The sequence below is a fragment of the Netta rufina genome, assembly GCF_964035555.1.
Source record: "Netta rufina genome assembly, chromosome: 13".
Classification (NCBI taxonomy): Eukaryota; Metazoa; Chordata; class Aves; order Anseriformes; family Anatidae; genus Netta; species Netta rufina.
Genome location: NC_140136.1, coordinates 4,770,604 through 5,022,725, shown reverse-complemented (window position 1 = coordinate 5,022,725; position 252,122 = coordinate 4,770,604). Strand labels below are relative to the sequence as shown.

Genomic DNA, 252,122 nt, shown 5'->3' with positions numbered 1-252,122 from the left:
AAACGTTTATATATTTATGCATTGCAGTAAACTTGGTGTGTGTATATATATATGTCTTTAGATTTTAAATTTATATAAATGCTTTACTACAGAAATGTGAACCACTATTTCCATCGTCAGCTGTCTTGTGAAATGAATCAAGTGCTGTTAGCTTATCTGTAAAACTTCCCTTTTCCAAAAATTTTACGTTAATTTTTCCTTAGACAAAGTGCCGAGATCCTATATCCAAAAGTGATGAGATTGAATGTTTCTAAGCATCTGTTTCACTTTTGAACTTAGTTTTTCTAAGTGGCTTAGAAAACTCTCAGAAATGTTATTTAGACTAGTGCTGGCTGCTATCTCTTGAGTCCCTAGCTCCCTAGTACACTAGTGGGCATTTAGTGTCCAGAAAACCTAAGTAATAAATGCACAAAATAAATCCAAATCATATATACATTAGCAGTGTTTTGCGGTTAAAGTTATGAACAAGATGTTTACACTTACAGTAGGATTACAGTAGGTATTTGTTCCTTTTTTTTTTCTTTTTTTTTAGTGTAAATAAAGCAAGCAATTCTGCTGGTAACCAGAATGTGTTGCAAATGCTCTCCCTTACTCAGCTAGATTTGACCAAGAAGCTCAAGTCTCCTCACCTGAAACAGTTACAAACTTAATTTCTTAGCACGTTGCTTTCTCTGTGGTTGGAGGTCAGGGACCAAGCCTCTAGAGATGCTGTCACCTTGAGCTTCATGTGCAGGCACAAGTCAAAGATTTGGGCACTCCTCAGATCTCCGACCTGACTTCCTTGGCCTTGCTTCAAGCAGGATGAACGAGATTTTTGTGTTGCATTGGTGAGCTGAGAGATGGTGGCGCATGGGGCTCGGCGCAGAGGAGGGTGGGGTGAAGGAGAAGGGCAGCAAGGGGAAGCCACCCCTTTGGCAAGACCCCTTCGTCTTTCAGGGTCTTTCCAGCTCTAGTCTGCAAGCTCGGTGATGAGTGCCTCTCTTGGGATGTGAGATCCCTGCCTGGTCTGGAGCTGGGCTTCAAAGCCCAGGCTCTGCTTTTCCCCAGGAGAGCTCTGTTGTGCAGGTGGTGGTGTCTGAGCTGGGTGGCTGGTCTCGGTGTGAGGTGGAAGGTGGTTTGCTTTGGTAGAGGATTTGATTCCAGAGGTGCCGAGTGTGCAGGGTGTTGATCTGGGTTTGACACTGCTGCCCAGCCATCCCTGCTTTCCTGGCAGCTATGTACCCTGCATGTGATGGGTGAACCATGTGTGAAGCAACTCCTGAACTTTCTCAGTTTGCAATCCAGGTGGTTGCAGATGTTTTGGCAGCTTAGCAACTTGCTTAAGTAGTCCTTGCTTGGCATGGTAGCCTCGATAGCTGCTCCAACTTAATTCCTTCCAGCTCACAAATCAGCATTCTTCAGTCCAGCCAGTTCCTTCACAGATTACTTCTTGAATGTTTTTCTTAACCAGCAGCCTGTGCTGCTGGCTGGCTTCTGGGGATCAGGTTTGTAGGCACCCTTTTTCCCAGTTTCTCAATTGTGGGATGGAGGTTGCAGAAGATGGGAATAGCAGTGGTTTTCTTCCCATCACTCCAACTCCCACCACAATTTCCCCCAAAAGATTTTTTCCTCCTTTTCTCCGTGTACAACAGGTTGGTTTTGGAAAGGCTCTAGAACTGCTGACCTAAGGCTAAAGCACAACAGTTGGACTGCACAAGTGGAAAAAAGAAAGAACGCCATAAACACGAGGCTTCAGCCTACAGAGGTGAGGGAGGTGTGCAGCAGGCAGGCTTTCTCTTCCTCACCTGGCCTCTGTCGAGCCATTCGTGCTCCTAAGTAGTCAGCACTGGATTCCAAACTCTCCTTCTCCTTCTAACCTGAGAAAGGGACATCCTGAAATCTTCTGTTGTACTACAGCAGGGTCGGTCTGTCTGTCTTTAAATAGTTTGTCAGCAATCCCTAGAGTTTTAGATTTTTGAAAATGCTGTATTGACTCAGCTGATCCTGGTCACTTGATTTTTCAGTAGCTTTGAAGTACCTCATCTGTGAATTGAACCCAAATTAATATGTAATTAAACAAAAGGACAGTAATGAATCTGAAAATAAAGGCAAATTTACGAGCCAGCTCACTAATAACTGCAGGCAGGTCATAGCCCTTTTGATTTTGACAGCACAAGACTTGCAAGTCGCACTCTGCCTTCTGATTCAGAATTCTTGCTCAAAATATGTTTGAAAAATACGTGTTTTCATTAAAGCTACCAAAGTGCCTGGCTTTGTTTTTTATCAGCTCTCCTTCCAGAAAGCATCAGGCAGCTTAATTTCTTTCTTTTTTTTTTTTTTTTTTTCCTCCAGTATTTCTTGTGCCTGCATGACTTGGTAAATGCAAAAGTGTAAAAATTGAGGGGTTTAGGGAATGTTTTCCCTGCTTTGACTGCAGTTCCTCTGGTCAGCTCGATAAATACAGTGTCTGTACAGCCTGCTTGGTTTTGGGTAATGCGCATTTGCCATGCAAAGTGCAGGATGCAATAACAAACACAAGTTGTTCCAAGTGCCAAACTTGTGGTTTCCTCTGTATATAACAGTAATTCAACTCTTCTGTTAAAACACAGAATGCTTAAAATTCACTGTGTTAAAAAAAAAAAAAAAGAATCACTACTTTTTTTTTTTTTTTAAATGAATGTTACTTAAAACACTGTAAATCTTTAATTTTTGTGTAATACTGTTCTGCAGATTTGTGTTACTCTTCACAGCTGCCTTGTGCCATCACTCCATGTGATGCATATGGACACGCTGCTCTTTACTGGAGCACTAGTGCCATGCAAGTATATAATGAATGGCAGCTGACAATAGGTTTTAGTATATAAAATTATACATATTTAGATAAAGTACAATTCGTTTGAATTAATCTTACCTGCAGAAGGAAAGTTGTGTCCCAGAAAATGTGAATATAACCAGGGACGCAGGCGTACTGAAGATTTTACTGAAGGGATGTTTTTGTGCCACTCAGAGTGATACTTCCCAAGAGTTTATTTGCTGTAGAGTATGGATCCTTCCTGCCCCTAAGGTTTTGGGGGTTGTGTTCTCATTTTTGGAGTAATTAAACAGCTTTTCCAGGGGCTGTGTTAAATATGTACATGCTTGTTTTTCAGGTAGAGGCTACTGATTCCATGTTAACTTGGAGTATTTTCTCTTACTGCTGAGGGATGAGTTAAGGCCTGCGTTGCGGTCACTAGTACTGTAGCCTTTAGGCATTTGCCATTTTCTATTGCCCTTCCTTGTTTTTTACTGGAGTCGAGAGCTGGATTGGTGGGGTCTGCACTTCCGTGGCACACTGCTTTGGAAAGAAAAGTAGGGAGGTCTGTGTCATCACTTCACATTGGGAAGCTGAGCTAGCAGAAGCTGACTGGGAGATACCACTGTAAAAACAGTAAGATTTGGGTGAAGCGCTGCTCACTTTCTTTAGAGATCACATCTGTACTCTGAAGTTTATTGATAGGTTGAGTATCTGCTCTCAAGCATCCTTTTTTTTTTCTTCCCGAGAAATTTATTACCATAGGAAGGATTGCAATGAAGCTTTAAGGTAATATCTTTGATCAGCTGTGTCCTGTGTGACTCTTGGTAACCTGTGTGTTGCTGTACTCTGGTAATCGGTTGTCTCAATTCTTGATTAACAAGTGATCTGAAAGAATACATTAAAACCATTCTAAGTGCCTAATTAGATAAACGCTTGCTAAAATGTACTAACGGTAATAGGAACATTAAACTATAAATTGCTACCAACAGGTGATTATGTTGTAAGTTTGTCAATAATACAAAATCTGAAAAGATAGTTTTTAAAATAGCTTGTTCAGGATAGCTGCTTACAAGTTACAAAAATAATCATAACACAGAGTCAGATTGTTTAGGAATAATACTTGAAGGTTAGTTGAAATAATCTATTGAATGTCTTGAAAAATGAGCTGTAAGACTGGAACTTTTCAATGTAAAAGGTTAAAGCTTGTTGCCCGGTATTTCTGCAGGGTTTTGTGTAAATGATACACACCTGCCAGAGCACATCAGTAAATGAACATGCTCAATGCCATTGCCTACCTATGCCCTTGAATTTTCATAATGAAATGAAACAGTACTGAGCCCTTGTAAAAGCTGATGGATTTGATTACAATAATAGGATAGAAAGAAGCATCCCCAATGTAAGTAACATCTATTATTTTATTGATTAAAACCTGAACATGTAATTTTTTAATGCTAGGTGCTTCTGAATCACCATCTAATGCCCTTGATTTTTCTTTGCCTTTCCTCCTTTCCTTTTCAGCCAATGCAAAGATATCCTCTGGTTTTGTCAAGGACAAGTTTCTGTCGTTTGTATTTTTAAACCCAATCAGAGCCTGAAGAGGCTCATTTAAGCAGGCTGTACAGTGGGCTGCTTTTATGAGTATAATTTTTGTTTTTCTGAAATCTGCTGTCACCTGCATGAATTTCAGAATAGGAAAAAAAATGTGGAACAATATTGCACTTGATAAAGAGCAAGAGCCATTTTGGAAAGTATAAATTTCTTTATGTGATAGGAAATTAGCTAAAAAGACATCACTGGCTGTTACTGAATTTCTCAACTTAATGATCTCATGTGCTAAAGTTTCAGCTAGGCAGCTCTGTTCTGTGAATTTACGGGTAATAGTAGGAAAGCATTATCTTTCTTGTCATGTTTTTCACTATTTCAGAAAAAGCAAAGTGTATTTAATTATTGGAATAAGTGAAAAAAATACACTGGGAGTATCTGGCAAGGTGCTCATGTTGAACAGAGCAGCTGAAGATCTTGTTAAAGTTTTGTGCTGATAGGAAACCAAGGGGTAGCCTCTTAAGAAATGTTTTCTCATAATCTTTCAGAACTGGTCTTAAACTAGTCCGAAGGACTCTTCTGGATCGCCTGCAGTGACTGAGATTGTTCTAGCTGTTGTTTAGTTGGGGAAACAGCTGTTAAGTCAATTTTAGGCTTTTTTGTTTTTGTCCTCACTAACTTCCCAAACCTAATGATTTACTTCTTGTAATTGCTTTTTGTATTTAGGGGTCTGAGACTATATTTTGCAATTTATGGTTATATGTCAATACCTTAATTTAACTTATTTAAACAACAAGCTGTGTTCTGGTAGACTTCAAGGAGGTGTCTTTAATATCACAGTGTAACTGGGGAGGAAAATTACTTGTACAGTGGCAAGACTCTCCTTTTACTGTGCATGGCCTTGCTGTTTGCATCCCATGGGGCAAGAGGCCATTTTTGGCACAGAGCTGGTATAATTGCTGCCCCTTGCTGCCTTTGGGGTGTGGAAGCATGGCTGGGATGTTGCCTGTCTTCAGGTGAAGTCTCAAGTCAGGAAAGTCTCAAGGATGAGAATTTGCTCACCTGAAGCCCTGTTAAACCAAAAGATGCTGGGCGTACCTTGCTGCATAATACTGCTTTCTGGCCTCATTTTTTTTTGTCATTTGCTCTTACCTGCAGGACTTAGATTTCACTCTTGCCCCAAATTTACTTCTGAATCCAATGCTTTCACTGCTGTAGGTCGGAGGAAGTCCATGCAAACTTGATCTTCCTGTGCACTGGCTTCTTGTACATCTTAGCATCCTTTAACGCCACTCAGTGCATGTGGGGAGAGTGCTTAATAGATGATGAAATGACATTTCATCAAGCTTGTAAAACTGAGGTGTCTGCAGGTTAAAGATCACCTGAGCAGCTGTAAGCAATCCTGTACGTAGAACACGTGTAGCACGCTCCCGTGTATGTTATTTGTGGCTGGAAGTCTGCCTTTTGGTCCATGCATGGGGGGAAGCCCCTATTCCCAGCTACCTCATTTTTTTTGCACTTTGTCAAATCATTTTTTTTAAATTACATTTTGTCCTTCAATAAAAAATAAAACCAGACAAGAAGCAGGGCAGAATGATGCCATTGTCCAAGGACAGTTTACTTTAATTTCATTTTAAATGCATGTTTCTGTACAAAAAGACCAAGGTTGACCTGCAGCTGCTGTAAAAGTAAATAAAAAATTGTATTACTTGAAAGTAACTGTTATACTTGTAAATGAGCTAGCAATTGAAAGACTGTCCTGGTGATTTTTAAATAGGAAAAAAACTAAAATGTAGAGGTCTACTTTTTAAAGACAGATTAGATGTTTTTTTTTTCTCTGCTTCTACTCTGCACTGTTTTGCCTGTGAACTTGATCCATTTTCTCAATAGAGAGATTCACTGATTTATCTGTAAGGTCAAATTTGGACTTCCTTACATGCAATTCCCCATTTACTGTATAAATAAATGAGAAAGTGTCCAAATAAACACATTTTCTGCACCTGAGATTATATTTTGGTCATTTTCTTTGGGACCTTCAAGTATGCAGGTTTTTCATCAGTTTAAAGAATTAAAAATATATATATATGCTTTTTTTTCTGATTCTAAAGGTGCTATTTTGACATATTTTTGAATTCCTTACACTGTGCTTGACTTATTAAAGTACCAACGTGAGCTGATAATCAGCTCGTGTTTGTTCTGGTTTTTGTTTTGAGTATTCAGTCCTTCAAAAAAAAAATCCCTTTTCATAGACAGCTTCCTAATAGCCTTAATAATAAAAAAAATGTAATTGGGAAAAATGCTGCCTTTTTTCTGCCTTTATAAAGGCAACAACAACAACAAAAAGAAATGCTTCACAAGGAAATCTTCCTCTAAAATGTTAAGTAGCAGCTCATACTAACTTTGAATTGAATGTAGCAAATATTGTACTGGCCACGCACAAATAGTAGGGATAAAACAAGGAGCTATTCATGTCCCTGCAGGCCGTACCAATTAGCTACTAATTCCAGAGCCTTCTATTGGCATCATGGTGGCTATTCAGTAAATATTAATCTTCTTGGGCTAGATCCCAGGACCTGGCTGTGTTGTTCCCACTTTGGGACATGCTGACCTATGCGGCTGTTGGAGCATCTGGATGTTGTTGGGCCAGGCCTGAGGTAGGATTTTTGCCTCAAATTTGATGTGCTCAGCCCTCGTTTGAGGCATGCAAATGGCTGGCAATGTCCTTGTCACCCCAGAAGGCTCAACCACGGTTGGGAGGTAGAAGAGGAGCCACCAAATGCTGCTGTGGGGTGGCCATCGAGCGGCCCCAGTCTGGTGGTCTGAGGAGGCTCTTGTAGATGTGAGCCGTGGAGGAAAGAGCTGAATTTTAGTCCTGGGTAGGAACCTTGTTGTTGCCCTTGTAGTGGTCTCTGTATTGTTGTTGAATCCCTATCATCAGCTCAGCTTTGTGATTTGATATCTTCACATCGCTGAAAGATTTTGGTTCTGTGGAGGTCAGAAGCAGCAGGAAGAATCAAGGGAGATCTCTGTGAACCTGGCCTATCTTCAGCGTCAAGTTCCTTGTCTTTGCAGAGGCTTCACAGTCCCATGGGCGTAACATTCCTCAGTTGTTAATCTAAAAGCCTTTTAACTCCTGAAAAGTCGAGAGACAGCCTCATGTTGGGTGCTGTGCTCCAGGCAACCCCAGCTTGCCCGGGCTGGCCTTGTCCAGGAGCCACAGGCTGGCGGCCTTCGTGAGGAGCTGCTGCGTTCCCTGCAGCACGCAGGGAAACAGCCAGAAAACAAGAGACACAGGGAGCCCTACTGAGCCTCCACACCCCTGATCCCCTTATTTTAGGGAAGGCTGACGAGGAGCACCATTCCCAGGTCTGCACGCAGCCTGCGTGCAGCCTGAGCCTTGCGGCTGCTCCGCAGCAGCAGGGCTGAGGAGATGTCCCTGCTGCCCGTAAAGTTTGTGGGCTGACTGCTATCAGAGACCCAATGTGGTGTTTTATTGTGCTTAAGTACACTAGACCAACACATTGGATTTAAATCGAAGTGTTGGAGGCTCTGGAGCCTTTTCTGCGGGGTAGGACAAGTGTAGGCCCAACTATCCAGGGAGCTCCTGGCTGCCTGGTTTTCCACCCTCCCTTTTATTTTTCTGTAGTAAACAGAAATGTGTAGTTGCCTCCCAGTTTGCTTACTTAATGTTTAGTAATCTGAAGTTGGAGCCTGATAATTTGAGATCTTTCTTTTGAAGGCAAAATTTAAGTAAAATTTATTCAAATTAGATGCTCTACCTTCAGAGTTTTCTCTCTATAAACCTTGTTTATTGAGTACCATGAATCTTGCAGGGTTGGACTAAAGAATTAAAATCCATTTGTGAATGATGGCTAACTTACTTAGTATAAATTTGTACTATACCAATCTTCTCTTTTAGCATAGGAAAACAAAATAACAACTGCCTTGATTAACAAAGTCATGAAACCAGTATTCCGTGAGCCAAGCAGCAGGAGGGTGTTGGGATGTCAGGCTTTTCCTGAGCATATTGCTACCGCTCTCATGAAGGTTCAGCCTTCTGTCAAATGTAAGGTACTGATGATTATCAGCATATTGTCAGAATATATCGTCGCCTTTTCTACACAAATAAGTCAGTGATACGGTAGAAACACTCACCTGGTCATGTTTACCATCACTCTATGCAGCTTGACAGCTCGGTTTACTCCCATCATCCAGCTGTCATGCTTCGAATTCTGCATTACAGATGTGCTTACTGTTCCAGGCTTTTTATATGCATACGTTTTCTGTGTGTCTTTCTGTTCTGTGTGGGAATTGAGTCTTTGCTTTTTTCTTTTCTTCACTGAGGGCCAGGCCTTGGAACACTCTGTCCTATGTCTTTTCTTAGAGTGAAAACTAAGAAGCAAGCACTCTGTCTTCAATCAAACTATGCAATATAGAGCTCCAGAGCTGGATTCCTTATGGTACAGAGGGTACACCACTCTTGTGTCCTTCCTAATCCAGTCCTTGATCCAAGGTTAGGAGAACTTGTACTAAATGGCTGCCCAGGAATCTTGTATGCAGCTCTTGTTCACTGGTTTTACTCCTCCTTCCCCTGCCTTCTCTGTCCAGCTTTTTAGGTGTTTTGTCTGAACTAAGTGGTGTCAAAGTGTATCCCCCCTGTCAGTGCCATGTTGTTGCTGGTTGGAACTTGTCTTGTAAATCCACCAGTGCAGTTTACCCACTAGGGTAAGTCAGGGGCCACTTCACAGCGTTTGCATCTCTTTGCTCTAGAGTGCTTTAGGCATTTGGGGTGGGCTGTGCCCCTCCAGGTAGGTCTAGGTCTTGCTTATGTCCCCATGATCAGTTGTGGGTCTGGTGCTTACAGGGATGCATAACTGTGATGTCTCAAATTCAGTCTAAGTTTTCATTTCCACTGCTTGTGCGTGTGTACACGTGCTTGATTTTGCTGCTTCCATTGCAATTCAGGGATAAATGCCCATGTGGTCAGGACAGTTGTTGAAGATTCATTGTTCCCCCGTTGTGTCATTTTTCCAGTGAAGTTTGTTCCTTGTGTTCCTCTTCGTGCCCCTACTAGATACTATTAACATCAATAAACTTTTTCCCCCCAGGTCTATGTCCTGTGAGTTGCTCTCCTCTACCCGTTTATCTTGTCTTCTCACATTTATAATGCCTTCTTCTGAGTAGTTTACTTATATTTGTCATTTAATTTAACCCACAGTGTACCTCATACTGCTTCTCCTTCCTAACTCCACGTCCTAGTTTGTCTTTCTTTTAATTCAGGTTAACCTTTATTTATTTCCCTGATTTCAAAAGATTTCAGTGTATGCACAGGAGAGAAATGGCAAATTTCTCTTCAGATGTCTGTGTCTATTCCCTCCCTGGCACATACAGTGTGAGGGATTCAGACTTCGCCATCCCTAACCCCGGGCTTTTCTTAGAGCTAGGCAGAACAAAGTCTGAAGGTGTTTTTTTATTTCTTTTGGTAATTGACAATATTTGGAGATTTTCTTCTTCAGAAGTAGCCACTGCAGATAAGCAGTTGGCCTGCAAGAAGTTTGTTATGCTTCCATATTCAGTATTTTTAATTGAGAAGCAAATTATTTATTTTGGGGAGAAATGTAAATTTTTTTGTATTTGTATGTCAAAGTGGCCTTTATAGGAAAAGCACATAAAATATTTAGATTAAAATTGCTTAGTTGTGTAATTTTAGTGGGGATTTTTATATTGACAGGGTTTCTATGCATTTTTCAAAATATACTTACTGTTTTGTGTTTAAATTATTGGAAATATTTTTAAAACATATATTACCACATTTTCCATGGCGGATCCCTTTACTATCGTTCCTTTTGAATACTACAAAGATTTAATTAACCCTGTAAATTAATTTTCCCCCACAAATATTTGCATTAAGTCAATACGATGAGTTACAACATGGGTATGTAGCTTTACGGGAATAATCCTCGTAGCGTAGCTTAATTATGGAGAGACTTTTTTGAGAAGGGCAGTGCGCAGTGTTTCAATTGCACTTAAAAGACTAAGTTAGCAAATAAAGTTCTTGCTGTACCTCACTAGGTTGTTTTCATTTTTTTTTCCATCCTATATTGTTTACACAGTCATTATTAAATATGTGCTATTTATGCAGTATGCAGTTCTCCTTCGTTTGTTGGGCTAATACCAACATTAACGGATAGGGAAAGCTTCAGAACATGTATGGTGTCCTACGGGATACGATGTGAGTTTGGGGGAGGGAGGAGAGAGAAGCTAGATCCATTATTCTATTTTTTGCATTTAATTGTGTACACATTTTCACGCTAACTGAAACTAAAGTAGTAGAGCTTTCTATTGAATTGTAAGTAAAATTAGTGTTTTAAGGCGGGGGGGAGGGCTGGGGACAACGAAGGGGCTTAGAGAACTGGGCAAAACTACCCTCTGAGTTGCACTACAGCGTTTGTGCAATTGCCTTGACTGCCTATGCAAAGTATAACCCGAGTTGGATACATCGGACCCTTCCATTATTGCTCTGATTTTACTTTCTGTTCTCGAGGTGTTATCGTAAGGCTTGCTGAGTAGAAATTTCCAAGGAATGTTTGTCAACCGATGCCTCAGTTTTATCCTTTTCTGTACGCGTTTTATTTTTCGCTGTTGTTTCAGTTTGATAAGAGACCCCACGTCGCTCATAGGTTAGCGTTAAGTGCAAGCTTTTAGGCCTAGTAACAAATGAACATTGCATGCTACCACGTATCCTCAGAACTGAAGAAAAATGTGCAATTTTAATGGCACTTTGACCTGTTGTTGAAACACTGGGTTTTGCAATGGAACAAACTCTCAACAATTGAAAACACTCTGTCTGTATTAGATGTCTTGAAAGTGAAGAAAAAGGCAGTTACTCAAATTGTACCCACAGATAATTTGGTATCGATTTTATTTTTTTTTAAGAGCTTTATGATCTGTTATTAGAAAAATACACGTTTCTTGGTTTACTTTAGTTGCCATAAGTTGCCCAGTGCAGAGTCTGGTCCACCTCCATCCATTTATTTTCATGGAGTAGTCGCACATAAAACTGTAACAGCAAAGCAGAGAAACGGTTGGGTTCCTTCCCGGTAACCTTGCTTGCAGAATTGCTTTGTGGCTCGCACATGATACAAAAAGGGACGTGAGAATTTTCCTGGATTAAGTAGCACTTGCTTTGTTTACGTGTTCAGTATAACGTTGGGTGACTAAAGGGAGGTTCCCTTTTTAAAGTATTTGAATTGTGCTTTGGGGACTTAGTTGCCACTGTGCAAATTGTGCTGTAATATTGTACCAAGGATCAGTGAAAGTGTTTTATCTTTTTTAATGTTGTTTGTATTTGACCGGGTTTTATAAATGTAAGAAAACAGAGTGTTGTATTTTGATCTGAAATTTGCGTATGGTAAAGTAACTTTGCTTTATGTATTGGAGGTTTGTTCAGAACTTGAATTATTTTATAGAAGGGTACAGACCAAAATTAATTGTCTTAAAGGTGTTTAATAAACTAACCAAATAAAACATTGATGGTTTGAAAACTTGTTAACTGCTTCATATCAGTTTTTTGTTGTTTCTATTTTTAAAGGAAAGGAAAAACGCAATTCAGGATTTTTTTTCTCAAGGTCTTATGAAGAATGAAAAAAAATGCAGTGGATTTTATAAATATCATCTCCCATGAGTTATCTGTCTTATTATTAAACATACCTACATGCCAAAAGTTTAATCAAAGGGGAAAACCCAAAGGAAATCAATGGAGGAGGAAAGGCAAGGGAACTCGAGGGGGGCGGGAGCCATTCCTCTGGGCTCTGTCCAGGCAATAAATGCCCACGGCTGCGGGTCTTGGTGATGGCCACGCCAGGGGAAATGCAAGTGGGAAGAAGCTTCTGCTCACCTGGAAAAGCTTGGAGAGTTGTTTGAAGGTCTCTCTTCTCCTCTGCAGTCACCTTCGTTACTCCTCCCAAGTACTGCTGCTTTCACGTGACCTTTAAAGCCAGGAGCAAAGGAGCTGAAGCACAACTGCTCCCAAGGGCAGGTACCTGGAGCTCGTTCCAGGGCTGCCAGATACTTGGCGACCCTCATATGCTGTGGCGTGTGCGTGTAACCTCCTGAGGTCAGAGACGAGACCCAGGCGTTGTAAGGTGCCAAGCAGCTTCCTTCGTGTAGGGCTTTTCCCTTCGAGCGTGTGTCTGCCACTGCCTCTGCTTGTGGTCCAACAGAGCTGGAGCAAGGGGTTTGGGCTGTTTAAGAGGAGGGAGCCCTACTCCAGTACCTCTGGTCTTCAGGAAAAGCCATGATTTCACCAAGCTCCATGTACCATTTTTTAAAATAAAAAGACATTGAGGCACGGCCAGATGGATGCAAAGAAAAGCCAAGGTTTGGGGTGGCTTTGGCTGGGGGAGCAGGGTGGGATGGCAGTTCCATGGCTCCGAAAGTGCAAAAACGGGTGCTATGAGCACTAAAAAAGGCAGTGGGGAATAGGAGGGAGAGGTGGGTGTTTGCTGTTCAGTGCACAAGCCATCCCAAAGCGGAGCACAGATCCTGAACCGCCAGCCAGTGTGGTGCAGAGAGCCTGAGGCCTCCACTGTAAACACGGGCTGATGATAGGGAATCTAATGTTGATTTACCTTTGTTGCTGGTGTTCCCATGGTTATGGCTGCGTAGATGGGCTCTGCCATATCTCCTCTGTCTTACTGCTTCTTGGAAACAAAGAGACGAGGGTGAACTTGGATTTATCTTTATTCCACGGCCTGGAATCCTAACAGAGGATTGCTGCTTGGCTCCCTTTACCTTTTGCGCACTGCGGAGGTATAACTTGAAATTTCCATTTCTTCCTCTTTATCCCCTTCATTTTATTTTTTATCTTTCTAAAGTGGCTCAAAATACATCCAGACGCAGTTTATTTAGTGGGGCTGTTCAGCCGAGGTGCTCAGTGCCGGGGAGTGAAGCTGCCCTGGGCCCCCTGTGATGTCTGTGCCCCAGGCAAGCTCGGTCACCAACTGCTGGGAGCACAGCAGCACAAAGGGACTTCTACTGCCCTGAACAGTGTCCCCCCAGCTCTCTCCCTAGCAAGGGTTAGGAGCTGTGATGCTGCTGGGGGAGCATCCCCAGCCCTGCGGAGCCAGGCTCTTCCCAGGAGGTTCCTCCTTGCCAGGAGGTGCCACCTGTGGCCTCTGCAGAGCCCAGGGGTCTGAGCAGGCTCCACCAGGTGCTGTTTCCAGTTGAAGAAGAGAAGAAAGGCAGTGTGGAAGGAGGGGAAGCTGCCACGGCGTTCTGCAGAGCAGGTAAGCAGCTGCTGGCCCCAGCATCCCAAAAGGAGCAGCGAGCCCTGCGTCCACTGCTCTTTGTGCCGCCAGCTCAGTGCTTTGGCACAGCGACCACTGGAAGCAGTGGAATTAACTGAAGAATGAATTGCTGCTCCAAACTCAATAGCCCTTTACCTCCTGTCTGCAAGTTGCTGTAAAGTCAGAGTCAAAACTACTGCAAAGTCCCCAGGGACCTGGGGAAGGAGCAGGTAACTCGGCTGAACGTTGTTGCCACTCAACAGATCTTGATGGCAGCTCCAGGTGAAGGCAGTGGCCGCAGGATCCGACCGGTTGTTTTTGCTTTTTCTCCAGCGTATTTGGACTCACACGGGCCTGGCTCTGTCACACGTGGTCTCAGAGGAATCGTGAACCCCAACACCGTGGGCTGGGCTGAAGGAGTTGGCTAATGGAGAATTTACGGTAAGAGCAAATGTATTTTTAACCACCAGGATATGCTTATCGTCAGGAAAGGGCAAGCAGTACTCCTATCTCTCCAGGGAAGGGGAAGTGTTGAGCGTGACTTTAGTTTTTTCCAACTCCTTTCCAAACTCTGAAAGGTTTTTTCTTCCTGAGACTTGTTGTTGGATTAAATCAGGGAGTTAAAAAGACATCAGTCCTGGGTCACAGGTGAAAAATATTAAATGCCAGGCGTGCAGTGTTTTTCCATTGCATATACCGCGTGTTTTCCCCTTTGTGTTCAGGAAAGGCCTTTGGAAAGAGAGCTCTGAAACTGACCCGCTGTGCTTTTTTAAACACACCGAGAGCGTCTGTCCAGAAGCTTTTAATTTTTCTGGGCATCTTTGATGTTTTCTGTCCCGGAGAGGAGAGCGGCCTCCCCTCCTCGCAGCCCTCTACCTCACCCTGCTGCCTGTGCGGCTGCGATCTCCGGCTGCTTTTTGGCTGGGTTGCTCCGATGGGAGAGGGGCTGGGTGCGTTCCCCTCGCTCCTGTGGGTGCACCCTGTCCTGTAGGGCTCTGTCCCAGCGTGTTTGAACTTTGCCACCCGGGAAAGTGGCAGCTCGCCGCAGGTGGCAGCGCTTGGCTCCCTTCCTACCTGCGCCCAGGGACGCGGCCGAGCTCAGGGCTCAGCTCCCCGGCAGCGGGGCCCTGACATTTCCCACAGCCTGCCCTGCTCTTGCCTTCCCTAATCCTGCCTCGGGAGTAGGAAAGCCCTTAAGGGCCACTCAGCGTGATTTGCTGGCAGGGCAGGCAGTAAGGATCCCTTTCAGGGTGCCTGGGCAGGAGGGGTTTTGCTGATTCTCTGTACGCCCTGCTTGACTGTTTCCCTTGGGGTAGGAGTCACAAAGAAAAGGCTCTGAAGGCTTTGAAGTGCTAAAAGCCACCTGAGCCAGGAGGCCAGCCCCTACAAGGTGCATCGTGCTTCTCCCATCCCACCTGCACAGAGCAGAAGGCCGCTCTCGCCTGTCCTCCTGGCTGTGGGCCTGGCTGTGTCCATCGGCTGCTCGGGGAGCCAGGGGCGATGCTCTTGGACCTGATACACCTCTGCAAAAGGTTTGGACAGGGAGATCCTTCTTCGTGCAAGTCTTGCTCGTTTGCATTTAAGACTTAACTTCTTTCCCAGTGCTTTGGGTTGCCCTCAGTTCCCCACCTCGCACAATAATGCTGCAGAATCCATTTGCTGCCTCTCAGTCCGTCTCCTCATTTCAGCTGTGCTGTGCTGCTCTCCTTGCTGTTGCAGTGTGAAATATTCAGGCAGAAATGCGAAATTCCCTCTTCTGAAAGTCTCATACCACATCTTAGAGCTTGCCATGAGGCATGGGAACATTCCCGGCTCTACCTGCTTTGAAGAGCAAACAAAAGCTGCAAGCACAATGCTGTCTGGTCTCGGCAGATGCTTTGGAGACCAGCCCATTTTCATGGAAATTAGGTTGTTACTATTAGTTTATTTTTTGTCAGGACCTGAGTGATTCCTAAATCATTCTTCCATTTTCATAAAGCGGTCTGTGAATCACACGCATGTAAAGCGAAAGAGTTAGCAAATCCTGCCTCCCTTTGATGTGCAGTAATCCAGCCTGCTCATTTTTAGAACTGCTCCCTGGAATTTTCCGGCTTATTATTAATATTTCAATGAAAGTTGGGAGAGAAAAAAAAAAAAAAAAAAAAAAGCCACTACCTTGTTCTTGTTTAAAGAGAACAAGAAGGTTGTGCAAGCTAAAATGGAAACAAAGCTGGTTTGCAGCTGAATAATTGTGTAACCTCCATGTTAAGAAATGACACGAGGAAAGGGCCGAAGAAGAACGTTCTGAAATGAACCTTTCGGGTATGGGACGTTGGCTAAGGTTAAACAATCCCTGTGCAGAGAACTGTGCAGTGCTCGTTACAGCCCCGCACAGAAATAACTTCGTAAGCCAGACGAGTGGCTCTAAACACAGGCACGTTCAGTTTGTCTCCATTCAGAGACGTAGTATCAGAACCAAGCGCACCACCACTCAGTGTGTTCCCAGCATTTCCGAACTCTTGTTGCCCTGCTGGATGGCGCTTTGCACCCTGCAGGTATTGAGCTGGTGATTGGCATGGCAGGACATTATTCCAGGACATTATTCAATTTCTTTTTACCTACTATTAACTGCCCGCTCCAACTTTCTGGGCTCTTTTTTCCTTAGCCTAACCTGTTTGTTGGAGCTGCTGTAACTACAAAGGCACCAGACCTTCCTTTGAGATGGCGGACACTCTTTGGATTTGCTTTGCTGTACAAATGTATTGTTATAAAAGTCCGAGAGATGAACTTTTCCTTGCCTTACTAGCTGCTGGGAATAGGTTAGGCATAGCACGGCTGCTCCCTACTTTTGAGTAGGCAATCAGCCTTCTGAGTTTGAAAGGGAAGGTATGATATTCTTCTGCTTTCCTACCTGTAGAAGTGACTTGAACTGGGCATTTTTGGTGTTTCCATTTCATCCACTATTTGCAGTGTGCCCAGAGAGCATCTTCCTGCAGGACTTCTGTGGGCCGTTCAGTTCTGTGGACTGGTGATTAAGTAAATAGAGCAATGTCCTTTCTAGCTCTGTGACTGAATTCAACAATTACTGGAGTTGGGGAACTGCAGAATAATGTAGTTTAACAGAAGGAGCAGCCATCGTTATAGCCGTGGCATCTATATTGTGTGATTTTCTAGAGAAATCTGGAAGGAAGGAATCTTCTGCAAAATTTCTTTGGCTAACCCACATCCTGCTTCCAACTTGTGCTGACGCAGGTGTTGCTCTTGGGTTTGATGTCTGTATGTGGCAGCAAGATTGCAAAGTCCCCAGTCCTGCACATACACGGAGCTATGGTCACGTTTTGGGTTTGCAAAGTTCCTGGTCTGCCTTGCAGAGCCCCCCATGAGTGTAGCAGACTGATGGCCAAGGGAGAGTTGTGTGGGCCTGGAATGGCACTCAGTTAAAGCTCAGCAGGTCGGGATGTCTGAGCGTTTGGAGGACCAGGGAAGTGCCTTACCAGCAGGGTTTCTCACAGGCTCTTCCACCACTCCTCCACTGTACCCGTTTATTAAAGAGACCTGAAAAAAAGAACCTGCTTCTTGCCAGCCTGGGTGACTCCTATCACAGCTATGACAGGTTTATTCCATTTGCAAGTCAAAACAAGTTTCTCCTCTCTCTTGGAGGTACGTAATTATCAAGATCATCCTTATTGCTACACCCGCTACCATTGCCTATAATCTGTTGGTATTTGCTTTTTCCTGGCACGGTCCTGGCTGGCAAAACAAAGCTCGCATGTGCGATAAGTTTAGCGTAAGAGACTCTTCTCGTTAGCTCTGGATGGCATGAATCAGAATGATTAAGTGATTTGTCCAAAGCACAAAGCAGATTTAGTGTTTCTGCACTGCAGTCGTAATAAATCATGAATGTCACCAAAATCACAAATATTACCTAAAAATATGATATCCTCTTTCCCATAAATACGATCTGTTTCTATTTATACTGTAGGCCTCAAACCCTGACCATTTATTTTCCTACAAACAGACAATGGCTAGAAACTAGAAGCTGTGGCAGTTTCAATCTCCTCCATGCCAGACAAATGTCACTGGTGGCCTCAGCTCCGCTCCTCGCTCTTGTCACCAAGTGACTTGCAGGCTAGAGAGGGGCAGATCCTTCGAGGAGCCAGGAAGGCGCTGAAGATTATCACCTGTCCTCTTGACTTCAGAGTCAGCTCATGCCTTGGAGGATGTGTCTGTCCTGTTCCCTGCTTCTAGACGGGAGAAAACCGAACTGCAGGATCACAGCCTGCTGGCCCAGGGCGCTGACCTGTCGTGGTTGAGCCCTTCAGCTCTCCTTAGCCGTGTTTGGGGACTCCAGAAGTTACCTGGGGAGCGGAGCCACCACCATGGGGTGGAGAGCAGGGAAACGGAGGAAAGGCTGCCCACACAGGCAGCCGATGCCCTCATGATTGGAAGGACTGTTCAGAGCTTCTCACATACAGACCAGCTTGCTGCCAGCTGACTGAGAAGCTGACTCCTTCTTCAGTGAGGTAAGCATAATTTCTTGCACTTCTCCTGCTCAGAAACTCGCCCCTAGCTGCTGGGGCAGACAGATATCTCCCTTTGCCACAGGGCCCAACAAGATGCAAAGAAATCTCGCCTTTAATGCTCCAGTGCACAGTGATGCTGCTGGGAGGAGGAAGTATGAACAAGATGAAACTGCTCCAGCACCGTAGTGCTCCCTGCTCCTTCTCTTTGCTTTTCCAGTCATCTTAATCCTCCTGTGCTCCTCAGCAGAAATGTTGTGCAACACCCCCCAGGGAGGGGAGCCTCGGCTGTATTCCCCCGTGCTTCTGTTAGAGGAAGGCCACATCAATTCCCTCACAAATTTCGAGGAGCCTCTTCAGCAGATTCACACACTTCAATTTGCATTCACAGGGCTAGTTGGTGACAAATGACACCAGCACCTCCTCTGAGACTTCGCACCCAAAGTATTATGCAAACCGTATGTAAACTTCCTCTTACCATGGTGATAAGTCGTGCCTGAGTGCCATTTTTGTCAATGGGTTGTGTTGTGGGGCTCGGAGCGCCCCAATGTCCCCATGTGCCAGTCCTGGAGCATGCCCGGGGGACCATGGAGGAGCCCAGGTGGCTCCCAAGCCTTGCAGCTCTCACACCAACCCTCAGCAATCCCTGCCCCACAGCAGCAGGGCTGTTCTGCCCCATCAGCATCGTGGCTGTGTCCAGAGAGGAGGCAGCCTCACCCGGCCACAGGGGAACCCACAGCAGCTGCTGGGTGGGGAACAAGTCCCCGTGTGGCCACTGTCACAGGCAGAGGTGGCCTCGGTCCCAAAGCAGGGGGTGGGCAGCGTGTTCCAGCCCCATGCACCATCCTTTCTGGTGTTAGCAGGTGGCCCTGGCCCAACCCCAGCCTGCTCGCCAGAGCTGAGGCAGCCAGGGCCAGAGGTTCCTGGGCAGGGAGGCCGGGGTGTTGCAGACATGCACGGCCTTGGTCGTGTACTGCAGACCAAGCTCATCCGGCTCCCCGCTGCTCGCACACGGAGCCAAATCCCACTTCCTCCGGTGCTCTTTCAGTATGAGCAGGCCTGGCCACGTGTCTGATGGCTGCAGGGACAGGGAAGTCTCATCAGAGCCCTCAGCTTGGCGTGAAGCTGGCGGGGACACACTCCCCTTCTGTCCCTTTGCAAGGTCGAGGCAGCCAGGCCGTGTGGTGTTGCTGAAGGCCCAGAGCCCGGGGAAGGGGCAGGATGCGAGGACAGCCCCTGTCCTGTCCTGCAGCCAGCCCAGCCACATGCTGGACCATAGGGCAAACCCAGCCGGGCTCTGGGAGCAGCTGGGCTGCTGACACCGCCTGTGTTTGCGTTTACACACCGTGCAGTCAAACCTGAGCTTACTTGGTGCTCGCCTCCCCGCGGGCAGTGCCCCAGTAACCACCTGGCCCGAAGCGACTCGCCCGCTTGTGTTTGGCCCAGTACCTGCTTCCCCAGCTGACCCATTGTTCGGCTGCTCGGTTATCCCAGCCATGCCAAGCCTGATTTTTATCTGTGGATTCTGCAAAGCAAGCTGTGGAATGCAAATTATTCTGGTGTGTTTGCAGGCCTGTGCTGAGGAGGAGCTCCCTGGAGCTCCATCCTTCTTTCCTGGTGACTCATCTTCCTTCTGGAGGTGGCATCGCCCCGCCACTTTGTGGTGTGAAGCGCTGGGGCTCTGCAGGTCAATCTTCTTTTGTTACAGAGCCCCTGATCATGAAACTGGTGAGTGTGTCTAGCAGGAAACTGGCATTCCAGCAGTGATCATGCTACTCATATGCAAACCTTTCTTCCAAAATCTTGCCCCAGATCTCTCTCTAGGCGAAGGTGGCGTCTCCTCAAGCACTTTACAGTGCTCAAGTGCTTAGAGAAGGAACTCTGACTGCAGCCAGCACTGTTAGCATAGCAAAGCCTAATGTAAGGCCGGCTGCTTTCCCCGACTCTTTTATCTCAGGTGAGCAGTATAATTTTTTGCTTTCACTTAATAACTCAACATCCAAGAAGTAGGGGAATCACTTGGTAATTATATGTTCATTTGATGGACAGCACAGAAGTGGCTGCAGATGCTTACAAATGTTAATAACTCCAGTTATGTTCCGGTCATTCTGGTTAGATGTCCTGCTGAACAAAGGAGGCAATTTTGGTGTCTGCCTAAGTGAGTTTGGGGGGTTTAATACACACAACAAGGCAAGAAGAGGTTAAAAAATCTCCCCAAACACACTTGCTCCATCCCTAGCAGCCAATTCTCCTTGCAGTCTGGCAGGGTAATGAGCTGCTGTGTCAGGGAAGACTGGTGCTCCCCACACAGCCCTGTGGGGAGGGATGACCCAGCTGCGAGGAGGACTGGGAGAGAGGTGAGAGGAGGCGCGTCTGCCTTAGGAGTGAATTAAAATGGGTTTGCTTGCTGGAGAGATCTAGGGCATCAGCACAGAGCTCAGCCCTGCACGTGACATCTCCCAGAAGGTCTGGATGCAGGGATCTGGATGCTCGTGGCGACCTCATCCTCGACTTGAGGGCTGAAGTCACTGTGTTGATGTCCAGGCCGGCTTCATCTCAGGCTTTTCTACAAGGAAACTCACCTCCACCTTTCCTCTGTCAGCCTGTGCTCCATCCACCTGCCCTGTGCATGATGTCTGTGCCTGGCTGCAGTGCGGTACAGGATGTGTGTGGAGCCCCGGAGGTGGTGGTCCTGCAGGGTGGGACGTGGTTTTTGTGTTTGCCACTAACGGCCCTCTGTATAGTGTGAAACATCCAAAGTAAGGGGTTGTGGGGCTGTTCTTCTGGAGATCCAGATCAGGTGGTTCAGGCAACATCAACAGCACGCAGGCCAGGGTTTGACTGTGGATACCTCTGCTTGCGTCCAGAGCTAGTTTGGAAAAATGCTGGCAATGAACAGCTAAATGCTGCCCACTGCAGCAAGGCCAAGGCCCAACCTGAATGCACGCTCTCTCTTCTGCTTCCTGTATTTTTGTACTCTGTTTGACAGTGGTTTCTGACTGAATTCCAGCCAGGCACTAGTCAACCTGGCTAGTGTTTGTCACCTCCTACGAACTAAATATAATTTTATTTACCTCTTAGTATTTCTTTAACAAACGCTCTGATGTGACTTCTTCCTGGAAAAAAAAAAAATCCCCACGTTGCTGTCCTTACGCAAAATAAATAAAATCTTTCTGTGTTCTTGCCACATTTCGATCTATATATATCCCCGGTACACAGAGGAGATATCAGCTTGGGAATTGGCATGCTGAGGGTAAATAAATGAATTTACAGTAAAGCCTGGTTATTGTTTTTAAAGACCTATTGAAAGGAGAAGGCTGTTCTTAATTTTCTCTCGTAATCTCATTTCAAGATGAGCAGCCTCTAAAGGTCTGTCAGAGCGTGGGTCTGTGCTCTTATCTTTGCCATCCGCTTGGAAACCCGGAGGCCGCTCGGGTGGCAGCTCCTGGCTGTGGTCCCTGGGAGAAGCCCTCTCCACCGAGGGACAAGATGCAGGGGGCCGCAGCCCTGGCGCAAGGAGCTGTTAATCCTGTGCTGTTTGCTTTGCACACCACACCCCTGCTTATTGCCCGCAATCTAAATTACAGAGGCGGCCGAACTTGCTTCCTGTTAAAAACAATAGCCCTGGCTGACACATCCCATCCTAAGGCACCGAGCGGGGACTGGCCGGCTGGGTTTTATGGCAGACGGGTCCCGTGGCCGCTCCTGGTCCCGCTGGTGGTCGTCCTGCGGGGTCAGCACCAGCAGCGGGATAGGCAGCAGGCTGGAGGAGCACGTAGGGGTGCTGCTGACGGTGCGCTGTAATGAGAAATCACTTTGTATTCATTTGGGGAAACCTATCTGGGGCGGTGGGGAAAACTTCTTGAAAAGGACAAGTGTGGCCAGGATCGTCAAATGTTTACGGATTCAGTGTGAATTTTTATAGGGAAGCTAGCAAGTATCCAGCTGCCTCAAAATCCAAGCCATTCTTTGCTCTGCACAAAGGAGGGTAGTGTTTTATTGCAGGAAATATTTTTGTTAGGCAACTTTCATCTGAAGAATTGTATGCGGGGATATTAGACCTAATTTCCTCTGTTTCTTTTACCTCTTCTAGGAAATGCATGTAACAGCCAGAGCTGATGTTCTTCGTGTCTAATAGCACGGCGGGGAAGAGTTGTACCGAGCAGGCAAGTCGGTCCCTCTGCAGAGGATTTGTAGAAAATGTCCCTGGTACCTCAGGTACTACACTGAATCACAGCCAAAGTGTCACGGAGGACACGGGTAACATACCCAGCACTTTGCAAACATTTGTGTGTTCACAAAATCTGGTTAACAGAGGCCAGTACGGGTTGGGTGTGAGCAGGATCGCTGTCCTTAGAGCACCGCTGCTGAAAATTCCTGTTCTTTTTTCCTGGTATATGAGGACACATCCAGCGAACATCCAGAAAATCCTTAAGTTTCCTGTGGTCTTAGGATGTGTAGCACCTTCTGAAACAGGAATCCCCTTTCTCTTCTCTGAGACGGAGAACGTCAGCGTGCAGGGCTCGGTGGCGGCTGCTCCCCCGTGTTTACCCTGGTGAGGTGCCACCGAGGTGGGTTGTTTACGCTGCAGCCCAGCTGGCCCAGCACCGCGGCGAAGGGGCGGTGAGTCAGGCCCACGATTGTTTAAGTGCAGGAAAACAAGCTGTATGTGCAACGCGATCTGGGCACCGGAGCTGGAAAATCTGTAGGAGCCCTTCTGCTGTCGGTTCGAGGAGACTTATGTTATGAAAGTGTTCCTGGGCCATTATTGAGGCTTATTTTTCAAGGGATGCTGGCATGTTGGGAAACTGTGCTTATTTCGATTCTAATGTTCTTTTGTTCTGCATTCTGACTCAGAATAATGCCTTTCCTCTGCGAGCCGGAATTAGAGCTGGAACCAGGTTATGGGTTCAAAATTAATGCAGTATTCCAGAGATCTGCCTCACCAGTGGGGTTAGAAGTAATTTTCCCAATCTCTACCCCAAATTTCCAAGGGAATCCTGGGCATACCTTGGGAAGCTTCTCTCTCTCCCTGCTTTTATTCTTGCTTTGGGATCAGATGACATCTGGCTCCATTGCTTTGTCAGCCTTTAGGTAATTTACTGTTTCTATCTCTCTTCTAGCATGATCTATACGATCCTCCCCTGAGACGTTTTAATGTCTGGAATGAACTCCCCCATCTTCTCTGGTGAATGCTGAGGCAGATGATTAACTGTATCCAAATCTACCCCTTTTTCTCAGTAAATTATCCCTTACAGTCTCCTCCTTCCTTTCCTCGGTTTTCACTAACAACCTCATGAAACGTCTGACTCCTTGTTTTTTCTAGGGAAAAATTTTAAACAAAACCACATTCAGGCAGAGAGAGAGGCACACAGACATACATACACACACCAGGAACAATGAGCGCTCACAGACAACCGACAGCATGCTCACAGAGACATGCTTATATAGAGATACAATGACGTAAATCAACACCCAGCAGCACTTATTAAATTACCCAGATATATACACAGAGGCACAGGCAGATGGGTTAAGGCTGCGTTTTTACTGGTGGATGAATGAAAACATCACTTCAGTGCCCACAGGAAAGTATTTTGGAAGCAGTGGCAGTGCCGCATATTAAAGGTGATCTCTCTTTATTTGCTCTTTCGGACTAATTGGCTTAGCCTAAGACAGGCAACTGCAGCTGCATGGCAAGTGTGAACCCACACAGTTTCGTAATCCACATCGGTGTGAAAACAGGGCAGCAGCCTTTCCTGAAATCCTCCCCTCTTCCCAGGCAATGAATGATTCCAGGAACTGCATCCCTAAATTCCCTCCTCTGATTGCTCTGGGCAGCCTCTGTCTTCCTTTTTTCTTTCTAAAAAAAAAAAAACCTACAAAAGGAAACCAATCAGCCTGCCATGATTTCCATAACTCTCCTTTGGATTTTCATTTACAGGTGCTCAGATCCATTAGCAGAAAGCTCATTCTTTGACCTTAAAATGGCTCCCTTCCCAGCTGCTTGCATCCTTTGTGCTTTAGGAAATGGTTGCTGTAGTCCCTGTGCACAATGACGGGAAGAATTATTCCCAGAACCCAGCTACGTGGCTCCAAATGCATTAAATCACCGTGCTCCTGAATGCCCGCTGCCCTCAGAGTGCAGGGCATTAGGAAACGCCGAGGTTCATTAAGGGCTGGTGCTCAGTTAACCCCACCATTTAACGGGAGAAGTTAACTGAAACACTGCCTGGAGGAACCCTCTAGCTGGACTTTCTTTCCTAGCCCACGTGCAGTTTTTCATTCAGCAGTGCTGCTAAACCAACTGTAATCTCCCCAGACATCCTCAAGCCGCAGGGTTCACCTGCCTCTGGATGCTCACACCGAGCTATCAGTGATAGTAGGATGTCTCCAAACCATTCAGTGCTAAGCCAACCCCGTGATCCCTGCTTGCACCTTTCTACGCAGAGCACCAGCCCTGCCGACTTCACCGAACATTTTCTTTAGTTCTTGTTTCGCTGTCAGAAATTGGGTAGTGCTTAGAACTGTTCTGATCTTTGCTCCTGGCAGCAGAACAGATGAGGCCAAAGCCAGGCTGGCCATACTCACGAGCATGACCTGATACCCACAGCGCCTTCGTACCACTTGTGCTGCTGACCCGGCTCGGTGCTGCACGCCTTACAGGCCTGACTCCTGCAGCTCCTCCCGATCCTCCCATCCACTGCGTGGCTGTGCTAATTGATGTAAATTGATACCTGCACCGCTGCAATTTGCTGATGGAGTTAAATTAACCGATCCACGGGTTGTTTTCCACCAACAGCTGCACCAGCCAGAGTGCTCACAACGTCCTACTGACGGCTTCAGGAGCCGGTGCCAGACAGGGGATCCTTTCCGAGCGTCTCGCTGCGCATCTGTGTCTTACAGCTTTACACAGCATCAAGGAAAACCTTAACCAACACGTGTTCCTTGTAGCTGATCTTTTCTGTATCATGAAAAAATGGCCTTATACACTGGAAATCAAATTGGTATATCATAGAAAACACTTTTGCAATAGTGTGGTTGCTCAGAAACCCTGCTTTCTGTGGTCAATACAGCCTTGGGCGCTACCAAAACTATACATATATTATTATATATTATTATATTATATTATTATATTATTATATTATATACATTATTATATTATTATATTATATAATGTATATTATATACATTATTATATTATATAATGTATATTATATACATTATTATATTATATACATATATTTTTTAAGCTCTTTTTTTTTTTTTTTCTGGTCATGATGTCTGTTGCATTTCTTCTAGGTGTATAGTACAGTCTGTCCGTGTGGGTGAAATCCACCATTACTGACCATCTGTTCTTTTCATATAATGCTCTGGATTTGTCATCATCTTGCTCTGCTCTGTTGCATGTCAGCTGGGGACTGTCCTAGACAAATCACTGAGATTCTCTAATTTTCCCCTTAGATTGCAAAGACTCCAAGGATATTATACTTCCAAGAAACTCTGCTGGTAAGAATTAAAAGGTGTATAATTACCAAAGCATACCCAAACAGCTGATTTCTTTAGTTGTACCTGGGAATCTCTAAACTGTGAAAAACAGGAGTGTGTTAAATTGCTGCTTCCCTCTGTCCTTTGTATTTGTTTTCTCAGACTTGTTAGGCCAAGGACTGCCTTAGATATATTTTCAAAGCCACAAGCACTGGATGATGTGCCCTGTCGTTGGATGGGAGTTTATTCTTTGCTGCTGAACCCTGCACGTGGCATGTGATGTTAGGAAAGGACTGAGGACAAGTGGGAGAGTCTCAGCTGCCTTTTGTGCAACGTTGTGTTGAAACACTCATAACACAGGAATTTAATAAGAAAAATAACAATTAAGGATGTTATTTTACGTTCTCATTCTTCCTCTTATGACACCTCTTCTCTGGAGAATCTATGGATATTAATCCTGGTAATACTTTTGACATTCTGCTTTTTCTTTTTTTTTTTCTTTTTTCCTTTTTTTTTTTTTTTTTTTTTTCTCTTCTCTCCAGTGGGCTTTTGAAAACATCCAAGTCTTTCAGTGCTTCATCCACTTCTAATTTCACTTCCCCAGAGTGTTGGTTCAGTGACTGAAGATACACTTCCCTAATCTGTAGACTACCTTTTTCTTTCTTAGTTGTTCTTCCTCTGTTTTGGGGAAACTTCACCTTACTGTAACAAGCTTGCAGCTCTGTATCATATCCCTTTTCCCTTTGACTTTTAATGCTTATTTTTATTACAGTGATGTTTTATGAGGGCTGAGACCTAATAGTGCACTCTGGACTGACAAGCACTCAGCTTGGTGTGGCTGGTAGGATGTGAACTATGGATGAAATAGAATTAGCCGGGGGTGGGAAGATCAGGTAACAGTAATGCAGACGGTTTAATGGAAATGGTGATTTCTCCATGGTCATGCCAAATGAAAGTTTTTTACGTGCATCTTAAAGGAAAAAAGAGGCAGCAGCCTGGTGAATTTTGTTGGGAGCTTTTGTTTTTCCAGGGCTTTTTCGTGCCTGGCCATGTGGGTGGCCCTGGAAGAAGGTAGGAGCTCAAAAGGAAGAAGTTTACCACGTAAGGCTGCCGTCACTTAGAAGGGTGAATGCAGGGGAACGAGGGCTGACATCTTGGCTCATTTTCTGACCGGGTGCAGCAAAGCAGAGAAGAAATTTCAGGCTCTTCCTCCTCTTTTTGTACCTTCTGCTGATTTCCTTCCTATCTACTCGTCTGTTTATTTTAGTTGCCTCTTTGTTTCTGTTTGTCTGCTTCAGACTTAGACATGAGGTTATAGACTCGAGACTTCCTCTTTCCACTTAAATAAATTCCTTTACCACAGCAAGTCTGTTAATGCTGGTTCTGCTCAGACTTTTTACCTGCTTTGTTCAGAGCTCTGTCCTACTAATATCAGATCAGGTAAAAGCTAGACTGGAGTGCCGTTCAGATCAGCAGATGGCAGGCTCCTTCTAGCAATTGATACCACCAGCTTCATCCTACATACCCTTGTACCAGAGCATCTGATGATGACAGGCAGAAAAAAAGTATGATTTCTGCATCATGCACTCAAAAGTGTGCATTGTGTCAGTGAGGAATCAAAGACGTGTTTGTCATCAGCCTGTGCGGCATGCGGTTAGCCCCACCGTGTGATGTCCATCAGCTGGGAAAACAAGGACACAGAGACTGAGTGAACCCGAGAGGAGTCAAAATCTGAACGTCAGAGATGTCACATTCCCGGAGTCTGACTGTCCTCTTATGACTTCATCTGTAGAAGTGTCCTCCAATGTTAAGGTTAGCCTCAGAAGAAGTGGGTGGTGAGAGATTTGGCAAAAAGAGATGCTTCCAAATGCAATCTTAATTTTATGCATCTGTGGTCAATGGCATCCTAATCAAGCCCATCCTTCCCTTAGGGGCAACTGCAGAACTGCTCCTTGTGGGGTGGGTTCCTTTAATCTTTATCTAGTTAGGTTTTAAATGTCCATCAATCCTTTTGGGAAACAATTCTGTTTCTCAAAGTTTTATGACTCACCCGTATCTCCCTAATGCCACTGTGGTGATTAACTTAAACTTCAAATGCAGGACTTTTAGCGATATTGATACAGCATCTCTTTTATGTTTCATGTGTTTGCTTGGATTTGTTGTATTCCCCAGTTTCACTGAAGAATGGTTTTAAAGTATTTTTTTAACAATACAGCATTGTTATGAAAATGAGCTGACTAGTGAGTCTGATAGCAGGAATTTGCTCTGAGTCAACAGTGGCAATTTGCAAGCATTGACTAAAGAATTCCATAATCCACACAGCACCTCTGTGACTAAGGGCAGAAAGCTGCATTACCTCTAATATGCATCAAGGGTTCAAATGTAAGAGGGACAGCTACTGCCTAAGAGTCTAAACGGACATTGAACACAAGTTGGGAATTCCTGGTCCTTGCTTCTCTGCTTGGAGAAACTCTTCCATCTCTGTGCAGACAACACTCAGGAACATGTTGAGCAGACAATAGCAACTTTTTTTTTTTTATTGTTGTATTGTGTGTGTTTTTTTGTTTTTTAACAGAAATTATGAATGTGGCAGGCCCTTCCAGCCTCTAACAAAAAAATTCAGTGAGACAATAAAAGCAGATTTTTTCTTCTTCCCTCTTTGGTTGGACTGGGGAAAGAGCTTGCCAAAACATCTGTTAATACCATAATCTGTGAAATAAATTAGGAATAATGCAAAGGTGGAGCACAGGCTTATTTTATTCCTTTTTCTTGTTTTCCCTTTGAAAGCGTACTACAAATCCAGCTAATCCTCTCTGGGGAGAGTGCTCTCTCCCCTCTTAAGTGCATCCCCTGCTAAAGCATCTCAGTATTTATATCTGGCCCTTGCCACAGTTGCTCCTTTACTCCCCTCATTTAGCTTGTCATGCAATGCCACTGCATGGATTTACTCTCATAGAAGGTCCCTTTGGGCAATAGTTTTTTCCCTGCCTATGTTTTGGCACCTCAAGTGGTTTTCTCGTGGGTTTTCCAAGCCCCCCACTGTTGCACAACCTGCCTTATTGGCACTGAGCAGTACTCACAAATTGCCCGTCGTCTTTTCCTTCAGAATATCACAGTTTCTGTTCTAGCACATGAGTATGGACGGGTGTTACCAAGCTTAAGAAGGTAAGTCAGGCCAGTGCTTCTGTTTTGGCACCCACATGGGACCTCAGCAGAACACCTGATGGGCTGGAGACAGGCAAGAGACCAAATACTGGAAATGCATGAAAAGTTCTTTTTTAGGACTGGAGACACAGCTGAAACTTGCAAACGGGCGTTCCTGGTTTTACAAGCGTACAGCTGAGGAGATGAATTCTGAATAGTACAGATCACAACTGAATTAATTTTGAGAATGGAAAAAAAAAGAGTCCAATTCTATTCCTCTGTTGCTGATCCAGAAGTCTGCCTGCCTTAAACTGTGTGACAGCTAGTGAGGCTGATTAGCACCGAGATGAAGTATTTCAAAGAAAAACTCACAAACTTTTGAATTATTCAAAACTGATAGCATGCCCATAAACACCTGTAGAGGTACACTTCTACTGATACACTATTATGAATGACGTGCTCAGTGTTTATTACATGAATGAAAGATGTCCCACATTCACAGTAAACTTCGGACTGGATTTGCTCATAAAACATGGATTGTTGGGAGAAATACAAAAAATACAGTGACCCCCAAACTTCACTTTGCAATACTGCTGTACGTGTATACCTGAGATGTCTGTGGGGCTGCATGGAGCCAGAAGAGGGAATTTGGAAAGGCACAAAGCTGGAGCACAATCCATCCAGCTTTGGCTTGATACAGTTTATAAGGGAAATGAGAAGTGGTGTTAGTTTTAACATGTTCAGCCTTGGGTCTCATCGCAACCCTTGGCTGCAGCTTGGATGGCTAACGTGTGTTGCAGCAAGCTGCGCAGCGAGCAGCGTGTTTTGATTTCACTTGTCCAGACAGGGATTTTGGTTGCCCCATTCTGGCAGACAATGTGAGATTTCATACCTTGATCTTATCGCCCTGTGCTGAGTTTCCTCCAGAGAGAACACCTGCAGCCTGACAGCGTGGATTCAGTGCGAGCTGCAAACGCGCAGCACTGCTGAGGATTCAGACCTCTGTCCTTGACTCGCTAGCGGTGGTGCCGTGCTTTTGCAATACCCCAGTGGATTTCAACACTTCTGAACTGTGGATCTCCAGTGGGGGCTTGGATCCTTCCAGGCTGGCTGCTGTCGACCACCCTTGCTTTATTTGTTAGCTTCTGTGGAACACAAGTTGAAAACATCTGCTCTAATCTACCAGGAAATTCACTTTAAAACACCAGACTCTTTACATATCATCTTCCCGTTGGCACACAGCTGTCAGAGACGACAGCTATGGTAGATTTAAAGCAGTGGTTTGAGCAGGTGGCTAGCTTGCATGAACTTTCACCAAAATAGCCACATTGGTTGCAGTTCTGGCTGATCGACGTGTTGGTGCAGGTGAGTGTGTGCGAATAGTCCTGCTGTTGACACTATTATTGTTTGTACCAGAACAGTGCCTCGGGTCAAACAAGAAGAGGTCTCCCTTGTACCGGGCATTCAAGGAACTCCAAGAAACAGACAGTGCCTGCTGTAAAAAGCTTACACTTAAGCAAAGCTGTCCTTTCAAAATTTAGATTTTTTAAATTACTATTGCAGATCCAGACATATTGCCACGTATGAGTAGGTCTGATTTGATTTCATTGTAAAAGCGTGTGTCGTTCACCCCCCCCCCCCGGGTATATGGAAACGGAGCTCTGTGGGAACTGCTCACAGTGTTTGGTGCAGGAGGTAATTACCAGGGCTCTTAGATACTGACAAAGTGAATCTCTATAAAAGAGATGTTTGTCTTCCTGTTGGTTGTATCGTTCATGTCATTAAATGAGTGCCTTTCTTCTAACCTTAGCCAAATTGTGTAATTCTGTACATCCTTCTATAAACTGGTACTTAAGAGTACTCTGGCGACTTCCTAGCTTTTTATAAATAATTTTGATAGTAACGTTCAACAAAAGTATCCCTAGAGTTTGTGAGTAATTGATAGATTACAACCCTCTTCCCTCCTGAAAGTGTTTAACCAGCAGTTCTGCTGTCAAATGCCAACCTATTTAACACAATAGCTTTATAACAACATGTGCGATGCTCGCAGGAATTGCAGTCCATCCAGTCAGGTGTCGTCTTTGACAGCAGCCAGTACAAAAGGCTTTATGGCAAAAAGCTTCCGAACCCTTCCAGTTGCAGCTCGCCTCTCCAGCGATTTGTGTGACTCGCAGTGTGAACGTGAGTTTCAGATGAAAGAGTTTGGGGCGGGCTCCGGGCTCCGCTGCTGGCACCTCGCTTGGCATCGTGACCTCTCCTTTGAGGAGTGCTCTGGGAGCTGCTGCCAGAAGCCCAGCGGCAGGTACATGCCGTGTTATCATCTGCTCGCCACCCAGCACTCCTTCCCTTTCCCAACCTCCCTACACTGGGGATGAGTTTAAACCTCCCAGCACGAAGGTTTATACTTGCTCCAAATGTTTTGCTAGCATCGCGTAAAACAGCCCAGTAAATTCCTCCCCAATTCGTGACCCCGGCAATACCCAGCGCAGTGTGTTCCGCAGTTTAATAACATGTGTATGGATTGCATAAAACGTAATTTGTTTTTTTATTGATCCTAATGTGTCGGTTCCAACTGGGAAACTGCAAACAAGATCCGAGTTCTGTGAGTACCTAGGAGATAAAAACTGAGTGTAAGTGATAGGATTTCTCTTGATAGGGCATCCATGTTGCACACAGCATCACTGAGCCGCTAAGCCGTTCGGAAGTCCAAGAAGGGAGTTATTTTTCCCCCCATTTATTTATTTTTGGGGGAATGCCGCTGCTGTGATGCCGGGTTACCGGAGGACAACGCCTGCTACGGACACCGTTGACCCCGGCCCCGCCGGGCTGCCTGAGGGGAGCGGCGCTGCGGGGCTCTGCCGCCCCTTTTCTGAGGTGATCGCCCCGGAGCGAAGCCACCGGACCCCCCCTGAGGTCCACGGCCCCGTCCCTGGGCTGCTGCCAGCGCGGGGGCTGCGAGAAAACGGAGTACCGGGAGAGAAAAAAAGAGAGAAAACGCGTTTATTCCCCAACGCGCTCCTCACAGCCCGCGCCGCGCGGGGCTTCCCCTCATGGCGGAGGGCGGGCGGCCGCGGTGAGGCGCGCAGGTGTGTGGCCAGGCACCTCCGCCCTTCCCGGGCGGCTCCCCCCGGCCTCTTCCTTCTCCTCCTCCTCCTCCTCCTCCTCCTCCTCCTCCTCCTCCTCCTCCTCCTCCTCCTCCTCCTCCTCCTCTTCGTCCCTGTCCCCGATCGGGGTCGGCGGCCACGGCGCGGCCCCTCTGAAGCGAAGCAGGGAGGGGCGGGGGCAGCAGCAGCGCGCGCCGCCTCCCGCGCACCTCGCGCGGCCACCGCCGCTTCTGCTCCTGCTGCTGCTGCTGCTGCCGCTGCCCTCGGCGGCTCCGCGGCCATTGACGTCAGCGCGGGCCGCACGTGACCCCCCCCGCAGCCAATGGGCTGAGCCCGGAGCCTCTCCGGCGAGCGGGGCGAGCGCTGCCGGCAGCCTCCCGCCGCCTCCTCCTCCTCCTCCTCCTCCCGCGGCGGCGGCGGCGCGCGGGGCCAGCACACACAGACACACACACACCGCACACACACACACACACACACACATCCACACCCCTCTCTCACACACACACACGCACAGGCAGAGACCTCCCCGCGCGCCCCAGCCCGCCCCGCACCGCCCGGCCACGCGCGGGCACCCACGCACCCACCTACATGCACGCGCGCGCCCGCCCCGGGGGGAAGGAAGGAGCCGCGGCCGGACGCCCCGCAGCCCCCGCCGCCAGCACCGCCACCGCCACCAGCAGCAGCAGCAGCAGCAGCAGCACTACCACCACCACTACCAGCAGCAGCAGCAGCCCCCGCCGGGACCACCGCCGCCCCCGCCCCGCTCTCTCCCGGCCGGCAGCGTGGATGTGGCGCCGTGCGAGCCGCCGGGGGACCCGCCGGGGGGCGGACCGCCGACTCTGAGGCCGGGGCTCGGCCGCTGCCCTTCTCCCTTTAACCCTCCCGGTGTGTGCGGATCCCTTCCCCCACGGCGATTTTTTTTCCTCTTTTTTTTTTTTTTTTTCCCTCTTTTTTTTGCCTCCTTTTTTTCCCCTTTTCCCTTTTTTTCCCCTCTTTTCCCCATCCTTTTCTCCCCTTTTCCCACCCTCCCCCTATTTTCCCCCAATTTTTTTTTTTTCAAATTTCCCCTTTTCCTTTTTTCTTTCTTTCATTTTTTCCCCTTTTCTCCCCTCTCCCCCCCATTTTTTCCCTATTTTTTTTTCCTTTTTTATTTAATTCCCTGACCTCGCCGCCTCCTCGGATCTCTCTCCTTCTCCCCCCACCCCCCCGCCTCCGCGGGGCCGGGCGCCGCCACCCCGCGCTGCCCATGGATCGCAGCGGCGGCCCCGGCGGGGGCAGCGGCGACCGCGGGCAGCAGCAGCAGCAGCAGCAGGAGGAGGGCAAGGGGCCGCCTCCCCCCGACGTACCCGGGCCCGAGGGGGGCCCCAAAATGGGCGCCGCTCCCTGCCGCCGGCCCCCGCTGCACTGCAACGGCATGAGGTACAAGCTGCTGCAGGAGGGGGACATCCAGGTGTGCGCCATCCGGCACCCCCGGACGTTTCTCAGCAAGATCCTCACCTCCAAGTTCCTGCGCCGCTGGGAGCCGCACCACTTGACCCTGGCGGACACCGGCGTCGCCTCGGCCACGGTGAGTTAGGGAAGGGAATAAGGCTTTGGGGTGAGAACGGGCGGGTTTGGGTCTGGGTTGCGCAGCTGGGACCGGCTGCGCCCAGGCTCTGCGCCCTGGCAGCGCACGGAGCGCGCCGCACGCTGGTTCCTGTAACCGGGCTGCCATCGGCCCTTCGGGGATTTACGGGTAAATGCCTCGGGTTTCTCAATGGTTTCATTCCGGCCTTGCTACGGGACATCGCACGGTTGTGCCTTTACCCTCCTCGTTTAGCTTGTCGTGCAGTGACATGTAGGGCACGCGTGGCACCGGAGCGTGGGCTGGCTTTTGTGGGGTTTTCTGTTAATGGGGTGGCTGAATGGGTCTCGGCCAGCACACAGAGCTGGGTTTCATCATGCCCAGTGGCTGTGTCCCCCGGCATCGTGTCATGGGGTGCTATGGCAGTGTCCCCCGACACCACACCATGCCATGTCCATGTCCCCCGACACCACACCATGCTGTGTCTGTGTCCCCTGACCCCACACCGTGCCATGGCCGTGTCCCCCGACACCATGCAGTGCCATGGGGTGCCCATGCAGGCCAGCAGCAGCAGCCCCTTCATCCTGCAGGTAGGCCAGCTGCCCATCCTCACGCAGCTCCTTCAGTGCCACAATGACATCCCCACGTCCCGCTTCCCCCCGGGCTGCTGAGGGTGTTTCCGAGGGAATATTTTCCCTTCCCTGCTGGAGCTGCTGTGCGAAGGCAGGAGGGAGCCCTGCAAAGGCACGAGCGCTGGTCGTTCTCGCAGCGCTTCATTTTATCGAGGTGCCATCGGCGCGGAGGGGAAGTTGAATATTGGTGGGGATGAGGCGTTTTCCCGGCAGTATCCGTGGCTGATGATTTCTGAGCAGAGAAGGATACCGGCAGAGCGAGGCGTGATTGTGCTTCAGACATTAATCTCTGCAGTGTGGCAATACTTAGGCATGAAGTTGTATTCGTGCAGGAGACGCCAAACTCTGCTCTCTGGTGGAGCTGTCACCCGAGAAATCGCCCCTGAAAACATTTCCCAAGTCCCATAGGGTGGTGCTTTTAATTAACGCGATGTCATTCCTAATTATTTTAGGCACATAAGTAGCAAGTAGATACCAAAACACTGTGTGCACCAGTGCAGGCTCCATTTTGTTGAGCAGGGCTCTTCGTGCTTGGTCTTGCGCCTTATCAATTTTTTTTCCAGCGCTAACTCACCACACAGATAGCGTTGTTCACAGAAATACCCGTGCTTTGTTATGCTTTATTATGTGGCACGCAGTCTTTGGTTTCCAGGCAGTAATTAGGGGACGAGGGTACGATCCGTGTTCACTTGTTGCCTGAACGTATGCGCGGGTGTGCGTAGCAGGTATCTCCTGGCTCCGCGATCCCTAGATCTTCTTTTTTCTGGAGGTGAAAAGGTGCGACTTACGCAAAATATGCGGTCCCCCCTAAGGAAGTGGGGGACAGGCAGAATGCCAAAACCTCTCGAAGCCAAAGGCAGGTATTTAAATGTAACTCATTTGGTTTTCAAGGGCTGTAGGAAAATATCCCTACCTTCCATTGACAGTGAGCACTGGGCGCACTCAGCAACTTTGATAACAAGGTCATTTTTACACGTAGGGCTTTCCACAGTCAGGGTGCTTTATGAGCAGCTGCTAATTAATCTTCACATCATCTCTTCGCAAATCCCCTGGCATGACGAGTTTTACTGCATTCTATATAACATGAATAAAATTGAACAGGAAAATAGCATCACTTTGTTTTGCATTTGAAAGCAAAAGTTGTAATGACAGCTAAATCCAGATCTGGGAAATCATCTCTGTGAGTACAGTGGATAGGTGATTTGGTGATTCTAGGCATTTTCTTTCCTTTTTAACGTCACTTGAAACGTGCCTTTGACATGAAGTCTTCTCCATGCAAGCTCCTACATGTCCATGCCTGGGCTGCGAGGTAGGAGCTAGCATTACTTTGTGTATGGATTATTCCTCTGCAGTGTTTTCCACTGGTAGACACGGTATGTGCCCACATAAAAATGTGAATAATGAGACCCTACCTACAGGTTATTTTTGCAAGATGTAACTACTTTCCATGTTCGATTAGGTAGGTACATGTTTTGTACCTGACAAAACAGCTTTCTGTAGAGGAAGCACCACCACATAAGAACGCAATGGAACAAGTGCTCAGGCCATCATATTTTAGTAAACTTTAGGGAGGAAAAAAATCTTTACAAAATGCTTTTTTTTCCATGATCACAAGTGACTTTCAATTAAAACAAGCCCAAGCTCATCAAAAAAGAATAGTAACAGTTGTGTTGCAGATTGGTGTATGTGCTGAGCTTACAAATGGGAGCATGTTAGCTTGTGGAGTCCCATACTGTAGGTGTTGGGTCTTTATCTCATTTACATCTTGTTTCCATCGTTTTCTTCATGTTTCTCATTTCTCAAGGAGCTGGTTACTTAAAAATACTACAGTTTCACCACTATGGTTTTACCAGTAGACTCACCCTTAACCAGCACCAAAATAAAAGCCTAGTGAAGATGTATTTTTTAGTGCAAGTAAATACAGATATGTGTTTTTTTTCTTTTTTTTTTAATTTAAATGCCAAAGTCCCAGTAGGAAATTTTGATACTTACAAACTTTGTTTGCCAGAAAACAGCTTGCTTGGGGATGTATCTGACTTTCTTCCCCATGGGAAGAATAATGTTTATTTTACAAACACTTACCAAACCCAAATGTATTGCCCTTGCTATTTTTTTTTTTTTTACTTTTTTTTTTTTTTTTACTAAGATCTGTCCTTGCACAGCTTGAAGGGCAGTGATAATAAAAACAAAGTAATAAAATCCAATTTCATATTTCTTTTATGATTTTTTTCCCTTTTTCTTTTGTTGTTGTTGTTGTGAAGAATAAGGTATGGCTATCTTCAGAAATTTTCAGTAGTTTAAAGCTGGCAGGCGAAACTGAACCGATATCTTTCTGTCTTGTCCATTTCATGTCTCTGCACTGCTTTTCTCTTCCATTCTTTCTCTTGCCCCAGCTGGGAGCTGATGTTTAGGATAAGGGGTTTTAAAGTACTGGCTTACTAGAAAGACTTATGATACGTACGTATCAGCAGCGGACAAGGAAGGAAAAAATAAGCGATTCATTTTTGCTGGCTAGGGATGACCTCTCTAATTCCCGTCCGGGAAGATAAGACGTAATTGAAACCATGAAGTTACTCATTAATATCCCTCAAGGAGGTGTAACTTTGACTTTTCAGGCCCATTCCACGTTTCTTGGTTTCCCCTTGACAGGTACGTTGAATGTAATGTGGCGTTGTGTTCACGCTAGTGACAATCCTGAAAAGATTTGAGTGCCTTTATACTTCTCTTCTGTGCAAAGATGATGCATGAGGACAGCAGCGTATTGACAAGGTAGCTAATGAGAAACGTACTTGACACAAGAACATAAGTGGGTTAGGGGACTGCAGTTATGTTTTCTTCTAGAGACACAATCAATATTAAATGAGGCAGGGCAGGCTGATGTGTTTCAAATAGGAGAAGTGGAGTAGAAAATTGTCTTCTAATTGTTTTTTAAAATTCAACAATTTTGCTACTTGCATGTGTTTCAGCATGCTATTACATGTCTTTCCTTCCTTCTTGTTGTAAAGATAGAGCAAAAATTCCTATCAAGCCAGACTCATTGTTTACTTTAGCGCAGGTTCCCATTAGTTGGAAAAACACACTTTTAAAAATTAAATTTCCCTTGAAAAACAATTAGCTCAAGTGGGAAGTATTATGCAGAACTCTGAAGTTTCAAAACAATCTTATAAGGAGATTTTTTTTTTAAAGCTTTCCTGGAAAAGGAATATTGTTGTGTTATCCAGATTCAAAATAGAATTATAATGAATTAGCTAGAATAGTAACAAAAAAAGAGTAAACAGCCTGTTCAGTCAGTCAACCAAGTGCTGACTTCAAGCCTTGTGCTATTGATGGGACTTCAGGAATGTGAGTTGAAACTAGCTTGATGGGCCTACCATCATTATCCATGTAAATAAATGTGAATGCATAAAAAACAAAGCAATTTAAGATATTTTTTTTCGATCCATTGTAACAGCAGAATGCTAACGTACTGTTTTAAGATAATATTTCTCCTTGTTTTGTACTACACATGGTTGTTTTCATTTGACAGGAAGTGTTACAGGTTTGGGTGTACGTGCTTTTCCCTGTTCAGGTTTACCTTGTTGCTATCCATCAGGTATTTTCTTCAGGCATACCAGAAAAGGCATCAAATCCTGCCGTTTGCATACAACCCATGGTAATTTAAAATTTGCTGCAAATTGCTGCATGTTATCTGTGCTGCTGAAGTTGAGAACCTGTTTCCGTGGTAAAGCCAGGCATGTGTCTGCACTACCAAAACCCAGATTTTTCTGAGGACTTGGTGATTTAATGGAATAATACTCCACTGTAAGAAACTTGCTTTATTGCTGTCTTAGACTGTAGCTAGGCATAAGAAAACCTAAAATGGTATTTCTTTGAAGTTGTTTAATGCCTATCAAATGTACTTTTGAGTATATAGTTCCTACAGTGGTTAAAAAGCATATTTCTTAGTCAGTAGTGTTAAGGTACGTGTTTATATGTCACGGAGCTTACATAAAATATGAAAACAGAAGCTATATTCATTGATAGAGCAAGAGCTCTTAAGGCTATTAGTGTTAACACCCAGCCAGTAAATTTTACATGTTTAGGAGCATAAACAAAGAGGACACTCAGAAATACTTCTGCCACACTTTTCTTTTTGGCTGGGGACTAACGATGTGGTGCTCGCCACTACACGGTGGTAATAGTGCCCTGGGGGAATCGCCTCTGGTACCCGATGGGGACCTCATCCCGCATCAGCAGGGACCGGAGGAGCTCAGCATCCCTCGCAGGGCTGGGTCTTGGTGGAGCTGTGAGATCATCTTTGTTTGTTTTGTAGTGGAGCATCATAGCTAGAGACAGAGAGAGTCTGCTGGGTCGTCGAAGCCCAGGGATTCTTGTAGGAAAGGATGTGTGGACCATGCTAAGGATGTGTAGCTTGCCAGAGGAGACTCCAATCCACATTGATGTTCCAGTTTGCAGGCTCAGGTTTGCGTTGTTACCAGTTGGAAAACAGAGGCTGAAGCCTTGGTCCCACCCAGATCATTGGTAGAATTGTGTATGTCGAAGAACATTTTTGGAGGGGGAAAAAAAAAAAAGGGAGGCTTATCACATAGGGAGGAGTGATTTTTGGAGCTGTTTAATTTATTGCGGGTAATTTGTTTATACATGTGAAGTTCCTAAATAACAGGCGAGTTTTAACATGATACAGTAAAATGGCTTCTCTCATTTCCTTGTGTCTTCTGCATTAGTAAGCACAACTGGATTAATAGGGTTTGTTCCACTCCCCACATAGGATTTATGAAAGAAGAGATCTACCTCAAGTAGTTCAAGCATTTTGGAGTCTTTAGAAGTAATTAGATTGTGGGTTGCATGGGTAGATTGTGGCTTGTTTATTAGTGTTTTGAGCACAGCTAGTTGATTCAGTTTTGTTCTGTGTCTGCAAGTGTTTGCAGATATGTAGTGCTTAACTCTGTAAACAATTGCATGGCAGAAGATGATCAATACCTTAGCATGTATAATCCCCACAGAGCATCGTGCACGGATCACGGATGTGCCCTCAGTAACATAACCTTTCCTCAGGATCACATTGAGAAACACTGTGTCAACTGGATGGGGGAGCACTTGAATTTTTTGCAGATTTGAGTTTTTTGCAGATTTGTTGTCTTCCTTATACAGGGTTGGAGAACTGATCTGTTTCAGTGCATAGTTCCACCAAACCGTTGAGGAAGAAGAGAGAGGGAAACATGGTAGGCTGGAATTGCTGCCAAAAACAATGTATTATTAAATCATTGCGTAAAATTTTCCTGTTTTGCACAATATTTAAGAATGCAGGGGCAATACCAGGAAAGGGAAAAGACAATTGAAAAGCATACATTATAACCGAGCACGTCAGTGGTGAGTGAAGTTTAGCTCTTGTGGTTGCAGAGAAAAACATGAAGTCAGAACCAGATGCTGAACTAAAGGGCCTTCACTTCCCAGGCTTGAAAATTAGGAGAATTTAAAAATACTCTCCAGGTTTGGGAGGAGGGGGTCCTGTGTCAGGGTCTATGGACTCTCAAAGTTACCAGTACTGGTGTTTCAGTGCTTGCAGTCATTTCTTGACTTCCCCTCTTGGGCTGTCCCATGACTGATGGGACAGGGCCAGCGGAGTGGGGAAAGCAGGAGCAGGTGAGGTGCCAGGTGGCAGGGTCTAGGGCATGAGCTCATGGCAAACACCATTTCCTTCCAATTCAATGTGAGATTTCAGTGTATTTGTACATAATTTTCAGTCTTTTTCCCTTTTTTGGAGTAACTTGGGGAAAAAAAGGCATCTGTTTTTCTGGATTTAAGTGTGCCTGTTACTAATTGAGCCTAAGAAGCCCGTCAAATCGCAGTGACTAAAACACGAACTGGAAGTACGCTCGGTCACGTCCATTCTTGGTCTCGCTCTGTCAACTTCAGCGGGGTAATCTGAGGAGGGGGATTACCACTCCTTGCTGGTACGGGATGTCACGCTTGGGGAGCTGGGGGCTCGCTGCAGCTCCCCGGGTGGCTCAGGCAGGGGACCGCGGACTACTCAACCCCAGGCTCGCACAGCTCGCTGCAAAATGAGGCCCGGTTTTTTTTTCCGTGGCCGAAGGATCCCTGGATGTCAAGCAGCCTGCATTTGGGTGATTGGTGCTTTTACAGGACAGCCTTGCTGGAAATCCCCCCGTGAGACAGGGCTGCGGTTGTATTTCACCCGTTCGATGCCAATGTGCGGACAGTGGCGTCCTGGTGGGAAGTTATTCTGCCACGACTCTCTTCTACCGTGAAAACTGTGTCTGAGGACAAAGAAATTGCAGCTGAGGGCTGCTCTGCATAGTCTGATAGCCCTGGAGGACAGCAGCGTTTTAGGCTGGGATGGACCACCTGCTGCTTCTGGACCTTCGTGCCCTCCAGAGCTGGGGACAAGCATGCACTTTGCTGCAGCGGGTTAACATTTAATTAGCCAGCAGGGTCATGATGGATCAGCAGATGTAATTACTGGCAGAGTCAGGTTTGTTTCACCATTTAAGCAGCAGGCCCCCAGACAGAAAGTCCATCTCAGTTCCCTTCTTAGGCAGCAGTGGTGCCTGGTCCTGGCTCAAGCTTGCATGTGGGTGACTGCCCGGCTCCTTGCAGGCCTAGGAGGATGCTGCTGGCTTGATGCTCACTTCTCTGGACATTTTCACTTCGGAGGCAACACAAAGTGGGGATGTCAGTTGGATAAGCCTTGTATGGGCCCTTGAAGTGTGTTTTTTTTTTCCTCTTCTGTTGCCTGCTTGGAGTTATTGCTTAGTTCTGCGGAAAGGGCTTTTGCACTTCTCAGCATATGCTGCAGTGTCCCTCAAGTTCTTGTTCCTGTAACGGAGAGATTGCGTGGCTTTCTCATTGCATGAAAAATTTAACAGGGAAGAATTGCTTTCACTCTCATTGACGAGAAAAGTAATAACCAGGGCTTAAAAAGGACAAATAAAAAATGTATCCAATGCTTCTCATATGCCTGACTGCTGAGCTAGTTGCACGGTACTAGGAATGGGGATGTTGGATGCTTGAAGCTATCACTAACGGGCTTCTGCTTCTTGGATTTCCAGTGCTGAATAAAACAAAATCTTTTTCTCCTTTTGAAAAATTCTAAACTCAGGTTTTAAATCACACAGGAATGGCTTTAGGTTTTGAAAGATTTTGTTTACAAGTGTATCACATGTGGCTCAGTAAGCCTTGCCTGAAGAAAGCTGAGGAGAAGCAGAATTTGAGATTAATTTTTTTTAGAATACATGGTTGTATGTATTTTTCTTGGGCCTGAAGAGAAACTGTGTCTGCAGTGGATAATAAGAAATATTTTTTTCTCTTATAAATCAGTTTTACTTATTTTTGAAGAATGCATGTCTACAAACATGTATGCATATTTTCTGGATCAGATTTCTGGTGATATCAACCCAAATATAAGGCAAGTATTCCTGTAAACAAAAAAGTAATCATATTCCTTATTTGTTTATAGATAATTAACATCTAAATGAGCATGTAAATTAGGGAAATGCATATGCAGGTAGACATTTTTGATGATTTTTAAAATAAAACTCTTTCTAAATTTCTCGAAGATGCCCATGGTGTGTTCCTAGCAGTACACTTCAAATGACACAGGGTGGAATTTTCTCAGCCCTGAAGTTGTGATGCTGTTCTTTTAGATGGCAGTGCTCCTTTCCTCCTAATCTGTGTCTGTTTTGGCTTTTCGAATATTACTTTGGAGATTGGCAGGTGTCTCTTACCAGCCTGGTTCCTGTTGCAGTGGGGTTCTCTTGTACCATGGAGATTTTATTTGCAATTGTAATACAGTTAGTGAGTATTGTCAGCAGGCTGTGTTTTTGCTTTACCCATGCAAGCAGCTAAAATAAAACTAGAATGACTTCGCTATCCATTTTCAGGCATGGACATTATTAATAGTAAAGTAGAAACTGCTTTGAAAAAAAACAGCACAACAAACCCCAAAACACTTCTGGAACTTGCCCAGTGGAATCTAAATTTTTAATGAAAATACTAAGGGTGTATATGTTTCCTTCCAAAAATATGAATGTCTGTTTGACCTTCTGTGAACAACAGCAACAAAAAAAAAAAAAGGAAGGATTATTTTTGGCCTTTAAGACAATCAGAAAATACGATTTGGGGATGTGGTGTAATTGTTTCATTCTGTGAGTCTTTGGATTTTGCCTTAGCTGTGGTTCAGCCGTCTCAGAGGGCTTTCTGGTCCAGGTCTTCATGCGTGGGGAAAGCAGAGACAGAGGAGCACGGATTGCACTGTCCGACATGCCTGCCCTCGAGGTTCACGCTCAACCTGCAGCTCCTCAACCTGCAGCTCCTCAACCTGCAGCTCCTCGCGAGGAGCGTGCCCGTGGTTCCCCGGGGTGTCTCCAGTCGGACAGCAGGCATCGGGCGCATCTCCTGGTTGTGTTGACTCAAGCACCTTGTTGTAGTGCTCATAAATTGGGCAGGGCTGGAGCTGAGTGACGTGTCTCTGGCCACCAGGACACACTGTCTCCTCTGACGTTGATAGCTGCTCATTTGCTTAATGGTTGTAAATGCCATTAAAAACCAGGGGAGGTGTGGGAGAGTGACAGCAGGATGTGGCCCGGTGTCTCTCCCCGTGCTACCTTGCAGCCTTCCTGCAAAGTGAGTGTCTGCTGGGAGCCCATCACAGCCGGTTCAGGTCTCCTTTCTGCCGTCTGCATGTTTGTGTGTTCTCCCAGTGGTCCCTGCTGGCAGTTCCAGTTTTGCTCTTGCTTTAGGGGCAATTAAGTTTGATTGCAGAAGTAAGGAGTAAGTCTGGAAATGTTGACTGAACTGAAGCTTTCAGTACGAGAGTGGTCTTGTGAAGTTAACTGTAGAATCACGGTGATGTGATCTGTTTTGGAAAAAAGATCTGCAGTTCTCCCTCCCTTCCACGCCGTGCATTTGGTAGTCAAACGTTCTGAGGTTGAGCACTTAGATTTGGGAGCCACTGGAGAAGGAGGTGATTGCAGGGGCATCACAAAACATCATGTTTCTCTCTGCTACAATGTAAACCATAAGAAGGTAGGAAACTGAAAGTAGAAAGTTACAGGGGCACTTACACAGTGCATCAGGCCCCAATGGCATACACTGGTGCAGCGCTGCAGGTTTTTCTGCTGTAGCTATGGGGTTATTCTGGTTGGGGATCTGAGTGTAGTGTTGTTGCTGGCGGCTTGAAGAGACAGCTGGATGAGGAGAGGTTCCTCTGTGCTGCTTCTTCTGATGCTGGACTGGGCAGTACTGGAGAGCTGAGCACAAAGCTCAGAGGATGCTCTGGCGCCAGGGTGCCCGGCTGTGGTTACGGGTCTGTCACCTGCACAGCTCCTTCCTGCCTTGGTCAGAGAGGTGGGGGCACTCCAGCTGCGTAAGGCCCGGTGTTGCTTTCAGGAGCAGCAGCATTTCCTTCTGCAGCGTAGGAGGTTTCCATCTGCTCTGACGGACTTTACTGAGCGAGGTCCACCCATGTCCTTGCCCTGCTGCTCGGTAGCCAAGTGGCCACAGCTGGGACACGGGCTGCCTGGTGCTTCCGTGTGGAAGATGCATCAAGCTCAGTGAAACAATTGTGTGCCTTATCTGAGAGTAACACAGAACAGGGAGGGTCGTTTGTACATCTGGGGAGAGAGAAAAAAGCCATCGTGTTACAGACATCATTCTGTCATTGTTTAAACCAGGGGAAAAAGCATGGAACTGGTGTAAACTGCTACCTGTAGTAAGGAGGTTGTGGTGGCATGATTACAGGGTTGGAAAGGGAGCTCCAGCTTACTCCTTCAGTGCAGGAGGATTGATGTTTCTTCACATATCTCTTCCAGAAGAAATAGCAACTCCAGCTGTGTAGTAAGGGCTCAAAGTAGTGTTCCCAGCCCGGTCTGTTTCGAAACAGACGGTTTTCTTTCCTGGTGTATGGAATTGAGGAGCATTGGTGAAAGATGTTCCAGAAGCGCCAATTATTAGTCATTACTTTGTTTAGTTTTTCTTTCAACTCTCTGCGGTTCTTTTAGATCCATCATTTTTTAGTCACTGCTATTACAATTGCTTTTGAGGAAAATTTTCAAATCTGTAACTAAAGAGTAGCCTGACATCCAGGGGTGCAGAAGAGGCTCTTTCTGCTCTCCTCAGGAGCAAGTGGCTCGAGCGGAGTCCTGGCACCGAAAATCACATCTACTTTGTAACCAAGTAATGTGGACGTTGAAGAAAACATAAAAGTTCTCCTGGCACAGAACTTTGTTACCGAAGGTGAAAGTACGGACACAGTCAGCATGTCTCGTCTGCCTGAAAACACATTTTCTAAGGTTAGATAATTCATCTTTTGTGATTGCTGTGAATGAATCAGGAAACAAAGCTGGAAAAGCTTGAAATGAAATGAAGTGAGCAGGACCAGACATGCACTTTGGTATTAAATATTGACATACCCCTTCTGGGCAACCGCTCTGCCTTTGGATCCCGGTGTATGCGTGAAGACTGCAGTGCCTCCATGCTCACTGGCATTGAGAAATATTCCTCATGGCTTCTCTTCTAACGCTAGCTCCATGCTTCTTGCAGTGCTACGTCACTGCCTCCCTTGAAATTAATCTTGTCTGATTTATTGCAAGTTATTTCAAATGTCCCCGGTGACTCGGATTGACTAATGTACTTTAAATCTGGTGAAATCAAATCTGCCGTGGGAGTTGACCGTGTATGAAGCTGCTCCCTTGTGGAGATGGAAGACATGGGAAAGTACCGAGCCCTGCCTGGTGCTCGCCCGAGTCCAGGACACATCCTCTGTTGATCTGAACCCAAGGTGTTTCTTTTGGGTTTGTTAAACCTGGGACAGGACTTACAGCCCTTACACATCACCCATATGTTGTGCAGGCTGTGTGCATTTACCGGTGCTACTGAGTGGCTTGAAAGGAGCAGGGGAAGCAAGGCTGGGTCACTGCAGGACGTTCGTTCAGTGGAGCAGCTTCAGGTGGGGATGGGCTCTGTGCCCTGCAGCTGCAGGGGGAAGTCACCGTGTTGGTGCCGGCTGCCACTGGACCTTGTTGACTCATGGTGCCGGGGTGAAGTCCACAGCGTAGCTGCTTCCTACGCTGCAGGGATGGCCTCCCAGGGCAGGCGAGGCCCCTGCCACCCGTCTTCCCTTTTCAGTGCAGTTCAGAAAATAATGGGAGCATTTAAGTGTGGTGGAGCGCGCGTTTCCTAGTGCCTGCTCACTTATCACACCCGCTCGAGCCGAGATAAAGATGCAATGTTGTGTTACATTATCTAGCTTTAACGTCAAGCGTTTGGGAGGTTGTGTCTCTCTACTTGTCAGACTTTCTTAGCAGAAATGGGAAAAATAAAGTACCCTGTGCATCTCCCTGCCTGTACAGTCTGTACCTGTAGATCTTCTGAGAGCTGCTGTCTTGAGACCCTTGCGTCTGATCTGAGGCTCTTGCTGTGCTCAGATTGCACGTTACCAGATTTTTATTTTTATTTTTTGCATTTGTAAGAAAAGCCTGTACAAACAGTGTTCTGCTGTTTCCAAACACTGCAAAGTTTTCCCCTTTGCTTCCTGTTTTTGTAGCACGCTTGTGAAAAGACCTTGTCTTCCTCGCGCCGGAGTTAGCCTTAATGTAAATGCATTCAGCATTAGCTCCTGTGTGTTCCAGCACGTAGGGGCCCGAGCTTCTCTTCGGCAAATGTTATTACTCTTTATTTATGGTAAGGCTAGATTCAGAAAGACTTGTGCATGTAAAAGTGAAAGCACGGGCAGCGTTAAATTATGCAGTCATGAGCTTGTTATTTCCCCTCCCCCCGAGCACGCAAGCCAGCTAGTAACCCAGTGATCTATACGTGAGGCCTTAATTGGATATATGCCCAGAGTGCAGATTAATATGGAAAAGCTATAAAGGCCTGGGTTCACAAACTTTATTTGACCACGGGAGGACCGTCTGCGTGATCCCATGAGGGGTTCTCAGAGCAAAGGAGCCTTAGGGCAGGCCTGGGTGCAGGCCATGGGGCGCAGGCTCAGTGTGGAAGCGGGCAGGCTGCTGGTCGAGCAGCCCTTTATCAGTGCCCTATTTCTCAGGAACGCTGTCAGTGGGGCAGAGGAGCCCCGGGGCCTCTCTGTCACTTACCTGCCACCTTCAGTCTCATTTTGTAAATTGATGAAGTTTTTTTTTTATGCCTTGGCCTCCTTTGAAGGTGTGGGGGGAGAATCTCCCCGTAGCGAAATGAAAGCAAGCAGATGTCTTGACTGCAGCTGGCCAGAGATGAATCATTTTGTATAAACTTGCCTGGAGAACATGATCTTTTTCCTCTATAAACCTATACTCCAGAGGGAAAGGAGAATCCCCATTAGTCAATGACACCCTCCTGGCCTAAAATTCCGGTGTTCCTGGTGTGCAGATCACGTGAAGCACGCACAGGCTGCAAGCTGTATTCACCAAAGGCTTTCTCAAGTTTAAATGGTGTTGTAACACAGGGGTTGTTCCTCTTCTGGCAAAAATACTTCTAGCTGTAAATTACAGTGACCCTAGGTGTGTGAGATCAGCCTCACTCACACCCCTGTGGCCCCCAGACCAGTTCATTAAGGGTGAAATCTGTCCTAAACTGGCTTAAAATGGCAAGAAAGAGACTGGCAGTGCAGGAGGGCCCCATGGCATAAGCAGCCGACCTTCCTGCCCTCTCATATGACTGAGAGCACTAAGATGCATATCGCATATCTCAAAACTCTTCCTCCCCTTTCCACTTCCCCTTGACTTTCTAGAAAAGGCTTGTGTGGAAATGGCAGCGGTGCCCTGGGGTCTTGCTGCCGAATGGTGCTGTGCTTGGCCATGCGTCTGGGTCCCGGGATGAACTCCTGAAGTCCTCTTCTTCCTTGCTGGCCTGTTTCCTCCCTCAGCGTAGGATTCATGGCAGTGCTGGGCCAGGATGGCTTTGCTGCTGGTTGCAGACATAGCTCAGTGCTGGGGACGTGCTGCTTGCAGGCCTCCTGCAGCTCAGGAGCCACAGGTTATCTTGGCACTGTTTGTTATTCTCTCGGCTGTACTCCCATGTGGAGGACGGCACTCTCTTTAGTTGCTCCCTGACGAAGGTGGGATGGAAATGTTATCTCCTCCAGCATGAGCCCTAATCATCGTGGAGAGCGGAGAGCTGAAGATAACAATGCTCAAACAGTTGCAGGAAGTAAAGTAACCTTACTTTATTCAAGTTTTGCGCAGGTAGCTCCGGCATTTGATTCTAAACCTTGCCTGACTAACGAAGGCTGAGAACAGTCCTTAGCTCTCTGCCTGCAGCAAGAGGATGGGAATGGAAGTGAGTCATGCTCAGGGCCACGGTGGTGGGAATGAGGCACTGCTGTGGTTGCAGATAATTCCCTGGAAGTCTCCATTGTGCATAATGCACTAATTGAAGAGATTCACGAGCTGCTTCATGTCACATCACCTCATTTCCTCGTCAGGGAGCTGGAAGTCTCATCTCTATAGGTAAAAGCAGGAGCTCCCTGCCTTTGTGTAAGTCTTAACCTTTGTAAAAAGAGCTTACATAGATGGCGTGGCGTGTTCTCCATGCCAAACCTGTTACAGTGCAGCCTCAACTTTTTCTTGCTGCCCTGTCAGCTGCAGGGGTGGAGGCAGCAGTGTAAAGATGTGTTTCTGAGTGTACAGAAGTGAGCAGTGGAGACGAGGAGGGGACTGTTTGCTGCTGGTTGCTTCAGTGACGAGCTGCAGAAGGATGGATGCTTCCTGTTTATAACTGATAACCATCTGCGATGATTGCATTGGTCTCAGAAGAAGTGGCATATCTCTGTATTCACGAGAGACCGCGTGGCATAGGATACCCCTGCAGAGAGCTGGAAATGCAACATGATACTGTGTGGTCTTCGCCTGTTCCGGAGCGGGTGGCAGCATATGTGTGGCTGGGAAACACGCTCCTGCAGATAGTAACGTGTTCCTAGCAGGCAGATCCAACGCGTTGTGTAGGCAGCAGAAAACAAACAGTGCAGCCCAGCGCTTGCAGATTCATGCTGGAGAAGGGGATGTGCTGCCCTTAGGGAAACATCCTTACCTTGGGTGGTATCTCAGACCTCAGATCAGAGGTACCCTAACTGTGGTGTTCCCTAAGTGCCCGTGTTTCTGACTGTGTTGCCCGTTCCAGGTAAAGCTAGCACATAATGAGTCCCATGGCATTTGCTGTAGTTTATCACGTGGCTTCCTAAGACGCTGCTTCAGCCTGAGTTTTTAATCCCTGTATTAGTTTTATGACATGGGAAACATTGCACAGGAACACACAGTTTAACACTGTAATAGCTGCTTGTCAAAAAAAACTTGCACTTTTTTTTTTTTTTTGGTTAGAAAATGAGTCAAAGATCGAGTTTCCCACATCTTGATTGAATTTCTGAATGTATCATTCTGAAGCTGATTGCATCTTTGGGCTGCTGATCTGATCCATGACCAAGAAGAGCTGGCTTAGGAGAGATGCCCTTTTCAGCAGCTCCGTGTTTTGAGAGCTCTGGGAGAAGCACTGGGACCTTAGGGCTGGACTCCAGCACCTGGTGGCTTGCTCGCACCCAATCCCACCTGGAGGTCACAGTGACTTCGTGTGCCTGACTCAACATCATGTTTACCATGAACAGCCATAACGCTCTAGGTATGTTCTTTGTCTGTGGCAGGCTGGTTAAGTAATGAGAAGTACCTTTAAATCCACTAATAACTGAGTTTTCCCTCATCTGTGCCTTTGGGAACATTTCAGTGCTTTGCCTGGCGGTGTATCACTGCTCTGAGTCGTGTGCGGAGAAATGTCTGAAGCAAATTAAACAAAATGACTTGTGAGTAAAAGATCAAGTCAAAACACTGTCAAGATGAAAATCGTTGAGTTGATGGGTACAGTCTCTGTTTGACTGGGAAACCTTTAATGATGCCAAGAGAAAAAACTGACCATAGTAGACAAAGTTGCGCTTGAGGTTTCTGTGAGTTTAAAAAAAACTCTTTATTCCTGTGATTTATTAGTTCTGCGGTCATATGGCACGTGGTGAACACAACGAGGCTTAGCAGCTGACCCAACCAGTTACCAATTTCAGCAAAGCTTAGGTTAAAACTAAATCCGAAAAAAATGTAGGTAGAGAGAATGGGATTTGAAAAAAAAATACAGATATTTTTCTGGCATGATTTGTGACTTGGCACATCTCGATCCTGGGAGTCCATTCCATTGTTTTTACTCATAGCATCTTTCTCTTTTGTTGGGAATCACTAGGAGTGATTTGGCATCTGTACCCTACTAGTAAAAACAATCTTAACTACTTATAATTAGGGAATTGTGTAAGCTGGCAGGCCCTGATTTGAGAGGATGCAATAACAAACATAAGTACAATGTGAATTCGGCATTGACTGGCAGGGTATGTCAGAGAAAGAGCTGCTTTATTTATCTGGTGCTGAATTGCTTCAGTGTGTGAACTTGCAAATAAGCAGTGCTTTTAGAAAGCGTACCGGTTGTCTGAGCTGAAGCCTGCATCTTGGCTGCACAGAGAGGCACAATTGTCTATATTTGTGTATATCATGGTACGAAACCCTTCCGAAGGGAAGATGCTCTTATTTTTTCCCTGCTGATTTTTATCTGGTCTTACTAGATGGGAAGAGAAACAGCTGAGCGCAACTGGCATATGCTGAAGTAACCTCCATGTGCCCCGATAAAGCCTGATTGAGATCCAGCAAATGAAGGAGTGATGGTTTTTGAAAGAAGACGTTTGTTTTGGTGTTTGTCTTGTTCTTGGTGGTGAGAAAACAGAACTTCTGCTATTTCTTATCAAGAGTTAATCCAAAGCTTTTAAAAACAAACAAAAAGCCTCTTTCCCTATGGATAGAGGGCTGTTTCATGGAGAGCTGATGTTCCGGGCACTACATTGGAGATGACTATAGATGCTAGAGGAGGAGAAAGCAGCCTCAAGAACAATGGGGAGGCTTTAAAAAGCTGTTTAATTTGTGCCGAGCTGCTACTTTTTTTTTTTTTTTTTGGTTGTCATAGAAATGTGCCAGTCCGTGTCTCTCACAGATGAGCTCACTAAATGAATGGCTGTGCAGGATGAGTCTGGTTTCAATGAAGATGTTTATACTTGAAGAACACAGATGGACTTAAACCACAGCCCAGAATCTAAACACCCCTGAGCTCCTGGGGGAGGGGAACGATAGGAAATGAAATCTGGATTTTATAGCTGAGGCCTGCATCAGTCCTCCTCGATTTGGCTTTTCCACTTTTCCCGTGATAACTCAGACAGGAATATTATCTGCAGCGAGGACGGCTTGCTTGCTGTTGGACTGGGGGGCTGGTTTTCTGTTTGGCCCAGCTCCGTTAGGTTAGGAGAACTTCCCTCCCTAGATTTGTTTGCAGGGCAGTCACAGCTGAGGTTAATTGCTTGCAGAGATGTTCCTCTAACAGGCAGTCCTTAGCAGGTAATTTCTGGTCATTTCTGTACTCCTGTTACTCTTTGTCTGTTGAAATAAAATATTTGAATGAGAGTCGACAATTTTATCTCCTGCACAGCACCTGAAATGTTGTGATACAGGTTTGGTAGAAGTCACACTTTAATGTTGCAGTTGCAAATTACTGCAGATGGGAGAAGAGGCATCACACCTACAAAATAAAAAATACTAAGGAATTTTTGAGCAACACAACTAAAGATCTTCAGTGAGGTGTGTCATCAAGCTTTGAACAAGTGGAGTACAGGCAGCAAGCCTTGGTGCAGGCACAAATGGCCTTTGCAGGATTTAGTCACCGGATTGCTTGCTCGTGAGCATAATTCAGTGCATTATTCTTACTTCCAAGAAGCCCCTGAATTCCTTTCTTTTAATCTACTTTGAATATTGCCTGAATGCCTCAGAGGAGGTGAGGTGTAAATGACAATAGCTAGAGTATCTCCAGGGTTTTCAGGTATTCAACCCATTTGTTTATCTGGCTGCCTCGCTTCCCTTGGTTTTCTATTCCTGGAGCTGGGCTGCCGGAAATGATGCATGTTGCTGAAGGCAGAACAGTCCTCGCTGTGCCAAGGCATGTACTTGGAAGAATGGGATACTCTGTCCTATTAATTGGTAAAAATAATCAAGGGTATGGAGCAAGTGAAATACTGGCTGCCTAAAAAAACACATATCCCCAACAAGTGGAAGGTAGCACCTTGTTTAAATGGAACCACCCTTAGCAGCTTTCACTGTGGGAGATTGAGGACTTCACGCTCAAACCTGTTTGAATTTTTTTTTTTGAGCCTTGACTTTGGTCATAGCGTAAAATACGGCTGTGCAGACTCTTCTGATGTTCCGTGCTTGCTTGTTATTCTCTCCGAAGCATCCTGATTGAGCTTGAATTGGAGGGCAGGTTGGGGCAGGGCTGCCTTTTAGTGAAAGGTACTTACTTTAAGGTAAGATAAATTCTTTCTCACATACAATGAGCTTTGGGAAGCACAATTTCCATGCAGAATTCCTCTCCTGCTAGCCAGATGTGTGCTTCGCACAGGCGTGTGCATTGCCCACGTGGGGCCTGGCGAGCATCTTGGTGCTCTGCACCTCGGCGCTTCGCTGGCCTGCAGGTACACGTGGGAGCAGCAGTGTGGCAAACCAGAACAGCTGAGTGACCTGAGGCAGGTAAAATGACAAAACTCAGCCATTTCCACAGGGACAGCATCTCGGCAGTGGCAGTGGAGCCAGGAGCTCCAGCTCTGCCACTGGCGCGGGAACTCCCGTGGGACAGGCGGTGCCTTCTCCCTGCATGGGTTTGTTCCGGGGGTTAATTAGTTAGGCAACATCCACTGGAGGGGTTTGAGATGAGTTTATTTTTCTGATGGAGCTCTCTATGGATAGTTTGTCCTGCGTTTCTTATCGTTTTGTGTTAAATACCAAGAATTTGCAACATCTTTTCCCAAATCCTTCTCCTTTGTTGATTTTTGTAAGGGCCTTCCCTAAATACAGCAGCTGCACTGTATGCAAGTAGCTCCAAAGTGATCTGCTGCCGAACACATGGAATTAAGCTGGAAACAATTAAATGACCATTTTAAAAGGTGTTTTTTCACTTATATCCTAGAACTGAGGCCATGACATCTTAGACAGGAGGAAGCCTTTCAGGTAGTGCTACTATTTTCAGCATATGCTGGATAGGTTGCACCTCTGGGTAATGCTAAATGTACTATTAAACGGTAGGAGGCCACGTTTTGTAGGATATGTTTGCTGACCTCCTTGCTGGAGAAGTTTGCATTGGTGCAATATTATTGGAAATTCCCACTTTCACTGTAGGATTTTATCTGAGATCATTAAAACCTTGTTTTTACTTTTGTAATTGGCTTAGGTCACCCGTCTTGGGGGAGGGAGAATTTGGGGGTGTTGTTGATTTTATTTTTTAACTTTTAATTTGAAACACGGTTTTAACATTTGGATTGCTCGAAACAAAAACAAGAGAAGTCCCAACATGAACAGAATATTTTTAAAGGACTTTATGGCTCTAAGTTCCTAACACAGTCCAGATGTCTCCTATCTCTGCTCTTTCTGTAGCATTTTCTGGCGCAGTGTCGTTGCATTTTGAACGTGCTCCAATCTGTGTGCCAAGTCCTGAAATAAAGTAAATCAGTGAGTTGTTCTTGGACGTTTCTCCTTAATCCAAACCAACCCAAATCAAACTTTAGCTCTGACCTCAGGACTGCACATTCAAATATTTTCCTTTGCCTCCTCAGTTTCAAAGTAGCAAAAGCAGGAGATTACCACTTTGCAATATTTAAACAGACGGCTTGTGCGACATCCGTGCAGCTGAAGCAACTGCGTTACTTGGGACGCGGTGCCTCTTCAAGCAGCCGTGATGTTTGCCAGCACCGCGATCCTCTGCCGCGATTCCTATTGTTGGGCCAGGATGTGCGCTACGGCCACGCTGGGAAGGAGTTTCTTTGGAGGCGTGCATCGTGTCAACACTTAGATAGCAACCAGAGGAAATATTTTGTAGTGCTCTTCTGCAATTGTTTCTGCCCAGATGTCTTAGAAGTTATCAATAGGAAAAGAAACAGCAACCCCCAAATCATCAGAAGTAAGCTCTAGGATAAACTAATCCTCATGTGTCTTCCCTTGTGCAAGCACGTGTCTCCATTGCATTTAAGCACGCCACAGAAGTTGGCCTGTCCTGCAAATAAAGCGTGACTGAGCGGGCCACCTCGTGTTGTTTAAGGTTGTAGTGACAGCAGGGCAGCTTACATGGAAAAAAAGTGTCGGGAGAGTGATGTTATCCTAACAGCAGTGCGGTTGCTGGGCACAAGGAGATGAAAAGTATTAGACCCATTTGTGGCAGAACATGGGCAGGTCTGAGACTTGCTGTTTTAATTCTTGGCTTTTGTCTTCTGCTCGGCCAGGTTCAGGTAAGTTAAATTAAACCATGTCTGTCGTCCAGCCCTTTGCTAAACTCAACTCCCATTGAAACTGACGTGAAGCTTTCCTTTGACTTAGGCTTTGCACTGTGTCCTCGGATGTGCGTGATCTTCTTGGTCTCCTGTTGTGGCTGATCCTCCTTAGCACAGGCAGTGGTCACAGGCGGTTGCAGGAGTCTGGAGGCGATGCAGACACTGCTGGCTTGGGGTGGGGAAGGAGAGTTTCCAGCACACCCTGTGCTGGCCTCTTGTTTCCCACTCTGTTTTTTCCTGGAGAGGATGCTTTAGAAAATCTTACCTGGGCTGAGCAATCAGCCTCACAAGAGTTGACCACCAAAATGTGTTTAAATCATCACAAATACTTTAATCACTCTTACCACACCAAGCCCACCCTAAAACATTAGGGGGCAGAGCTGATGGTGTGGGTACAGAATTCACGTTCTTGGCCTTCCCGCTGCCATTGTGTATGGCTATGTGACTGCTCAGGAAAAAAAGCTCTTTTCAACAAGGGAGTAGCAATGACTGTATCTGATAGAAATACAGTTGGGAATGTGTACTTGCCTGATTGTACTGCTCAGTATCTGGACCAGTGTGATTACTTCCTTTGTTTTTATTAATCACTTTTGTTCCCTCTGGTCTTTGAGCCAGTTTGTGTCTTTCTGGCTGGATTCTGCACGAACATGACACGGGTAAGTAACAGATTCTGCCTTGGGGCCAGAGAGCACACAATTTACCTTTCAGGAGTAGCCAGAACAGCCATGTGCACAGAGCTGATGCATGGTTTTCCTGGTGAACCCTCTAACCCGAGGTAAATGTTCACTGCCGCTTTCGCTGGCTCTGTGGCAGTAATTGTACATGCAATTAAGAACTTATTATGCAACAGTGAATACCAGGGACGACACTAAATGAGATCTTTTGCAGAGAAATGCCCTAAAAAAGACCGATTTCAGCCCTAGCATGTCTCATCACTCAGCAGAGCTTTTGTATACACACAGCTTTATGTTTCCTGCGCGATGCCATGTTTGGTGCTCATCCCTTGGATGTGCAGGGCTGTTTTGCTTTCTCTCTGGAACATCAGGCCTGGACTGGCCGCTCACCCTGAGTTTCCCTTGTTTGTGCACTGTGCAACGAGTATTTCCCCCGAGTGTGGACCTCATCTGAACTCCATGTCAGAGCCTCTGTACTCTGTTTATTGGCTCCCCGCACAGGGCTGGACCTGGTTGTTTTGAAGAGTGACCTTTCTGGAAGGGCTGACCAGGCGAGCTCGCTGGCTCGGGACCAGGAATCTGGTTCCTGACTCAGTCCGGTCCTGTGCTGCTGTTAACTTCTTGTAGCACCCTCAACCTGAGCTCTGAGAGCTTCGTCACTTACCCTACGTAAGGGATGCGTGAGCCTGGGTCCCTGCCTTTGTTCTGCCAGGAAGAACGTGCAGGTGGGTTTTGTGCTCTGCCCTGGAGGCTGGGGAACTAGGGAGCAGTCTGCCGGAGCCAGAGCTGTGTGCCAGGGTCATGGGGAGTTTTCCTTCCTTGCTTGGAGCTTCTTGCTGGAGCCAGCTTAGCAGAGATGCAAGGAGAGAGGCTGCAGCGGGTGCACCCTTCATACGTGTGTTTGCAGACAGATAAAAACTGCTTGGGAGATGTTAGGGGCTTGGAAAAAGGGGCGGTTGGAGATAAAGCTCTGTCAGGGGACAATGATAAAAGAACTGAGACTGAAAATGAAAGAGCTGCTGGGTGATAAGAGGAAGCTCCTGTGTTTTGAGAGCTGGGCTTCAGCCAGATAAAAATCTTAAAAGCCCCGTGCAGATCAGCAGAATAATACTCTTGCCTAGGTTTTGCTTAATTTTCCTTCTGCCACCCAGGCTGTAGGAAGCAGTTTTCATGCTTCCCTGGCAGCGAGATTTTTGAATGTGGGAAACCTGATAGTGTGTCTGCTTAACTACCAGACTTTGGCCTGGTGCCCTCGCTGGTTTCCTTATGGAGTAAGCGCAGTGATGGGAAGAATGCGCTTCTTACACATGCAGTCATCTCGGTGATAGTAAACTGTAACACTGATACCCTGCTTAGCCGGCCTCTGCCTGCAGAGCCACCACCACGCAGCGTGGGGGTCACGGACGGGATAACGAGGAGGCTGCTCTAGGCTTTGAATGCAAAAGAGAAACCAAAAGGGAAATGAAAACTTTTTTTTTTTTTCTCTGATTTTTTTGAGAAGCTGGAGGTGTTTGTCCTAACCTGTCAACCCAAATGCATGCTAATCGAATTCACTCTGCTGAGAGTTTTGCAGTGACTGTAAGCAGTTTGCTTGCTTTGATTCAGCATAAACAAGTGAACGTCTTGCTGGTTGTAGAGGTACCAACAGAAAGCTTCACCATGCTCTAGCAGGAGTACTCCCAAGTCAGTCCATTTTAACGTGCCCAGTTCGTCTGCAGAACATAACGAGAATGTGCTTGGATGTTTAAAAAGCTGTGCTACCACCATATGAATTACTTGTAGTAGACAAAAAAACAAACAAACAAAAAAAACCAACAAACAATGCAGGCATTTTGGAGAGTTTCACTTATAGTTTTACTAAAGCAATATTGTTTTAATATCATTTTGCATGGTGTTCAGGTCAAATAGAAAGTAATTTAAGTAATACAAGTAAGAACAGCAACCCGCTAGGAAGCCCCAGTCTGTGTATGTGACTGATGGCATACCAAATTGCATTTGTAAAGCCTGCCAAACAAAAGCAACATGTTTCAAATTATAGAAATATAAACTGAAAATATGAAGGCGATGAGTTTATAGGGGAGACAAAAGACTCTTCTGAAATGATGAGAAAATGGTTTCATTTTATTGGAGTTTTAATGTTTATATTTTGTTTTTATTTTTATTTGGGATATGTGTTTAGAAAATCAGCTTGCTGTAGATGTGTTCTAATTTCAGAACACATCTACAGCTGTGCTTTCCAGCAGTCCCAAGTGGGAAGGAAACAGCAGGTATCAAGCATTCTAAAAATGAGTTTAAGATCCAGAGGAATCAACAGCTAGCGCACATAGGTCTTGGTAATGCAAAATACTGCATACTCTGAAATCCTATTGGAAACTAAGAGCTCTGCAATGTGCAGAATTGGAGCCAAGAAGCTCTCAAGCCAGGTAGATGTGCACTAGGAAGTGATTTGGCAAACACTCTTTTCATCATGACAGAGCTATTTGTGATGGTAAATGCTTACGGGATCCTTCTGCCTTCATCCTGAGCTACAGCCATGCACAATTGCAGTGTAGAAGTCTGATGCAAAGCCTAATTAAATTGGGGGAGGTTTGAATTGGCTATGCTGGCCTTTGGATTAAATCTTGAGACTTCAGTTCTAAAGAAGACTTTTACTTAGTGTCTGAGCAGTGTATACACTGAAGGGCATGATTTCTAACAGTTGTAATTATTGGAGAGTGCTTTGGTTTTCTGTTGGGAAGTATAATTTTCAAGGAGGAATATTGCTGAAATGTTTCCAAAAGTTTTGCATACGGTACATATCAAGTGACAAACTGCTTGCTGGTGTGGTGTCGAACAAAGGAACATTTATTAGTACTCATTAAGATTGTCAGATGTAGTTCTGCCACTTGTTAAGATAGCCACCGCGGGCTGCTACCCCAGTGGATCTGATAAATCACAGCATGGTTAACTTCTCTTAATGACCTGGAGAGCCTTCGCTAGTGTGGTACGTGAGGCTTGGCTCCACCTCTGCTGACTGGAGGTGGTGGAGGTGAGAAGCACTGTGTGGGTCTGATCCTGCCAGGGAACTGTCTCTGAAAGTGCTGGGCTCCTTCCTTACCTGTAGGAGTCTATTTTCCTTCAAAATTCCGTCCTCCAACAAAATGCCTCAAATAAGATGATGCAAATCAGTGGTGTAGTGCTTCAAAAATATTCTATTTTTCTCAAAACAAAACAAAAACCATCCAACAACACATTCATTATGATCGGGCAGTGTTGCTGGTATATCTTTGATGGGGAAGTTAAACCACGTGTTTGTGTCCAAAACCAAATCCAAAATCAGTGGCAAAGCAGTATGTGGAGGAAGAACTTCTGGAGTACAAATTAAACAACCTGAGTGAATACTGGGGGCAAAAAAAAAAAAAAAAAAAAAGTTAAACCCGTCTTTTTTAACGTAGCAAGCCAGTTGTCTTTAGTACAGACACCTTTGGCGATCAAGATTTTTCAGGTCAAGGTATGTTTTAGTTGTACAAAGATTTAAAAGAAAAAAAAAAAACGATGGACTGTTCTTAAAAGGATATTCCCGTCTGGAAATGCTCAAGGAATTTTTCTGAATTGTTCCAAACCTTCCCCACCAGTACTGAAGTTTTTTTGAGAAATGATGTTTCTAATACTTGGTGACAGGTTTATATCTTCAAATCCTTGTACAAACATGAAGTAAAGTGTTTAACTACATGCTACTGCAAAATAAGGGTTAGTGTTTAACTGTAGTGTGTCATTCAGCCTTCTCTCTTTTTAGTTTCATTGACCAAAAAACTATAATAAAAACATATTTCTTAGTTGTGGGTGGCTTTTCTTCTACAGAGTTGAAGGTGTTCTGTGATCCTCTGTTTGTACCTTACGGACATTATTGTTTTCCCACTCAGTATGTAAGAATATGTAATAAAGGCCAGGAAAATAGGTCAGCGTCAGTCAGCATCCCTGTCTCTGATTCTGAAGACTGCTAGAACACCTCCCTTGTCAGTTGCTAAGTCATATAACTTTCTTGTTGCTGCTTGTTCATTGTTCCTTTATCCTTAGAGGTCAGAGATAAATTGCAGAAAGCAGGTTTTCAGCCTGCTCGACGAATATGTTAGTGCTAGTTTCCGTGTGGTACCAGACAAGCGTCGCTTACATTTCATTAGTGTTGTCGTTGACTATTTCCTAAAGAGTTGTACTGGTAAGTCTGCATTTATGTCCCTCAGGGAATGAATTGAACCACCCCTGGTTACAGCTAAGGGGAAATTAATAACATACCTTCCCCATGTTGAAGGGAGAGTAAGAAAAGCCAGTGTGGCGTGTACCTGAAATTACCCAGCTAGGAGGAACCACTACAAGGGATGCAAGCGGTTGGAGCAGTTCTTCGTCTAGTTGGAGAAGTTGCTCGAACTCGCAGGATAAACATCATGTCAGTTGTGACGTTTTCTCCGTTTCAGTGAGTCAGATTTTTGCTCTGTTTGTCTGGGTCTTTCAAACAGCAGCAGAGGAATGATAAACATTGAGACTGGGACCTTCTGAAAATGAAGCCATTTTTTCCTCGGGAAGAATTTTCCTGCACGTGGGAAACTTGCTGTGACCAGAATTGCAGGCACCCAGTGGCACTGCATTATTTAAAGAATCGAGGGCATTCATTCTCTCTCCCTCTGAACAGGGTTTTGCTGTACTTGTGGTCATCCTGAGCAAATCCTTGTGTCTTTATTTGTGTTGTGTGTGTGTGTGTGTGTGTGTGTTTTTCTTTTTTATTCCATTAGGCCAGTAGCATTCAATAAACAATGTTAACTTTATGTAGCTGTTAAATACACTGACCTTTAGTATTGGTTTGCACAAGCCATACACAATGTGAGTAGCACTGAAATATCAAGACTGATTTAAGCAAGTCGTTGTGCTGCAATCAAAACGGGACATTTTTATTACCGAACATATACTGCATCAGCTAGGGCTTTAATATTTCCCAGAACTAGTTCTGTCTTTCTGTCTTTTGATGCTTCAGTGTGGTACCCTTTTCCTTTCTGTCTCAGTTTCCTCACCTGAAAAAGAGAAATAAAAATTCTGCGTCCTCGGGAATAACCAGGTTAATATTTGCTGAGTGCTTTGAAGCTGTATGGTCCCATGATACGCTGTACGGGGTCAACGTGACTATTGCTAAATCACACTCTAGTCAGAATTACAGTCATTAATAGCCCTGAGTCTGGGGAAAGAGTCACTGCAAATACTGTAACAGCTACTTTAACTGTTTCCTTTTAAGCAAACAAAACCTCTTGACGTTTCTGCTGAGCAAGTTATAATGGCTTAACTTATTAAAATGCTGCAGAGTGTTGCTCTTTACTGGCCACAGCAAGCTTTTTTTCTTTTCATGGAACCAACCGATTAGTGAAATCCCAACAGAAATGATGGCAGTTCTTCAGCTCAGTGGATTTGGAGAAGGTCTTTCATGCTGTAGCTCAAGTTTTTGCCCTGAAAGCATGCAAGCTGCAGTAATTCAACAACAGGAGAAAAGGGGAACCTAAACTCAGTGACGCACATTCGGTAATTCCACTTCCCGTTCCTAGTGTCTTGGCTTTGGGTTTTCAGCACATTAATCAGCTTTGCGGAGGGGAATGTCCTGTTTTAACTGAATTTAACTCTGTAATTCCCGGTAGGTTGATGCTACTGGACCAGCAGTTCTCTGAGGGAGCAGGATGGTGAGGTGCTGCCAGGCGAGGGCTTCCCTGGGGGACACACTGAGAGCTGTGCTAGGGGCTCACAGTTGCACAGTGATAGATACGGTAAGGAGAGGTATTTTTGGCTTCGGGGCCTCCCTCAGATGTGTGCTGAGCCTCCTGGAGATGAGAAAGGTGAGAAAAATGGGAGACGGAGCAGCCTGGCAGCTGCAAGGTTCAAGTTCTTGGCTATAAAAATGGCTTCACATAAACGTTCAGTATCTTGGTTTCACCATCTGTAAAATGTAGGCAAGTTCTCCACATATAATCACTTAATAGCTAATGTTGGAAAAAGGAAAGCAAATCAAAACCAAAAAACAAACAAACAAGAAAACAACAACAACACTAAAGAGTAACCCACCCCCAAAACAAACATAGGAAAGTGAGGTTGGGGAGCTGTTAAGCTTTTTCTCAGGTACGAGCCAGTTCAAAGTTCTTCACTCAGGCTTCTTCTTTGTTTTTCGCAAAACAGAAAGCGTTTCCATAGGGTCATCAACACAGACGTTACAAACAAAAACACGGCACTGCAAGAGAGAACTGAAATTTTCAAACCCAGTCAAAAACACGGTGTAGAAGTGTGGGATTATGGTCTGAGCGGACAGCTTGAAAAAAAAAAAACAAGAGCGGTGACAGGCCGAGGGTGGGTTTGGCAAGCGCGTTTTGCAAGTGGGAGATGCGGGGTGGGGGGAAGTGGGTTCGTCCTGGCGGCCAGTTCTTGTTTCGTAGGCCTCAGCTGTCTGCTTCGTGAACTCTTGTGGGAGACGTGCAAGGTGAAAGGTTTATTGGTCAAGAGAGCCGGGAAGTGGATTCAAACCAAGAGCCTAACGCCGGTCTTAGTTGCAGCCTTCTCCTCGACACAACTCTGGGTGCTCCCTGGGCCGAGCCACAGACAGCTCTGTTCTGCTTTGCCTTGCACCTCAGCTGGAGGCTTGGCGGTGCTCAGGACCTTCATTAGGAGGGCTTAATTAGGAGGACTTCTGCAAATTGACGCTGAGGCTACAGTGAGCTTGGAGACAGAGGGCTGCATTTTATCTCATTACTCATTCCGCTGGCTGATCAGAACCAGGCCCAAACACTCCCTCTTTTGCCCTGTTGTGGTGATTCTGAGACAACAGAAGAATAAAAACCTTTCACGTCTTTGGTTCCTGCTGGGTTTTTGCCACAGAGTGTCCGGGCTGGAGACTGGTAGAAGCTCCTGAGAAGCTCCTCTGTCCATGCTGGGAGCAGCAGGGCTGTCAGCCCGGGGCTGCCCTGCGTTCCCCTCTCCCGTGCACCTGCTTGGCTTGTGCAGCCACATAGTTGCCTTAAGGATGTGGCTGATCTGAGGAATTCTTATTATTTCGCTTCCTATAGGGTTAATTCCTAGCCAGACCTGTTCTTGGTTTAAACTGCAAAATTTAAGTCTCTCAAATTCCTCTGTGAGTGGGTGGGAGTTGAGGGTACCCGGCCCTTACGAGAAGCCCTCTGTGTTTTGCAGGAGGAGACCACAAAGCGCTGTGGTGATTTGCACAGTGTTCATTTTTAGATCAGTCTGAGATATTTTGGGTAGAAGATTATTTGGGGAAAAGTGGGGGAGTTCTTGCTTTTCTGGTACAGAAAAAAATTCAAATCATTTCTCATAACTTCAGGCTGTGAAGGTTTTGTTTTAGCAGCGTGCATGTGATGGGCGTACCCTGCAAGGAAAGAAATGGTGTTTATCTAAGATGCACGGCAGTGAATGACAGGACAAAGGTTAGGTGTGCGTTGAGAAGGCTGGGCATCGATTTCCTAAAGGTGTTTTTTTGAAAGCTACAGCTATCTGGGAGCATGAGATCTCAGTCTACACAGTTAGGCATGTTTTGATGAAAAATCACTGAAAAAGATGCGTCAGTCTCACTCTTCTCTTGTGCAGAGATGACAGTACTGTCAGCTTCCTGATACTTCTCTGAAACAGCGCTGTGTTCAAATCTGGCTCAGTGATTTTGCATGGACTTCACCCCATGTTTAAGATAATTGCTGCAATACATTTCTTCCCGAGACTAAATTGATTTCTGAATGGCATAATTATTTCTTCACCGCTTATCAGGCCGGTCTCTCCAGGCAGTTTGTTTAAAGATCAGATCCTTTATGCTCATGGGGGCACTGCGGGAAGCTTTGTTGATGGACTGGTAAACAATTAAAAAATCCAAGATCAGAAAACACCAGGCTTCTTGAAGTAGAGCCTGGTAGGTATTTATTTTGACTGTCAGGTTTAATTAAGCTTCGAGTTCCTTCAATTTTTGAGAGTCATGTGTTGTTAAGTGGTAACTTCAGAGCATTTAACATACCTTTAGCAGTCCTGTCTGCAACACCTGGGTGAGCTAGTCACAGCAAAAAAACGCTGCTTAGTTCCTGCAGAAAGGCCCCTGCATCCCTCTGCTTTGTCCGTGCATGTTTCATTCCAGGCTTACTGAGCTGCCTTTGAGAAAAACAAAAGCAAGAGAGAAGCAAGACGTGGATCTGTTGACAGCTATGACAGATCAAATTCCAAGCCAGGCCATGGGATTCCTGCAAAGGGGCTACTTAAACAGGACTCTCCTTTGATTAATTGGAGATAGGGTGACACCTTGGACGTCAGAACTGTATTTGAGCTTGGAATCAGACACAGAGGGTCAATGAGATGAGATGCTTAAGGGCTGAAATGTGATCGCCGCGCTTCCCTCCCTCCCTCTCTCCTTTCTGGCTGTTGTACAGACCTGCAGGTCCTGTGCATGTGGCTTCGGTTTACGTTCAATGCTAGCGCTGCTAATCATGGGTTCAGAAGCCTGCAGCAGAGTTGATTGCTTTTCTCCATTACCCAATGTTTTCTAGCATTACTAGGCTAGAAATCAAACCTCCTTGCAGCCCTCTTGGTTCAGGCTTTGGAAACTTCTGCCTGTTGCCCAACTACCCAATGAAGACTGGCTTATTTTGCCCTAAGCAGGTCTGTCATCAAAAAATGTTTTTTTGTGCAATTAATGACTTCTGCTTATCTGCCCTGATAGAACTCTTCTACATGTTTCTTTTTTCAAGTCGTGATTGCCAGTATAATAAAAAAAAAAGAGGTAAGGAAAGTCTATGGAAATCAGGATTTACTGCCTTCAGTGCCTTGTTAGTGGATACTGCAGGGCAGTGCAAGGAAACAGCTTACAGCATAAATGTAAATCTCTGAGTGCATTCTTGATATCTCTGCGAGAAGAATATTTGGTCTTCTCTTCTTCCCATCATTCTTTCCTTGGGCTGTGGACTTCAGCCAAACTGTTGGTACAAGATGAAAGACTTGGGATAGAGTTCAGCTTGCTAGAACAGTTTAAAGCTAGCTGTCTAATTAAACTAGTCTGTGAAAATGCTGTTACTGTCAGCTGACTTCGGTGGCTGCTGAGAGTAATTCCTCCTCCACAGGTTTAATTGGTTAGTGTCCAAAGGGCGGCCATTTAGTAGGGCCTCAAATTAGGCCTTTATAGAGCATTGATGCTCTCCGGGGACTCTGGTTACACTGAGACTACCTCTCTACCTACGTATTTAAAGAGTCAGTTCGAAACTGTGTGAACACTTGGAGAAATGAGGAAATTAGTAACTAACAGAACTTTTGAACTGTGTCCCACTTCGAGTCCAACCTGCTTTGGTAGCGACCAGAAGCTTTCAGTACTCAGCAGCTTCCCAGCTGTTACTGACAGCGTTGTTTGGGAGTGCTTGTCCCATTTTTATATATGGGTTATAGAGATGCCACCAAAAGGGGTGTCTTTCAGTGATTGCTGCTACAGGCTGGTAACATGCACGGTGATTTTTCTCCTGGGCAGATCTGAGGAATGTTAACAGGGACACTGAGCGGTGACATTAGTGCTCTGCCAGGTGTTTCTCCCCATATCTATTGGTCGGACTCCTTTTTGAGAGTTGCTTTTCTGAGTTGAAATAAAAAATACCTAAGACATGCTATTTCTCTTAACTAAACACTTGAAGGCTAGCTGCTGGGGAGCAGAAATTATTCCATGTTCCCAGGGCTACTTTGGAGCAGTGTCGTACAAGTCTTGGCCTTATTTTTTTAATGGAAGAATTATAAATCCAGTTCTACACTAAACTTCAGTCAAAAAGCTGAGAAGTGATTTAGTGTAGCGAACAGCGCTGTTGGTGTCAGTGAATGATGGACTGCTCTCAATAAATTCGCCTGACCTTGCTTTTAAAGCACGCTTCTTAATTGAGGTGATCCTGGTGGATGACCTGCGTTGAAAACTGTCAAAGACAAAAACCCTCGTTTGGAAAAAACAGGCAAGCAGCATTTATGTTACAGCCAGAAGGGCTCCGTGGGGTAGCGTACTCTTTACAAAAGAATTAATTATGCAAAAACACATGCCAAGAACAACGTGGTTTGGGAATTTGATTCATTACCTGAGTATAATGACCAAAGTTTGAACCCAACGTGCAACCAAGAGGCCATTTAAAACAATTAAGTATTTCAAATGGGGAGACATAAACAGCAGCAGAAGCGTAACTCCTTTTGTAGTTTACCTGTGCCCAAGGCCATTTCACCTCCCTGCATGCCGTAAACGAAGTATCGTGGAAACTGTGCTGGGTTCACCCAGGTGCTGCCTGTCCTGAAAAGCCCATTGCGTGACCCCAGACTAAGAGCCTTTGGTACACGAGGATTCAGACCGGAGGGGCGAAAGGATGAAGTCCTGCGCGTTGCGTGGTGCCCTGTCCTGCTGCTGCTGTGCTGCTACGTGCGGCAGGTGACCGAGGACCTTAGCAGCAGGCTGTATTCCTCTGTATTGACAAGCAGAAGAGAAGAGATAATTAACTCCATGAGCTGTTTTGCTGTTGTTTTGTTTTGAAGGAGCATTACGGTTTTAACTGATAATGCTGTACAATATAAAGACCAATATTAAGTTGTCTGGTTCTGGGTTTTAGCTTTTAATTTTTTTTTAATCCCCCCATTGCTTTTGAGACTGGCCTTAGACTAAGCTTCGAGTGGCTGCTCTTTTTGTGGCTGGATCATTATATGTAGAAATGAGCAGTGCTGCAGAGTTACCATGGAAGCCATGCAGATGGGATTTCGAGCGCGCAAGTTGCAATGACAGGGAGACAGGACTTTTTAAAATAAAACCCTCTTTTTAGCTGCTTGTGAATGACACGGTTTTGTTTACACAGACGCTCTACGTACACAATGCATTTAGGTATGTTCTGTACATTGGACAACCTCCTTTTACAGACAGTTAAAAATCTAACTTGTTTGTTAAATGGTTTTGGGGCTGTTGGGAAGATCTCAAAACTGGAATTGTTTCATAATCCCTCAGCCTCCCACAAAATCATTCTGCTAAGACTTTGGCTTTCCGTAGTGTGTGTTTTTCAGATTTGGCAGCTCTGGCGTGCTTTTGTTGTTCAACTAATGCAACAACAGATTAATGCGAGGCAGACCTGCATGCTAGAAATAACTTATTTGGTCGTCTCTGAAGCCCTTGAGATTTTCATATGCTTCTGAGATAGGGCTACTTGATTTCAGTACAGAACTGTCAGTGGGAATGTTTCATAGGGTTGTGTTTGTGTTCCCTAAGCCATGATGTGTTGGTGAGCCCTGTCTTGGAGTAGGTCTCCTATGCACTGTTGGCTGTTGATGCACAAGGGTGGCTTCTGTCAGATGCTTTGAGGTCAAAGCAATCAGTGATCTCTTGGTCAGTGTACGCAACGGGTCACATGAAGCATTTTTTCTTAGCCCTGTGTGATGGATCAGTCTGATACAATGGCCTCGTGTAGTATTTCCCTTTTATTTTCATCTGCGTTCTCCTCCACAGTATGCTTTTTTGATGCCATCAAATACAGCTTTTCTTTCACGTTCACTTCCAGGCTCTAGTCTGAGTGCTTGCCATTTGCTTTTGTGCTATTTTTACGTCATGAAAAAGCCATCAAGATGGTAGCAGTGTTGGCCAAATATGCTTGCCCTTTTCTTTCCTTCATCTTGGAACAGCAATAGACCTTGGGTGGGCGTCTTCCCATTTTTAGGCGAGGTACTGTGGTAATTACACAATTTAGGTGTATCCTAGATGAAAATAGTGTATTACCTAATATAGAACAGTTCAGGAAACAATATGATGTTGACATTGCATTTTTCCAGTCATGTTTTGAGGTTGGTTGTTTCCTCGTAGAAGAATATGTGTCCTTGGATAAGAATGTTTGTGCCAAATAAATAAGCAAGCGTTTCAACTTCTAGGATGATTCTCTGATGAGAACGGAAGATACTCCCAGTTATCCCTGTTTTTACTGGAAAAGCCAACACCGTCTTGTGCCACTGTAGGATACGGTTATAGTTAGTAAACCAACCTTTGAAATAAAAACAGAGCAACTTTTTTTGTGATGAGGAGTAAACACAAGACTGCTAAATCCTTCTCAGGGGTACCGTATCCCTGTGTGGTATTGATTTCTGAGCAGGTTTTTGTGACATCTCAGAATGTGATGCATAGGTATTGACCTGCACGGTAACTTGGTGGGCGACTGAAAACCAAACAGCTTTGCCCTGCAGTCCTGGATTTGTCCATCCACCATCCAAATCCTGACTTCTTTCAGCTGGAGCTTCCTGGGCAGCGTGGTCTCCTCCTAACCAAACCTTTTGTCCGGGCAATGCTCAGGCGGAGGGAATCTGGTCCCGACAAGCTCCAGCCTTGCTGATTGTGTTTAACTCCTGCTCGTACCCCTCAGGCGCTGAAGGGTCTATAACAGACACACATGTACATTATTTCCTATTTGATTTAATTTTAGATGAAGCAGAAATTGGGTATGATTCCAATGAAGAACAGTGCCAGAGGGGTAAAGAAGGAATTGTTGAAATGCATGAGGAAAAATAACTTCGTATCAAACCCTCAGTACATGAGAAGAATTAATCACAGTTCCTCAAAAATAGGCAGCGCTCTGTTCACCTTTCTAATTAATCAATTTCAAGTTAATCAGTTATCAGTTCTGCTTGAGCATGAAACCTTTGAGTGTTTACTTTTGGTCATTTGCAGTAGATCTCCGGCGACATGAGTAATGTTCAGATGTCGGATGATAACAAGTTTCTCTTTTGCTGAGTGATAAATGAGAAATTTTTGCTTCGTAGCTGACCCCATGAGCAGTCTTCAGAAATGCATTTATTTTCTCTTTCTACCTGAGTTTTTCCTTGTAAAACGCCATCAGCTCTTTGCACAAGAGGTTATGAGAGTATTAATCATCCGCTGCCTCTTTGGGCTTGTCGTCGGTGTGGTCGTCACGTCGGTGCTGCTGCCGTAGTGCTGGAGCGGAGCAAGGAGTGACTGCAGCGTGAAACATCGGGCGCCGGGCCGGGAACTGGCCGAGCAGAGAGGCTGGCTCAGCAGGAAGTGGTTGATGAGTTACCAGCCGTACGGGCTTCAGACGAAACTTGAGTTACGTCTTGAGCTCACGAGTATTACAGAGTCGGTGCAGGTGGAACTGTAGCTTCATTTCTGTTTGCTTTACAGACCTTGGCGTGTTCCTGCCTTCAGAAACAGTCCGAGCCTAAATGTAATAATGAAGTCAGCTGTTCCCAAGCTAATTTCAGGGAGGAAAAGGCAATTAAAAAAAAAAAAAAAAAAGCAGCAGTTAATAATTTGTATTAAAAACAGCTTCTCTTGGTCAACATTGCCATATTCGCTTGAAACCTGCCACTCCAAACTACAAGCTCCATGCTGGGAATAGAAACATAAAAGCAAAATGATAAATTTTCATTTGCTGTTTAAATTCTTTCATTAAGTTTGGACTGCTCCTTTGCCTCTGTGCTGCACAGTTACCAGGTTATGGCAGGGGAATTGTAATGCTGGCCTTGAAGATGGTTTTGCTGCTAAAGATGGAATAAGCACCTTACAACTGGAGTGGGATAAAAGTCTATTTGGACCTGAAAACTTATTTTTTTGGACCTTGATTTCTGTTGCCACCTTTCTTATTATTTTTTTTCCCTTTAGTTGGGTAGGGCTTTCTTATGTTCCCCTTCAGCCAGTGAGTAATGGGGAGCAGTCCTAGCAGTTGGTAGTGGGAAAGATGTCCTCTAAAATAAGAGGCTATAGTTTGGGCAGGGTAATTTGCTGATTGAAGGAGCCTGGGTTTTGATCCTCTGTTCTGAGGACATTTCTACATAGGTAAGTGACTGCAGGGTGAGCGGCAGTGGGAAAGTACAGTTAATTAGCTCCTCCTGCATGATCTCATTTGTGCACTAATAAGACCTTTATAAAAGACAGGAAATTGGACAGAACAAAGCTTGAACCTGAATCTCCATGTTTTCACCTGAAAGCCCTGGCTTTAAAGCCGTATGGGGCTTGCTTCTGCTTTTTTGTCAGGGTCTGAGAGAGCAAAGCCTAGATCTCATGTTTATTTGCTTTTATTTTTATCTTCTTATATTTCTTGTGAATACAAAAAGGCTGCCATAGGATAGTTCAGAACTGAAAAGTGGCATTGTTTGTGCTAAAAATACTACTGCTTGTACCTCTGAATTAAAATTTCTTGGGTGAATCAGAATTCTCCTGCTGCATGAGAATGTGAAACCAAAAAAACACCCTTACACTGGGGCTGTGGTTGTACGGGAAGGAGAAAGGAGAATTTCAGGGAGGCACTGGCTCATAGCTCAAAATTCAGTTTCAACTTGGGGATTCTTCTGCTAGTAAAACAGTCGCCAAACTTCAGATCCAGATGGAGTCCTGACAGTAATTACTTGTACGTATGGTACAGTCGTTGCTACTGCTCGCACAGCTATTCTTGAAGGGTTGGGTGTTTTTGTGTTAGATATCTATTACTGCTCCCTCTGCTTTCTAGGCACAGCATAACACTATTTTGTGGGAGTATTGATCTCTACTGGCATTGATACTGTCTGTCTGGCTTCTAGTGTGTCTCAGGATCCTGGGAAGTTGGTGTTTTATTTAAGACTGAATTACATGTTTGGGATTTTTTTTTCTTTTTCTTTTTTTTTTTTTTTTTTTTTTTTTCTTAAGCTTTCTTCTTGCAACTACCCAAAAGATGTTAAAGCATCACGGGTGCAAGTGAATTAACTGATTTCACAGCAGGGATATCATTGTGGTTTTGTGTCTGCGCGTCTCAGGTCTCACCTGATGCAGGGTTTGTTCTCTCCAGGGATGCCTTTTCTGCACACAGGCACTTTTGGGCAGAGCTGGAAGCTAGGTGCCGCACACACCCCAGCTCTGACTCTTTGTGCACCTGTCCCCAGGTATTTGTGCTGTCTAAAAATTCAAACAAAATGCCAGATAACCGTGGTTTCACTGCAACTATCGATATTCTCATCGGAGGACTTAGCTCAGAGGCCAAAGAACAACATATCCTTGGATGCAAGACTTGGTCCAGCCGTGACCGAAGGACGTGAGCTGCATTGTTACTTTGTTGGGCCCGGTGTGTGGTGCAATAGGGTGGTGACATCACCGTGACGCCTTTCACCTGCTCGTATCTGCTGTTCAAGTTCACCTTTGAAACCCAGTTGCTAGTCTGAATGCTGTTGTGACAACCGGGCTGCAATCGGGCTTTGTTATTAAGCAGTGTTCAGCACAATGCCGGATGGCTTCTTCATGTTCAAAGTGGTTGTTCAACGGCTTCTCTCTTGCTTTTTTCAAAGTGTGGCACAACAAAGTTCATAAGCAGCTCAGCAGCTGCAGGGGACAGAGGAAGAGCCTACGTGACAAGTGCTTTGGGCGCCTTCCCAGCCTGCTGGTGCCAGCAGAGCCTGTCCCATGTTGAGATTTCCAACATTTTGCCTTGGGCCACTTGGGCCAAGAGCTGATACAGCTCAGGGACCGTGGCTACAAAGTGGGGAAGTAGCGCTGTAAGCCAAAGAAAGTGAATGAAAGGCGGCAGCCTGGGAAAAAAGTGTTCCAGAAACAGGCAAGATGGGAGATCTCGCCTTTCCTCCACCTGCCCTGCCCTCCCAGCAGAAAAGTGAAAGAAGGATTTTATACAAACTCCAGGCAAAATAATTACTTGAATTGCAATTAAAAAAAAAAGCCCTGTCAGTAATTTAAATGTGTTTAATTAAATGCTGTGCTGCCTCGTGTGCTAAATTTGAGCCATTTTGAGCAGAAACCTAGAATACCAGTATCATACGTGGACCTATTAAGAGCTGGTTGTGTTGTAGCTATTCAGGTGATGCCAGAGCCTGGCAGTCTATCACTTGTGCTGCTGTGGAAATTGAGTGTGCCTTTAGATTTCAATGAACATCCCGATAGAGAAAGTTTTATGAGGGTTTGGCTGTCCAAACTGCTGCACTTCATGCTGTTACCCACGTTCTGCTTGCTATTCTCTGCCTCCTCACTACCTTCTCTTGCAGCCTGTGGGCTATAAGGTCTTTTACCACCTTGAACCCGAAACCTTATAATCCAGCTAAGTTTACAGCTGGGGCCAGAATACACAGAACTCTAAATCCGTTGCCAGTTTATCTCGATCATCATAAACAGTAAAATGCATCTGCCCTCTGACAGCCCTTTATACGTTCGGCCAAAGTTTATGCATGGAAGTGCTGCCACTGAAGTCAGCAAGAATATCCATCTGGGGCCTTTTTAATAACTTGGGCCCTTGTTTCTTGGAGTAGATTTGTTTAGGTTTTCTCTAATGATCCTTTTTCTTTCTTTCTTTCTTTTTTTTTTTTTTTTCTTTCCCCTACATGACCACTGGAAAATTTTGTTCTTTAGTTTCTTTACATTGTAGGCTTGAGGTGCATATCAGATTTCTAGTGTTTGGTTATCTTTGTTGAGATACAGTTTTCTTCTGTCGCTACATTTATAATCTTTTGCTGATGGATATAAAAATTCAAAACTGATAAATGCAGCAGCAATTGATCTTGCAGTTGAGATTTAAAATAACAGATCATAAAATATTTTAATCTTTTTATTCCCTCTATCTCCCAGCTTATCTTTGGATAAGGAAAATGTCAATACCTGATTTATGCAATGGAGAGGTTACTTTTTAAAAATCCAAACACTAGAACGAGTTTGTAAAGTTATATGCCAGCAGAAATTGAAACACTGGCTTGCTGCTGGTGTGGTATTTGCAACTAATTGAAATGTGGATACTAAGAAATGAGTAGCTCAGTTTGACTTCCTGGCACTTGAGAATTTATACCCTGGTTAGTAATTTTGAAGACTCGCTTGCAAACAATGGTTCAGTGGGCACACTCACAAAATTGTGTGGGTAGTGATGTCAGAAAAATTTACCAGCTGCATGTTACCCAGAAGCCTAAATCTTCTGCCTCAAATGTAGGGAGAATGGGAATGAGAACTTAAGTGATCTATGGGCTTTGTAAGATGCCAGTTAGGAAAAACGGAAGGAGATAGTAATTTGATTTTTTTTTGCTAACACAAAGCTAATGGTGGAAAATGGAGCGATTGGTTGTATTTTTAATAGTTCTCTAAATCTTGACCAGTACATTATATTCAATGAAAGCTACATTCAAAATGATTTGGCTTGCCATTACGTTCTCTAAATGTAAGTACACTAGCATTTAGCTAACCCAAATAAAATTGATAATACAGGAGTATAGGCTACTAAAAACATTAGTAAATGTATTGATTATCAATAAATAAAATTATATAAAATTACTGTGAGTAAATAAATTGGTTTACTAGTAAAAGTAAAGAACCAACAGGAAAAACAGAAGGAAAAAGGTAGAACTTACAAGTAAGTATATTTAAAGGGGAACCAGGAGCTATTATTGTCTACCCTTATTAACTGCTTTCCTTTTCCCCCTATTTGGAAGTGTTTTACCTCAGAGGTAATTTGTTTCATGCTCATCCAGCATTAATAGTATTCATTTTTAATTAATTTAACAGTAGCATTGTCCATCTGTCAGTGCAAACCTAATCTGTTAACCAGATAAAATCAACATGTCTGCGAGTTCATTGCAGGTCAGCAGGCAACAGTTGCGTGTATGCATTCAGGGTTCTCTACTTAATAATGCAAAGGCTTCTATACAAATACACAAGTGCAGTGACTTTTGAAACCAAGCGTGTCTCAATATGCTAATATAGGATGGCAGATAAAGTGTCCTAGGTCATGGTTTGAGTGTCCCTAAAGCTGGTTAATCTTTGCCAAAAGCTGAAGTTAGTTTTGTACAGATGTCCTTTTTTTTTTCAGTAGCGCGGAGCCCGATGGAGATGCTGGTGAGGAACACTACAGATTGCTCAGTGTTTCTGAAATTTGGCCTCCAGATCAGCATCCTTATTTGGAAACCCCATCTCTTCCATCCTCCCTCCCCCCTTTTGGATCACAAAAGGCATTCTGAATGGAAACAATTGCTGGATGTGCTCTTCTTTTTGCACTTTTTAAACTTGGCTGTCTAGCTGTGAACAGAGAGGCATGTATGTGCATCTCAGCTATTCATGAAACTGTAATTCATGCTGCTAAAGTTTGAGAGCTGCTCTCGGCTAAAATAGTTTGATGTAAGACAAGTGTTTTAAAACTGTTCCGATTGTTGGATGCTAAAACGAGCCTTTGAACAACAGTTATATTTAATGCTGTGTTTTTGGTTTGGACAGAGATAAGCATCGGCAGCGTGAGGAGAGTGGTTTCCTTTGCTACGCTTGAAACTGTGTGCGAGCAGTCCTCATGAAATACCAGCAAGTAATATGTGCAGGTACCTGGCTGCAGGGAGCCAGGGCAGGTCTGTCTTATAACATGGACAGATATGGGCTGAGGTTCCTCCACAATTCTTGTTTTCACAAGTACCTGCTCCAACAGCCATGAAACGGGGCCTTGTACCTCGCCGTGCTGCTTGGGGTTTGAACTGTGTTGACTAACGCAGAGATACTTGGGCAGAGTTTGTACTTGTCTTTATCACTGGAGTAGCACAGGTCCTGTGTACTTGGCTTTTGTTGGGCTTAGAAAGGATAAAATTCAGAAACAGATTGTGGCTGCTTGAAATTCTTCCACAGCCAGGGCTGGCCATGGAGCAAAACAACCGCTTTTCCACGTGGTTTCCACAGCCTCCTGACAAAGATCATTTTGTACAGACTCAAGGATCTGGTCGTGGCTTTGATTTGCTTTTCATCATTTACCTAAGCAAAGCTCACCAGGGCTGTGAGCAGCAGCAGGCTGCAGGCACGGAGTGGCATGGGGTGCCCCGATGCTGCTTCCTGCCCAGGCCTCTGCACACAGCTGGGCTTGGTGCCTTTGTATTTCTTCTCTATTTTTCAATTGATCTTCTTTAAAAGAGACTAAATGAAAGGAGGAGAGGGAGTTTTCAGAATTGGGGAATTATTCCATATTTTGGATAGTGTGAAAGCGCAGCTGAAATTATTCATCGACTGTATTGTGTCGGATTGGTCAGCTCGAGTAAGTGGTGAAATCCTTAGTTAACTTTCAACCAACTTTCAATGGAAGCTTTAAAATATGAAGTTGTTTGTAACAAAGGTTGCCCCATAGTGCTTGTTTTAATTTGTGTCTGTTCATGGCAGCTGAGCCATTTGTGGGAACCAGTGTCTGTAATGCTGCCATTGGGAGCTGGGAGCTGCTCAGCAGTTTTGCATAGCTGGGCTTGCTCCTATAGAAATCCAGTGCGTATGTATTTGGCAATACATTCTCTGAATCTGCTCAGGGGAAAATACCCCTGGCCATTCTCAACGCAGTGCAAGGATGGATGATGCAGGTCACAGCCCTTCTGCTCTTTCTTGGCTAACCAGCTGAGCATGTCTTGTGAAGCCAAATGAAATGCTTGAAAATAACGTGCTTGGTAAAAGAATACTGGACTATAAATAGGAACAAATCTCTAGTGTAAGTGTGTGCAAAGAAATGAGATTGGGATTAAAAGTAAAACGGAATAAGCTTTTAGAAGAGGATGTGTGTGAGTCTGGGGGGTTTCGTCCTTGCTAGAGGAGGGCAGTGTGGTAGGAGCAGGGTGTTTCTGAGCTGGTGCAGAGCTGTTCCAGCACGGCACTGGCAAAAGCTAACACGTTGTCCCTGTGAGCGCCGGCTTGAGCTCTTTGGTCCTCGTGTCCGGTCATTCCCACCCCCACGCTGTCCTTTGCTTGGGTGGTCCAGCTGTTTACAGGCAGCCTGGCGAGCAAGATGAAGAAATTCATCAGAGCTGAGAAAAAAGAAGGGGGATTATTTTTGGCCTGGCTCTCTTCCCTAATCCCATTTACCTTCCAGGCTTGCAAAGGATTGAACTAGCCCGGCTGAGGGGGCAGTGGTAAAGCAGAAATGGGGTGGAGGAGGAGGGAAGGTGTTAGGTCACAACTCTGCCTGGGAGAAATAGCCCATCTTCACTGATTGTAGGTTAAATAAAGAACTTCAAGGTTGGCTTCTCAGCCAGGGCTTTATTTTATGTTGTGCTGGCTCATGTAATCTGGAGAAGCAGCTCTATCATGTTCGTTTTCCAAGCACCGAATTCTCTTTCAAAATAAAACCAATTTAATCAGCCCAGTGAATTCCAGCCCTAAGCCTTTCAGCAGGGACAGGGCTTTGATTACCCTCGCAGTCATCCTGTTCTGGCTGTGTTTGGACAAATTCAACCTTATGAACTTCAGTATAGGTGTATGTTCTTGCCACACTGTTCCTGTAAAGATTATAGATTAACTAGTGTGCTGTGATAACTACAGCTTTATTACTGGGGATTTGGGGAACGAAAACTTGAATTCTCCCAATTAAAAAAAAAAAAAGTCATCTAAGCAGGGATGACTGAAAACTGAAGTGGGGAATTTCTACTCGCTGCTCTCTCACTTCAGCCATTTGCCATTGAGACACATGGCAAGGAGGGCTGTGGAGCTGGCAAGCCACCTACCAGTCTGCTGCAGAAAGGCATGCCTCTTCAACTGCATGCTGAAATTCCAAGTACATTAAAATGTACATCTCCTCCCCAAACCCTGCTGCTGGGAAAGGCGTGGTGCAACCTGTGTGCGTGTGAGAAGTTTTTTTTTTTTTTATTCCTTCATCAGGTAATATACTAATTTTGGAGGCAACGCTGCAATTACAGAAGATTAACTTGTTGATGTTAGTTCGGCTTTATGGGTTGGAATTTTGCCAGGTCTTGAGTTATGAAAGTAAAATGTAAAGGTGGGTCAGTGACCTTGTATCCTTGTATCCTTTCTGCCTGCTAAGGCTGAGCTCATATCAGGCCAAGAACTGAGGACTGCAGAGGAGAAAATCAGATTCTGCCTGCATCTGTAGTTATGAATCACAGCACCAGTCATAGATTTATCCTAAAATACCCTATGTAATGCCTGCGAACTGACATATTGTACTAGCCTTTCGTACAAAAAGCTAAAATTTTAGTATTAAAATCTCAAATTTCCTTAACAAGTGTATTGACAGACACTGCTAACCAGCTCTATTTCTTTTTAAAAGAGGAATGTGCTTCCAATTTCTACAGTGGCAGTAACCATTACAGAACCAGGAGACAGTACTTTATCAAGAGGTATTGCTTTCCACCATGCATCATTCGGTAACCAATTGCTCGTCATCATGAATTCCACTGAGAGTACTTAGACTGGGACCAGCAAAGTTTCATTAACACGGAAGTCTAACACAAACACGATGATGTTTGAGCTCATTGATTTGCCAACACAGATACTCTATTACCTTTCTAAGCCTAGGGTCATGAACTGCAAAGGGTTAGGGAGTTTTTACCATAAGTAGGTAGACGGCTGGCCAGTAAGCGCAAGTTGAGAAGGAAGATTTTCCTTCTGGTCACATTTCCCCAAATCGTTGTTCAGTGCTAGGCAGATAGGATCTGCAGATATTTTGAGCTGAGGCCCCAAACTAACCTATTTTCTTCATCAATCAGTATCAATTACTGCAAGTCGCATGGAATCGTGGAATGATTTGGACTGGAAGGGAACTTGAAGATCATCTAGCTCCAACCACCCGCCTTAGGCAGGGATACCACCCTCTAGATCACTCTCTGAATGTAATATATTATTAAATAAGAAATAAGAATATAAGAAATACTTATCATTATATATAATCTAAATGTCCCCTCTTTTAGTTTAAAACTGTTCCCCCTTGTCCTATAACTATCTGCCTGTGTAAAAAGTTGTTCTCCATCTTTTTTATAAGCCCCCTTCAGTTACTGGAAGGCCACTGTAAGGTCTCCCCAGAGCCTTCTCTTCTCCAGGCTGAAGATTCACAGCTCTCAAAGCCTTTCTTCATAGGAGAGGTGATCCTGTCCCTTCTGATCAGGGCCACCAGACTGCTCAGGCATGATTTGTCCTTGGTGAAGCCATGCTGGCTGTCTCTGATCACCTCCTTGTTTTGCATGTGCCTTGCATGCAGCTTTCCCAGCAGACATCCATGTGGTTGAAGTCCCCCAGCAGGGATTTCAGCTTGCAGCTGAAGCAAGAAGGCCTCGTCAACAGGCTCCCCTTGATCAGGTGGCCTGTCGTAGGCCCCAACCACAAGGTGTCCTTTGCTGGTCCACATAAAAAGGGAATTAAATTCTAAAAGGGAATATTGCCCCTTATCAGGAGGCAATATTGTAAGTTTGGTCCATGACGAAATGACTTTACTTATTTTCTACAAGTACTTTGCTAAGGTTTGCTTGGTGGCAATACACCCATGGTGGGAAGAGACCTCACACTGGAACGTTCAGAGAGAGACAGCTCAATTTATTTGGCTTTACTCATACAGTCTTTCACTGAGTTGAGAAATTGGCATCTGTATTTTTGCTTTCAGTGCCAGTATCTGCTGCCAGGAACAGCTGCCTCACTGGGTAGGGCTCTCTGATGAGTGGAAAACCAAAGATGCAGACTATAACTGTTAATTGCTGCAGATAGACAAATCAGCTTCTGAAGGACCACCCATGGCCTAAGCACACTGGTAAAGATAGGCTCAGGCAGGGAATGTTTTACTGTGTCTTTGACCCTATCTAAGCAAGTGAACAAACTTCTCAGGCTTCTTTGATGCACTGCTGCGTATGGCTGATTCATCTCCTGGGAACTCTGAGGAACCTTTCCATTGAAATATAAGGAGAAAATTAGTTTTTCATATTTGAGTATCTGCTGGACTGTAGAAGTATTCACAGTCTTGGAATTACAGAATATCCCAAGTTGGAAGGGACCCACGAAGATCGAGTCCAACTCCATTGAGTCTTTTCAGCACTGTATGAAGTTTTCTAATTTTTTTTGTGAGAGAAGGAAAGAGAAACGATGTGAATGCTGCAATGTGGTATGGCATTCTGACATTCTCATAAAATGGATTTTGATAAAAGTCTGGGCTGATGAAGGTCACAAGCTGTGTAATTGATCTGCCAGCAAACTCATGTGCTGGGACTATTAAACTCCTCCATCAGTTACATTCAAAATACCACTCTGCATCACTTCCTATGAAGTTAATTCCTCCTGCTCTGCTTTCTTCATGTCACATGCCATCAGTGAGTTCATAGCAGGGGAGATGAATTTGGCCGCTGCAGCGTGTGGCTGCCCATGTATACGCAGGGCTCTTTGATTCTCATAGAGGCTGTTTATGGACAGTGAACCATGGCTTTTTCAGGGATGGTACTTCTCTTTTAGCATATGGACTGTGTTCTACTCCAGCCCAACACTAACGTGAACTCCCCTACTTTTAAGTGGAAGGAATGGGAAAGGTTGGATGTGCACCCAAGGTGAGAAGGCCTCTGGTTGTGCTATATGCGCTAAGTACAGCTATTCACATTATCTGCCCGATACTTTGTTCCAGCAGCAGCTTCTGTTTCAAAAGAAACTCTCTTTAATGATGACTTTGCATGTGGGTTACCCATGGAAAGGAAAAAAAAATAATCTTGGAGAATTTGGAGGGAGAGACAGCGTTCTGTGCCTTTGTGGTAGGAGCTACTCAATGACCAAACGTGTTGTCTGTTCTCTACAGAATGCCCTTGGACGTATTGCGGGGACCTATCTTATTTTTCTTGATCATCGCTGTATTTCTCCTATAGTGTGCTATTAGGTCTGCCAGCTCCTTGACGTGTGGTCTTTGTTCAGACAGCTGTATTTAATGGAGAGCATTTACCAAGTGTGACAGTGTGGTGTGAGTAAGTTGCTGGAGCTAGAGGGGGGAAAAAAGAGCGTTTGCCAGGACTGTCAGCCCTTTGGAGCAGTTTGCCATCTTGTACAGGCTGCGTGTTCAGAGCCCAACAACCTGCAAAGCAGCAAGTAAAGAGAGTGAGCAGAAATAATCTGTGATTGCTGGAAACATCATTTGCTTGAGTCTGTCAGTCTGTGACTGTAATTTTTGCCAGTTGTTAAAAGGTTTGTGTTTTAGGAGCATTTTAAGTGTTACAGGCATGTTTTCGAGCAAGTAGGGTGGTACAATATATCGTAAGGTAAAATACACTTATTACAGTGCACTTGTGATTCCAACAAATGTTTATACCGTTTCCTCTGACTTATCAGGGTCAGAACGTTGACTCTGGGCAAAGTGCATTAGAAATAACTTTTGGAAGAATTACTCAGTATTTTGCGCTCACACGGGGTGTGTGGCCTCCATTATCACGTGCTACTGGTACGGGAGTTGGGTGGAGCCTATCATCATTTTACTATTTGGTGTATAAATAGTAATTACAAGCTGAACTTGAACATCTAGTCATTTCTAATAATACTTGACTGAGAGTGATCTGTGCTTTTATGACTGTAAGGATGGAAATTATGCTGAAGATCCTCTCTTCCTTCAGAATCGTTGAGCATGTATGTGTATATAAGCACGAATACTTAGCCTGTAAAAGTAAGAGGGAAAATTGCTTGCTGAGATCTGATCTTACGTTCATGGTGTAAATATTCTTGTACTCTAGTTTCCTTCATTGTTTTGCTAACAGCTGCCGTCCTCTGTAAAGGGAGCGGTGGAGCATGAAGGGAGGTAGGAGGGGGAATCTCCCCGGCTACGTGCAAATGTACCCTGATTGTTTACTTTGGGTTGTGAGTGCAACTCTTGTAACTCCTCACATCTGCTTTGGGCATTTTCATCCAAGGATGTGACAAAACTTTAATGAATAGCTCCTTTCACAGTTTAGTTTTAATAGCCTGGCCTAATTGAGGGGAAACTGATATGTGGAAAGATAAGCTCTGGAAGTGGCGGGTTGGTTGGGTGCTTCCAGTTTTGGGTGACTGGGTTAAGATAACTCACGAGCCTTTTTCAGACAAGCCATGTATCTGCTGCTAAATTGATTGTGATGGGGACTGCAGGCATCTGGTTCCTACATGGCTACTCCTTTAGGCTGAAATGAGCACAGATGTCACTGAGAATTAATGGGAAATTCCAGAAATGTTTGATTGTAAGAAACTTGGTCATATCTTAAGTATTTGATAGATCAGAGAGTGGAACACAGCTCTGTGCACGAAATACAAATGAGTCTTTCAGCTTTCTGTTTGAGTTTTTCGTCTTTGTTTTAGAAGACTGAATGAACAAAGTAGCTGGCTGTTTACCCTGTTTTCTAGTTTCTTCTTCATATGCACACACACTCTACGCCCTTTTTTTTTTTTTTTTTTTTTATACTTTGTCGTCTTTTTCTTCTTAACAGGCTAAAGATAGTTTCTCTTACTGAAGTTAATTCTATGAGTTGAGATGAGGTTTTGGTTAACTGCAGGCCTAGAAAGCTGATGTCCCGAGTTGTGTAATCTCTCTCTCCGTCACACTTGTTGCTCATTTGATTGTTCTTTGTCCATGCCATGCAGTTCCTACTGGGATTTTTAACATATGGAATTTGTACCCGTTTATCTTTCGCACAGAAAACTTAGTTAACATTTTGCTAGAGGTTGACAGCAAGGACAACAACAAAAATAATCTCCAATCAACAACTTTTACGACGAGTAGAGCAGGAAGCAACACCCATGCTGTGCATTTACCAACTAGCCCTCAGACCAGCGACACAGCCATTTCCCATCAAGCAGCAATCGATTTTTGTTAGAGGCAGCAGCTGCGTGCAAGCGGGAACCCTCATACGTGTCTGTGCCTCCCGGTGCGGGTCTCTCTTCCGTTGTTTACTTATGGGCAGCGCTGACCTTCAGATAATTTCTCCCCTCTTGACGTTGAACTCTTAGGACGGCAGCGGTTCATGATAGAAGCATCCCAAAAATGTTGAGCTAGACATAAATGTGTATCACTGGTGTTTCAGGCACAAACCTTTGCAGGAAGTGGGGTCATTTCTCAGGACGGATGGGTGGGATTTGGCACATGGTTTAGACCTGTAGACCCCGGCTCTGCTTGTTCTGCAGGTCTGTTTTCCTCCGTTAGGTGGGGAAGACCTGTTCTTCACAAGCTTTGCTTGGGGTTTCTATTTATTTATTTAATCTTCACTGTAGTGCTCCTACCTATGGGTACTTTGTCCTTTTAAAAACCGAGGCAAACATGCCGTGTTAACTACAGTAGATAAAGCAACTGTGTAAATATACAGTGGCCACACTTTTGAGGCCCTTTATTGGAACAGCCGCGTTTATGAATGATGCCTGTGTTCCTCAGCAACCATCTCGGGATGTCTGCCTTCAGGCCTGCTCGCAGGCCAGCCTCTGCCTCGGCTTCCTAGCAATGAGTAGAGGATGACAGGTTTCTGCCCTCGTTTATTCTTCCCTTATTTTTCTCTTTTTTTAAACCATTTTGGTCTTCTCTTTCCTCAGAGGCGTGTCTGGGACAGTCTGCTGGTGGCTGGTCTTTGTAGGCCTGAGTGGGATGGTGGGACTGTGCCCTGTCCTTGTGGGGTACATCATTGAATCCACCAGCTCAGATGTGCATGGAGATGATTGTGTTCAGTTCCTCACTGCACCTCTGGGCTTGGTGGGTGCTGGTCCTTCCCAGTTTTGCTTCTGAGACTGGTCTTTTTGGTACAGGTGTAAAGCTCTAGCAGAAGCTGGAGTCCTGGGTGTAGGCACTGCTGTGATGATTTCCTTCAGCACAAGAAGTCCTTTCTGATCTATCCTTTTCCTTGAATTAAAATCAATGTTTATGGCTTTGGGTAGCTTTCTGAGTAACTCGCCAGGGCGTGACAGCAGCGTTCCTGCAAACTTCCCCGATAAGGCCTACTGATGCCGTGCCTCTGCCTTGGCCAGCCAGCCACTGGCGTAAGCGGCAGGAGACCAATGTTGCCGTGCCTGCCCTGAGCCAGCAGGAGATGTTCAGAGAGCACTTTCTGGGCTGTGTGAGCAGAGGATCACCTTTATTGCCTGCTGACTGGGCTGGGCCACACAGGGAAGCTGCTGAGCTCCCCTGAGACGGTGGAGACGTGGTGACGTTGGAGCAGCTGGTCTCGCATGGTGCTTTCGGGTTGTTGCCTGCTGCCTTTTCATCTGCTCCGCAAGGAATGCATCAGCTCACCACAGTCACACACATGATAATGTGTTGGTTACCCATGTTTGCAAGAGCTGCAAATTTTTTGTTGTTGTTTCTTGTCTAAACACTAACAGATGTAACCAGTGGTCTCCATGAAAGATCAACATGAGTAAGGGAGCATTTGCGTTTAAAACCCATCTAAATTTATCAATGCAAATAAACATTTAAACAAGAGGCACTCCATAAACAGTATTGGGAGAGTGCTCTGCCTTCTGAAGAGACTGCTTTTCTATTTGCCCTATTTTGTTCTCTGACAGAAGCCAAATGCACAAAGAGGATTGCAGAGATGGTTTGTGCAGTCAGTGGATACGAATGCATCTCTAACAGGTTATTTTTCCTTTCCCCTGTGCCAGACCTTTGAGGAAAGCCTTGTTCTGTCAACTTCACTTTGGTTTAATGTTAGAGTTTAGTGGAGTTCAGATAGGGAAGAGAGAAGAGGGGACAGAAGTCTTACAGAGCTGTATAACTTCTTGTGGAACAGTAGTCAGTGGATGTGGTTCAGTTACCTGCATAGTGCAGGGCCATTTATATACGTTATAAAAGTCCATTTGTATAAAGCTTAGAGGCAGAAATCACAGCATCTTGGGCACCTCTGGGTGAAGCATCCTTTAAGCCTTTTTCATGGTTTGCTGTGTAAGAACAGAGGTGACAGTTCTGTGCCTTAGTTCCCCTGTCAAAAAGGCAGGGATTGTAGTGTAACTCATCAGTTGCTACCAGGAAAGTTCATGTAGATCAGAAGCCAGACCTTTTTCCGTTTGTTATGAATTTATATACTCTCTGTCCTTGCAGTGAAGGGAAATTAGGTTTGCTCTGATTGTTTAAAGTGGTTGCCAGGATTTGCACCTCGTTGCAAATCATAAAATAAATTCCCTTGTGGTTATGTTGCTCCTTTTTACTTAAATGGTCTTCTGCTGCCATTTAACCAATAAATTCCAGTAACAGCTGACATAGTTGAGATAGAGGAGGAAAAAACGCTTAGCATTGAGGGCTCCGACAGCGACTTTTGCGTAGCCTTAACATTTTGAGTGTATCATGTTGATGCAGTTGGAGATCAGCCAGACCAGCATTAACCCTGGTACTAGTAGATTGGGCAGTTATCTGTGTCCACTTTCCCATATTTTCAGCATATAACTAGCCTTAAAATGTCCTTGCCTTAGCTTTTGCCTATAGAACAGACAAGAAAAAGAGGTTTGGGTGAATATTATTTTTTTTTATTATTATTATTATTATTATTTTTTTTTCTGGTAAATTCAGCCAACTGAAATGAATAACTTCTGGGAGAATTCAGTGAGATTTCCTTATTTCTTTTTTCCCTGTTGTCTAGAAACATGCTTTGTACCATGCTGCCACTGCTAAAATGAGATTAAAAAAAAAAGAGGATGGTGACATCAGTCTTTGAGCCATTTGTTGTGTTTTGTCCTTCTGCAATTTGGGGAGCAGGGGATTAGGAGCAGCCAGAGGGGACCCCGTCCACAGCGGCACAGGCAAAGTGACATCTGCTCTGAGGGCATCTGCATTTCTCGGTCACTTCCTGAGAAGAAGCTGCCAGTCTCCATCCATCATACCTCCAGTGAGCAACCAGAGCCCTTTGCAAACATACCAGCACTCCCCCAGATCCGTCCTGTGCTAAGGTATGCGAGGAGGAGAGACCAAGTGCTGAGACGACTCAGATGTCAGCCGCGTATTGCTTCCCTCGCTGCTTTCCCCTCTTCCAGGAGCCGAGGTTGCCTGTGTTTATCTGCACTATACTTACACAGCGAAAGAGCCCTGGGCTTCAGTTTCCACTTCAAAGGCAGTGTTGGCTGCCGTGTTGGAGATGGAGCCCGATAATTTTGGTTACGAGTGGCTGGTACGTTCCTGAGGCAGAAATTAGGGCTGGGGAAGGAGCTGCATGGCCAGCCTCGCAGACTGATGTCATCTGTGCCCAGCGAGGGCAGAGGGGTGGAAAGCTGAGTTTCCCCACAGTGGCAGGACCACCTCGAAGAGGTCCCGTGCCGCTCGTTTCTGAGCTTCTCCACTGATGCTCTCTGAAAGGGTGCCAGATGCTGCCAAACGGGATGGTGTTTTTTTGCGCTGTGTTGACTGGTAATTGAAATCGGGGGTGGAGAAAACGTGGGATTCGGTTCCATGAGAAGAGAAAGACAGAAATGTGTGCGCTGCATTATCGCTGCATTCCGCTGCAAAGCCAGCAGGCTTGCTTACGTTTTTCAAGGGAAACCGTTGGGAGCAGCCCGCCTGGTACGTGCAGCCGTATTTTTAGATTTATGGTGAGGCAGCTCTGAAGGAAACCGGCAGCTTGGGACTCGGTTTTTAGGTGTTGTATGCAGTGGCTTGTGCAATAGTACAGCTACTTAGAGGATCTCTTGAAGTGTAACCGTGCTTGCTCATTCAGTGGTTAGAGTACAGGAAGTTTGTGTCGGTGTTGGTTGGTTTTTTTTTGTTGTTGTTTTTTTTTTTTTCTTTAAAGAGTTTTGGTAAAGTAATAGATAGGTCATAGGAAATGACGCAACTGCTAGCTAATCCCTAGATTTGTTCTCTGCTTTCTTCTAAACTGCAGCATTTACTTTAAACGTTGTGTGACTGTGAATCAAAGTGTAAGTGTACATCTTAGGTTTTGGAATTAAAACCACGCTGCCTGATTCTGAACAGAATCTTTGAGAAAAGCAAGCTAGATTTTTAATTACACTTTCCAGCCATGTAAATTGCAGAGATAATTGTACACATCATAATTGTCTGACCTAGTTCTGCTGTCATGCCTTTCATCTGTGGATCTCAAAGTGCCTCACAAAGAAAATTCCTTCGTATTTGAAGATGGGGAACCTGGGGCGTAAAGCAGCAAGCAACTCAAGCAACATCCAACCTGATGGGGACTGAGCCTTGAGGGGAAGCGAGGTCTCCTGATTTTCTGTAGGAATTTGCTTCCTCTGCTGCCTGTAACATTTCCATCTCAAGCTGGCAGTAGGGTAGTTGAGGGAGCAAAGGCGGTCACGTTGCAGTTTCTGCAGCAGCGGCTTCTTTCTTACACCTTTTTTCAGAATGTGGCTGGCGAAATAGTGGCTTCTCTGACCTACAGCTATGTGACGTAGGTAGATAATCCCACATATGGTGAGGCAAGGCTTTGCTTGTCTAAGTGGAGAGTGGTTTTTAGCTGCAACACAGTTTTGCAGTGAGTAAGCTGATCTTTTTCTGAAATTGAAATCAAAAGGGGGTTTTGGGTGGGGATCAGTGCCGTTTGCACGTTGCTCTGAAATGTGTCTGGTGTAGTTTGTTCATCCGCTCCCAGGAGCAAATCTTTGCTTATCTGCGGAACTGGATATCAACAGTGAGGTGTCCCACCGCAGCGTATCCCGTCCCTTGCTCGCTGGAGGCAGCAGGCAAGGTCAGAGGAGCTTTAACACTCCTGACCCAATTTTTTTTGGCCTTCATTCTACCTTTGCTAGTAACCGACAGCCCATGCCAGCTGCAGTTGTGCTGGAGAGTAGCTATTACCAGTCTCTTTCCTACAAAGGCAAATATGTGGTGGCTTTGTATTTGCCATGTTCCAGGACTTTAGCACAAAGAAATGAAGTGGGATAGACAAGGAGAGTGAGACTGGGTGATACAGCTTTCCTTCTGCTCGCTGATGGCCAGCTGTCAGTTTGCAAAGCTGCGCTGGTGTGTTTGCAACAGGAGCTTCCAGGGTAAGAGCAGGAGCAGTGCCTCCATCCCAGGGGATGTGTTTCCCCCTTATTCCTCCAGCACACAGTGCTCTTGCTGCGTGCCGGGGCGGTTTTATTCAAGAAGCTCAGGTTAGCCGTGCCTGTTAGCTTGGGGAGCTTGCAGGCTGGCTGCTTTCTAAAAATGACAGATAGTGTAACCCCGCGCCGTACCGCGTAGGAGTGGTGCTGGCCTTACTTCTACCGAGTTAATAGAGCAGTTCTAGAAAACAAACTAAACTCAGCTGTTGCCTGCTACTTTGTGATAGAGCATCTGATGGGTGAAATGATTTTGTTTTCACCGATTCTTTGAGTTTCCGGCTGTGCTCTTTTTGCTATTTGATACAAAACAAGGGCAGAGCAGGTGTCTGTGTGACAGCAAATGGGTTTGGGCCGTCTGCTTTTATTTTTTATATTTGACGTATTTGGTTTCCTTTGGCCAAGATTAAAAGAAACTCTGAAGAGAGAAGGCAGATTCTGCGTCGGAGACATTTCCAAACGAGCTAAGCAAGAAAGCCTGTGGGTAGCCGGTGGTATAGGCTATGGCACAGCCTAACGGAAGGCGTATGAAACCTAGAAACCATCCAGAGCCTCAAAGGTCAAAGCAACCTGTTAAAATCAGCAGGACAGCTTGCTGGAAGCTGGGGCAAAGCTGCCAAAAAGGCAGAACCGTGCTGGTCCGGTGTAGCAGCTGATCAGCTCCTCTGCATTGCCGTGCAGTTAGAGAGCTGCTGATTTTTCAGGTTTGGTGTTTTTAAAGGTCTGTCTCTCCTTGGCATCAGATAGGTGTTTATGAGGTTGCGGTAGTGCCCAAATACATTCCTTGTGTTTGCTGGAGTAGCCCTGGCTGGGACATTGCATCCTCCCCACATTGCCTGCATGGGGAGGATGGATTGCAGCTGTATCAAGTACCGGGCTTCTTCTATGTAAAAATTTTGCAGTGGTGTCTCTGTGCGATCACGTATTCTTTATTTAAACTCATTTCTTTGCAGTTTGGGGGTCTCCAAAGCAAAATATATCTGGCATCAAAGCTGACTGTCCCAAAGTGAAATCCTGTTCTCTGCTCTCATGGCTTCTGGTGAGCACAGCACAGAAAGGTGAGGAAGAGCACAAGTGAGGGTTGGTGAATCAAAGGGGCAAAGACAAAATGCTACTTCTAAAGATGAGGGGTGTCAGTTTAAAAAATTTAGAGAAATTGATGTCAGAATTCAGAAAAAAAAATCTTTTATTTAACAAAAATAAAGCTACTGTTAAAGTGTTAGTTTTAAATGGGAAGCAAAGCATGAAACCACAGGCCATTTGTGTGTGTGCAGTGTTGCAAAAGACACAAAAGGCACTGCCAAGCACAGCAAACCCGAGCCTAAGAAGTGAGTGTTCAGAAAGACCGTCCAAAAAAGTACAGTGAAATCTGAAAAGCACGCGGCACTTCTTTTCCTATTCTTTTTAAGCATGTGGAGAGTGGATGTTAAACTCCTCTCCTTTGTGTTTAAGGTCGCTGTCTCAGGCTCTCGCCCCTGTGAACAGGCACGTTTTGGTTAGAGGCAGGATTATTTTCTGGCATGTAATTCAGAGAACCGAGATCCTGCCTGGGTGTTGCTGGAGTTCTCCCTGCTGATTTTAAGGAGTTGCTTGGCTGCACAAATTAAGTTCTGCAGTTACTTGTCTTCTGACATTGTGGACATGCAGCTTCAAAAGCTTGCCTGACTGCCGGATGAAGTAGTGGCGTCCTTTTATTCCTAATAGTGCCTAAAATGAAAGAGTGTTAAAGGCTCTGAGCTGGAAGGGGTAAGTTTTGGTCGTGTTGGAGTACAACTGGAATGAGAAATCTCATTTGCTCTTTGAGAATAATTTATAAAGAAGTTGAGTAGAGCTGGAAAAGTGACTCGGTTTTCTGCTTTGCAGTATTGAAATAATTAGCTCCTAATTGAACAGGGAGCCTGATTCTGCAGACACAGAAGTCGTTATTGAACGTAATACAAACGCACTTTTAACAGAAGAGGATTCAAGCAGTAAGCAGGGGGCTATTTTCTGGGCTGTTCCTCTACACCGTGCAGTGATTTTTCAGTTTCTGCAGATATGAGTGAGCAGCATTGTAGAGTGAGAGCACAAAAGACCTGCTGTTACGTTTGCCAGATCAGTGATTTCAGTTTTTTAGTGTTCTTGCCCTGTTCAGGAATTTAAGGCTTGTATTTGAACAGCGGCAGTAGAAAGTTGTCCTAGATTACCTTCTTCTGATAGAGGACAGATTGTTATAACTTTCTGATGAATTCCTGCCAGCGTCTGAGAAGGTGTAATTTCTGATCAGTCCCACTGGATTTTTAAATTTACTCTTCCATTTACTGGCAATGTATGTTGCTAGGAGAAAAAAAAAAAAAAAAAGCAGAGAGATTTTTTAATTTGCTTTTTTGGTTTGGTTGGTTGGGTGTTTTGCTTTACCGTTTCTGTTGGGTGGTGCCGGACTCATCTCTTGCTATCGTTTGACATAAGTATAGTGAGAGAAGAAACTTGTAAAAACTGACAGGTTCACTTGGCGAGGTTTTGTGCTTTGTGAACTGCAGAACCTCGGTGAGAGCAGCCGAGCGAGTGCATGTCCTCAGCTGTGATTACTATGAGCTTTGAGTCTCCAGTGCATTAGACAGCACTAATTAATATTTTATAAAAAGAAAAGGCTGTAACATTTCACAGTGAATTTTAGGAGTTTTATAAGGCATGGGGTTGGAGTTTTGTGTAAGGCTTTGCAGTGTGTCTGGGCACTAGGGAGAAGGTAGGACGCCTGTTTGTGCTGTGCGGGCTGACTTCTGCTGCTGCTGTTTGCTCGTTCTGCAAAACCCCGCTTAAATTTTGCTAGAAGCCCCTTGATCCGAAAGCTCAGAGCTCCTGCAATCTGCCAGATTTTTCTGTGAGGCTCAAAGCGTGGGCACAGCAGGATCTGCGCTTGGGTAGCACCGACTGTCAGCAGGGTGTGCGCGAGCCTGGCCAGCTGAGCCAGTTCGGTCAGAAGGGCTTTTCCCACCGGAAAGTCATTTTTTTGGGCAGTCAGCTGGCTGGGCTTGGTTCCTGGGCAGCAGGGTGAGACACAAGGACTGGAACATTGTACAGAAACCGGGGCACCTGATTTCGGGTCTCGGCGTCTGATTGACTGTAGGCTGGATTTTCCTAGGCTTGATTGGATTGCTCATGGGAATTGTGGAAATGGGGACTCAGTTCAGCACACTGAACTCTCAGGTTTTAAGTACAGTTTAAATGACATCCCTTGAGCATTTTGGGGCCGTTCAGGAGAAAAAGAGGATGCAGATTGTGTGCTTGTTTTCCATAATGCAGTTGCATGCAACTCTACTTTTTTATTTACATAACTCAGAGGGACGTCTTTTAGCCTCTTGAATCCCGTCTGTACTCTGAATTCACACGTTTGATGCTCTGCTTTGTAGAGAGCATTAGGCCTGGTAACAGCTCAAGGCAACAGTGTCAGCCTCAGATTAGTCACATACGGCACCACCAGAGACATCTCCTTCCCGGCCTGGTTCAGTCTGTGCCGTCTTAAAGATGTGTTGGTGACTGGGCTGCGGATTTCTGTCCCCAAATGATGTCAGTGCATATTAAGCAGAGTCATAAATTGATTAAAATGGTTCAGGAGACGACTAAGATCTTGAGGAAGGAGGCACAACCTCGACTAATGGCTGGGAAACTGCTGATCTTCTGTGTCTGACTTGGGTAGCAGCTGGAGTCGTCCCTGGCTGGGAAAGGTCCGATAAGGCATCAGAGATTGCTGCAGAATTGTCATCTCCAAGGCCTCCTAATGAGGTGCTGCAGAGAGCAGTTGTGTGATGCAGAGTGTCAAGGAAAAATAAATTCCAGAAAGTTTAAGTCATTGTGGGGTTTACATGTATTTATTTATTTTTTACCCTAGACCCTCAGCAAACGTGAACTGGACCAGAATATTCCAACAGGTTTCAGCCTGCAGCTCTTAGTCCTTAGGAAGCTGCCATTCTCTTTTGCTCTAGTGTGATTTTTTTTTTTTCCTTCTAGAACAGAATGGGTGCGGCATTTAGTCAAAGACCACAATTTTTAACGCCTGAGAAGAAACGTTGTGATTGTCTAGTCTGAGGTCTTCAGACCTCATCCAGTGAGTTTTGCATTGACTCATAACTCGCAGCTCGCTAGCTCTTCATTCTGCTCCAGAAAGTGTGAGGGACCAGATGACAAGAGCAGGGGCCGAATCTCAGCTCCGTACTCATACGACGAAGGCTGTTGCAACCACGGGCTGCTTGACTCAAAACACATGTGCAGGACCTGGCCTTCTAAAGGAGGTGCTCCCACAGTTTTCCTGATGACTTGCTCGGGCTATTGAAGGGCAGAGTTAAGTCTGCCTTCGCTGACATGAGTGAAGCCTCGCGTGGCCTCCAAAATAACCCACTTGGTGCTTCATGATGCAGCCTTTGTTGTTGAAAGCACCCGGGCTCCTATTCATCCTGAAGACAGTACTCTGTGTGCAATGCTATTTAATATTGTGTGCATATCCAGCTGTATATTTAGAGGCCCGTAATACTTCTCATCTGACAACAATGCATTTAATCTAATGCTAGATTACTGCCAGGATTACCCGGGCAGGCTGCGTTTCAAGGAGTGCTGTTAGAATTCAGTGACATCTACAGTACAGCTGCTGCCACTGAGGCATTACTGCTGCATCGCTGGCTCCTGCAGAGGTCACGGCAGCAGGCTGGAACATTGTGTTTTCAGCTCCCCGTAATAACCTCCCGAATGAATGATATGCTGGAAAGGAACTGAAAATATTGATGAAAAGACTAATGCAAATAAAAGAACCGAGGGGTTGATGACTAGGTATGTCTTCCTCGTAACTGGGCATGTAGAGGCAGCGTGTTCAGAGAGATGAGATAAAAAAAAAAAAGGGAGACAGGACAAGAATTTAGAGGTGTGGCGTGTCTGGCACTGGCTTGTGTGGCTGTGCTCCTAGTGCTCTGATATGCACGAGATACGCTTATAGGCAGTTGCGCCTTTGAAAATATGACGCTCTCTTTCTTCATGCCTAATCCTTGCATCACGGGAGTGACTCTGGATGTACAGTAAAGCCTTTGATCTGCGCTTTGAGAGACGTATTGGCAGCAGCTTTTAGGACTGGCTGCAGAGGTGTAGGGATACAGGTCACACTGAAACTTTATATCGGCACCCCAGAGGAGAGTCTGAACTTTTTGTTGTGCAATGAGCAGAACTGGAGGTTTGGGTTCTGGACTTAGCTCTGCACCAGAGAGGCACATTCCCTTGGTTGTTCTCTGAGTTTTTGATTTGGATTCGGAGATCCAAAATCTTGCAAAATCTTGGAGTATTTGGAAATATTGTGCTGCAGAATTTATTTTCCAAATGTTGAATTTGATTTTGGTGTCTGCTTTATTCATTTCCAGGAAGAGGTGGTCTGTTTTTTTTTTTGTGTGTGTGTTTTTGTTTTTGTTTTTTCCAGGGAAACAAGGAAAGTGTTAGTTTTGGAATTCAAAGTTATTCATTTTAAGAACTTTTAAAAACAAAAAGAAAAAAGATTTTTCTCAGTAGGATGAAGGCCAGAGAAAAAGGGAGAGGTTTCTTTATTATGCAAGCTTTATGTTTTCTTTCCAGTAGTACTACTTCCTAAAATGCCTTGATAACCTCTAGTTGGAGCTTGCTGGTCACTTGGGCCTTTTTCAAAGGGTAACATTGGTGCTGTACCTTATTTTAAGATGCTTTATATTTAACCTGTTCCTTTATCTCTGAGGAAACAATTGATAAACAATCTCTATATTAAGCATTCTTCTGTAAATGTTACCCGGGAAGGTGTAGGTAGGAAAATGAAGTTAATGCAGTTTCAGTGGTCAGCCCTTCCTACTAATTCTGCTCTGGTGTTTTTTCTGATAAGCCAGATTTTTCTCCATAGTTGCAAACAAAATAGGTGCCGTGACATTGTGTTAGTGCTGCAGTACCAGGTAGCCAAAGCAATTAGAGGGAAGAAAGCCGATATCAACAGTAAGTTCACAAAGGGTTTTGTTCAGCCACATTTAGTTACAGTTGAGTTTTATCAAAGAAAATGTTAAGAAAGTGAAAACTGAGAAACAAACCCCTGCCGGTGGCTGGTTTTAGGGCCAGTCTGTTGTGTCCTCAGCCCTCTACTTGCAGAGGGAACAAAGTGTGCAGCCCAGAGCTGCTCTGAGCCGGGGAGGACCCGACGGGGGTTCCCGGCAGCAGGATTTTTCCTCCGTCACCGTTATGCCCGTGGCTGTGCAGCGGTGATGCCATCCAGCGACGCGGCGTATTTGTGGATTTTAATTACAGAGGGGCGGGCAGGAATGGTTATCCTTTTTTCCATCCTTGCCTTGGGTAAAGCTGATGCAAGCAGAAGTGGTCAGCAGCCTTGATGTGTGTTCAGGTACAGAGTTCAAATGCACCTCTAATTTGGAAGCTTTTGTGTTCCGCTGAAACCAAAATGCCAGAGAGAAGCAGCAAGTCATACTGTCATCAGGGGTTGGAGCCCAAATCGTAATGCTCAGCGGTGGCTGCAAGTCCGTGGTGGTTTGGATTCAGATTCACCAACACACGTTCAAGTACTTTGGTAGCGTTGGCTTTCTGCTGGAAAATCTGCAGCTCGTTTAACTTTGGGCAGACGGTTCACTGAGGGCCATTCAGATTTCCTTGGTTGAAGTTTCTTGGACTAATAATAACAACTGGTTGGTTGCTGAGGTCAAAGCTCGGCAATGGCATGCTTCTCTTGCCTGATCCTCCCTGGGTGGAAAACTCAATCTCAAAAGCTGTGGTCGCAATATTTAAGGCTTTATAAAAATGAGCTATTTCCTTTAGAGACAGCAAATAAATTAATAAAGTAATTTTGACAGAGGGCAAGGATGTTGCTGCAGAGCTGGGTACAGGAAGGCTGACTTGACAGTGTATTTGAACTTGAAAACCAAAAATTAATTGCCAAGGGTGGGAGTGAAATCTGCAGCCATTAGGCCAACACAACCTGGTGATTTAGCTTGTTTCAAAGGGTGGAATTATTTTAAAGCAAATTTTGATTTGAAATGAGAAGGGGGGGAATCAGCCTAGTCCAGTACCCAAGCTGTCCCTGGGCTCCTGAAGCAGGGGCAGGGAGGACACAGTCCTGTTTCGTTGCCCACATGTGAGTCCCTTATAAAGGGATGCAGAGGAAATACGTGAGTGCATCATGTTCAGGGCTGAACTGTTTAATTTGGGCAGAAAATGCTATTGGAGGACTTAAGGCAGTTTAGTCTTCCCAAAAAACAGCATAGGAGAGAACAGCGCATGATGAATTAGTTTCTAATAAACAAGGCTTCTCTGGAAATGTGTCTCTTTGGAGCCGTGCTCATCACGATCCCTTGGGAGACTGTTGCAGTTCCTTGGAATTCTCCAGCCTGCAAAGAGCTGCCTGGATGAGTGGCTTTGCTGTTTCATGGAGCGTGATGGTAGTGTTGCTCTTTGTTTTTCCCCTCAAAGTCTGTCTGCTGAGATGCTGATAACAGGTACTCGTGCTTCCCTTTAGGCTCTCTTCCTTAATTACCTTGAGAAACAACGAGCTAGGCTAATAAATGTTGTATTGAAACAAAACATTTGCCAGCTGGATATGCCAGTTTCATACCGCTGCATCCTTTGTGAGCACAACATCTTTATTATTTTAGCTAAATATTTAATTTATTTAGTTATTTTTAAAATAAAGAGAAAGTGTCACTAAATACTTCAGTGTACCCTTTTGCATTGCGAAGGAGCTCAGGGAGGTGATTTAGGTTCTCTACATTGCATGTTTACCAGCCAACCAACGCTTTCCTCAAATATTTGCTCTGATATTTCCCTGCAGTCGCCCTCTCCCTCTCTGTTCCCTCACCATCTCCCTTCCACGGCGGTGCCGCACATGCTTCAGGCAGCTCTGTTTGAACAGCAGCACTCCCTTGCAGTGCAAACAGCCGGCCACTCGTTAAACAATGAGGAAGATGAAGGTGGAGGAGGCTGCGGGTGGGGCACAGCTTTGCAAGAGGCTTCCTGCAGAGGAGCAGCTCTTTGCTTTCTCTTCATGCCCGGGCGTCATTCTGGGAGAGACCCAAAACCCAGAGGAAATCACCACCGCAGACATGAGAGCTGGGTATTGCTTAAAATTACGTAGAGGTGTCCGAATTACTGTTAACAATGAGACATGAAGCAAAGCACTGGAAGTTTTGCTGTGTTTCCTTACCTCCTCCTGGAGCAAGGGGAGGAGAAGGCGATTTCAAGTGGCCATTGCCTGTCCTCAGGAGGTCCCCATTTTTTTCCCCCTAGCAGCAGAGGGTTTAGTGAGACTAGCCATGACAGAGTATTTGTCTCTCTCCATTGTGTGCTTTCTCATATCTAACACAGAGCAAGCAGCTGTGCTATTATTTTGCTGGGAACCCTAGGCCTGCCCATCCTTTTTCTGCATCAGGCATCCCCTGCTGGGAATTCAGAAGCGTAGCTGGGCTACTGCAATCCCCGTCTTACCCTTGTCTATCAGGTTGAGATTGGCTGTGGTGTCCTGGGGGCTACAGGGTTAAAGGTGTGTTAAAAAGAAAAGGAAAAAAATGTTACTGGAAAGCCTTCAGCTCTGGTGTCTGGGTAAAAGGCATGGATGTGATAAGTGGCGTTGGTGAATGCTTGTTGAAGTGAAGAACAAGAACTTAATACATGGCACATTTATGCTATGTTTAGTTTTGCAAAGGTTTAATTTCTAGGTCTTGTAAATAAAGTTTAGTAAGAAATGAGCTAGGACGTGCACTAGGAAGGTGGTGAGGGCTTTCAGGATGGCAGAGCCCAGGAGTCAAATCCTACATTTCTGATGGGACGTGGGATCCTGGTAACTCAGCTTCTCCACCAGTTGAGCATTTCACACTGGGAACACCTTCCAGGTTGGACCTTGTACTTGCAGGCAATATAGACGAATGCCTTGCTTCCCTTGCAGCTGCCCGAGGCCTTTCGAGTTTTCAGCTAAAATTTTCCATGGGGGGTGCAGATCCTTGCACAGCGGACGTGACCCTAGTGATAACAGATGTGGTTTCCTTCTTCACCTTTTGTTGACCTACTAGAGATAATGAACAACAGGCCCTTGGAGATCTGCAAACCAAGAGCAAAAACCACTGTGTGTGCAAGCACAATATGTGACAAACGTGTGACTGCTGTTACCTAGACCAGTGGTTTCTCATCAGTGAGGCCAGTTCTAAAAAACACAACCGAGCAGAGATTTTCTGTTCGTAGTATGGGTCAGTGTGGCCACGTTTCCAGTTACTTAACAGACTGTTATTTTTTTCCCAGGGACCAGCTTTGTGTTTGAAATCAGCTGATGAACTTTCATTTCCAGTTCTCAGGGCTGTCCCTGGTTAAAATAGTCATCAAAAGCTGGCGTTTTTGCTTAGCGCCGATCATGGCTGGCTTGGCCTGAAATCCTTACACCCGGTGCTTTTCCTCTCTCTGGTTTGTCAGCGTTTGAAACGTTTCATAGCGTGTGACAAGGTTAACTTACTGAAAGAGAATTGAGAACAGGGAGCAGCCTTGACTTGAGAGCGGTTTGTGGATGCAGTTTTGTTTTCTGTCACATCATAGTTGCTATGGTGACTTAGCAAAGATCTGCTTAGCAGTCACTAGATGCTTCATGTTCTGGGCAAAAATTAGGGATTTTCCCATATTTCTCTAACATTTGTTCTGCAGAAGAATGTGTGCATACAGTCTTCTGCAATAAGTCCATGCAACTCTGGAAAGGTACGTCCCTGCTGCGTGGTGGCTGGTCCTGTCCCCTCCTCCCTGAAGTAATTTCAAGGAAGGTAGAAAAAGAGCCCATCCATCTTGTCAAAATTGCTGAGTGCTTCCTCCTTGGGAGGGTGAAATAGCTGTGATTAATGCTGAGGGATAGCAAATGTGATCCTGTTAAAGAACAGCGCTTCTCACGGGTCGGTTGTGCAATTTTGGAGGAGGAGGAGGAGGAGGAGGAGGAGGAGGATGGCTTCAGAGCCGGTTCACATGGTCAGACTCAGGAAGTCAGAGCTCTTTTCCCACATCACAGAGTTCTCATGTCACCTAGGGCATGATCAAGAACATGGTGCAGCTGCAACCTTAGCCGAGATTTTCTTCCAGGTTGGTAAGCGGGGGATGATGATTCCTCTTTTCAATTTTCCTAAGTTCACCACGAGGCTAATATCTGGAGTTATTAGTGCTTTGCTTTCCTTTGATTGGGGATACTATGTAACTGCAAAGCATTTCAGAAATGCAGTCCAGGCAGCCTGTGCAATATAGGAAGACATTCCTAGGTGATGAGCAATCCCTTTTTGTCACTGTGCCCTCTCTGAGCTGCAAACTGCTCTGCCCCCCCTGAAGCCAGCGGGGCTTTGAAGGCTGCTGCACATGCCTGAAGAGGAGAGGTGGTCCACGTGGCCAGTGAGTCCTGCTCACGACTGTCAAACTCCTGCTGAGCCCAGGAGGGTGCACCAAACACAGCTTGGCTCACTGGCCTGGGGCAGCCGTGCCAGGATCTGGCCATCCCGGTGATAAGCTGTGGTCAGCCTCCAGCCCCGCAGTGGGTCAGGTGCAGCTTACAGCAGGCTCTCATCCCTCTTTGCAAGACACCGAGAGCTTTTCAGACTCCAGCACTGAGAATAATAAGCATTCAATATTGCTAGAAGTGCCAGTGGTGTTCCCTTTGCCATGCTGAGCTTGCCACAAAGACAAATGGTTGATTTTTTTTTATGGACTCTTTGATAGGGCCATCGTGATGATAGGCGTCTTCAGAAAGTCTTCAAGATACACGTCTTATTTTCCTCCCGGAAACTCAAATAGTTCTGTTGGTAAAATAAACTGAGCACTTAAAAGTGGTTCTTCAGCTGGCTTTGACAGTAAAAGAGAAGAATCTTCTCATTAAAAAAATTCTATATGCATTTCAGTTAACATAATTAATGCTTTTTTCCCCGCTTGTTTGACTCACCTGTCATGGTACATATCCCATAATATGACCTTATTTTCCCTTCTTAATGATGAACTTCTGTTCTGTACTTTAAACTTGCTTCAGATCTGAATTAATTTGAAGTTCTTCCCTTTGCCAGCTGCTCTGATTTCTGTGATTTTCTTGATCATGTATCTTAGCATGGGCAACACCATTTTTTTTCTTCTCAGCTCTAAAATGAACAGTTCTGTCGTGTCCGTTTTCTGTAGCTACATAGGATGGAAACTTCAGACCCACTGCAGATTGGAATTTATATTTTTTCTGCACAGCCTGGGCTAATCTGTTTCTTCCTGGCAGCTCTTACATTTTTATCAGTTTTGTAAGGTTAATTAATGCAACAGCCTTCAGTCCCGGTTGTCTTAAATATTTAGAGGAAAGAAGCTGCAAAAATCTAGCTGCAAAGCTCGATTTGGTTGAATTTCTGTTGAATTTATGAGTTAGATTCCCAGCTGGTATCAATCCGTGAAGTTCCACTGAAGTCTTTGGGGTGATGGCTCAGTTGAGGATCTGGCCTCTCTCAGTTAAATGTTATCACTAACATTGAGCTGGTTTGCACTGGCCATATGACAATTGCTGCTGTATTATTGTTTAGAGAAACAGGGATAGGATGTGTTTTTACTGTGTTTTATTATCTCTGTGTAGCTATACAGAAAGACAGGTGTATGTGTGTACATTTACACACACACATACATGCATGGGTGTTTATACACAGAGTCACCCACACAAAAATAAACGTGGTAGGAAGATCCCTTCCTCTTTTTCCTGTAGTTAGTGTTGTGCAAGTGTACCCTTGGCTTCAGCTGACGGAGATGGGTAGAGGATTTGACCACTGTGCCCTGAGGATTTGGACCACCATGTTCACGTGGGTTTCCATTTATGAAAAAGCTCCAAAACCAACCAAAACCCTAACAGGCATCCCTACTGCACTTTTAGACAGGTAGGAAAAAAAGGACTGCAAGCAGAAAGAATAGAGATCGACCCCAAAGAGAGGCCCCTTCCACAGGGGTCCCTGGATTGGCCACCCTTGTCCCCATTGTGTTCCTGCTCCCAATGCATGGAACAAGTGAGGTCTCTTTTTATGGGGTAACGCACAAAACCTTCAACTTGTCAGTGAGGTTGGGAGGGGAATGGTGATGATGGAGGCAGGTCAGGGGTCTGGGAAGTACAGTAGGTGAGAACGTTGTTCCAAGGAAGCTCCAAAATTCCTTTGTGCAGCTTTAGGACAGAGCTGGGTGTCTCACCACTGGTAGCCTTTCTGTCTGTTTTTCTATTACATTCATCTCCATGAGGTTATCATTGACTTTAAGTTCTTTCAAGTCATTCTGACAAGTGTACATGGCAGTAAATTCTTCCAAATCAAGAGTGAGACAAATCGTACTGTGCTGCGTATTATGGCATAGTACTACTAATTGCCTAACTTGATAAATGTCTTCTGATAGGTTATATAGTTAATGAACAAAGATGTTAATTGCTCTTATCTGAAATAGCTACATTTGCAGGGGTGTTCTCTGGAGCTGTGGATGTCTCCTAACAGAGATTTATTTCAAATCATCCATTGTTTTCAGCATTTTAGAGAGTCCATTATCCTTCAGTGTGCAGACTGAAGAGTCTCCACTCCCATCAAAGTTTTGAGAGCAATCAACTCTTCCTACATGTTGTTCAAGTCTTGTTTGGGTATGGCAAACTTATATGCAGTAGTGCACTCATCATCCTGGGACACAGCAGCATACTTCTTCTTAAAAGCAGCCAAGAGAGAAATAAGCACCTGAGAGTGGAAGAGCAAGGGGCTGGAACAGCCCCATTTCCTCCCACCAGCTGGAGTATTTAATTGGGAAAATCATTCTTTATTGTTGTTATGTCGGTGGGAGTTGTCAGTCCAAATATGTTTTAATGCAAATAACCATCTATATTTGTAGAACTCATCTTTTCTAGATGCTTTCTTTGGAAAATATGCAGCTGAAGGTTTAGTACATTATTATATGAGTAAGTGCCTACAAGCCTCATATTAACAATGGACGTCATGTTTATTCTTTCCCTTTTAGAATTTCCCATGGAAACAAGTGGGCAGATTTTTGCATTATTGAGTAGTCTGCTGCTGCTGACTTTTCCCAGAAATGCTAAGAGAAAACTAGCCTTATGCGTGAGCCGAAATGTTCTTCCAGTTTTGGGAGTGCTGGATTCCCCCAAGGTTTGATTTATAGTAGGTTTTGGTGTGTGGCTATTCTGGACCCAAGTTGTTTCAAAGCTGTATGATTAATAAATCTTTGCAGAATTGAAAAAAAAGGCAAAGTTCTCACTGAGTTTAAAACATACCTGATTTCCCAATGGAAAAGTTGCATATTTCGCTAGCAGGCTAAAGGCTAATGTGAAGAGAAAATGTTTCCTTAACTTAGGGTTTTTGTTTGTTGTAATACATTTCTTTTTCATTTATGAGTCTCTTACAGTTTTCCAGAGCATTTTCAACAGCAAATAGTTAGCCAGAAGTTAAAGCTGTGACTGTAAATCTGTAAACTGACACACGTAGATTCTCAGGCCAAAGTTTCCGAAGTCAGGATTAATTTTGTAGAGTGAATGAGAAGAATGCATTATCTTGCCTCATTTGATAGATTTCAGGCTTTGCCAAGAAATATAAATCTCCCTTCAAAAATGGCAGCTATAAAATTAAGAATTATTATTTTCTTGAATAAAGGCATTTTCAGCTGAACATGATATATTACTTCTCAAAGATGCTGTGGTTTTGGGCTGTGAAATGTCTCATGCCGATAATTAGACTGCAATACTCTGGTCCTCACTGCTCACTCCCTGCCCCATGATATGCTGCCCCCTACATTGTGTTAACATAGCAGTTTCTGTTTCATGTTAGAAATCGGCATGAACCAGACAAAAGGTATTTTGGCAAAAGCAGGATCAGTGCCCTGATCAGCCTGACACTACAGCCAAACAAGTATTTGTACGGGCAGAGGCAAAACGGGTGTGCGGAGGTGAGGATGTTGCATAAAACCAGGACTGATGCCAGATGCTTTGTGCTGACCCACCAAGGGTCGGTCTCACTTCTTTTTTAGATATTCTCAAATGTGTGAATACGCATTTCTGGTCTTGCATGTATGATTTGAATTCCCCATGGAGCAAGCTGTGGGTGAGGATGCAGCTTCTGGGGGGTTGTGCAAGCAAGACCTACTGGAAAAATGAGAGGCTTTGAGGCTTGCAGTGCTTATTTATCAACCACAATGATTCACGGTGATTGACATTCACATACCTGAATGTCAAAATCGCCTGTGTCTTAAGAGGAACCAGTGACTCAGGCTGTGGTTTTACCTCAGGCCATTTCCTGATAAACGGCTGAACCGTGCTTGGTCTTGTGAAAACACAATGAGGGAACACCACTGTCCTGCATCTGTGTGTGCCCAGGGATTAGGGAAAGGACACCGACATTGGGGGTGGCCTCCACGGAGCCGCTGCACTGGTCTCTGCACCGAGCATCTCAGGAGCCCCTTGCAGTGCTAGGAAGCCTCCCGTCCCGTTTTGGCGTCTCTTCACCGCATTTCTGCACAGCCCTAATGTATGAGCATGATCCTCTGTGTTCAACAGTATCTACAAGCATCATTTCAGGAGCTCTGTGCAGTAACAAATCACTAGCTCTAGACTTTCTATTGCAAAGCAGAGGTGAAACCGTCTGCAGTGTGTTTGAACTCTGAAATCACCAGCTCTGAAAATACCTCACTTTCCAGAGCATGGTGTTTGAAAGGTAAACAGAAACAATGCATATGGCAGTGCTTATGGGGATTAAAGGAGGTTTGGGCTTTTAGGTTTTTGAATAGGATGGGCAACAATTGTAGTGAGGCTTTGTGTGAGGTGTGGGTGGGTAGAAAGTTTGGAGGTGGGATCATAAGAGTGCTGTGTAAACCACCCCAATGGTCTAATGCTTTCATCTGGAGGAGTTAGCCACCTCTGTAATTCACCTTATAGGTTAGGCAGTCTTCTCATCCTTTGCAGACTGCAGAGCTCAGTGTTATTCCCTTCTCCTTAAAGAAAAGTTTATGCAGGATTTATGTCTGGGATGAAGTCATTTGTAAGAGCTGCAGTTGAACGGGATCGGTCGTCTTCCCTGTTTGAATGGACACTTCAAGGTACAGAGGAGGCTTCTCTTGGGAACAGATCCTGTGAGAGTTCTTCACGTCCTCTTTGAAGTTAATGGAGGGTATTAAGGGCAGTCAGCACCTTCTTGAGAGAGACATTTAAATTGCTTTGATTCACTTAATTTTATATTTGCATTTACTAGTCCTGGATTTCTCCCCTCTCCAGTCTTTCAGAGCATGTTTTTGATAACTCTGCCTCCCGAGTATACTAGATTTTGTGCTGGCTGTTTTCATATTTTTCCCTGAGTGTTGTAATGCTGATTACTGAAGGATCCTGGGCCTTCGGCTTCCTGTGAGAACAAGATAATTACTCTCCAGTAGGCAACGCGTGACGTACAGTATCAGCATTAAGCCACTGGGATTCCAGTCACTAGTGTAGAACAATATTGTGGGTAAATGAATAAGCAGAAGTTTATCATACTTCCTGCATAACAAGGGTTTCGTTAAGGAGACACTGAAATTCGTTTTCAGCGAGGCCTCGTGGAAAATAAACCTTCCTGTAGTTCCTAGGCTTGCTGAATATTCTGGCTGAAAGGGCGACCGGCTCTTTGAAGCATGGAGGCCGCATGACAGGGCCCCGTTGCGTTTAGGCCGATGCTGCTGATGGCCTTATGGCCACGTACGAAGTGTGTAGCATAAAGGTAGGACTTCCAGATGCACCACCCACTTAACTTATGGAAGAAAGCTGTACCAAGAGAAAGCAGAGACCTTCCAAATGCCATTTGCTTATTTCACACTCGCCCCCAGGAATCCCGTGTTGTGATGTTCGGAGGTGGCCCTGTTTGCCCCGAAGTAGACGTGGTTCCTCCCTTGCTTTCTTTATTTCAAGACTGGCAGCTAAAAATAACTTATGTACTGGGCACAGTGGGAGTAAGTTTGAGAAGTTTCAGTTAGATGCAAACCAGTAATGGTAAGAAAATTATTCACAAGCGTAACGAGCTCCATTCTCTCTCAAGATGTGGCCAACGCGAGGGCTTATCCACATGGTGGGATTAATCAGCGCTTGTAGGGAAAAATAGTTACTCTGCCACAGCGAGACTGATCGGTTGGCTTACACGACAGCACAGCAAAATAAGTGACTTCTGTTAAATGCTGCAGCTACTTCAACTACGTGAAGACTTGCATAATGTGCAGTGTATTTATGCATTCTCAATAGGTACACACATGGATCTGTGTATTTGCTCATGTTTAGGACATAATTTTATGTTTGCTCGTGTATATGCATTATTTCAGCTTATCTCCACTTCAGATATAATTGTACTTCTGTAATGCCTGCAAGTTACGGGGTTGCTAATGAGGAGTTTCGTGTTTAACTTGGTTTCCTGCTACTATCAATTTACCTTGTACATGTAATTGCAATGCGCAGTTACTTATTTATGTTTTAATTGTAACTTTCGCTTGAAACTGGCCATCAGCAGTCTCTGCAGGAGAGTGGTACTTGTGTATGGGCTGTGATGAGTAGGTCTGGTTGCTCTGCTTCTGCTTACGAGTTTAAGAGATGAGGGCAGCCAGAGAGAAGAAGGAGAATGTGGAATAAAACCAGCTAAGTACAATATACTTCTTTCTGTCTGTAGGATTGAGATGCTTCTTTTCACATTGATTTCAAGTGTATGACCAGGCACCTTCGTAGCTCAGCTCAACTTGAAATTAGGTTCCATTGATTTTGGATCCAAAACCAATTCAGTTTGGCGTTTTGGTGTTTCATGCACCTGAGTCTGGCCTGGGTTTGTTTTTATGTGGGTGTTCTTAATACACGAACAAGTTGGATGACAGTGGCTGGACTGATCTCTCTGCTGAATTGTCAGTGTGGGTATTTTGTTTTACAATTAGATTATTGCAGATATTTTCAGCATCAGGAGTAATTCTGATAGTGCTGTTCTTTGAAATTGTGAAACTTCTGGTGACTAAGTAAACATTTTTTTCCTCTCTCTTTTGTTTTTCTGCAGCCAACTGGGTACATGGAAAACTCCATTTCCTACAGTGCTATTGAAGATGTTCAACTGCTGTCCTGGGAGAACGCCCCTAAGTACTGTTTACAGCTCACAATCCCGGGGGGTACTGTCTTACTGCAGGTACGGTAAACACAGGACTACAGATCTCATTTTCTAACTATGAATCTCCTTGAATTTTTATTTGCCATTCAGGATATCTAGTCCTAATTGACTGGACTCAGAAAAGGCAGAGAACTTAGTGCTGTCAAGTTATCTACCTGCCTGCAAATTTGCTCAGAGTGATACCTCTAAAACTGTCCAGGTAGCTTGACAGTCAGAACAAGAATTGTAGGGCACAATGATTTAATCTTCTTGATGGTTTTATGCATCAAAATAGTGCTCTGTGGAAAGGTGCATTAATTTGGGCCTTGAACAAGTCTATTTATACATTTATTCCTGCATGAAACAAGTCAAAAAGATCATCCTCCAATTTGTATAGGAAAGCCATAGCCGGCACTGGAACTAACAGGTATCTTTTAAAAAAGATATCTGGCCTTCACTGAAAGGTTTCAACTGAGGGTGTGCATTTGTATGGGTATCTACATCTGGTAGTTCTCTAAGTGCTGTTTTCCAACAGAAGACACTGCGTTTACGCTATTCCAGATTTCGTTATCCACTTGTGAGGCTTTGTAGGACTTCGTAGGTCATTAGTGACAGAAGTGCACTCCACAGCCCCAACCTCTGAAGCTAGTTTGGAGTAGGAAAAGAAAAATAACTGAAAACCCAGCTGATTGCCCCCAGACAGATTATAAGCATTCATAAGTTGAAAAAAACTAAATTGACTCCAGCTCAGCTCATACAGTGGTTCTCAGCATTACTACAAAGACAAACTGATCGCTGTTATCCTTTGGGAATTTGTTTTTTGTCAGTTGAATACAGTTATGGTTGTGTATATGCACTTTTTATAGCCAGGATTGTGAATAGGCTGTGTGAGCGATTCCTGCAGAAAATGTGAAGGAAAGATCAGTTTAAACTGTGGATAACTCATGAAAAGTTGCATAGGATATTTTTCATGGAAAGCTCTGGACAACTCCAAAAGATTGATCATAATGGATCTTGCATGTTTGGGTGTGCACACTTTCACTGTGTTGGTTTTGCAGGAAATGTAGTTCAATGGGTTAGAAAATGGGACTGTAGTGAATGACACGTGATAGCATAGTCAATGACTGTGATGACCAAGTCTGCTGGATGGTTTGTCTGGGAGAACCATGGTACAGAGTCCAGCATTTCATTATTTCTCATCAGTGAATGGGTGGCTGGAGGCCCCGTAGGGCCACAGAGCACATGGTACCATCTGTATGCAGGGAGGGCTTCAACAAAGCTCTTCTGAACTGGTTGGATCTGCAGTTAATGAGGAAATAATCCGAGTGGCATCATTTAGCAGCCTGGGGCTAGGTGCTGAGCTGACCTGTGTTCTGCATAGCACAGATGTCTGTAGGAGCATGAAACAAAGTTGACTCTGAGTTGGGAAAGCAATACGAGTAAGACTGGGTTGTGCTATTATTACTCCAGCTCTCCTTTGCCTTCATTTCAGACAGGCTGATGGGCCCATATGTGTGCAGTGCTGTTTACCAGTGGCTCAGAGAGCACAGAACCTGACTTCAGCCCTTCACGTGGTTCCTGTGCTTGGGGTTTGGAACAGCTTTGGAATGTCATAAAAATATCATGAGGTTTTGATGATTTTCAACATAGCAAATACACCGTCACTCAGGAATGGGTAGAGGTGTACGTGGAAATATTCATGGCCACATCCTTTGTGGAGTATATTTCTGGAGCTCCTTTTCATTTACCTCCCTGATGTAATCTGGCGTTTTGCAGCCCTGCAAATGGAGGCTGCAGCCATTCTCCCACTGCAGCTCAAGTAAGTTTGGGATGACCTGAGCACATGTAACCTCATGGGCATGGGCTCTGCTGCTGCATAGGTAGCATTTGTGCATCTTTTCACGTATCCTTGGAGCACAGACATGTGGCCTGTTGCACACAATGCATGTGTACATGCCTCTGCTTGGCGCCTAGCACATTTCTGTGGCTCAAAATGTCTTACTGATTTTAGGCGTTTCCAGGGAGCGTAGGGAGTCTGAATGTCAGACAGGCTGCTGCAAGTCCACCAGAGTCCTGGTTCTGTGGTTTGAAAAGCCTCTCCAGTGCGTGACACCGAGGAAGGCAGGCAGACAAACCACGGTTTCCCAACAGCTAGATTAGGGTCTTCATTACTGATGAAATCTTCCTTGCCTAATCCATTAATTGAATTAATTAGAGAGAAACTCATTTGTCAAGGTGGATGATTGTGATTTTTTCTTGAGATAATTTTGACTCTGCTTTTCCACAAATTCGCTTAGCGGTGCTAGCGATTGTGTTTCTGTCTGTTTCAACAGCTAGCATAGTTGCATCTGACTTTCAAAATTCGGTTTTTAAGTCTTATGCCATAGCTTCTGGTGGCTGCCTTTACTGGCCTCCTTCATAGGAAAGAAGATAACAGGAACCCACAGCTCCCTGCTGAGTTTAAAGGGAATTTGGGTAGGGCATGCAGAACTGAATCTGGAGCAGCCTGCCACGTGTTTCTTTAAAACAAACAAACAGACAAAAGCCACAAATAATTGCATTTGTAAGAAATTAGCATCTTATTGTGGATGTTTTGGTATTTTCTTCAAAAAGTTTGGTCTTTGTGTAACCTCCTAGGAACTGATAAATGGAATGAGCTGTTCTTCTGTTTACCGTTGACTGTCTGCACAGACTGGATCGCATTACAGTATAACTCTATGGGTATTTCAACATAATTGAAAATACAAACATTGAAAATGTCTTTAGTATGATTTAGTCCCTAGTAGTGTCTGGATTCATCAAATGTGGCCAGATCAGAGGAAGTATAAAAATAGATTCCCCATATATGGCTGAAAAGCGTACTCACAAATCCAAAACTTTACCGAAAGTTATGTTAAGTATACTTAAGAAATCAAGATGCAAGAAATGGATTTATGTAGTAACTGAGTTCAGCAGAAATTCTCTGTTATATGTGGCAAATAGTCTTAAGTATCCAAAAGATTTATTCACCGAGGTGCTGGGAAACGGAGATGCTGAGAAATTAGCCCTTGCATGCTTTAGTTATTTTCAGATTTCCAAGAGACTTCAATAAATTTATGAGAAATTGGGTCTTCAAATCTACTATAAAATCATTCTGCCCTGCTAGTCTAAGCAGCAGCACTCTCTGGTGTAATGTCAGACCCTGCTATCAGGAAGCGTGTGATAGTGGAACAAGTAAAACACGTTCCCAATAATGTTTCTTCTGAAGTGCACTTGTGGTGAAATCTGTTTGTGGTTTTGTTCTCCTCCCCCATTCCTGAAGAGTCGATCTAAATGAGTTTTAAATACAAGAAAAGGTTTAAATGAACTCTTTTGACTCCCCCCCCCCCCCAATTTATATTTCTGATTATTTTCCATTTTATATGTTTTGTATGTGCTATTTTTCTGAATTCTTTAAAACCATGGGATACTATTGACACGGTTTGACATAAAATGAAGCATTGTAGTAGTTAATGAATTACAGGTTTTCCAGATTTTTCATTTTGCAGAGAAGTTTAAAATTTCATCTTCTATTTCACTGATTTGAAGCAGAAGAAAACTTTGGACAACGGGAATTTCCCTCAGAATGGAAATTCGCTCCCAATGGTCCCGTAAGAGGATATCTGTCAGCCTGTCGTGTTAGGACATCCTCCGTGTGTTTGTCTGTGCCATGTGTGATAAATGCCATGAGAGAGTTCAAGTCCATGTTCGAGCTCTCATCCCCCCGTCTGCTGTCACCAGGGTCTATTTCTGGCTTGTTACTGCACAGCGATGAGTCAGAAGGAAGAGTGCCATTACCTTTTCTTACATCATCCTAATGTCCTCCCATAGCAGCACTGACCCATCCCAGCCTATTTTAACACATGAGAACTGACAAACAGTGCCGGAGGTGATGCAGCTCCTCTTAGGAAATCCGATCATGATAACAGGATGCATCTACCTGGGTTTCAGAGGAGGATTATTTGGTTCTCAGGCAGCAAAGGGCTTCATCTGGGCTGGGATCGTGTTGAGAAGCCATCTCTGTGTGCGATGCAGCGTGATGTTCTCCTGCCAGCTGATTCAGTCCCTGATCCCTTCCGACGTGAAGCACTCAGCTCTTGTGGATTTTTTCTTCTTCCTTTCCTGCAGTTAGGCTAGCAGGTGCAAGAGGGGGTGTTGCTGGATCTGGTTCACTGGACACAAGCTCTGTAGGCCAGGGAAATATAAACTGAATTTAGCCTTTGAAGAAGTGCGAGCTCCTCAGTATCAATAATAGACCAGCCTCTTCGTGCTGTTGTCTTCCTGCTTTGTGTTAGTAAAGCACGATGAGCGTTTAGGGTGCTGTGTGCATGTTGTTGAAGGGGATTCTACTACTCATGGTAAAATAGCTGGAATAACCTATTGAAGGTAATTGTGAAAAATCAGAGTGTAATTTTGCAAGCAGCAAATGTGGGAAGGGGTCCCCGTAATGGGTATCAGCTGGAGGAAAGCAAAACAAAATCCCATTCTGCTGACCAGAGAGCAAGCAAGGGAAAGAGAGAGAAACACAGAGTAAACCCTGGAAGAGTTAAAAGCAGAATTTGGATCTTTAAATCCACTTATTGCAACATCTTTTCAGATGGCAGAATCCCATGTGTGAAAGATGCTGGTGTAAGGAGAAATCTGGGAATTTTTTTCCACGTGGACAAGCCTGTTCTTGTGCTCTTCTGAGTGACGTACATGGCAGTAACGAGGGATGCTGAGCTGCTAGCTTACTGTTAGGGAAACTTGGTGGCATGGCACGTGTGGTGTGATGGGAATGACAAGTTTTCTGTAGTTGCTGGTTGCTGTAGGCATGTTGGTATCAGTGGAGCTGTGAGTATTTATATTAGCTGCGATAATGGCATGCAACAAGTGTTGGATTTCCTATTTTTGCTAGAAAAAAACACACTAGGTTTTAGAAATTCACTGTTTTTAATGATAAACTGTCTTTCTACTCTTGGCTAAGAAATGAAGTAGTTTGGGTGCAGAAAAAAATAATTCCCTTGCTGTGCATTTGTACATTACATTGCACTGACGTTGACCAAAGCTGTGTATATGCAGGCATTTAATCTCTTGTACAATTATCCTCCTGTGAGCAGTCCTTTTGAAACTGTTGAAATGAATCCTGTGAGTAAAGTTGGTACTGTAGATGATCCTGGTTGGCTTTTCCCTTCTGAGTGCATATTTGCATGCCCAAATTGGAATATAACATCCCTCAGAACACAGTACCAGGGTCAAAGCATCTTTAAAAGCAAAAACAAAGCCAAACCCCGAACCACACAGAAGTACCACTTAGAGCAGGCATTCTTCAAGCAGGTTTTCTTCCTGCTCCTTGGAATAATAAAGAAATAAGCTGCAAGTAGTTGTAATCTTCCTGCATCTTCTGCAGATGTTAGTGCCATGCATTCCTGTTTTCTAAAGTGCTTTTCTCCTGTCTGGTCTGAAAACAACGGGAGGCCCTGATTGTGCAAAAAGCCCCAAACCTTGTGCCATCCCTGCTAAAGCCCTTCTGTCTGGGAACAAAATCTGTAGCCTCGCTGGGGTGAACACACCGAACCCCCAGGGGACACAAAGTGATGGTTTTGCAGATAGATTGGGGTGAAATACGTTGGACATCTCCTGGCTGCATCATTGACTGCTGGGGGCAGCAGCAGGTGGAGAACTGGCAGGGTTTTGGAGCTGTCGGAGGTAGTGGTGGAGAACCTGATGTGCTCTGCGGGCAAGGCTGAGAGTAAGAAAAACATCATTAAATGGGAAAAACCCATTGAAGGTCTTTTGTGTCTCATTCTCTCCTTTTTGTTGTACTGGCTAAGCCCTCAGCTGCAGTACGCAGAAGCAGGTGGTGTTGTGGAGGTGCTGGGCTCCAGGAGCACACATCAGACCAGACCATAAATGTGTGGGCAGCTCCTGTGGGTGAATTGCAGTTCCCTCCACAGCCTTACACTTCAGTGCTCGTTGCCCCAAACCCCAGAAATGTGCAGTGCCCTGAGTACATCGGTGTGACGGTGGGCAGCTGGGCACCCTAGCGAGCCTGGTGGTCATCTGTCACCCCAGCTGCAAAACTCCCCCTTCCTCCCATAAGAAAGAAATGTTTCTGAGGGCTGCCCTTCTCCGTGCAAGCCTGGACGAGAGGGAGGAACATGGGATGATGCTTGGCCTCTGCCAAGGGCCGGTGCTTCCTGCGGATGGCTGTGGTTTTGCAGCTCGCCAGGGTTAGCGGGCGGAAGGGTGCGCTGGCACGATTAGCCTCTGCTGCCGGCCAGGGGGAGAGCTGCTGGCAGGCAGCTCCCCTGAGATAACCATGCCCTGGTTACGTGAATCCAGCCTATCTGTGCTGAACACTGTGTGGGGAGCTGCTGAAATGACCACGGGCTTTCTACGTTCTTCTTACCGTTGGCTCCTGATCGCTACTAGAAGCGTGGGGATTCCCTAAAGGTTTGTTTTTCCCAGTTTTGTGTTCACTTGGTCTTCTTTGTCCTTGTTTTCCTTGGAAGTGATCTTGAAAGAAAGCTCAAATTCAGTTTTAGAGCAATTCAAGCTCACAACCTAGATCCAGGTGCAAGCTTTCTTGATTCCTTCTCCCTTCCAGTAGCCAATGTGTAGCCTGTGCGTAGACAATGCTTGGTCCTCTGCTTGGAGCAGCCTCACTTTGCTAACTTTATTCTTAAATGCTTTTTGTAGACCACTGCTTTCAAGTGAAACAAGTCTTTGCTGGTTTGTTTTTGCCTTTTATATCATTCTTTCTTTGTTTTCTCCTCCAGTATTTGCAGTCACCTGATGTCTCTACCTCTGCCTGACGCTGTTGTCCTCATTAATAGTTTCTGTCATCCAATTTATGTAAGGCTCCAGTTGGTTGCAAGATCTATCTACACGTAGTATTTTCTATATATTTGTAGTGTTCTTACAGCCTGTAGTTGCTGACATCACAAAAATAGGACAGTTACTAATGGTTCTCAGCAGTTCCCACGTAGTGCTGTAGTGCTTGCTCTTTTTTAGCTTCATGTGGATGTTGGCTCAAGCCACGTTATGATCGGACCAGAGATTAAGTCAGGTTGGTGTTTTGCCTGTTTGAGAGAAGTACTTCATATCCTTAGAATATTTTGCGTTTTATCAACTTAAATATCAGTGTCTTAGTAAGTAAGCATAGCTCCTGTAAGCTCAATCTGCTTATGATTTTTTTTTCTAAGAAAGTAATGGATGTGTAGCTTGTTAATGGCGCTGTTGCATAATATATGGGCTCAAGCCTACAAATATTTTCAGCCCTTCTTTAAAGGCAAGTGGCTGGATGTTCAGGCTTGTGGGCTTAGGGCCTCACTTTGGTTACTGTGATTAAAAATATCTACCTATATTCTTCTGACAAAGTTGTTAATGGACTTGAAGTTCCTGATAGAGTGCTCCAAATATCAGCTGCTGCAGTTTTTGAGTTTTACTGGCACTGACAATTGTTCCTATTGACAGTCTTGTCCTTCAGCAGCAGCCACTTCTGCTTCTGGTCTTTTCCCTGTGTGCTGGCAGAGGTTTTTCCCATGAGTAACAAGATCTGAAACTCCAGCTAGAGTCATCGTGAGCACTCACTTCTACAGGGATATTTATCCAAAAAACACTGTGAGAGTTTTTGTTCCTCTCCATGAAATGTTTTTGAGAGAGAGAGGAAGGGAGGGGAAGGGAGGGGAAGCAGGAAGAGAGAGAGATGGAGAAAGAAAGTGCCTAAGCATATTTACTTTCTGCCTTTTTAATTATGGCAAAAATGTTCTTCATGTCCTATTGTGTCAACTTCTTTTTGACCTTCTTATTATAATAAAATACAGTATAAACAATATTAAATGAAATTCAGTTCTTTAGCATACGTGGGTAAAAGGTCTGCCTTACATATTTTAACATACATGTGTATACAGAACACTGGGTAAATAGCAGAAAGAAAATTGTTAAATATTGGCAAACCAAATATCCCAAGGAACCCCTCTCTAAGTGTTTAATGTTTTCAAAATTTTCCATTGCATAAAAAAAGGAAGGAAATTATGTTTTTTGTTTCAGTTTGTAGCAAATTCATGTTCTGATAAGTCAGCATACTTTTTGAGATGGAAAGTTTGTTTTTGATAAGCGTTGTGGTCAGTCAAGACTTTGTGATAGATTTATTCAGCTTTATTGCCTAGAGATCTGCTACAGGAGCAATTGAATCTCATCTCTGTATAAAACCAAATATCATGTAATGCATATGCAAAAGAGCATTTACTCCATTTAGTTCAGAGAAATCAGTCCAAATTTGTTCCTCTGTGAGATCAGTATCTGACCTTGAGATTAAACGCAGTTTTGGTAAGCGTGCAATATTTGTACTTCGAGTATTCTTGACGTTATCAGTGAACTTTGCCAGGAAGTGAAATTCATTCTGCAGTGCATATTTGTCTAAAAAGGTGTTGGAGAGTAAAAATTCTTGAAGGGATGCTTTAATTTGCAGGAAATGAGTGTTTTTTTTTCTCTAGTGAAGAAACCTCACCGTTTTTTAATGTGGCTAGACGGGCTATCCTATAATTTTCACTGATTGTGTAAAACATTTTGCATCGTGAGTAAAACTGGCAGGGACGAGATAGAGCTGGAAAAGCCAAAGGGCATCTCTACCCACTCAAATATTTCAAACTTATGTCACCTTGTTAAGGCATGCGTATTTACGTCACTGTGGATACTTTTATATTTTTTGATACCGAGCCTTTTGACCTTTGGGAGCGCTGAACTATTCCTTCATTGGCTACGAACCTGGCTCCACACTGAGAATTTCTGGCAGCTCTGCTTAATACGGACAAAAAGGGGAGATCCCTGGGAGCAGTTATTGCAACATTTATGCAGTTGCTGCAGTCCGTGCATGTGTGTGCACGTCTGTGTTGTGCTTTTCCCTCTGTTTTAATATCGCTGACAGAGCTGTGGCGTTATTTGGATCGCCTTGTGGCCAGCTGAGGAACAGGACAAGAGGGGAGGCTGGCACATGGAAAAAAAAACACCCCTGAGTGAAATGTCAGCCCATCTTCTTGCCCTGCTTGCTGCAATTAATGGGAAAAGCAAATGCCCTACAGCCATCAGAGATCTGATTGAAATCAGTGAGGATTTTTCACAGTCTTTGGGCTGGACACCATTTCCTAGGAGGTTCATGTTTTGCAGGGTTTTGGTTCAGTGTTTTGCATCTGCAGCAAGGTCTCTGTGCCATTGCTTTCCATGAAAATAAAGTGGTTGTAATGTCAAACTGTAGCTCTGAGTGAGGAGTTGCCCTCACTCTGGTGAGGCTGGGGTTGAAGTTAGCCAAGGTCATAAAGTTCGAAGAATACAGTGAGCGCAGCCTTGGTGCTTTTATGGCACACATGGGTGACTTGCTTAGTTTTGGCTCAGTGATCTGAAACGCTGATAGAAACTAATGATTCTATTTGCAATTTTTTTTATTACAGGCTGCAAACAGTTACCTGAGGGATCAGTGGTTCCATTCTTTGCAGTGGAAGGTAAGTCCTGCACCTTTCAGTCTTCCTTCCATGTCTCTAAGACTGCTTTTTTACGTTCCCTGTTCCTCTATTGTGAGAGCCATGAATGGCATTTCACTTCCACAAACCCTAAATGAGAATGTCTCTGCAGCTCCAACATGTTCATATAGTGAATGAAGTGGATTGGACTCATTCACTTGTTACGTAGCCTATTGTTATTAACATCTGATGGTTTCAAAATAGGAGATAGCACGTAAATTCACATGGAAGCAGTGTAGAGATGGGATGGTTTGGGTTCTGTACTGTGAAGTTAATACATTATGGAATGACTGCAGCCCATCTTGGGATACTTGGGTTGCTTTTTGATTTCTTTTTTTTTTTATTATTATTTTGCAAAACTATGGAGAGTGTCTTTCAGAGTCGCTTATTGTAAGTATCATCAGTCTGCATCCATGCTTTAAATGATTTGGATTTAAAGGCAGTTTCCATTTCAAAGATCTCAAGCCCTTTCTTGCATTCAGTGGGAACAATGGACCACTTGCTCTGGGCAGGGGAAGCAGATCACAGTGACAACATTGTGTCTCCAAAGCAGAACATTCCTCATCACACACTGTAGCTGCTGACCTTTGGATGGAATCCGTATGGATCCAAGATGCAGTTTGGAAATAAGTTGGGGCCAGATGCTGAGTGCGGTTGTCCTCTGCCTGGCAGTGTGAAACAAAACGGCGGCTTTGCAGCTCCGGATTTCTCTGCGGCAGGGTTTCAGTAAAGCCAGCCAGGTTGGCTGCGTAGCTTATCAAGATTTCAGCCTGCTGACAGCAACCACATGTGAAAATATAAGGAAGTCCCTCCCACCAAACTGGTTTGGCTGTAGGTGTTTCTGATAGCACCACTGTTGGAAAATAGTCGTGTGACAAAACTGCAGGGTTTGTGGGCTTTGTATAGCCACCAGCGGCTGGCAGCATGGTGTGCCGAGTGGGTCCAGGTTCTTATCAGTAGGAGCCAAGTGTCGACATCTCCTTTTCCAGACCACTGGCATATTCTCCAGCCTGTTCCCCCGGCTGCCCAAATCAGCGTGGGATAGTGGTGCTGATAGCAGAAGGCTGGGCCCTGGTGTGGCACTTTATTTTGGCCTCTTGACAGTCTCATTAACACAATGCCTAGCTGGCCTTGATTTCTTCACAACTCCTGAGGATAACAAAGAGGCATTGAAGCTTAAAGCATGCAGACACTATCTCTGTCTGGCTGTTAATTCTCTCCTGTGCTGGCAGGCGAGGACGATCAGAGAAAGGCAGAACCTAGTCCCCGGGCAGGATGTTTGAGGCACCGCCGTGCCGGTGGCATGTGCCCACTTCCCTCCTGCAGCGAGGCCAAGATCGGGGCTGGAAACACAGCTCTGAAAAATGTGAAGAGCGTATAAAGATGCAACCTGGTCCCACCCCCTCCCACCCCATCAATTTAACGATGATGAAAAAGCCTGGACAGAGTGACCTGGCTTGCTCACATGCCTTTCGGTCATGGAGAGGGAGCTTTGCTCTGTGGGAGTTGTTTTTAAAGGAGTATTTCTTAAACTTTCCAACGCTTCTGACCAAGCCTCTCATTTTGGGAAACTCTGAGTAATTTAGTTTGTTGCAAAGTAGATTTTATTTTTGCTTCCTTGCTTCCCTCCCCACCCCCATTAAGTTGACTTTTGAAAAACAAGTGAAACATTATCTTGATTCGAAAGACCTTCCCTTTACCAAGAATAGCAAGTAGCTTTTTCCCATAAGAACAGCGGCAGGGTTTAGTCACTGCCCAGGTACTTTACACTAACAAATTCCTCTTTGCTAACACGGAGGTAGTTTTGATGGGTTTTATTGCTTAGCAGAGAGGAAGAACACCTGGCAACTTTCTGCTCTTTGCTTTGGAGGATATTTGGCAGGTTTAAGTGAAACCATGCCAGATCTAAGAGGCAGGACAAGCAGTGCATCTCTAGAGACCGGAGGAGCACGGTGTACCCTGCTGAAGCTTTTACCACTTCCCTAGCACTGCAGCCTGTGACTTTAAGAGCCAGGTGCCGATGTTCATCTCGCTCCAAAATTTGCATGGTTTGATGATTAAGCAGTTAGTGAGGGAACCCACAAAACCCCACGAAGTCTATTCTTCTGGACTGGGTCATTTACACAAAGCACCAGCTGGCAGCGCGATCGCCGCAGCTGTATTATAATTGGGTGGTTGTGCTGATGAATGATATATTTGTCCAGTGGTCTTGCAAATAATAGGGCAAAACATTTCTGCGGGGATGCAGAGCACAGATGCAAAGTGGTGCAGATAGCTGAAGTAGTTACTCGGGGGAGAACAGCTACTCCACAGAGATGAGCTTGCTGTTGTTTGTGTGCTGGGGTGGAAGCATCTGAGGGTCCAGCTGAACCCAGAGGTTCAGGCATACCCTCTTGGTCTTAAAACAGGAATACATACGGTAGAGTTGTGGGAGCAGATCTGGGCTCTGTTTATACCTTTCTGCCTCCTTTTCCTGTGCTTCAAACTGTTGGACTCGGTTGTGGCCTGCCTGTAGTCTCAGCTACCAGGAAAATGGCTGGCTCTAGTGAATTGTTGTATTGTTAAACATCTGGGGAAGCTCCTTAGGTTCGGGCACTTACCAGGGATCCTTTGGCCTTGTACGAAGGTGCTGAGGTCTGTGAGAGCTTTTATGTGGCGTAGTTTTAAGGATTAACACACTGTGGGAATTCCATTTGCCAGCCAGCACCCTGGAAATAATTTTTGTTCCAAGAGACAAACATTGAAATAAAAATCAAAAATAATTTCTTTCTGCAGCTCAGAGAATAATAAAAGAGATGCTGCAGATAAACAGAACTGAGAGAAAACCCAACATGTAATTATCCATGTTTTAGATCCAGTTCCAAGAGGTTTTATGTGTCATCCAGCTAACTAGCTGTCAAGATGCTTACACAGCTTTTTAGGTGTGACTTTCTCCTTGAATGCTGTGCTTATTGAAGGCAGTCTGGATGTCGGGGCAGTCTGTTCCTTATGTGCTCATTTTCTCTTGGGGTTTTCCATTTGAAACCCTCCCACTAAGGGCTATGCGTAATTTCTTGTTTAATCTGGCTATCAGCAACTCCTAAAAGATTATTGGCCACCTCAGCCTATTTTTAGAGATCCCGATTTCCTTTGGGTTATAGCTAAGCCAAACTGTCGTTGTCCAGAGAATAAACAGAACATGTAAACGACCGTCCAAATCCTCATACATAAACAAATCATTAATCCGTCGGGTAGGAAGCATTCCTTTCAACCAGGGAGGTTGGTTTGGAACCATGATACATAATCTTTGGTACTTGGAAGCTGATAAGTCATAGCAGCGTATCAATAAAGATAACAACACTTTCTGGGGATACACAAAAGATGATAACACGTGCAGTTCATTGCCCGTTGTGGATCTAGGCTAGATAGGGTGATAACCAGCCATTTGTGTAGGGGATGACTACAGCCAAGCTTGGCTTTGATGGGTGCTGGACCTTGTAATTTTGGGACACATACAAATACCCATCCATGTACCCCTGACAGTATCCGTCTGCTTCGTTGCCCATTTATATGTCAATGTTTTTTGGGTAAGGCCTGTTCCTGTGTGCTTGTATGACATGTGGCACACAGAAGTACCATCCCCTTTAGACAACATTGAGCCCTACTACAGTGTGGTCATAGAAAGACCTCTTGACTAGGTTAGTACCACCCTGCTAGGGAATTCAACCTCCTTGAGGTCTTCCCAGGAGGTGTTGAGGTCTTCTCCTGTGATGGGCCCTACAAGTACAGATTTGCATTTGCCTGGGGGAAACACAAACCTTTTGCCTGTAACCTAAAGGTTACACGGGGCGTTTTTAGCATGCTTAATAGTAAACCCTGAACACCGCCTGCGTTAGGAGATGTGGATTGCTTGTGTTTTCTGGTTAGCTGAATGATGCAGCAATGAAACATGGCAGCTGAAGGCTTTGGGGGAATGTCCTGAATCGACCCAGTGCAGGGAGAATAGACCTAGGGCTGCAGTAAAGCGTGAAGTATGACTCAGGCTGGGAGCTTTGTGTGCCTATGACCTGGATCTTCTCGAAAGGCTTGCCTATATCTTGTCTTTCCTACTGATGCTATTAACCACTTCTCGGTTGTCCTCTCATGAGTAATGCTGCTTGATCAGGGATTTTACCCATCTGCTAGCAGGGACAGGGAAAACGTGTTAATTGTAGAGTAGATCAGCTTGGAAAGGACCACTGAACATCATCTGGTCCTCTCACCACCCACATCCCCTTCCTTCCCGCTCATTGCAGGGCGTACTTTGGAGTTGAATGAGGTTGCTCAGAGCGTGGACAGCCCAGCTGAGAGGCCCCAGACTGACCACAGAGCTCACGTGTGGTCTCCCAAGTGCTGAGCGGAGGGGAACAGCCACCTCCCTCCACCGCCTGCTTCTGCCCTCACTCGTACAGCCCCGTGTGCGTACGCATTCGCCACCAACAAACACATTACCCTTGTTTTAAATTCATTTTCTACACAGACTCCGTGTTTTGATTCCCATGAATTGGGAACTGGAACAATGCTGTCATTTGGGATTTGCAAACATTTTGCAGTGAATGCTAAAACAAGAATTGTTGGCCCTCGCTCAATAACTTTAATTTTGAATTAATATTTCTCTGGTTCCCTGAGGGATTGCTTGATCTGTGTCTTCGGGAAATAGATACTTCAATGCACAAGCGGCCCTGTTAATTGCAAAGGGATTGCTTGTCATATAAAGTCACACTTGACCTGAATAATTAGGCCCTTTCTGGTTTTTACCATGTCCAGGTTATGAATTCCCTGTCCATTAACAGAGAGTATTTTTTTTACAGTAGGTGATTTGCCCAGCTATGTGTGAGTGTCTGTATCTAACAGGGAAAGTTCAGAGGGGGGTATTCTGTGCTTTAAAAGTACATAAGATTAAGAGAAACTGTTCTCAAAAGTGTGGCAAAGCCCTCCTTGTGTAAAAGCACCTTTACGGTTTTGTCACCATGGTAATGATTAAAAATAGTGCTGATACAGGAGTGGGGCTTATATAGAATCTAAATGATGGCATTAAAATTTAGAGACTTAAATGTCAGTAAATCATGCCTTAAAACTATGAGATCGGGAAAAGGATCACATCAGTTATGGCTGAAAATGCCCACGTCTGTCGTTTGTGTTTAATCACCTGATTTACAATCTGAGAGAAGAAGCTTTGATACCCTGTGACAACTCAGGAACCCTGTGCTGTGCTTCATAGCGAAAATAATGCTCGTCGACACACTCAGCAGCTCTTTGGGGTAGTGTCTGCTGGACTTCAGACCCTGTCTTTGGCTTTTAGGGAGCACACACAACTGTAATTGTCTTGGCTGTTTCTTTGCTTTCTTTAGCCGAAAACCTCAGGTATTTTAGCAGAACACAGAACTTCACATTTTCTGTTATTTGGAGGTGAAGCAACAAATAATTCATATACAATTAGGCTGATGACTGCTTTTTTTTTTTTCTTTTCTTTTCCCTTTTGTGTCTGTGTATGAGTCAATGATATATTGATGGGAACCTAAGCTGTGGAATTAAGGTTTGCCTTTCAAAGCCTCGGGGCTTTAAAAGCATTGTGGGCTTGACTACTCGTGAGCTTTAAAGGAGCGAGCTTCTGGCTCTGACAAACAAAAGGCAGGCCACAAGTGCTTGGCTGTTGCCTTTACACTTCCGTGGAAAGGCGAGGTGAGGTGTAGCTGTGATGTGATGCCTGCATGGGGCTCTCCAGTGCCATCCCCTCACCCTTTGGGGAGTGGTTGGTCTGTGGTCTGAACAACCCTGCTGCCAGTCAGGAGCTACCTATGGGAATCTCATCATACACACAGCCCTTTAGTTAAATCACGTTGATTTTTTGCTGTTAACTCTTCTCCCCCACTACTTTTGGCTTAGGACATTTCCATGAGCACATGAAGTCTGTTGGCTCCCTCGTTTTCCCGTGCACATTTGATCAGCCTCAGGCCATGTGTTACCAGGCGTCACTTGAAAAACTCTTGGCCTTGCCTCTTGTTTCTGGGACCGCGGTCTGCTGGAGGTAACCCTGCTGTCAGCAGCAGAAGGGCACGGCTCTCGCTTGGGGAAGGGAAAACAGAGATGAAGAACAGACACGATGCTGACAGAATTGGAAGTAGACATTTCTTCTCGTTATAAATCATCAGCGGTGTTTTAAGCAGGTAGAGCAGTTTATTGTTTTGAGCATTTTGAACACGGCACGGCACTTCATCTGGCCGAAAGAGGCTCTTGGCACCGTGCTGAGATGCTAGCCTGGATCCGAGCTGCTGCTCTGCCCTCGCCCAGCCCTACGCACCCACTTGTGTACCCCCAGCTGCCTCCTGCACTGCCAAAAGAGGCTTTTTTAGGGAGGCAGGACTTCGGCCAATTAATCGGCCAGTGGTGAAATCTGAGTAGAAACTAGATATTTTCTTGCCTTAGCTAAGTCAGGACCAGCTCTAAATTTTCCCTGCTAGACTTGGATGCTATCCTATTCAAACTAATATTAGGCCTGAAGATAGAGGGGTGTCAAAAACAGCTGAATAAACAGGTCAGGTTGTTATTGTGTGCCTAGGTCTCGGCTCTGAGGAGGAGTAACTACAATTGCTGGAGTATGTTGCTACTCAGGAATGCTGCACTACTGGCCAAGAGGAATCCTCATTTTTCGTCCTGACAAATTGCTTTTCAGCATTATTCCAGGGCTGACCATATGACTAATTTTTTGCAATTCGAGACTTCCGGGTCACGGTGACCACTGATTTCACCAAATTACAACTCCTCTGTAGCTGCCCTAATATAGGGCTGCACCAAAATGAATCTCTCAGTAAGGTTCGTAGCTGCAGAGGCAAGGTAAAAATCTGGTGTTCCGGAGATCTCGTATGAGCACAGCGCTCGTAGTCTTTCCCAGGAGTGTAATTATCCTTCTTGCACGACGCATTGGGTGTGAAAGCCTAACTCGGGGAGTTGGCACGTACTAAGTGCCTTGTTAAGCTGCTGCGCTGGGACCCAGTTCTGCATTATTGATGTTATGAGGACTCTTGCCAATTACTTCATGGGTGTCTGGAGAAGACTTACAGGAGCCTGAAGGAGCAAAGGGGATGGAGGTGTTGTTTTAGATTTCTCTTTCCTGCCTTGTATGGCTTTTTTTCTTACTTGTTTATTTATTCCAGTATAATTACTGTGCATCCAGAGCATCAGAATATGCGTAATACATTCTCTTAGAGGGTTATAAAATTGCTGCTAATATCCACAAAACCTCTGAACGTTGCGAGTGTCACAGCCTGTATCATCTGCTACGAGTCAAATGCCCAGTGTGTCTGTCACACTGCCGTATTTTTCCCCCACCCTAGAAATAGCGATTGTTTCAAAATTAGAAAAAAGCAGCAGAAAACAATGCTAGTACAAGTACTCCTTTCGTTCCCGTCTTCATTCAGAAACCTTTGCCTCACCGCTCTCTGCTGTAGGATTTGAGATGGGAATACTCCATCAGGCAAGATGCACCGAGGGCTGCAGGGTGGTTGTCAGCACCTTGCGTGCATCAGCCCGTCCCCAAAGCACGGAGGTGCTGGTGGCACCCCAGCAATGCGGGATGCTCTGCGAGGATGTCAGCGTGGGGTCAGAGAGCTGAACGCTGCGGGTCTTGGTTGGATTTGCACATCGTGCAGCGTTTGTATGAGTGGGAAAGAAGAGCAAATAGCAGGGATTTGGTGGTGTTTCACTAGGCTAAAAAGCTGCAGTGGCTTTGGCGTTGTGTGCTGATTTGGTGCAGTGAGATGGGACGTAAAGATGTGGAACAGAGCGATGGCACTGTCTGAGGTGCGGATGCTGCTCTGAAATCTGGCATCTCCCTGTGAGAAACTGGGAAATTCAGAGCTCCAAAGCCCTGCGATCTGCAGGCAGAAACACCCTGCTTTCCCAAAGTCCCTTTTAAGATGCTTGCAAGCCTCACATCAGTACCCAGTGCCTGTGCTCTCCCCAAGGCTCTGCAGCAGCTCTCTGACACAAACACGCTCCTTGAGCCCTGCACATCTCTCTTGCTGACGACATTGATGATGCAGGTGCACATGAGAGAGAAGTCAATCTCAAAGCCATTTATGGCTCTGAAGTGCTGGAAACTCAGCAAAATAATGCATTTGCCAAGGAGGAGAGAGTGAAGCAGGTGGGTAAACGTCCATTTAGAAGGTTTTGCTGACTGGCGAGCGGGGAGGAGGGCAGGAGAAGGCGAGGGTGCCCACTGCTAGCAGCAGAGTACTAAGGAAAAGGGATGACGTGGCTTTTTAATCTGGTTTGCATATCTGGTAAGAAATAATTGCTCTGTACGCCACTCGGTGCTACCTAAGCTGACTGGCATTTCCCAGAAAACAGAATTGGACTAGATTCTCTTTCAGAGGTTATCTTTTGTTAACAGCTCCTACCATTAGCCAGCTGCTTAATCCTAATTCGGGGTGGTTTCTCGGGTGGCAAGTCCTTCCCATCAGAGTCCCTCCGTGCCTGAAAGCACTGGCGGACATTCCGCAGCCTTGCAGATGAGGCAGTGTCCCCTTTTACTGCCGATGAACAGCTCTCATGCCCGAGTGGGATCAGAAGGGTGCACTGTCGGCAGGATGGCTTTCTGCACAGCAGGTACGCTGCCTGGCCGTTCTCCACGGTGGCCTTGTGCACGGCTTTTTCTCTGGCAGACCTGGTCAAAGTGCAGTGACGATAAGATTGTGCATGTTCTTTTTTTTCCTTTTTTTTTTCTTTTTTTTTTTTTTTTCCCCTACTCACTATCTCATCTCTGCGGTGGCAAAGTCATTTATTCCTGCTGCAGCCTGAGAGCCAGTGGATGTCAGGGACCGGGCTCCACAGCCACAGCCGTCATATGTGGGGTATAAAGCGCACAGATATGTAGGTACGGGAAACCCGGAGCACTTCGGCTTGGTGTCAGGTGCATCCTGTAACGCAGTCACTAACGCTAGGTCTGTACAAAGCCAGGACTGCACCTACGTAGCAGTTCATGTCACGGTGCTTTGTGGCTTCTGCTTTCTCTGATTCAATGCTGAACTCCACAGTCATACAGTTTCTGCTAGAGTTTAATGCTGTTTTTTCCCCGTGCACTGCAATGCAGTTAGTCCATTAAGGGTTTTGGAGAGTGTGGAATTGAACGGTGCACACATATTCCTGCTTTTCATCCAGCAATATTTATTTATTTATTTATATAATGGAACGTGATTTTGCTGACTCCAGCTCATGCATGTCAGGCTTGCACCCCTTTGGAAACCGCGGGTTGTGCCAGCAGCGCCCAGAGGTGCCGATGCCCAGGCAGTGTCCACGCTAAGCAGTTGTTGCGCTGGCAAAAAGGGCCAAAAGTGCTGCAGCAGGCGGCGGCGAGGCCCTACAGGAGGAGGAGGAGAGAGTTGTGCCTGAGCATGTCTGAAACCTTCTCTGACGGTGACTCAGAGGCTGTCAGAGCTCTGTAAATGAAGCAGGGTGTCTGGCTCCTGCCCTGATTCTGCAACTCCAGCAACCTCTCAGTGGAGGTTTTCTCACTCATTCTGCAGAATGGTTTAAAACAGCCCCGGAGGGGTTTGTAACCCCACCAGCATGCACCCAGGGCAGAGCTTTCCAGTTTCTGTGGTCATCAGCTGCAACAAAGATTTTCCCCCTGCCCAACAACAGGAGAAAAAAGTGTTGTGCGACTTAAGCTTAAAACCAAAAGAAACAACATCCCAAACCCCACATGGTCAACGTATCTTAAAACGTTTCTTCTTCTGGGGAGACGTTGCATGGGATTTGCAACCCAAGACCGCAGCTGTGTCTCTACCAGTGTTTTTCACGAGCAAGGTGTGGCTTGTGCTTCTGCTCGAAGTGTATCTGCAGTCATAGTGAAATTCCGCATAGCCAAAGCAACATTAAAAACAAACCCCAGCTTGGCTCTGATATGGAAAATACGGAACAGCAGTTGCTGTGTGCAGGATGAGAGCTGATGTTTTGCCAACCTGAAGTGTAAAGCTGATGCTGGAACCGGGGCCTGAAGAATGGGAGCGTTTGCCAAAAGGAAATGGAAGCAGGGATGGAGGGTTTCGGGGAATGCATCGGAGTCAGCCCTGCCAAAAAACGTCTCCCCTGTGGACAGGTCTGATTACGAGAGTAACCGCATTAGCCCATGCTCTGTGCAGCTGGGGCCGCAGTTGGCCTTTTGCGTTTTCTAGCTGGCAAACGGCATCTTGAATGCACAGCTAGGGGAGATCTGGGTTTGGATCCGCCAGCTGCGCTCCTGGATCTTGGTGACCAAAGGGCAGGGACTAGAGAAAAAAGCAAGAGACAGGCAAAAGCAAAGCCTGGTCTCTCTGCTTGGCAGCGGGTCCACCAGAGAACCCCTTCCTTCCCCACTTAGGGGGCTAGAAGGAAGCCACAATTTTTGAGTTGCCATCAATTTTTGGAAGTAGATACACTGTGTTTGCATGCAGGTTTGTCTTCAGCGGAGTCTATAAATTTACAACCTGCTTGCCAGGTGTTTTTATTTTATTTTATTTTATTTTATTTTATTTTATTTTATTTTATTTTATTTTATTTTATTTTATTTTTATTTTTATTTTTATTTTTTCTCCTCCCTTGCATAGAATATCCTCTCCTTCTTCTCCTTTCCACCCACCTTTGTTGAAGGGTGTCATTGCAGTGGTCTAGAACACACCATAGAGCACAAGCCCAGGAGTACGGCCAGCCAGGGGACAGATTTGGGCAAAGAAGGTGAATGTATATGTAATATAGCATTATATTATAGCATTTGGGAGCAAGTTCTCTAGTGCATTACTGTCTCAGGTGCCTGGTGTTGTGCAGGTGGGTGAGTGAGGGGCTGCCCTGCGAGCCCCCAGGTCCCCCGGCCTCATTGCGTCTCTCTGGGCCCAAGCAGAAACTCAACCTGTGCTGCGTCCTTTTCAACTTTTGTTTATTTCAGCATTCTTTCAATCCTCCAGCGGTGTTTTCCCAGTGGTATCTGAGCAAAGGACAAGCTTCGTGCTGGTGGGAAGTGCCTGTTCAGTGGTTCCAGCCTGTGTATTAGTAACAGCTCAGCCCACGTCACTGCTCCTGAACCCGCTGAACTCTGGCGGCTTCGACACGGCGCCGGTTTGGGTGGCCGGGTTAACCGATACCTGGAGCGAGGTGCTAGACACCAATGCAAAATAAAGAGGTTAATGAATGTAGGCTGAAAAAAGGCTTGTGGGGAGATGATGGGAAACACAGCGATGGGATCTCAGTGTTCGGCCTGCTTGCCCTGTGCACGTTGGTGGTGCTGTTAGTTAAATGTGCCCTCAGCTAGCAATTGAGCTGAGGCCTGAGAGTCAGGAGGCTCAGTCCTGCTCTGGTCCTGAGCTGCCAAGTACCACAAGGAAATCATCTCGGCTTTCTTGCTCTGCTTCTCCTTCCTGCCTGTAGTCATCAAGACCATGAGCTGCTCGGGGCAGAGTCTGTCACTTGGTGTGGTCAGGGCCAAGATTCATGGGTGCTGATCTCAGTGCCATAAATATTGGTGATTTCTTTGGAATTTTTTAATATGGATTGACAGGAAATGAAGTGTTATGTAGACCTCCACTGAGGGAGGATCAGGGATTTGCCTAGCAAAACCTTCTGAAGGTCAGGAGGAGTTGGCTGCAGCATGAGCACGTCCCCACTTTGCCAGCATTTATATGCACCGGTCCTGGCCCCAGCCCTTTGCCTGGAATGGCACTTCTTGTAGACTTAGTCAAGTTGCCTTTTATCTTCCTACTGGTAAACACTGAAAGGCTTTCCATGGATCCACCTGGTGATGCCAGCCTATCCCTGGCTAACAGGGAAGCATCTGTTAGCAGCAAGTTATTCTCACCCATTTTTCAGAATACCTTGAGCACTGCCTGTGTTAGAACAGGGACCTAGCTGAGTCCTGGGGATGCCATCTTTGTTGTCACGAAGGCAATGATTTAATAGACAAGATGCCAGCAGGTGGTGCTCAAGAATACATGGTACAGCTCCTGACTTGTGTAGGACATGCCAGACGTGCACGGGACATTGCAAGCGACTTTCCTGTTTCTTGGTACATAGCATTTTAACAAAAAGTTTTGCAGTGGTGGAGAAAACAGTTCCAGTGGCTGCTCGGTGTTTTTTTTTTTTTTCCCCCGCTGTCTACTTATGTCTAGCAAGAGCTACCTCCTTTTTACTGAAGCTCCATCAAAACCAAACTGTAGCACCAGCTTGGCTCAGGCATCCCCTCGCGGAGCTGGGGAGGACCGCTGGGCGGGAGGGCAACCTTGCCCTTCTGCTGGAGCTGCCCTCAGTGCTCGGTGAGGAATAAACAGCTGCTGGCACGTGCAGCCCTCCAAGTCATGCATGTTCCTGCAGTAGCTCAAGCTTGACCACAAAAGAAGCGATATTGGGACGAGAAGGACCAAAGAGCAGAGAACCAGAATTTAACTGGCTGCTCTGGGTTCGGGCTGGCAATTTATTTTAGTGTAACGATGGCAGTTGTAGCTGAGGGGAAGGCTGGTTCTCAAGAATACAGAATGTTTGCTGGCCACTGGTGGCAAAGCAGAGTGAAATTTGGTCAGGGAGAAGGCCAACTTCATCTCACTGTTTTTGGATCAAGTACTCAGGCTGCTCAAAGATGTTCTTTGAGCAAGGTCTTGTTAAGGTCCAGAAAGGCGCAGTCGTGCCGTGCCTTCCATTTTGGTGCATTAGAGACCACTTTTTTAGATGTCAGCTCTATCAGTATTTCCATTCTTGTCCAGAGAGGTGCTGAATGAGCAAGAGCTACCAGATGAAGCCATTATGGGGTAGGGTAATGTACAGAGATGTCATTTAAAAAAAGCTGAAAGTTTCCTCTACCGTAGACCTGTCTGAACTTTCTGTTCACAGCAATGTTCACGAGCTTCTGAGCACTGATGGCAAAAGCCACTGCCTACAGATTCTTGTCACATGCTTGCTTAATAACACTGCAAAAGTAATTTTTCTCATTTTATCTTCAATTCCTCCTCCTCTGAAAGAGGACTAAGACTTAGATCTTTGGGTTTCTGCAAGACTTAATTAATGAGAGTGTCTTGAGAACGAAGGATGCCCTGTCAGTCTCGCTTATTCCCCTTGCTGCTTCTTGGTACTTACTAACCTTACCGGTTTTAAGAGTCAGCACAGCGAGATTTTTGGGATGACGTTAGCTGCATGGTTCTGGCTGGTCAGTAACTAGAAGGGTCAAACTCCACGCTGGCACGTGGTGTTGTCACTCGCAGGAATGGCTCTCGGGAGCCACTGCTGTTAGCGAAATCTGCGTGAGGCTGGATTCCCAGCCCAGCATTTTTCTTGTGCAGAACTGAAGGCATCTTTTACAGCCATGTTCGGGGGAACAAGGTCCTTGCACATGTCCACGTGCTGATCCTCCAGCATGGGTCATTACCCGGCAGCTTTGTTTTAGGCTCCCGAGGGATCGTTTCTGCTTGCTCCGGAGCCGGCGCAGGTAGAATGGAGCAGATGGCTCGGTGCTGGCCAAGTGCTTGCTGATACAAAGCAAATTGCTTCTGTATCCGACTGATAGGGTTCAGGCTTTAATTGAGGCTTTCAGCAAGGCGCTCAACGGTGAAAAACGTTCTGCCGAGAAAAACAGCACAGTAACCATGGGCAAAGGTTCAGGACAGCAGAGTTCAGCCCTCCCGGGGACGGCGTCCCGACTTATTTATTTATTTCCAGCTGCTTTCCCACCATCACTCGAAACTCGGGCAACTTCCCTGGAAGGCTGCAGCTTGGTGCACCAGCACAGCACACCCCGTTGTGCTGAAAGGTGGAAGCAGGGACTGCTAAGTCTGCTTTTTTTTTTTTTGGCAGCGACAGGCACAGTGCGTGCGAAGGTGGCTTCCCTGGGTGCTGCCTTTGAGCCGCTGACTGCTGCTCTGAGCTTTTGGAGGTCTCCCTGGCGCAGCACAGCTCCTTCTGGCTTCCCTCTTACGTGCGTCAGCATCAACGGAGCTTTAATTTTTCATGGTGATCTCTAAAAGGGAAAGGAGGCCCCCCTCGCTCCTCCCACCCCCAAGCAAGGGGGGATTTGGCGGCGGAGGGAAGAGATTTGTGCTCAGGTCCTGCTGTGGGGCCGGCAGCTTGCTTTCAGCAGCTGTCCTCTTGGCTGCAGGAGCTGCTGTCCCCAGCCACGCTGTCACACCCGGGAGCGGGGCAGCCCACAGCAGGCGATGCACAGTAACCACTGCCCCCCTGCCCCACTTATCTAGCTTTGAATTCTGCTTCGAGCTTGATTTCTTCCTAGTACAGGACCAAGGAGGACATTTCTGCATGGAAAACAGATCTGTGGAGCTGGCTTTGTGTAGTGGCCTCAGTCAGAGAGGAGGTGCTTCAGGTGACAAAGCGGGCTGCTTGGCTTTGCACCATGGACTTTGCTTCATGCTGGAGTGGGTCTAAGAAAAAGACCCTAAAAAGAGGCATGGCATGAACAAACAAAAATTAAACTCTCTATGATTCAAGCTCCTCTGTGATTCAAGGCTCCAAGAAATCTGTGATGGTAATGGAAGTAGTGCTGGTAGCTTAAAACCGCCTATGTGCTTGCCCTGCCCCAAGGAGCTTCAATGGACAAAGGTTTCTGCTCTGTTCTGAAATCAAAAACACACCTGGTAGTGTCTGCAGCCTGTGCTGCTGTTCCTCTACCTTGTCAGTGGCTTAAAATGCAGTGAAAGTGTGAACTACTGCCAGTGTGCTTTTGTACTTTCTTGGATTTAATTTAAAAGATAATTGCATTGCTTTATCAGCCTTTACACGTCAGCCCAGTGCTACCCTCTTCTCCCCTCCCCAGCAGCACAGAAAAACCCAGAGCATCTAGAATATGTGTTTTTATGAACTGTTCACAATATTTCAGACAGGGTACGGAGGTGACTGTGTTTTTTGTTGAGCATGAGATCTGCTGGGGAAGCAGTGAGCCAGCCTGCCTGGTGGCAGCTGCCCTGCGCGAGTGAAAGGGGAAGTGCGTGGAGCAGCAAAGCTCCAAAACAGAATTAAACAAAGCGAAAAAACCCACACCAAAACAAAGCAGACCAACCCTTTGCAAAGTCCCCTGCCTTTATTGCACTGATGGCATTCAGCTCAGATGGCGCAGCTGAATCTGCAAGCTGTGTGAAATGGGCAGTTTCTGGGATTTCTCAAGAAAGGCAAATCCATATGTAGTGCCCAGCTGGTGTCGTTCAATAAACCCGAGATGTACCCAGACTTCCCGTTCATCGCGGGGTGAGTTGGGCAGGCAGAGATGAGTGAAGGGACCCATCGGCTAGCCAAAACCCTGCAGCTCCCTCCCGGCATGGTGCCTGGAGGACGGGGCTTTGGCAAGCTGCTCTCAGCGTTTTGTGTTGGTTCTGTAACTCCCCTCATCGCTTCCTTGGACTTCTAGAGTTTCAACAGGCCACCTCTGGGAATTTGGGGGGGGTGGCTTTCCTCTAGGGACTGCTATTTATACTGGCGAGCAGCCTGTGCCAGCCGTTTGGCGACGTGGCTGCCGAGGAGGTAAGAGGTGCCTTCTGCTCCCCAGCTGCTGCGGGCAGCGCCGGTGGGGGAAGCAGCAGGGGTGAGGGTGGTGGTGTTGGGCAGCAAGCAGTGCTCATCCGAGCACTGAAACACTACTACAAGGGAGATTTAGAGACTCGGCAGGCGTGTTTCTGTTGCAGCTGGGGAGTCACGACACAACTTCTTAGCATCCTTCAAGAACAGGGGGGGAAAAGCCCAAACCGCCTGTGGAGCAGTTCGATTTTTTTTTTTTTTTACTCTTAATTGTAATTCATTCTGAATGTGAATTCACCAATCGGCATTGTGGAGTGAAACATCTGTGGAATGATGTTTTGATCCCTCCGACCCCTCTGACTAACTCTCTTTAAAAGGTCCTACAGCTTTGGAAACAGCGCGATAGCGAGTGTCTGTTATTAGCCTGAGGAGTTGGGTGTTTGCAGGACGAGGTGATGGAAAGAAAGGTGCTCTGGAGTTTAAAAACTTCTTTTTAAGATAAAAAGGAGCTATGTTTTTTCATTGCATTTGTAGTTACAGATACGAGGTTTTCTTTTCCATTTCAATGTGTTACGTACAGCTTTTTAGCAAACAGAAAAGACAAAACCCAAAGTACAAAGCAACCCACTTGCTAGTTGTGTGTAGGAGGCACGTGTCCAAGGCAGTTTTTCAAGGGGCTTACAGTGCTGTCAACGTGACCCTTCCGTTTTCCTTGCAGAAAAAGATTTACAAGTACAAGAAGGTGCTCAGTAACCCCAGCCGCTGGGAGGTGGTGTTGAAGGAGATCAGGACGCTGGTGGACATGGCGCTGACGTCTCCGCTTCAGGACGATTCCATTCACCAAGCCCCACTGGAGATCGTCTCTAAACTGCTCTCAGAGGTATGATCCCAGCCGTGCTCCTGCAAGACACTGTCACCTTTAGACGAGAGACAAATGGTTAAAAGTTTGTGGGTGGGTTTTATTTTAACTTGGCTTTCAAAATTTTTTCTTTAAATCTGCTCGTGACTTCTGCTGACTTGAGTGGAATTTGTACTTTTTAGGGAAGAGAAGAATTTGACCCATGTTAGGTAGATGTCTGGAAACAAAACAAAAAAACATTTCTCTTGAGGCTATGGGGTTTTGTTCGGTTATTCGTGGTAAATTTGTTATGGGTCTGACTCAAGTCTTATTTCGAGTCAGTAGTAAAACTTCCCTTGACTTCTGTTCTACTGGCTTTGTTTGCAAGACTGATCATCCTTGTACAAGGCCAACAAATGTATCTATCAATAAATTCATAGTGCAGCTTTCTGTTATTACCAGCTCTGTCAAAGAAAAATATTTTCCTTCTTCAGAGATATCTATTCTTTTTTTTTTACATCTATTTCAGATAGTTAACTTTTTTGTGGACAGGAAATTGAATGCTAAACAGGTTTTTGATGTCCAGATTATGAAGTGCAAAGATTTGGGATAAGCAATGAAGTTGCCAGCTGTCTGTCTTGCAGTAGGCTCTGTAACCTCAGGATGGATCGGGCTGCTGAGAAAGCCAAAAGCACTTTACTAGTGAAAACCAGTGACTTCCAGTAGGCTTTTACTGATTCCATTTTAGAAGAAGGAACTTAAGGAAAACTGCAGCAGTTGTTTTACTACCAAAAATGGTATACAGCAATGCAACCGTTCTTTTATTAATTTTCTTAGAAACATACAGCCTGGCTACAGAAAACAATTTTAAGAACTCTATCGCTAGCTTTAGTTTTCCAGTTAATTGAATCCTGCTCTGGCATCCTGGTGTTTGTGTGCTTAGCTTTCGTGGCTGGGGTGGCTTGAATCTGACGGTATTGAGGAAGAAATTGAAGCTTCCACAACCCCTCATAGCAGATCGTGTAAGACCTTCTTTAAGAGAATGATTTTAATTTGATTAATTTTATTCTAAAAATAAATAAAGGCAGTCTTGAGCCTTTCTATGAGTGTCTGTGGTAGCTGAGAGTACAGTGTATGCTGCTGTGCCAGCTCAGAACTGTTTGCTCATCCATTTCTTCTGTTTGACTCTTGCAGAACAACAACTTAACCACTCAAGACCATGAGAGCATTATTGTGGTGAGTAACTTTCTGTCAGAATCTGGGAACAAATCCGTATGGTTCAGTAACACTCCTCTCAGTGCTTAAGCCTGTGCCCTACTGAAGTTGGGCAGATATGAAAGCACTTGTACCAATGCTGATGAATTTGGGCTGGATCAAACCAGTTTGGCCTATTGGTTTTTGCATGGTTTATTGTTCCTCTTCCCTTGCTTCCTAGAAGTATTATGATAGTTTCCTCACCAAGTTACATGAAACAGTACAGCATATGTAGGGTTAATCTGCTTCCAAAATGGCCTCCTTACTGGGCTACACAGTGCAATGTTATATATGTACTTTAAATAGTCAAAAAACATCATTTCCAGATGTGCCCTATAAAACCCTTAGGCTTAGTAGTTTCCTGAGGGGCTAATGCTGCCATATACAGAATGTCTCCATCTCTGATGGTATGTGAGCAAGGGATTGTTTTTGTAAGTGCGGATATGTGTATGTGTCACTGCAGTTTAACCCCCTGCTGACTTGGTTTGTAGAAATACCCTCTCAACATTTTTTTATCTTCTGTAGGTTGTGTTTATTTAGACATAGAAGTGTGTCAATAGCTACCTTCTTCCTTGTGCAAGAAAACACAAAATCTCAACAATTTATCAGAGAGGTGGAAATTGCTACCCCATCACTATAATTTAATTTAAGTCGCTGGCAATTTCCAGGAGCTTTTCCCAGCAGTCAGATCTAGAACTTCCCCACCACCTGATCGTATCACGTCCCTATGAATCCTTCTGCAACACAAGGCAGCGTGTAGCTGCCCGTAGGTGTGAACTATGTGTAGCTGCTTCTTAAGATACCCTTTTAGCTGGAGATAAGTTTCTGAAATGGCCTTTACTTTTCTTTGAGATCTGCTGTAGCTTTCATTTTTCTCTAGTGCCAAGGAAAGTTCAGGCTTCCAGTGAAAGCTGGTTGTTTTGGGGAAGGATTTTTTTAATAAAAGATATCAGGTAGCCCTGCTGTGAGCAGGAAGGTTGGACCAGGTGGCCTCCAAAGGTCCCTTCAGCCTAAATAATTCAGTGATCCTGAGTGAAGGCTGCTTCGGGTCAGTCCTGCCCTTCTGCAGGTTGTGCCCCAGCCGTTAAGGAATCAGAGGTTTCTGGGCATCAAAGCTCACTGCCATTGTACAGCCAACCTGTGCTACTAGGAGGTACTGCTGTTGCTGTGTGCTTGTGTTGTGTTGCAGAGGCACACAGTGATTTGCTGTGCAGACCACACCACCTTCCCTATCTAGATGTCACTGGAACAGATCAATATTACAACTCGTCCCTTCCTGGTAGGGGATCAGTCGCCCGTCACTGGGCGATGCGAGACAGCAGGTTCCACAGAAGGCAAACACAGGCTGCTTCATGCTGCCACTTCTCCATCCTGACTGTACAGGCAGAGCCTTCACCCCCTTGACAGTGTCTGCTGTGGCTATTCCCTGCATTTAGCAGGGTCGGGGCTGAACAAAAAAGCCCATTTTTTGTAGGCTGGCAGCCTGGGTTTCATTGGTAAAATTCACATTAACATTAACCTGCTCGTGTGTGAAAGCAGCTGTTGTGAAACATGCTTATTTTGGGCAGACTGACTGGGGCTGAAGGCCTTAAGGAGATGAGAGGGAGAGCAAAAATCAGAAGAGGCTGCCTTAGTAAAGCTCCAGATGCCATCCAGATAAAATATCTGGTGTTCAGTTGCTTAATACAAAATGTCCTAGCTGCTGCTTAGGGCCTTACTTTTAAATGGGTACTGGGAATCCCTTTAGCTCGAGATTGGAAAAGCCCGAGGCACCATCATGTAGAGAGAATACATTGTTCTAGTACCATTTCCTAAATTACAAAGGAAGTAACAACAACATAAGTTCATTACACTGTCAGTGGCAGGTATGACCTCTAATGCATTTACTGAGCATAAACCACATCGGTTGGCGTAGTAGCAAAGAAGGAATTGTCGATCTCAACTTCCAAAAAGTTACATTCTTGATTTTGATAAATAGAGGCCTTCCAGGTAAAAACAGTGCTGTATTTCTTTTCATGAGTTATCAGCTGTATGTGAGCTTGAACTCTTATATAAAAGACATGTATTTGTTTGGTGGTTTTCTATTTTTTTTTTTTTTCCCTTTAGAGAGATGTTATTACCAAAGCAGTGAAGCAGATTTGTCCTTGCTATATTACATACCGAATAACTGTTCTACTGCTCCTGTTTTCATTGAAACCATTATAAAAATTTTACTCCTTTGCTGTGTTTTATGAATTTACACTGATATAGTTAAAAGCAAAACTTTTCAGAGGATTCACAGCAAGGGTATGCTTAAGCTTCTGTGTAAAACGCACAGCCCACCTCTAATTTCTATCCTGATGCTTTTGTCCCTTTTTAAAAGTAGTGACCTTTCTTTTTGCAAGAAAAATGTTTCCCTGCAGAACTCTTACTCTAGTTGCAACCTTCTAATTATTATTTTTTTCTCTTTATTTTATTTCATTTTTTTAAAGGCAATTGCACCTTTGCTGGAAAACAACCATCCTCCTCCTGACCTCTGTGAATTCTTCTGCAAGGTATCAAAGCAGCTTTCTAAAATCTAATCGCTGTATATGACTGTAGTTCTTTGAGGGGATTGTTGCTTTTTTTCTTTAACTCCTTGCCTCGTGCCCAAATTGATCTCCTCTTTTGGTCAACAGCTGGTGATAATGGAATAGTTGACAGCACCATTATGATAAATAGATACATACTCTTCACACACCAGACTGCACAGTATTGATAATCCATGACAGTTAAGATCTTCAGACAACCCCACCCCAGCCTGGGTACATGAAATGCCCTACTGTATGTTCTATTTAGCTAATGCAAAAATCGTTGGAGTCACTGGGTTCAGATGTGTTGGTAATGTGATGCATAACTCAGCTGTAATGGTTTTATGTCATGGGGTAATGGTAGTGGAAAGATCGTAAGGACCCATCCTCTTTCCTGGAAAATCCAGGCTTCTGCTGCATTGTGCATCTTTTCTGTACAGTTTCAAGTGCTTTGGAGTGCAAAGTTTCTGGATTTGAAAGTACTACTTTTTCTCTAGGTCTCTTTGCATTTCAGTTTCAAGGCTGCTTTAAGCTGCTTGCTGAAGACTGGATGTACATTTATAAAACAGCCTGGATGTTGCTTAAAATTCCCACCCGGAGTTACCTGTCAGCAGTTACTCCTGCAGAAATTGTCAGACTTCAAGAAAGAATTCTGACTTTATTTCACTTTGATAAGCCAGCCTTAGGGCCATTCCTAGTCTCAGATTCCAATACCTCCAAGACTCCGTGTTGCTCACCAGCCTCTCATTCTCCAAGCTATATGGGCACTTACTTTTTTTTTTTCCTTTTGGTCTCCATCAGAGATAGCTACTTATTTACCTCTAAAGGTGTGGGATGGGCTGTGTATAGTAGCAGCATGCAAATTTGTTTTTATAGGTTATGAACTCTCCCTCCTCAGAGATTACAGAACTTGAGTGGGCAAGGCTAATGAGTAGACTATGGTGTCTTCACAATTGGCCCTGCCTTGAGCAAGGGTTGGGACAGATGAGCTCCTAAAGTCCTTTCCTGCTTGAATTACTCTGACTGATATATTGGGATATATCCCAAAAACTATTAAATTCCAGTGAGTTTCCTGAAGAATAAGCAGTAGGGAAAGCAATTTGCACAGTTCATGAGCTTCCATTATAATTTTTTATTAGACACCAGCAAATTTGTAGGACAGAACAGTGTTACAAGTATCCTATTCCCAGGAAAGATAAATTAGCCCTTGGATTTTATTACTCTAGGGGTAATCTGTGCACAGGGTGTGAAGCCAGGGGAGACCCATTCTGATAATTCCTGCAGCTCACAAAATGACCTGTTGCTCCTTACAGCACTGCCGAGAGCGCCCGCGGTCGATGGTTGTGATAGAAGTGTTCACGCCAGTGGTACAGAGGATTCTCAAACACAACATGGTGAGTGAAAGAAACTTTTTACATCACAAAGCTGTGGCAAAGAGTAGCAAATAAATAGAATAAAATATTTAAGGCAGTTGACTTAACTGTGATCTCAAGGATGAGTCTCATCCCTCTGTAGCAAGACAAGCAACTTCTTTTCACCAACTGGTATAATGTTAGAAACCATCCGCTGTCCTCCTGTATCCAGCATGAATCCAGTAGAAAACAGTTCTTATTTCTTATTTTTATAACATTATTATTATTTAACTCCTCGAGTTTACAGAACTAGCTAGAAAGCCTAAGATGGCGAAAAGGTCGTATTCCTGGCTCCGTGCCTGTGCTCTCCAGACATGTAAACATTTTTGAATATTCTGTAGTGTTCAATGAAATATTCTGTAAATGTTATTCTTGGAGTTCAGGGTAATTTTTTTTTAAAGAATCCAGAGCTCTTGAGGGGTCTCAAGTAAAATCTAAATGCATAGTGTAATGCTTGTATTTGGTTAGCTTCAGAGAATTGGGTATATTTACTGTACTTAACATTTGCAGATTGAAAATCAACATGTCTGTACCGCAGTGTGTAGTCAGAGAATTTACGGTGTCATATATTAATTGGAGTGGATTTGGGCACTTTACTGCTCTCCGGGGATTTTTGTACTGAATAGTCTTTTAGAGAATGTGTGTGTGTGCATGTAAATAAAGTAATCCTTCAGGGGGACAGTGCTGTTGGCAGTAAACTTCATAACCTTAGGAGGCCACGTGCAATTTAGTGTGCTTAGAGCAGGAAACCTAGCTGTCTGTTCCAACCTCTGCCACTAATTTCCTCTGGGGTCTTTGATAAGTTCATGGCCAGTTCTGTTCCACAGTTTCCAACTTACCAAACGGAGAAAGAGTGCTTCATTTATCTGTCATTTTGAAGTTTCAAATGATCGAGGATAGCTCATTGTGTTGCTGATAGCACCGAGTACGTGCAGGACTGGAGCTTATCACGTGCTGAGTTGTGCTGGGAGCACTCGGCAGCCTCTCCCTGCCTTTTGATCACAGCTGGTTGTGGGCTCAGCCCAAATGTTTGAGTACAAGCACTACTGCTTTATCCTTTAGGAGTAAACAATATTGATAGCGTGCCTTGTTTTGTACGTGTTACAGTGACAGGTCATTCTATTATTTTTGGAGGTATTTTATTTTAAAGCTGTCAGCAGTGACGTGCTCTTTATGATCTCTTGGGCTTTTGTTCTAATTTCAGTTAGGACACTTACACAGGTTGAAAAAAATGAATTGTAACTGCACGAGCTATTTTGCAAGGAGTTTCCATGAAGTTAAATGGCACCAGGGGATATACGAAGCATGTGCGGTCTCATGCTGTTGAACCAAGTGCATTTGCACCTGCTAGAAGGAGCTGTTGGATGTTCGGTGGTGTGAATTGTAATGGAATTGCCGACAGTCTTTTTCCTGGGTCATATTGGCAAAGAGTGACTCTAGGCTTGAAGGGAACATGGTTCTGTCTAGGGCTGTATTCACATTTTTGGTGATTTTTCCTAGTTGTACAGCTGATGAGATGTTAATATAGGTTGTGCGATAGCAGTGCCTGAAATCAAAACAAGGAAGGAAGAATTCAGCACTTTGAGAGCGTGTCTTCCCTTTCACAGTGCCCTCATTCGTTACCACTTGCAGCATTTCTTTAAGATTTTGGTTGCCATTAATTTCTTCAGGATGACTTCCTCTTCCTTGAGGGATAACAGGGAGGGATTGCTGTACTCACAGGCCTTGTTCACCACTTGGAAGTGTAGTTTTGTAGCTCTGTAACACCTGCATAATAAGAATCACAGAATCACAGAATTTCTAGGTTGGAAGAGACCTCAAGATCATCGAGTCCAACCTCTGAAAGGTTACACCTGTGTAAATTAGCAGGAATGTGCTGTGGAATAGCATTCACCAGACAGCAGATTGTATTCCTTCCACATCTCAAAATAGCAGGTAAGGCGAGGAGATGCTGGATTTCAGAGAGCAGGTGCCTTCCTCTGGAAGCAAGCAACTGTGGAGCTTACCAGTCAAATTCATGTTGTACCTGGAGTACAACAGAGAAAGAACTGACCTGTGGTTTTATAACTGATCATTTAATCATCACATGTCAAAAAAGATTTTCTCTAAAAGCAGAGTAGGTACAATGTCAAATATTGAAGTAAAAATTCAGGTTTGAGTCGCTCTTCTAAGAAACTGCAGTTATGAGTGGAAGCAAAAACGTACAATAATAAAAAATGCATTTCAAAGTAAAGGTACAAAATTAAACATATGAAAGAAAAATAACTGCAGGTAGGAACACTGAACATGCCTTTTGTTTTGAAATGGGTCTGGGGGGAAAGAGGAGATTGTAAATCATGCCATTATTAGCGAGTAGCACATTACTTCAGCATGCAGTGGTATTGTGCTCCTGAAGCTGTCAGCATAACAAGAGAGTGAATTCAGCTGTGTTTGAATTGATTTCTTTTGAAAACCCACAGTTTCAATGTACATTGCAGGCATGTTTCACCGTCTTCACTGAGTCTCTCCTTTTTGGACAGGATTTTGGGAAATGCCCTCGGTTGCGTCTGTTTACTCAGGAGTACATTCTGGCTTTGAATGAGCTGAATGCTGGAATGGAGGTGGTGAAGAAGTTTATCCACAGGTTGGTTACATTCAGTTTTACAGTGTGTTTTCCAGTCCTGTGTGCACACTTCCTTACATTACTTCTCCCAGCCCTGCTCACGTCTGTAGTTAGCTGGTAGAGTAGCTGGTGCTTTTTGGTACTGGCAAACAGCAAATAAGTGAGAGGTGGCCATGAGGAGATGTTGCTGAAGGGTTTTTTTAGCTTATTCTTAAATATGGCTGGGGATTTCTGTGTTTCATCCTGGAGGTGAATGGACACATCTGTGTGTACATGCCTTTTATGCACTGAGACTCAGAGCCTCTACAGAGAGATTCCCATCAACTTCAGACCCTGCAATGATCACATGTGAGCTTTCAGGGGTACTACGTCATGTAAACTGAGGACACAGCTCAGCCTTCTTCTGAAGTAGGACTATTTGGAAGGGATTTACAGGGTTAAAATGTTCTGTTACGGCCTGTCTGAAGATTCCCTGAGGCTGTCTATCCAGTTCTGGCACCCTGTTCTGTCTGACTGTTTTTGCCCACAGAAATCTTCATTGCAGTGACGTTGTCTTGGCTTTTGTTTTTCAGCATGCATGGTCCGACTGGACAATGTCCCCATCCCAGAGTCCTGCCAAATCTCGTGGCTGTCTGCTTAGCAGCCATTTATTCATGTTATGAGGAATTTATCAACAGGTCAGTATGAATTCTTAGTTCACCACATGTTACTCCCAAACTCGTGGCGTCAAAGAGTTTTCATTCAGGCTGTAAACAAGATCGGCATGAGCATGGGTGTGGGTATGCAAGAGCATGTCTTCATTCTTGCTCCACCCATTGCTAGCGTTACATGTGGGTGTTCTGTACGGTCACATGCGTGTTTTTGTAGGTATGTGACTGAATTTGTTACGCTTTGCATGTTTGGAAATCTGAGGACAAGAAGATGCCGAATCCCCATTCACTTGGACTCACTGTGGCATGCTCCATGGCAGTGAGGCTGGCATGTCATCACTGCACAGCTTTAGCTCCTGTGCTTGAACAATAGCAGTGCAGGTGCCACAGGAGCTCAGCACTTCCAGAACTGAAGTGCTGCAAGATGCAGGAACTTTGGGGATGCAGCGCAGCAGCCAGCTGTGTGCAGACCTTGGCCACTATTGAGATGTTCCTCTGAGGCAGGCTGCAGCTGTAGCTGGCCTTTTAGAATAGCAGAAGATGAGAGTTTTGCTCTTTAGAACAGCAAAAGGTGAGAGTGCTCCACAGCAGCCTCTGGGAACTGAGCACTACCCAGAGCAGCCTCAGTTTTACTCTCTTTCTGGCACATGAAGTGGGTGTTACACCTAAATCAAATGGAATGGTAAGATCCTGAAGAAGGGGGTTGTGTGGAGATCCCCGTGTATCTATAGCTTTGAACCTGAGCTGGTTTCATGATGCTGTCTCCATTATCATGGAAAATCTGATTCCCGACCTACCACAAAATAGATGCTGCAGTTCCTGACACACGAGCCAGTTTCCAGTAGACACCGAGGGTTCCCTTCTGTTATGTTTCCTGTTTGTTTATGGCTATCTGACTTTCCTCATGGTAGAGCACGGACGGGGGCTGCTTAGTGTCCAACAGAAATTCCAGACGCGAGGGCTGCAGACAAATGTCTGGGCATGTACTGTAGCCAGATACATACTTGGGCATGGATCCTGTTACAGCTTTGCACAACTTGGATGGGAAAGTTCACCTTTGTACTAAACTGGCGTGTCAATTAGACTAATGAAAAGCTGAAATGTTTGCAGAGTAGGGGCTGCAGAACAGTCCTGTCGGTGCCTTTTAATATTTTTAATTGATTTCAATAATCTGATTACCCGGGAGAAAGCAATCGGTGGGCTGGGGTGAAACATGGTGGGAAATTGCAAAAGATGTTGGTTTCTCAGTGTTGCCCTCTCCCTCCTGCTTTCTGCTGTTAAGTCTGGTTATCAAAATTGTTTGTTTATTTTTAAAATTCAGCCGAGACAATTCGCCAAGCCTGAAGGAAATTCGGAATGGCTGCCAGCAGCAGTGCGACCGAAAGCCTAATCTCCCCCTCCGCCTTCTTCACACGAGTCCTGACCTGGTCTCTCAAGAGGCCACCTTGACTGAATCGCGGCTCAAACCAGTCATCGTCACTTCGAACGAGATCCACGTGGAAGTGGAGCGCAACAACACGGCTAACCAGAAGATGACAGCCAACGTGGGCAATGACAGCGAGCCCAACCTGATCGACTGCTTGATGGTCAGTCCCACCTGCAGCACCATGAGCATCGAGCTCAGCGCCCAGGCAGACAGGATCCTCGGCTGCTATGTCGAAATACTCAAGATGCTGTGAGTAACTGTGTTAAACAGCTCTTTGAACAATGTCATCCTAATGATGGGGGGGGGCTTTTCCCACAGGCCTGGTGTCATCAAACATCTGTGACCAGCAAGCACACGGTTATAAATCCATCTCCAGCACTGGAGGCCAGCCTCTGAAAGAGACATCTGGCACTGCCAATACATACTATAAATAGCTTTAGGAAGATGAAAAGGGAAAGCTGATTTGTACAGTGAGCCTCGGGCATATTACAGAAGACAGGATATTGTTGCCAGTGGTTTCTCTTTTGTTCTTAGCCACCGGAAAAAAAATAAAAAATCTATTTGTCTCCCAAGAGCTCTTGGGATTGCCTGAGACAAAGCTAGAAAAGACAGGTCTGTTGCTGGTGCAGTGGTAGGCAGCACTGCTCCCCTGGCTTCAGCAGGAGGTAGATGAGGCCAGTGCCTTTCACTTAAGTGTTCTCCCTGCAAATGTCTGTAGAAGTTCTAGGACTTGCTCAGATTTACTTCAGTTACAATGGATCCTCTGTTGACTGATTGCTTTCATACAGCAAACCTGGATTAATGAACCAGTGCTCAGATAACCTTTAGCATATGATGTCTCCACGGTTTCCTGGGAAGCAGATCCTCTGAATATCTCCAAGAGGAATGTAGAATAAGAAATTCTTTAGGGAAAGCTTCTTTGTCTCCTGGATAAATAAATGAAGTGAAGGGGTAACACAAAAGGTAGACTGCAGGATAGAAGCTTGTAATAGAACCGTGTGTTAATGAAGTGTAGTAAACCAACCCGAAACAGTTTTGTGGCCTTTGACAGCTAGCTCTGTTACTGGGTTGCATATGTCTGTGGGCAATTAATGGACTATTAAACAATGTAACGCTTAATGAAGTGATAGTTGATATTTTTTAGATTACACGATAGTGGGTTAAATTTGGCCTCCTCTGTCAACTGTGAGCATTTGCCATGCTGAAGTCAAATGCCAGCTTGAGTATTCACTCTCTAGGAACTGCTTGAAGTGCCATGATGGAGGATTTTGTGAAAGTTTTTCCCCATGTTTTCAGTGTTTTCAGAGTATATAATGCCAATTTCAACATAATTCCTTTACTCACTCCTGTGCTGTCTTGCAAATACATTCATACACACCCAGAATTGGAGGCAGTGTAAGTGAATCCAAGATACTGTTCCTATTACATTCTTGAGTGGGAAGTTGCTGAAGGATGATTTTTTTCCCCTTGCCTAGCCTCCTCTCCCCTTAAAAAAATGTTTGCATTAGAATAGCACAGTATCTGGCTTTGCTTTATCTGATGGCTTCTAAGTCTTCATGCACCCAGGTGCTGCATTAAACATGTGGTGTATTTATTCCTGTCCCCTTGACTCTAGATGTTTTCCATAAACACTATGAACTCTCTCAGTCCTGATGCTGGCTTGGGTGCTGACTCATTAAGCATTGACGGTTTTGGTTTCATCATGCAGCTGACACACACTTATAAACAAATTCACAAACGGGCATGTTCTTCCTCACGGTCTCCCTAAACTTTGTAAGTTTGATATGCCAGGTCTCCATTTCCATATTAGTTCTTGCACAAAGAAATTATTTCTTAGTTCACTCCATACTTTAAAATAACTTTTTTTGATGTTTGCTTTCTTTTTTTAAATTTTTAATCAAGTTCTTCAACAGCAAAAGTGAATATAGGAATCTGTTATTGCTATTGCACGGGTTGTAGGGCAGAACAGCTTTGTGCCCTTTTTCAGATTGTACACTGGTAATTCTGAAGGGCAAAGCCCACAAGACTCATACAGTGCAGGAGCAGTGATACTACACAATTGGTGCAACTTCCCTTGGATTGCCTTGCCAAAGTCCACACCCAGCTTTAGAAATCACAACTTATGAAAATATAGGACAGTTTCTAAGGCAGAGCCATAGCTGGTATATATTGTTGTAGCTCCACTGAATTGGGTTCACTTCTTTTCCTGTTTACTCCCTGATTTTTATTTTATTTTTTTGGCTTCCAAAAGCATTGCTGCAGAAATTAGTTCTGCTCCTGATCCTGCCACTGGCATACTGGGAGATCTTAAGACAAGTTGCTTCTTTTTGTGCCTCATTTGCCTTACTTGTAAATGTAGGTAAAGATGCTGAAAGATGTTTTAATAAACAACCAGTGTTGGGAAAGCACTGTAGAAGGGCTAGTATTACTGACAAAAATGCCAGATAATCCCGCTGTGATGCGCACTGTTAGCATGCTTAAGCTCTTCTTGAACAAAGTCTTTCTGATGCTCTAAATCCTGTTACTGTACTTTGAAAAATGGAGAATGTGAATAAAGAGAATTGGAGTTCATGCCAATAGGAAGAAAACATTCATTATAAAAACAACAGCTATCCAGGAGCTGAGCTCTCAGCAGGCAGTCACTAAAATAATGTTCTTATTAATATCAGTGGTAAGCCAAACATAAATAAGTTGCTTAGCATTGAATTTAATTGTTCTTTTAGGTGTCTGACTCAATATCATCATCAAAACAAGAGTCACCAACAATGATATCTTTTTTACATAATTAACTTAGGGCAGCGGGGAGTAATTTATTTAGGCAGATTTTAATTATTGAAAGTCTAGCAAATATGAGTTCTTAACAGTTATCTTCAGCAGAGGACATTTTATTGTTCACCTAACTCCTACACAATACATACTTGTGAATAAAAAGCTTCTAATATCGATTAAAGCGTAGCAGCGATCATTTAATGATCACTGTAAGACTCCCTCCTTGCACAGAAGGCTAAACGTGCAGGTTAGAAAATTCGTCTGCGTGGTCATTTCCAAAGTACCAAGAATATCTCTGACCCTTTTTCTACTGTAGTTGAGCAACAAAACACAACTATTGCATACGAAAGGAAAACAGAAAGTCGTAGATTTTAAAATGTTGGCAGATGTCCACTTTAAGATGTCTGGGCAGATTTGAGAGGAGAGACAGAACAGCAGAACATGATATTTTTGTCCTGTGCTCAGGAGTGGATCAAACTTCTGTGTCAATATTCCCTAATGCATCCTGGACTCTGTGAGGGTTATTCATGCCAGCCGGTGCCTCCTGAATGCCACAAGGCTGAAATTGGTGCGTAGAAAATGCACTAAATTAATTGAAATCTTTCTGTTCATCAGATTGAATTAGAGGATCTGAGAGCTGCTCAGCACTGTCCAGCTCCTTACTTGCATGTTAATGTCACCGTGCATTAGGGAATAGGTGGTGCTAAATTTGCTTCTTTCGAAACCCCAAGTCGGGGGACTTGGTCATCTTTGTATTATCTGGTGGAGTTGCCTAAAAGATGTTTGATCTTGTCAAGCCGCTTGGTCTGGAGAAATGAGCTATTTCTGAGCAGTCGTTCGTTGCTTCTTTATTACGCTCTAAAAACAAAGAGGGTTTGGGGCTCGCGGTCTCTCGGCGATAAGACCAACAGCTTTCCAAACGCCAGCATCCACTGGAGCTTCCCTTGCCTTCCCTGCATTCCCCAATAGGTCAGGGGCATGCTCTGCATATCCCCAGTGGATTCTCTTGTGTCGTGTTTATCAGGGTTGCCCTGGGCTGCTAATATGTTTTGGATTGTTTGTGCCGCACATGACATATGGGCAGGTTTTCATTTTGGTGAAAGGTGATCCTTGGGTAGGAAAATGTATTATGTGGACGGGCCAACGGCAACCGTGGCCCAAAGGCAAATCCACTGCGGAGGGGGAATTATTTTTGCGATACTACGGCTGGCCGAGGTGGTGGCCACGACAAGCACGGCCACGTTGTCAGGCTCCCGGTTACCTACAGCCAGAGCTGATCCCTCTGCCTCTCTCTGCCTGCTTCAGGTGCTCCCAGCTCATGCACGAGCTCCGAACGGAGCAAAAAAAAAAAAATAATAAAAAGGCAGCCGTCTGAAATGAAAGAAGAGCGCAGATGAGATGAGCGCAGACAGAAAGAAAGTGTTTTTGAAAAGGGAAGAGGTGGGAGGAGGAGAAACACCGTAGGCTTTTAATAAGTAGTTTAGTTTTATTCTTGTGCTATGTTTGTTTCATGTTTCCTAGCGCAGATTGAAGGGATTACAGGTTGCGTAGATCTTATGTTCAGGTCCCACTCATGTGACCGAGCTCTATATATTTCATAGGAGACAGCTTTCTTTCTCTCTTCTCCTCCCAGGAAAAGAGGCGATGATCTGTTTTTGCTGCCCTCTCGCAGACCTTGCTTCACAAATGGCTGCAGCACATAACCCCCAGCTTTCATCAGTCCAATTCTCTCTGCAGTGTTTTGCTTGGTGTTGGGCTATTACAAAGCAGCTTTTTTTTCTTCCCATTGCAATTTCCTTTGAAGAGCAGCCATGAAAAATTGATTGGTTCACATTATTACTAATGATAACTCTCCAGATTGCTCAAGGAGGAATTTTGGTGGTGTAACACTTAACCTGAGATGTCGCGGGAACTAAGCCTCGAAGTGGGTTTCAGCTTTTAAGGCTCTGCTACGGAAGATTTGTGACTGCTTTATCTCACGTGATGCGAAACACCTTGAGCACCTTTCAGTTTTCTCACTCAGCCTTTCGACATTTGGGTCTCTCTGCTCTAAATTTTGCTCTTGAAGTTATTTCTGCTGCATCGAGCAACAAAAACCTGTCATTTTTAGAGTAAAATCAGGCGCTGGTTTAGGAGGAATTTCCAAAGTATGTGCATAATAATAATAACAATAATAACAAAGATCGTGCTCATTAGGTTCCTCGGCTCTTTGAGGACACAGAGGCAGGCACTGAGGTCCATGCATGAGCTCAGTGTTCAGCTGAACCTAGAGACCATTTGCACAAACTGTGAACTGTGTTCTTGCACTTACCAAACAGAACACAATTTTTGATTGAGGCAAAAATTAGGCTCAATGACTTTTAAAATGAATGGCATGGGCATGAAGTTTCTTTTTTGTGTTACTGTAGCTTGACACATGATATGTTTTGTGCCTCAAATGCTAAAGAAAAGGAGAGGAAAATCAACAAGGTATGTTCATCAGGGGGCATAGCCAAGACTCTCAAATGTTATTTGCTTTATGTTTTGAGGAGAACCAGCGCTGAGGTTTTTGCCTGGCCTGTACATCCTCCATTGCCAGCCTGCCTGCCTTTAAGCTCCAGCCTCGTACCTGACTGAGCTCTTTTGTGGTTGTTTAATCAGTGCAGGTGGGGGAAGAGACATCTCCCTGAACTCAACACGGTGTTGTGGTTCTTGGCCTGTTGGCAGGGGAGTTTCAGGAAGGAAACAGCTGGGAAAGTACATGCTAGGATTGTCTGGTAACACACCTGTGAAAAGGGCAGGGCTGTTTGCTGAAGTACCTACCGAATGGCACGTAGCTGCATATGGCATGGGAAATCAAAGCGTCCACATTGAACTTGGGACTTCTGCACAGTAGTGTGGAAGAAGAGCTACTAACCCATCCCATGGATTTTGTACAGCGTTCATCTGTTTTTTAATATCCTAAGCTACTACCAGCTCCTAGTTCTTGTGGGTTGGTTACTTTGAGATATTATATTGAGTTATATTGGTTATTGAGATATTTTTGTAACCTGGAGTCATACCACTTTTCGGCAAGTGATAATTACTTCTCTGATGGATTGTTAAATGATAATTATTAATTAAAATTTTTTTAACTGCTTCTTAAGAATACTCTGCTCAGGCACACCCAGTTTCATTGTGTCCATGAGCATACCCTGGTGAGCTGTCCCACATGGTGTGTGTTAACCTCTCTCAGTTTATGGAAACCACTCTCTTACGTGGTTCAGAAAGTGGGTGAGACTTCTGGAAATGCATTCATTTAGAACCTTGTCTTTGCAAAAAATGCATCATTTTGGAACAGTTCCTGTGCATATGTTGCCTGTTTCTAATGCTATCAGTAGTGCTGTCCGTTTGGGAACATTACGCTTCGTTCCTTCCTAACGAAACATCAGACTTGTGTGCCAAGTTTGCAGTAAGCTGCAGCCAATAATCCAGCTTTTGAAACTAAAATCCAAAGGGTAACAGCAGTAAAAGGAGACTGTAGGATCCTACACATTGTCTTGTACAGACACTCCAAAGTTTTTCACACCATCTTGCTGGGTTCTGTTCCCGGTTCTGGTGCTGACTTGCTGGATTCACTTCTCCTCTCTGTTCTTTGCTTCGCTCAAGTTACATGTACGATGGTCGTGCCTGCTGTGCAGTGTGTTGTTACTGCGGTTAATTAGTACTAACTGATTGCTGGCTGGCTGAGCTTGTTTGAAGGAGCAGGGTGGCCTCTTGTGAGGTGTCTTTCCTACGTGAGGAGCTGGACTGGCTATGCTGCAGGCGCTGGAGCAGCCACGACGTGCAGGCAGATCAAGACAATGCACTGCCAGGGTGCTTTGCAGCGACCCGTGCAGGCTGCAAAGCTGCTAAAGGATGTTCTCTTTACCCTAGTTCATGTGAACATCCCCTTCTGGTGGCTCCTCCTAGGAGGGCAGCGCCGTATATTGACAGCAGAGAATAGAACAGGGCATCAGCTGGCAGCGAACACAACTGAGAGGAGCCACCTCTCGCAGGGTACGCTGAGCTCTCTGCAGTGGTATCCTCATCTGTCCTCTTCCACTCATAATTCAGGGATTTGTGAACGAATTGTGAATGTGCACGGCAATCTCTGGAAAAGTTAAGCAAGGTACAGCAAAAAAAAGTGTCAGATGGATGCCGCGCAATTATTTTCTAAATCAGCCTGTGGAATTGTATTTGTTAGGTGTGGGTCAAAAATGGGGGCTTATCTTTCTTTCTACAACTAGACCGATGCCTTCTAGCAAAGGAAAATAAATTCCAATTAAATGCAGAATAGAGCTGTAAATAGCAATGGCCTGGTAATTGCTGTACCAACCTAGATGAAAGTATTACTTAGTGATTAAATGTCAACAGGTTTCATAAACAGCAAATGTCTTTAAGTTGACATAAAGAAGGCCTCTCATTGTAAATACCAGATTTATTGTGTCCCTGTGGAGAATGTGCTGAAAATGGAACAGGAAATGTCACCGTAGCTCTTTGGAGTATCTCAATAAAGCAAAAGAGTTGTTGATGCCTGCAGTAAAAAGCTTTTGACTTCTCGAACTAGCTGTTGACAAACCATATTCTGTGCATGCTATCCTGTTAATAAAATGTTCCTCTTTCAGGTCAGACTATGATGACTGGAGACCAGCCCTGGCCAGCTTGCTTCAACCTATCCCGTTTCCCAAGGAGTAAGTTTGCCCTGTCTTAGTATTTACTGATAATTCTTGTTAATGTTGTTTTATGGTGAAACAAGGTCAGGTAAAACCTGACTGTAATAGTGGCTTTGTGCCCCCAGTTATTGAGGTGGGATTCAGAGTTGACTTTTACAGATAGAGGCACCCAAAGTCTTCCTCACCTTCATCTTCCTTCCCCACTTCTCTAAGATGATCTAAAAGAGAAAAGTGGTTCACTAGAGACAGGCAGACAAGAAAGGAAGGGAAGCTGGTGAGGAGGAGAGTAAAGTGAGAGATTTAGTGGAGGAGGATGCTTCACTGGCGTCACAGAGACTCGTATCGTTTGTATTTTGCATTAAATGAAGAAGCTACCCTACGGATCAGCCAGGCTCCCTCGGAAACCTATTAATGAGCAGTAGTGTTTATAAAATGCAGACCTCCATGGACAAACATTACAACCTATAATTGTACAATTTGCTAGCTTATCACGTCCCCTAATGACCTGGTGTCTTGAATCACAGAGGTCTAATCCTCTGTGCCAGGTTACCTGGGCTACAGCAAGAGCTTGGAAATAGGCAACAGAGGCATCATTTACCTAAGTCAAACTCGAGTCCTGGGGGAGGTGTAAGCCGTACCATGATGCAAGTCACTTCACAGAATGACCATTAATTGCTTTGCTGATGTATGATATTAATTAGGTTTGAACATACTTTGATTGCATTGCAATTAAAGAATTCACCTGGCTGTTGGAGGTAACCAAAATTCTGTTCATAATTATATAGCTGCATTGTAAGTCTCTCACTTGGTTTCTTCTGACCCCGAAGCTCCCACTGATGTTAGCCTTGGATGCTTGTTTAAGGCAGAATGCAGGAAGAGCCACAACATTCAATCCGAGTGCTATTTTTTCTTCATTTTTTCCCCCTAGGTTAACGAAGGAGACTTTACCTGATCTTTTCTGGAAAGATTATTCTTTTTGTCTTGTGTGCTGCAGTTGCTTAGCAAATCCTCTTATTATCTGGAAAGAAATGAAAAGTGTTTTTTTTTTCTTCTTTATTTCTTTTTCCCCTTTCCTCATCACAAATCCTCATGATATTTTGTTTTGAATTTCAGGGCGCTTGCACATGAGAAATTCACAAAGTAAGTTGGTGCTTGTTTGTTTCGTTAAGGGGAGTGATTACTTAAAATACTTGTACTAGTCAATAACAGTAGCGATGCATTATTTAATATGGTGTCTCTAAGGTTTTTTATCTGTGTGGGGCTGTGAGCATGTTCTGTTAACAATATAAAGATGTAGTTTTCTTTGTAATTTACTGCGACAGCAGGAGCCCAAGGACCAAAGGCACTAGATGCTGATAGAATTTACAAACCAGTTTGTCACTGCACATCTCTGAAAGCTTTTCTAGTCTGTTTTGAATAGACTGTGTCCTTGGTAATCACTTTTAGACCTCCTATTTCCTTCCTGTGGAAGCAGTTCAACTTGTTTCTCTTTAGTGTGCATCTTTTAAAGTGTAATCCAAGAGAACTGTGACACTTGTGTGAATACTGCAACCAGCAGCTGCTTTTTCTTGTCCTTTTACATTTCTTTTTTTTCTTTTCTTTTTTTGTTTTAGGGAGCTGAAATACGTGATTCAGAGATTTGCAGAAGACCCGAGACAAGAAGTGAGTTCAGTGCCCATTTTCACAGAGCATTAATTGGAGGGATTGCGAGTATGCTTGATCCTTCCTTAAGCAGTTTGTTTCAAAACACAGTGTAGTTTTGCTGCTCTTGAGTCTCAGAGGGGTTAGTAGCCACTCAGGATATACTGTTTTAGTATCAATGGTTCCTTCCCTTATGTGTTGTGACCTTGTCTGAGCTCAGTTGATGTCCTTATTCTTCAGTAAACTGCAACCAGCAAGATTTCCCCAGTTTCTTGATTCTCTCCTAGCTTTTTGTCTTCCATATGAAAAGAAAGGAAGCAAAATCCATGGATCCATGCAGCTTACAAAAAAGCAGGGTTTATTTAACTGTGTTTCAGTTACATTTTGTGCAAATGACCATAATTCTCATAAATTAGCAGGAGAAAGGGGGTAGGAGGTACGTTACTGGAACGAGTACATAGCTGTAGCATAGCCTCACGGTGGCTGACTGCTTCATAGCTGCACATGTAATGTGTTTAACATAATCAGCTCTGGCTGACTCAGAGGGGACCTCTCATCCACATTCATATTTTTGTGCCAGCATAAAGAGGAGAAAGCTCCCCCGAACTGTCGGTGAGGAGCCTGTGTTGTCATCATTGCCCGGAGCTCATGGTTTTCATTGTTTCAGCCTTTGTGAGCAATAGTCACCCTTGCTGAATAAGAAAAGGCTTTAATTTTCAGAATGGCACCAGGATTTCATCTGTCACTATCATTGAGTCCCCAAGTAAGGGGGCATGGACTTTACCTCCCCTCTGACCTCCTCAAAAATTAAATCAGAATGTCTGTGTCTATTCAGTGAGGAAAAAAAAAAAAGAGGAAAAAAAAGCTTAATGGTGACTCCTCTGTTAAGATGTAGGACTAGATATAGTTATCTCTGCGGTGATGCCAGTTCTTCTGTGCATCTTCTACCTTATGTGTCCCTGTTGCATTTTCTGTGTTGGCTTCTTTCACCCAGACTCTGGTCAAGTCTTGTTACAGCAAGACTAATAAGAGTTTTTCGTGATTGGAATGAGCAAGCCATCAGCCTCTGCATTTCGTATTCAGATCATGTCGGAAGTATAGACACATGCTGAGAGGACAGGGGGAAAACAGCAGAAGCTCTGAAATTTGAGTTGTTTTTTTTTCTTCTTCTTTTGCTGTTTTTTCTTTTCTTTTTTTTTTTTTTTTCTCAAGTGAAAAGAACTGTTCTAGATTAGAGCCATTTTGTGTTTGATTTCTGTACAGGGAATGAAAAATGACATGCAGTTAGCACTGATATAATTTCCCTCCTCCTTTATAACACAAAAAACAGATTTTGTGAGTAAAGACTTGCTGATGTGTCAATTGGGGTATTAACCATGAAACTTCCAACATCCCCAGTTTTGCAGTTACCTCTGTTCGTCCAGTGTGGGAGACATTGGTGGTTATTGGCAGAAACTATAACTTTCCCAATGTCTTCTCTTTTGGCAGGTCCACTCATGTTTGCTGAGTGTGCGGGCTGGCAAAGACGGCTGGTTCCAGCTCTACAGCCCTGGAGGAGTGGCATGTGATGATGACGGAGAGCTGTTTGCCAGTATGGTACGTGTCTGCAATAATGTGAGTTTAGTAACTTCTCTTCAGTAAGTAGGTAATGCATAGCTGGAGATAAGAAGCTTTACATGTTTTTGTTTTTGTTTTTTTTCCCAAAAAAATACCTAATTCATGGTTCTGTAAGCCACAAGTATTCACTGGGAAACCTAAATCTTTATGGTGCCAAACCCATTGCTTGCAGTCAGAATTTGGTTAACTTTCCTTTTTTGAACTTTGGCTTTTAACTCGTTGAAGGACAAGAAAGAAAATAACAGATTTGAACCCCTGATGCTGGCACTGTTTTCCTATACCACCTGGATCAAGTCACATAGGTCTCACTGTGTCTTAATTCTCCATGTATCAAATAAAATGGGAATGTCTACTTCCTTCTCTTGGCTAGGGGAAAAACGTTGATGTTGGCTGTTGGCATACAGTGAAGTGGCTTTCATGGGGATGTATGCTTCAAGCGTCTCCTGTAGGCTGAACATTTTGGGACCTGTAGAACATGCATGTCTGTACTCTTAACTTAAATTGAGATTGATCCAATATCTGTGAAATAGAATGGACAAAGACTGTTCACAAAAGGGTTCGTGTGTCTTCACCGCTTCTGTGTCTTCTTGTATTTGGAAAGAAAATGTCTACAAAATGAAATACTTTCTCACAAGAGCTTTTGTGGTCCATGATGTTTATGAGCATCAGGAGATGAGGTGTATGAAAAAGTGCAATGCTAACATACATGAATATGCAGTACTCTTGTGCCCTTTGCAGGGAAGTCCATAAATACTTAAAGAGCTGCTAATGGCTAACCATAATGTTTGAAAAACATCTTGTTCCAAGAGGGGTCTTACATTAATCTTAGCATCAGTATTTTCCATCTCTCAAGAAAACCTCCGAAAAAGCTTAATAATGATAACTGTATGAAATAAAATCTCATTTGGCTTGAAGCTCACCTTTTTAAAGGTCATCTGAGCAGGTGGATACTTAAGAAACAAAGATTTTGTATTCTAAAGGCCTTGCTGGCAGCAAAGCCACAAGGAAAAAGAATTGCGTGGTAGCACATGATCTGTATAGAATTGACCCCGTCATGGAATGGGTATGATATTTTCAGCACTATTGAGCATAACCCATGCAATACTGTGGACCAGGGAACATATTTACAAGCATATTGTAGGGTGATACTGGTTTAGAGTCTGCATGGTGGACCTCTTACTGCTTAGGTGACTAAAAACTACAAATTGTCACATAGTGCTCTGCCAGCAAGCTGGTGGATCAGCCTGGGCCATAAAATAAGATTTTCGGATAGGAACCCGAAATTCTCTGCAGTTATATCTGGGGCATTTAAATGGGAAAGGATATTGCCAACCTTTTTTGTGAGAAGAGACTCGTATTTGATTTGTACAAGTGCATTCGTGCCATAGGTGTCACTGTGTGATACCATCCAGTGCTTTCTGGAGCTGGGAGAGTGTCTGCAGGACACTTGACAGCTAGAGGACTCAAGGGAGTTTTAGGAGAATTGCCCTGAAAGGAAAGATGTTGCCCCTTTCAGGGCAAAGTGAAAGGAAAGATGTGCTTTTTGGCCTTGTTCAAAAGGTCACTTCCAATCAGCAACAAAGCTACCAAGAGACTGCAGCCATAATAGTAACAAAGCCCTCATTTTCTTTAGGTTTGTTGCGAATACTTAAATTTGTTTGACTGCATAACGTTGTCTCTTCTAAATGCATGTTTTTCTTAGGCTCACGTTTCTAATTTTAGCTCTTTGTTTCTCAAATAGGTTCATATTTTAATGGGATCCTGCTATAAAACAAAGAAGTTCCTGCTTTCACTGGCTGAAAATAAATTAGGACCTTGCATGCTGCTGGCTCTGAGGGGTAACCAGACGATGGTAGAGGTAAGCCCTAAGCATACATAGTCATACGGGTTTACGAGCAGCGCTCAGATTCAGTTTCACACTGCCTTTCCCAGAATTAGATCTAGTGGAACCAGAGAAGCTGAGTTCAGGTCTGCGTCATATCAAACACCAGTAGCGGGTAGTTGTGTTCCCCTTGATTAAGTGGAATGAAATATTGTTGCTCTGCAGACGAGAGTGTAAATTACATGAGAGGTGGCTGCAAGAATTTTTGGACCGAGAGATTGTTTGCTGTAATTCAGTTGGAGAGACTGTGGTGGGAAATAAATGGCAATGAATGTACAGGCTGTACTGAGGGGTCAGGGTGCAAGGCAGTGAGACCTTTCCATGACTCAATGCTTAATGCTTGCCTTGCCACTTGCAAAATCAGCAGTGCTGTGAAAGTACGTTTATAAAAAATATTTGCTTGTATTAAAATGCATTTTTTTAGTGCTTAGGATAGGTTATTTTTCTTGCATTAATAGCAAATATTATTTTTCTGGGTTTCTTCAGAGAAGTTTCTTGATAAATGCCGTCTTACATTTTAAAGAGAAAAAGAGGGTGATTAAATAGGTGGAAGGAGTTGCAATTTTTGCAATATAATGTTACTTGATTTTTTCATTATAAAATAAAATGAAAATGCAAAGTTTTTATTCCCTCCATAATTTTATTGATATGATATGGAGCTGAAAATGAAAGGCAGCATGGAGGGGGCAGGTTGTGTCCCACTGGAGTTGTCTCCCGGAGTCTGCCTTGCTCCTGGGGCGAGTCAGGTGTGTTCCCCATGAGCTGGAGGGTGTCCTGGCTGCAGCAGCCAGCTCCCAGCATCCTTCCCCTCATTCTTTCCCCATCTGCCTCATAGACTGGGTGCACCTCACTTGAGTTCTGCTTGCACAGAAAGCCCAGCACTTAGGGACAGAAAATCCAGCACTTGGCTGGCTGCACAGCTCTGCTGCTCATGCATAATACCCCGAGTCTGCCACTCTGCAGTCCCGCCGGTACCTGGGAAATACTGGATCAATTGTACCTGCTCTGATGAGGGCTGTGGCATGAAGCCATCTTCCAGGACTGATGCAAAGTAATTGCACCTCTCAGTCAGAAGGAATGAGCGCTAATGGAAGACAGGATAGATAGGGTGACTTTCAGAGATTGGAGTTCATTCTTTACCAATAAAAAATGTGTTTCTTGTGTTGAGAAGTCAGTAAATGTTGCTAAGATCCTCTAATCTAGCCTGTATAATGCATGCTCTAAAAACTTACCTGGTAATTTAAAGTAGCATGCCCATGATAATTAGGATATTTGTGGAAAAAAAATTAATTTAAGCACTGCAGTGACCATTCTTCTTTCATTCTGTTGCTAGATTTTGTGTTTGATGCTGGAATACAACATCATCGATAATAATGACACACAGCTCCAGATCATCTCTACCCTGGAAAGCACAGACGTGGGAAAGAGAATGTATGAACAGCTGTGTGACAGGCAGAGGGAGTTAAAAGAGCTGGTATGTCACCCTGCATGCAGTATTGCCATAGCACATTGTGGTCTGTACTCTCCAGAAATGGAGGTACAAAAGAAAGACAAGCAGGGTGTGAAATTCCTGGCTAACAACAGGATGGGAGCAGTATTTAAAGGATCTTGCTGTGAATGTATATGCTGCATGATATTCACTGATGTGTCTAATCCCATACTATGTTTCTGAGTGATATTCAATAACCTGCTTAGAATCTGCATGGAAGAATAAAGGTGAAATCTTGCTGCCTTAAAATCTTGTAAGTCAGCTTGTCAAATTCTGCCACCTTTTGACATATGAGTAGCAAATAGTTCTGGGGCTGGCCAGCATTTCTTAATGCTTAGACATACACATTTCACCGAAGTGTTCTTTAGGTCTGGATTGCAGAGCCCATGAGAAAATGAATTTTTCCTGATTTTAAAGACAGGGTCTACAGCTTGAAGATAAATCTGCTCTCATTAGCACTTTTTCACCTCTGCAGACATACCTACAGTCTTCCTCTTCTCCTTTCCACATTTGCATTTCTCTTCTACAATCCTCTTGCTCCCAGCCTGAAAAGAATATGCCTTTTTAAAGTCAACCAAATGATTTTATCAGCTGCACGGTCACATCCCCCTTTGCTCTCAGAGCCCAGCATTTTAAGGCTGCTTCCTTTAAAGTGAAAGTAAGGGAATAAAGGCTGGCCGAGTCAGACGAAATGCTGACCCATGGCACGGAGACTGCTAGCTGTGGTTAGTGGCAGTCCCCTGGGTAGCAACAGGCCTGCATCTAGCACGCTCAGAAAATAAACCAGTCAATGCAGAAAAAGCAGGGAAGAGGTGGAAGGTCTGGCTGGGAGCTTTGAAATTGGAGCAGGGTTTGTTCTGGTGAAAAGCCCCCTGTACTTCAGTTGGTCTGAAATGTAGAATGGCAACCTCTTTGACTAAAATATCTTCTCTCTTACAGCAAAGAAAAGGTGGTCCCACAAGGTTAACACTGCCATCCAAGTCCACAGTAAGTTAATCTCATTAATAGAAAAACAAGCTTTGTCTTTCCATATTGAACACTTTAAGTCTTTAAACACTTGATAAATGTTTACCACGTAGCACAGTGGTTTTGATAGGTCAAGAGGGGAGCCCTTCCACTCTGTCAACATGACTGGAGTTTACACAAGCAAGGGCACATTTCTGCTCTTGGGTCTGCACGCCAGTTTCCAAACCCAGTGCAAGCAGCAGGCTGTCAGATCTATACTGGTGCACAGATTTGGAATGCACAGTTGAATCTAAACATAGATTCGGGGACCAGATTTTGCATTAGAAAAGCAGACTTCACAATTTGCAGTTCTAGATCTTACACACTGATGTCTGAAAGAAACTTGTCACTGTTGCAGATAAGAGCAGTGAAAACCCAGAGTAACTTCACTGAAATGGGTAACAGGTCCGAGCACCGTTTGGATCTAGAATTTGCTGTGAAATCTGCATTAAGTTAAACGGCCCATCTTCACCATGAGCTTTGAAACTGAAGCCTTGGTGTCTCTTAAGGATACACAAGGAAAGAAAATTCATGTTCTACTGTCTGGATGCGTTTTTCCCAGGGTGTGTGAAGCAATGCTGCCACAAGAGCTCAGCTGCTTGCCAACAAACAGAAACTTCTCTGTGTGGTTCTCTGTTACTGTAAACAAGTGGTAGAATTGTGCAACCCTTGCTGGTTAGCAGTATCAATGACACCACTGCAGATGATTGCAGCCTGAGGAGTTGATAATCTTGCTTATCAATCTGGTGTTTGCTTTCAGGATGCAGACCTGGCCCGCTTGCTAAGCTCGGGATCTTTTGGAAATTTGGAAAATCTCAGCCTGGCCTTTACCAATGTAACAAGTGCTTGTGCCGAGCACCTCATTAAACTGCCTTCACTCAAGCAGCTGAACCTGTGGTCAACTCAGGTAAGTGCTTTGCAGACTGAAACTCAGAGCAGGAACCCATGCTGACTAATTCTGAAATTTCATGTTACGTCAGCATGAGAAGAATGTGTGAAAAGGCTTGCATAGAATGAGCTTGTTGGCATGCTATTTTTACAGGGCCTTTCTATGGTCTCGTTCATCTTGGGAACTGATTTTCTTTTTTAATTTTTAATTTAAGAAGGATGGCATTTAGCTTGGGTTGGAAGTTCCAGTTAGGCATTGTTGATGCTGTGTACTTTACAGTACATGTGCCACTGTTCATCTGAGAAGAGCTTATGCTTTCACCCCTTTAGGACAAAGAAAAAGACACTGTGCAGCTTAACTGGTCAAGCAAAACACGCAGTCTATGCAGTGTATGTAGGTAGTGAATTGCTTTGAGTGCTCATCAACCAGAATTTCTTTAAAAACAGCATCAAAATAAACTAAAATAATGAATACGTATAAGGAAACTATAATGAGAATGCGGTTATTTTGTAAGCAAAACGAGGCCAACTAAACTGAATAAATCATTCAGCAGTTAATTGAAAGAGCTTTTAAAGTAAATTTTTTCTTCTACGTTTGCCTGCTGGTTTTAGTCTCTGAGGTTCTCCACTGAAGAGTTTTTTCTCTATTTTCTGTTAGCACCTATTCGTAGTGCTCACTAAAAATATGATAGTTCCCAGCACAACCACAAGAAGCAGTACTTTTTTCACTAAAATGTCATGTAAATATCTTGTCTTGTTTTTCTTCCAACTATTTTTGTATCCCAGAAATTTTCCTCTTTTTGTTTGGGGAATAAGAAGTAGATAGTCTGGAAACTAGCAAGCAGATTCTATCTCCTGTGGATTTGTCCTAGCAGTATAACTTCTGGATCTGAAAACTCTGATGCTTTTTGATTAAAATCAATTTATTTTCACTAGACAAAGAGACTGCTTTTTGTATTATTAAAAAAAAAAAAAAAAAGAAAAAAGTTTAGATTCCATTTTATTTTGTGATATCCTGGTTTCCATTAATCCAGAATTTAGAAACAGCAGAAATGAAGTGGGTCAATAGAACAATTACCAATCAATAGTACATTGTTCTTGCGACCAAAATAGCTAATTAATACCACTTGCATTGTGTGCTTTTTGTGATGTGGTTGGGAGCTGGCTGAGACTGCCATAGCCATCTTGTATAGCCTGGGTGGGAGCCCTCATACGCAGTGCAGACATCAAAGGCGCTGTTCTCATTAACTAGTGGCCTGTGGATAAGCGCTGGGTAGTGAGTAAGGAGACCTGTACTCAAACCCACAAAATTATTTACAACCTGCAAGCCCTGTCCTAAACGTGCGCTGTTTGCACAGTGCTGTTGGTGCACTTTTGTGAAGGCAGCTTTGCTTGCCCCCACAGTTCGGGGATGCGGGGCTGCGGCTTCTGTCGGAACACCTCACGATGCTGCAAGTGCTCAACCTGTGCGAGACGCCCGTCACGGACGCCGGGCTGCTGGCGCTTAGCTGTAAGTGACCAACTCATGCTATGGAGGGTAACGGTGTGGGTTTGGAGGAATTCACATGGTTCACACAGCAGATTTCGTTCTTGGCTACCACAGTGACGTAGGACAGGCCATAGTCGTGCTGAGATTTAAACCATCCTCCTCCTTGCCTGCTCGAGTCTGGCTCGAGTTTGGCTGCCACCTGAGCCTGCCTTAATGCTTCAAGCATTCTTTTAATTTTTTTAAATGATGTTTTGTCCCAGACCGTACTCTCCCTCTTGCCTCTAACTGTACCGGTGTCGTTTGTCTCAATCTCACATCGTGACCCATCACCCTGGGACTTCCCAGCCTTTTTCACGCTCCCTGCTCTGCGCAGGAGCCTGCGCTTGTGGTGACGGAGAGGAAGATTGCAGAGCCACACAGCAGCTTTTTAGTGAGATAAGCAGCTGTGTGCAGCAGGTTCCATATTTTCTGACATGTCTTGCTCCTTCTTTTTGAGGAGGCTAAACTCTGGCCGTTCTCGTTTGGTTTCATATCAGAGCTAAGTAGGGCAAGGCAGTGCAGGGCCATGTAAGCAGCATTCAGGATTCCCCTCTGCACTGAGCGCTGCGTGATGTGCCACAATGAGCCTCTTCCTACGTCCAACAGTGTATTATAAACCTCGCCTGTTGGGTTTAAAGGGCTCCTTTAACAGGCTTGATCTTACACAGACATGCCAGACAGGCCAGTAGTTACAGCTCCTCTTAGGAAACTATTCTGCTAAGTGCTGGAGCCCAAAATGGAAATAGGTCAGGGGGAGAAGGGCTGCTGGTTCAGCATGCCCCCTGCATACAACAAGCAAAGCACTGAGAACAAGCATTGCTCAGAATAATGTGCAGGAAACTGATTATGAGAAGTTGCCTGAACTCCTTTGAAGTCAGTGGACTTAAGCGTATGCTTAATGGCCCTTCCTAAATAGGGACTTTTTCCTGGATGAGGGCCCAAACAGCTGTTTATGCATTTGTAGCTCTATATTTTACACTATTCAGCTTTTTCCTGAGACTGCAGCACATAGTCATGTCTTGTTTATGCTTTAGCCTACTACAAGCCTGATATTTCAAGAAAACGCAGCATGATCCTAAATATGTGTGTATGTGTGTTTTCTCTTTTAGCCATGAAGAGCCTGTGTAGTTTAAATATGAACAGCACCAAACTTTCAGCAGATACCTACGAAGATCTCAAGGTATTTCTGAGTTACACCTGCTAAAGATGAGAAAACTAGCTGGCCCAAGAGGGTTTGCAGATTTAGCAAATGCACGGTGGTAGTGCCCAGTGCAGAGAGCACTGGCCCTGCAGTGTGAGTAACGTGACAGTCACCTGAAGAGGTGTGGATTATTTTGGGAGGATAATGGCTGATGCATCTTTCTGAGGTTGTTGGCTCTGATGGACTCAGGAAGTGTTTAGTCTATTGAGTGGATGAGCATGAGGTGGAATCAGAAATGAAGTCAGGTCCTTTTTTTGCTGGAGCTATCAGCAGTGAAGGTTTCATGAACAGGAGCGCAGTGGTTGCTACCCATGAGGATGCACAAACAGGGAGAGCATGCCTCCAAAGCCATGTCTTGTACCGTTAGCAGGACCAGAAGTAATGTGGATGAACAGCATTACAGAGCTTTGGTTCATGACGCCAAGGAAGAATTAAGGGCGTTGGGAAAGGTGCAAGTTTATCTTGACACCTCTTGGACTAGAACTGTGCTTTAAACAGAAACACCTGCACAAATGGCCAGTTCCCTTGAGCTTGATATGTAAGATGCCTGGTGTTACCATTTGTACTGTGAATTTACAGCCACTTCAGCAAAATGGTAAAGAATGAGAACGGAGCTGTGGGAGGGGAATGGCCCCAGGTGGTTTCAGACAAAGACTGACTGAGATGTGTTGGCTTGTGCAACTTCACATGGACTTTTTCTTCACTCTGGTGTTGTGTGAGTCACATCTCCCCCCAGAGTCTTACCTTGTAAACCTAAGTGCTCAAGATGAAACTCCACATTATGTTGTCGTGTGTTGAAACCTTAGATTGTGCCAGGTTTACTCAAAAAGGTCACAACCTTGGGTTGAGTTTTAAACTCGTGGCAAGTTCTGAAACTGCTCTGCTTTCAAAATTCACTGCAAATGTATATCTTCAGTTCTGGCTGTGGAGCCAGGGCTCCCCCAGGGACTCAGTTGCAATGCTGCTAGCAGAGATTTTTCAAGATCAAGTTTTCAAAACTTGTGTCACAATTGTATATGCAAAGAAGTCGTCCTTGGAATTAACAGCTGGCTTGCAGATGGGTTCACACAATGGAGCTTGTATCAGGCCCCAAGCATTCGCAGACAATCAAGGTCAATGCTGCATTTGGCCCAGGGCTCTGAAATCGAGTGTATTGAAAGGATCCTCCAGTCCTACGCCTGCTTCCGAGCCCTTTTGCCACTAACTTGAGGCTGAAGCTCACATTTTCCAAACCGGTTCCCTCTGCTCCAGTGTTGCATGAACAGTCCTCAGCAGTAACACAAGACAGTGACTTGCCAGGGCAGACAGCAGAACTGGCGATGAGCAAAGCTGTGTTGATTGCACAGGATTAAAAAAGCTGAGAAGGGCACGCGTCACATTTTCCCTTCTCACCTCTTTCATCGAGATGAATCGTAGTGGCCATTTTTTAGAGCAGCGTGCACGTTCAAAGGGAGGGGAGTAGTTTCTCACCCTGGGGCGCGTGGTTATAGGTCTGTTGAGAACAGCTCAGCCTTCAAAGAATTTGTTTTTGATACAAATCTCCCCTTCTTCTCCCCTCGGTCTGCAGCAGCATTCGGGGCACAAGGCAGTGATGCCATTTCCTCCTCACTCCTGCTCCCGCCCCACTAAACACGCTTGCACACACACAGACACCCACATATGTACCAGGCGGGCTGAACCAGACAATAAATAAACACCCACTACTGAAGTCATTATTGCCTAACTGAAAAATTATTTGCTGGCAGTGTCTGTAGGATTATGACTAGCTCTTATCAAAATATGCGTGCACATAAATCAAGGAGTGAGGTAATAACGACTCCTAGAAACTTTCAACTTCTCAGTTATGCCCTAGCCTAATTAAATATGTTCGGGTTTGGAGAATTAGCTGTATGATTATGGTCAGAGAGCATGAAAATGGGACCGACAAGTAGGAAGAGAGCAAAAAGTTGATTGCCACCTGTTTCGTGTGGGCTAATTTGGAAACAATGAGTCCAAATGTGTTGGAGTTTGTGGAACTGAGACCACAAAGGCACCAGAAGTTGCTAGCACTCTCTAAACTTGTTTAATAAATGGAGGGAGAAATCAGGCAATGCCATAGCGTGGAGGCTGCTGCAATTTGAGTCCGTTGCCGTCACGACTGCAGCTTGACAAACACCTTTTGATAAGCATTTGTAGAAAAAATAAAGACTGGGATCTGATCATGGTTTTTGTCAGTTGTAACAGAGCCTATGTCCTGAAAGCATGTAATTAATTCTTTTTTCTCCCTCCTCACGCAGGCTAAACTGCCCAACCTGAAAGAAGTGGATGTTCGCTACACCGAAGCGTGGTGAACTCTCCCTGCCTCCAACTCTCTCTTTTGCTTCTGACAGGAAGGAAAAGATTTTTAAAACAAACAAAGAAAAACAAACCGGAAAAAAAATAACTTTTGGCTAATACCTGTAGAGCAGTGAGTGCTGGGACTTGGTGGTAGGAGTCGTGGTATGAGGTGGAGGAATTGTGTGTGTCAGGGGACAGGGAAGGCCTGGACCTGGCCGAATTCTTGCAGCTTTGTGATTTCGGAATCAACATAATTTAAATTGAAAAGGAGAGAATTAAAAAAAAAAAAAAAGATAAAAGAGGAAAAAAGAGGACTTTGTAGCAGCAAGAGGAATATAAAGAGGAAAAAAAACACCTTTGTGGATTTTCTTTGCCTTTGTGTTTTATGCCGTGTGGAGAAAAAAATATATTCATTTGTCATTATTTACCTGGGTTTCCTTGGCTGGCACAGTCCGAACTCCTCTTTGACCAGTTTTGCTCCAGAAAATCAAACTTACAAAAATCTCAAGAGAAGAAAACCAAAAGCGATCTGATTTTCACCCCCCCTCACCCTGTGTCCTCTCAGTTGTTATGCAAAGTAATTTTGTTGTACATAAGATTTACATAATGCACCTATTTAAGAAAATGGTTCACAAATAACAGGTCTGGGACCTGTCTTTTATTTATGAATTGTTAATTCTTTTACCCTTTTTTGCGTATAGTACTGTATAAACTAGTTTGCTGTCTTGTTGTTATTATTATTTTTTTTAAAGGAAATGTCCTCAAAGAATTGCCTTTTAGTAATGCAGACTGTATTATACTCCCTCTCTGTCACCACATTCATCGCTTGTCTTTTTGATTTCAAAATGCCTCAGATGTTATTAAATAGGAAGGAAAATATCTATCATAGGTATGGTTGTTGGGGGAGGGGTTGCAGGGATTAATAAAAATGAGATTTCCTTCCGAAGTCTGGAAAACTTTCTTTAAGTCTTTTAAACCACATCAGATTTAACCATGGGTGATAGGGAAAATTTGTCACTTATTTTGCCAAGGGGTAATAACAAAGCTGTCGATTTTACAAATTGCCTCTGTTGTTTTCTGTTTACGTCCGATATTTCAAAAAGTGAAAAAAAAGCTCTCCCTCCATTTTGTGCATAAGCTTTTTATTTTTTTGCCCTTTTTTTTTTTTTTTTTTTTTTTTTTTGCCTTTTCCTCTTCTCCGCCCTTCCCTCCCTCCCCCTACCTGTTCTGTGCACGCATTGTTCTGCATGTTCCTCTGGGGAGGCTGCAAACATAGCCTTGTCGCTGATCTGATAGCTCTGACCTGTCTGTAAATGTGACTGCTACGTTTTTTCAAATTTTCTTCCACAATTGCTTAGAAGATGATTTTTTAAAAATTGTGGTTTCTTTTATAACTATGCTGTTGACTTTTTTTTTTTCATAATGAGCCTTCATTGTACAGAGCTGCTTATTTAAAAAGAAAAAAACAAAAACAAGTTTTTCCTCTGTTTTAACACCTTTATTTTATTCTTCAGCACCTCAAGGTTTCACATACAGCCAATGTAATTTTTTATATATAAATATATATATATTTAATCTTATTCAATGGAAGCCAAGCTTTGTTTTTGTTTTTGTTTTTAAACTTTGTTGCTATGTAGACAACCCCTACCCAAATCATGTTCTTTTTTTCTTTTTTTTTTTCTTTTTTTAAATAAATGAAATGGAAATTGAGTCTTAACTCATGTAGTGTGCCAGGTTTTTTTTTCCCCTTCAAATCCCAAACTGTATGCAGATACAGTATGGGAAGAAAGAAGAAAAAAAAAAATAAAAAGGAAGAAAAATTATGCCAACATTTTCCTTAGCACTGTTGCTTTTACCAATGGTTTACTACTACTGTTCTGTAGCTGTGTACAAAGAGATGTGAAATAATTTCAGGCAAAAATAAACTGTAAGTGACTATCTTTTAGCTGCGTGCTTTGTGCTTTCTTTGAAGGAAACTTTCACCAGCCTGGTGAGTCGGGGATGCTGTAGGAGGCAGAGCTGGAGCCGGAGGACAACAGCTTGCCCAAGGATGGTGTCGTCAGGAGCCACATGTGCTCATTGCTAACGTAGGCAGTACTGGAGAGGTTGGGGCATTTCCAGGCTGCAGAGGGGTTTCTGTGTGTTGAGGCATTTCGCAGGGCAGTGTCCCAGTGGGGTGCTGTGCTTGTGATTTGCTCTCTGTCCGTGATAAAGCGCTCCGGTGTGTGTGCTGGGTGCCAGCACAAAATCCAATCAGGCCCCACTTAGAAGAGCTGCTGGAACTGGTTTCAAGAGCCACTTTCATTGCCTATGTTACCTGGTTCATATTCTCCTATATCTATCCATATTTCTGTCCTACTCCACAAAACAGACCTTAGGACATGGAGAAACACCGGCATTTTGGAGTGTGTTCCCAGCCAAGGTAAGAAATGCTTGAAGGATGGCCCTTAATAAAGAGCATGAGCTGTGACTTCAGCTTTTCCCTCTGAAATAATGCAACACCATGGTGAGGCTGTCGGTCTGTTTGAGTGCTTTTCCCCTTGGGTACTTACTGCCACATGTGGATTGTCCTCCGCAGCAGGACAAGCAGTCCTGACACCTCAGGGACCTTAAAAAGCTTTTCTGGATCCTGAATAACCAGAAATACCCCGGTGATGCTGGAGGAAGAACTGAGACTTTGCCCAAAGGAGGAGAGCATTGGCTGTGGTGAGACGAAGGCATTTTGCAGCAGGCAATGGTTGGACATGGGTTCCTGCTGCCAGCCATAACCTGCTGCTCCCCAGGGCTCTCCCTTCTGGGGGATCAACTACAGCACTCTCCTAAATGGGGAGAGTAATTGGGATTTCTGTGAAACGGCTCCTTAGGGGAATGATCCCTCTTAAAAAAAGAAAAAAAAAAAAAAAAAGGTTGGGTTGTGTTACATCTGTTTTTTCTGAGAAAAAGAATTGCAGCTAGCTAGCAGATGATCGATCTGCTGTTAAAGTGATGCATGTGGTCTGTCTCGCTTTGCACTAGGCATCTCTGTGCCCAGCCAGGTGCCTTTGGCATCCAGCCAGCATCAATTACTGAGCGACGTCATTAGAAATTTCTAATGATTGCATTGGAAAAGGGGTTCTCGTATCGGTTACAAAATGGGAGGGTTAGATGCGGTGTAATAAGAGATGCTATATCTGAGCTTGCACTCAGAAAGGTTTTTCTGAGTTTTTTTCTAGCAGAGCATTTGGGTTTGTAGGGTGCCCTGGCAGTTCCTCCTGGATAATGATGCTTTTCTGCCTTCCTTTCTGCTGTAGCTTGTTGATAATACGAGCCATTAACAAGCTGCCCAATTTCATTTGGGAGGTTACGGCAGCTTGTCTTTCCAGGGACCGCGAATAGCAGGGGTTTGGCTTTCAACCCAAACTAGTGTGGTAGCTTTGAAGCAAGTCCAAAGAGCACAAAGCAGCAGCACTACCTTGTTCCAGGGGCAATTTTCTCACGTTCTCATTAAAACCCTGCAGTTGTACTACCTTCCTGTTGCTTCCCCTGCTGCTCACAGCTACGTGTGGAGTTCTGGAAGACCAAATGCAGAGCTGAATCTCACAGAGCACCGGTTACTTCCAGTTTCCCAACTGGGTGTGTACTAGATCACTCCTCAGAGGTCTAAAATCCTGATAATTCATCACAGATTCGCTTGAGGAAAGCGCAGGCAGCCTGACAGCTGGTGACTTGAAGAGTTGCTTCATCTATTTTTACCAGGTAAGAGCTTGGTGTGTCATGTTCGTGTGGTCCTTTTACAAAAGGGCCATTCTAGGCCATCTCCATGCCCTGAGGGCCTGAGGCTCTCAGCCTCGTGCTAGCTGTGGGACCTCACGGGCAGATGTGGTAGATGGTGGCCCCAGGGTGGGTGTTGAGCATCTGGGGTGCCCTCAGGGCTGATTCTTGTGGTCTGTGGGCATCCCGGTCTCCTGAGGGTGTCTGTGTGACCCCAGAGCAGGTCAGCCATGCCTCCAGGGTTTGAGCAGGCCTTCACCCCGCACTGGGGGCACTGGGCACAAAAAGTCTCTCTGCTATTCTTCGCCCCACACGTTTCCCAAAGTGCATCAAGCCTCCTCAAGTTGAGGTAGAAGTCCTCTTGGAAATACAGTGTGAAGGTGTTGGAGCGGGCAGGAAAACCCTTGTTGGCAGATCTGTGTGGGGCCTGAACTCTTTGCTAGGAATCCCTAAATGCAGTAAGGGTATAATAAGGGTAAGGAATGGTAATGGTGAGATTAAAAGAACAAAGTAGAGGCCAGCTTGGCCTGTGGCCGCTGTCTACTAAGCAACAGCCAGAGCCAGGCCTATTTGTCTGTGTGATTGCTGCTCCCTGATGGCCGTGAGAATGAGTAAACCCGTGTGTTGTACACAAGGACTTCTAGTCTGGAAAAGAGCTCCTTGAAACTTTCTATACATCTCCAAGCAATAAGGCCATAGAGGTACTAGTGTTCTCACGCTAAAGGCAAAGCTGACCTCTCCCAGCCTCTGTGAAGCCAGCCAGATGTACCCATTAGAAAGGATCAGTCAACTCTATGGCTCTCTTGAATTTTTAATGTTTTTTGCCAACTAAATATAGTACAAGCTTCAAAATACTTGTTTTAAGTGGATGTTAACATCCAGGTTTTTTTCCATTCTCTTTTCTATTGACTGGGGAATATCATAAGTAAATATTTGAGATGAGCCATTTTTATTAAAAACAGATCTTGGAATATCCTTTTTGCCAGTAATATTAAAAATGTGGGTGTTTTTCCTGCTAGCTTCATACCTGATTTTGTTTTTCAGGTGATCTCACTTTCATGCTTTTCACCTGCCAGGTGGAACAAATAGTGTAATATATTTGTACTTATAAAATAGGCCCTATCAGATTTTAAACATATATGTACACAAATCTCACCGTGACCCAGTGGTCATGAAAGAACTCTCGTCAATATAGCACTGCCAATGTAAATATATGTCCTTTTTCTACGAATCTTTGCAAAGATAAAACAAAGGTCTGTATACCAGAATATAGCTCATAGCTCCTTTTCACTTCACTACTAGCATTGACTTGGTCTGAACACCTAAATTGATGAGTTTGCTTCACAGATCTAGTAGTTGATATAGTAACCAGCTTCTTGTTAATTCTTGTTCCAGCTGGGCTATAATATCAAAGCATGAATCCTTTAATTGTAACACAGCATACATTTTGAAGTTGAATTGTTGACTGCAGATAAATGTTAAAATCTTAACAGTCTCTCCCACCCAAAATCTCCCATTCTTACATATGCTTTTACTATAAAACCAATGTTTTTGCATTAAATTATGTGAAGTTCTTAGGGAAAGGGGGACAGCAAGGAAAAGTTTGCTTTGAATGAGGAGTTGATTTTCTCACTTTAATAGAAGTGTTGCTAGCATCTTTGGTATGCAGTATATCATATTTAAAATACAAAAACCTTGGCTTTGGGATAGTTTTATTTTCATGTTTTACCAATTATGATGACATTAAGGATAACTAATGTTACTGACTCATTTGCCAGGTGCTTTGAGACCTTGGAGCTAGGTTTTGTTACATATTGCTGCACTAAGAGTCAGCGTTGCACTGTTTTGTGAACCTTGGAGGCTGTATGAACACATTTATCAGGAATGCTTTGAATTTGGGTTTAAGCATCATAATGCTAGAAAGATGCAAGTTCCAGTTCATTGTTGTTTACTCACAAGAGAGAAGAAACATTGCAAAATGAGTCCACTTACTGGGATTTCATGTGGTTCTCTGATCTCCCACGCAGTGCTTTCTCCATCCCCACTGGATGGGACGGGCAGCGCTGGGGCTGGCCAAATATCCCAAGCCCACACACCCAGAGCTGTGCAAGGTGATGACAACTGGGCAGAGCACAGCAGAGCTGTGCCTGAATGGCAATGAGTGCCAGCACTATGGAAAATTGCTTTCTTATGGATTTTGAGATGTGTAGACCCTCTGATGTTTAAACCAGGAGGCTGAGTGTCTGCTGGGTAGTGGTAATGGAGCAGATCTGCCAGCTCTCTGGTGGCTTGGTGTGATGTCTGGTAAAAGCATCAGCACCTGCTGGCCTTGTCCCCATGTGGGGACCATCCCACCACTGTCCCTGCCCTGGTGGCAGGGTCTCCAGCACCCCCAGATGCTGTGTGGTAGGACCAGGGGCTGGTGGGGTTCCCGCGGCATCGCCCCCACGCGCTGGCTGCACCCTCAGCTCCTCCTGAATTAAATAAATAAAAAGCCCCAAAACGGGAAGAGGAAAGAAAAAAAGGAAAAAAAAAAAAGTTGCACTTGAGGTTAGTGCTGCTCTCCGCCGCAAAGCCGATGACATCAATGTTGCCATGGTGACAAAATCTTCACTTAGGTATGGTGAGCGCCCTGAGCTTGCGGCTGCCAAGGAAACCCGCCCGAGCGCCAGGCAGCCCCGCGCGCCAGCACACGGCCTGCGGCCTTCCTCCTCCTCCTCCTCCTCCCTGTCCTCCTCTCAGCCAGGCACCCTGTGCACTGCCCTGTGCTTCCCAGCCTCCTGCCAGCACCCTGGAAGTTACTTGGGAAAATTTTCCATCCTTTGTCCCTGTTGTTGTCCCGGCAGCTCCGGGGCTTCCCGAGGATGAGGAGGGATGGCTGCCACCAGCAGAGGAGTGGGGACACACCAGGTCCACCCCTGGCCATCACCAGGATTCACGTCCTGTCCCCTTTGAGTGGTGATGGACTCCGAGGTCTTCATGGAGGCTCAGAGCTGCTGGCCTCTGCCTGCTCATGAGTGAAGCTGCTTCATTTTGGGGGGGCTGTTATTCTAACACCGGGCTCACATGCTGTGGGAAGCCTGCCCCCACCCACCCCTTTTTTCCCCCTTTTTGTCAGTGCAAGTGAGAAACTTCCTAAAGCTTGGTTATCGCCTCGGAATCCACTGCTTGCAGCCGACAGCAGTCATTAGTCACCAGAGTGAACCCCGGGCTGAAGAGAAGTGGCTGAAGCAAGGAGAGGGGTTTGGCTCTGCACAAAGCCTTGCCTCCAGCTCTGTGCTCAGCTGAAGCCCTGCTGCGACCTGGGCAGTGCTCCCCCTGCTCCCGGGGGCTTTGCCAAACCCAGCCCAAAGCCCAGTCCAGCACCAAGGGCAGTTGTTCAGAGGGTGCTGACGGGGTCTGTCCCGCTGGGCCGTCACCCCCAGTGAGCAAGTGTAACCCAGAGCCCACCGAAGGCTGTGGAAGAGGTTCTTTTTTAGTGTCTTTTAATGCAGGTCCGAGTGGATATTAAGCACTCTGGGATTTTTGTTTGTTTTTTTTTTTAAGTGGATTTTAAGCACAGGCTTAAAAGCTTGGATGATTTGCCAGGGCAAACGATGCCCCTGCATCACTTCCAGCCAGGCAGTAGGCAGCCCCATGCAACCCCGATGGAAAAACTGCCTGTTGACACAGCGAGGTGCTCCTCTGGCTTTTGTTTTAGTAGATGGGGTTCTGGACCTCGGACAAGCTGTTGTTATTTCAGAGAAGAAAAAAAAAAACGAAGATTTTTTTTCTCAAAGAGCAACATCTGCTGGCATGTGAGAAACTGCTGGCTTTCAGGCTTCGGGGTCTGCAATTAATCAGGCTCCGAGCCGCGCTGCTGCCGGCAGCGCAGCCGAGTTGAGCCGGGGGTTTGAAAGGGAAGGAAAGGAAAAGCTCGGCATGGCACGGCACGGCATGGCAAGCCCACCTGGCGTGGCACGGGGAGGTGAACCTGACCGTGGGCTCACTGAATGAGTGACAAGGGTGAGCATCAGCTTAAAGCCAGTTTATTTTTTGGCAGAAGAAGGACACGATTTACGCAGAGGCAGATCCAGGATAAGCCAGCCCTCTGCTAGAAATCCAGAATGTGTTTTAAAAGAAATATTCAACAGTTTTGCAGTGAAATGATTCGCTTTTATTATATAGCTGTGATAGGAACAAGGGGGATTAACAGACAGCAAATCTCTGGAGAAAATGAAGATTTTTTTTAGGCTTGACTTTTTTTTTTAGCCTAATTATTGATATCCTTTCAAAATAATTATGAATTTTACACAGGACCAGATCTCCACTGCACGGTTTCTGGTCACAAGAGATGAGTGTAGCCAAGGGGAAGTGACTCATGGCTGCCTGTGGTTGAAATTAATGAGATTTTTATCTGGAAATATTCCTGTTAGTGCCTTTTCTTTGTAGTCCGAGTCAGGACAATAGCATGGAAATCATCTTTGAGGAAAACGGTGACCTCACTGCGATCGCTGCAGTAACTGGAGGCTCAGCAGCGATAAGCACTGGAATAGCTGAGTTATGGATTTTGAGGCCAGAAAACCCCATTCTGAACAGCCAGGCTGGCACGCTGCAGAAAGCAGCTTGGTTTTGCTCTCTGAATCCTGCAACAACCCCACGAGTGGTATTTAGTGAGGAGGGAGAAAGGAGAACACGAGGAGAAAGGAAATCGGCCGGGGGAGGTTGGGATGGGATGTTTTGCACATGGACTTATTTACTGCAGATGGGAAAGCGCTAACTGCAGGCCTGCCTGGCAAAGCAAACTGCTCCAAAAACAAAAGCCCTTCCTCGTCGTGCATCACCTTCTCTGCAAGGACGAGGTCTTGCAGGAGAGCCTGTTTTAAATAGAAGTGGAGGAGAAATCCTTCCCCTGCCTGTGCTGGGGGCTGCCACCTTCCCGGAGGGAAACAGCAGGGAACATGCAGCAAGAAACCACATCTTTCTGGGCTGCTTCAGCTCCCAGCCAGCTTATTGATCAGGAGGAAACGTCGGTGTTTCGGGAGCTTCCCAAAAAGGCACGGGGAGGCTGCGCGGCGCCCGTGCGTCACCGGGGCTGTTTTTATCCGTGGATTTTCCAGCGCGTTGAGCAGCGCCGGGTCGCCCAGGAGGGACCCTGGCAGAATCTCCCCGCTGCGTGACTCATCCTCGCGCATCGGGGGAGCGCGGGCTGGCTCCGGCACGCTGCACTTTTCAACTCTGATTCATGCCACCCCAGGAGAGTAAATAAGGCAACGCCACACACGGCTCGGCTGCGACGAACCACATTCCCACTGGAAAGGTGTCAGGGCAAATGACACCGCCAGCGAATAGTGTCACCTATAATGTTCCCAGCCATTTCCTAAATAGGGCAAAATGCCTCGCTGCTCCTCTGCCAGGAATCCCAACACAGCTTAGGATACCTGCAGTCCTGCACATGCCAGGAGGGCTTTGCTGAACCAAAGATGCTGGCCTGATCTCATTGAGCTTAGGAGCCTGTTTGCTAAAGCCTGAGGATGTTTGTTAGCAGTCTGGGGTTGTCACTTCTCAGGCTCTATCTGCAGATCGCTTTGGAAGGGTGATTCAAAAAGTGAAGAGCCTCGTTTCTCTGGATGTCTCCCAAAAGCAGGGTAACCCAGGTCACTGCTGCAGAAGGCGTTACTTGATATTGATGTCTCTAGCACTGTAGAGACAAAAATCGGGAGCAGATTTTTTAACAGGATCTAAACTAATTACATCTCTAAAATGGGTTGTTTGGGGAAAAACTCTTCAGCTGTCATCACTGGTACCTGAATGCTGGTGAGTCATCAAATTACATCCTTGGGTCTGGAAATGGATAGCTGGATAACTAGATGCCTAGTTGCCTGCTCAGCCAGTGAAGCAATTCAGCTAAAAAACCTCACGTATGGGTCAGATGATCTCTTTGCTCCAATTTTACTCCAGCCCTGGCTGGCACCTTTGGCCAAGGAAGCCTGAAGAAGGTCCTGGGGTGTTCTTTGTGCCTCCGGGCAGCCTCTGCCCTGGGTTAGTGCCTGCAGTGCCTGTGGGCACGCAGCCCTGCAAACCCGGTGGCACAGCAGGAACAGCACTGCAGAACAAATGGAAAGGGGGAAGCCCTAAACGTCTCCTGGTAGCAGGGTGTGAATTTGTGCCCTTTGCTTAGGCTGAGCTGTCGTTAAGGAGACCGTGTAGATATCTGTCTATTTCTGGAGTAAATCAGCATCACAGGTGACTTCTGATTGCTGGTTGCTAATGAGAGAGAGCAACTTGTGTTCAGGTTAGCCAAACAGAGGGGCAAAAGTTAGTGAATAAGGACTAAATGAGCTGGGTGCTTAATTGTCAGTGAATGTCAGTTCCTCCAGTCCTTTCCTCCCTTGGGCTTCAATCCCAGCCTTGTTCTCCAACCTGCAAGAGAGAAATATCCAGGGCAGCATAATTAGCGCATGCTCTTCCACATCTTATATGCTGTAATGTTGTCTTTCTTTCAAAATAAAGCAAGAAAGGTCCCCCCCCCTCATGTGATTACATGTTCTGTTCTTCCCTTCAAGCTTGTCAACATGAAGCACAGAGATTGCCTAATCCATTTTTGTTATTTAATTACGTGACTGCGGCGCGCTGCTCTGGCTTCTGTCCATGCCCCGTCACAATTGGCACTGCATTCCTTCCCGGAGCCCTGGGACTCCAAAAACCTGTGGGGAAGGGAAGTGCATCCCCACATCCCTGTCAGGTGCCACCAGGAATTTGTGATTGCTGGAGTTAAGGAAGTGATTTAAACCCCAGAGCTGGCAGCGTGGTGAGCAAAGGGACTCAGCAGAGCCCTTGGAGAGGAAGCAGGTGGAGGCAGGGGCTTTTAGTGTCCATACAGCCCCTGTATGCCTGCTGGCCAAGTGAACAAGCTGGGATTTGCCCACTGGTGTCCTCCTTGTGCTCCCAGACAGGGAGAGCAGGGGCAGTGGGGCTGGGTGCCCTCGTGGGTGCTGGCACCTCCTCTCAGAGCCTTGCACGTGTTCGCTGATGGCTGGCAAATGCCTGCTGCTGCTGGGCGATAGCTGCAGCCTGTGTTTAGGGGCAGAAATCGGCCACTTGGATCAAAATAGAAATCCTTCTGCTAAATGCTGTTCAGGGAATTGGCAGAGTGGGAAGGGCAAAGCAGCCAGCTGCATGGCTCAGTGGCGTGGATGATGTATCACAGGTGACCTTACCGTCTCAGCTTTAAGCCATGCTGTCTGCATTCCTGGTCTCTAAATCACTGAGTTATTTAGTTATTCTGTTATTCTGCTCCCTCACAGAGCCCATGCCCTCTGCCATTGATGGTTTCCTCATGTGTGGCCATCAGCAACGTAACCGTGAGATGACGGCAAGGAAATGAGAACAAGGAGAACTCAGTCCCCACTGGATTAAGCCATGAGGCACAGAGAGCTTTTCCTCCTCTCCTTTCCAAGGAAGCGAGCTGCCATCGGGATGGTGAACACACGTAAAAATGAGGTGTGCACGAGGCTGGTGTGAGCACTGGGGATGGGCATTAGCAGGGGGATGGAGGAGTCACGGGGGCCTAGGAGGAGCCCCTTGGATCAATGGCATCGCACAAACACTTCGTCCTTCACAGTTTTGCTCAGCCACTAGGTGAACACAGTGGAGGCACAGAGTGCTGTGTTTTTCACTGATTCAGCCCCACTGCCTGTGTCTAAGTAGCTTTGCCTTGGGATTTAGCGTGGGCCTTGTGGGGCTCCTGCTGTGGCGCTGACTTCTTCCAGCAGCAGGGCCACAACCCTCCCATGGGGGAGCTTTAAAAAGGAAGGGATTTCAGCTGGAATTTGGTGCTCATGTTTCTTAGGCTTTGGGCATCCCCTCCTAAATTTGTGGGGTGAAGAATGATGGAGATCCTCTTCTCCTCTGCTTTCATTTCATTTTGTTTGTTTTGTTTGGGCCCTGTCACAGCATTTCTTGGGCCTAGGCCCAGCCCAGCACTTAGCTGCAGTAGCACAGGAATTGATTTCAGCAGAAGTAGACAATTCCCTAAATTATTAATGTTAATAGTGGACAAACCACAGGGCACAGGCAAAAATACACAGAAGGAAGAGCTGAAGGCAATCAAGAGGATGGCAGCTGGGACCATCAGGGTGAAGAGAGCTGGGCCTGGCAAAAAGTGAGATGTCTGAGCTGACCAGGACTGAGACAGAGCACAAGCCAAGAAGGGTACACGCCTTGGGGATGCTCCTGAATGCTATGGTTTTCCACAGGTACAGGTGCTGTTATGTATCGTGTTTTATAACAAGCTTTTCACATGCAGAAATCCCCACACTGCCAAAGATGTGGTTGATGCATATCCCACAGGCCTGCTGGGGGGGTGGGATGCTTCTGTGGTGTCCCCAGTGCCCACGAGGCTGCCCAGGCCACATGAAGCTGCACAGCTCCTTGCAGCCTGCCTGGCATGTCCTAATTGTGGTTCTCAGAAGCCCTCAGTGTTTTCAGCTGATTTGCTTTGACATCAGCAGCCGGCAAGAAGTTCTCTGTGTCGGGGTGCGTGGGAGTGCTATGTGACACCTTAATCATGCTAAACAGGAACACACATTCAGATTTCCTCGGTGTTTCAAAGAAATGTGATTTCCTTTGTGCTGCAAAGAAAGAGTTGACTTGATTGCGACTCACTGTGGAGACGGGCTGTGTTGCGTGTGAATTAGGGTGCCAGGATCTAATTCTGGGTGAAAGAGGGAGATAAAAGATCCTTGACTTACTAGCTGCAACCATTGGGGTCAATTTTCTTGCTGGTTACTGGGGGTCGTTTTGATGATAGCTGTTTTTCTGGGTTGGCCAATGTATGAGAAACCAGATATTGTGCAAAAAAAACAGCACAAAGCCAAACCTGTATAGAATCAAAGTCTAAGCAAATATTATACCAAATCCCAGCTTCTGAAACAGTTGTTAGTCATATAGTGCAGGCATTAGAAACTCATTAAAAGTCCAAAAGAGTGGTTAACTCATTAATTTATTTCTCTTCCACGTATGGGTGATGACCATTCAAAACCCGGGCAGCAGTGGCTCAGTACAGATTTAGCTGAGCATTTCCTGGCCCAGATGAGATGAAATAAAGGCAGAGAAGATTCGCGAGAGCCCTGCCAGCGCAGAGTGGTGTGTGACGTATGGCGGGGCTGTATAGCTCGTGTGATTTGTGACACGCAGCCAGGCTGTTGGAAAAGCTGAATTTGCCGGTGTGCTCATCCTGCTGACAGTCTCATTCGCTCAGCCTTGCTCACACAGCGGCACATGACTGCTTGGATCGTCAGCATGAAAATGCCTTTCATTTTTTTGCGATTTGTGAGATAAAGTTAAAAACTCTTCATTTGGTAAAGTACTGTGCGTGATAATAAGGAAAGCTGTTTGATCTCATCAAATAATTTGAATGATTACGCTCGATTCAGACAATGGCTGTGTTCCTGCTAGCTGTGCCCAAAACATCCTTCTGAAATGTGTTATCATCCAGGAGTCACTGCCATGGGGCAGTACCGTGTTCCATGGGGTTCATCAGCCATGTGATAGTAGTTGCTGCAGTCCCTGCCCAACTGTTTTAATTTTCAGCATGGAATTAACAATAGCCTAACCCTATTCATGCAGTGTGCAAGTAGGTCAGTGGAGCCAGCAGGAAGGAGTTCAGCCCTTTCCACCAGCCCTGTACCAGAGTGTCTGCTTCAAAATAGCACCAGCCACGTTCCCCTCCCTGGCACGATGTGACAGTGCCTTTTCCTTTCTAAGAGAACTGCTCTGGGACAAGGAATGTCCCCTTCCAAATGGGCTTTCTGTCACCTGCTGTTGCTGCCTTATTTAAGCTCTCCAAGTTGTGTGTTTGGCTGCTGGCCTGTGTGGCAGGAGGCAGACCTGCGATGGCACATTTCTGTGCAGTTGCTAAATGCAAAGTGCTTGCGCTCCATCAGATAAAATGCATCTCCTTGCATCTTTGTATGGATCAAAGAGCAGTGCTGGTGTCAGGCCAGGGCCCATCGCTGCCCTGCCAGGCAGAGCAAGGCATACATTTGTCAGCGCCTGGGGACTGGTGTCGTTTCAGAGTGGTGGTTAAGCATTCACATGAAATTACCTGTGTAAAAAAATACAGTGCAGGGAGTGTTAGGCAAGCTCCGCTTAGATCACTGCAGATGTGTTATTTTGGGAGAGTATTCATACTGTGCACTCCTTATTCAGACAAAACGGCAATTGACGTAATTTTTTCCATAATGTTGCTTTTATTTGAAATCATATCTATACATCTTGTACAAATCAAACTAATAATAAGCATTTCCATGACAGATTCTCCTTATGGATTAATTTTGGAATTTAGTTTATAGACATGATTTGACTTCAGTGGGATTTGCGTCCATAAAAGGACAGCCACAACAGGGGACAAATGCGAGAAAGTGGATTTTTGTCTATAATTCACCATATTTGTTTGTGGAACCCTTAACAATGTTCTAATCTTCCATCTGAAAACTGCCTTGTCACCTTTTGATTTATAGCTTTTTCCTTTGCCTTTACTCTGCACTACTTCGCTGGTATTTCTTACAAGGCAGGTATTGTCAAATCTCTTTCTTCAAACATATAATAACCACCTTTTGCAGAGAACAGGCGTATAAGTTACTCAGCTTATATGACAGAACAGAAAATAAAGAGTTGAGTATCTGGCAGAGATGCCAAAGAGTGATGTTATTATAACCTTACTGTGAAAGATATGCCAACAGAAAGTTATGTATCGGTGAGGTAACCAATGACAATATTTGCAGGAGAAGGCTTTATTACACCAAATATTAAAAAACATCATTGTATGGTGTATTTACAGACAAATCACACCTGTCTTATCAAGATGTTCAACAGCCATCCCTGCGCATAACAGACAAGATTTATAGCTTAAATAGACCACAGGCATGGAAGGACATCACAGGTTTATGCTTGTCAGTACTTCAGCCTTATTGTTGAGACCTGCTTGGGAATTTTCCCATGTTGCTTGTTTTTAAGTGGAAAATGTTGTTTCTGCAACACTGAAATCTTGCAATTTCTCAGTTTTCCTTTAAGAAAATTACACCAAGATTAGAGCAGCTCTTTCAAGGCGGAGTGGTCCAAAGGAAACCAAATCACAGCGCTTGTCTTTGACCAGTTTAAAACATCAGCCCGTGCTTGCCTGTGCTGCCATCAGACACACGGGCTTTATGTTTGGGTGCTTTGTCCCACCAGTTTCTGCAGCAGGCTTGGCTTCCCAAGACACTTGCATTCATCTTCAGGGTGGAGCAACACCCACGCTGTCCCCAGCAGACACAGGGGATCTTTGGCAATGTAGCTTGGGCGTGGAGGTAAAAGGAGGCCTTGTAGGAAGAGATGAAGGCTTCATTTTTAGGGGAAAAGAAGATTACAGAGTCAAGAGGCAGCTCAGAGAAGAGTACATGTAGCTGCCTCTTCATCTTGGGGTTATCCACTCAATCGAGTACGGTCAAACAGAGCCCTCTGAAGCCTCGGGATGAAGTGGGCTTCCCAAGGACAAGGCGGCGAGCACCGCACGGGCCCTGACACAGCAAAGCAGGGCGTTATCTCTGCAGCTCTGCACTGGGAGCCCGAGTGCACCCCGAGCAGCCCCGTTACCTAGTGATGTATGGGAGCGGGTGGCCCTTCCCGAGCACCACCTCCAGCACGCGGTCGGTAATGAGCGACATTATCATCAGCGCTTTCTGCTTGATTTGCCGGCGCTCGTCAGCAGGCAGCTGACCTTGGACGGAGGCTCAGCATCAGCCTGGCTGGAGTGGGGGTGCGCGGGGGGAGCTCAAAGCTCCGGGTGCTCAGCAGGAGCGGCTGGCAGCTGGTGCGCTGCTCCACCTCCTGGCAGCTGCTCAGCTCTGCAAGAAAGGAGTTTCAGCTGGGGTTTGGCCTAACGGGGTGCTGAGCAGCACTATTTCCTTCCTAAAATCATCGCCGAATGCCACCAAGTTACTGCCTTCCATCATTGCTCTGCATCACTGCCCTGTATTGCTGCTTTCCATCATTGCTCTGCATCGCTATCCTGCGTTGCTGCCCTACAGTGCAGGCAGGGTGAGCAGCACTGCCCAAGAGAAAGCCTCCCCAATGCCTCCTGCTGGTGTTTTCTGCTTCCACGTGTTAACGAACATTTATTTATCCCATTTAGGCAGACTGGAAATCTGCAGTTCTGCAAAGAAAGGGAAACTTTCCGCTCAAACCCAGCTAGTTGCCGGGTGGAAACAGGGCGAGAGGGCAAGCAGCGTGCTTCTATCTCAAGGCAGATTCTCAGACATCACCATTTCCCTTTTCGGCTGCCCCTGCCGAGCAGGGAACCCGACCTCTGCCGGCCCCCGGAGCTCCGGGGCTCGGTGCTCAGCGCGATCTCTGCTGCCCCCGCCCGGGCAGCGCCGCGTTCAGGCACAAAGCCGGGCTTTTGGAAGGGATTGGGACGGGCACCCAGCAGGGCAAGCTGTGCTCGCCCGCAGCTGCTCCCTGTTCGGCACTTTTGGGGTTCACGACGATGTTTTGCTCTCCGCTGAGGCTCTCCATGCAAGGTTCTCAAAATGCCCATCGTTAGACCGCCTAAGAGCCCATTTCCTAGGAAAGCCTTGCTCATCCTGAAGATAAAACACAGCCTCGAGCCCTGCTTTGAATTCAGACCTTTAGGTAATAGTAAAGACTTCGTTTGCATTAGGGCCTTCTTCCCGCTGTTACTACTAAATGCTATATTTCATTTAAGTACCAAATTATAGAGCTAACTCTTGGGAAAGCCTGAATCCAGCCCGCTTCTCGGCTATGAGAAACTCAGGTTTTCTGAACGTTTAAATATCTCAATATCCTGCATCCATTTCCAGCTGTAGCTGAGCAGCTCTGCGTTCATTGCTGAGCTGAATTTTAGCACCAGGTTGTCCTTATTTTTCACCTCCCCATTGCTAAATCCCAAGAGAATATTTACAGTGGGATGCACATCAGTGTGTGCGTTCCTGGAGCGATTGCAGAAAGCCTGTTGTAAAAGAGCTAGTAACGTAGCCTGCAGAAGACAAAAATGACTGTATCATGGGATATGGGCCATATTCAAAGATAGGTTATGTCTGCAAGAGCAGATTTGAGAAGATTAGCTGCTAAACTGTCTCTGGGAGAAAGTCAAGCTGACAGCCTAGAACAGCTGAGCTAATAGCTAAACTGATCTTTAATCCATCCTTGCTGTAAACTATCTTGAAAGATCATTAAGCATTAAGTAGCCTGTGTGGATGAATTAAATGATAAACAGTGGCCAAATCACTGAGAAACAGAGCAAGGCAAGATTTTGAAGCCTAAAAAGCACTGTAATGGCACCGTTGTACAAAATATAAGGCAGAAGGAAGGCAGCCCTTGCTTCATGGTGCCAGGGAAGAGAAAAAAAAAAAAAGGCTGGTGTTAATCTGGATTAGTTCCTGATCCGGGTCACTGTGTGAATGCCGTGTCATCACAAGGGAAACGCTGCTCATGGTGAGGGAAAAGGGAAACTGCTTCTCTCTGTGTGTTTTTTCCAGGGGCAGCCAAGCTTCTCTGCACAAAGGGACACTTCTGTGTCCCTTGGGGTGCTCAGAGTAACCAGGTTTTCCAGAGCCCCTGAAACCGAGCAACCAGAAAGCTGTGCAGTGATGCAGACCAGCTCCAGAAGAGGCTTCTCCACCTGAAGATGTTGGCTTAATAAACATATAACTGCTGGAGCAACCCTTTCAGCAGCTAACAGCCTTGGTATGTGCACCTGGTTGGCTCTGCTCTGCACCTGGAGAGAGGCAGGTGGAGGGGTCCGACCCTTGGGGAGAGCAGAGAGAACTGGTGGAGGTGGGGTGAATGTGTCTGACCTCTCTGTGTAATTTCATCCATGTGGGTGGATGAAGGACTGTGCTGTGTAAAGAAAGCAAGCTGCTTTTGGTGGTTGCTGTAAGGTTTTGTAGGTGTCAGGGGGCTGGAGCAGTCCTTGTGCTGGTGGTTGTTGGGGTGTCTGGAGGTGGCTTTGCTGGTGCAGGTAGATTTAGCTGCTAAATTCTGTTCCCACTTTGAAAGAAACCAGTTGTAAAGATACAGTGGGTGTGCAGTATGAAGAAAGGTGCTTAGAAGCCAAGCCAGAGGCTTGCAAGCTTGTGCTGAGGTAGCAACATTTCTACTAGCGCAGAAAGTCTGCTAGTACAGGCTGCAGGCAGTGAGTGGCATCGTGGTACCGCGGAAGGAGCAGCACAGCAGAAATGAGATGACTGGACACAGCAGGAAGACAGATCAGCTGCTGAGGAGGGGTTGTTTTCAGCATGAGATCCTGCCTGTATGTCAGTGTCAGTCGTAAGCAGTGTGCACTGCAGGGCATGGAAATAAAGCCACATGCTTGTGTTAGTCCAGTCTGTCTGTCCTGCAGCCCCCAGCGATGAGAAAAGCAGTCGTGTCTCCTCTCTCCCCCTCTGACCTGAACTTCACTGCTCTTAGAAATGCACAGCGTCAGTAACAGCCTTGGAGATCGAAATGCCTATGGTGTCAGTGCTCATCGAGCCAGCCTCGGTTTGTCATGAAAAGGACGGCAAAGGCAGCGCTATAAGAAAGGGTATGGATCCCAGCGTGTGTAACAAGCAGCACACGTGATATTGTCACCACCTTGGGGACAACTTCATGGGTCTGAGTAATGCAAAGGCAGGAGACAGCAAAGGTGACGGTGGCACAAGGGGAGGCACACCTGCACTGCCCACGCAGACAAACATGGGACTTTGGCCCACAGCATACAGGGGTGTCAGCGGGTAGTATTAGCTGTGCGTTTTAGTTTTACTGGCTTGGTTGCAAAATACTTGTGCAGTACCCTGACATTTTTGAATGATTATAATTATTTTTTTTTGTCCTCGTCTGCTCAGAAAGCCAAACTCGTACAACTGTAATAAGACAATTACCAGCCCTGTAGAAAGGGGACTGTGCTCTCCCAGGGGCACAGCTAAAGGAGATGGTCCCAAGAGCCAGAACTGACAGCTATGGGGGGGCTGGAGCTGGAGCAAGCTTGCTGACTCAGGCTTACAGTACACAAACCATAACTTTTCTTCCTGAGGAAAGGCAATGGAAGGGACATATAGTTGTAATGTGAGATATATAAACAGGAATATTACTTTGGCAGCCTCCTTCTGTGTTATATTCTCAATGGCAGCACCTGCAAATCATCCCCCCTGTTATGTTTTATCATCTGTAAGTACATGAGAAGGCCAGTATTGTTTTAAAATTCAATTTATCACACTAATTTCAAACCCCAGTGCTGTAATATTGACTTTCTTTTTATTACATCATCCTTTGTTTTCAGAAAACCGGTAAAAACAACATTGAAATTGACATAAACAAGTGATGTTTTTAAATATATTTCTTCTCAGGCAAACGCGATTCCATCATATGGTGGCTGAGAAACCAGAAATTTAGGTAAGTATTGAAGGCATGTTGGCCTCAGAATTACAGATTAATTTTTCAGTGCTACACCCACTCAGATTTAGTTTTGAAATACAAGCAGCTGGCTCAGTGGCATCGAGGAGCAGCTGTGGGGTTGAGGAGGGGTGAACACAGCTGCAGCTGTGGTCCCAGGGGGAATTCTGCCCCAAAATGCAAACCTGCACCTCTGCAGCCCCCTTTGCACACATGCAGAGGTTTGGGAGAAGGTGACATTGTAATGCAATGTTTTGAGTCTGTAGAAAAAGGCTCACAGTCTACGTGGGTACTACTGTTGTCTCGAGGTGCCCATGCAGCATTGTTCCTTGTAGGTGGGAAGCTGTCCCTGTCCCCTCTGCCATATGGCCCCCCATCATACTCACAGTCCAAAACTGGTTCAAACGAGGAAAGAAAATGAACTGCCAGCTGATTTCCATAGCATTCCCTGCTTTCTGCTGGGGGCTTTGCAAGAGTTTTGTTTAGATACACCGACTTCCGCCCCGAGCTGCAGGGACAAGCAAATGAGCCACTGCCGCTCTCATGTGAACATAAATGGCCCGACAGTGGTCACACAACGGCAGCACGTCAGACGGGGTTTGAATTCTGACCTGATGCTACAAAACCACAGCACTGCCTTAGTTATGTCCTGATCGTGCTCTTTGTTCTCAGGGGCCCATAACAAACCGTACCGAAATAAAGAGTGCCTGCCTCTGGGATTTTAGGGTACTTTTTTTTTTTTTTTTTAACAAATTGTTGCAAATCAGCTTCTAAAATGTGTCTGTAATTTCTTTAAAAAAGATTTCCTGTAAGATTATCTAGGATTGTCACCCTGGCTGGGATTTTTTTCCCACTGCAGTAGCCCAGAACTTCTGTACGAGGGGCATGACCAGTTTTTCCTTGTCTGTTCTCAGCTAAGACATATCCAGAAAGACTGCTGGCCTTCTCCGCTTGGAGGGAAGACTGATTAAAGAACATCTTCATTACACCCTAGTACAGCCAGCCTATCCCCATTGTTTGCAAAATCTTTATGCTCTTTATTTTTTTTTTTTAAATGTATCAAATGTATCATTGACAAATTGCTTACTCTTTTTTTTTTTGGTAAATCAGTGGTGAATGTCTTAATTTATTTGTAGGTATTCATAGACGTCTTGATCACTGGATCACTTGATCCTTTTGTCTTCATCACTGTAAGAATCAGTCACTAGCTAGGCTGGATTTTGCATAGTCAAATTTTAAAATACACATTGCTTTGCTTAACTACAAAGCCAATTTTTCAGCTTCCTCATCAGAAGCTAGATGTACCTAACCCATGCAGCATGCAGATCGAGTTCCAGGTATTTCAGCCAACCATACTGCTCAGGGACTATTGCTGTGAGCTTCTGAGTGTTTTTGCTGCATTCATTTTTCCTGAACATCTACAGCAGTAAAGTTTATCAGCTAGTTTACTGTTAGTAGGTAATGATCACGAAAGGCCAGATTAAAAGCCATTTCTTAACTTAAAGACATATGGCTGATTCTCTCTTTTCCATTACTTGCAGTATTCGTAATGTCGGTTTTGGACTTGTGTGTTTTCAGATACCTTTGCCCTCTCGTTATCTGCATGGGCCAACCCTGAATTGCTTCCCTTTTTGCTTCTTGTTTTTGTTTTGGCAGATCAATATGGTTTTGTTCTCCGGTGGTGCTTGCAGAGCAGCTGCACAAACACTTGTGCCAGCGGCAGGGAGCAGTCGGGGTAGAGCTGGCAGGAGGCAGAAGCAGGAGGGACTGCCTCTTTTCATTACAAGTGCTGGATGAAGATGTACGTGAAACTTCAGCTTTAAACTGATTACGCCTCGGCTCTTTACCTGTGGGAACAGAGTTAATAATCTCCGATTACTTTCCTGTCCTGTTGCCTGCTATTACCTCTGCTGCATTACAACAGAGTGCTGGCTTTAGCTAAAACCCCTGTGCATTTCTATAATAACTGCAGCTGCAGTTGCAAAACCTTCAACTCCAAATTGCATTCTTCATTGTGAACCATGAAGTCCATTGATAGCTTAGCTAACTATACGTGAACGCTAATTTTGCATTTTTAGCTAAGAAAATATTTTCTTGCATACTTCTGTTCTCTGAGAACAACGTGAAATAAAAATATCTGTCTTCTAAATACCCAGCCCCAGACTTCCTGACTGACCCACTATGAACCACTGCTGCTCTGCACACATTATTTCCTCTCTTTGAAAGAAAAAGAAAAAAGAAAACACAGAAAAAATTACCCACAGTCTGGCAACACCTTGCTTTTCCATTTGCCTCATCTCTATTTTCAGGGGGTAGCAAGCTGCTCTTTACAAGCAGGCAAGTCAAAAAGCATCTATTTCTCCTGCTTGGGTCTTTTCTGACTCCCTTCTCTGGTCTCCTCCCCAGCACCAAAGCAACTGTCTGGTGTCCACTGCCGGAAGAGGCTGAAAACATTTTGTTTTTCCCTGTTAGTAAAGATTTTCTTCTGCTGTAACTTTCATTTGGCTATTTTCTTAGCAAAACATATCCTTTCTGCAGCAGCACTGCTAATGCAATGCCAAGAGCTACAAGTCTGGCTGTTGTTAGACTACAGAAACTGTCAGAAAGCAACTTTAGTTCTTGTCTTTGCTTTGTGACTGAGTCTTTCCTTCCACAGGAGTACCCAAGGTCTCCTCTTCCCTCTGATGGCTTTTGTCATCAAGGCAGCAGCTCTGCACTCTGCCTCCATCTGTGCTGCCAGACCCGTGAAAGCTGGTGCCTGTCACCTGCGGGGATCAGGTTTTTGTTACTTTTTTTTTTTTTTTTTTTTTTTTAGGGGAGCCCTGTAAGGAGCTACATCTCCTGTTATATTTCTGCATGCTTTTTCCTCCCCCCCAGTTTTGTATATTTTAGTTTTAGTCAAATGGTGTCATATTTTGTTTTCATAAAATACCTCAAAAATATCTGTTTCAGCCTATATGAACATTGGTTTGATACAAATATTTGGATTCTGTTTTAATCTGTTTAAAAACTGTTATTTCTTTACAAATAGATTTATGTACATTTGTTGATTTATAAAGCTGTAAAGTATGACTACTCTTTGCATATAAATTACTAGAAAACTAGTATTATTCAGCTTCAACAATTTCATTATTTTCAGTAGAATAAAAAATGGTCAAAACTTTCAAGCATTGACTGATAATCTATTTCCATCCTATTTTAATCTATTTCCCACTGGGGTAACAAGCTAGGTGTTGTCTTCTGCTCTAATCTTAAAATCCTATGTTCTACGTGTAAACCATTTTTTTCCAGACAGCATATCTCGAACCAGAAATGTGTGCTTTCAATTTTCATTTTATTTATTTATTTATTTATTTATTTTTTCTTCTGAGGATTAAAGGTATTAAATGTTTTACTTAAAGCCCAGTTGTTGGAATTGCTAGGGTCCGTGAAACTCAACATTTCTTAAAAAAGTAAATTATGAACTCCCTTGGTTGCAGACAAATTTTAAAAACAGGAAGAGAGGGCATCCCAAAGGCTTAGAAACCAGAGAGCGAAGAATTCAAAGTTTACCTGAGACAAAACAAAAACTGTGACAACTGTTGCATTTATCACAGGCGGGGGCATTGTTAATGTGTTATTAATATGTGATGGTAGTGACCTGTCATGAAAGAGCTCAGCTCATAAAGACGGTGAAAGAGGAGAGAGTCTTGCTGGTGAAAAGTGACACACTTCATGTGTTCCACTTTCCTTCTTATAACTTCCTTTTTCTTTTTTTTTCTTTTTTTTTTCTTTTTTTTTTTTTTTCTGCTAGCAACAGCCGTAACAAAATCTGCCCTTTAGAAGGAGAAGAGACTGTCATCACAGGTGACAGATTTTTTTCTAATTGTTATTATTTATTTAATTTTATATTAAACAAAAGGCTCAGGTTGGTGAGATTTTGTGTGCTTAAGGGGTCTTAACAGTAAGCTTTTACCCAGGTGGAATCAGAGCACAAAGAGGAAGAAACCTCCGTTTGACACTGCCTAGCTAATCTCAGCAGTATATCATTCATTATTCTGCACAGGATTAAAGGTAAGCTCTGTATTGCGGCCTTTGAGACTCAGCAGGGCAGATATCCTTCACAGAAATGGGGTCAAATAATTCCTGATGTGTGGCAGAAAGGTTCTGGAGTGAAGACAGTTGGGTTTAAATTACCTGGCAGAGCCCTCCGTGTTCTAGTTTTTGCCTTCCCTCATGTAAAGTAAATGTTTTTTGTAGCTTAGCTCCAGAATAAAAGGACTGTCTTAATCATACAGGAAATGTAAAAGACATTTTCCTTGAAAGAGGGAGTTGTGTCTTAAAATTACTAGTCCAGTCTAAGGAAAGAAAGTGGAGGAATCAGTCTATGCGTGTGTGAAATTTCTAAGGCTAGAAAATAACTGACCTATTTTTAATTCATTCCAAGTTGGAGATCAGGCTAAATAAGCATTTGCAAATTCACATTCTTAGATTCTTCATTTATTCTAGATTTGTCTCCTAATAAATGAGAGAAATTTTCCCTTGAAGGTTATTTTCTCATGTTTTTCCCTCTGTTGTAAAAGTGCAAATCTAATGGTTGTTCTTAAGAGACGTTACACAAAATATAAATTAGATTTTCAGTCAAATGTTGTTAACTGAGAAGGTTTTGGTAGCTGGTACTTACAAATGTATTGTGAAGTATCTGAATTCTGTTGCACAAATGAAATCTGGTGGGAGATGTGCAAAGTGTCTTACATAAAGTTTTTAAAATAAGTAAAATAGTATGACTCTACCTATATGTGAAAACTTGTATTTGAGAAATGGAGCGTGTCACATGATGGATGATATCTGTTTGAATTGCTGAAAAATGGATCTTTTGCAAACAGAAGTTCTTCTGAAGATGCAAAGTTAAATTTACACAGCACGGGTACTCAGGAGACCATTATAACAGAACGTGGGCCCCAGCAAATTTGCACAGGCTGCAATATCACATCTTTGCCACCTGCCAGCCTGGGAGCGGAGTACACAGTAGACCCTAACACAGCTACTCCCATTTGTTCTGCAGGCTCGAGGGCAGCTTGAGAAACAAGAAAACTTAAGCAGCCTATCCTGAATCTCTAATTTATTCAGGCTTTTAGTAGTTAATAGACACATCTACGTTTTCTCCTTTTTTTTACCCTGTTTTTTAAAAATTGTTAATAAATATGTTAATATGACTGGGCCCCTATGCCAGGGTCTCACTCAGTACCAACTCCTACCTTGATCTGTTGACGCACAGGATCTCTAACGCTGTATGTTAAAAAGATGTTTATCATAAAAAGTAGAACAGAAGGTTTTGACCCTTTTATGTGACTCATTCAGTTATAACTACAGTGCATAAAGATAACAGCAGTTGCAGTAACGATTTGCATTCTATGCAAACATGCTGATCACAGAGATACACCAGATGGACTCTCTTCCAAGGCACAGGCGCCTGCAATGCATATCCCAGGAGTGTCTCTCATCCTACCCCTATTCAGAAAAAAACCTCTCAAGTACCTCATTAGTTTTTCAATCGTGTTTTCATTTCAGTGAAATTTTGACGTGTGTTTTACATGATTACATGCTTATCTGTAAATAGGACCAGTGTGCTCGCTCTGTCCTCAGTTAATTCTAATGCCAGAGGGCTTTTCTAAACTTTTCTGGTGCAGCGTGTGACGGATTAAAGCTGATCTTTGCATGAGTGAGCACTGATGCAAGAAACTTCTCCTCCCTTCCTGTGTGCCTGGAGGGAAGGCCTTAGACTATAATAAATCCCTGCAATCAGCCATGTGTAGAGTAGAAAAAGACTAGGGCTACATCTGTCTAATGGTCCCAGAAGAACTTCCACCCACAGCAGCTAAGCCAATGTTAAGAAGTACTTAGCAGAATGAGAGGAAAATGGGAAGTGATCAGCGAGAGAGCACGTTGCAGCAGTGCTCGGTTTGTTCCTCCCGTCGTCACAGCACGCTGTATGGTCCCACCACGGCACCTGTGACTTCAGTTCAGAGCAGTGGTGAAACGCTCCAGTCTAGCCTTGCTCATCGCCGTGCCTGGCCTGCCTGAAGTCGTGCATCTTTCCACCTCTCTGAGCTTGAAGGGATGACGAGTGAGAGCAGGAGGCTACAGCACATCATAACAGAGTGCTTTGCTCTCCTGAGCTCACCTGTGGTGCTGCTCTGCAGTGGGGAAAAATGAAAGGCTGGAAGATAACTAGAGGGAAGATCTGGACTTTTTCTTGCTGAGTGGCAATTCACCTAGTTGAAAAATATTGCCAAATGCTTTTTCTTGTTGTTGTTCACCTGCAGTCACATTCTTTTTCTGAAGGATTTTCATTTGATTGGCTTAAAAAGCATAGACGGAAAGTTTACCTGGTTCCCTGCTGAGTCTCCTGCAGCTTTGTTCTGCTGAGGCCTTGGTAAGGCAGAATTGCTCTCTCTCAGCGGTGCTGGTGAAGAGCTGCTGGCATTGTGCTGCTGTGGATGCAGTGACTGTAGTACTTCATGTTTCATCTGAAGGTGTAACTGCAGGCCCTATAAATACACTGGTGTTATGCACAGCTGGCAAAACCAGTCCAAGACACTGAGTGAACAGTTAGCTAGCTATTATGTGTACAGAAAAACCACATTTAATTCACATGTTCTCACATCTATTTTTAGTTTTTGATTGATCATCCCAAATCACATGACAAGAGTTTCTGCTAAACTGAAACTTTTTTAAAAAAAATGTTGTTCTGAGAAATGAAAAGTGTTTTTTTTTTTTCTTTTTTCTTTTTTTTCCTGGAATAGCTAGTTTTGCTATGAGGAATTAGCATTCCTAAGACGGGTCACTAGTATTAAACCTGGAAGACGTTCTGCCCTAGGCTTGCTGCTGCTGTGAGATCTCTGGTAAACCTCCTCACTCTCTGGGTGGGCCTTGATTCCTTTGAAAATGTGAAATGATGAAATGATGATTTCTATTCCTTTTTAAAATTGTTTTGACATGTATAAATGAAAATTGTTTCAGAAATGCCAAGGGGTATTATTCTACCAAGTTTTTAGGACAGTAATTTTTCATGTTTTTTTTTTAACATGATGTCTGCAAGTAACAAGGGACAAGGTGAGTTAAGTGAGAAGTGGTTGAATGTTTTAGGACTCAGGCAAACATCACAGCAGGCAACAGGACTGCCACTTACACGCACAGCATCCATTCCTTCATGTAAGGTTTTCTGTTAGCTACTTTAGTTTATTTTAAATCAATATTTACTTTAAATATTGTGACTGTGACAATAATTTACCAAGATTAAAAAGAAAATATGACAAGAATGAAGCCAAGTAAACACTAGAACACTTTCACTTTTTTTTTTTTTTTTTTTAAATAAATGCACTTCGCAAGGAGTCCAAACCCCTCTATGTTGTGAAGATGTGCTGAGGCTGTTGTTTTGTCAGATGGCATGAACATGTTTGAGGCTGGCTCATCTGGAAAGTTCATTGCTTGAGTTGTGCTCCTGCAGCTGGACAATATTCTGAGATCGGATTCAGCTACAAAGGTGCTTTGAGACACTAAAGGTGATGATTACAACTTGATCAAGGCTTCCTGCCATAGCTGAAGGTTCTAGAACAGGCCAGCTGGGCAATGCCTGCTAGGCCACTGCAAGCAACCTCCAGTCTAGAACTAGCCTTGGTTACTAGGCTCTGTACTTAAACAACTTCATTTTGTATGGCCAGGGAAGAACTTGGACAAAATAGATGACTTTATGAAGAGAAGCTATAAAAGAACAAGCCAGTCCTTAGTGATCACAGATTTCTCCCCTCACAAACTGGCACTTGCTTTCTGACAGGGAATTGGATTGACGTGTAATCCTGGTATGGTGGTGTGCAAGTTCTCTTGGCAACAGGTTTAGAGTCTGTTTCAGAGTCCTGCAGAGGAAAAGTTCATAAAAGAAAAGCTTGAAAAATAACTTTTCTCTATGAAAAACCTCCGCTTATAGGTTTTGCAGCTCAAACCGGAAAATCTAGCTGAGGCTATGCACTCCTGCCAAGGAGTTCAAGTACTCTGATGGTGAGCAAATACTTAGACTAGATACTCTTATCAGTGACAGTCTCTAAAATATTTGTTCCTCATGCCCAATGGCTCTTTAGTATTTCTTACAAGTGGGGATTGATGGGATAAAGCTATTCAACTTTTATCCTCTACACAAAAGCTTTATTTTCTTTGTAGCTCCTGTGAGGAAATGGCACCAGTTTTGTGACCATTATTTATTCTATCCATGAGGCTGTCTTGCCAGGCCTGTGATCCTCTTTTGTGCCTTGTTTATTCTTCAGGGAAGTAATCAACACTTCATTACCAAATATGACAATAAGACAGGGTTGAAGCTACTAATGCTGTAATTAAGAAAGTGTCAATGTCAACCCTATAAATTCACTTTTTTGGGGGATTTATGACTGACATGAAAAAATGTACTCACAACTGAAAACTCTCTTTGGATCTTACAGTATGAATTTTGGTTATATTTAACAATGTGAAGAACCTTTTTAAATTATCAAAAGAAGGTTAAGCTGAAAAAAAAAAAAAAAAAAGAAAAAATATTCTAGTGGTTAACCTTTTAAACACACAGGCTTTTCTGGGGTCAGACTCTTCAACTCAAAGGACAAATTTCCCCACAACTCTTCCCAGCCCACATGTATAAACAATTTTTTTTTTTGTTAGAAAAAACAAGGACTGACCATGCCACCTGATAATTATCTGTGACTGCAAGGTCCATACTCTTTACAGGGAATTCTGTTGTCCACTTGGGAGGTCCCACTTTCAAGGTTTGAAAGTTGGATGGCAGGAGCTGCTGATTCTGACAGTGACTTTGAATCTTCTGCTGTGATTGTGAGGGAATCTGAGTACTCTTACTTCTAGTGTACTGGATGTGCTGAGCAATAGCTGATGTTTCTGAGTCACTCTTATAGTGTTTTTGTTTGTTTTCTTGTTTGTTTGTTTTGTTTTGTTTTGTTTATGAGGATTGGTTATCCCATCTATATGTCCAAGATTTTGTTACAATCAGCAATTTTTGGAATTCAGTGTTATGATCTCCACTGAAGCTGATTTTCTTCCACATACATATTTCCTTTGACTGTCTCACAACTCTCCAGCTTCAAGAAAGTTTTATCAGTGAAACCTAAGGTTGCGCCAGAAATGCTTTGAATTGGTAGGTTGTAGTCTTCCAGGGCACCACTGAGGCTCAACCACACCGAAGTATGTCTAGACCTAAGTCTGGTATGTTTTGCAGCCCTGCTTAACTTCTGCAGCAAAGACTCTGAATATCATAAAGATGGTCAACTCCGTGCCTTTGTGGCTTGTGGGTTGCTCAAGGGTGGTTCCTCTGCTGCAGCTATGCCATATGACTGGTGAGGAGACTTGGTACTAGTGAAGCAGTAGAAGGAGGGGCTGCTGAGGCTGATATTTGCTGAAACTTAGATTCACTGCCAACGTATCCAGATTAACACTGCATCTGACAGATGGGATTCAAAGAATTCTGTTATCTCCTGCCTGTAAAATGCCTGGGATCACCCGCACCCTGTAGCTCTCTGTGGTGTATGGTATGTGCCTTGTGGCTTGGGTCGTATGAATGTTCTGGTATTCAGCTTTTGCAGCTGGGGAAGTTGGCCACTTGATGCTAGCATTCTGTTGCCATTCATATAATTTCAAAGGCAGCTTCAATATAAAACACTCCAGGTTTTAATGATCAAGAGCTAAAAACAAACTTTGGGAGACATGTTGATATGATTGATACATATTCTGCTATTCTCATTCTTTTAGTGTCATGTCTCCTGTAAGATGTTCTGTGAACTTGTAACTACATCACATATTATAAAGAAACATTTCCCAGGTCTGGCACCTGGAAAAATCTGAAGAGTCTACAGCAAGATGGCTCATGAAACAGTGAACAATGACAAGATTATAATTGTCACATTTTTATTTTGCATTTAAAATAATCCTTTCACAGATAATCAGGTTTTACTTTATTTTTTTTTCCTTTTGTGGTGGTGGTGTTTCGAATGCATTCATCAGTTTCTGGTCCTGAGTCATACTCATTTGAAATCTTTTGATGCTTTTACCTATGGCAAGTATTTGTTAGCTTGTCTTTGGGAAGAGTTTCCCAAATTGCTACTTACAGCTTTTGCTGGATACAAGGAACATTTTTTTCTTTCTCTTTCCGAGCTAAGCATTTTTGTAGCATTGCTTTTGGTGTTGTAGAACTTCTTGTTGATACCCCATTCCAGATATTAGATTGCTTCAGTAGCTTTGGCATGCATAGGGTAGAATTATTAATAAGTTTTACTGAGTAAGATAGTGTTTGACTACTGTTCAACCATTTATGAAGCTGACAGAAATTCTTGAAAACATTTCTCTTGTCAGTAGATTAGATCTGATTCCAAGTCTGACTGCTAAGAGGCATGTCCTTTTCAATCCTTTTTTTTTGCCAGCTACCAGGGTTGGAAGGACAGCAGCTGAAGAGCTCTCTCTAATAGACTTAACCTGTGTTTGGAAAGCAGCACGTGGAATATGGATTTTGCCACAGCAACATGGCGTGGCCCTTGCCAAATTGTCCACAACTTCCTCTGTATGGGCAGAATGGGGAGATCCGTTCCTTGCAAACACTGTGCCATCTCTAGTTTTGCTTCCTAGGCATTTTTTTTTGGTTTGTTTGAGGAGCAGCCGAGTGCGTCAACTTCATATCCCTGCTTCTGCGGCTTCCTGCTACCGCAGGCTCGAAAGATCATCGCGAGCAGGAATTGCACGGAGCTTTGAGCACTTCATGAAAACTGTGATGGGTTAATGATCACCTAGGGCACACAAGCACCTGCTTCTCACAGGGGCTTCGGCAACAAGGCCTCGAACGGGGGCACGGCGAGGGGGACAGGGGCGGCTGAAGGGGACAAGGGCACGGCCCTGAGGGGAGGCGGCAGCAGGGAGCTGGTCCACGGGGGAGGTGGAAGCAGGGGGGGCGAGGAGGGACGGGACCGAGCCCCTTCTCCTTCTCCTCAGGCAGGCAGGGGACGCCCTGAGGGGCAGTACGCCAGTAGGTGGCCGGCGGCGCCCCGCCTCTTCCCGCTTCGGGCAGAAGCAGAAGTGGGAGCCCCGGCGGGGCGCGGCGACACCGGCACCGCCACCTCCCGGACAGCCACCGGCCCCTCCAGCAGGTGGGCTCGGGGTGGGCAGGGCGGCTGTGGTGGCTGTGGTGGCGGCGGGGGGCTGCTCCCCGCGGCAGGTGAGGGGGCGGGCGGCCGCGGGGAGGGGAGAGGAGGGCGGAGAGGAGGTGGGCGAGGGCAGGGAGGCGGCTTTGGGGCGAAGGGGACAGGGGGAGGTTGGCAGAGGGGACGCTGCCTGCCTGCACCTTGCGGCTGGACGCTGCCTGCTGCAGGCTGGCTAGGGAAGGAGGGAAGGAGGAAACCTTCTCAGCCGTGGTGGGTGTCTGATGGGGGTCCAGGGGTGAGGAGGGAAGCCCCCCTGCGAAGAGCCGTGCGTTGATTGCTGTTAATTAGTGGAGTCGTGGGTACCCGTGGTGGTGGTGCTGTGGTGAGGCGGTGTCCGAAATGCGCCTGAAGGCAGAGTGAGGGGCCAAGGATGCAGCAGGTCTTGTAGAAATTGAGGTTTTGGTGCACAGAGCGTGGGGGAAAACAGCAACTGACCAGGGTCTGCCTTCAGATTGCACTTCTTGGGCCACCTGGTGCAGGAAGGCACCTGCTGTGTCCTAAGGTCGGAGCTAAGAGTGGGGGTTCAGCAGTGCTCAGATGAGATGTTCTTTGCCAACCTGTACCTTTGTGATTTGACTTTTCTCAGTTTTTCCTCTCTTTCCCTGCTCTATCAGATGTCTGCTAGGCAAGAACTGTAGATGATCTTCAGAAAGGGTTTGCTTTTGAAATTCAGGAGTACTGTAATGAAGGAAAACTAAATATGCAGCTTTGGGGGTGGACGGAAATGGTCGATTTCCATGTCTGTGTTCGCTTGTTTCCTTGCAATGAGCCTTTCCGACTTTAGTTCAAAGTATTCAGGTTCTTTGGTAAAAGACAATGTAGAAATTGCTCCTGTGTCACAACGCAAAAAGTAACAAATGGTCCCAATTCTGCGTGGCATACAGGATACCAATATTTTCACACCTGTGGTGCTTACAGTCAAAAGTAAAGTAATGTATCTGTGTCTAAACTACAGTTTGTGGCATGTTTACATGATGACTGGATCACTCGTTGAATCATTTGAATGATGCTGGACCTCCCTGCTTTAGGTGTCAGTAGTTCTGTAGAAGAGCAGCATTGCTTTTATTTCACTCAAAGGTGTCCTGTAGCTCATGCTCCTCTGGTGTAGAGGTATCCAGATACTGTGTTGATGGGGGTTATAATGGCGTTCTGCTGAGTGAATGGACAGAAATATTGTAGATTCAAATATTTGTGCAGTGATGAGTGTAAGAAGGCTTGGGGGCACCCATGTGTAGGTCTAAGAAGACTCTCAATACTGAAAAGGCAATGAAGGGCTTCCTTGAGCTCTTCTGGGAGGTCTGGTGTGTTTCACCGCTAGGAAGCTTCCTGTGGTGTTCCTTCCAAGTTACTCCCAAACTGGAACAGGTAGCTGGAACAATAAAGGAATGGTCATGTAGGTTGACAAAATGCTGTGATATTTTTTCACCTGTTTACTGATGAAGTAGGTATCCTCAGCCGCAGTATTGTTTCAGAGTAAGTTTAGAACCTGGCTTAGAATGTAAGGTAGACTAAAAACAGCATTCACTCTCTTTTAAGAAGGAAGAGCTACTTTAAAAGGGGAAGTCCAGTATATTATATTCAGCGGAAACTGTTTAAGAAGCCACCTCTGAAAGGCAGTTCCTTTGCAGTAGGGGACTGAGCTCTCAAAAATGCTTCATCGCCTTTTATTAAGCAGCTATATTTAGAAATTCTTTTTGATGTTGCTGTAAGGTATGCTTCATTTTACAGCTAAAACTTGTACTGCAACAGGCTCAGCATATGTATGTTTTGTTATATTCTCCTGAAAAAAAATATCCATTTACAAGTTGAGTTTTATTGTTGAGTTTTATTGTTGCTGTGCAGTATTACTGAAATGGTTAAATGTTGTTCCAATCACAACATATTTGTTTCACTACAATTCTTGATGAGGGAGCAAAATGAGAACACTAGGTTTCTTTTATTTGCTTTCTCCTTTTTGAAAGCCAGGCACCGTTCAAAGATTTGTAACTTTATTTTTTGCTCCTTGCACTTCTGTTATTATAAGTCACTGTAATAACAGAAAAAACAAATGTAAGACGAGATGACTGTGGCTATCTTGTGAGATGCAAGGCCCTGATAATTTCTATGTTAATCTGACTGGTCCCAGGGGGTCAAAAAGGATCCGTTACATTCTGACTAAAATACGCCATTGCTTACAACCCTTAAAAGTTGTCCAAAGTTCTCAGTTGTAGGATTGACGTGTACATACATATATTTTTCAGTACCAGTAGGAAAACAAAGTACCCTTTTCTTACACAGTAACAAGCTCATAGATATTAAACATGACATAACCTGTACAATGCTTTGCAAAACAGGGAGTAAGGCATGGTTCCTGCTCTAGAGGAACTTCAGGTTCAGTGTGGGCTATGCAGAAGAGGCCTTGCTGCAGGTAAGGAGGGACTGTTGTTTGCTTTTCTGTTAGCTTGAGAAAAAAAAAAGTGTTTACTGAAGTGGTAGAATTTTAAAAGGGATTAGAAAGATTGCACCGGGCAGCTTCAAAGTCTGACAGATGGGACTGAAAGCAGTTGGTGACACGATGTTGAAAGACGGCTTTGTGGTATTAATGAGAAAGAGCAGAAAAGAGAGTGAAGAGCATGTCAGGAGCCCGTGACATGGGGCGAGGGGGAGGAGGGCTGGAAGAAGTTACGAAGGGGAAGCGAGAAGTGGCATGGTCAAATTAGTTATCAACACGGAAACTGAAACTGCTTGTGATGGAGAGTAGTGGACTGAGGGGAGAGGAAGAGAGCCCAAGGGGATGCTGTGCCTGGTGGCTCAGCGTGCCTGCTGCAGGGACATTCAGCTGTTCACTTAAACCTGTCCTGCTCAGGGATGGGGTAAAGGGGAAAGATTGGCAGCAAAATGGGCAAAATGGTATCTTGGGCGAAAATGATATCACTTCCTTCTTTGTGCGTGGATGAAAAAGCAGGTTCCAGGGCACTCTGTTTGTAAATAAGCTTGCTGAGAAGTAATCAAGCTTGTAATTAGCTGTTTGATGTGGGCGGGACCAGAGCACGGAAACTTGCTAATATTTATGAGAGTTGCTGCATGCATGTCTCTCTTTTGCCCGTTTTGTGCCAAGATGTGCTCTGAGTGTATGCATGCAAATACCGGTGAGGAAAAACAGACTCTGTTAGGAGAGGCATAGCCATGGAGTGTTAGAAGTGCGTAAGCTGATATACTTCAGACATTGCCAAGGTTTCTTCCAGTATTTGTATTTAACTCATATTTTCCCTTCACTTTCTTTACTGTTCTAAAGAAGACAGTCACCTGGTTTAAATTCTCGTGTCGGTCATGTGCTGTAAGAGTTTACGCAAGCTGATGTTACTGCATCTGGTGTTACCTTGTCATTGGACAGCTAGGCCTTAATCATCAGCATTTTTTCACAGCTCTTCCTGGTGTAATATAAAGATGACAGCTACATGGGCTACAGAGCCCTTGAGGCTCCTCAGATTTGGGAATTCTCATCAAGCAGCAAGTTGATGCTTCTGTGATAAGTTGGGGCAAGAAGAGCAACGAACTTGCTGCAGCTGGGATGCAGTAGGGATGGTATTTTGACTGTCTGGTGATAGTATTGTGAATATAAAAAAAAAATGGGGGAGAGGAGGATGATTTTGATTGTGCTTCAGACCTCTTTTTCCATATCAATAGCTTGATTGTTAATACTAAGGACAAAATTGATTTCCAGATATTTTTTACAGTTGCAGAAATTAAATTGCCCTCAGTTTCCAGAGTTAAAGATTTAACTTCAGCATAACATAGAATTCATTAAGTTTTTATCGGGCATAAGTCTATAAGTACCTGAAAACAATGAAGAAACTTTTATAGGAATGGTGATTTCTGAAAAGAGCTACTTCTGTCTCTGTCAGAAAAAAATCTGCATGAGCAAAGACTTAATGATATTTAGTTCCCTATAAAATGGTAAGTAAAAGCTGATCTGATACTTGAAAGGATCTCAGTAGGCTTGAAGTGATTCTTTTTCTGATGCCTTATGAGACTCCTGAAGTCTTCAAATCAAGATAAATATAATCAGGGTTTGTACTTTGTTTAAGGGAGTCTATTCTACATTGGATCTACCAGTAACAGTTACTCTTTCCTGGGGAGAAACCAGTATTTGCTCTTTGCGGACTTCAGAGATTCTTTTTTGCTTCCTAGTGCTATGAACTTTTTGTTGCTATTTTTTGTTGTTGTTGTTTAAAGTGCATTTAGACAGAATATGTGATGCATTAAACTTGCATTGCACATTTGATGTGCATGTATAATGTGTCAGTGATACACTTAAGTAAAGAAAACCTGCTCGATGTGGCAGAAGCGGATTCGATTCATAATTGTACTCGGTACCCTTTCTGGCTAACTGTTCACAAGCTGTTTGTTTAACTGTCCCAGGAAGTAATCCTTCCTTGGGCACTGGTTATACCTGCGAAAAAGCTGGAGTCTTGGTGAGTGAAATAAACAGTTGTCGTGAAAACAATATGTGCAGTATAATTGCTTTTACACTATGTTTCTGTCCCCTCTCCTAATGTTAGTTAGGAGAGGGGATAGAAAACACATCAGAAAATGCTACAGAGATGGTGAATATTGCTCGTTTAGACGAGGTGTATAATAGGGTTCTGCTTTAGTTTGAACACATTTTCATGCTTCCAGCATGTTCTTTAGTTTTGTTTATTCTTAGATACTCTGGAACGTAAAGGATTTATTTGTTATAACCTAGGTGTTATTTATACTGGCATTTCTATGTTTTGTACTCTTCGTAGTTATTGTTCTTTTGTCCAATTACTCGGGTAGAATTCTGTTTGCTATTTCTTCCCGGTCTCCTTTTATTTTTTTTTCCCCTTCATGTTTATGTCACACACTTCTATGTCATATTAGTGAGCTTTTAAAGGTGAAAGTCTGTATTTGTAATGCTGGGTGTATCTATGCTACTGAACATGTGCTTGCATAAGAGAATACGTGGAATTATATCCTTGAATGTGATTTTATGTATTTGGGCTAAATGGAACGTAGCTTGCTTTATATTGTTTTGGAGTGCTGGGTACAGCTGTGTGAGTAGGCTGCAGGAGCAGTTAGTGTCACGGTACAGCTGGAAGAGGGACGTTGGTCTTGCAGAGGAATTGAGCAGTGGCAGCTCCACCTGGCTCTTGATGTTTAATAGAAAATAGATTTAAGTGTCACTGATACCTCTCTTTGTGAAGACTGTTCCTCCTTTGCCAGGCCCCTTGCCATTTTATCCTTAACGTTCACCATGTATATGCCATGCATTTAAATGGGCGGTCTATTACCTAAAGCTATTATGTATCTGTAATTTATACAAACATAATTATAAGGAAATAAAAAAGCTGTTTTAAATACTGATTTTTTTCCCCTTTTCTGCCTTTTTTCAGCACACCGAAAACTGTAAAAGTTTGATATAAAAAAACAACAAACATGTCCAGAAAGAATATAGACTATGGGGTGCTGCCGGAGTATGAGAAAAGCCAGATCAAAAGGACCTTGGAGCTGGGAACTGTCATGACAGTATTCAGTCTTAAGAAGAGCAGTCCAGAAAGGAGGACTATACAAGTCATAATGGAAACCAGGCAGGTGGCATGGAGCAAGACAGCTGACAAGATTGAAGGTTTCTGTGAGTATTTTCAAAGCGTACCTGAACTTGGAGTTACTTAATAAATTAATGTAATTGTTGAATATTGATTTAATGAGCCTGTGTTAACATAATGAAGCTTTTGGCTGAAAATAGTCTGGTAACTTGCCAAGAATATGGTGAATTGGGGCAATGCAGGTGAAGAATCTTCTGCAGCTCCTTAGTTAGATACCTAACCCTTGCATGTGGTTAACGTTCTTTTTCCCTAAACCCTGCTCTCAAAGTTTTCATCCTTGAATGTGATGATGCTTGTGTTCTATGAATTGTGTTACTGAGTGAGAACTGTTTTCCATCATTAAGCACTGAGATGTCTTGTAGATCCAAACAATTAGTACTTTTTTGCCCTTCTCTCCCCAAAATCAAAACACCCAAATACAAGGAAACTGAAGTAAATGTCCCATATTCTTAAGGAAATTGTTGTTTCAGGTTAGAAATCATTACTTAGGATCATTATTGGAAAGTACGAATGACTTAGGAAGATGAAGCTGTGAGATATGAGATTGTTTGAAGGTCCTGAGTTGATAGTGTCTCTAGCCTATATCTGAACTGGTAAAATCCACTATTTATAACTAGGTGGGGAAATAGAAGGGGAATTTAAAGCTACGTAGCACTGCAAAAGCCATGGTACAAGAGTAAAGTGAAACTTGTTTTCAGTTCTTACTGAACGTGGCTGATGTCAACCAAGTTCAACCTGCAGTTTTGGGGGCTTGTACAGTTCCCATTTCTATAATGTAATTACAGGTGTTGCATATGAGCATTTGATAACTTTATTTTTGTGGGCATGATTTTATGTGCTGTTGCTAAATGGTGTTTGTCCTCTATGAAGGGATTGGACAATCTGTCTGAGTTGACACTTACTGGTTGCCCTCAGCTAATACGAGAAGTTTGGAGTTGAATTTAGGAATTGAAATTGTGATAAGAACTTGGAGTTTTGAGGTGAAGAAGTGAAGGCTGAGCCAGTACACTGTAGTGGGGGAATAATTACAGCACAGGGAATCTCAGAGGTGAGACTAGAACTTACTGAGCAGAGACTGAAATTTAGGTGAGAAATAAGTTGATCGATGCCTGAGAGAAGGAAGAGGGGTTAGGAACATGAGAGAGACTGAGGCTAAATTAAGTGTGTGGGGGGATAAGGGGCCATAGGTGTGGAGAATAAGCAGATATTTCTCCGTGCGGCCTCTTACTTTTCTGGAGGCTTGACAGTCATATGTGAATTTCAGTGGGAAGAAAAATCTGCATTGTGTGGTGAAAGAAATTGAGGAGAAAGAATGGAGTTCGTCTATTGATTTTTCTATATATATTTTTTTTGTTATAAATCCACTGTAAGCTAAAAACACATTGATCTGTAAGGCTGCAAAGACAAGCACTGAGAAGATGCATGATTTTTGAATTGTCTGTGCAACTTCACTTCAAGCTACTTAGGAGCATTAAATTTCTATTTGGTATTTCCACCAGTTCCCGTCTTGTTCTTTGCAAAGGCTGCGCCTGCAACAGGAAATCTAGTGCAGTGGAATGAAAGACTGCTCGTCTGGAGAATGTTTTTATAATTGGTGGTGAAAATGTGGTCATACATAGTGTTCTGGGAAAAAGCAATCGGATCTGCACACCCTAATTAACAGGTTCTCTGGATCATCCTTTCGCTGTGCCCTGGTTAGTCATGTAAAATTAGGGTAATTATTCCTTCCTACAATGATGAGGGTGAATGCAAGTATGATATGCTCGGATCCCAAAATGAGATGTGCCAAAAAAAGTCCGGTGTGGAGGGGAGTAATTCAGTTATGAGAGCATGGCTTGAATAAACCTTACAAGTAAAGCCTGGGGTGACGCACAGAACAATGAGATTAAAACAAAATAAAAAATAACCACTTGCTGGATTAATGAGGCCTCAGAGTCCTCTGGCAAAAAATAACATGGGATCATGTAGTTAAAGACTATAACACAGCCACTTGCACAAAGTGACTAAACTTAAAGCAGCCTGGTCTGTATTCCAGAGCATTCCAGGTTTTGGGGCCAGCTTTTTTCAGTGCGTGACTTGCAGTCTTATCAAAGCATCCCGTGTGTGTGTAGGAATACATACTGATAATTAAATTTCTTGCTCTGTGTATAGATTTTGACCCTTTTAAAGAAAGGTGAATATTTGATTTGACCTTTATACGTGGCTGATCCAGCAGGATAATGACTTGCCTCCAGATACACTGGCACTTGTTACCAGGACAGGGAATTCAGCTATAGACCTGCAATTTATCCAAAGGCCATCTGCCTTTCTCCCTGAAAATTCAAGTATTTTAGCAGTATTTTTAAATTCAGGAATATTTAAGTGGAAATACTTAATGGAAACTTTAGATATGAGAGTATGTCGTTTAAGAAATGTTGCTATGAAGGAGCTCTTCGTTTCCATTCTGGAAGTACCTGCATTTTCTGCAACAAAAGAGGGGGTCCTCTAATGAGACCTGAATGTAATTGTTTTCCAGGGGGCTGTTAAGACGCCAAAGCATGAATATGCAAAATATTGTTCTGTTGTCTTACAAAGCAAAGAACCCTCTCAAAAACAAGATGTATTTTCAGACATTGTTTCAGAGTATGATGTGAACTGCTGTTGTGTTGTTCTGGTTCATGGTAAATTCTATCTGATCTGCTTGAAATGAAAGTCACTGCAGCTTTAACTTGCTGACAGTGTTTCTACTGAAGAGGAAGGAAATCTTTTTTTTTTTAAATTTTATTATTACTCCTTTTGACTGACACTTGGGCTTCCCTTTTGCTTGAAAAGTAGAAAAAATATGGATTTGAACTTTTCATATGTAGTAATCAAATGGATGGGCTTCTTGAGTACCAATAACAGGAGAATAAGAATTTCTATTTCCCTGGAGCTGTGCTAAAAAGTTGCTACCAACTTTGTGATGGGAGAAAAATCATTTTCACTTGAGAGTATCTAAATGTATGTATGAATATCCCAAATATTCACTGGTGGGTTGTATGGACTTTGTGAAAAATAAGAACTAAGAAGGCTTACACATTTGAAAAATATATATTTAGTGGCGAAGGATATGGTAGTATGATCTCAAGTATTATATTGTTGCTTAATATTCTGTGCTTTAATCATCCAGAAGATTGCTGTTCAATACACATTTGTGATGTGATCTTAATGGTTGCTATTTCCATGTGCTACAGTCCAATAAGAATTAATATTGATCATGGGTGAGAGAGTGAAGATCGTTGTGTGTGCAATTTTAACTCATTTGGCACCTGCTCTTTAGAGGAGGCACAGAACTGAACGTTTGCACCTGCTGGGGGAATTGTGTTCATAAATCAGATAGCAAGGAGAGCTCTTAAGTTTTGGATGCAGAAAGAGCTGATAGAGAGGATGGAGACCAGTTTTTATGTTGTATCCTAATACCTTTCCTTTGGAAAATAAGAACCTTTTTTTTCCCCCCCTCTCTCTGTTAACCGCTCTGCCTAGTGTTATGAGTTTGGGGTATCACAATGCTGAATTTCTTGCTGTTGAACTGTAAATATGTAAAGGGCTCTCAAATTCCTCTAAGCCAGAGCAGCTCATAGTGTAGGCCGGTCAATGCTCTACACTGCAGGGATGCAAAGCTCTTTTGATTGTGAGGAGACGAGTAAATATCTTAAAAAATTGATAGCATAAACTGCTGAAAGACACCTGCTGTGTTACGAGGATGGATATCAAGGAGACTTCTGCATTGATTTCAGTGAAGTAGTGTGGTCTCTGAAAGAAGTACTTTGTGTTATTTACGGTGGGAAAAATCTGAGACGTCCTGAAGTGAGGCAGAGATGCAGGTGTCATTTTTTTTTTTTTTTTTAACTTTCATTCACTGTAATGAAAGCTTGTTTGGGAACACACAAATGTAGTTGTTAGACTTCCTTAAGAGAGCTGTTTTAAAACGGGGAGTCGTTTTTGGAGTTGTGACATTTTTTTACATAGATCCTTAAGCAGTGGCTTGTGCCTGCAGATACAGTGATGATAAATATTGCTCTTCTGTAAGGTTGGTACAAAAATGCTTTGCTGTTCTTTCAGACACAATTATCTTAAATTATTTTTATGCTTTGTGGGGTCTAGCTCGGACTAAGACAGCAGATATTAATTTTCCCAAGAGCTGCTTACTGTATCTATAGCTGGTAAGCTTTCATACTGCTGTTGGTTTTCATACCTTACAGACATCTAATATACAGTGACGTGTTAAATGATTAGTGTATCCATCTGTACTGTGTTCTCTGGGGCCATGTTCCTGTGCTGCTAAAATTATGGTACTACTCAAAACCGGATGGTTCAGCAAGTCCAAGTCGCTGGAGACAGCTGAACAAATGGGCAGAGGTGGTTCTGCTCAGTGCCTGGTATGGATGAACCCTGAGGATATTACAAGGACATTTTTCAAGTTTGGTTAATGTTGTTTGGGAAAGGATTTAAGTTAAGCCTCACATTAATAATAAAACAACAACAACAACAACAAAAAACCCTTTGTTTTGGAATAAATGGATCTGTGCAAGGGAGATGTAGGGTTATCTATGCTGATAGAAATGTTTGTGCAATGCCACGGCTCTCGGTGTGGCAGTACGATGTACTTTAAATTGCATTACCCATGGAAGGGTTCCTTTCTTTTAAAAGCTGTCAGCCTTTATGGTCAGAACAGGGTGAAAGAGGTGCTAAAATTATGGCTGTTTCCTGCTCAGTGCAGATGTCTTTCTCCAGATGAGTAAGTTAAAATGGAGCTACCTTTCTTTAGAAAGCCCCTGGTTCCAGGCCTTTGGCCTCTAACAAGTGTGGATGTACAGAGGCAAGGACAGCTGGTTTAAATGCTCTCCCATCTCCATCGTGTGGCTCTGACCACGCAATGCCTGAGTACTGGAGATTTTACTTTGACCTTCCGAAAGACCTGAGTCACCATATACAGAAGGGATTTTCTAGCAAAAAGGAACTAGTGAGAAACTTCTGTATTTAACTCCCAGTGAAATAGTACAGGTTGTTTGTGTCCTTTAGCAAGGATACACAGTTTCAACAGTAGATCAAGGAGCCAAATTTTCAGCTAATGCATGTCCCAGAGTCCGCTGACTTTAACAAAGCAGCTGAGGGCCTTGGTCACTTTGTTTTTGCTTGGGATTTACTTCAGTCTGGAAGTGCTGCTACATCCTTAATTTTGCAAACACAGGGTCTTATTTTAGCTGGTGCTTTGTTCTAGCTTTACAACTTGGACAGTGCAAAACACACCGTGTGGGGATCTCATTGTTGTGCCTCAAGGGGGATAGGGAGCATTGAGTACCAGCTCCTCTGTTTGTGCCAGTCCTCCCTGCCCACCTGCAAGAGGGGAAGGAGCAACCAGATAGTGGCTGTGCACACTTCTTCCTCTGCGTTGTCCTGATAGGTTGAGTAACCTGTGCATGCACAGTCTTTCTTTCCTCTACAGCTTTGCTGCCAAGAGTTCCTCAAGCCAAGGGAGTTCTCGGGTGCTATCTCCATTTTCAGGAGGACAAGGTAGCTGTTGAACTTCTCCAAGCCAATCAGACTTGCTGAAGACAGTAGATTTTGCTCTGTGAAAGAAAACTCGGATCCTCTTGTACAATCTGTTTCTTGGGTCTCAGGTGATTCTGCTTACAATGTGTAAAATATAACATGCTGTAGGACCAAACAGATTAAGTGACTTTGGGGTGTCTTTCTTTTCAGCCTGTAATGTCTGAATAGTCTAGTACTTGAGCACCTTTCAAGAAAAAAAGTAAATAAAATTTGTCTACATTTTCCATTTTATGAGAGCTCCAAGTTTCCTTCTAAATGAAAGGGAAAGATGAGCGATGGAAGGAGAGGGGCTGCCTGTACCAGAGCATTTTCTAGGTATAGTGGAGGCCAGGAAGGTTCCCAGTGCTGCTGTTTTTTTTAATGTCATCTACTAAGATTGCGGAGTACCTTGTATCTGCCTTCCCTGGGTTCACCTGGGTCCAACACAACCCATTGTACAAAACCAAAATAGGTAGAGGGGAGCAGTGCAGCTTTTCACAGAGTTTTAATCACAGATGTTTAGCACGCAGGATTTCATTAGAGTATTAAAATTAATGCCAACAACATGTGCATCCTTACCGGGGTCTGCAGAGAGCTATGCAAATAATTGAGGGAAGCAGATCTGAGCTAGATCTGACTGTGTTCACCCATGCTTGGGCTTCTTTTAGTCATCTTGCTATTGTTCTATACAGAGAGACATTTTAGATGCCCTAATAGCTCTAAGATCATCCAAGGGAAACACTTGTAGGTACTGGCTACAAAATGTCGGGGCTGCTTCTTCTGCCTTCTGCTTACAAATGGCATTTCCCTCTATTCTGCCTTGTCCTCCATCATTTTAAGCTATAAAGATAACCCGGTGTTTGCTAGGTGGGCCATGGGGCTGCTCATGGTGCTCAGAATTTCATTTGTATTTCATTGTACACACCCTACCTTTTATTGCAGTGGAGCCCCTGCCATTTTTTCAGTAGAAGTCTGGTCCTTTCATGAACAAGAAGTAGGTTTGGTAAGCACTGCAGAAGTACTGCCTTGTAGATATGCTGGCTTGATGAAAGGCTGGTGACTCGGATGCAGTGTTCATGGGGTCAAGGGGACTTTTCCTTCTATTTCCAGGAAAAATAAGCAAGCCTCCTAGAAATCAAGGGTTGACCACAGTCCCCAGCCACTCCCTCCACAGCCTGATTGAGAAGCTGCCCGTTTCTAGAGAAGAAATTTGGTAACCACAATTGTATAGCGGGGAAAGCATGTGGTGGGGAAATGTGTTCTCCTTCTAGTGCTGTCCTAGTCCAGGTGGGACCCAGCAGGACATGGCTGTGGAGCATTTATTTACCCGTGGCTGTTACTGACCATTGGAAGTTCATGGGTTTGCAATTTAAGAAGTACTTGTCTTGGTAACTAGAACAGAACTAAACTAATGTTTGCTTTATCAACACACCAAAAAAGGAAGCTTAGGTTTCCTGGTATGGAAGGAATTGTTTAATTTGCGATGGATTTTCCTCTTGGAGACAATGTGTGCTGTATGCCTGGCTGTGAAGCCGTGACTTACACAAGTACGAGTGTAACTTACTGCAACGTGTTGCTCAGCATGTCACTTCCTATGGTTCTGCTGTGTATTTTTATTGCATATGAGCCCTTTACAACTGCATGGGGCTGTGCAGTGGCCCCTGGGTCACACCCTCTGCTATTTCTCCCCACTTCTACTGCATAGCCAGCCTGCGACGGCTCGATGTTGTACTCATGGTGGCTTCTGGGGATCACTTCTGCCTCCATGTCAGCGGCTCTGCTGTGCTGTTTCTTTGCTAGGATACCACACGGCCCACAAACAACTGTCCTGTTGGAGCTGAGACAGTGGTGGGGGAACTGCTGGACAGCAGGGAAAGGCGGAGGGGAAGGAGCTGCGAGCAGGAACTGCTGAAGTCTGTCCTCTGCTAAGAGGCATGACTGGGGCACCTGCATCTGCTGACTTAGAGCACACTCCAGTGCTACCAAACAACATTTCCCAAATTTTCTTGTATCAAGATATAGAAGTTTATATGCACATGAGTAGACTAAGCCCCACAGATGTTATGGTATCTAAGCTGGTAGAGCAAGCACTTGGCACGTTGTAGGTCTTCAGGAAGGTGAGCTGTAACAGATACCTCGTTCTTTGTCAGATGTCAAGTCTTCAAGGAGAATTAAGGGAAAGTCTGTGGTGACTGGAGTCTGATTAGTCATGGGAAAATATGCAAGTTTCTGCATACTCTTCCATCAATCTGGGTGTTAAGTGATGATTCACAGCCAGGAGAATTGTGCTCTGAGAAGTGTGTGGTGCCTTCGCTGACTGTGTAAATGTCTGCTTCTCTGTAATGCAAGCATACATATTTCTGTAGATAATTTCTCTTTGTTGATTACTTTTTTTTCTTTTTAACGAAGTGGCAAAATTATGAAGCACAGGGCCTGAGCCTGTTTAAATTGAGGCTTTTAATGCTAATGGGTATGCTTCAGTATAACATGTAGTAACTGTTTCTTTTTTCTTCAGTCCAGATGTATAAGATAGTCCTGCTGCACTAATATACCTTTTTTCATTTTTAATCAAAAGATATGACTGATAGTGCCTAACATTTTATTTTAGGCCACTAGAGTGGCTAATTTCATGTTATCTCTCTTCTGCTTCTTTCCTGCAATTTTTTCCAGAGTTTGTGAACAAAATGACTGTGGCCCACTTCTTAAATACATTTGCCTTCTTAGATTCATTTAGTGTTACTAATAATGTGTCTGACGTATGAAAGTAGAAAGAATTATCAGAGACTGTTAAAAATCACTTGAGATTTACTTCCTGCTCAAGAGATTTGTACAGAATTAGTCATCTTAAAAATCTGTAAGTACAAGTGTAATTTTCATCTTCCAGGGATATATTAAGAAAGGGAGTGCAAGAAACAAAGAACTAACTTAGTAAGTGCACATTGTACACATAACAGCACTCACAAGTTTTGATTCTGTTTTTTCTCGATCTGCAAGATTGCACCGTGTGTTTTCAGACTGTTATGCTGCCAAGTAGAAACCACATTACTGCAAAACGTTGCACCTGGATAATGATCGAAACTCATTGGAGCGGCAGAGCATCTATAACCTAGTCATGTAGATACTAGGAGCCGATCAGTCCACGTGCAGTTTGCAGGGAGAGGTAAAATGCAGGGACGTGTAACTAATGTAATGGCAGTCTTAGGTATGTTGTCACAGGTGGTGCTGTTGTAGCTAACAGGGTGTTTATTTATTGAGATCTTTTTGTATTTTGTGAATGTTATCCTGCAGCATGTTATCCCCTAAATTATTTTTTTCTGATTTTGCTTTTAAAATCCTGGCTAAAATGACCTGCCAAAGAGAGCACATTGTGGTTCTGGGCATCCTTTCAGCTGTCAGATTCATTAGGAATTTCATTCTTATTTTATTTTTTTTTTAAATTAAAACCCAAGCACCTAAAAGACTGTTTATGAAAGTGGCTTACATTCTTAAACTTAGTTGAGGGATTTTTTCCCCATGAAACTAAACATCTAAGTAATTTAAATATCTAAATTTGAATGTCAATATGAACTTTCTCTCTTGTGGAAAACTTTATTTCTTTGCCTTTGGAGAAAATGATATAAACTTCTATAGCATTTGTGCCTTTCTGGGACAAGTAATGAATATCTATGTATTCTGCTGAGAAATACCTGCTCCTTTTGACTTGAATGTCAGACTTGACCTTGCTAATGCTCAGATAGCTTGACCTTTCTAGTAGTGACTTTTTTTTTTTTAAATAATTGCTATCATTTTTTTTTTCCTGTCTGAATTTTCTGACTGTCTCAGGCAATCATAAATAAACAGAAGAAATAAACTTAACTCACATTGAACACTCCAGGTCCTTATTCTGTCTTTTTCTTTCTATTTTGTATTCTGTAAACTGTTAACGTGTCATTGCAAAAGTGAATCTACTTCTTACTCTTTGCAGAATATCTTTTCAAAGGGACACTAAAATTCACCCTTTTCTGTTTTGAAACTGGTGTGTTTCAGATCTTACTAGGGGATCTTTGTGTAAGTCTTCAGCTGAGTATTTAGAGCCTAGTTTTTGTGGTTAAATGAAAAAAAGAATGTGCGTAGCCTTTAGCTGTTTTCAAATCATGTCTTCACTTCAGCAGCTCGCTTTTGCAGTGTTTAACGCTAACTTAGTGACCAGACTTCCTGACGTGGCCAGCCAGTGAAATGGGGATCCAATCTAGAGCACTTTGCAGACCTGTGCACCACGAATGTGGTTGATGAAAGTGAGGGGAAGATGTGGATGCTCCAGTAGATTTTCCCCAAAGTCAAAGTTTTGTGTGGCAACTTTCTTGTTTTGTTTTGGGAAGTAGAATGTAAAGTTTTATGGGCACGTATATAAACTTTACCCTAACCTCATTTTCTGAAGATGCTTTTTAATTTCTAATATGAAACCAATAGCCCTTTGAGGTTTAAGGCCCCTTCAATTTAGTGCCCCTTAAACTGGGAAGGGCCATAATATGTCGCTGCTTTGCTGAGCAGTCTAGTGAGAAGTTGTCAATTCAAAAGATAGCTGTAATTGATAAGATGGCAATTTGTTGTTACTGTGCATGGCAGCTCTGTGTGGCCTGATTACTTAAAAGCCTGCTGGTTTAAGTGGTACACCAAGCTACAGCTTCTGCCAGTCACGCGGCTCAGTCCCAGAGGACCCCTTGGAAAGGCAGCCACGTGTGCTTTCTCAAGATGCACCGCACCATTTCTCACGTTGCATCCTTGTAAATCTGCAGATATTTTTGTGGCTTACCTGTAACGACTTCCTTGGGCCACTGAATGTCTGATTAAATTTCACCGTTTGTACGAGCTGGATCACTTTCCATACCACATCTGTTCTCACCTGCTGCAGATTTTTGCCTTCATATGACTTTGCCTTTCTCTGAGACAAGCCTCACCTTTTTCCCTGTAGATTGCACTTGATCCGTGTTTCACTGCTGTTTTGAATAAAACAGGCTGTTAAGACACACCTTGTATAGTTAATCTTTAATTCTGCAGAGGTGAGACTAAAGCCATTGTCCTTACAAACCGCTGTGAAGTGCATTTGCAAAAGGAGACTGAAGGCTTTCTTCATTCACTGGGGGCTCATTTGCACATAGTCTGTGTTGCAGGAGGCAGTTTCTGCCTTTCTGAAATGAAACCCTCTTTGGAATATTTTGTAATGCAAATTGTTTTCTTTTTTTTCTTTTTTTTTTTTTTTTTTTTTTTAGGAGGGATGTAGGTTTCAAAAACTGGTTTTGAAGTCTTTGTGCAGAATGTAACTATATACACGCATGAAAATGTGAAGACACTCATGTAGACAATGCCCACCTCTGTGTCTCGGTCCGCACCATTTGGATGATCAGTCCCTTATTTTCCTTTCTGAAACGTTGCCAGTAGCTTCTCTGTAAGACTTCTGGGGACTGCTACTGAAAATACCTAATGAAGTAAATAATGATCATGGCCTGATTTCTGACACTACAAGCATCCTTTGAATCTCTCTGTAAACTTTTTATTCTCCTGCTCCACTATGTACATAACTGATCTGACCGTTCTTTGTGGCTACAGACAATGAAAATCTCCTGCAGCCTTTGGACTTGCAATCAGGAGCCTTATCTTACAGGACTCTACTCCATACTGCTAGTCCCAGATGAACTGTAACACTGCTAGTCATGACTCTTCTGCCAAGGATACCTTGCTAGATTGTCAGCCTGTAAGGCTTATCCCATTTATACACAGTTCTCTTGACTTTACAGCATCAAATTATCTGACTTTGGTAAAGTCTATCTATGCAAGCATGCCTGACAACAGTCAATTTACGTGGGCACTTCCAGCTAACATATTGCTGTTCTGCTGTTGGTGTTGGCTGGTTTTAAGCAGGGGCTTTTCCTTCATCCAGTTGTCTGCTTGGCTGCTCCCTGCAGATGATGGGTGGTGGGTGAGCGCTGGGGCAGAGGCGGAATGATCAGCAGCGTTGTTGTATGCAGCAATGTTGTGTTTTCTGCAGTTCTGTTCGTTCACTAGCTGCACTTGCCTTACGTCTTGTCTTCTGCTGAGCTTGCCCAGCACCAGCCGTAGTGGAATCCAAGTTGTGTTTTGCCATCTGCCTCCTGAAGGGAAGGTAACGGGGATTCACAGTTAAAACGTTGGGACTGAATGCGATTTCTGCTGCCAAGTTATTTGAATGGAGATCAGTGGAGATGCTGAGGATCAAAGGTTTATTGTGAAGTTTATGGCAGTAAAGAGCTCTAGCAGGCACTCTAAATTGCTCGCTGCTTTCCAATCTGTGCAGTCTTTGGGAAGTAGCCGTGTAGTGGTGTAATGATCCATTGAATTAACTGATTTGCACACCACATCTCAAGAGCAGAAGTTCAGCGGCTGCAGGCTCTAAAGTGCCAGGAAGGTAGTGAAAACTGCACACCCAGATCAGAGCCTGAGACAGGATAGTAATGAAAGGTGCCTTGGGGTCTGGTCTAGTTAAAGTCTGCTCGAGGGAGTTGTCAGAATTAATAGATGACTGATGAGGCTGCCAAGAAGATTCTTTTAACTCATGGAAATAACCACATAAAAGAATGGATGAAATGTAAACTAGCATTGTAGGTTTTCCTGATTGTCACCAGTGTCATCTTCAGCACCTTAATGAATACATTGGGAGCATCCTCCTCATCTTGCTGGGTCAGCTAGAGAAGCTAGAGTCAGCTTCTCTACAGAGCATATTTGATTTATGTTTCCTTGGGAAATGCAGTAATTTTGTACAGTTCTATGGAAACCACACTCACAAGACTGCTTTACTTGATTTTACACTTTTCAACCTGTGTATGTCCAGATCTGTGCTTTCTTCAGATGTATCAGGCCCCGGGAATATCTGTCCATGAAGTCAGGTGAGCAAATGGCTCTGTGATTTTTATGTGGAATAGAGTAGATAGGCTCCAGAACATCAAGGCGGTAAGAAGATGGAGTGGCCGAGGCACTGTGCTGGTCGTTCTGGCACAGGCATGAAGCTGCATTTTGATTTTATTATAAAAAGGTCACAGTAACTGTGTAACAGCTGAGTAACGGCTGAGTTGGTGCAGTTGATTTACTAATCTGAGCCCGAAACATGTTGCAGCTTTTCCTGGCTCTTCCTTTCCCAGTTCAGTTGGGATCAGCTCTTCCAGATGCCATGGGCACTGCATGGAGGGTGATTGTAGCGTACTTGGGGGGCCAGCAGAGCTTAGTGTAAGACTAAGACTCATGGTCCGGTCTGTAAAGCAGCATGAGTAAAACAGGAACATAAGAATAGCAGTTACCACTGTGAAATCTGGGTGTGCAAAAGTCCTTGAGTGTGGATGTGTGTATACACGTGTATTCCCATGTGGGAATGGGATGGTAGGGTTGAAAGGTTATAAGTCAAGGAAATGAAGTGTAGCGAGCGTACATGTAACTGAGGGAAGACATTAGGCAAGGCTGTGTGTTTGTTTCAGAGGTCAGTATGAGGTAAGAGCCACTCGAAGTGACAACAGCAGTGCAGGTTGTGAAATCTCTTATCGCTGCTTATAGTTTACGCTTTGAGGGGGTCTTTGTGGTGTGGTGTTTGATATACATGGATTTATGGGAGTGTGAAATGAAAGGTAGGCTTCACTTTCAAGTTACACCTGCGTTTCTCAGTATAAACTTGTTGGGTGAAGGGAAGGAAGAGATGGCTGGTGTTATAATTGCCTGTAACTAGCATGAGCCAGTGTGGTGTACAGTCCTGTGTCATTTATTGCAGCTTACCCACTTAGGTATTTTCTATTTCTGCAGCCTGATCCTTCTCTGCTGGTACTAACGTGGATTGCTGGGCTTACACCTTCTTTTTCAGATGCTGGCATTTTGGGATGGATATCCAGATACACTGCTAGGGATCTAAGTGACGCTCTGGGTTTGTCAGAGGATGTGAGCCACCATTAGGCTGTAGTTCATTTGTTGTTCTGTCATTAATTTATTTTAAAAGTTTACGCTTAAATTTAGAGGCCTTGTCCATCTAGATATGCAGATCTTAGGAGATGGTTTCATGGTTTGGGAGAGTGACTGAACCATGGAGGTTGAGATGTTAGATGCGCTCTATCTTGAAGATAATCACATTAGGAAAAACAAGTTCAAGAAAGATGTTTGTGTTCTAGGAAAAGTTCAAGTTGACCTTTGAAGCCCTGTTTTACCAAGACAAATTGTTTAATGACAAGGAATAAGGAGCATCAGGTGGAAAGTTTGGTTTGGAATTCTTTGTAAAGAATAAAAAATTCCTAGATGAATTAATTTGATAAACATCCTTGCTAGTGTCTCCCTCCTTTCCACATTAGTTTCATAGAAACCCAATGGTACGCGGGCCCAAGATCTAACCAGCATTCAGCTCCTCACACCCTGTTAGCAGCTGAGTTGCTTGTTCATTGTGCATTATTAACTGTGACGAGGTGCTCATTTTACACTTAGTTTTAATCTTGTGGTGTTCTTAAATGCATGAACAGAAACCCTCAGTTATTTTCCTTGGATCTTGCTGGCTCTGATAAACACATTTCAAGAGCAGCCGTGAAATGTTTTTCTTCACTCTTCATTCTGTAAGTCAGGACTGTCCAGAAGTGGGAAGAGCTGTTTATTTGTCTGGTCCACAGGCAGAGCAAAACCACTTCCTCAGTTTTCTAATAAGTATCTTATCTTGAGACTGCACATATTTCTATTTCAGTGCTGTCTCACTGCTCTTATGCAGGCGGTATGAAAAGGGCTTGACAAAAAGGGAGCTGGCTTGAGATGTGTGCTCGTGTGTCACTACCGTTTGGCTATGAGTGCCTGTGTTCTGTAGAAAGCAGCACATTGAAAGTGCTGCAAGAGATTATATTAAATGACAAGAGATCTGCTTGCAGTTGTCCAGGAGAAGGCTCAAAAAAAAAATTAATTATTGGGCTGCATTTTCTCTTTACTTTCTGGAGGGTGCCAAATATACTTTCTTTAAATATTCCTTCATATGAGTGTCAGTGGCTGTACTGGGGTGCTAGTTGACTATCTAAGATCTAACTCATTCTTTTTAGGTGGGTAAGCTAGAAGTTGTATTGTTCTTTTGTCTCTGAATGGTTGGCATGGCAATTGGAAATTTCTTAGTGTAAATTCCATTTATGAAAACATATCTTCTGTAACCCAAAGGGACTACGCATACAAACTTTGCCCGTGGTTAGTCAGTGATAATCAAATGATAAAAATGATGAAATGACAAGTTACTTTTCTTCTTTTTTTGGTCCTTCTCTGCTGTTGTGTATTAGTCAGTAATACAATGAGTCGTTTAGTTGTGGATTGCAGGCTGGTGCAATTTTCATTTCTTGCCCTATAAAAATTTATAACTACATATGTACGGATTATATACATGTATGTGCTTTGAGTTTTTAGTTTTGTTGTTTCAGGCTCTGCTGGAACTCAAGTGCAGTTGTACTGACTGACTTACTGTTTTTTCCTTTTAGTGGATCTGATGGAAATAAAAGAAATTCGCCCAGGAAAGAATTCAAAGGACTTTGAGCGTTGCAAAGCAAGGCACAGAGAAGAACACTGCTTTACTGTTTTTTATGGTACCCAGTTTGTCCTCAACACCTTAAGTTTAGCAGGTAAACCTTTTTCTTCTTCGTTTCCTCTTTAAACCTAGCAATTGAACAATCGAATACACTGATGAAATAGTAATGTAAAGAATACTGTGATTTTTTTGCCCTTGGCAGTTCAGGAGTGCACCAAATGTACAAAACCCGAGACCTTTTACTCAGCCAGCCCTTAATGTCTTTGAACTGCTCCATTTGTAACATTTTGCTGTCAAAGAGTGTATTGTGTGAGACTTTTTCCTTACATTGTCCAAACAGAACAGTTGTATAACTTGTGGATGTAATACATGAGTCACTTGCTGCAGTCTGTCCTGCACTGTACAGGTCAACAGCTCTGTGTTTTAAGAAGATGAATGCTTGTTGCTCATTAGAAGGCAACAGCTATTTAAGCACTAATTAATATCATGTCTCTTAGTATGTGTTTATCAATATATCACTTCCTAGGCACTGTAACACTAGCATTACTTTTTATTTATTTATTTAATGTAGGAATTATGTACTCCTAGGGAGCTAGCAAATGTTTCATGTATATGTGGGAATTAATTGTCTATAGATCACAGAACTGGAAGCCTGGTTTTACAGTCCAATACACAGGTAATTAAAGACCGTTTGTCACTAATCCAGTGTAATAGATTTTTAACTTCAGATCAAGTTTTACCATTGCTGGATGAGGTCTGAAAATTTTGAATAAGTGCAGCTGTGCCAGGTATTTCAGATTGATTTCCTCCAACACCCCCCACCCTGCCTCCATGGCAGTTCTCAAAACCAGATTTCTGCCAGTACTTTGAAAACACTCAGTATGTTGAGGTATATTGTCATAATGCTGAACTGAGAACAGCACGACTGATATAACTTTCAATTAAGGGGGAAATCCTTTTCCTTGTTAAAGCACTCTGTTTTTTTTTTTTTAAACAATATAAAATGGTCCCTACTTAGAAGGGAATGGTGGCTGTCATAAAGGCCAGAATTGTCTTGGGAGAAGAATTGGTTTGGCATTGGTAGTGGATGTTCTTTCTGAAATTGTAGCTAATTGAAAAACATTTCCATGGGGAGCTGAGGCTGGGTTCTAGTTTTATCCTTGGAGGATAAAGCATTGTTTGAAAATACATTTAAATAAAACGTAATCTTCATATTTTGAGAAACTGTTTTACTTTGAAGTTAGTTAAAGATTTTGCACAAATTAGAGCTCCTGTGTGAAAGTATTTTTTTTAAGAGCTGTTATAATTGAAGAATGCCTTCATGAAGTTTCAGAACCAGCTTGATAAAGATAATGGACTTTGTCCAACTGAATGCTGTAAAGACAGCATCTCATTCAAGGCCCTCAGAATGGTTTAATTGGCATTTCTCAGGGAAGGCTGTATCCAGAACACAGTCCATGATCATGCTTCTGTAGGGTTGAAATGTTACACATGTGATCATGTTAACTGATGTAGAGGACTCTTCTGTTTTGGGAAATGGAAAGGCAAACTAGCTATAAACGTAAACCAGCTTGTGAGGTTGGAAGGCATATGCACCTGAGTTACAGTGTTAAGCTGCGTAGACCTTTTTAAAATTTACCTTGTATTAGGATGTGTTATCTTAGAGGTCTTTTCCAACTTAAATGATTCTATGATTCTCTATATAAGCTACATTAATTTCATACTTTGCTTCCTTTCTGTTCCTCTTGCCTAGGCGTAGTCTGGGACAATCTGTGTTTAGAGGCGTGATTATGAAAAGAGGAGGTAGTTGTGTTCATCAGAAGCTAGCGCTTTACAACTTTCTTGTAGGTTGCTTGGAATATCACAAGCTAGGTTTATGCTATGACACACTGAATTCACTTTTCTGTGTGCTTCAAGTTGCTCGTGATCTAGGTCCCTGGGGAGAAAACGAAGTTTGATTATGTTACGGTAAGAACTCAGCAACAGTTTCATAATCTTTCTGGTGAGATGCTGAAATTTACCTAATCTGGGAAGCAGATGTTCTGTCAGAGTTTCCATGACTGGTCCTCTCACCCTCAAATTTACACTGTGCTACTAGTTCTAGAATTAACAACATGGACTTATGCAATGAGATCTATCAAGGAGAAAGGTTAACCAGCATCTCTGTGTACTAGCGTTTATCTAGAGACATCACAAGTTATGTCCTACTTTTATATGTTTCTCACAGCATATTATTTTTTTTCAGCTGATTCTAAAGATGATGCTGATAAATGGTTGTGTGGCTTGAATATCTTGTATCAAGAAGTCATGAGTGCTCCCACACCTGCAATCATGGAGAGGTACGTAGGAATATTTTCACTTTGTGAGACTTGACATCTCTTTGGAATGTAAAGTGGAAAATGCCAAAGAAATTATTGAAGTGCAACAAGTGCTACCTGCCAGTTACTACTAGCCAGTTTGTGTGTGATACAGAAAGCTCCTACGGAAACTCTCCATGTCTATTTGGCTATCTACATGTTCTGGAACTGCACTTCTCATACACTGCTGTGAACTTGCAGTTTGCCTTCTTCTATGTACCACAGAAAAACAACATCTCTGAATGCAATATCAAGGTCATCTGATCTGTGTTGAGTTCTTGGAAAATTCAAATGTCTTATGCAGTCACAAAAGGCTTGATCTGGTAGATGTCCATGTTTCAGCTTCTGTGTCCCCATGATTCCCATGTGCACATTTACAGTTTCGCCTGTTGACAGCATTGCACCATATGGTAATGTGATCAGCTCACCTGGGAGAGCCAGGATAAAAATGAACATTTTAAACAGTTACTTTTTAGCAGACAGCAATATGATGGTGAAAATGCACCCTTAATGCTTCTGAAGATGTTGTGCTCGAAACTGCTAATGTTCAGAATGCCAATTTTGTTGACAAGCTTTTAACACTGTCTCTGTACTTGATTGCTTTTCATCACTGCTGACTTTTGTGTTGGGGGTGAGTCACTGCTATTACCTGTTTTAAGGATACAAAGGATATATTCCCTGTCCTTGAAGTCTACCTGACTTTTTCAACTTTGATATTGACATTGATGTTGTCTTTACCTACTTGTAATTTCAGCTGGGGAGAAAGTATTCTTCACTTCCTTCTGCCTTTATATACATGTATTGTGTGGTATTGCAGAGAGCTGTTATACAAAGTGCTACTAGGTTTCAGGCTATGTTTGTGCAGTGGACAAAGTGATTTCTGTAGAGAAATGAAGATAAGCTTAATACTGGCGCGCTGTGATCATCCTTTAGATCAAAACTGCATGTATATATTTACTATGAATACTGCTAATAGTATTTTGCTCTGTACCTAAAACTGACATGCGTTTTAATCAGGATTTTCTTAAAAATTCCCTAAGCCCCCCTCCCTTCCCCCTCTTTTTTAATTTTTATGCATATAAGATCTTTCAGTCACCAGCCTCAGCTGACGTAGATCATTGACGTGGCGGAGTAACTCTAGATTAGCTGAAGTCTTGGCCCACTGTATCAATTTACATTTTTACTGTTTCTGGTTGTTTATTCCTTTGTGCTGTGCACACCCTTCCCTTTCCTGTGTTGTTTATGTGGCCTTAAAATGCAATATTAAGCAGCAGAATAGTATGTATTTACAACTAGGGTTATAAAACTGATTGAATACTTAGATGTTATGCTGGAAATATGTTTGCTTTACTTAGTGACGTATGTTCTGATTTTTAAATACTTCTGTTGAATTTTGTCTCTGGATTTTGATATTTAATTGATCTTTTTTAATAATTCTCAAATTCTTTTCTCTCATTTTTTTCTCCTTTTCCTCAAGCTGGCTGAGAAAGCAGATCTATTCTGTTGATCAGACTAGAAGAAATAGGTAAGAGGCTCGCTTTTTATGTTCAGTTTGTTTTTAGTGAACTTTCATTGCAGACTGTAACACGGAATGAGGAGAAATAACTACTAATTTGCCTGAGATATAAAATATGAGACCTCTGAAAATGGTATTTGCTCTTGCTTTAACAACATGTGTTTTGCCTTTTGCTAAATGTAGCATGTTCATAACATTCACTTATATTCATTATGTAATATGAGGAAACAAGTGATGAGAAATAAATGCTCTGCTGTTAGTGTAGATTTACTCTGCCAGTATAAAGAAAGGTGGTTGCCTTCTCCCAGTCTTAGTGCAGAGATTCAGGTTTGTTAGGCTGCTTGCTTTGCAGCGGCATTTGCCCTTCAATTCTTCCTGGGGGCAAGTTGGACCCCAGCAGAGTGGTTTGTATAACCTGCTGTCAGCTTTCCTGTGCAGATTCGCCACAAGTTCTTCACTCATTGCTGAAGCATGTTTGCATTGGAGCAACCGTGGCCTGATGTAGACAGACCAGAACCAGCTTTTAAAAGCTTGTTTGGGCACTCGTAACAATGGAGCCGTGTAAGCAGATTTCAATGTGTGCTGCTAAAGGTCCGGGGTCAGTGTTCAGATGGTTAGCCTTACCTGGTTTCGATCCTGATGGGGTTTAACCATGACTAATATTTGTGGTATTTAGTTTGAAACTAGTCACGGCACCAACACCGGATATATCCAGAGACAGGGTTGTCCCAGCAATAACATGAATACTTTCCTGCAGGGGTCAGAGCTGCGATGAGAACAGAACAGAATATTTAGGGGAAGAAGAGATAAGAGATGCCTGAGTGTATTAGGGGACAGGAGGAAGACTATTGATACAACAGGGTAATGTGTGAAAGAGTTACTTTAACAGTGGGAAACAAATATACTCTTGAGCATAGCTGTAGAAGGAAGCCTAGTTAGTTGTTTAGAGTAAGGGCAAAAATCTCTGGTTGCGGGTTGTGTGGGGTGTTTTTTTTTTTTTTTTGCCTTTTTTCTTTTTTGAGGGCTTGCTGCATTGAATACAATTTCGTGCAATTGGCTTGGCTATCTGGGTTTGTGTTTTTGCCCTATATTTGAATAGGCCAAAGCCAAAGAATTACCTCTGAGCTGATGCTTCTCGTGTCTAAAAAGGCAAACAAACAAAAAACAACAAAAAAACAACCACATATGGGTTGTAGGCTCTCATGTGCTGCGTTGCTTTGTATGTTTGGATTTCAGTAGCTTGTTTCAGCTTCATGTGTGAAGTAGATTTTGTAGCTCTTGCATAACAAAGGAGACTTTCTAAATGAATTCATCTGCACACCTCTGGTTAGAGTTGCCAGAAAACGTGCAAAACTGTGAAGAATGTTACCCTCCTTTTCCCCACATATATTACTTTATCATGATTTTGTTCTTTGTAGTGTTCTGTTTTTGTTTTTTTTTTTTTTTTTCTAAGGTGTAATTCAGTGTGGAAAAGAACGTGTGTTTCCTCTCATTTAGGCCTTTTCCTGAAAGCAAAATGAAGCACAACGTTTCACTGTGCGAATAAGACTGTTACGGCAGGAAATAACACCCTTCTGCAGACAGCCTGCGCTGTTGTGTGGCTTGCTTCAGTGTGAGCAGTGTTTCCAAAGATGGCCAGAACGATGAAAAGCCAAATATCGTCCTTTACAACAAAGAGGTGTTGGCTTACACCTGCTGACGTGTTTTGTAAAACTAGCCATACTATGAAGGCGTCTGGGGGAGAGGACCATGAAGCAAAAGCAAATGTTAAAGGCACAGAAGCTGGAGCTGGTGATATGTCTGCCGAAGAGGTTCCCTGGGGTGTTTAAGGGTTGTTTCATTGGTACAAAGCAGTCTGCTTAGGATCTCGGGGTTTTGTGCTGTGGAGAATGCAGTGATTTGTTCCTTTGGTAGATGATCCAGGCTTTTAGAAAACTTCAGGAAAGGAATTTGAAGTGGACTTTGTTTTTGTTTAGGTTTTGTTTAGTGCTGCAGTTTCTAGGGAGGGTAATTGTAAAGGTTGGGCTTCCAGGCAAGTCCTGCTTCACAGGTTGAATTTTTGCCAGGGGTAATGAAGTCCCAGCTCTTTGTTTTGGCTTGTGTTTGTCTTGCCAGAGGAAATTGCTTGTTTTTGGTGTTTGGGATATGAGCAGAGTGCTCCTTCTTCCTCCTAAAAGGAGTGCTTTTTTTTCCAGAGGTCTGGCGACAGGGTGGAAAGCCAGGAATTTCCTGAACTCTAATCTGGCTTTGGCGTGGATTTTGGCTAAGTTCCTTCTTGCTTTTCCTCTTTCCCTCTTTACACAATGGAGATGAGAATCTCTCACAGGGCAGGTGCTTGTATGGATGCTGTAGAACAGAAGTGTTACTTTTGTCGAGGTGCTAATTGCTTTTGTTGCTTTCGGGTGACTCTGTTCTGATCCTGTTTATTTGCACAGAGTTAATGGCTTATGAATTGCACTGGAGGTCAAGGCAGAGCACCTTAATGCAGTGCCAACAGTACCCAAGAAAACAAGGCAAATGTCTTGTGGGCATTGGCCATAGCACCCACAGATATTGTGCCTATGTTCTCTTGTCTTTTCCGTGCTTTTCTTTGCAGCTGTGGGTTTTTATTCCCCTCACCTTCCAGTCTAGGACTTGTCCCTGTGCCCCTCACATGTCCCTCTTTAATGCCGTGTCTTTCTCATTGAGGCCTCACAGTAGTACCTACTCAGTGTTTGAGACTCAGTCCTAGCACGAGACCTAATTTCTGTTCTTTGCTATCTAAAGATAAGTAGAAGAGCAGGCCACTGAAAAGTTGCTGCAGGGGATGACCAAATTTTTCTACCAGCTTGGTGCCACTCAATGGGGGAAGTCTCACTCTGCCCTTTTCTTCCACCATCTTTACGTGCTTCTATTCAGGCACTCAAGACTCTTTCCTTATTCTGGGTATGACGCTAATTTGGACACAAGGTGAGCTAAACAAGCTCATGAAGCTGGTGGAAGAGTTGAAGACTAGTTCTCCTTTTTGCCTTATTTTTTTTGCTGGTCTAGAAAGTTGAATCAGGTTAGTAGAAGGTTTGAGTGTCCACGCTGTGGCCTATGGAAGCAATGGGACCATAACAACAGGAGCAAACAGAGAGGTTGCTTCTTGTAACAGCAGTGAGCTGTTGGATTGCCTCACCTATACCAACTGCACATTTAAAGCATTTAGGCAGCCGGCTCCTATAGAAATCAACCCTCATTTTGTTCATGCAAGAATTATCATAGCATGGCCCTACCTCCCATTTACTCTTGGAGGATAAGTACATGATGTATTGTGATCTGCTCTGAAGTTGTACTGAAGGAAGCCATAGCTACAGAAGTGAAGGCTGATGAGAGAAACGTCTGAGATTGAAAGAATGGGAAGATGTGAAGGAAATTGAGTTTTTCAGATGGAGCTATTTACAGTTTTGTTTCTAATATAGTCTTCCATCAACAAAAAAATATCTGACGTATACACTGGACATGATTCGAGTGGTGTGGCCAGTGTTGCAGCAATAAGTGTAGCTTTGTATCTATGTATTGCGTTCTGTGATTCTGTGAAATACTTGATGTATTTATATACATCACTGTATTGTTTAAAAGCTTAATGCCCCAAATAGTTGACATGCCTGTTTCTCCCCACTAACTAGAAAATGTGTCTAGCTTGCTTACATGTAGGTGTTAAGTTTATAGGAGTTAGTAATTATGAGAGATGAGTCCTATCCAAAATGTTTCAGTAGTAACAGTTTTTTGTTGATTAAAAAAAAATCCATATCTATAGATATTTAGTATTATCTATAGTAGCTGGCTTATTACAACAAAGTTGTGTGTTTTTTTTTTTTCTCTATCTTTTCTTTTTTTCCAGTATTAGTCTTAGAGAGCTGAAAACTGTCCTTCCCCAAGTAAATTTCAAAGTGAGCAGCATGAAGTTCTTGAAGGATAAATTTGCGGTAATTACCTGATAAATTCTATCTGTTTTGTGTTATCTGATAGGTGTTGATATTTCTGTTCAGGTTACTACATGTATTTTTGTTTGCTACCATGTACAGTTAAATAAATTATACTGATTTTCTAAGTTTGATTTTGCCAGTATGTAAGACTTTAAGAAAATACAGACATAAATGTTCCTACTTTTCATTGTAGGATTGCCTAAAGTTAGCACTGGGCTTGGAGCTCTGGTGCTGATACTGTCTGTACAAGTGCACAGGAAACTGTTGGATATTGAAGATAAAATTCATATATAAGAATTCTTTTGCAATATGATCAAAGTAATAATTTATTTCTTCCAATTTATGGTAATACTATTAGCTTCTGAAGGTCCTTTCCATTCCTACAGGAATTTTAAATATCCCCACCTTTTCCTGCTTTGTAATTCGCCACCCTTAAAGCATACATTTTTGCTTCTGTTGCTCCAGCAACAGAAATGCCAAAGATGTGGGCTTAGGAGTACTGTGTCACGAACCAAGAGCCTATTTACTTGTTTGTGTTCTTAAACAAAAAAAAATAGAAAAAGGAAATAATCCTCAAACATAGAACAAATGAAGTCAGAGTAGAACTGAACATGTGAGAGGGTGGCTGCTAGAAGTAACTTCTATGCTGTGCAAATGCATTTCAGGGAATTCTAAATTCACTATGTGCTACTTTCTATTGTAGGAAATAGGTGCTCACAAAGAAGAACTTAGTTTTGAACAATTTCATTTGTTCTACAAGAAAATCATGTTTGAACAACAGAGATCGGTAAGCTTTTTTTATAATTAGTCTTCATAATGTTAAACTGATCAGAATAAAGAGTGAATGCTGTTTTTTTATTAGCATTTTTGTCTTTCCTCATTCTTGTAACAGAAAGGCTATAGTACTGTGCTTGATGTCAAGTTAACAGTCACCATCAACAATTGGCTGAAGAGGATGAAAAAGTCATTCACGTTGTTTCTTGTATATTGGTAGCAAAAATATGCACAGATATAATGGGGTTTCTAGGAAGAATTTTTCTTGTGAGTTTGTTTAGTATCTAGAATGTCTTTACATTTGGTTTGGTTGATCTGTTTGCTGGTAGAAGCAATATTTTTTCATACTTGTATTAATCTTGCATTACAAGGAACATTCTGTAAACTACTGGGGTATATCCTGAACATCAAGTAACAGCTATTGTTCTTGTGTCTCATGCTCAGAGATGACAAGCGCTGAGTCCAGAGCATGATGTGCTTCAGACAGTGCTCATGAAAAATAAATGCAGTGGATTAACTGCCTGACTACTGTTTCCTTGTATTAATTGCAAAGATTCATGAAGTTGGAACCTGCATGCGTTTAGTGACTCTGAAAATTAGGAACTGTTTGTAACTGTGTGAAAACAGATGCTTTGAAATTACTTGCATACATATCTTTATTGATGACATGCATATTGTTAACTTAACTTGCAGTTGTTGAAATGGAAACTTTGATAGTGAAAGCCAATGTTGATTCTTTTGGCAGTAGTGCTTTCTTGTGCTGCTTAAAAGTGATGCTGAAATTGTTGTGAAGTAATTATTAATCTCCATGTACTGATAAGGTTTTATTTTTGATTATGAAAGTCTAGAAATTTATCTTAAGCAGAAGGTTGAAGAGTAAAACACAAAATAAAGAGGTTATCTGACTTCCTTAAACTCATGTTATCGCCACTTGTGGATCATTTCAAAGAAACTCCTCAATTTGCTCAACAACTGCTATGGGGCAGTTGATAAGTTTCCTGTGATCTGTAACTAGGCTGCTCCAAGCTGGGAGCAATTTAGAGTTTACATTCAAATGCATAAATATGATGGAAGATACATAATTCCGATGTTTGTGAGCTATCAAACAATAAAACCTCCACAGAAAACTCAGTCTTATCAATGGCAAGCATTTTGCCTGAGAATTATGTGCCTTTACATTGGAAGGCTTGACATGCAATCACCACCCTTGGCAGTTTTTTTCCTACTGTGTTTAATTCAAAATGTATCTTGACAACTTGCATGCAGCTTTTCTAGAGTGGAAGTGCATGTTTTTTCCTTGTCCAAACCAGTAGTCGTCATGAGATGGAAAATTGCATGTTCTTTTATTTCTTTTTTTTAATCTTGTCTGCCACCCCTTTTTTTCTTTTTAAAGATTCTCGATGAATTCAAAAAGGATTCCTCTGTGTTCATTCTTGGGTAAGGCTCTTGTATTATTTTTCCAAATAGTACACATATGGTAGCAGTGCTGCAGGACTTTCTAATTACATCACTGGCTCTTGTTCTTATGCTTTAGTAAGTGAAAAGAAATTATAGATCTTATTGCATTCAGAAAGCTGAAGTTATCATGGGAATAAGTTCTGGATGTTGTTTGAATGTTTTTTACCATCTGACTAGAAGAAAAATGGCATGGACTCAAACAACCAAATTGACATGTTTAGATTTTACCAAGTGCGGAACAGAACTAGTGAAGGACAATTTGATGGAAAAACTTGAAACTGGAGTGGTGTGGTGCACAGGCTTTGCCTGGACTCGAGCGGAACACTGTAGAAACACAGTTTCTACAAATTTCACTTGGTGGACTTTGAAAATTTAGTAAAATGTGTACAGAATGAAAAGGGAGGTCTCAGGTGCTGCTGCTACTATTTTGACCACAAATTAAACCAGTTTATCGTAGCTTTGAATATCACCACAGATGAAGGAAGTTGTTTTAAAAGTTTGTTCTAAGTATACCATGCATTTCCCTAGCCCTTGGTCACGCTGTGTAAATTAAACTGGTGAGACTGCTTTAAACCACAGATTTCTCAAGGATGTGCAAGGTTATAAATGCCTTATTGGTACCAGATGATGCAACATTTGTGTCCTACAAAACGGAAAGCAGCTGTGCTGCTTTTTTGTTGTTGTGGCTGCATTTTTGCATCTTTCTTCAAGAAGTTTTACTCAGGCAATCTACTGTGGTAGATAATACATGGAAGGGAATCATCTGTGGATGTGTGGCTTGGTGATAATTCAAAAGAACAGTCTCTCCATGTTCCTCAAATAAACTTAAGAGAAGACCTGTGAAGTGAATGCTGTTCATTTGCTACAGATCAATGAACAGAGATTTGGTATTTTTCCCAATGAATCATTATCAAAATTATATCAGGACTCTAGGAGGTTTTATTTAAAGGCTCAAATTACAGTGATTAGGTAATACAATATTACAAGCCTCATCTCAATTCCACTGAAGTTATAAAAAGTTTCTTCCTGGCGGCAGCACATTTATACTGTAAATGCAAGATACAAAATCCTGACATTTTCTTCTATGACATCTGATGACACTTTCTCTGTTGTTTCTTTAGATTCACTTTTCCTTTCTCTCTTTATTTTTTTAAAGAAATACTGACCGCCCAGATGCTTCAGCAGTTCATCTCCATGACTTTCAGAGATTCCTGCTACATGAGCAGCAGGTGGGAATGTTACAGAAATTTTGAGCTCTTTTTGCTGTCTCATAATATTATGTGCTCCTTAAAAAAATATATATAGAAAAAGATATGACACAGAATGTGATTGATGTCAGCTATGATACTAGGTTACTAGGTCTTGGAAAGATTTCTTCTTATTTGCCGCTGTTGAAGTTCACAAAAACTATTATTTTTCATCCATATAAAAGTCTCTGAAGGTGCACCAGAAGAAGAGAGGCAGGAAAAAGTAAATAATGTTTCAGCAGGTCTTCGTTTTGTCATGTAGATAAACAGACAAGGTTGGAAATAAACCCTGCATGATAGCCTGGCCTAGTTACAGCTGTCACCATAGATACAGCTAGGGGTAATACCTTGGCCATGGCCCCATTTTATCAGCTTGTATGTAAAAAGCTGAGCTGACTGCCTGCATTCGAGTCAAAGGTAATTTTCTTCTTGAATGGGCCAGTCTGATGTTCCATACCAGCAAGCAGATAAGGGTGGAAGCGGGTACTGGAACTGTCTTCATGGCCTTCTGTTATCTTATTTAGCACAGACACTGTGGAAGAAAAATCATAATTTGATATATAGGCCAATCTTTAAGGCTATACTTTCACAAAGGATATAATGGAGTGGGTCTAAGACTGCTGTTGGAATTTGTCCACATTGCAGTTCTTTGCCTCCTATGCCTTTTAGCTAGTGTTATATTTGTTAGGTACTGATGAACTGCAGGTTTGCAAATATGAATGAAAAGTGAGATCTATGCTTCCTGTATAAGATTGCTAATTTCTTTTTCTCCTTATTTCACTGTGTTAAAAGTACATTCAGATTGCACTTAGATGTGTGAACAGAATATAGTTAAGGCATATATTTCAAGGAGGCCAGCTTTTTCCTGTGTGCGTGCATGCATATATGTACATACATAGTGTGTGGATCTCGTGGGCCTTCAATCTATATAAAGGTACTCAGCTATTTTTTCCCTCTTCAACATCGTAGAGGAAACTCTTAAGATGTGAGTACAAAGAAATATACTGTCAGTAAGCTATCTGAAATGGAAGCTTTAATCACAGCTGTAGGGTTCTGTTCTTTGTCAGATTTTATATAGCATATCACCACATCTAAATTTGTTTTCTACTTTGTTATCTGAAGGAGTCTTGGGCACAAGATCTGAGTAAAGTCCGAGAACGAATGACCAAATTTATAGATGACACTATGAGAGAAACTGCTGAACCCTTCCTCTTTGTTGATGAGGTAAACTGATGATGCTTTGTAATGGTTTCTCATGGATTTTTTCTTTTGCTGCTAGTTCCTAGTTTGTTTATTGGTTGACAGATCCTTTGGGATATTCCTGCTACATTGTTGTGTTTCTTATGTTCTTGTATGATTAAAACATTTAAATTCGGTCTCTCTCTTTGCATTTTAGTTCCTCACTTACCTTTTTGCAAAAGAAAACAGTATTTGGGATGAGAAATATGATTCAATAGATGTGCAGGACATGAATAATCCTTTGTCCCATTACTGGATTTCTTCCTCTCATAACACGTAAGTTATCAGAAGTCCCATTATCTATCTCTGTTCAAACAGACCTGGCACATGTTAGGAGAAAGTAAAACATTTTAAATTATAATATCCAGAAATATACTGTCTGGATATGTGAAGTCTTCCTGAAGTGTGATGTAAATGTGGCAAAAACAGCATGTGGGTTTCCTTTCTCCCCTTCTCTTAATCTTACGTAGACTTTGAGACTTAATAAGCTCTGCTGCAAAAAAAAAAAAAAAAACAAAAACCCAAAACAAACAAACAAAAAAAAACACACCCTCAAACTCCGAGTTATGTTAGAAAAATTAGTCTCAACTTCAAACTGTTCTAGCCTCTATGTTTTCAGAAATCAAAGTTACTGAAGGAGCTTCTCTTTTATCCAAGCACCAGCAGCGTTTGCTAAGCCTATTTCAACATCAGTTGTACCTGAACGTAAGAATGCTGTAAGGATCCAGCTTGTCCTGTGGGAAGATCCCATGCTGCTAGTGTGATCTAAGGGGCAGTGGGTTTGTTGTGTTGGGAAAGGACGTAGTGGTGGTATGCACTATTGATAGATATGTTGACAGTTTACAATGTCAAAAAGCAGAAAAGGTTTGTTACTGAGCAGGAAAAGAATATGGGGACTTTAAATTAGCATACCTGCTGATCAGGGCTTGGCTATTCATTGTCTTTGTCTGGAAGACAATCTGGAAGTGTTCTATGCTTAGTAACTTAGCTGCTTATTTCCATAGTTTGTGCCTAAGGCATCCAGCCCTTTTCGTTGATAATAAATGGTGTGCAAGCTCTTTAGCTAAAGTTAAATCCTATGTGGTGTTGAGTTGAACTTTCTTCAAATGAATGGGAATTTTTCTCATCTGGCATTGTAATAAAAAGAAAGAGCATGTAAAGAGAGTAAGGAGAGGTGAACAAATTAAATACTGCAGGGAATGAAATGAAGTGGATATGGATATAGCTGCTAGATAACTTGAAGTATAGGGTGTGGTATCACTCCAAATACTCATCCCTCCACTGTGATTATGTCTCAACGTGATCAGCTATGCATATGTGCAGAGCTTATGTTTTTTTCTACAGGAACCTGTCAGAGTTGATTGAAAATTAACCTTCTATAATTTTGTCTATTCAAAAATCTGATAGTATCTGGTTCTGCAGAGCCCAGTTCTTCCATAGCAAGTTTGGAAAAAAACCCAACCAGTCAACATACAGCCTTCATAACAGGAGAAAACATTTTGCCCAGTGAGTGAGTGGGAAATAATTGAAACTGGTTGCCTGTCTTCTCTTACAATTTTCTTTTATCCCTTAGATATCTGACAGGAGACCAGCTTCGAAGTGAATCCTCCACAGAAGCTTACATCAGGTGCCTTAGAATGGGATGCCGATGTATTGAGTGTGAGTAATGAACTTGTGGAGTGGTTTATAACATACTCTTCATATAAGCAGGGTTTCCCCTGTTTACCAAGAAAGAAAAAAGAACCGAAATGAAGAACTAGTTTGTTTCTTTCTTTTTTTTTTTTTTTTTTTATAATTTTAGTTAGTCATATGAAAACCCTGATTCCCTAAATAGTTTTTGTTATGCCTCATTATTGCTCTGTTTGCTTGCTCTGGTCCTTGTTCCCTGGGAGTTCCAAGAAGTTCTGTCTGACTCTCTCACTGTACACAAACAATTCAATCTTTGATCTGCTATATAAAAGCATAAGATTTAAATTTGAATTACTTGTGCAGTGTAGATAGGTGAAAAGCTTATTTGCCTTCGTCATAATACAGACAAGCCTAAGTCTCAGATTTTTGTAATTTGGTGCTATTTGTCATCCTGTTTAACTTGCATGTAAATCAGTTGATGTCTTTGTGTCATTGTTCTCTACTAAGTCTGTATGCTTCTTCAACCCAGTGTCTGTGTTCTTTATTAAAAGGTTTGACTTGAATTTCATGTTGTTGACCACTTTCTTATTAAGCTAGTTCCTGGTTTACATTTGTAACAATTAACAAGAGACTCCATTCAGTTTGGGTGTTTCAAAAGGTGTCTCAGAGTTTCAGGGTTAGAATCAGAAAAATAGATATGCAACCAACTTGTTAGAATGTATTTCTACATGGAAAATTAATGTAAACTTGTAAACAAGTTTTAGCTGCTTGAATTCTTTCCAGATTCCCACATAATAATGCTTTGGGAAAAAATTATACTGTAATTTACTTAAGTTCACTTCAGTAAGAACAATATAATTTCCTCCGTAAGATAGACAAATTCATCTAAGAATATTTTATTAGAAATGAATATATGAATCCATGTATGAAACGCTCTGAAGAACTGAATGTACATTGTATTCCTTTTATTAGAGTTAAGTAACTACTTGGTGTCTTGATTTTTCCACTGCTTGTCTTTCCTAGTGGACTGCTGGGATGGTCCTGATGGGAAACCCATTATTTACCATGGATGGACACGGACAACAAAGATCAAATTTGATGATGTAGTACAAGCAATCAAAGATCATGCCTTTGTTGCATCTGAGTAAGCTTTGATTTATATTTCTTAAGCCTGTTTTTGAATGCTTAGACCTTCCTGAACTTTTTTCCCTGTGATTTAAAGATAAAAGAAACAATGAAATTATGTCATCCTGGTTTTCATTATTGCACAACACGAGTTTTTAATTGATTTGTCTTTGAGAAAAGATGCTGCTACATAACAATTTACTGCTGGGGAAGTTAATACCCTAAAAGGGATTCCTGTCTCCTCACTTGTCTTCTTTTACTGAACTGAAGTGTGAAACGTCAAATCCTGAACAGTATGACTTTTTTTTTTTTTTAAATTAATTAATTTATTAAAAAAAAAAAAAAAAAAAGATCAAAACAAACTACAAGTGACAAGCAATGTATCTATTGGGTTGATAGTCATGTTGTAGGGAGGTCTTAGGAGAGAATCCTGAACTGATAACATGAATTTTAATCTGCCTCTCTGCTTTGCCCTTCCAAACCTTGTGCTGAGATGTCCTTAACATAAAAAGTATTAGCCAACAATTGGGAGCGAGAACACTTAACACTGAAACTGTTCCCAAAACACTAAAGGAATCTTTGTCCTTGCAGATATTCAAAACTTGGCTGAACGTATCTCTGAGCAACCTGATCTAACTTATGAATTGGACCTTCCCAAAGAAGGGATTTGGGCTAGATGGCCTCCACAGGTCCCTTCTGACTTTATCTGTTGTGCATCTATTCCTTTTTTCTTTGTGCTTGCTTCAAATACTTTCTTTGATCTAGGGGTTGACGGAATGTGGTGTTTTCCTTGCCTTGTCAGTTGAATCAAAAAGAAACTGAATGTCTTAATTTTCTTTTGTTTTCTTCAAAGATACCCAGTCATTCTGTCAATTGAAGAGCACTGTAGTGTGGAACAGCAGCGATACATGGCCAGAGTATTCAAGGAGGTGTTCGGGGATCAGCTTTTAACTAAACCAGTTGAAGCCAGTGCAGATCAGCTACCATCACCAACCCAGCTGAAAGAAAAAATCATCATCAAGGTAGGCTTGTGTTGTGTGCTTGTAGATAAAGTATAAAAACAAGAGCTGAAGTTGTCAGCTGGCTTCACAACTTAACTGTTGGTTTCTGTTGAAGAGACAAGAAACCCCATGCTAGAAGTGTGTACTAGTTAAAATTCATAATATTGTATGGAGTTCCATAAAGATACCTATTAAAATACTTGCTGTTGGTTTTCTTTGCAATAAATGTTGCTAATTCAAGTGCCAGATGGAATGTCAGCTCTTTTCTAAAGGTCTTCCAGCTCCTGAAATGTCAGTGCTGCAGATGCTCTTCATAGGCTTCTTACACAATTAGTGACTGGCTAAGAAATATTAGAAGTATGTTCTTGAATAGAAAGTAGGATTAACGATAACTGTTTTTTCAGAGGATGTCTGTCCTTCAAGTAAAACTCAAAGCACTTGCAGACTGCTGACTTAAGCTGTCAGGACTGCTTACTTGGTGAACTGCAAAAATTGATTGGCATTTACTCACTCGGTGTGATTTACATACACAATTTAGTAAACCACTTTGGAAAGACTGCGGTGCTTTTGTTAGAAGGCAGTCACTGTGAGGGTGTCTTACCTGCTGGGCAATACAGATGCTTTACTTGGCACTCTTGTGCATCAGGCAGAAAACTGAAAGAAGACTTGGATTGAAACTGCAGTAGAACTTACTGAAGGGCAAAATTAGGTGGATAATCTGGGGACTGTTCATGATAGTACAATAATTGCTTTTACCTATGGTTCTGTTTTCTGTCTCTTGCGGTAGTACTACCTCACATGGATTGAACTGCTGAACAGAAGAAACAATGATGAATAGATGCATCTAGATGTATATAAGCATACAGTTCTTTATGTAGGACTGGAAATGATAGCACGCCACTGCGAGGTGCAGAAGATCAGGAAGCAGAGAATTCAAATCTCTGCTTATTTTTTTTTCTTTCTTCCTTTCTCTAAACTGTCTATTGTTATGATGTAGAGCATAGAAGGGAAATTGTATAGGCATGTGAATAATAACATGACAGATCTGGTTTAAAAAGAACTACAAACTACTGTGATTTTGCAGAAGAGAACATCCATATCATCCCTTCTTGTCTAAAAGAGCAGTAAAGAATCTTTGTAAATAGATCCATGCCTGCCAGTAAGCTAGTTGTGGTATTTGGCTTTTGTCTGGAAAAAGTTGGCAAACCAAGTTGAGTCCTGCTTTAGGGGCCTGTGGGATTTTTCAGATAGGCCTGTCAGATTGAAATCTTCCTATAGGAGACACAGAATTGAATGTATTTGAAAACTACTAGCTATGAGAGGATTAATCCTATCAGTAACTGCGGTTTAAGTGTTTGATGTTCTTTAGCCCCTTGAGCCACTGCTTTTTGTGAGCACTTCCAATTGCTGAGCCTTGCCCTTCAACATAGCCTGTGTTGTATTGTTTCAGCCTGTAGTTAATTGAAAACTGGTGTGTATGAAAGCACACTGATCACTTACAAATGTTTCTAATGTACTTTTAGAGAAGGAATGGTCTTACAATAATAAAATCATAGAAGTTGCAACAAAAACTATTCTTATCTATTTTGCTCTTTATGCTGTAGCTAGCCTGCTTCCTTTTTTTAGTCTTCATTTAGAATAGTCCAGCTATTGCAATTTCATCTATTCAACCTTTTCTACAAGGATTAGCTTTGTGGGCTATTTTCACTTGCTGTCTGCTCTTCCCTGGCATGCCCTGTCATAAGCTTTTCATTGCTGCATTAGGATGGTCTAAAATGTTGCATCATCATTTTTCATTGTAACTGAGGACATAGTACGATTTAATGCAAAATGCTTCTCAAGGACTCTGGCTTGTATTTCTCTGTCAGCCAAATTATGTGCTGCACAAAAACCCCATGAACTTCAGCAGCAATTAGTTGAGAACTGTCTCACCTCCACTACAAGCACTGGTGTCATCTGTGCGGTAACCTACCTTCTGCTAGACAGATCTGGGCTTAATTGTGTAGCAGTACCCAGGTCTTTCCTGGGTTTGCCTCTTCTGTTGCTACACTTCAGTTGTAGTGTTCTCTCTAAACTAGGACTTAGAAAGCAAGGAGAAGAAGAAAGTAGAACTCACCCCTCTTCTCATACAAGATATCATGTTTGATCATTCTTCTTTTAGGAGAGTGAATTCGCCTTCATTTTAATTCCTCTTCTGTTCTTGATTTTTTTTTGGTATTTTTTTTGGTTCCTTATGGTTCTCCTTATGTCCTGCTGTCTGCAGAAGGTTTATTGTCTTGTCCTTATTTCTTGTTATGCAAGTGTCACTTCAAGCTTTCTGTCCTGTAAGGAATTGTGAGCTCTTATCAGACTAGCTGTTTCTTCATTGCTTGAATGATATCTGTACTATCTTTTTAAATCTTTATCAAGAGATAAAGAGAGAAACATTTTTGAGATAAATTCTACCAAGGTTACATAAAGCTTTGTGGAACAGCTGCTGTTATGGCAATAACAGAAGAAAGCTGGGCAATGAAGGGAAATAACTCCAGTAATACTGAATGCACTGAGACTGTACGATCAATTTTATATATAATCCTCTATGAGTGTATGAATGTGCTGTTTAATTTTTTTTTTCTTTTTAGCACAAAAAACTAGGGCCGAAAGGAGACATTGATGTGAACCCAGAAGATAAGAAAGAAGAAAAAAAGCAACAAGGAGAACTTTACATGTGGGACACAATAGAACAGGTATTGTTTATGCGACATCTGCTAAAGTTTACTACTATGCTGTGTAATATGTACATGAATTTTCTCAATATTTGTGTAATATCCTCAGTTCGTGAAATGTGAGTGAGGAGAAGGCATTTTGTTTAGTGTTACACTTAGTTGGAAATTGTAATTAGCGAGTTTGACTCTGTTTTGTTAATGGTTTTAATCTCTCTCAACTTTTAGAAATGGACTCGGCACTACTGTGCTATTGCTGATGAAAAGCTTTCATTCAGTGATGATATAGAACAGAATGCTGATGAAGATTCATCAAAGGTGATGGCTACTTTTTATCACTTAAGTGTGTTCTTTTTAATCTCTCAGATTATTTCAGTGTTTACAGATGCATATTTTTATGCTGATGTTACAGAAATTGTAGAGGGTCTGTATCAGATAACACATGTACCTGCAAATATTTTTTTTAAAAAGGGGTCTTTGCTGAGGTACTCCATCTAACCCTATTTTAAATAAAATATCTTTTTTCCCTTTGGCTAATGGAGGACATACAAAGGTGAGTACAAGGAGAATTAAATATGATTTTGGTGGTTAAACGCTAATGCTGATGTGCCCACTGACAATTGAAGTTCTTATGTGCCTTTGGCTAAGTATTGCTGTTCTCTGACTAGGCAGTCTGATGAACTAAGGTTTGTTGTGTACTAATACAGTGTACCTTTTACACAGTGTACAGTAGTGCATGCTATTCATTTCACACATGCAAAGTGTTTGTCACAGGTGTGTATTGCTTGTCTGTCATGCTTGGTAAAAAAGAAGCATGAGACTCAGCTATGTTCAGCATGGTTTCTTGTTCTGACTTTTTCTGTTTTCCATGCATACTCTCATTTCTAACACGTATGTGCATAGTTCAGAGAGATCTCTGCACAAACAAAACCTTTTATCTATTCACCTACATAGCAATGTTATTAAAACCATTAACGTGTAAGCAAATGTAACAGAGGTGATTCCAGGAAAAAGTGGAATAGAAACTTCATGATTTTGCAGTAGTGTGCTTTGCTTTGAAAATATAAAATAGCATTTGCACTTCTGTGTTCTTTCACTTTATCAACGTATTTCTCAGTATGTTGATTACATATTTAAATAAGGATTAAGTTGGTCACTGATCCAAAGAAGTGGCTTGAATGACTTGAATGAGTGACTTGAATTGTCAAGTGTGCCCATGAAGGCGATCAGATTGCTTGTGGAAGGAGAATTAGATCTGAGAAGAGCTGAAATCCTGAAACAGAAGCTTGTTATATCAATAGGAAGTACTTTGTATTACAATCATAAAGTTAGAAGTGGACAATAAAAATTCTTATTTTCTGGTCTAGGAGGTAAAGCGTACTGAACTGCACTTAAAAGAGAAGTGGTTCCATGGGAAAATGAAAGAGGGGAGAACAACTGCTGAGAAGCTGCTCCAGGAATATTGTGCTGAAATGGGTGGCAAGGATGGGACGTTCCTAGTTAGGGAAAGTGAGGCTTTCCCTAACGATTGCACCTTGTCATTCTGGTATGGTGATCATCATAAAAACTGTACATGGGTTTTGTTTATCTTACGGCATTGCGTAAAAATATATGCATTTTGTAAATGTGCATGTGTAGCCAAGAGTAAATAGGAATAGGGTGTTTATATTTACTAGAATGGTATTCATGGGATTGAGACACTACCTTCTAAATAGAGCTTCTGTGCACTGAATAGTGCGTTTTTGCAAAGTAGACTTTATTTGAAGTGTTACAGTTGTCAAGAGGGGACTCCCTGTTATGTCTTTTTCCTTTTTCCACTCTGTCAGGATGTATGCTTTGTTATTTCCTCAGTGAGTGGGCCAAAATTTGATTTTTTAGTTTTAGGATAAATTACTGTTTTTCACACTGATCCACGCTTTCCACAACCATTTTCTCGTAAGTTTACCTTTATCAGCAGAGGTCGATCTTTTCAATGAAAGAGTCCCCTGGGGGTGAAATGGATTTTTCCATGATGTGTTGTGTGTTCTTTTTGTTGTTGTTGTCAGAACAAACTTTGAAGGGAGTAAGTGTTTGTCACCTTTTGAGCCATTGTGGGTTGAAAAATAATTTTTTGGGGACTGTAATTATCACTGGTCAGCATTTTTGTTGCTGTTGTTACTTCAGTTATTTTAAGAGATAGTAAAGATTTCTTGCTTACCACATAGTTAACCAGGAATGCTTGAGGAAACACTTAAAAGAATAAAACCCATCAAATACCTTTCTTTTCCTTATCCCCCTCTTCACATCTTCAGGAGGTCAGGTAGAGTCCAGCACTGCCGTATCCGTTCTTCAACTGATGGGGACACTGTGAAATACTACCTGACAGACAACCTCACTTTTGATAGCATCTATGATCTCATTCAACACTACAAAGAGGCCCACTTGAGATGTGCTGAATTTGAACTGCGTCTGACGGATGCTGTGCCTAATCCCAGTCCACACGAAAATAAAGAGTACGTACAGCAGAAGGCAAGCACCAGGGCTGTTATGATACAGAATATTTTTGTTTTTTTTGATGGTCTTGGATTTTTGCATAGAAAATCCCCCAGATTCAGGAGCACACCTGAGTGCTGCTTGTTTGTGGATATCAGAGGTATAAGCTTCCCTGAAGGATGCTGAGTAAGAGCGCTGATTTTGTGAGAACATGGTAAAACAGAGAGCAGTCACCTGGAAAGCAATTTACTAGAAACAGCTAGAACAATCAGTGAGAACTGTGATGCTGTGGAAGTGTGCGATTCCTTCATTCTCTGCTCAGAGTTTTACAGTACCCAGTGGGCTGGGTTAGATATTTAGTAGTTGAGTGTGACCTGTCAACTAAGTGGTCATGGTCTGTGCCATCTGAAAACTTCTATTACTGGGGCAGTGAGCCCAAACTGAGTTACTTTTCCCTGATCCCCACTTCCAACTGACCCCTGTCAGAGTTGGTTAGGCTTACTTGACCCCATGCTGTTTGGGAGTAGTATAGCTTGGTGTTTATTTCCAGCTGCTATTTGCCTGACATAGATCCTGGGCAGAGCTTGCTCTTGTTTGTTGGCAGAGCACTCTAGTCATTGCCCTTTGTTCTGTTTTCTCTGCAATCAGAAAAAAAAGAAAATGTTTTTTGCTTGAGAAATAGAAATCTGTGACCTTAAGTTTCTTTTCTTCCCCTTGTGATCTGGGAGTCGCTGTGTGTCCACAGATAACTTATGAAGGCAGCATGAGAGAAGGGTACAATTTAAGGGTTTGGCTTTCCTGTATGTATGTATAAGGTGGAGATGTACTGGCATTGTACTGGTCACAGCTACACTGAAGGTACGTTAGGTCTGTCCTTACAGTGAAAGATATAATTAATCACAGAATCACAGAATTTTCTAGGTTGGAAGAGACCTCAAGATCATCGAGTCCAACCTCTGACCTAACGCTAACAGTCCCCACTAAACCATTTCCCTAAGCTCTACATCTAAACGTCTTTTGAAGACTTCCAGGGATGGTGACTCCACCACTTCCCTGGGCAGCCTGTTCCAATGCCTAACAACCCTTTCAGTGAAGAAGTTCTTCCTAACATCTAACCTAAAACTCCCCTGGCTCAACTTAAGCCCATTCCCCCTCGTCCTGTCACCAGGCACGTGGGAGAACAGACCAACCCCCACCTCGCTACAGCCTCCCTTGAGGTACCCATAGAGAGCGATAAGGTCGCCCCTGAGCCTCCTCTTCTCCAGGCTTAAGTTCTTAGTGAAAGAATTTAGATCGTAGAATGATAGAATGGTTTGGGCTGGAAGAGACCTTAAAGATTGTCTAGTTCCAGCCCTCCTGCCCACCTTTCGCTAGGTGGGCCGCATCCAGCAGGGTCTTGAACACCTCCAGGGATGGGGCATCCACAGCTGCTCTGGACAACCAGTGCCTCACCATCCTAATAATGAAGAATTTCCTCCTTGTATCTAATCTCAACCTTCCCTTTTTAGTTTAAAACCATTACCCTTGTCCTATCACTGCATTCCCCAATAAAGAATCTTTCCTCCTTTTGCCTGCAGCACCCCTTTAGGTACCAGAAGGCCTCTACAAGGTCTCCCCCGAGCCTTCTCTTCCGTTCTCTAAGCTGAACAACTCCAACTCTCAGCCTGTCTGAATATAAAATAAATATTAAATGACTTATTTTTTCTCATAGTGTTTGAGATTCTATCATTAGTAACGTTACCTAATTATAATGTTATATATATAGCATTATATATATAACATTCTATCATTAGTAATGTTAATTCTGTTGCTAGTAAACACTGTTATTGTTACTGAATGACATTTGACAAGCTTTGTAATCCTTGTCCATTTGATTTTTGACTGTTGTAGTTGGTACTATAGCAACTTGAGTCGGGGAGAGGCAGAAGACATGCTGATGCGAATCCCTCGAGATGGAGCCTTTCTGATTAGAAAGAGAGATGAGCCTGATTCGTTTGCCATGACTTTCAGGTAAGAAAAGATGGATATGAATACATTACCTCGTAGCCCAACAGTGTCCTGTTTTTTTCTCATTTAAAAATACTATGGGCTTTTTGGAGTCATAAAATTCATGCCATCAAATTTTGAGTAATTAGTACAGTTAATTTACATAGTAGGTCCATACGTAGTAAAAAGTCCTTAAGAAATCGTACAACCTAAGTGTGTGACTGGAATAAACCTTTATGCTATTATAAAGAGCATTTGGGCACCAACTGTCCCTTTCTTCGTATACAGAACTGCGTGTGACCTGTCTTCATTTCTTTGATGCTCCCTGCTGCAGGGTGCTATTTGAAGTTCCTTTTGGTGCTAGTTCAGCAGCAATTCGAGGCCTTTATCCTCTGGAAATGCTGCCCTGTCATATAACTGACCAAAGTTAATTTGTTATCTGTCAAAATGAAGCTATTTTCTATTTACTTGTAGGCTTTTATTGCCAGGGAAAATATTTTTGAAACTGTGGTTCCTGTAACAACATTAATAAAATGTATAGACTTATGGCATTCTCCATTGTGCCTTCAAATCAAATCACATTTGAAGCGAGTTTGTCTTGTTGCTTAGGGACAGGAGCAGATCAGCAGCAGTGGATTCCAGAGGGATTCTGTCTGATTCAAGACATTTAAGTTAGTATGAAAGTGACAGAATACCCATGTGTAGCGGGGAAAAAAATAGGGAAACTTAATCTAGGCAAAAACATGGATTTGTCCCAAGGCCCTGCACATTGTAGAAAAGTGAGAATGTCTTTTTGTGAATTCAAGCAGGCAAATGGAATTTGATTTGAATAAAAGATACTTTGGAAGAGAGAGAAACAACTTCATATGATTAAGATGCACAAAGCTCTTCTGGTCTAGTTTGCAGTGCTGATGCTTTCACTATGCCAAGTACCAATATCTTCTACAGCAATTGTACTTGTTTCACAGAGCTGAGGGGAAGGTGAAGCACTTCCGAATTCGGCAAGAAGGTCCCCATTTTGTGCTTGGAACCTCGGCCTATTTTGAGAGTTTAGTGGAGCTTGTAACATACTACGAGAAGCACCCTCTGTACAGGAAAATGAAATTGCGTTACCCGGTGACTGAAGAGCTGCTGGAGCGCTACAGCACAGTGAGTGATGGACCTTTGAGTCCCAGATTTAGACTTGGTCGAACTGGGTGTGGTTCTAGCTATGATAGATGTCCTTCAGGGGAGCTTACGCAGTCTGTGAAATTGAGGTGTAGCTCTGGTGAAACAAGTTTTTGACAATAGCACAGTTGTCCCTCTCTTCTGTTACTGGAGTGGGCAGAGATCTTAAATTGATCATGCAGATGCCAATAAAAGAATAAATATGACTGTATATTAAAACCACTTTTCTTGTCTTAGAGTTTCTATCTCACAGTGAAACCACTGTTGGAACTAAAGTACTTTAACACAGAAATTGTGAGCTTGGGTATTGTCTTCCACTGTTGTGCCCAGAATGGTACTCACAATCTCAAAACTATTTGATTAAGAGAAAACTTGGTGAGGCATTGCTGTTTCATTGTATTAACTGTTCATTAAACTGAGGTGCAGACAAGTTAAATAACAAACTCATGTTCAGCTGTGTTCAACTGTAGTAATGAGCTTATCATAGGTTTCTGGCTTTCCTCCTCTCCTATTTGCTTATGTATTGTCAGAAAGGTGGTTTCAGCAAAATTTTCTTGTTCTATTAACATTAGTTATCTAATTTTTGATTCCTATAATGTATCTTTTTTCTTTTTTTCCCATTTTTAGGAAAAAGATATAAATTCGCTTTATGATGTCAAGATGTATGTGGAACCCAGTGAAATCAACCCTACAGTGGTATGCTTAAGGAGAGATGGCCTTCACATTTTCTCTTAGACTTCTGAAAATGATGAGAATTGTTCATTGACTTCCTGTTAGTAGTAACAAAAAGGTTAATTGAAAATGTTAGGGTGCTTGATTTACGGAGGACTAGACAGCAGAACTTTTAAAGTGTGACTTTTTTTTTAGTATCTCTTATAAATTTGTACCTACATACTTTCTGCGTGCAAATCCTGTATTGATTCACCCATATTGGGAATTTGGGTACTTCCTGCTATTGAGTTTGTGGAAGTGTTATGGTTTATCAGCTGTGCTTATCTGGGCATGCTCCCAAAATAACAAGTGACACAGCAAACAGCTACTTCTCTACTTATTGTTAGGGCGTTCAACTTGTAGATTCTCATAGAAGTTCACCTGCTAGTAAATTCTGTGACTGTGATTAAAAAAAAATATCTTTTTTTGGCTAATGAATTTACATTGCTGCTGCCATTTACGTTGGTACCATTTACCATCAATTCAAGTGGTAGGAAATTCAAGATAAAACAATTGCTTGGTCTGCTGAAACTAGATGTCTTCCTAAAGGAAGTATGACCAGAAGGATAGCTGATGTGGTTTGGAAGTGGAGGCTTTTAGACTGCATCGAAGTCTACATGCTTCTACATCGAAATCTACAGATGCATATGAATACATGTGATGAGGATAGTTGATTGATATTTCACTTTTTAATTTTATTTTTAATTTTATTTTTTTCTACAGTAATTATGTTGGTGTACTCTTTTTTTTTTAATAATTTTTATTTTACAAGCTGGCATGGAAAGAATAGCAGTTAAGTAGCATTACTTGCTTCCACCAATAGATGTCACTCTGGAACTTTAGTATTGCAATTTCTAAGCTTTAAAAAAAATAAATATCTGATTCCATCCTCCTCACCCTTTATAAAAAAAATAAATAAATAAAATTGCATTCTTGATCATTTTATGACCCGTCTCCCTATAGATGACCCCTTTGTTTTGCTTCTCTTAAAGCCTCAGAGAACAGTGAAAGCCTTGTATGACTACAGAGCCAAAAGAAGTGATGAATTGAGCTTCTGTCGAGGAGCTCTAATTCATAATGTCACAAAGGAAACTGGAGGCTGGTAAGGACAAAATTCCTCATAGGAAAATTTCTAGTGACTTACTAGATGGGAGAAAAATAAATTAAGCTTTGGGTAGTAGGTTTTTAAAAAACTGTTTGCTGCTTATTAACTATAGTCCTACAAATCTTAATTCTAGTATATTAAACAAAACCAAAAACCTCAAATTCAAGTCTCTTTTCTTGTCTTTTTCATTGTTCTGCTCTGTAGCACTAACCTCACTATGTAGAACCTTCATATCCCAGCGTATCCAGTATTTTTCCTTTGCTACATGAATACTTCCTGAACACTTGTCTATTCTGGGAAATCACACATCTTTTACCATTATCATCATTGTTGTGCATCATTTTGTCTGCTTGGTACTTCTCAGGAATCAAATCCACTTTTTTTTAGTTATCTGTATGGTTTCCTTTCAGAAAAGATTTTCTTTCTTAGCTGGCTTGCAAATTGCTTAGAAAGCTTGGAAACCTAATATTTCCCTGTAGTTTCTGCAGTGCAATCAACCACATAATAGTGTTTTTAGTACTGGAGGGGGAAAAGCCTCTTAAGTCATTAATTGCAGTTTACAGTAACTGTAATCCCTCTGAAATGATCTGTTACTACAGTTAATGATCACTTTGTTAGAGATTTTAGCTACTTCATCACTTATATTTTGGTGACTGCCAGCTAGAGAAGCTAGTGGTATCAGTGACCAATTGCTTCATTAATGGCCTGTTGAAGCTCTTTAATTTCTTTTTCTCTATGTATTTTTTTTTTTATTTAATTTAGGTGGAAGGGGGATTATGGAGAAAAAGTCCAACACTATTTTCCATCTAATTATGTTGAAGACATGTCATCTGATAACTCTGCTGAGCTTGAAAGCCAGGTGAGGTTTGAAGCTTGTCTAAAGTTTAAGGTTTGTCTGCCGTGTTTCCCTATAATATGCTGCCCTCTGGAAGTGGAAATCTAGTTTATGCTAATCTAGTTTATACTAGGACTCTGCATGCTGTGTTTGAGGGAATGCAGAATAAAGAAATGAATGCATTCTTCACTGTTCTCTGTGCTGTTGAGTATTTTTGTCAGGACTTCCATCAAGGAAAACTACTTAGATAGCTGATTTGCTTGGGTTTTAAGAGGTTATAATGGTTTCATGCTAATGAAAATCATACCGGTATAGATTTTTCAGATAGCTTATCTAAACAGTAATGTGCCTGAAACTAGTTTGCCTGTGTGATTACTCCCTAGATATTTGCAAATAGAAAAAACATGTGCACAAACACATCATTCTCATATTCACAGTCAAGGATCATGTTTTGATGCATAACTAATGTTTATACTGATTGTCAAATGGGTCTAAGAAAATCTAGTCCAGAGTCTTGAACGAAGATCTACTTATGACAAGAAGACAAAGATACTTGTTTTAACATTTTGGAGTATTAGAAATAAAATGTTACATTATTCTGTTGTTTATGTTAAGTACTTCTAATGATTTGCCAGGAGCCTTTGGAGGAAAATATGTTTATTAGATTTTTTTGTTCTGATGATAGTAGCGTTAAGCAGACCTGAAAAATAAGTGGTTGTGTCATGGCAGAAGTTGCAGTCCTCATTTTGACTCTCAGTACAGAAGTTCTCATCTGTTTCTCAGAACAAGAAATTCTTGATATGGAAGTAGGCTTTTAAATATTACAGTGGGCCTGCTTTTAGTGAAACTGAGAGTAGATTTAATGGTGTGTATTTAATATTTGTTAATATTCTTTAAATGCACTTGAAGACTGAGGGTCAGATTTAACTCATGTTTTTCACAGATCATCGAGGACAATCCATTAGGCTCTCTGTGTCGTGGTATCCTGGTACTCAATACATACAACGTTGGTATGTATTTTCTGATCCTTACACGTGGGCTTTCTGTATTGAGAAAGTTTTATTGTTTTTACTATAAAAGATTTGTTTTTGAAGAATATTTGTATTACTACAGGTAATACAATTAATACTTGTTAATACTAACTGTTCAGCCCTGTAAGACCTTTATTACGATGGCCAGAACTTGACTATTAGCTGTTGTAACAGATCAAGGGCAGCTTCTACTTCTAGATTTTAGTATAAAATTCTTGCTACTGTGTTGCTTAACAGTGAAAATGCCACAAGGGAAACACAAAAAGCCTTTTGTCTTCATTCTGGAACCTAAGAATCCAGAAGATCCGTGTGTTGAGTTTGCAACTGATAAAGTAGAAGAACTCTTTGAATGGTACCAAAGTATCCGTGAAATCACGTGGAAGACTGCAGAAGAGGTATTGATTAATAAATAACTATATGTATGCACGCACCTGGTATTGATAAAAAAAAAAAGTATACCTGGTATTTTATAATGTACTGTTACAAGTTTACAACACTGTTTATTTTTTAGCTACCATATATTGCTAAACCTTGCTAAGACCTGATCCTAGACTCTCTTGCAAGTTACTGTTTGCCTGTTCATTTTACTGATGCTGTCAATCTTGTTCTCTGAACCCTTTTGGGAATAGTACCCAAGATAGCAGAGTGCCAGTCATCAGAAAACGTTTTGGTTTTGTGTTAACAGGAGTTTTTCAGCAGAGTACTGTCTTTGTTGCACCTTTGCATCTTTGCATTCACTGCAAAGCAGAGTTAGTAGAATTGAATAGGTAATTGTTTAGGCAAATACTTTATTTGTAACTAATAACCTAATTGGTGTACCTGTACTACTACTGCCACTGAAGGACATTCTTCAAGAATTGCTGTTCCTGCCCTGAAGTATTAATTTACTTTGCTCTTCTCTTTTTTGATATTTAAGTTTCTGACATGATCAAAGTGCCCTTCTGTTGACTATGCTTAGGTGTACTTTTTCCTTTCTTGCTTTTATTCACTTTTTATTACTAAGTGGGTGGCATGAACAATTCAAAATATGTTTCAGTATCATGGTGGCTTGTGTTGTTTATCCTTCCTCTGGAGTAGTAATATTCTGAAGGTCATCAAAATCCTATTTATGGCAAGCAAGTTGGTATCTCAAGAAGAGGAGACAGCAAATTCAGCAAGGGAAGAAGCAACAGGAACTGTTGGTGTATTGTTGGAGGAAGAGAGATGTAGTCATTATTGCAGGGCTTTCATTTAGAAAAAAAAAATGAGAAAAAGAGAAACACGACCTAGAAGAAATGTCTCTAAATTGAATGTTTTTTTATAGCACATCAATGGCTCTTCAGGAGCTTGCCAGCTTTCTTTCCCTCCGTACAGTAAAAGAAGTATTAAACAGCCTGTCTTCAAAGGTGGTTTAAAATTTGTTTCTGTCAGTCAGGAGGCTTTTCTCAGTTTGGCCTCTTGAAAGCTCACGTTATAGTCTGCAGCATGGGGAGGGGAAAAAGACAAGGAAAAGCCTTTTTTGCCAGTAGAATTAACAGTCTGAATTCTGGGGAAGGAAAAAGCATAGTGAGTCACCACAATGCTGCAGTATGATACAGACATGGTTTCACTTTATTTTTGGGCTGTGTACATTGTATATAAAAAGTAAAAATATCTGAGCTTCATATACCTTGTCATCTCTATTAACACCTGCCATGCTCCTAGGAATTGTTGTTCATTGCTAGCTCTCCCGTTTGGGTATCTCTAGAGGGTCATGTCTAAAGATGAGCTCACAGCATTTTGAAGTGCTTCTTTGTATTTGGAGCACCACATTCTGTTGTGAAATATCTGGGAAACTGATTTATCACTAAGTACCATGAAGTCTGTGTTTGCAGTTTTTTCCCCAGCCTATTTCAAGTGTTAATGCTATATTCCTCTTTGCTTTTCTTGGACTTCGATGTATAATCTCTGGTTCATTGAAACACTGTAGAAACCCATCAGCTTCTCTGTTTTTTCCTTCCTCTTCAGTTCATTTTGTTGAGGGAATTCTTTTGGAAGACCTCCTAATTGCTGCTGCTTCATAACCTCTTGTACCAAAGCTAATAGCTGTTCAGTATGGGGCTCTTCTAACATGTGCTATCCTGTAATTGCTTCTTATGTCTGAAAAGCCTCCAGCCAAAATGTCTCCATTCGGGGAATGTCTTGCTGATTTCAGTGGCTTCCAGCCTCTGGTTGCAAAGACCTTGGCTCAGCTTCCACATAGCAGGTGCTTACAAAGAGGGAAGTAGCTACTAGGTTTATTAGTGATGATGCCTATACGATTGCACATGACTTACCATATACAACACTGTTGGTTTGATGTGTAAATACAAAATTCCAGGAATGATACTCATAGGGTTTAAGTTTAGCTGTTTGGGAATTAGTAACAAGACCTAAGACCTGCTCAAGGTAATAAATATTGAGAAACTTCACTACATTTAACATTTTTTTTACTTCATACATTTGCATTTACATGAGGTATAGAGTCATGAATATATCTAAAACAGAATAGAAACAAATTATTAGTTTCTTATAGTAAACCATGGTTGCCAAGCTCCTGAGTAGAACTGATTCAAGGAAACTCAGAAACATTTCCTTTAAGAAACAAACACACACTCATTAATCTGTTCTCTGATTGGGTACACAACATTTATGTAGGTGTTCTAAGTATCAAATAGGAATCTGGGTGAAGAGGAATGGATCAACTTTGTCCTTTTTGTTAGAGTATACCCTGGAGTTACTGTACCATAATACCCAGTGTTATCTGTAATCTAAAATGTTAAATTTTACAGGAGAACAGGAGGAAATACTGGGAAAAGAATCAATTGATTGCTATTGAATTATCTGATCTGGTAATCTACTGCAAGCCAACAAGCAAAACCAAGGACAATTTAGGTATTTTCTTTAATATTACACCTGAATTTTAACTTTTCTACTAATCTGTACAGATGTTAGTTGAAATTAGAGGACTGAAGATAAGATCTATCCTTTCTCTATGGGGAAAAAAAATATTCTGCATCACCCATGGAGAGTATTCAGTGGCAATTTGAATTGCACACTGGGGAACGTGATGATATTCATACTGTAAAATGTCAGGTAAAAGCCTATGGTTTATCAGAATTGTTTTGAACGTACATCTCAACCTGCTAAGGCTTAAGTGTGGTACCAAATGTGGAACAAATTAGTCATATGAGGCAGAGAAACAAGAGACCATAAATGAGGAGACAAGAACAATTGTGAAACTATTCAGGCTTTCATTTCCCATAGCATTGCATATTTGCTGTCAGTAAAATCACGGTAAGGACTAGAAAGCTTCTCAATGTTTGTGAATTTCCATTAGAAAGGAGGCTTTAAAAGAAGAGATCCTGCAACTGTCACAAATTTCTAGTTGACTAAAGACATCTCAATATAACTTTCATAGGGAAGTTCACTATTTATGTGTCAGTTGACTTTTTTGAAGACTAAAAAGTCTGACTGAACACTTGCAATTTGTTTGTAAGAACCCTCAAAATGGATTTGTTATGCATTTGCCATTTATATAAGCTATAAGAATGGTGTATTTGCCATTTATGTAAGCTATTGGGAATAGTTTCATAATATAAATGAAAACTGGGGTCTGTGTAAGTGTGGGTGTAGAATCTGACACTGAAATGTGTACTTCTTATTCCAGAGAAGCCAGGAAATGTGCCCTTCTTCCTTAAGCTTCTTTGCAAACATTTTTAATAAGCTGTCAGTATGGTTAAGACATTATAATTACAGTCATTGTTTGAGGCATTGGGTAACCCTGGCTCACCCTTTCTTCTCTCCATTTAAACCTAGGAAAAGATGTCTCATTTAAATATGTCTTGCAGTGGTCAGAAGTGCATTATTAGCAATGATGAGATGAGAGCATGACTACAGACTATCTGCCCTGCTGCAAAACATGAGGCAGGCAGGCAATTTTAACTTTCAGACCTGGTGTTCAACCAATTTGCCGTGTCTGCATTAAAACAGTGGAAATTGCTGCATTAAAGGACAAAGCAAAACAAAGTGAACCAAAATGTTAGTAGAAATACAGCATAAATGTCGACTTCCTTCTTCCTTTACTAATGTAATGACTCTTCTTTTCCTCCCTCGCTTCTGTAGAAAATCCTGATTTCAAAGAAATCCGTTCTTTCGTGGAAACCAAGGCAGAAAATATTGTTAAGCAAAAGCCAGTTGAGTTGCTGAAATACAACCTGAAGGGACTGACGCGTGTCTATCCTAAAGGGCAGAGGGTTGACTCATCAAACTATGACCCATTTCGCCTCTGGCTTTGTGGCTCTCAGATGGTGGCTCTTAACTTCCAAACTCCAGGTAATATTCCCTTTGAAAAAGGGTTTGATCTGCCTTCCATTTTACCATTAATGAGCCTCTTTATGGACTCTCTGCCATTCTAATCACTGTTGCTACTCTATTGATTTGTAATTCACAGCAAGAAGGGAGATGCAGAAACTAAAGTTAGCTTGTGTATGCGAATCCCTTGCTAGAGCTGGTCCACCCAAATCAGTCTCCCTGTCGCTGAGCCAGACTAACCCACTTGTTACCTCTGAAAGGTTTATTCTACCTTTATCTCTTCATGATAAGCAAGCAGAGATCGTTACTCTGAAGTTCAGGTGGATGAACTGTTCATCCGCAAGGAAAGCTGTACGCAACTTCCAAATAAGGGCCAGCTAGCTTATGACACACTGATAAGAAACTAATTGTGAATGGAGGTGAATTTATTTGGATTAAAATTGGTGAGAAATGACCAGTCAAATATAGTTACTGAAGGGAACTGAGTCTTCCAACTTACCTTTCCAGCTCTTTCTGAGATAGTGGCAACCAGGAGGAACTGCACAGAAGAGCCATTATTCTGGTAGTTCCTTAGCTTTATTCAAATGTTTTTTACTTCTGTTATGACTGTTTAACTCTCTCCCTAGATAAATACATGCAATTGAACCATGCCTTGTTTTCACTTAATGGACGCACTGGCTATGTTCTGCAGCCAGAAAGCATGCGAAATGAAGAATATGACCCAATGCCAAATGAATCGAGGAGGAAATTGCAGATGATTATGACAGTGAGGGTAAATCTCCTTTGTAAATTATGTTTTTTACAAGTCATAAATATCTATACAACTAAAAATAAAGCTATTATGTTTCATAGCAAGACCTGACAGATTGTCAAAATACTGTTTTTTATTGTCAATGTTGGAGAATAAAAGTAATTCCACTGGTTTCTGACAGGAAACGCTATCTTTATTATGCTAATGAAGCACGTGGTATAGGATTGAAAGCACAATCCTAGGATAATTTTATATAATTGTTAATAAAATAGACTAATGTGAATTTCCCACCTAATGACTTCTTAATAGAAATGTCCTATTGGAGATTGGTTAGCAGCAGACTAACTAGGTCAGAAATTTCCAGTGTGGATGAAAGACGTTTATAATGAAATAAAGAAACTAAACACAAAAGATATTAAACTGATTTTTTTTCCCCATTCATAATAGTATTTAGTACACTGACTCATAGAGAGATGGGGATTTATGACCTAAAAATTATAATATATTGTCTTCTAGTGCCAAATGTGAATTGAACTTGTTTCTGTTCTCAGTTGCTATTCAATAAGAGAGATGTCCTTTAAAAGTATGTTTTCTGAGAAGGAAGAAATACATTAACTGCTTTTCACCACAGTTTAGAGACAAGGTAAACAGGGGTCATCACTGTAAAGCAGGAGTTTCTTAAAGTAGATAAAGGCTGAGGAAAGATGAGTAAACTTGTGTTATGAACTTGATCTGTAGCTGCATGCTCTGTTCAATGAGTGTCAGCCATTGCATAAATCACTGAGTCACCCAAAGAACGGGAGGATATTATTATTGGTGGCACAGATAGTTTAATACATGTGAACATATTCAAGAGATTTATCATGTTCTTTTGGGTTTATTTTTTTTTCTCTAGTGAATTCCCGTTCAGTTCTGTAGGCTACCTTCCACACAAATAATGGTGTGAAGTTTCCTTTGGAGGTGGTTATAACATAGTTTCTTTTGCAGGTTTTGGGGGCTCGCCATCTTCCTAAGCCTGGTAGAAGCATTGCTTGTCCCTTTGTAGAGGTAGAAATTTGTGGGGCTGAATATGATAACAACAAATTCAAGACGACAGTTGTGAGTGAGTATCTGAGGTTTTCTGTGTTGTGGGGACATGGTTATGCTCTGAGTGCACTTCAATAAAACAAGTAGGTGATGGTCATGAATTTACAATGTCTGTAGTTGGTCAGCAACCTGTATGGGGAGGAATTAGGTAACTGTTGCTCTTGGCTGGTGAGTCATACATTACTGTTTTCCTGGTTGCCTCAGTGCCAGTTAATTTGGGAAACTCAAATGTATATCAGAGATTTTTCAAAAAACCTCAACCATTAGTTTGTAGAAAGTCATGATTGTTTTAATTTTTGCCTATGGACAAGTTTGCATAATCTGCATGTTTTTAAAAAATAAATAAATAAAAAATTGCTGTCTTGAAAGTGCCTCCTACAGTTACAATCATTTGCCCAAACTCTGGTCCTGGTGGGGAGTTACTGCTCTGAGATCCAGACTGTGTTTATTTAAATTTGGGTTTGAAGACTGGCATCCCATCAGAGACAGCTTGGGTATATATGGCTGTAAAGTAGTATAACCTGAAAAGCAGAAGTTTGATCAAAGCTTGCTCCTGGTGAGTTCTGGATAAGGTGTGTTTGTCTGTAGAGGAGTTTAAGTGCATTTAAGTGCACTGAAATGGGACAATATCTCACCAACAGCCAAGTAAAAATTGATTATTGGAATTTTAAATGTAAGAAGATAACACAGAACAATCTTTAATAAACTGACTGGCTGTCTTTTCACGATTTAATATATCTGGATGTAGCAGTGTTCCTCTGGTAGACAAAAGGCTTTGAATCTAATTATCCAGGCCACTGAAACTTACAGCTTAGACAGGAGTGGAAGATAAATACAGAATAAAGAGCAAAACATGTGTTGTGGCTCTTCAGTACTTTAGAGAAGAGGCTTATGACTTTAAATTTTTGTGGGGAGTGACCAAGACCTTAGACAGCAAAATTCCTGGCAGTATTGCACATGACAAGTTACTTGGTCTTCCAGAAATGAGTATGAGAATTGAGCAATTATACATCAGTCTTTCCAGTACTTCCCATGCTTTTACTGATATGGAGCATGAGGCTCATGAATATGAGCAATGAATTAGCTTTTTTTACACGTACACATCCAAGGAGATTTTGTATATTTAAAGACGAATAATAGCCTTTCTTTGTGGATTTCCATCCCTGCCAAGCTTCCTCCTATCTCCCCCCACAAATAAACAAATACAAACTGTCTGAAGCGAGGTTACAACATGTGACAGATGGTAAATAGGATTTTTGGGCCTTTGTATTCCCAGAAAATGTCCAGGGATACATACCCATGTATGAATGAAGTGAATTTATTGCTTCATACAGCAAATGTTTCCTTTTCATTACAGATGACAATGGCCTTAATCCAGTTTGGGCGCCGTGTCCAGAGCAAGTGAAATTTGAAATTTATGATCCCAATCTAGCGTTTCTGCGCTTTGTTGTTTATGAGGAGGATATGTTCAGTGACCCTAATTTCTTAGCACATGCCACTTTTCCTATCAAAGGAATCAAAACAGGTAAGAATGGGAGGTGTAATATGGGGCTAAGTCAGAAAAATGTGGTTCAGCATTGTTGTATTGTGATTTTGCTGTCAGTAGCAACTATGACATGCCAAAGGAGAATTGCGCTTTTGATCTGCTCCTTTAGTTGTTTGTTATGATGTGGGGCGTGTAGTGTGCAAGTATTTAAAATAATCCTCCTCTCACTTTCTGATTTGTTTTGAGATAGTAAAACATAGAAAAATTTGCAACAGCAAAAAACACAACAAAGATGTTAAAATTACTACTGATAGTGTGCTGTGACTCTGAGGAAGTTAAACACAAGTTTCTTGTGTACCTGTAGACCCAGAGGTTTAATTCTAACTTCTTTGTTCTGAAAGTGGGAGATTCCAATAAAGGTTCTTTCTTCCTCTCTAGTTTGTGTTGCGTTTCAGAAGAAAGTAACAAGATCACTAGTTTTGATATTACACCTATCTCCTTACTAATATCACTTATATGTCTTCAACTGTCTTCACCATGCGTTGTCTTCCTCCACAACCATGGACTCCATCTCAGCAACAGGGTTATGTGCTCTGAGTAAAATGTGGGAAGATTCTGTTTTGGTGTCAGTGGATGTGTTTTATTAATTGCCTTAGATGTGGACATATGTGGAAGTAGGTTTTCTGATTCTCTCTGCAACTGGCTTTAGTTTTCAAGAACATGTGAAATCTTGTGTTTTTCATTTTGGCCGTTATTGTCGTTTGCTTCTCTGTAATTCACATAGCAAAGCCTGCTCTCAGCAATGGAGCATTTGAGCAGAGAAGGATCTCTTAGTTGTTAGGACTGTTTGCACCATTTTGATGACTGCAGGTAACCATTTGCCTTGATTCTAGTTCTCCTTTGTGTATGTTTTTTGTTTTCCACAGGTTTTAGATCAGTTCCTCTCAAGAATGGTTACAGTGAAGACATAGAGCTAGCCTCGCTTCTGATTCATTGTGAAATGCAACAAGTTCTGGTGAGAACTATTCGTTTGTTTTGTGCACTTAGAGCTTGTGTTATCAGTTCTTTGTGGAAGCCGGGAAGTGAGGATTTAGTTTTCTGCTGTGGTATAGTCTGATACTTCTTTAGGTACTGGGGAAGACCAAGGATGCAAATTGAGTTAATCTCCTCTGGGGAGGACACAGATTACTCACTTGTTAAAAGAAATAATGCAGAAACAAAGACTAATTGCTTCTATTTTTTTTCCTTTACAAGCATGGTCATTGTCTTCCAATGTTAACTACCTGATGCTGTGCAAAGCTAGCTAAATTCAGGCCTTAGCTTCTTGGAATTCTTTTTAAAGGTCCTGCATTAAAAAAAAAAAATCTCTTTAAGAAGAGAAGATAAATTTACTTCTCCCAGTATGTCATTAACATAAATAACCCAACAAATGGAAGACATATCCTGGTTCCTACTGAAGCTCTAATCTCCTTCTCTTAAGCCTCCGTAAAACAACTGATTGAAGTACTAGTATTTTCATGCACATAAGGAAAAAATGATGATGATGCATCCCTTGCTTATGAAGCCAGGCATTAAAGCGGCTGATCTGTGAAGAGCATTTGTTGGTGCTCCAGAGGTGGTGCTTTATATGCTAATTTAAAGCAGGTTTATTCTCAGACTGTCTCCATACCTCAACAGTATATTATGCTATTTGCTTTATATATTAATATACAGTAACTATAATAAACTAAATACATATGCAATTATAACTATATATTCATTTTTTATTTTATTATAATATTTTATTAAACACAATGGCATAGAAGACAAGTGATGAAATTTTATGGTACTTCTGGGAAGTGAGGATTTCACGGTGTTTTCCAGTACCCTTCTGATTCAGAAGAGGGGGGAAAGAAAGTGGAACTTATTTGTAGTCATTCACAACCATTTAGGGTTATGCTATGGTTCACACCAGCGTACGTTATGTTTCCTGATTAAACTATCAGATTCAGCTAACAGTAAGTCTTTATGTCTCTGGAGAGATTTGTGCCTGTAGTTACACATACTGAAATGGAAATGTTTGAATTCTCAGTCACATTCCTCACAGACAAATGGCAGCCTCTTTTCCAAATGTCCTTTGTCAAGACTTTTGTAAATCCACCTTATGGACACGTGATGTAAAATGACTGTGTGTAATCACAGTTTTTGTAGCCATGGTAGCTTTCTTCTGGTGGTTAGCAAAGAGTTAGGAGAGAAGAAGGCTGGGAACTGAGACGAAGGGTGTGTATAAAGAAAAGAGATATATGTCCTTTGAAGATAACATTTGAAATGTTCATATTCCATGGATACAAGTCTGATACAGGAGGCCAGATAAGCTTACATGTTTTTGTTTTGCCTCCTTTGAGTAAACTGGTAACAACTTGCTATTGCCAAAACTGTCGAGCATGGGCATGATGCGTAGATACATTGCTAATTCCTCCTCAGAAATTCAGATCATTCTTTGCCTGGGGCAGGAGTATCTCTTGAAGTGTTGCTCGTAGCAGCAGTATGTCTCCCAGTCTGTCAGCACCAAGTCCTTTGACAGTAGCACATTTCACACTCTTGAAGCCCCTTCTGCTTAAGCCAAATGAAGATGAAGCACAGCTCTGTATTTTCACGCTTTTTGATATCTTTGGGTGATAATGCAGTTGCAGGAGAACTTTCAAAAATTTTTCCTTTAGTTTGGCAGTCTGCAGCAAACCAAGATTTGCCATGGTTAATCAACTTCTAGAGCTTCTGCCAGGTCATTCAAGAAGCATCAGGAAAGATCAAGCTTGTATCCATCTGTTCTGCTTTTTTTTTTTTTTTTTTTTTTTTTTTTTTTTAAATAATGACCCTCCATAAAATGGTATAATTTAATAACAGGCCTGTTTATATACAGAGCCTGTTTATATACATCTGCATACTCTTGGAGATGAAATACAAAGATATAAAGGGGAATTACAGATGGCTGAGAAAATTCTTTAGGAATAAAGAAGCAAGAATATTGCAAAGTAAGCATTCACATGTGTGAATCATTTATGGGGCCTTACGTAGTTTTTGTCCAAGTTGACTGTCTTCCTGATCCTGCAGAAATTCTGTTACATTGGTGCTGTTGTCACATTTAGAAGCATGTCTTTTGTGTCTGAAATTTGATTTACTCGCTTCAGAAAGTATGTGTACCACTTTAGCACTTCCTAATTACAGTGGACATTAAACAGCATTTTTAAAGTCTAGCTTTGCACAAATAGTAGTACATATGCATCTCGACAATTACACCTGCAAATTGGTAATTAGCAATCTGCTTATTTCTTCTGCAATTTGGGAATGCAAAGTTTCATTCCTATTCTTGCAGGGGAAGCTTTTTAAAACTTAATCAGTAGCATAGCACTGAGGCTGCTCCGTTTGCTTCAAGCCATACCAGGGAGCTGTAGGAGTATGCTTTGGGAGGAGAAAGAAAGGTTAGGAAAGGATCTGGTTGCTCTACCTGTTGAAACCCCATGGGTGTTTGCTAAACATGACAGCTTCCCTAGATCTGTACTGAGTGCTAAAAGAGGCATTCTTATTAATATGCCATCTCTGAAAATGCTTAGATTTGTTATGTTTATTGATTCCATGTCATTTCTTGTAGGATGTGCATCTTGTTTTGCTGCTGATGTAAAAATTAAGACTTTGTTCCTGCCAATACTATTCCCCACTAGTAACTCAATAAAGGAGACAGCTTGTGCATCCAAAGTTTTGAAATATTAAAGCAATTCGAAGTCATTAAGGGAATCATGATGATTGTTTTATGCTTGTGGATAATTTTGTGATGTTCTCCTGTGGGCCATATTCAACAAGAGAAATTCAGATGGCTGCAAATTATACTTGAAATACTTAGCCAGTTCTGTTGCAGGTTGTCATAGCTCCACAGAAACAAAGGATGTGTCCTTTCTTGATCGTCTGATACTTGATAATATTAGAGATCCTATTTACTAGTCAGTATTTCCACTTGCAGCCTAGATTTCAATAAGAAAGCGCCAGGAATATGTCACCTTACACAAATATGGTGGAGCAGTCAAAAATAAGATTTAAAAAAAAAAAAGTCTTTTAAAAATTTATAATCTGATGTCCCACAGTGATACATCGTTTGCTGTCCTTTCCTTAACATGCTGGCATACTTTGTGTGTGGAAAAATATTCCAACATATGTTTCAGATACAGACACTTCATGACTCCTGGAATGTCCCTGATGCCCCTACTAGACAGTGTGGTGCCTTAGATAATGGGCCTAAGGGTTTTTTTTTTCACTATGTTCTTAGTTACTTAGTTTATTTCCATAAATGTTGCAGAATCATCAGAATCATCATGCAAAACTAATTTTAGAAAACCAATGGAATGTGTTTAGAAAAACAAAATAACCACCCAAACTCTGTTGGTTCTGTCTTACACTGTACATTGTTTTCCAATATTCTTTTGAAGGAAAGTGAAGAAGAGCTTTATTCCTCATGTCGGCAACTTCGGAAACGCCAGGAGGAGCTTAATAATCAGCTGTTCCTTTATGACACCCATGTGAATTTAAGGAATCCTAACAGAGATGCTATATTAAAAGAATTTAATGTGAATGAGCACAAACTACAGATATATCAAGAGACATGCAACCGCAGGTAGGTTGATAATCATTCTCCTTCCCAAGGCAGCTCTGTCCAAACATGATTTATGGTAAGGAAGTCTCAGATTTATTAAAATAAGCATCTAAAGAGTGACTGGAGTAGGATGAGGATATCTCAAGTGAGGCTGGGCTGCAAGCCACTAGAGGCCAGCAGACTCAATGAAATACCTGCTCAGTGAAATCCTGGTTTTAGGGATCACAGTGAAACATGTAATCCTGTGAGGTTATGTTCTTTTCTCTTGCTTTCTAGGAGAAAAGCCTGGAAATACGCACAGCCAAATAGCCTGTATTGTCAAATAAACAAGCCACTTTACTCCTACAATATTGGAATTATGTCCTTGGCAGTGCTATTAACATATTAAATGTGTGGGAAGAAAGCACACTTCCAGACAGACAAACTGCAAAAAATAAAAGCAGGAGTTAGTTGTTAGAGCACAGAACTGTCAGTTAAGTGTCAATGCACTATCCAAAGCTTAAGAGAAGGGTCTGTCTCCTTTGCTGCTACCTTTGCATTGTGAGGGAGACAGAAGATTCTTGTACCAGTCAAGTAGATCTTTTTTCCTTTCTGAGCTGATGGGATGGGAGGAAGACTTTTCTTTAAATATTTTTACCTTTCTATGTGTGCTGAACAGCTGTGTGAATCACTGGCTTATTCACATTTATTGCAGGAAAAACAATACTTGTTGCCGATACGTTACTCGCCATTTGTGTCTAAGTAAAATGAATGTAGTAAACTGCTTTCTTCTGAGAAATTCCTAGTAAACTTGACTTTTCATTCTTTTTTCTTTTTTTTTTTTTTTCTTTTCCCTTAAGATTAAAGGAGAAGAAAGTCAGTAACAGCAAATTCTACTCTTAAAGCAATCATTCTTTGATGGATGCTTTATGGAGCAATTCAGGAGGAGATATTAATTTATCCTGGTCATCCTACTCCATGCAGATCTCATCAAGCTGAATGAATAGAAGAGGAGGAGGAGAAAAGATGGGTTTCCTTAATAATTTCTTGTTATAAGAAAAACTGTTTAAATTCCTAATAATTTATATTCTGTACAAAACATACCCTCTGTGCAGGCCAGACTTCTGTGTATTCAAGATTTTTAAAATTGGAGGGTGGGTAATTGCATAGACTTCACTTCTTATCAATACCTGAAGCACAAGTTTAAATCATCTATTTTATTTGTGTACACAGGCTGTAGATAAGACATTCATAACAATTTACATGCATGGAACCTCACCACGTTAACAACCTGGCTCCTTAAGATTAACTGGTAGTGAGTTTTTTAATTTATTAAATGCTGTAAAAGCACTTTTGCACCAGCATTTTTTTTTTAATGTATGTTACAGAAGATTGTACTTTCGATACTGTATAAAGTATTTTGGGCAGCTAATAGCTCATACTGTATTGTCTTGTTATAAGTTTTCTGTTCTCTTTTTGAGTACCAAATAATGTTAACTTTGTTGAAACCAAATATCTTCTGTGACTGTAGTTGTTTCTTCTTGAAAAGTTTAGGAAAGGAACAATGTGCGAACCTGTGTTTGCAGCCCCTCTGAATTTATATTCCTAACTTAAGGCACTGGAAGGAAAGGTTTTAATATATGTGGTAGGAAATACCTGTTTGCAGAACGGAAAGGTATTTCAAATCTGAAAAGCATTTGCTTTGGTATACTTTCATTTTGCAAACCCTTTCAGCTGCTAATGTGCTTAGAAATGATTTTTTTAATGAACTGTCCATTTTTAATCTTGCAATCCTAGTTAGATGGTAGCATCAAATGATAGTGTTCTGTAAATGTGTAGACC

General features: G+C 43.3%; 2 protein-coding genes across 2 annotated transcripts; both read left to right on the top strand.

Annotated features, from left to right (window-relative positions):
• The first annotated feature begins 32,410 nt into the window (after window positions 1-32,410).
• CMIP (c-Maf inducing protein) lies at window positions 32,411-160,573 on the top strand. Its single transcript, XM_084294408.1, has 21 exons — window positions 32,411-33,401; window positions 101,828-101,953; window positions 111,364-111,414; window positions 127,646-127,807; window positions 128,960-129,001; window positions 131,491-131,553; window positions 132,882-132,962; window positions 135,500-135,603; window positions 136,155-136,259; window positions 137,554-137,907; window positions 145,053-145,118; window positions 146,214-146,240; window positions 146,714-146,762; window positions 148,230-148,337; window positions 150,100-150,216; window positions 151,574-151,714; window positions 152,669-152,716; window positions 153,495-153,641; window positions 155,027-155,132; window positions 156,260-156,330; window positions 158,628-160,573. Exons 1-21 carry the CDS (start codon window positions 33,081-33,083, stop codon window positions 158,679-158,681), a joined length of 2,343 nt encoding a protein of 780 aa, XP_084150534.1. The 5' UTR covers window positions 32,411-33,080; the 3' UTR covers window positions 158,682-160,573.
• A 33,919-nt stretch (window positions 160,574-194,492) lies between these two features.
• On the top strand, window positions 194,493-251,637 carry PLCG2 (phospholipase C gamma 2; the record flags this gene model as incomplete). Its single annotated transcript, XM_084294897.1, has 32 exons — window positions 194,493-194,688; window positions 209,695-209,835; window positions 211,987-212,080; window positions 213,576-213,623; window positions 217,480-217,564; window positions 218,268-218,351; window positions 219,732-219,775; window positions 220,953-221,025; window positions 222,166-222,267; window positions 222,440-222,558; window positions 223,856-223,941; window positions 224,935-225,055; window positions 225,890-226,058; window positions 228,659-228,763; window positions 228,968-229,057; window positions 230,107-230,285; window positions 231,031-231,231; window positions 233,102-233,221; window positions 234,166-234,346; window positions 234,992-235,060; window positions 236,068-236,177; window positions 236,943-237,039; window positions 237,959-238,025; window positions 238,284-238,441; window positions 240,836-240,938; window positions 242,169-242,378; window positions 242,984-243,129; window positions 244,096-244,210; window positions 245,552-245,719; window positions 246,607-246,695; window positions 250,138-250,322; window positions 251,141-251,637. 32 exons carry the CDS (start codon window positions 194,493-194,495, stop codon window positions 251,181-251,183), a joined length of 3,798 nt encoding a protein of 1,265 aa, XP_084151023.1. The 3' UTR covers window positions 251,184-251,637.
• Window positions 251,638-252,122: the final 485 nt, after the last annotated feature.

Bases quoted from the DNA above. Each gene is read 5' to 3' on its own strand.
- CMIP (XM_084294408.1), top strand. From the start codon at position 33,081: ATGGATCGCAGCGGCGGCCCCGGCGGGGGCAGCGGCGACCGCGGGCAG. The intron at 150,217-151,573 runs GTAAGCCCTAAG...TTCTGTTGCTAG, and splicing joins GTAACCAGACGATGGTAGAG to ATTTTGTGTTTGATGCTGGA. The intron at 152,717-153,494 runs GTAAGTTAATCT...GTTTGCTTTCAG, and splicing joins CACTGCCATCCAAGTCCACA to GATGCAGACCTGGCCCGCTT.